General features: G+C 40.2%; 3 protein-coding genes across 6 annotated transcripts; all 3 read right to left on the reverse strand.

Moving 5' to 3' along the window:
• Nucleotides 1-108782: 108782 nt before the first annotated feature.
• Nucleotides 108783-166550, reverse strand: Stk31 (serine/threonine kinase 31). Its single transcript, XM_048337309.1, has 24 exons — nt 166283-166550; nt 163238-163276; nt 163098-163150; nt 160709-160807; nt 157847-157921; nt 155877-156035; nt 150041-150399; nt 147914-148088; nt 146340-146455; nt 141205-141358; nt 138354-138476; nt 129186-129365; nt 128469-128585; nt 126382-126501; nt 125260-125391; nt 123986-124087; nt 123436-123516; nt 120437-120562; nt 119740-119865; nt 119477-119563; nt 118428-118577; nt 116425-116547; nt 113444-113512; nt 108783-109158 (listed from the first exon to the last, which is right to left on the reverse strand). Exons 1-24 carry the CDS (start codon nt 166548-166550, stop codon nt 108961-108963), a joined length of 3231 nt encoding a protein of 1076 aa, XP_048193266.1. The 3' UTR covers nt 108783-108960.
• Nucleotides 166551-173948: 7398 nt separating this feature from the next.
• Fam221a (family with sequence similarity 221 member A) lies at nt 173949-195184 on the reverse strand. 4 transcript variants are annotated; one of them, XM_048339680.1, is made up of 7 exons: nt 195068-195184; nt 189634-189807; nt 186758-186948; nt 185667-185873; nt 183979-184086; nt 180647-180723; nt 173949-174383 (listed from the first exon to the last, which is right to left on the reverse strand). In XM_048339680.1, exons 1-7 carry the CDS (start codon nt 195130-195132, stop codon nt 174315-174317), a joined length of 891 nt encoding a protein of 296 aa, XP_048195637.1. In that variant the 5' UTR covers nt 195133-195184; the 3' UTR covers nt 173949-174314. The 4 variants fall into 4 exon arrangements, with proteins under 4 accessions (XP_048195637.1, XP_048195639.1, XP_048195638.1 ...); XM_048339682.1 differs by having other exon boundaries at nt 180647-180719; nt 183954-184086; XM_048339679.1 differs by having other exon boundaries at nt 173950-174383; nt 180647-180726.
• A 15219-nt stretch (nt 195185-210403) lies between these two features.
• Ccdc126 (coiled-coil domain containing 126) lies at nt 210404-226908 on the reverse strand. The gene is made up of 4 exons (XM_048339683.1): nt 226796-226908; nt 226326-226410; nt 213090-213460; nt 210404-211549 (listed from the first exon to the last, which is right to left on the reverse strand). The coding sequence occupies exons 3-4, from the start codon at nt 213325-213327 to the stop codon at nt 211365-211367; spliced, it is 423 nt and encodes a 140-aa protein (XP_048195640.1). The 5' UTR covers nt 213328-213460; nt 226326-226410; nt 226796-226908; the 3' UTR covers nt 210404-211364.
• Between the last annotated feature and the right edge of the window lie 31666 nt (nt 226909-258574).

A 258574-nucleotide genomic window follows, 5' to 3' on the forward strand; every position in this document is an offset into this window, starting at 1 on the left:
TCAAGACTACAAGAGCCAGGCAAAGGTGTCTCAGAACTGTAATACTAGCTATTCAGGAGGCTGAGATCTGGAAGATTGCAATTCAAGGCCAGCCTAGGTAGAAAAGTTCACTAGACTTCATTTCCAAAATAAGCAGCAAAAAGCAAGACTGGTGGCATGGCTCAAGGAGTTGAGTACCAGCCTAGCAAGCATAAAATTTAAACCCCAGTACCACCAAAAAGGAAGGAAGGAAGGGAGGGAGGGAGGGAGGGAGGGAGGGAGGGAGGGAGGGAGGGAGGAAGGAAGGAAGGAAGGAAGGAAGGAAGGAAGGAAGGAAGGAAGGAAGGAAGGAAGGAAGGAAGGAAGGAGAAGACGGGGAAAAACAGAAGAAGACAGAGAGGGAGGGAGGGAGGGAGGAAGGAAGGAAGGAAGGAAGGAAGGAAGGAAGGAAGGAAGGAAGGAAGGAAGGAAGGAAGGAAGGAAGGAAGGAAGGAAGGAAGGAGAAGACAGGGAAACAACAGAAGAAGACAGAGAGAAGAAAACAGGAGAGAGGAGGGAAGGAGAGGGAAGGAGAGGGGAGGAGAGGGAAGAAGAAGAGGGGAGAGCAGAGGAGGGGAGAGGAGAGGAGAGGAGAGGAGAGGAGAGGAGAGGAGAGGAGAGGAGAGGAGAGGAGAGGAGAGGAGAGGAGAGGAGAGGAGAGGAGAGGAGAGAGGTCTATCAGAATATCCAAAAACTCTTGTAGAATAAATACCCAAAGGCAAAGAAAGACTGAAAAAATATGACGAAGGACAAAGGAATTCTACAGGCCAAGGGGTATAGTATTTCTAGTGTTTTTTAACAAGGAATAAATCAGTTACTGACCAGTTGTTGCTGGTCCCTTTATTTTTTTAATCAACATCTTACCCCCTCAATACATACAATGGTCAAACCGCAATGTCTCTGTGCCATGTCAGGAATGTCTGAACTACCTAGGAGATACCAAGCAAGCTGACTCTGAAGCCCCTTGGCTTACTAAGGAGGGCAACTCTTATAGGCCACACAAAAGACAGGCACCTGCCACCATTTCCATTGTTTTCTGTGCTGGTGACCCTCAAGTTTCCAGACCTCCATCTCAAAGAAAGAGCCCATGAGTCATAAAGGACTAAGAGCCCATACATCTTCTATACCCTAGCTGCCTTCCAGAAGCCCCCACCCCCAAATGAACTTCTGCTTATAATTGTTTGGACATCAAGATCATACACAAGGATCCTGGCTGGGGTCTGGTAACCAGGGCTTAGATCACACATTTCCTATTGCTCCAGCAATTATGTTCCTCCTTGGAGTTCTCTGAGGCTCCAAGAACCTGGGTTGAATTTAAAGTCAGACATCCTACAGACACGGGAGTTGAAGGGTCTCTGAGCACAAATAGAAAGTAATGATAAAGGAGAGGCCCATGTATCCAGATCACCTTGTGTTTAAGACTGTGCAGCTGAGATCTGATGGGATCAGATCTTGTGGGGTTTAATCATCATCTGATGCTCACCCTACTCTCTTCAAAACTAGTTTACACCTTTCCAAACTTCACTCTGTTTTCCTTTCCTAAAGCCAGGAACTTTCTGACTTCCTCCTCAAACATGAAAAACAGTCATAGTCTCCCAGGGCTACCATGACAGACTCCCACAAACCAAGCAGTTTAAAACAATAGGAACCTGTTCTGTAGGTCAGCGGTCTGAAATGAAAGTCTTAGTAGGCTTCCTTCTTGCTCTGTGGGAGAATGCTTTATACTTCTCTCCTCACTGCTGATGACTACTCCACAATCATAGCAGTCCTTCCTTGGCTGACAGATGCATTACTCCAGTCTCTGCCTCTGCATTCATGTGGTCTTTTCCTCTCTGTGTCTTCTCCATTCCCCTTATTCAGACACCCTATCATTGGACTTAGGGTCCACTTGAAACCCAGAATGAGTTCATCTTGAGACATAATTCTAGCTTCAAAGATCCTGTTTTGGAAGAAAGCCACACATACCTTTTGGGAGCAACCCATTTCACTCTTATTAAAAAAATTACAACTAGAGCCAGGGATGTAGCTTAGTGGTAGTACATTTGGCTAACATGCATAAGATCTTGAGTTAAGTCCTCAAAATTGTCAAAAATAAGTAAAACAGGGCTGGGGATATAGCCTAGTGGCAAGAGTGCCTGCCTCGGATACACGAGGCCCTAGGTTCGATTCCCCAGCACCACATATACAGAAAACGGCCAGAAGTGGCGCTGTGGCTCAAGTGGCAGAGTGCTAGCCTTGAGCAAAAAGAAGCCAGGGACAGTGCTCAGGCCCTGAGTCCAAGCCCCAGGACTGGCCAAAATAAATAAATAAATAAAATAAAAAAAATAAAAAATAATAAGTAAAACAAAAAATAAAATTAAATTAAAAAATAAAACCAAGGAGCTGGGGATATGGCCTAGTGGCAAGAGTGCCTGCCTCATATACATGAGGCCCTGGGTTCGATTCCCCAGCACCACATATACAGAAAATGGCCAGAAGTGGCGCTGTGGCTCAAGTGGCAGAGTGCTAGCCTTGAGCAAAAAGAAGCCAGGGACAGTGCTCAGGCCCTGAGTCCAAGCCCCAGGACTGGCCAAAAATAAATAAATAAATAAATAAAAAATAAATAAAAGCAAAAAAGCAAACAATGATCTAGATTTTTTCATGCATAAAAAAAATGTACATCTGGAAACTGATAGCTCATGCCTGTAAACCCAGCTACTCAGCAGGCTGAGATCTGAGGATCACAGTTCAAAGCCAGTCTCAGCAGGAAAGTCTATGAGACTTTTACCTCCAACTAACTAGCAAAACTCCAAAAGTATATCTATGCCTCAAGTGATAGAGCATCTAACCTTGAGCGAAAAAAGATCAAGGACAGTGTCCAGGCACTGAGATTAAGCCCCAGGACCAACACTAAATTAATTAATTAGTTAACTAATTAATTAGCCCCAGGTTTAATTTTCGATTGTGGTAATTCTAATCCAAGAACTTTCGTTTCTTTTCAAAGTCAATTCGATTTTATTTCAACAAAGAATACAAAATAAATGCAATGCAATTTATCTTAGCTTTAACAGTCATTTCAGGAAGGATATTAGGACAACTCAAAAGCAGAAACCCTCTGAAGTGACAGCACGACCTGCAGCCCTCCAGAGTGGACCCGCTGAGATGCAGGCGGTTCCAAGCAAACACATTGCAGCGGTGTGTGGAAAGCTATAGTCATGTCTCTAATCATACAAAGAGGGCTACATGCAGAAAATGACTGAAAAATAGACAAGAACAGATACACTTCACAAAAAGGCACTATGAGAAATACAAACTAGGTAGTTTAGAAAGGATATTCTACATAACATATATAAAAAGTACTTTCCATTGTTGTTAAAAAAAAAAAAAAAGGACTATATGGGGCTGGGGATATGGCCTAGTGGCAAGAGTGCTTGCCTCCTATACATGAGGCCCTGGGTTCAATTCCCCAGCACCACATATACAGAAAACGGCCAGAAGTGGCGCTGTGGCTCAAGTGGCAGAGTGCTAGCCTTGAGCAAAAAGAAGCCAGGGACAGTGCTCAGGCCCTGAGTCCAAGCCCCAGGACTGGCCAAAAAAAAACAAAAACAAACAAAAAAGGACTATATTCAGTACAGGTTTTGTGTAATACTTTTAATGTCCACAGAGACAATTAAAAAATTAAATAGTATTAATTTACTAAATATTTAGGAGATAACAGTGCATTAAGTTTCTTTTTCATACAATACATACAGATCACTTCCTTGTTGTGATAGCATAGAAGAGTAAGTATGGCCTTAGGTACAACACATTTTTTAAAAACCCTTAAACAATGATGTTTGCTCTGACACTTGTGACTATTCTTGACTATAAAGGGAGCTAGACTATGTTTTGTATAAAATATGACTTATACTTGACCCCTTCAAGCCTCTGTCCATCTAGTGGCCTTTTTACTGCCTTTATCCATTTCCTAGGAAGACATCACTATGGAGTTTAAGACTTGCAACTTTAATAGAATTATTCCTTCACTATATAGTTTCTGTTACATAAATGTATATAAAAGCAAATCAAGCTGCAAGTCTTATATCCAATACATTTTCTTTCATTTTACATTCAGTGGAGAACTTTCTTCCTATCTGCTAACCCACATGGGAGACCACAGAAAAGCTGACATTGAATAAAATGCATTGTACTAATAAGCTAACATGTTGAATTGAAATCACTGTTCAACTATTCAAATATAATTAAATGAATAAATAATATCACAGACACTGAAAGCAGGTCAGCAACCTCTTGTTAGGATCTGGAAGGATTTCCACCAACCTTAAGCCCTAAAAGCTTATTTTAAAAAATGAGTTGATGGTTTCCAAACCCTCCATTCTCTAAAACCAGAAGGCCCTGCTAGTCAGGAAGTAGTAAGTGAATGGCTGCTTGGGTGCCATGCTCAGGCTTGCTGATTTTTGAGGAAGACCTTCCAGCCTCAGTGTAAGTCATACTTAGGGCTCTGCTTTATCACACCAAATGGTATATTCAGCAAAGGGAAAAGGCTTGTGGCATGAAGTCAGAGGGACCCAGGCACAGATTCCCAGAGTTCCCCCCAGCGGAGCCACACAAGGCATCCTTCTTTCCTGCTGATAAAAATGATCACAACAAGACTGACAACTGCAAAAACGCTTTTTCTTGCAGTTTTTGGTAAAAATTTCTATAAACAATTCCCTACCTGACACGTACAAACTGCCACTTTCAGAAGGAAATCAGATCATCAGCACACGCCATGCTGTTTGTACAACTTAGGCACTGTGAACCACTCTTATCCACTTCTGGTAGGAATCCCCCTGAAATCTAAATGCCCAGACACCCTCCAAAGATCAACCTTCAAACAAGCCTTCTTGTCTTGTTTTGTCTTTTAATAATTTTATTAGCATAATTAGCTGTACGGGGGTAAGGATTTCATGATGATATTTCCATCCATGCATCCAGTGTACTTCAGTCAAACTCACACTCTCTACCACTCTCCCTTACCTTTTTCCCACTTCTAAGATGATTTCATCGCATTTCATTGTTCTGTTCATCTATGCTAAAGGACCTTTTTAAATTTTATTTTATTGTAAAGGTGATGTAGAGGGGTTACAGTTACATAAGGTAATGAGTACATTTCTTGTCAAACATTGTTACCCCCTCCCTCCTTTTTCTCCCGCTTTCCCTCCCCCACCCCATTTCCCCTCCCACCCCCCAAACTGTAATGTTCATTTCCAACATAGTGTCTTGTGAGTGTTGCTGTTGCATTGGTTCACCCTTTGTCCTTTGTCTCATCATTGTGTTAACCCCTTTCCCTTCTCCTGCCCAAATCAGATAAACCTATAAACAACACATAGGATATCAAAATTAAAAACAGTGACAAGAGGGGATAAACCAAAGGGGTAAAATGAAAGAAAAAATAAATAATTTCCTACAGTACATTAGGAAAAAAAAACAATAAAAACCCTCTTGTTTCCATGTCTTGGAGTTCATTTCAATTAGCATCATTTTATATGGTCATATATGCATAGCTATTAAAGTATTGTGATCCTCTGCTAGCACTGTCCTACACATATACTAATTATTATAAATGAGGGAAAACATGGAGCCTATATTTATTTGGGTCTGGCTTACTTCACTTAATATGATTTTTCCCATGTCTTTCCATTTCTTTACAAAAGAGGCAATATCATTCTTTCTGAAGAAAGCATAGAATTCCATTGTGTATATGCACCACATTTTCTTGATCCCGTCATCTACTGAGGGACATCTGCACTGGTTCCATATTTTAGCTATGGTAACTATTACTGCAATGAACATAGTTGTGCTGGTAGCTTGAGTATGACCTTGTTTGTGATGGTTTGGCTAAACAGCCAGGAGTGGGATTGCTGGATCATAGTGGGGGGCTCTATGTTTAGTCTTTTGAGTAACCTCCATACTGCTTTCCAGAATGGTTGAACCAGTTTACATTCCCACCAATGGTGTAGTAGGGCTCCCTTTGGGCCACATCCTCGCCAGCATCTATTATTATTTGTTTTCTTAATAATGGCCATTCTAACTGGGGTAAGGGGGAATCTCTATGTAGTATTGATTTGCATTTATTTTATGGCCAAAGATGTTAAACATTTCTTCATCTGTCTATTGGCTAGTCTTATTTTCTCTTCAGAGAAGTCTCTGTTTAATTCTTTAACCCTCTTATTAATGGGGTGATTGTTTCTTTGAGTACTTGTTATTGGTGTGTTTAATTTTTTTAGTTCTAGGTATATTTTTGATATGAGACCCTTGTCTGTTGTATGGCTAGTAAAGATCTTCTCCCAATCTGTAAGCTTTCTATTTATTTTGCTAGCTATGTCCTTTGCCATGCAGAAGCTCTGCAGGTTAATGCAATCCCATTTATCCAAACTTTCTCTGATTTTTTTGTGTTTCTAGATCTTTATATAGGAAGTATCAACCTGTGCCAAGGAGTGCTAGTATATCCCCTATCCCTTCTTGTAATATTTTCAGAGTATCTGTTCTTACCTCAAGATCTTTGATCCATTTGGAGATGATTCTGGTGCAAGATGATATATAAGGATCTAACTTCAGTTTTCTACATGTGTAGCCAATTCTGCCAGCACCATTTGTTGAAGAGGCTTTCTTCCATCTGGTAATTTTGGCTCCCTTATCAAAGATTACATGGCCATAGGTCTGTGGGATCGTTTCTGGGACTTCAATTCTATTCTATTGGTCTTCAGGCCTGCTAACGGACTTTTTCAAGAATGGCAGTTTAGGTCTGCTAATTTAACTTCCTCTTGCACAAGCAGATTGGAAAGAGTCTTTGCTTTCCCTCCCCACAGTCTGCTCCCAGCTTAGAGATGCTGAGTATCAAAAGATAGCCATCTCCTGCTTCCACAGGATGCATTAGAATGCAAGTGGAATGCAAGTTGATAGCTTCACTGAGCACCTTTCTTCCTATGCCTATACATTTAGACACAGGCAGTGAATTACCCAGAAGATAATACAGAAGAGAAGGGAGGAGTGGAAATCCCTTGCAATCTAGGAGGTAAGGTTCCTACCCATGACAGAGTTTAAGACTTTACACAGAAACAGGAAGAGGTAGGGGTTTGGAAGAGCATTTGGTTCTTCTTTTTTCTATAATATAAAAAGATCAGGCCCAGGGGCTGGGGATATAGCCTAGTGGCAAGAGTGCCTGCCTCGGATACACGAGGCCCTAGGTTCGATTCCCCAGCACCACATATACAGAAAACGGCCAGAAGCGGCGCTGTGGCTCAAGTGGCAGAGTGCTAGCCTTGAGCGGGAAGAAGCCAGGGACAGTGCTCAGGCCCTGAGTCCAAGGCCCAGGACTGGCCAAAAAAAAAAAAAAAAAAAAAAAGATCAGGCCCAGATGGGGAAAGATCAGGCATGGAGGAGAAAGGAGAGTAAATGAAAAGAGCCCATCCCAGCCCTGCAGGATCAGTGTTTCACAAACATGCTCCCAGGATCTGCCCCCCTCAGGACTGCCCCAGGGAATCTCAGTTGCCCACTGCAGGAAGAAGGAGCCCAGGAGATGACAGGCTCTGGTGCACCTCCTAAACCCAGTCAGTGCAGGCCTACATTTACCTATTTGCAGGAACAAAAATATGTGTCATTTTCATATAAAAATAGATTTCTTGACAAAAAGAATAAGCAATTGAAAATCACTGGATTAAGTGAGTATCTGCCAGACAGTGGAAAGTAGTTTAATTGTTGAGACATCAACCTACACTGCAGACAGAGACTGGGCAGGAGCCATTACCAGCACCATCCAGACAATAGAGGCACACCACTCATAGACTCTCTTTTGGAAAAACACCAAGTCTGATAACCTAATTACCCATAACACAAGTAAATCTTTTCTTTTGCAAATGGAAAAGATAGAAAATTACAGAAAAACAACAAAGTGGTTTCTAACTTTTTCTTAGTTACAGGCTCCATCAAGTATATGTTGAAACTATTGAACAAGAAAAATGATAACACATTTATGCAATGTCTGTGGCATAACAAATACAAAATGCACACACACACACACACACACACACACACACACACACACACACTCAAACACAGACTACATTCATCTTTAAAACTGAGCCAAAAAAAAAAAAAGCTCAGGGACAACTCATAGGCCCTGAATCCAAGCCACACCCATAACCAAAAAGTAATAAAATTGGGCTGAGAATGTGGCTTAATGGTAGAGTGCTTGCCTAGCATGCATGAGGGCCTGGGTTCAATTCCTCAGCACCACTTCTGCTGTACCAATTCCTCAGCCAGAAGTGGTACTGTGATAGAGTGCTAGCCTTGAGCAAAATGAAGCTCAGGGCCATGACCAGGCTCTGAGTGAGTTCAAGCCCCAAGACTGAGGAAAAAAAAAAAAACTTATAGAACTCCAGAGGTCTGTCTAATGAGACAGACCTAGTCCAGTTGTTCAATGCTGGAACCAAAAGAAAGGAATTTTAGGAATGCTTCAAGATTTATATGAAAATATTCATTCAGCCAGGCACTGGTAGATCATGCCTGTAATCCTAACTACTAAGGAGGCAGACATCTGAGGATCACAGTTGGGAGCTAACACAGGCAGAAAAGTCCATGAGGCTCTAATCTCCAATTAACAACCAGAAAACCAGAAGTGGGCTTGTGGCTCAACATGGTAGAGCACTAGCCTTGCGCAGCAAAGCTCAAGGACAGTGCCCTGGCTTTGAGTTCAAGCCTCATGACAAGGCAGGCAGGCAGGCAGGTGAGCGAAGGGAAATGGGAAGGGGAAGGGAGAAGAATATATCCACTCAACAAATATCTAAGACCAATAATATTCTAGTGTCTGGAAACCCAGAATCCATATGAATAATAAAAACAAGCACTTACTTAAGTGTTTGTGTCCTATAGGAAGGAACTAGAAATAACTAAACACCTCAGAGCCAAAGACCTGAGGTGGAAATGAGCCTGATGTATTAGAAAACAGAAAACATTTCTATCTGATAGGAAGTCAGATACAGTGTCAAAGCACTTGAGGCCCTAGGTTCAATTCCCAGTACTTAAGCGGGGGGGGGGGGGGGGGGGGGGTCAGAGCCAAGAATCAGTGACTCACACCTATAATCCTCACTACAGGAGGTTGAGATGAGATCAGACAATCAATGTTTGAAACCAGCCCAGGCAGACAAATCTGAGAGACTCTTATCTCCAATTAACCAGCAAAAAAGTCAGAGTGGAAATGTGGCTTATTTGGTAGAGCACCAACCAAGAGTGCACAGTGCTGTGGCTCAAAGTGGTAGAGCAATAGCCTTGAGCAAAAAACTCAGGGACAGTTCCCAGGCCCTGAGTTCAAGCCCCATGACTGGGAAGGAGAAGGTGAAAAAGGGAAGAAGGAGGAGGAGGACAGAAGGAAGGAGAAGGAGAATGAGGAGGGGGTGGGAGAAAGTAAAGTTAAAAAAAAAAAAAAAGGATAATGACGGGCGGGGGGGGGGTGTAACACTGTTAACAAAGAAATGTACAGTTACAGTTATGTAACTGTAACACCTTAGTATATCACCTTTACAATAAAATTTAAATTAAAAAAGAGTACACAGCTGTGAGTTCAAGCCCAGTACCCATATCCCCACTCAAAAAAAAAAAAAAAAAAAAAAGAGTTAAGTGTTTATAGGTGTAAATATTTACTCTGACCCCTTTTTTCTAGTTGGGTCATAAGATGAACCGAGCCTGTCATTCCCCCATCTGTTCTGTCTGCAGTGGACATCAAATGCCTTTGAGGGAGCCCTCAAGGATCCTAGGAGCTTGTTAGAAAACATTGGTTTTTCAGGGCTGAGGTGGGCTCTCTCTGTGAGTCTGTTTTTCCCTCAATCCCCATTTCTTCCTCCAAAGCCCCATCTGGGCCTCATACTTCCTATGTCATAGAATAAACTAGAATTAGTGCTCTCCCAAGTCCCTTGGGAAAGTTTCACTTGAGGAAAATTAACTTTTTAACCAGAAAATAAGGGAGATTCATTAGAAAAAGAACAAGGGCTTATGGCTCAAATACCATGGGAATCTTTTGAAGACTTTCAAATAAGACCACACTCTGATTTGTAATTCCCCCCAATATTTTTGTTACAATAAAATTCACATTATGATACAATACACTGGATACACCCAGTGGCTCGTACCTATAAGCCAAGCTACTCAGGAGGCTGAAACCTGAGGAATAAGGTTTGAAGCCAGCCTGTGTCGGCAAGTCCATGAAACTCCAATTAAGTACCCAAAGAGCCAGTAGTGAAAGTGTGGCTTAGGTTGTAGAGCACCAACATTGAGTGAAAAAGATAATAAACTGTGCCTAGGCTTTAAGTTCAAGCCTCAGAACCAGCATGCAGAGGTATGTGCATGCACACACACACACACACACGTGCACACACACACACATACAAAGTACACATCACTTAACCATCTTTAGCCATATAGCATTACAGCCATCAGCACCATTCATCTTGCAAACCAAAAACTGTATACCCATTACACCATCATTAAATAATCATTCCTTACTCCTCCCTCCTCCCAACCCCTGAGCACCACCATTCCACATTTTGTGACATAATAAAAGAGATTTATTTACAGTTATATGTATAAAAATATGATAAATCTCCTGTATTTAATATTTTTATCTTTGTGATATTTCCACTCTATTCATACACTATTTTCTTGACTCTTTTCCACATTGTCTTTTTATTTCTATGAGCACCTTTGAGATCATTATTTGAAAGTCTTCATCCATTAAATCTACCATTAGATCCTTTTTCAAGGGGTGTTTCAAGGGGTGTTGATTTGTTTTTCCTTTTGTAAACGCTATACTTTTCTATTTTCTTGCTTGCCTTAGTATTTTTTGGTTAATAGTGGAATTTGAATCTAATAATGTAATAATTTGGAAAGTCAGATTCTCTCCCTGGGGTTTCCTGTTTCTTGTTCATTTGTTTATTTGTTTGAACTACTCAGGTAAGCTCTCTACAACTTGAGCCACTCCTTCATTCTTTTCTGTTTTGGTTATTTTTCAGGTAAGTTATTGAGGGGTTGTTTTCCCTCTGGCTGGCCTTAAACCAACATCTTCCCGAGATCACTTTCTGTGTAGCTGAGATTACAAATGTGTAATGAACAAGGCTCAGCACTTATTGCTTGTTCTTATTTTCTTATTATTGTGGGCTATCTGTTCCAAGAACTAGCCAGAGGCATAAACCTAAATTCTTTTTCATATCTTCTCTGAGCCTGCCTTTTCCCTGGCCACATACTATGAGCCCCTAACTTTCCTTGTGGATATATCTCCTTTTTTTTTCCTTTTGTGCTAGTATTGGGGCTTGAGCTCAAGGCTTTGTGCTCACACTTGGCTTTTTCACTCATGGCTGGTGGGTGGTATACCATTTGAACCACATCTCTGATTCTGGATTTTTGGTGGTAAATTAGAAATAGGAATCTCTTAGACTTTTCTGCATGGGTGGGCATTGGACCTCAATCCTCAGATCTCAGCCTCCTGAGTAGTTAATATTACAAGCATGAGTCATTGGCAGTTGGCTGCTTTTGAATATCCTAATCTTTAATGTCTGATTTCTGAAAGGCAAAGAATGAGAAGATCAAGGAAAGAAAGGAGCTAGCCTTTTAAATACTCTGGAAGTCAAATGCAGAAACTTGAAACAATATTCAACATGAACAACAAATGCTGCAAAATTGACTCTTGTATTTCACAGATGGGAATATATATTAAAATAATTTTGAAATACTTATTAAAAGCTCCAAAGATTCTGATACCCTTTGGCTCCCTAGTTACATTTTAGAAAATCTATTTTTGTTGGAGTAAATGTAGCTAATGCATCCATTAGAAAATCATTTACTGTCAACAAAATGTGAGAAAACAAAATTAAAAGAAATTTTTACTCAAGTCTGGGGTTAGAAACTCTGGCAGCCTGTGGAGCAAATACAAGCCATTGGCTGCATTTTCTTGTGAATAAAGTTTTACTGACACATGCTGTGGCTGCTTTCAAACTAAATTGTCACAGTTGAGTAGTTGCAATAGGGACCTTTAGATCTGAAAACTAAAAATTACTATCCAGACCCTAATTTATGCCACCCTTACTTAAATTATGGTGGAGTCACATAAGAAAATATAATGCAACCAGCTAAAATTATGTTTATTAGAGAAATTTTAGTGACATATGCCATACTTAAGAGATATAATATTAAGTTAAAATGTATATATTGACGTCAACATGGAAAACAGTATACAGATCAGTCATTTATATCCTCAAGAAATATATGTGTTTAGGAAGTGGCACTGTAGCTCAAAGTGGTAGAGTGCTAGCCTTGTGTGAAAAAAGCTCAAGGACAGAACCCAGGCCCTGAGTTCAAGTCCCATGAATGGCAAAATGAAAACAAAAAATAATTGATACTTCTATGTGGAAAATGAACTATACAACTTGTGGGGGAATAGGGTCAGGAGGGAAAAACTGAGAGACAACAAGGGAAGAGGTGACACTGTTCAAAAAGGAATGTTACTCATTGTCTGACTTATATAATTGACCCCTCTGTACCCCTTACAATAACAATTAAAAATATAAAAAAGAAAGAAAGAAATACCTCTGTTTACATGCAGAACTATGGTGGAGAGAAAAGGGCTTTCTGTATACAAACACGTACACTGACAATCATAGAGCACCATGTGGGGGGTGCGCTCACATGCTCATACTGTGGATTGAATTCTAGGCTTCATGCTCTCCCTTACTTTTTCCACTCAAGGCTGGTGCTCTACCTCTTGAGCCATCTCTCCAATTCTGGCTTTTCGGTGGTTCATTGGACATAAGAATCTCAAAGACACTTCTGCCCAGGCTGCCTCTGAACCTTGGCCCTCAGATCTCAGCATCCTAAGTAGCCAGGATTATACCCATAAACCAACAATGTTGAGTAAATCTCACTAACTTTTTGCCTGAGCTAGCTCCCCTGATTTCAGCCTCCTTCCCAAGTAGTGAGGTTTACAGGTATGAGCCACCACACCCTACTGGACTATTGTCGTTTTTTTTTTTTCCCAACGAAGTATTAGCTAAACAATTTGAGCCCCTAGAATTATATGGATCCAGTGTGTTACAAGGAGAATATATAATGCTGAGCCCTGGTAGCTCATGCCTATAATCCTAGCTACTGAGGAAGCTGAGGTCTGAGAATCAAGGTTGGTAAGTGAGTTTGGGCAGTCAAGAGACTCATCTCCAATTAGCTAACAACAAGCCAGAAGTAGAAGCATGGCTCAACTGGTAGAGGTTCAGCTGTGGGGGGGAAAAAAATAAGAATACAAGGTCCTGAGTTCAAGCCCTAGTACTGGCACACAGAGAGAAAGTGGGGGGTGGGGCTAGAGTATAAATCTCAAACCAATGGTTTTTTTTAAATAGGATTTATTTCTTTAAACAGCCAACTCTGTCTCAAAAACACTTTTATAGACTTTTAAATCAAATATTCTTTCAGTAATTCTTAAGAGATCACTTCCCTTAATGGAATTTGGCTGGACAACCCTCTCTACTATTTGCTTAGCATCTACCCATGAATCACGTTGACATGCAGTTAGGATCTGGACCACTGGCCCTCTCTCCATATCCCCATTCTCATTTGTCCTTGTTCCCAGGCTGTCCTTAACAAGAGAGACTGTAATTTCCTCGCCCTATCTTGTTTAAGTGGTTCTATCTATCTCATAATAGTCTCATTTAATTGTGATGAGAAGCTGTGGATCCATTTCTCTAAGAATAACCTCAAGAGTATTATTCCTATCACTAGATTTAAATTGTGGCACTGAGTATACAAATCTGGTACCCACTGTAAATGAAAATTCTGTCAGAAATTCATCTAGTTCACTTGTGATTTGCTCAGTCATCCCTTCTGCACATGTATGAGCATGTATTGCATGTGTGCTCACATATGAATGTGCATATTTTCCCTTCCAGACTGCAGTGACTTGCTAAGTAAGCAATTTATGTTCTCTGAACTATCTTATACATCTTTCAAAATCATATTTTCTTCAATTATTCCTGTTCTAAAGAATTTGTGTCTTCTCTTTAGCCACTGGGTTTGTATTCCAATGTTCATCAAAACCACATTGCTGTCTATGTACAAATCCTTATTTTGCACTCCCTGTAGTGTGCATAAAGCTGCTTAAACTCCTGCATGCTTTTCTATGCCCCCTACCACATCTCCCCTAGTAGACTGCCCCTGCTTTTCTCACTAGGAATACCTAGGAATAACCTTAACCAATGAAATACCCCTATGAGAACTTTAAAAACATGAAAAACAAAATTAAGGCAGAACTAAGGAAATGGAAAAACCTCCCATGCTCCTGGGTTGGGAGGATTAATATAATCAAAATGGCAATATTGCCAAAGGCTATCTACAAATTCAATGCAATACCCATTAATATCCCAACACCATTTTTTAATGAAATAGATGAAGCAATCCAGAAATTCATGTGGAACAATAAAAGACCCCAAATAGCAAAAACAATCCTAAGTAGAAAGAACAGTGCTGGAGGAATTACAATACCAAACTGTAAGCTGTATTACATAGCTATAGGACTAAAAACAGCTTGGTATTGGCACAAGAACAGGCCTGAGGACCAATGAAACAGAACTGAAGACCCAGAAATGAACCCGCAGACCTATGGTTACCTAATCTTTGATAAAGGAGCTAAAAAAATAGGATGGAAGAAAGATAGCCTCTTTAACAAATGGTGCTGGCAAAACTGGTTCAATACCTGCAACAAACTAAAACTAGATCCTTATATATCACCCTGCACCAAAATCAATTCCAAATGGATCAAAGACCTTGAAATAAAAACAGATACCCTGAAAACACTACAAGAAGGAGTAGGAGAAACACTTGGGCTCCTTGGTACAGAATGAAACTTCCTTAATAAAGACCCAGAAATGATACAAATCAAAGAAAGGTTGGACAAATGGGATTGCATCAAACTGCAGAGCTTCTTCAAGGCAAAGGACATAGCTCACAAGATAAACAGAAAGCCCACAAATTGGGAAAAGATCTTTATTGGCCATACAACAGACAAAGGCCTCATATCTAAAATATATGCAAAACTAAAAAAATTAAATTCCTCAAAAATAAAACCTCAAAGAAGCAACAGCCCCCTCAAAAAGTGGGCTAAAGACTTAAAAAGAGACTTCTCTGAAGAGGAAATGAAAATGGCCAAGAGCCACATGAAAAAGTGCTCTACATCACTGGCCGTAAAAGCAAAGCAAATCAAAACAACATTGAGATTCCACCTCACCCCAGTAAAAATGTCCATTATCATGAAAACTAACAATAACAAATGCTGGAGATGTGGCCAAAACATTGTTGGTGGGAATATAAACTGGTTCAACCACTCTGGAAATCGGTATGGAGATTCCTCAGAAGGCTAAACATAGAGCTCCCCTATGACCCAGTGTAATGTCCAGATTTTAAGGCCCCCAAAGACAACCATCAGAGTCCAGAGTCAAAACCAAACCACAAGGGTCGTTTATTATGAGTTTGAACCCGGTCCCCCAGTGCACTCATTGTCAGTGACACTGAGAGGCCCGAGCACAATTCCAGCACAGCTTTTATAGACAAGTACAGGGAAGATGAGGAAGACCCCTGGTTACAAGTACATGATTGGTTGACATTTGCCCTAGTTTACTGGTCGCCTCAGGATTGGCCTGGGTCTTCCTACTGAAGCATAGGTCAGACAGCCTTAACCCTGAGGGTGGGCCTCCAGGAGTGGTCACGTAGCCACATTCCTGGAGCCAGCCGGTTCCTACCTCCTGGTCCGGGCCGGGGTCTGAGAGCTGACACTTAGTTATGGCCAACCTTGAGTGGGCTCCGGGCACGGACAATTAATCACATCCCGGCGCCAGATAGTGCCCAGATTCGGATGGGGGGGGGGGGGCCTTGTGGTTACAGAGTAGCTATAGGAAGACTGCTGGTATTTTTCCACTTCCCCATGGGTTAGCAAGCAAAGGTACAGAAGCAAAATAGCTGTTAGGGGCATAATGGTCACAATTTTATTCTCTACGCTCTTCACCAGCAGCTCCACTTTTGGGCATCTACCCAAAAGACTACAAACAAGAACACACTAAAGCCACCAGCACAACAATGGTCATCGCAGCACAATTTGTCATAGCTAGAATATGGAACCAACCCAGATGCCCCTCAGTAGACGAATGGATCAGGAAAATGTGGTGCATATACACAATGGAATTTTATGCCTCTATCAGAAAGAATGACATTGCCCCATTCGTAAAGAAATGGAAGGACTTGGAAAAAATTATACTAAGTGAAGTGAGCCAGACCCAAAGAAACATGGACTCTATGGTCTCCCTCATAGGGAATAATTAGTACAGGTTTAGGCTAGTCACAGCAGAGAATCACAAGAGCCCAATAGCTATGCCCTTATGAACACATAAGATGATGCTAAGTGAAATGAGCTCCATGTTATGGAAACAAATGTTATATCACTGTTGTAATCATTTTCAACATGCCATGTGAAACCATAGCTTTTTTTGTTGATGATCCTCTTGTATCCCCTGCCTGTGGTTGCCCCCGTGCTATCACTGTATCGCATCTGAGTACCCTGGATACTGTATATACTGGTATTAGGACTAGGGAAGGGAAAGGGAATATCAAAATTGAGAGACATATGATAAAAAAGACAAAAGGACTCCAAAAGCACTACTTACAAAACCATTTGGTATAAACTGAAAGAGGCTATACGAGCCCCCCTGGGTAGGAAGTTACCCAAGCCCCTCTCCCTCCAGGACACGAGGAAAAACCCCCATCCTGTCATCTACTGTTATCTGAACTTTGCAGCCTGCAAGCAGTCACCCAACCCCACCTTAAAGGGAACAAACAAAAGGCACCAGCCCTGTTCCGGGAAATTGTGTCCAAAAGGTCACTTCCCCATTCCAAGAATCCGCGCACACATGCAGCTTGGCATGTATCCCTTACCAGCCCAAATTAGGACATGTATCTCTCCTTAAAATGATTGGTAAACGTATGTGACTCAGTGTAAAATGATTGGCTGCCTGCGTGCAGACCACGATGTGTGATTTTAAATCTATTGGTTACTAATGCGTGGGCTTTACCCTAACGGATAATAGAGTCCTATATAAGGGACCCCCTCAGAAAAGCTCGGGGCTCTCAGTTGCTGACTGGTTTACGGTCATGACTGTGAGCCCAAGCCTGCTCGAATAAACCCTTTGCTTTTGCATGAGAACGTCTCTTGGTGTCCTCCATTCCGCGGATGCGCTTTCAAAACCAACTGAACAACTCATGGGAAGAGAGGGGAAGGGGGAGGTGGAGGGGAGAAATGAGAGAGGAGGTAACAAATTGTACAAGAAATTTACCCACTGCCCTACATATGAAACTGTAACCCCTCAGTACATCACTTTGACAATAAATAGTAATTATTCAAAAAAAGAAAGATTCATGTCAGAATCAGGTTTCATCCAGGACACTGCTCAATTCCTGTGGCTTAAAGTTGACAGTGTGTCAATAAAAACTGTTATGAGTCTGTGAAGCAATTTCAGCCTTCTATTTTTTTTCAATCAAAGGTGCAAATCTACTTTATGAGGCTGAGTAGAAGGAGTTCTGCTAGGCTATAAAAATGACCACAGAAATAAACATGAAAAGTATGAGATTTTCCCTGAGCCTAGTCCAAGTCAGATAGATTTATAACTTAGTAGCTCTTTCTTCTTTGTACTAATCTTCCCCACGGCAATTTTGCTGATAATAGCCCAAACAAACTCTCTAAAGACATCGTTTCTTGACTCAGTGACTTCTTTAGTCCTCTAAGTGGCCTTTATTCAGCTAGATCTTCTGTCCTTTAAACAGCTGCCTTCGGTAGAAAACTATTGGACACGATTGCTTATAAATACACACAAATCAGTGGAGTTGAAGTAAGCCTGAAAACTGCAAACAAACTCAGCTTGACTTGAATCTCTGGAAAGAAACAAGAACAAATCATCCAACACTGAATTGGCAAACACCTAAAAGATCCATTCCCAGATCAGTAGTTCAAACCTAGCACCTCATTACTGATGACTCAGTGCTGACATGTGAAGGACTATGTGATTGGAAGGTGAAATCTCCCCCTGAATGTCTCCTTGTGCAAGGTGCTAGGCAGGCTGCAGGCTCCCCACCACTGAAGAACAGAGTGAAGATTAATGAGGCATGCTTGGTAAATTGATCTTTGGGTTTGAAATGACAGCAAAAGGGAAAGAGAAAATTACTCAGCAGACTCTGTCACAGACAAAAGAAAGCTCTAAAAGAAAATTCTTCCACAAGCCTAGGTTCTAAACTAGTTAAATACATCTAGAGCTGAATTCCTAAGCAATTATCTAAATGTCCTATGGCAATTTCCCATCAGAGTAAATGGTAATTCTGTCCTCTGTGTCTATTCTATTTCTCTTCCCTTTGTGTTTCTTCCTTATCAGATTTGCCTAAGACTATTTCATTACCTTTTTGTTTTGTTGTGTAGCACTGAATTCCCCAGGTTACTGCTCTGACCACTCCTAAGCAAGTGTCTTTGTCCTTCTCTTCCTTGTCCTTCTCCTCTCTACCTTGGCCCTTTCTCCTCTTGCTGAACTCACTGCAGTTTGAAACAATGCAGATGAAACTTGAAGGCATTCTGTTAAATGAAATAAGTCAGTGTCATGAGCAAATTGCATCAGAAACATAGACCAAATAGACCACATAGACCAGCATGCTTGTGTATTACCATAGTGTCAGAATTTATTGAATAAAAACAAGTATACGAACTCTGTTGGTATCAACTTGCCAAATACAACTGAGGTACCTTGATAGCTTGGGCCATTGCCAACACAAATTCTTTTTACTATCTTGATCTTAATGAATAATATTAACTCAGATTACACAGAACCCTTCACAACAATACAGAGGCCACGGGTTGGTTAGGAAGATGTTAAAGCAACCTCAGGGTTCAAAAAGGCAGCTGGGTGGGTTCATTCACTCACGTGTACTTGGTCTAACCTGCACAAATTCAGCTCTACATAAGGCACCCATGTACTGGTGTTCATATTGGATATGGATTCGTCGAGAACCTTGGTCTCAACATAAAATCATTAGCCAATAAAGCATCCCAAGCCACTAAAAATATGTCAAAAAAATGGTGTCCACTCTTGTACCAATAGACAGGTCTCTTTAGATTTTCTATGGTAATGTTTGAATGGCTCAGAAAAGACCATTTCATGCTATTTTAATGTTATCAGTAGAATTTTTGTTTAAAACACATTATATAAACCCTTGCTGGCCAAGTAGCATGACTTTCTTGGAAGTTAATACTGACAGAGACAGTGTAACATGAGCAGTTTACACATAAGAAAGAAAAGCATAAACTGAATTGTGCACTTAAAAATGACAAAAATGGGGGCTGGGGATATAGCCTAGTGGCAAGAGTGCCTGCCTCGGATACACGAGGCCCTAGGTTCGATTCCCCAGCACCACATATACAGAAAACGGCCAGAAGCGGCACTGTGGCTCAAGAGGCAGAGTGCTAGCCTTGAGCGGGAAGAAGCCAGGGACAGTGCTCAGGCCCTGAGTCCAAGGCCCAAGACTGGCCAAAAAAAAAATAAAAATAAAAAAAATGACAAAAATGCTAGATTTTACGTCATATATTTTAATTTGACGAGTTTTAAAAAGATGGAAACATTCATTTTCTGACAGTCAATTTGTTTATGAAAAATCTTGTATTTTGGCCTTATGTATTTCAATAGCAAGTAGCCACACACAGTTCTGTGTTAACAGAAAAGAAAAAGGCCTTGCCTGTGGCAAGAGTGAAAAGCTCAGAAGCTCAGACAGATGCTCAGAATGTCTTTAATACTGGTGGCATCAGAATGCAGAGTCACAATGCTGATACAAGGAGAAGAGCTGATTTCAGGCACAGTCGTCAATATAATAAACTGAAAGATCATGGAGCATAGACACATACTAATCACTCTTAGGAATAATTATTATTAGTAATTATTATTATTATTATCATCATCATTATTATTAGACAATGCTAAAAAATAGAGGAGTTACAGTTACATAAATTGGGCAAAGAGTACATTTCCTTTTGGACAATCTCTCTATCTCTCTCTCTCAAACTCTCTCTCCCTCCCTCTCACCCTCCCTCCCTCCCAGTTTCTCCCTCCCATTCCCACCCACAAGTTGCGTAGTTGATTTAAAGAACTATGTTTTTAGAGAGAAACTGGGGACTGACACTCTCCAATTAGACCTTTCACGGGACAGACCCAGGGATGGTACTGAGGGATCCCCTCTGAACAATCCCTGGTTGGAGGTCCTCAGCCCCATCAAGGAAGCAGTGCAAGTTCCTTCTGGGTGATGAAATGTGGCCAGTTCAGGCTCCTGGCTGTTAGAACAATTGCAGGTTTGATCATGAGCACCTTAAGGGAAGGACTGTGCTGAGCGGCTGCCTTTCTAAGCATTGGCAAGGGCTTTGCCCTTCATGGAGTGCAGTTGCTCAGCACTGAAGGAGCTAAATACCACACGCTTTCGGAAGGTTTAATGTTTAAAGGGGAGTTCAGGCAGGATGACTGAGGAGGCAACACTTTTTTTTTCTGAAGGGTTGAACGTTTAAAGGGGAGTTCAGGCAGAATGAGTGAGAGGCAACATTTTTTTTTAATCTGCAGCCCAGGAACAAAGCTAGTGTTAAGTAAAGAGGTTTGGCAAATTGCTTTGATTAAAATATGCTTAGTGCTACCTCATGAGTTGCTCAGAATTAGAAATGAAAATATTAGCACTCTCCTTGTTATAATATGCATTAAAAATATTCCAGCCATAAAGAAATGTCCTTAGTTGCGCTTCTTGGTTATGAAGTTAAATGGTTTCCAACAGGGAAAATGGTAGATCTGAACTTCCCTAACAGAGTCAGTCTGTCATGGTAAGACAGGCTTTTTATTATATTTTGGGATCAAAATTATCCAAATAAAAATCCATTTGGGGGCTGGGAATGTGGCTTAGTGCAGAATTCTTGCCTAGCATGCATGAATGAAGCCCTGGGTTCGATTCCTCAGCACCACATAAACAGAAAAGACTGGAAGTGGTGCTGTAGCTCAAGTAGTAGAATGCTAGCCTTGAACAAAAGAAGCTCAGGGACAGTGCCCAGGCCTGCATGCAAGCCCCAAAACTAGCCAAAAAAATCCATTTTGTACATTATTTATAATATTCCTTGTAATTTTTTATGCCAGTGCAAGGGCTTGAACTCAGGACCTTGGTGCTGCCCTTGAACTTTGTTGCTCAAGGTTAGTGCACTAGCCCTTGAGCCACACCTTCACCTCCAATTCTTTTTGGTAGTTAATTGGATAGAAGAGTCTCACTGACTTTCCTGCCCCGGCTGGCTTCTAACCACAGTCCTCAGATCTCAGCCTTTTGAGTAGCTGAGCCACCAGTGCCTGTCTATTCCTTGTCATTTTGATAGCTTATGAATTTGTGCTACAAATCAGTAGATAACCTTCACATGCCCATTCAGGACCAACAGTTGGAAATAGGTTTAATAGTCTGCTTGTATATATTAAAATGGTGCCTTTCTTGGTCTCAGCTGAAGCCAGCTTTTCTTTTACAGCGATGTCTAAGGTGTCATGCTGTGCAGGTTCTAATCCTCTGAGCAATGAGTGACACGTGGAACTCTTCTGCTCCCCTTGCAGTCCTCATGCTTGTTACTACATGAAATTTTTCTGCACTCTTAGAGGATACTATTGAGGAGATTTTGCAGTGATCCCTTCTCACCCACTGATCCCCACAAGCAGAAGCTGATTTGTCTGACATGTGAAAGAGAACCAAATACTACTATGCATGCTCCACTGCCTATTCCTAACAACCAGGCAAAGTAACAAAACACATAAGCTGATCCTAAATTTTTGTAGGAGGCTATATAAGTGGGGGAGAGAAGACAGTGATAATGATAATAAGGAGGAGGAGGAGAAAAAGGAGGGAAAATAAAAAGTGGGAGGGGGAAGGGAAGGAGAAAGATTATAAGGAAGTGACTTCTATCATTGTGCAGGCTGAAAAGTCTCACCATCTGCAGTTGTCATGCTGGGGACCTGAAGCTGGCAGACTCAAGACCTAAGAAGAGCCAATTTTTCAGTACAGTAGGAAGGCAGGGAGATTCTGCATCCTGTGCAACGCAGCCAGATAGAAGATTCCTCTCTTGTCAGAAGAAGATCAGCCTTTTTGTTCTGCTCATCTCTTCAGCCAATAAGATGAGGCCCACCTATGTTAGAGCAATCTGTCTTACTCAGTCTACCAATTCAAGTGTTAATCTCTCCTAAAACATCCTCACAGACACATGTAAAATAATGTTTGACAACATTGAGATTCCATCTCACCCCAGTAAGAATGTCCTGTATCAAGAAAACTAACAATAACAAATGTTGGAGGGGATGTGGCCAAAAGGGAACCCTACTTCATTGCTGGTGGGAATGTAAACTAGTTCAGCCACTCTGGAAATCGGTATGGAGATTCCTTAGAAGGCTAAACATAGAGCTCCCCTATGACCCAGCAGCTCCACTTTTGGGCATCTACCCAAAAGACTACAAACAAGAACACACTAAAGCCACCAGCACAACAATGGTCATCGCAGCACAATTTGTCATAGCTAGAATATGGAACCAACCCAGATGCCCCTCAGTAGACGAATGGATCAGGAAAATGTGGTACATATACACAATGGAATTTTATGCCTCTATCAGAAAGAATGACATTGCCCCATTCGTAAGGAAATGGAAGGACTTGGAAAAAATTATACTAAGTGAAGTGAACCAGACCCAAAGAAACATGGACTCTATGGTCTCCCTCATAGGGAATAATTAGCACAGGTTTAGGCTAGTCACAGCAGAGGATCACAAGAGCCCAATAGCTATACCCTTATGAACACATAAGATGATGCTAAGTGAAATGAACTCCATGTATGGAAACGATTGTTATATCACTGCTGTAACTACTTTCAACATGCTATGTGTAACCATAGCTTCTATTATTGATGATCCTCTTGTATCCCCTTCCTGTGGTGTACCTGTACTATCTCTGTATCTTATCTGAGTACATTGGAAACCGTGTATACTGGTATTAGAACTAGGAAACTGAAGGAGAATACCAAAATTGAGAGACACGGGGTAAAAAAGACAAACGACTACAAAAGCAATACTTGCAAAACTGTTTGGTGTAAATGAACTGAACAACTCATGGAGGGGAAAGGGAAAAGGGGAAAGGGGAAAGGGGAGGGGGGAATGAGGGAGGAGGTAACAAACAGTACAAGAAATGTATCCAATGCCTAACATATGAAACTGTAACCTCTCTGTACATCAGTTTGACAATAAAAATTTTTTTAAAAAATAAAATAATGTTTGAGCATATATCTTAGTACCGCATCACCTTCTCAAGCTGGTATATAAAATTAATATTCACTGAATATAAGTAATCTTAGTTTAGGGAGAATATTGTGCACAAAGCCCCATTCCCATTAGCCCCTTCTGTAATCTTTTGTTTACAGTGAATTTCAGGCTAAAATAACATGGTTGTCACTCTTATTTTCCCCTGCATGTGATGGCTGCATCTCTCAAGTGAAGAAGAATGGTTTGCTCAAATCCCCCTAGCAGTTACTGATAACATATTTTCCCCATTTTCTTTTGGCCCTTCCTTTCTCCTTTCTGTCTTGAAGACTCCAGTTTCACTCTGATCTTCCCCCATTCACTCTGGGTTTTTGGTAATTTCTATTTCACTTTTAAGCTTTTCCAACCTTCTGTGGCCAAATTCTAATCCAGTTACTTTTCCTGCAACAAGTGTGGGGATAAACAGATATCTGTATTCTGAAATACCCATTGACTGCTATTCCAGGTCCACCATCTTGCTGAATGTAACCAAAGCCATGGCTTCCAGTTTTCTGCACCACAACGAACCTGATATTACAAAATATTTCTGTAGCTTCAGGCACTGAGAACATTCATATCTTCCTTCAGAACTTAGAAAAAAATAATCCTAGGAAAGTAATGTAATACAACAAAAATGTATCTATTAAATATTCTCATCAAAAGTTTTTTAATCTGAATCTATCAGTCAAGCCTCTGGGCTTAACTCGTAGCTTTCAGGAAATAAAAGGGACTAGAGGAGCCAGTTAAATGTTCCATGGGGAAATAGTCAAATCCAAAATCTATAAGACAACCAGACTGGACTCTTCAAAGAGTTGAGCTTCTGAAAAATTAATGAGAAAAAACAATCAAGTGCACCATGTGGATTTAGCCTGAAACCTAATTCAAAAACAGGAGCAGGTAGGGGAGGGGAACAGAGAGGATAAGTGTAAGGTTCATCCCCAGGAGGGCTCCATGAACAGGAGGTTCCCCACCTGTTTAAGTCTGCACCAAGTACCTGTGTTACCTAGGTAACTGGCACACCTGGAGGCAGTTACCTCCTCCTTCTTTGAGGTCACATCCAATCCACCTGGCCATACCTTCTGCCTTTCCCTATATAATCTGGCTCAACATGAGTCTCACTCTCTTTCCATTTCTTTTTTACTCTCTCTTGCTCTTTTTCTCTCTTTTCCCTCATTTTCTCATCTTCCTTCCCCTCCACACCTCCATCTTGTACAGGCTGGAAGTTTCCTTTCCCCCAAATAAACTTGCTGCCTGAACCATGTGGCAGGTTTCCTTTCTGGCGAACTTTAAAATAAGTAGCAGCTCTAAGTTTCTTTATAGATTTAATTTGGGGACAATAGTGAAAATTTGAGTCTGACCTAGGGTTTAATAATATTACGAAATGACTGTTAGCTTCTTGAAATAATTATAAAAATAAAATCCTCATTCTTAGGAGTAGCATGTAGAACATTCAAAGATGACATTTTATAAAGTTTACAAATTACATTCAAAATCAAGACTAAAAACATACAGAAAGAAAAAGCAATGTGGAAACATGTTGGTTACCAATATTGTTTTATTCATGTTTCTGCATTACTTTTTTTTTTTTGGCCAGTCCTGGGCCTTGGACTCAGGGCCTGAGCACCATCCCTGGCTTCTTCCTGCTCTCTGCCTAGCACTCTGCCACCTGAGCCACAGCACCCCTTCTGGCCATTTTCCATATATGTGGTGCTGGGGAATCGAACCAAGAGCTTCATGTGTAGGAGGCAAGCACTCTTGCCACTAGGCCATATTCTCAGCCCTCTGCATTACATTTTTATGATTAAAGATTTTTTTTAAATAAGAGCCAGGAACTGGTGGCTTACACCTGTAATCCTAGGTACTTAGGAGGCTGAGATCTGAGGATCACGGTTCAAAGCCAGCTCAGGCAGAAAAATCTGTGAGACTCCTATCTCCAATTAGCCCCCAGAGAACCAGAAGTGGCATTGTGGTCCAAAGTGGTAGAGCACTGGCCATGAGCATAAAGGAGCTGGGGGTACCAGCCAAGCCCAGGGTTTGAGAAAGCTTCACAAGGTCATTCTGTATTCTTTCTGTCCAGGCCCACAGCACATTGCTTCCATTTCCTTCCTGGCTCTGATGGGAGCTGCTCCATACACCCTTATCCCTTCTATGAGACTCTATTCCTTTTCTAGGTGGAGATTTTTCCCACTCAGATTTGATTCTCTGACAGCTTTTTCCATAGTTGGAAGTTGGAGATGCTCAATAAATACCTCCAGGTAAATTGGTGTCTTTCTTAATAGCTTAAAACACCAATTTGGAACAAGCAGAGTGGGTTACTATCACTTGGTAGTATAAATTTACCTCCTTTCCAAAACTTTTTAAAAGAAAATTTATGAAGATCCTCTTCATTTCACAACCAACCCCCTACCCAATTCAGATCATTAACACCTTACTCCCAGCTAAAGGGGTCCCATGGCAGAAAACTTGGCTTTCTGGGAAAGAGCATGGTCCATGAATTATTTGCCCCATCTTTCCAGCTCTATGGTCATATCCACAAACTAACATCAACCAGCAGTTTCCCAGAACACGATCTCCACTGATGATTACAGATTTCTGAGCCACTTTCTCAGTGACACTGCCTCAGTCAGTAAGTGACATCTGGACATTATCTCTGCATTTCCCCCCAGATGATCCAGATGCCCATCCAGTTTTGAGAACCACAGCCCCCCATAGCAAACATTTGTTCTAGGAGACTACTCATACACTCCCACACCCACCCACCACATAGTCTCCAAGTGGGTTCTGCTTAGCTTTCCTCCTTGATCTCATTATAGTCCCATTCTCTTCCTTCCTTTATTTTGATCCCTAACCTAACAAGTTACAATCAGCATCTTGTCTCTGACATTTATGAACCTGGGATATATCTGTGTGTAAGGTGCCTTGATTTGTGTCTATGTCCTTCCCTCGGAACCTTAGAAACTTCCCTTACAGACTTCCTAGCTCCCTAAAGCAACACAAGTCTCATATACCCCTCTTCCCAGGAGAGAAATGCGTTCCAATAAAACCCACTAATGACCTCACTAAAACTCCAATGTTGATCCACAGGAAGATGAGCCACCTGAGAGTGGAGAGTTAACCTCTTTCTGCCTACAGCTATTTTCTATGAGGCCCCAGGGGCCCCTCCCAGTTAAACACCATTTCAGCTTCATTTTCTTCTCATTACACAATACATGAAAGTAATTTCATTGCACAATAATGTAAAAAAAAATACGGAAAAGCTAAAGCTGCACCATTCCATTTCCATTTCCTTCCCAGAAGTAACTAATAGTAAGTTTAGTGGGCATTTTTATAGCAACATTTTAAATTTTTTAGTTGTTATTATATAGATGATGTACAGAGGGGCTATAATTATATAATTCTAGTAAAGAGTACATCTCTCTGTTTTTCCCCACCCCCGCACCCACAAGTTGTATAATTCATTTTCAACATAGTGTCTAGTGTGCATTTTTTACTCTTTTTATGTTTAAAAAAATCAAATAAAAATAAGTGGACTTCAGACTGGTGGACTTCAGACTGGTGGGGGGGGTGCCCCCTCAGGGTTCATTTGGCAGTGTCAGGGAACAATTCTGGATTCCACACTTAGAAAGGATACTCTAGCATCTCATGAGCAGAGGCCAGAGAGGCTGCCAATCATCCTAATGTACAGATCCTCCCCAGTGGGGCACACAGGGAAATTACCTGGCCCCAAATTCAGCACTAAGTTGAACTACATGAACCTGTCAATGCTGACCTTGCAAAAGGTTATTTGGGCCAGGTGCTAGTGACTCACACCTGTAATCCTAGCTACTCAGGAAACTGCAATTTGAGTGAGGATTGCAGTTCAAAGCTACCTCCGCAAAAAAGTCCATGAGACTCATATATCCAATTAACCACCAAAAAGCTGGAAGTCAAGGTATGGCTCAAGTAGTAGAACATCAGCCCTGATCAGAAAAGCTAAGGGACAATGTCTTGGCCCTGAGTTCAAACACACATACACAAAATTTCATGTGATACTGTTAGGGCTAACCTGAAAACTGGAGTAACTAAAAGTTTTAGTGTTAAAATTATAGCAACTTCTAAACCCTGGTGATGACTCCATGATAGAGGGCTGCACCCCCACCCATGAGACTAGTTTCTTGTAGTTTGACATTTAAAAATGCAGGGAGCACTTGTTCACCTCTATACCTGGGTAGCAACCATGGTAACAGACAGTAAAAAATGATCATAGTCATAGACTATAGAAATAACCATAATAGTAGTAGAAATGCCATGGTAACTGTTGGGTTGGTTTACTTATGATTGAGTACTGGATTGTTTTAGCCCGCTCAAGCTTGCTTAGTGGTAATGGGGAAACATGGTCACAATTGTTAAAATAAAGTTGGTACTAGGTCAGCCTGACCGCAATATTCTGCTTCTGTAAACGGCTTGCTTAACCCATTTGTGACTTGCTCTACCCCCTGCACTCCCCTGCATCAGTGCTCCGTGACCACCTGTTGTCAATTCCTGATATGGAGGCCAGTTCCTGATAACAAAGCCAAAATAGATAACTGAAAGGGTAGATAGCCAATAGAAATAGGACAACACTTGTTTGCTAGATGCCATCCAATCAAGTATCTGCCAAGTTGGAAATACCCTGCCCCTGTTGTAATCACAATAAAAACCCTGCCTATCTGAGGGTCCGGGCTCTCAATCCAGATCAGCTGTGTCGGTAACGGTTGGGGGTCCAGGCTCGAGCTTCCAATAAAGACTCCCGTGCATTTGCATCTGTATCGGCTCCTTGGTGGTCTTTGGGGACTGGAAATCTGGCATAACAATACAAACTAATATAATTATATACCCATCATCTCATTGGTGGCTATTTTAAATAAATACATTACACCCTGTGTCCAATTCTACTGTTTTGTTTTGTTTCTTAGATTTCGCATGCCCAAGGTGGAGCTCTGTGTGGCTCTGTCTTAGCTGCTGGTAGCCATCCCTTCGTGGAAGTCTCCAGGGAGCCCTTTATCCACTCCTTCTGGTAAGATGGTGGGTATGTCCAGTTCTTCACTATTATAAAATAGGCTGCAAAGAGTATCATGACACATCCCCTTCTCCCTACACTAGTCAGGACTAATGTAGCACTGAAGGTTAGAGAGGAAGGGGCTGGTGACAAAGTAAGAACAGCCTGAGCCTTGAGGGAAGCAGGGAACGTGCTGTCCTGGGGTGCTGCCTTCATGGTCCTCCTCAGCCATAAGCTGCCACCAGCTCACACAACCTCCTGTTGCCCTGGACTATAGAGGCCACTTTGGTGCCTGAGTATATACAGCAAAGCACTGTGAGCTCTGTGAATTGATCATTAGACTTTCCACCCTGCTATTCACCCAGGGAGAATGGAAGGTCCAGGGAATGCTTTAGACAACCTGCCTGCTATCCTGGCCTCTCCTGAAACTTCTGGAAGTTTCTGTCACACCCCTTGAAACCTATTCAAATATCAGTGCATCACATAACAAAATAAATCCCCTACATTGTCAGAGAATATAGTATAGTTATGTCCAAAGAGCCAGAGCTAGAAGAAGCCTTGGCTTTTCCATAAATAGCTTAAGGGCTTTAATTATCATGAAAAAAACTGCATGTACAGTAATCTGAGACAAAAAAAAAGAAACCCCTCCCCACATGTTCAAGAGAATAGCATATTGTCATCTGAAAGAGTAATTTATTTCCACATAATTGGCTCTATAAAGAGCATATTCTGCTGTCTAATTCCCTAAATAACTTCAGGCCCACTATTGCCAGCACTGACCCACAGGGGAAGGAGAGCTGTAATTAATTGACTCATTTATGATTAATGCATCTGAGCTTTCCTTTGCTGTCACTCTTTGAAGAGAAAATTGCCTAGCCCTCTGACTCTATTTCTAAAGATCTAATTCATTTAAAATAAATAAAGAAATCTGGATGACAAGCAGGAAGTTGGTGGTTAATGGAAGACCCGTTGAGGCCACACCTTTCCTGTGTGTCCCGGTCTGTCTCAGGAGTAGAGTTGAGAAAGGGATTTTGCTGGGCTCTTCGCAGTAGGCCCTTCATATGCACTAGTGTCTGCTTTTTAAATAGTCATTATCTTGTTTGTTTTTAGTTTTCTGACCTATTTAACTCCCATAAGGCCATAAGTAGGTATATACGTAGATAGGTAGGTAGATAGGGGGGTAAAATAGTTAGGAATGAGAGAGCAAGGGGGAAGGGAGGAAAATAAGACCTACAAATACTTCAAGTAACCTTTATCCTCTCCACAGAATAACGATTATCTTGGATCTACCAACAAATCTTTTTTTTTTTCTTTTTAATGAAGAATGACTATGATGCAACATAATTCCTCAATATTTTTTCTGTTTATTTGTGGTATTTTCTGAACATCATTTTTTGTCCTTTTGACCACTCTTATTTGTTTACAAATTCATATTAAGCAGTAATTCAAAACCTCAGAAACCCAGACAGTTCTTCATCTAGTCAGCACCATTTTTTAAGGAATCTAGGAACCAGATACTTCCAGTTTCCCATTTTCTTTTGTTGTTCCACCAAAACAAATTTGCCCTATGTTTCTCTAGTCTCTCAATCTTACTAGAAAATCAAATCCATATTTAGAAAATTGTGTTTCTCACACCTCCCTTGGGATGATTCATTTTCACCGTTTGCAAGCTCTGTTATCCCAAGGAGGTAACATATTGCTGTCTTTTCAGGGCACCATGACAAATCCCCTAAGCATCTGCTATACTTGTTCCAAATTCTGTTTTGTCTCCTGGTCCTGACTTTCATCATTCTGTTTGTCTCCTAATCCTGACTTTCTAGGTCTCTGATAGCGAGGTTGGACTTTTAGCTTTTATGACTTCCTTACACACAATGGACAATCTTAGTGTGATCATATGATTCCAGAATAGGATCTTTCATGGAGGTATTACAACCCAGATTCCTCTAAAATACTGATTAACTCCTAGAGTTCATGTCTCAGTTCACACCTACAATTACCAGTGAGAAAAATAGCAATGGAAAGGTCATCCACAATTTTTTTCAAGAAGCTTTTTCTAGGTGTATTATTATTTACATTTGACTAATGAGAAAGGGTAGTTTTCATTTCATGCAGCTCCATTGTTCACACACAACATATTGTCTATTGATGTGTGTGTGTGTGTGTGTGTGTGTGTGTGTGTGTGTGTGCCAGTCTTGGGGCTTAAACTCAAGCCTGGGCTCTGTTCCTGAACTTTTTTGCTTAAGTCTAGCATGCTACCACTTGAGCTACAGCTACATTTCTGGCTTTTTTGTGTGTGTGATTAATTGAAGATAAGTCTCATGGACTTTCCTGCCTGGTCTAGCTTCAAACTATGATCCTCAGAAATAAGCCACCTGAGTAGCTAGGATTACAGGCATAGGCCACTGGTGCCAGCTTGTAATTCTTTGTTGTTGCTGTTGTTGTTATTAATACTGATTCTTTTTTTTAATCATGCATCTTGAGGAACTGAGGAAATGAGGGAGTAAGGCATGGTCTGCAACTGAGCATGTGGAATTCTAAACTCAAAATTTTATGGGAACCCAGTTAACTAGATTCCTGGGATTGGTGGGTGCTCCTCTTGGCAAGCTCTCCAGCATTCATGGTTCCACAGACATGAACTCCCAATAAAGACCCTAATCCATTGGCATAGCAATTTTCATCTCTCCTCACAGAAGCTCATAAACCCAGGCTGCACAAGGGAATCACCAAGAGAGCTTTGAACAGTTACAACTCTCCAATTCCACAGAGATCTGGGGAAAGGCCCAGGCACCTGTATTAGCTAAAAGTTTTCAGGTAGTTCTCATAGTTACCAGGGGGAGGTCTCAGTAGCTCATAGCTCCCTATTAGTGGTCAGGAATGTGCTATATTTGCTCTTTTTTGCTTTCCTGCTGGCCTATCCTCTTAAGTTCCTTTCCCCAATTCTTCCCATAAAGGCTTTAAAAAAACACCATCTCAAGAAACTTCCTAATCAATAAATATGAGCCTTTCCCCAAGGAGCAGAAATCATTGAAAGGACTATGGGCATGGAGAAATATTGCATTATTATTTATCACCAAAAAATTATCCAGCCCCCACAATGTGCTGGAATAAAGGGTTTCAAGATTGCCTTATCTGGTTTTCAGCTGCTATGAGCACAGTTTGCCATGTGGTTTTATATTCCTCTATTTAACTGCCTGTGAAGTTAATAGGTAGATGCAGTGCTGGGTGTTGAGCTGCCTCAACTCTGAACTCAATATACAGCTTCTAAAGCAAAAGAGCAATTGCTGCTTCTAAGATTGCTAAAATCCAATTAAGTATCACTTTCCCCTGCTGCTAGATAGACTTAGACCCTGGAAGTAATCTTAATGACACCACATGAACATCCAGGACAAGCACCATGCCCCCTTTTGCTGAAATCACACCCTGGCCAGCAATTAAACCGAAAATGCCAGAATTATAATGCAACCCTCTTGCTTTTAGTTGTCAAAAAACAAAGAGAATAGTATGAGAGGCAGGGGGTGGTGAGGCTCAGACAGTAATTTGTAAAGGAAATGTGTGCCATTATTCTGTTTTCTTCTGCAAAGAGGAAGTATTCAAGGTCAGCAAAACAGATTACATAGATCTTTTCCCCCAAAAGATGTGTCTTTGGGGCATCCACTGCCCTAGCCTATGTGCCCTTCTGTGTATGTGTGCCACTGTAATTAAGATGTATGTGCTTCTCTGGGCTTTGGGAGTTGCTGACAGACAGCTCAGCTGCCAGCAAAGTGCAAGTTGCCAAAGGCAGATGCTCAATGTTAGATGGCACCCCAGGCAATGCCAGGCTCTGCTTCTACACCTGGGACCTACACAGACTACAAAGCAGTGTTAAGTTAAACAGCTTCTAGACACACAAGAACCGGTGTTTGATTTAGACCCTTTCATTTAAAAGCTAGGAATGAAAGAGCTTTCCTGAGACTGAGCAACTTCACCTGCTTCCTGCCCTTCATCCCTCTAGGTCCTAGCAGTCAAACTTGAAATCTCTTCATGACATAGGTAGGTGTGGGCTTGGTTCCTTTTCTGTTTTGAAGCATGGGTGAGGACCCTCCCACTGTAAGTGACAGGAAAAAAGGTGACTATGGGGAAATGAATTTTGTGACACACAAAAAAAATCATGTGTTGAAACTCTAACCTCCAGTATCGCAGAATGTGCATCTAAAATGTCTATGGTAAGCTGGATGCTGGTAGCTCATACCTGTAATCCTGGTGGCTGAGATCTGAAGATCATGATTCAAAGCTAGTGTGGGCAGAAAAGTTGGTTGGATTCTTATCTCCAGTTAAGCAGCAAAAAGATGCAAGTGCAATGATACTCACTGTGTTGAAAATGAACTATACAACATGTGGGTGGGGAAGGGAGGGAAAAACTGGGAAAGAGAAAGGGAAGGAGTGACATTGTCCAAAAAGGAAATGTACTCTTTACCTGACATATAACCATAACTCCTCTGTACATCCCTTTTACAATAACAATCTTTTTAAAAATTTAAAGCTGCAGTGGAGGTGTTACCCAAGTGGTAGAACACAAGCCTTGAGTGAAAAAGCTAAGAAACAGCACCCAGGCCCTAAGTTCAGGTGCTACTACACACACACACACACACACACACACACACACACACACACACACACACACACACACCCCACGGTTAAATTAAACTTAGGCCATTTGAGAAGGTCTCAATCCAATCCAGCTGCTGTCTTATAAGTCGAAGTAACTCAGACGTACAAGAGACACCAGAGATATAGTCACAAAGAGAAAATACAGTGCAAGAACAAAGCAAAAAAAGTGGCCCTCAGCAAGCCAAGGAGAGTAGCCTCAAAAGAAACCAACCTACCAGTACCTTAAACCTGCAACTAGAAGCCTCCACAGCTGTGATAAAATCTCATGGTTTAAAGACACCAAATCTAATATTTTATTTTTTATTATTATTACAAAGGTAATGTACAGAGGGATTACAATTACATAAGCCCAGTAAAAAGTACATTTCTTTTTAGACAATGTCACCCCTTGCCTTGCTTTCTCACAGATTTTTTCCACCTGTCACCACCTACTAGTTGTATTGTTCATTTTCAACATAGTCTCTACTGAATACCCCTGCTGTGTTAGTTCACCCTTTGCAAATCTAATATTTTAAAGGCAATTGTAGTCAACTAAAACAATGGCCCCATGATTAACATAACTGAATATCATATTAACATACAAATCTGAGCATACTAATATGTTGTTGTAATTGTTTTGGGGGAAGATGGAGTGAATGTTCTGGCCCCCCCTCCCCCAACACACACATACAACTGGTCTTCTGTATCCATGATAACACGATAAAGGATGCAAAGACTATGGTATCATTTTCTGTACTCGACGTTCTCATAGGTGGATTTTAATATCCTTGGGGTATCCTGGAACCAATCCTCTGTGGATACTTTGCCAACAGCATCAGTCTTTAGTATTTAAGGTCAGAAGAAACTTCCAGAACACTGGCACTGAGAAGAGCTGATCTTCCCTCAGTGACCTTTTGAGATATATGTTTATAAATAGTGTAAGGAACCTTAGCCAGGTTCAGAAAGTATTTGTCAGACCTTGAAGAACCCAAACTCCATCAAGATGGTGACAGCTATTTTGCACACAAGGGCAGTACTTCATTAGCGCTGGTATGGGGCTAAGAACCTCACCTACAATCCTCACTTTTGTGTGTATGCTGATACTGAGGCTTGACCACAGGGCCAGAGCACTTTCCCTTTGCCTTTTTGCTCAAGGCTGGTGCTCTACTGCTTGAGCCACAGCTTTAATTCTAGCCTTTTGTTGATTTATTGGAGATAAAAGTCTCATGGACATTTCTTGCAATGGCTAGCTTTGAACCATGATTCTCAGATCCCAGCCTCATGAGGAGCTAGGAATACAGGGGTGAGCCTCTGGCATCTGGCTAATCCTCACTTTAACTGTGGTTAAAAATGAGGTACAGCTGGTGAATTCTAAGAACTCTAAGGTAAAATAATCAGAGTCTGTCATCATTGCAACTCATGATAGTTAGAACTGTGGGTAACTACAACATGAAGCCAACCTTGTGGAAAACTGGCCCCAGTGAGCAGGAAACTGAGGAAAGCTTAAGGGAAGAATCTTCTAGAGACCTGTCACATACAAGCCCATCCATATAATGCCTCCAAAGAGACCCCTTACCTCAGACCTTAGTCACTTCCTTTTCTTACAAGGCTTTTATTATCTTGTAGGGCAAGCTACAGATAGTAGGAGACACCAACTCAAACATGTCTATATTTACAGTGAGAAAGTATATGCCAGACAAATATACCTTCCACATACCTTTGCCCCAATGTCAGAGGAGGAGAGTCTCCTCCAAAGTGGAGGAAAGTCCTATATCTGTTCACCAGAAAATAATTACCATGTTTAATCTTACTGCTTTATCATCAATGCTATGCCCATGGCTTTTCAAAATGTCCATTGGTGCTCAAAGTCACAGCACAAAGAATTTACCAAGTGTATGGTTAGGCCAGTGTTTTGCCTGTCTTTATCTATTTAGAATGCTGTCATAACATACCATAGGTCATTCATGGTGGTGCACATCTACCATCCCAGCAAGAGAGACTCAAGAAGGAGATGGACACTTCCAGGCCAGCTTGGACTACATTGTAAGACCTAGTCCTGGGGCTGGGAATATGGCCTAGTAATAGAAAGCCTTGGGTTCTATTCCTCAGAATCCCATATACAGAAAAGGTCAGAAGTGGTATTGTGGCTCAAGTGGTAGAGTGCTAGCCCTGAGCAAAAAAAGAAACCAGGAACAGTGCTCAGGCCCTGAGTCCAAGCCCCAGGACTGGCAAAAATAAAATAAAATATAAAAGACCTAGTCCTTGAAAAGGGGCAGAAGAGAGAAAATAGCAGAACATAGCGAACTTATAAACAACAAAAATTGTGAGGTAAATGATCGGAGGGGAGACTCATCAAGACCCATTGTAGCATAAATTGATGAATGGAGTTGAAACCCCTTCAAATAACTAAAGACATAAAATAAAATATCGTCTGGTAAGGACAGCTTTGTGGTTTATAATTGGTACCTTCTCACTGTGCTGAACATGGTGTAAGATGAGCTCCCTTGCAAATCTTTTAGAAGGCATTGATCCTATTTATGAGGGTTCTCCCTTCCTGACCTAATCATCTCCCTTCCATCACCATGGGGTGGGGTTTAGATATAAACATTTGAATTGGAGAACAATGCTAACATTCAGACCCCTAAACTCTCCAAATTTACATCCTCACATTCATTTCATCCTCATATTACCCAAACTTTCTTTTTCTCCAAATAGTCCCAAATCAATTTTAAATCTAAATTCCATACTTTATCTAAATAGCATGTAATTGGATTTGGGTAATAGTCAATTGAATTCTTCCTAAGACAAGTTTCTCACCAGCTGTGAACCTATGAAATTAAACACCTTCTGTGCTGACAAAGCACAATAGTAGGATAGGCATATGATAGCCACTCCCATTCCAAAAGGGAGAAAGAATAATAAATAAATGTTTCCATGGAAGTCCAAAATCCAGAAGATTAAAGAAAAAAAAATTAAATCGTAAGGTTCAAAAAAATCACTTTTCTGAGTGTGCTGCTGTTTTTGACCCCTGTTTCTTACAGCCTTGCTGAACAGAGGTTCAATTCCCAGGACTTCAGGTGGCCCCACACCAGTAATTCACCCCTGTAATCCTAGCTACTCAGAAGATTGAGATCTGAGGATTGCAGTTGAAAGCCAGACCAGGCAGAAAAGTCCATGAGACTCTTACAGCCAATTAACCAGCAAAAAGCCAGAGATGTAGCTATAGCTCAACTGGTAGAGTGCCAGCCTCGAGCAAAAAAAAAAGTAAGAAAGGGTGTCCAGGCCTTGAGTACAAGCCCCATTAACAGCACACACACAGACACACACACACACACACACACGTCACTTTGCATTCTGCCTGTTTTGTGCCCACAGAAATTTCTAAGTATTGTAGTTTATGGTTGAGTCTTTAGGATCTTTTAAGTATACGATCATATCAAATCATCTGTATGTAGGGATATTTTGATTTGTCTTTTTTAATTTGCATTCATTATTTTTTCTCTTGTCTTATTGATCTAAGAATTCAAGCACTATATTGAATAAGGTGGAGAGAATAAACACACTTGTCCCATTTCTGATGTAAGAGGAAATATTTTCAATATTTTCCCATTTAGTAAAGTATTATATATATTTTTATGTTGTTGAGGCATATGTCCTTTATTCTTAGTTATTTCTGGGCTGTCGGCATAAATAGACACTAAACTTTGTCAAAGGTGTTTTTCTGCAACTTTGAAATGATGTGATTATTTGTCCATGACTCTATTTTTATGTTGTATTATGTTCATTGATTTGCATATATTGAACCCTCCCTTGCATTCCTGGTATGCAACCAACTTGATTATACTGTATGATCTTTCTGTTGTATTGCTTAATTTTATTTGCAAATATAGATATTTGTGTTTACATTCATCAAGGACTTCGATCCATAGTTTTCTTAGTTTCAGTGTCAGTGTACCACTGCTTTTATAGATGACTTGCCAAGTGTTTCCTTTCTGTTTAATTGACTGGTTTGATGAATAAAGCCAGTAATAACCGTTGTCTCATCCCTCACTGAGCTATGCCCATTATCCCCATCCACTCCTTTCTTTTTGAGACAGTCTTGGCTCTCTCTTTGCACAAGCAAAATTCTCAATCCTTCTACCTCTGCCTCCCAAGTAACAATTACAAACATGAATCCAAATACCCAGCTTGTGATTGATCCTTATATCCATAAAGACAAGTGATTTACAATTTGTGGGATTGGAAGTGATACATATGTAAGGCTGTGATTGGTGGAATTATAATCCAAGTGTGCCATACTCCCCTTTCATCCATTAAAGCATGCTGCTTGCCAGTCTTTTGGGGTTCATGTGGGATGCTTCATTCCTGTGTTGCTACATTCGGCCCAGTGAAGACCTCTCCCAAATGGTCTCTTTGCCTACATGTGGCCTTCATCACAAATGCAACAGTCTGAGCTTGCTGCACCAAGGGTAAGTACACCCAAGGCTTCCATTCCTGCAGAGACGGTGACCATGACAGCGATGGCATCAGCAAGGAAGCAATTAGGGGCTCCAGAGAACCACTCCCCAAGTGCTCTGAGCTGTAATGGTATGGGGTAGCTAAAGGGCTTTAGAGAGCCACTGAAGACAGAAGCTTTAAGAGGCAGACTACATGCAAAGGCTGCCAGGGAAGCTGAAACTACAGGAGATGAGAGGCTGTGTAACACCAAAGTTGAGCACCAAGGCCACAAGGACTAGTCACTAGAAGAATCTGAGAGCCAAGAATCTCAACACCCAGAGCTCAAGAGCTCTAACTCTAGCCCCTGGGTGTTAGAATTCTGTAGGGGTCCTCAGCCCCCAGCGCTTCTCCTAGCCAGTGGGAGAAGCGGGGAGCATACCCCGTGGGACAAGCCAAGATGAGGTAGAGTCGCGAAACCGCCCGCCCCCAGCCCCCTTTACGTTTAAGAAGGACACTCAAACGATTCCGGGGAAATGTCGCGCAGTTTTCCGGTTTTAATAAGGAGGGAAACACATTTATAAAGGCCGAATGGCGCCAGGAAGAGGAGGGATGTAGTGTACCTAGCTAGGTGCTATAATTGGCTGCCTGGGCTGTCTGTTAGGTTCTGGACCAGGGAGGCAGGCGGGGCTAACAGGGCTGGGAAGGTAGGCGGGCTAGCTAGAACCACCTCTTAAAGCTGCAAGGCATCTGGGGCGGGCATGCCCCACAAATTCTAAGTCCAGAACAAGCTTCTGCCTTGAGTACCTGGAGTAGCTTCAGCTTTGGAGCTTAGAGCCATAAGCCTGTAGATCTTGGGCATAGAGCCCTGAGTGTCTGGATTTGGAAGGCCAGTTTCCAAGCCTCTGGAATTCATGCAGCCAATGCTAAGGGAGTTTTCTCTTTACTGTCCATGATTTCTGCCTGCATAGATAAAGCAAAAGAAACTCCAGCCAACCATTTTCTTTTTTACAGTGGGGGCAGCTGCTGTATTTATCTGTGGTACATAAACTATTTCATCCCACTCTTCTTAAGTTTTTCCCATGTGGTAATTCAAGTAAATGGTAAAGTTTACCTCATAAAAGCATTGCCAAAAGAAAAATGGGAGAGGTACCGTTGTGATCATTTATATAATGTAACTGAGAGCTCACCACAAGGAATTCAGTTTCCAAGTTAGTGAAACTAGAATTCAAATTTAGGCAGCGACAACAAATCCTGTATTCTAGCCTGAGTGCCATGATTAGGGAGGCAACTAGCTATTCATATAAACCTATGAATTATCCAAACATACAACACAATATCCACTCAAGGTGATTCAAGGGAAATGTAACGGGACAAAAAAGCTGACCTAGCAATCACATTGTGCTCTGTGAGGTAAAATTTGCAGACCAAAAAGAAAATAAATAAATAAAAAGGGTGTTGCATCTGCTTGTGGAAAGAAATCCAAAAGAAAACAATTATCTCAATGTATCTTAGTGTAGCCAGTGCTATCAAGTAGAGAAGAGGTGCTCGGGTCTAGATCCATGCGTGCTTATGAAGCCAGATGTGGCCAGATGCCACAGAGGAAGTGGACATAGATAGACCCCTCCACACAGACCTGAGAGCTCTTCACACCAGGCCTGTCCACTGCAATGCCAGTCTAGAGATAGGCAGGGCTGCTCTTGGGGGCAATGGGAGTGTTCAGAAAACAAAAGCCAGAAGTAGTCAGCCGAATGAGCACTTACTGTAATATCATCATCTATATATCACTTTCCAAAACTATAGATCATTATGGTATTCAAAATGGGTTGCAATTACTTAATCTTACACACATACACACACAGAGTGAGAGAGAGAGAGAGAGAGGAGAGAAATAGAAAAAACTTTGCATGAAATAAAGGTACTTGTGTGTGTTAGGTGAACACTCTACTACTGTACCACTGAGCTACAAATCCAGTTCTATGCTTTCTTGCTCAGGGGAAAGAAAATGAAATGTGTAAAAAAATGGGAGGTTTGTATATTTTACATGCTCTTTATACTCATGTGTTCCCCTCCATTTCCTCCCAGCCCTCTATAATTTTGCTTCCTTGGACTCACAAGTCACATGCCACCAAATCCAGCTGCACATTGATGCCCCTGTAGAATGAAGCCAAGAGCCCAAACTATGTTTCTCAGGTATGTGGGGGTTTCTCAAAGAAGTATGTTGGGGGGTACATGAGTCTCCATTTCTTTGCTTTTGGTACATATTTTTTTAAAAAAAATACATGCCATAATGTCTTGTTCAATAGGATTGTTCACTCCAAAGTCCAAACAATCATGAAGAGCCTGGACTTTAGAGCCAAGGGTCTAGTTGAAACTAAAGTGGTGCTGATGACTTTCTCCATGCTTCAGTTCCCTAAAGCTGCTCCAGGGGACAGAGATGAGTCTCAGCAAGTTTAGAGGCTTTCATCCTTGCTCTGCCACTGGACAGTCATGTGATCTGGACCACCTCAGCCCCTCGGGCTTCAGCTTCCTTCAAATAACTTGAGGACCAAATGAGATGGGGTATGAGAATGCCAAGGGTCTATGCAAATGTCAGTTATTTTTACAAGAATTTCTGTTTCCCTCTGTCACCTCTGATCCATTTATCCCCAATGGCTGTGTGGCAGCCAGGAGTGAGGTTGCACTGCCTTATTTTTAGAAAAGCAAAGAGGCCCAGAGCTTTCAACTGCCCTGTCACTGTCAAAACAAAGGAGGAATTTTGGCAGCATTTCAGGTACGTGATGCTTGCTGAGCCCAGGAACCTGGCAGGGCACAGCCATCTGCGCATGCCCTCAGGGTGACTGCTGAACTCTTAGCTTTTAAATAGGAACTCAGAAGCTCCTCTGACAACTGTGCCTTCCTAGAGGGCATGGGTTTAACTTTATGATACTTCAGAGCTTGTTTTTGCTTATGCTTAATGTATATTGAAATTGTCTTTATTAAACACATACATGTACTTTATATTTTAGTACGAAGATGTCATGAATGACTGGAAAAATATATATTTGGTATAAGATTTTGATTCAGGGGCTAGGAATGTGGCTTAGTGGTAGAGTGCCTGCCTAGCATGCATGAAGCCCTGGGTTCAATTCCACATAACCAGAAAATGCTGGAAGTGGCACTGTGGCTCAAGTGGTAGAGTGCTAGCCTTGAGCAAAAAGAAGCCAGGGACAGTGCTCAGGCCCTGAGGCCAAGTCCCAGAACTAGCAAAAAAAAAAAGATTTTGATTCAGTAACAGAAAATAATTTAACCTCAATTGTAAGTAATTATTATTATTTGCTTTAACAGGTTTTATAAAATTAATTATTAAAAAGTACATTTTAAAATAAATAAGTAAAAACCATTTAATCCAATACAAAGTCCATGCAAAAGTTCCAAGAAGAAATTGATATCACTTTCTAGCTTTGTGATATCAAAATAACTCAAGTAATTCTTATTACCGTGGTAAGTAGTGATTAATGTGTGCCTTGTTTTTATTAGTTTATATTAATAATACACAATAATGTGTTTCATTATGACATTTTCATATGTATATGCAATATGCTTTGGTCATATCTGCCCCTCCATCTCCCTCTTAACCTCTCCAACTGGTTCTCCTCCCTCCTAATGTCTCCATTTGAGATTTATATGTTTTTGTTTCAATCTAGATCATCCATATGAGAGAAAGCATGTGATATTTTTCTTTCTGACTCTGTCTTATTTTGCTTAACATGATGGTCTCCAGATCCATCCATTTCCCCACAAATGACATAATTTAATTCTTCTTTTCAGCTAACAATACACTGGTGTGTATTCATTTACCCACTGATGAGCACTTAAGTTGATTCCATAGCTTAGCTATTGTGAATACTGCTAAAATAAAAGTGGTGTTTTTGGTATCTCTTTGATTCCTTCATATATATACCTACAACTAGTCAGTAGGGTTATATGGGAGTTCTATTTTCAATTATTTGAGGAACCCATATGGATTTCTTTTTACACTAATTTAATGTAATTCTAGCCACTCAGGAATTTGAGATCCACGGATCGAAGCTGGCCTGGGCAGAAAAATCTGTGAGATGCTTATCTGCAATTAACCACCAAAAAGCTGGAAGTAAAGCTGTGGTTCAAGTGGTAGAGCGCCAGCCTTGAGCAAAAAAGCAAAATAATAGTACAGAGGCCCCCAGTAACATACAAAAAAAAATGTAGTGAAAGGATAATTTTAAAAAAAGAGGAAAAGAATGTGGGATAAAGGTATTAGATATCACAGTCAGAACATAATAAAATAAAAAGAAAATAACAAAGTAATATTAAAAAACAAAAATGTTACTCATTATTTCTTTCCTGATATGGACAGCCTCACCCACACTACCACCAGGCTGTCTTTCATTGTTTCCTTTGTTTGAGGTGCAGCTGTTTTTCTTTCAGAAGTCCAAACAAGCTAGACCAGAAAGGAGTGTTTGCAGGCTGAGACTTAGCATGCCTGTGCAAGAACCCAGCATGCAGAGAACCTGCCCTCCAACCACCCCCAGCAGCTGAGCCAGAGGACCAGCTGGAGGTCTTCTGCAGCACCAGCGGTGCTCTGCCTGAGTTGGTTTGGCTTGTGAAGTTCCCCAGCAGCCACTGCCTTTCTCTAATCTCTCCAGTGTCTAAACATATACAAAGCAGTCTGCATTGTCTGGCAGAGTCGGGGCTCTGACTAATGCTATGTGCCCTTACCTCATGATTCCCCATCCTAGCAGCCCCACCCACATTCAAATAGCTTGTCTCTCTCCTCTTACCAGAGTTTGGGCTGCGGTTTACACTTGGCTTCTCTCTACAAGACAGCTTGTAGTCATTCATATATCTGTGGTCATGTGTCTGAGATTAAGTCACAACCAATCACAATCAGTGCACACTGATTATCAATTATTGGGTGGTCATTTGATTAGCCAGTGGAAAGGAGGAGGCCTTTGGGATTTGTCTATATAACCATGCAGGAGAGATTTGACTGTAAGACCTCTCCCAAGAGGTTTCCCCTTCAAGTCACCAGTGGGCAAGTCAGGAAGTACATGGGCCTGTTTTCTGGTAGCAACTCGCTGGCTAGCACACAGATCTCTCATCTAAAACTTGATTTTTTTTTTCAGAGTGCCAGTTTGTGCACCTCTGCTAGCTACTTTCTGGGTGGTCCTCTTTTTTCTGTGTTGCTTGCAGCCCCATTTAGGAGTGGGAGGGTAGAAATTAGACACACACACACACACACACACACACACACACACATACCCCATCCCTACCACTTATGTTATTCATTGCTTCTTTTATAAATTTAAAGTTCAGTATTTCTGGATTTCACCTGCTGTCTATATTTACTGCTGTCCTCCCTTGCCTTTCTACTTTATTCTCCACCTTTTCCTTCAGGCACGCAGCTGGTGTTTTGTTTTAGATTCGTATTGAGGCAGAACAGTGCTGTGTCTCTAACCTACCATCTTCTCTCAAAATGACTCAGTTGTAAACATGGAAGCAGCACAGCTCTTCCTTTGCAGTCATAGTCATTGTGGTGCTGGGGTCTAAGGAGGTAGGTTCTTCTGCATGCTAGGTAAGCACTCTGCTTCTGAACTGTATCTCCATCCCTGAAGAGTTTGAAAGTCACATTTCTGTGGCATTCTAAGTCAAATAGAAATTGCTTTGAACATTATCCCACTGTGAAATGGCAGGAAATTCTGTCTCTGTCTCTACAGTGACATTATTTGTCCTTCCTTGGGCTCTCACAAGATTCCCCAGCCAACAGAGCACCATACAAAGATCGCAAGCTTCAGTCCAGAATAACTTCTCAGAAATAGCAGTGAAGGCCTGGCCTTCAGATTCACTGAACTCTGTTCAGGTGGACTCAGAGTTGGCTCCTGCCCCAACTAGCACTCACTGTAAATATACTTTGTCATTTAAAAGAAAAAAAAAGGAAGGAAAAAATAGGATCACTGACATCCAAGGGCCAGTTCCTTAACACAGAAAAAGTGCACTTTCTCTTGCATCCTGGCACCATAATGTCTGCCTCATTATTCCCTGTGGCCAGCAGGAAAAGGGGCCTTGTCGTCATAAATCAGAAACCTGCAAACAGTGCCATTAATATGGGATGTTAGTGCTCACACATTTGAAAGAGGACATGGTATTTCTCCAGTAAGATATTCAGGACTCACCATTCCATGAGACTGAATTTGGCTGTCAGCATGAGGTTTTGTGCCGGAAAGAGAGGATCAGTATCCCAAAGTGAACAAAATTCCTCCTGACAGGACAATACCTGTGAGGAAGGTTTGTGATTTCTCCCAATTCAGAAGTTCATGATTACTGTTCTCAAATTGACATTGAAGTTACAGACAAGCTTCCTAACTGTCTCCTTGACTTGCTTCCCCATGAACCATCTTCCTCAAACATGTCACTCCTGCTTAAAACCATCAATATCCCACTATTCCATTAGGAGAAAAATCTAAACCCTTTCCACAAGGTGGCCTCCCCTGGAGTGGGCCATCTCTTCTGGTGTCCCTCCCTCCACCTCAACATTGCTCCAAAGTCTCCAGCATCCTTTGTATCCCAAAACATTCAGGTAGATTCCTACCTCCAAGTCTCAGTACACGCTGTCCCCTCTGCCTGAAATGCTCTTCCTACAGTAGCTGCATAGTTTCTGTTTTAACCTTAGTCAGACCTTCATGGAGATATCACCTTCCCAGTGAAGCCTTCCCACTTTGTCCTTTCAAAATATCCAAGAGCACACACATCTGACTCTTTTTACATGATTTTCCTTCATGGCACTTATCATTGCCTACTGCACCTATATATCTTACTTATGAATCTCCTTTGTTGCTGGACATAGTTGAACACTCCTGTAATCTAGCATTTAGGACCATGAGTTTGAGGCCAGCCTGTGCTACATAGACAGACCTCTCAAAAAATATGCTCTCAAAAAAGTCATTTGGTTATGTTCAGTATCGTATATGACCTACCACAATGCCTAGCATATAATAATTACTCAATAAATGTTTTCAGTAGATGAATGAGTGATATAGTTTGATTGTATCTTCATGTAATGTCTCAAGTCAAATGTCATCTTCTTGAAGACATAGTTAATGCAGACATCTAATTACCCACACAGACTATTTTGTGTTCTGTATAGCACTTATGAGGACCTGAGTTACATCATTTGCTTGCTTGTACACTTGTAGGATGTATTATCACCCTAAACTAGGTTCTTCCTGAGGACAGGGCTCTGACTCTCTTGCTCACGACTCCATTTCACACCTAGAATACTTCTGGGCATGTTAGGATGCTCAATAAATATACATGAGCGGGCAAAAGAAAAATGCCTGAGTGGAAATAGAGTGGCCTTCTGCCTGAAGTTGTTCAATATTAAGCAGGAGGGGGACAAGTAAATTGTCCAGACACGCTCCACTAAATAGCAAATTTGCAAATTAGGATACTGAAGATTCTACTCCTCAATGGGTTCCATTTTCCTAATAAGTAAATTGAGGTAATCTGACTAGATACGGAATGACAGGACCCTTCTGATTTAAATCAAAATTAAAAGCCTTTGTGGAGGGTTAGAGCAAATGATGAAAGAGGTGACATCAATCAAGATGCACTTGTACTTATAAACTGATTTGTTGAATGGTAACTCCTCTGTATAACTACTTAAAGATGATTTTTAATATAATCTTTTTTAAAGCCCTTGTGAATTTTGTATTCTAGCAAAGGAGGTAAATAATAAGCAGATACTTAGAAATGTGGAGAATGCTGTAAAAAGCTTATAAGCACACAACACAGGTGCTCAGCCTGGGTGTCAAGGGTAGCTAAACGTTACTGCCCTTTGAAATAAGTATTTTAAATAGTTGTGCCATGAGTAAAGGTATAAGGATAGGGTCTCAGGGAAGAGAACTACGGAGAAGCTATTCTCAGCCTTATCATGGGAAGGAGCCCACCATGTTAGATCCAGAGAGTAGCAGAGACAACAGAGATCATGTATGGCCTTGTCCAGATGGAAATTATTTAGGGTGTTATCCCTAGGGGAACTGGGAAGTCTTTAGATGGGTTTAAATAAGGGAATGTCATTAAAAGAGCACCTACCAGCAAGAGAGAACCAAAAGGGTTGGGGACAGGCCAACACTGTTTGGCAGGGAAGTTAGAAAGGTAAGGTGATGATCCAGGAGCAGGGAAACCCTGGGATGGGGCCATGACAAGGACAGAATAGGGAATTCGAGAGAATTCTAGATTAAAGAATACATAGAGACCAGTGACTGATGGGTTACAGTACCTAATGGAAACAACAAAGAATGAACTTCTTTTCCCAGTGCAACAACAGTGGATGCTGTAATTTACAGAGGCCAGACACTGGGGTTGAAGGAACATATGGTAAAGTATATTTGGCCCAGGTGTGTAAGGTACCCAAGTAGAGAAGCTAGATAGTTGGATAAATAAAGCTGGAGCTCAGAATAAAGGTCTTGGCTCTGTTGTTTCCTAGGAGGTAAAATGAATATATTCCAGGAGATTTTAAGAGCTAGTATTAATCCAACAGTCAACAACAACAAGACCTTTTAGTTAAAGTGAGAGATGTGAAAAGCAAAGACATTTAAGGGCAGCAACAGGATATCCCACATGCCTAATGTCAATCAATGGCCTAACCTAAGTTCTCTGGCGGTACGAAATGCTTTATTAAACTGTATGCCCAAAGTTCATTAGAGAAGTGGAATGTAATCATTGCTCTTATCTACAGTCTTGCTTCCTGTTTTCAGTTATCAGTTGTCAACAGTGACCTGGAAAGTAAAATGGAAAATTCTAGAAATAAATCATTTGTATCACCCCAGTAGCACGTCAAAATCTTCCATTATTCCACTCATTCCCCCACAATGTGAATACCTATTTGTCCAGTGTGTTCACATGGTACACGCTACCTGAGTACAATGCTCTCTCACTTACTAGACACACTGTTAGACAATCACAGTGCTTGTGTTCAAGTGACCTTTATTTCATTTAATTATGGCAATATTTTAATTATTCCATTATCACACGAATAGTGAGGCTTACAATTTTAATATGCCAAAGAGAAGCTACTAAACATCCCCTTTACATGATAAAGTGGAAGGTATCCCTTAGAGCACCAAGAAAATAGTGTGCTGAGTTTCTAAAATCTGTGGTAAGAACAAATATAGTCATGAAATTATGAAGCAGGAAAATTAAATCCTTTCTTTCTAGTTTGCCTGCCATATCTCAAACTACAGTGGGTATAGCCAGAGTACATGATAAGTGGTTAGTTAAGATGGGAAAGGCACTAAATGTGTGTGTGTGTGCATGTGTGCACATATGTGCACAGGAGAAAATAGCATATGTAGAGTTCAATATTAGTATTTTCCATAGTTTCGTGCAACTGCTGAGGATCTTAGACTGCATCCCCAATGGATAAATGAGAGCTATTCTGTAGCAGCTTTTATTGATTTAGTAATAATAATATTGACACACCCTACATGTGTTTCCTCATCTACAATATGGGAACAATCATTGTATATGGTTGTTGATAAAGCTCTCAGTTCAAATTACTTCCCTTGGTGATATATGATGTCACTCAATCTATAAAACTTCTTCATGAGGTAGGCACTCTGATCACTATCCTATTTTCACAAGTTTCAGCAAGGTGGATGACTCTCCCCAAACCACTTGACAAGGGAGTGCATGATGCAAACCCAGACCTGGCTGGCTCCCAATGCCTGGAATCTCCAGGCAACCAGTTTCCAACAAGTTCACACAACAGATGGGCTTTTTCTTTCCCTGTGGTTTAGGAAACAAGTTCCAAGGCAAAACAACTAATTGTTCTGGAAGTCTCCAATTATTTTGCTAGTTCTGTCATCTCATACTAAGAGATGGGATTTGAAGAGATGGTATTAGCAGGGGGAAAAAGTCTACTGTTATAGGGAGTGAGATTGCCAAAAATGAAATTTCTCCAGCCCATTATATCATATGGTTCTATAAAGACCTAGTCCAAAAATAAATCTATATGGCTTATTTTTCTAATTTACCCATATCTGGGAGCACTGTGGGCCAACAGATTGCATCCTCAGCACCGCAGTGCAAGAGTAGAGGATTGTCACTTCCTTGGTATGTGACCTTGGACAAATGACTTAATTTAAACTTTCTTTTTTTTCATGGGTTTCATGGAGCTAATATTGCTATTACTTCATGCCTATAACTGCCAGCCATCCGATAGGACTTAGCGAAGACCTGGCATAGCTTTGTATATGTTACAGATACAAATTCATTTCCTCCTTTCTACAACTCCAAGGAATGGGCTGAGAATTATCTATTGCTATCATTTACAGCTGAGTAAATGAGAAACATAATTGAATGCCTTGCCCGTGGTTAGACAGCTAGGAATGACAGAGCTAAGATTCAAACCCAACTAATATGAAACTGACCCACCACCAAACCACATGCATTCTGGGGAAACTGAATGAGATGAAGTAGGCAAAGCCTTTTAGAATAGTACCTGACATTCAGTAAGTGTTTGTTTAATATTACACCACTGTTTTATTATGACTAATATCATTTAAACCTTGAAGATGGCATTTAAGCCCAAAGCATAACAGTATAATTCCAAAAAGTTGATTTCCAACCCTTTTAGTATTGTCTTACAATAAAAGGAAATGCTATTTATTTACAAGCTAGGATCTTCAAAACTATCCTATCCTAGACTCGAGTGTGTGTGTGTGTGTGTGTGTGTGTGTGTGTGTGTGTGTGTGTGTGTGTGTGTGTGTGTGTGCTGATCCTGTGGCTTGACTCAGGACCTGGGCACCATCCCTGAGCTTTTGGGCTCAAGGCTAGTGCTCTACTACTTGAGCCACAATTCCACTTGCAGCTTTTTGCTAGTTAGTTGGAGATAAGAGTCTCAGACTTTCCTGCCCAGGCTGGCTTCAAACTTCAATCCTTAGATTTCAGCCTCCTGAGAATTTTAGGATTACAGGTGTAAGTCACACAGGTATAAGTTGTTTTGTTGTTTGTTTGTTTGTTTGTTTGGGTTTGTTTTGGTTTGGGGGAGGGGGAGGGTAATGAAGAAAAATGTGACACAACTTACAAAGTATTTTATGATGAACAAGACTGAGAATAACTCAAATAAGGCTCTAGGCCAACAACAAGAGGGTCGGCTGTGCAGCTAAATGGAAAACCCAGGGCTGAAGGACCTGGGTTTTTGTCTTCTCTTCCACATATAGTATCATGGCATTAAGCAAGAAGCACAATGTCTCCAGGTCTTAGTAACTAACTGACAAAATGAAACATTTAGACCACATCAATGATACTGTCTCCTAACAGGCTAGAAGACTTTCTCTACAGATGAGTTCTAGTCCATGGCTGGTTTTCTCATCAACTAATTTTAGCAGGCAGGATTCTAACACATTGCTACCATGTCAGGTTGGGCACATGTCCCTCAGTTTAAAGCTTTGACAACTGAGACTGACACCCTACCACTTGAACCACAACTCCACTTCCAGCTTTTTGATAGTTACTTGAAGATAAGAGTTTCATGGGCTTTTCCATTTGGGCTCCCTTTGAGCCTTGATCCTCAGATCTCAGCTTCATGAGTAGCTAGGATTATAGGCATGAACCATGAGCGCCCAATACTATAGACAACTTTTAAGCATATCATTTATTCTAGCAGTTCAGTAAACGCTAAGGAAGTTCCTAGTGCTGAAGACTGACTGCTGAGGGAACTTTCCAGAAAAGCTCTCAAACCATTTGGACCCTGTCTTTGAGGGATCTATTAGTGCATTCACCCTGTGCCTCTACCCCTTTAGCAAATAACCTGAGAAGTCACCATATTCTTTTGTGAAAGAGAAGAAAAGCAAACTAATTGGAAAAGCCTCACACTGTCATACAATGCCTACTTTTTTAGTATGAAACACAGTTGGAAGTGAGTAGAGTTTTTGACACCCATCCTAGCATGTTCTGACTCAGACATGATGACACCACCTCAGATCAACCCAGTTACAGCAGGACCTCCAGCATTCCAACACAATCCTGCTATCTGGTGTCACTTGTCTCTTGTCTATCATAAGCACACACTGTGGAAAAGCAGATGTCTTCAATCTAGTTACAACAAAATACTGTATCACAAACTATACAAACTATAAGCCACCAACATTTATTTCTCACAGTGCTGGAGAAGTATAAAATTAAGGCACTGCAGAATGCCTGGTGAGGAATGACCCACTTCTTTCACACATAATGGAAGGGACATAGGCTCTGCCCCAGGCCCTTTGTAAGGGCACTCACTGATCCTGCCAAAAGGCCCTCCCTAAGGCTAACCATTGGGTAGACTAGGATTTCCACCTCTAAATTATAGAAGCATAAACAGTCTGTAGCAGAAGGGTTCACCAACATATTCCCATTGCCTATTAAATATTATGTATAATATACAATATAATATAAAATATATGTAATATATAGAATATTACATATTAGCTGGATAAAGAAGGAGACGTTCTAATCACTATTCAAACCCCTGAAAAATATGTAGAGGTATCCAAATATACAAATCATGACAATCTCAACAAACTATCCTTTTCTCCTACTCTCTCTCTCTCATTCAGTGCCAGCAGCTGTAGAATTTTAAAAAGCAAAACAATAAACCAAATGGATTTTAACCAATGTTCTTTTGAAACTGTGATATCCAAAATATCATCAGCATATAATGCATTTTAAAGGTGAATGGTATTTTTTTCTGTTTGATTGTATTACGTCTTCAATAATTTATAAAATAGTGTATATTTTCTTCCTGCTGTGCATCCTGGGTAGACCAACTACATCTCAGGGGCTCCATAGTAGATGGTGGCTGCCATATTGAATCATGCAGCTCTAACATCCTCAAACTTCCAAAAGCCTCACTCTCTTTTATCTCATAAAAGTTCTATCTCTGAACCGGCTGTTCCTTCTACCCAAACTTCCATTCCTTCGCTAAGAGGCATTTTTCCATTGTAGGACATTAAGACCTATCAATAGCTTCCTTGCTGTTCCTCTCCATTAGAATAGAACCCCCATGAAGCAGGAACTTCAGGGTTTAGCCCACCACCTGCCATCTAGTGGCCCTCAGTGTGAATGACTGAATGGAATACAGCAAGTACCATGCCTTCTGTTCTTTGCTCCTGCCTTTTTAGAGGACCCAGTCTAATGGGGAATTCAAATCACCATGGGCCCCATTTGCTTTCCTGTGAAGTTTTCATCATTCTGGGGTCATGAACCCCTATAGCAGATTGCAGTATGTATGGAAGGAACCCTTCCCAAAAGGATGTTCTGAGTGTATAATATAAAATCCACAGAATTACAAATGAAACTGATTAATGGGAGGCAATTACACTTGTCTTTTTTTAAATTAAAATTGTGGCATGGTAATAGAGCATGTTTTATTGATGCATTCAGTAACAATCTAGCACTGGGTCTAATAACTTGTCTAATAACTTTACCTTGCAGAAATGGTGAGGGTACTGGTTTGTGATGCATCATACTATAATGTGCTATGCAAACATGTGTAACTCTTATGGGCATCAAAGTCACACATGCTACTGGTTTACTCTTTTCATTGATGCTACAGAGCAGTTAGAAAACATCTTCCCTAGCCAAACTCAGTGAGTCTATCCCTGCCTCCGCCTACTCTCCTTTCCTAATGGCAATTCCACCCCCAGCAGGTCCTCCCTCCAGACTAAAGTCCGCAAAGTTGTCTAACTCACCACCTGTCATCTTGGCTCTTCACTTGGGCATACTCCTTCCTGGCTCCAGTCAGCCTTCAGGCTCTGGGGAAAAGAGATTGGAGTTGTCCAAACCTCAACAGGCATCCTAGAGGTGTACAGACTGACATCGCTGGCCAGGTCGTCTTCCCTTAGCCTCACCTTAGCACCAATGGAATAGGCCTCTTGCACAATTACAAATCCAATTATGAGGCAAACAGACCTGTGCTGCTAGCAAGCAAATCACAGAGACTGTTTTGGGGGAGAAGAGGGGACTCAAACTGCTGTGAAAGATGGTCAGATACACCCCCATAAGCAATGTACCCTCCCAAGGCTATCCTGGTATGTATGTGTCTGTCTGTTGGTCTGTCTGTGACAGTTTCCATGTTGATAGGATTAAATAGAGGCTGCTTCAATGACCAGTCTCGATGCTGTTAAACATCCCCCAGGGGCGAGGAATATGGCCTAGTGGTAAAGTGCTCGCCTCATATACATGAAGCCCTGGGTTCGATTCCTCAGCACCACATATATAGAAAAAAGCTGGAAGTGGTGCTGTGGCTTAAGAGGTAGAGTGCTAGCCTTGAGCAAAAAGAAGCTAAGGGCAGTGCTCAGGCCCTGAGTCCATGCCCCAGGATTGGCAACAAAAACAAAACAAATAAACATCCCCCAGCACAGAACCACCACCTCAAACCCTCTTCCCTCCTGCCCCAAAGTATTGGAGCAAAACAATGCATTCTGGGATAGGTGTGGGTGTAGATTCAACAGGTCTGGATTCCCAACTGTATTTCCCTTGCCTTCTCATGGACTTCAACAAATCAATTTTTCTGAGTCTCTATTTTCTCCATATTCTATAACAGAGAAAATACAATTATTATGGAGGAATTACAAGGACTAGAAATTGTGCCCCCAGCTCAAAAGCCTTCAGTAAACAGTAAATCTTACCACAAGATTTCCCACCAGAGCTAGACAGAGGAAGAATGCCTGAAAAGCAAGGAGAAAATTTAAGGCACAAAGAAGAAAAGCAACAAGTCAAAATGAGAGACCTGATTGCCAGAGGAATGGGTGTGAAATAGGTGACAATGTACAGATGATTAGAAGGTAATGTTAGGTAATATAAAAGTGATGCATTGGTTAGAGCACCACATTGTGGTAGATGAGAACTGGCGTGGACAGGATGTGGATGAGCTGGGGACAGCCCTCCTGTCCCACAACCCTCATTCCACAACAAACCTGCCCATGCCCTGGGGCATGTCCTCGCCTGCCCATAGTCTTGGGAGGGAAACTCCTGCCTTGCAGAGCAATAGCAACAATTAAAATGTCTGGGAAAATGATGGAATTATAACTACATCTTTGGTAATCAGGTTATTTTTACTTTTCAATTTCTTTTTTTAATATTTACTTATTTATTGTCAAAGTGATGTACAGAGGGGTTACAGTTTCATACATAAGACAGTGAGTACATTTCTTGTTCAATTTGTTACCTCCTCCCTCATTTTCCCCCGCCTCCCCTCCCCCCTCTCTCCCCCCATGAGTTGTACAGTTAGTTTACACCAAATGGTTTTATAAGTATTGCTTTTGGAATCATTTGTCTTTTTATCCTTTGTCTCTCGATTTTTATATTCCCTTTCCCTTCCCTAGTTCTAATACATGTATATACAGGTATATACAGATGAGATACTTACTTTTCAATTTCTATTGAGCTTTGAGATTTGTGTGTATGCATAAGTGTGTGTGTGTGTGCGTGTGTGTACTGAGGCTTGAATCCGGGCATAGGTGCGTCCTTACCTTTTTTGCTCAATGCTGATGCTCTACTACTTGAGCCACACTTCCACTTCCAGCTTTTTACTGGTTATTGTGAGATAAAAGCCCCACCAGTTTTTCTTTCCTGCTCAGGGTTTTAACCATGATCCTCAGATCTCAGCCTCTTGAGTGGCTAGGATTACAGGCTTGCCCACCAGCACCCAATCAAGTTTGGGATCAGCTTAACTAATAACTGCCTGAAGTCCTGAGCACTTACAAAACCTGCTACTTGGTTATCATTTCACTTCAAGTTCCTCTTTCCTTTGGTGATATCAGTAGGAGGATACTAATGCCAAAATAGCCAATAGGAGGCTTGTTTTGCTGGTACACTCCAACCAGAGCCCCAGGAAGGTCTTCTCTCTGGAATATTAATAGCAATAATTAGGAATAGTCCTCTTCCTTCCCTTTTTGCCTGCTTCCTGCACCCTCCCCATCTCTCCAACCCCACCCTGGTCCTCCTCCCAGGACATCTATGCTGCCTAGACTCTGTGAAGACTCTGTGAGGACTCTGTGAGGAAAGCCAGGCCAGGGCCCACTGTAACAAGAGATGGAACATGAGAGGGAAGGAATCAGCTCCCGGGACATGCTGTGTATCTGTCCAGACCCTGGGGGAACACGTAGTCCCCAAATGCTCACATCTTTACTCCACACAAGGTCAAATGTTCCTGCTGAACCCAGTGCACAAAGCCTCCCCAAACCTGTCCCCCGGACCTTCACCCAGCTCTTACCCCTTTAGCTACCACCATGCAGACCACAATCCGGAAGGAGCTCAGATGCTGGCCCAAGTGGAGTTGTGCTGTGCTGTCCTTGGAAACATGGGGCAACCCCCAGCTTGAAGCCAGCACTGCCTCCTATGGTTGGACTTGGGGAAGTCTCCTGACCTCCACATTAGCACAATGTCAATGATATCCTTTCAGGCAAGCACATGCCTATAATCCTAACAACTCCAGAGGCTGAGATCTGAGGATCCCAGTTGGAAGCCAACTGGAGCAGATAAATATAAGAGTCTCTTCATTTCTAATTAACCAGAAAAAAAGCCAGGAGTAGAGGTATGGCTCAAGTGGTACAGTACCAACCCTAATCAGAAAAGCCAAGCAAGAGTCATAGGTCCTGAGTTCAAGTTCCAATATCAGCAGCAGGGGGAGGAGGAGGAGGAAAAGGAGGAGGAAGAAGGAGAAGGAGAACGAAGAAGGAGGAAGGAGGAAGGAGGAGGAGGAGGAGGAGGAGGAGGAGGAGGAGGAGGAGGAGGAGGAGGAGGAGGAGGAGGAGGAGGAGGAGGACAACTTTCGTAGAATCACCTGAAAGTGAAATGGAGTGGCACGCCCAGTGCTGTCCCATGACAACCCCTGCCCAGTAGGCTAGATATGGAAGAAAGGAGGATGCTCCTTGTTCAAAAACATCTTCTTCCCACATTAATATACTAATAAGAGATTTGCTTGTGTCAATAATTTATTATAAATGCAAATCACCCTGGTGTTTGGCTTCTCAGTCATCACCTTCGTGTACATTATTTACATCAGTAACTTCTGAGTGTTAGGTTTCAGGGTTATAATTCTAGCAGATGAACAAGGTTATGTGAAAATAATCTTTAGGAAGGCAGCAGGCGACCAGAAGGAACTCTGGATTATTCAGGCCGAGCAGCTAGATGGCTGGAAGTCACTGCCGGGCTGGGCAGGGAACACAGAGAGCAGAGGAAGGACAAGGAGCCAAGAAGCAAGCAGGAGGCCATTACACACAATCTTGTTCCCTTTTGTCATCGTGCCTTTGGCTCTAGTGGCAGCTGAATGGCACTGCCAATCAACAGCCTTTGGTACATGGGCCAAGGACTGAGACTTCAAGACGCAGTTGTCAGGCCGACTCGTCAATCATCCCGCTCTGCCAGATCCCATAGGCCTGTTCTGCTCCCAACCACACAGACGCCTCCTGCACCAAACCCTTCCCTGTCCTCTGCTGAAGTGGCAGAAAAAAATGGAAAAGGAAGTGGAAGGAAGGATGGAGTGAGGAGCACACATCAGAGGAGACCAGACTGCTCCTCCCCCCTCTCCTCCCACACCCCCTGCATCCCCAGTGCACGGCTGGCAGGAAATCACTCCTGTGCTGCTGCAATTGGATATGACACAGATGCTTTCAATCCATTTGGTCTGAATAACAGATGTGCGAGCGGAACAAGTAGGGTTACCCCAGTGTAAGGCAATGATTCCATGTAATGTAATGCAATGGTTCAAAAGTGTTGACTTTTTCCACAGATTTCAACAGCTAGCTAAGAATCAAGCTGTTTTAGAAATGAATCTCTGGATGCTTTGTTCTACAATAGAGAATTAGGATTCATATCTTTTTGTTGAGGTTGTTGATCTTGCTTTCTGTCTTTCTTTTCTTTTTTTTTTTTTGGAGTCATGAATCTAGTTATGGTGCCCGGACTGGCCTGGCCTCACAATACCCCTGCCTCAGCCTCTTGAGTAGTTGGATAAGCCACCACACCTGGACATACTCAAATCTTGCAGGGAGCTTTTAAGCTCGAAGGAATCTGTGAGACTGTATTCAGGAATAAAGGATCTCTCTCAGTCTCTCTCTCTCTCTCTCTCTCTCTCTCTCTCTCTCTCTCTCTCTCTCTCTCTCTCAACTCAGTTGCTCACAGATCCCACTCTATCACTTGAGTGACATTTTGCTGGTCTATTCTGGAGGTGACTGTCTCCTGGACCTTTCTTCCTGGGCTGGTTTTGAGCCTCAGTCCACCAGGTCTCCGTGTCTTGAGATGCGAGGATTACAAGTGTGAGCCATCAGCCCAGCTCCATGTTGCTTCTGTCAGTGACTCCCCAGGACTTTCTTAAGACCTTCCTCCCTGTGTCCCTAATTTTCTCATATGTCAAATGAGATAGTTGTGAACCATCTTTTGATTCTAAAACATGCATGTGAGACAGAGACAGACCCATGGAAAGAAAAAGCAGAAGAAAGAAGGGAAAATGCCAAAAGGGGATCGGATGCTGATTTACTTCATCATGGTGCCTCCTCATCATCTCACTCACCATCTCCACTAGCCCAGCACGGGTGTGAGACTCTGCAAGATTGGAAATAACTTCAACTATGAGCCACACTCAGGAAACTTACACCAAGTGTTAGTAACTGCAACCCAAGGCAGTGCAATGGGATACCAGAGCCAAAGAAAATGAGAAAAACACAGAGACATGGACAGACAGAGAGACAGGTGAAAACCAGAGATCCCAAGGCTTACCAGTCCTTGGGCCCTGAGTTCCTGCAAGCATATTTATTTGAGTTCACACATGGAAGATTACCATGGATACACAGAAAAAAATAAAGCATCTATATCAATATTATAATCAGAGCCAAAACAAGTTTGTGAGTGACACCATTTCCCTTATTCTTTTGAGACAGGAACCTGTTGCCCAGGGAAGTCCAGACATGAAGTCCACCTTCTCCAGCCTTTAAGGTCACCAGCACCCAATGTGCGGCCCCAGCCTTCCCAGCACTAAGGAAGGGGGGCTGCACCCCAGTCTCCTAACCCTCTCCAAAGCTGTCTCTTTTAACCCTCAGCACTCTGAGTGCTGCCTCAATGGTGTTCCAACCTCTCAAACCTTCTCCAGGTTTCACAGTTCAGCTGTAGCACTCCCCACAGCAGAGGTTCATTGCCCTCCTCTTCCTAGTCAAGGACCATGCAGTGGCTACCCTTGAAAAGCAAGCATCACCCACGGCCCTCAGGCTAGGCAAGCAGACACCAGCAGCATGGGTGGGCCACCAAGAGGTCTTGGAAGTGGGCTCAGGCCCCCTATGGGCAGGAATGTGGGGTCTAGAAGTGGGCATGCTGCAGGTAGGCACATCCACTTAGCACACCCCTCAGAGATGAGAGCCAGGGCCACGCAGCAGGAGCACAGCCCCAGGGCTGCTCTCAGAACTCAGGTGCAAGGGCAGATTTAGCCTTGACCCTTGGTCCCCCTCCAACTCCATATATCTCCTCCCATTGTGGTGGGGGTGAGGCTCGTTCCTTAAGATTCTTTCTATCCAATTCAGGTAAAGATAAAAAAAAATCACTATGCCCTCAGCTATTACTTCATAGCCTTGCTTTCATGAGTGTTTCTTCTGTATCTCGAAAGGAAAAGCATAGAATTCTCAATATATTTTTTCCACAACTCTAATCTTAATTTAAGAGAGAAAATACTATTCACAGTAGCTAAAAGGTTGAAGCAACCCAAATACCTACCAATAGATGGATAAACAAAATGTAATATTTATACACACTGGAGTATTCAGACATAAAATAGAGTAGAACTCAGACACATGGATCAACCTTGAAAACATTATGCTAAGGAAAATAAGCTACACACAAAATATCAATATGGTGTAATTCCATTTCTCTGAGGCACCCAAGCATAGGGAAAGTTCAGAGTCATCAAGTTCAGAGCTAAGTTCAGAGGCAGAAAGTGTAGTGTGGTTACCAGGGATTCAATGGAGGAAAAATGGAGAAGTCATGTTTAATGAGTACAGTTTCTGCTATGATAATGGTCAAACAATTGTGTAAATATACCTAATGTCACTGAGTGGATACATAAATTGATAAATTACATGTTTTGTGTATTTTGCCACAAAAACATAGGATGCTATACACAACCACCCCAGGTTGTCTAGAGGTGGAATGATAAAGAGAAATGAGGCCAAGTATCAGTGGTACACACTAAATCCTAGATACTTGGGGGCCTAAGATCAGGGGAACGTCTTTCAAAGCCCAGACAGGAAAGCCCATGAGATTCTTATCTCCAATTAATGAGCAAAAAACAGATTTTCGGGTGTAGCTCAAATAGTAAAGTGTCAGCCTCAATGGGGAAAAAGCTAAGTAAGAGTACAAGGCTCAGAGTTCAAATACAATTAGCAAATACATAAAGAAAGGGAAGGAGAGGGGCAGGGAGAAAAGAGAGAAGGGAAGGAGAGAGAAGAGAGAAAGAAGAAGGAGAGGAGAAGGGAGAGGGGGAAGGGGAGAAATGATAGCTTGAAATCCAATTTCCAAAAACAGTGACACTTTCTAAAAGACTGGGGATGCCTCACTGAGAGAAGTTATCTAATATCTCAAAATCACGGGGTCACAACTACGCTCTTCCCTCCTCACCAATGTATAGAAGACTATGGTACGTGTGCATGCATGCATGCATGCGTGTGATTTAGGCTATAATTACAACAGAATGTGACAAGAACTTGAGCTAGTTTACTAACGATAGCCTGATTTTTTTGGCCATTCTCACATTAAAATAAGTGATGACATAGACACATTGTTATAGTTTGACCAGTGATGTTTTCTGTCCAGCAGTATGTTTGCTTTCTTTTTTTCACATTTCTGTTATTTTTATTTGTTTTTTTTTAATTTTGATCTTTAAGTAGTTGTACAAAGGAGTTTCCATTCAACATGTCAGTGTAGGTGTACGACGCATCTCCCCCCATGTTACCACTTGCATCATTGTCTCCCATTTCCCCCAACCCCACCCCCTCAATGCTCTTGGTGCCATTTTCACTTATGTATGTTGAATGTAATAGATGCATTTGCCCCACCCTTCCTCTCTCCATTTGTCTGCCCCTCTCCCTTTGACCTCACCCCATCCCCAACACATGTTCCAGCCTCCCAGTAATCATTTTTGTTAAACTATAAGTTCATTGCTCAAATGAGTTAGACCCCTAAAGTTCTCCCTTGTAATACCCCATTACTTCCGTTATCATTTGTGCATAAATGTATATGAACCTGTATATTTTACATATATATATATATATATATATATATATAAAATTTAGGTCTAACTTCCACACCCAAGAGGAAATATGTGTCAAATAGGCTCTCTGAGCATGAGTTACTTCACTTAACATTTTTTCCAGGTCCATCTATTTCCATGCAATGACATAATAATATAATTCTTCCTGATAGATGAGTGCAATTCCAATATCCATCTATATGTCTATCTATCTATCTACCTATCCATCTAAATCACAAAATCCAGGATGTTTTTCCTCCTTTTATGTTTGGTACCACTATACCTCAACTAAAAGACAAATAGCATATTAAGAACCACCTCAAGCTGGGTGCTGGTAGCTCATGCCTGTAATCCTAGCTACTCAGGAGGCTGAGATCAGAGGATCATGGTTCAAAGCCAGCCCACGCAAGAAAGCTCATGAGACTCTTATCTCCAATTAACCACCAGAAAACCAGAAGTAGCACTGTGGCTCAAAGTGGTCAAGCCCTAGCCTTGAGCAAGCTCAGGGACAGTACCCAGGCCCTGAGTTCAAGCCCCAGAACACCCCCCCCCCCCAAAAAAGCAAGGTCAGTTCTAAAGTCAACATAATTTCTGAGTCTATCTTGGACTTGGACTACTAAAACTCTTCGCGTGAACTCAGCATTAGAACTAGCCATAGGGTATAGGTTCTTTTTTAATTTTCAGACTTTATGGCTTTTAAAATTAAATGAACCTGTTTCACCCATATTTATTCTCATTCTCCATTTCCTCTCTCTGCAGGAAATATGACACAATACACATGTGAGTTATGATCTCTTCATTGCTTTAAAATGGCTGAACATTTTTAAGTAGGTCTTAAGAGCCACAATGGGAAACAGGCCTGTTATCTAATTAACACTTATTTCAATTATCTAGGCAGCTGCCTGAATTCTGATCTTCCTTTGTCCATGGGAATATGACATAGTTGCAGAGTTAAATACAGCATTAATTGGCTAAAAATTTTTCATCCGGCTGCCTGATTCCCTGGTCAGTGAGCACCACTTCTTACACTTGCTCTTCAGCATGTGGCCACAAACCCACCCTGTGAGGCAAGCAACAGCATCAAGGTAGCACCCAGACTCGCTATGTAAGGATCTCAGTGGCCCTCTGCCTCTAGGAAGGTTCTATATGTATTTGCTCTGGCTACTGTCTGTTTCAAACCACCCACCATAAACTTCAATTTCTGAAAGCAAGCCAAAATCTTCATCACTGTGCCAAAATCAAGTTATTGGCAGAGCAACACTCCTCCCCTGGCTTGAGGGAGAAGTGTTCCTTGTCTCTTCCCCAACATGGCCAGCCTCTGTCCTCATCCTCATGTCAACTCCTGGTCCCCTGCTTCATTGGCTTCTACCCTGTGTCATATAAGGGCCTAAGTGGGGGCATTCCAGGGCCACTTAGCTAAGCCAAAATCATCTCATTGCAAGAGCTTTACTGTAAATCCTGTGTGCAAAAGATCCTTTCACCAACCACAGTAATGTGTCCAGTGCAACAATTAGAATGGGTCTATCTTCTGAGAGTCACATTCAGGCCTCTCCCAGCTTCTGTTTGCCTTCACACACCCACTGGGATAGAACACAAACTATATTAGTGATTTATATAAACAGCATCTCCAAGTGAAAACATTTCATAAAAGACTGTCCTTCAAAACTTATTTTCAGCGAAGGAGCATCCACATTTCAAATACTGCTCCATTTTATCCTATTAGTTGCTCATAAACAGCCCTTTCCCAGAGTGCCTATTGAACACTGATTTCTCTGCCCATCCCCCACGTGCCAATCCAAGTCACCCAGAAGAGCAAAAGCCAGTGCTGCTAACATCAACCACATTTCAGATGCACTACTTAGATCAATAGTTCTCATCTCTCGCTGGACATTGCAATCATTTGGAGATTCTTTTTTTTTTTTAATTTATGGAGGCTCAGATCCCTCCACACAAATGCACACTGAGTCTCTTAAGGAAAATAGGCTCCAAAGTTCCCCCAGATGATTCTGTTATTCAGTCAGGCTTGAGAGCCACTGGTTTTATTTCTCTGTGCTCAGTTAAGTGAGTTAGAGGGGATTGAACAGACCCAAGTAAGCCACTCACCAAATTAAGGCCATTCAGGCTCCTGCCCTGTTGAGCATGTGTGTTGAAGGGCCCCTCTTCACAGGTGGGGCCATGCTGTGAAGCACTGGATAATGATGAAAGGACTCTGGAAAATGAGCCGTGAGGAGTCCCCAACACAGCAGCGACAGCCATGAACAAATCACAGCCACCCACTCACAGAGAACAAAGCCCAAGCATGCTTTTACCCACCCCAAGCCCCATTCCAGGTCTCTCTCTCTCTCTCTCTCTCTCTCTCTATCTATCTATCTATCTCTCTATCTATCTATCTCTGTGTGTGTCTCCCTCTCCCTCTCTCTCGCTCTCCTTCCTTCCTTCCTTCCTTTCTCTTTCTTTTTCTCCTCCCTCTCTCTCCCCATCCCTTGCTTCCTTCTTTCCTTTCTTTCGTGTGCTTATATGTTTCAGTACTGAAGTTTGAACTTAGGGCCTCACATTCTCACTTTGCTTTTTTTCACTCAAGGCTAGTGCCCTACCATTTGAACCACACCTCTACTTCTGGCTTTTTGCAAGTTAAATGAAGATAGGAATCTCACAGACTTTTCTGCTCAGGCTGGATTCAAATGTGGTCCTCAAATCTCAGCCTCCTGAGTAGCTAGGATTACAGGCATGAGCCAACCCAGCCCCCATTTGGGTTTCTGAAAAGACATTTATCCTTTCTCTAGCTCCCTCCCCAATCTCCATAAACGCCCACATACTTTCTTCTGTCTCTTAATTCCAAAAGAAAATAAGTTTTAATAAAACTACTGTGACTCCTATGACTTTCAATATTGAAAGGTTAGCCAGGTGCCTGTAATCCTAGCTACTCAGGAGGCTGAGATCTAAGGATAATAGTTCAAAGACAGCCCAGGTAGGAGACTCTTATCACCAATAAACTACCACCAAAAAAAAGCCAGAAGTAGAGCTGTGGCTCAAGTGGTAGAGTGCTAGTCTTGAACACAAAAACTTGGAGCAGCACTCAGTTCAAGTCTCAGGACTGGCACAAATCATACAGAGAGAGAAAGAGAAAGAGTTGTTTACATCATTGGTATTTCCCATGAAGATTCATTATTTATCCAAGGAGCTAGAAGGAACAGGTAAAATCAAGTTAACTCCTGCAAGGAAAGAGCAGAGCAAAGGACATGTCAGGGCCCTGGGAGGAGAGAGGAGCTCTTCTTCCTATTATCATCAGCTATCACTCACTCTTTTGCCCTGTCTGATTCTGAGATCACAGAAGCTATTTTCTTGCTCCGAATATTGCAGCTAATAGCAATCCAAAACAATCCCTGTCCACAGACAGGCAAATTTTATCCAGTGCAGTAAAGATGCAAATTCATTTCCTCCTCACTCTGAAAACATTTGGTCTTCATTTGCACAGCTATATTCTTTCCTTCGTTCCACATAAATGTATGCTTTTGAACATTTTTATTTGGCTCAGTTGTAATACAATAATAAAATCTCCAATGCATATTCTCATTTTTACAGCTATAGGAAGGTCATGATTACCCTTTTCAGAAAATTATCTTTCTGCTTGGCTCATGGCATGAAGAAGGACCCAACCCAGGATGAATTACAAGAGGTGGGGAGAGCTTCCTTTCTATAGTGATGCCCCCACAACATTCCAGGCACCAAAGCCCCAAATAGTCTTTTCTTGGTTTCCCCATGTCTACCCAAAGGAGCAATTTACATCTAAGAGTCTACACCATCTCCCAGGTAATGAAGCTAAATTCAGGTAAGGGATGAATAAGGATAACATGTTCCTAGCTCCTAATTGAGAAGATATCTTGTCTTGATGTGATTTTTGGGTTTGTTTGTTTTGTTTTATGTTTTCTGACAGGCTCTATAGGCCAGAGAGGCCCGAGCTCACTGTGTCTTAAACTCTTAATCCTCCTGTCTCAGCCTCTCATGTGCTGAGATTACAGGTAGGAGCCACCACACTCAGCTTGAGGAGAAATCTTGACTGCCCAAACCAGCTTCCTCCCCCAAGGAACTATGGGGCTATTTACAAGTGCTTGCTATAACCCAGAATCTTTTAAAAGTGAACAAGGAATTGCTGGTGGCATCTTCTCAAGTGTCTGAGAATGGTGAATGTAATGTGAAACAACAGAGGTTTCCCTAAATGCAAGGGAAATTTTAGACCCAACCTAACTGTTCAACATCCCCTAGGTCAATCATGATGTCAAAAGTGTGTTTCTGGGCTGGTGGCTCACACATGTCATCCTTAGCTACTCAGGAGGCTGAAAGCTGAGGATTACAGTTCAAAGCCAGCCCAGCAGGAAAGTCCATGAGACTCTTATCGCCAATTAACCACCAGAAAACTGAAAGTGGAGATTTGGCGCAAAGTGGTAGAGCACTAGCTTTGAGTAAAAGAGCTCAGGGACAGGGCCCAAGCCCTGAGTTCAAGCCACAGGACCAACCACAAAAATAAAGTGTGGTTCTATTTATCTTGGAAGCATCAACATTGCAAATATTTTACCAAGATAGAAAATGTTAAGCCAAAAAGTCTGTGACCCACACCCAGTATTTTAGTTATAATATGCATGCAGTTGCTTTGACCTCAATTCTCCCAGTCCTGCCAAGTTAGTCTATGGCTTTTCACTACGTGTTCCTTACCCGGAGCCTACTCATCATCAACAGCTTGACTTACAAAGTCGAGCTGTCATCACAATTGCTTTTTTTCTAGCAGGCTAAAATAAGCCCACAACACTTCGCTTCATCTACCCTTCTCCCTTCTCCATGTCCATTATCTCCTTCCTTCCTGTCTTCCTTCCCCTCCTTCTCCAGACTTGATTCCATTGTCGTTATTGTAAATGACATCTTTCTTAATATTCTATGCTCCCCTGCCCTTCTATCTTTATGTTCACTTGTCTGGAAGAATCCACTACCTCTGTGAGGATACCTGAGAAATTCCTCCCACCCCACCCTCCCCCTCCCCCTCCCCCACCACCCCAGGTGAGCTTTGTTCCTGCTAATAATTCAAGACCAGCTTTGACCCAGTCCTCAACTTGACCTCATAACCATGGCTCCAGCCAACTCCCTCCTGCTCACACCTGACTCCAGTGTTTCTGCTTTTCCTCTACATCCAACTCTAAACAACTACCCTTGCTCTCAGAAAAAAATCCGGTGTCTGTGGAGCAGACATCTTGCATGGAAATGTCCTCAAGCCCTGCTACCAGATACGGCCCTCTCCACAGCTCTGCATGTCCTCGTCCTCCTTGGCTGCAGCAAGGGCAGCTCTTCGCCACTCACCCGCCACTGCGCTGCCAGGCTCCAGCTTCCATCCCTTCCAGTCTACGGGACCCTTCTCCATGCAGGCAAGTGGTTCTAAATCTCTTCCTTATTTTTTTAATACTTATTTATTGTCAAAGTGATTTACAGAAAGGTTACAGTTTCATACTTTAGGCCTTGGGTACGTTACTGTTTGTTGCCTCATCCCTCATTCCCCCTCCCCTCCCCCTTTCCCTCTCCCCCCATGAATTGTTGAGTTGGTTTACACCAAATGGTTTTGCAAGTATTACTTTTGGAGTCATTTGTATTTTTATCCTTTGTCTCTCCGTTTTGATATTCCCTTTCACTTCCCTAGTTCTAATACCAGTATATACAGTTTCCAATGTACTCAGATAAGATACAGTGATAGTGCAGGTACAACCACAGGAAGGGGATACAAGAGGATCATCAACAAAAGAAGCTACGGTTTCACATGGCATGTTCAAAGTAATTACAACAGTGATCTAACAGTCGTTTCCATAACATGGAGTTCATTTCACTTAGCATCATCTTATGTGTTCATAAGGGCATAGCTATTGGGCTCTTGTCATCCTCTACTGTGACTAGCCTAAACCTGTGCTATTTATTCCCTGTAAGGGAGACCATAGAGTCCATGCTTCTTTGGGTCTGGCTCACTTCACTTAGTATAATTTTTTCCAAGTCCCTCCATTTCCTTACAAATGGGTCAATGTCATTCTTTCTGATAGACGCATAAAATTCCCTTGTATATATGTACATTTTCCTGATCCATTCATCTACTGAGGGGCATCTGGGTTGGTTCCATATTTTAGCTATGACAAATTTTGCTGTGATGAACATTGTTGTGCTTGTGGCTTTAGTGTGTTCTGTTTGTGGTCTTTTGAGTAGATGCCCAAAAGTGGGGCTGCTGGGTCATAGGGGAGCTCTGAGGAATCTCCATACCACGTTCCAGAGTGGCTGAACTAGTTTACATTCCCACCAACAATAAAGTAAAGTTCCCTTTTGGCCACATCCCCTCCAACATTTGTTATTGTTAGTTTTCTTGATAAAGAACATTCTTACTGGGGTGAAGTGGAATCTCAATGCTGTTTTGATTTGCATTTCTTTCATGGCCTGTGACGTGGAACAATTTTTCATATGTCTCTTGGCCATTCTCATCAGAGAAGTCTGTTTTTAAGTTTTTAGCCCACTTGTTCAGGGGGCTGTTGGTTCTTTGTGGTTTTGTTTTGGTGGAATTTACTTTTTTTAGTTCTGCATATATTTTAGATATGAGGCCTTTGTCCATTGTATGTCAGTAAAGATCTTTTCCCAGTCTGTGGGCTTTCTGTTTATCTTGCAAGCTATATCCTTTGCCCTGCAGAAGCTCTGCAGTTTGATGCAGTCCCATTTTTCCAGCCTTTCTTTGATTTGTAGCATTTCTGGGCCTTTATTAAGGAAGTTTTGTCCTGTGCCAAAGAGCCCAAGTGTTTCTCCTACTCCTCTTGTAGTGTAGTCAAGGTATCTGTTTTCATTTCAAGGTCTTTCATCCATTTGGAATTGATTTTGGTGCAGGGTGATACATAAGGATCTAGTTTTAGTTTGTTGCAGCTCTGGAACCAGTTTTGCCAGCACCATTTGTTAAAGAGGCTATCTTTCTTCCACCCTATTTTTTTTTAGCTTCTTTATCAAAGATTAAGTAGGCATAGTTCTGCGGGTTCAATTCTGGGTCTTCAGTTCTGTTCCAGTGGTCTTCACGCCTGTTCCTGTGCCTATAACAAGCTGTTTTTATTATATAGCTTTATAATACAGCTTGAAGTTTGGTATTGTAATTACTCCTGCACTGTTCTTTCTGCTTAGGATTGTTTTTGCTATTCTAGGTCTTTTATTGTTCCATATAAATTTCTGGATTGCTTTGTCTATTTCTTTAAAAAATTGTGTTGGGATATTAATGGTTATCGCATTGAATTTGTAGATAGCCTTTGGCAATATTGCCATTTTGACAATATTAATCCTCCCAATCCAGGAGCATGGAAGGATTTTCCATTTCCTTAGTTCTACCTTAATTTCATTTTCATGTTTTTAAAGCTCTCATCATAGAGGTATTTCATTTGTTTGGTTAAGGTTATTTCTAGGTATTTCATGTTTTTTGAGGCTATTGCAAAGGGAGTTCCTTTCCTGATTTCGGCCTCGGTCTTTGGGTCATTGGCATATAGAAAGGTCATTGATTTTTGAGGGTTTATTTTATATCCTGCTACTTTGCCAAAGTTTTGGATCAGCTCTAGTAGCTTGGGAGTAGAGTCTATGGGATTCTTTAGGTATAGGATCATGTCATCTGTGAATAGAGAAAGTTTAACTTCATCTTTTCCTATTTGGATCCCCTTTATATTTTCTTCTTGCCTAATTTCTCTGGCTAGGCATTCTAGTACTATGTTGAAGAGAAGGGGAAAGAGCAGACATCCCTGTCCTGCTTCTGATTTTAAAGGGAATGGCTTTAGTTTTTCACCATTTAGAGTTATGCTTGCTGTTGGTTTGTCATAGACTGCCTTCATTATATTCAGGAATGTTCCCTGGAATCCCAGTTTTTCCAGGGCTTTTATCATAAATGGGTGCTGGATTTTATCAAATGCCTTTTCCACATCTAGAGATATAACCATGTGACTCTTTACCTTGCTCCGGTTGATGTGGTGAATTACATTAATTGACTTGTGTATATTGAACCAACTTTGCATCCCTGGGATGAACCCAGTTTGATCGTGGTGTATGATTTTTTTGATGACCTGTTGAAGTCGATTGGTCAGAATTTTATTGAGAAATTTTGCATCAATGTTCATCAGGGAAATTGGTCTATAGTCCTCTTTTCGTGATGAGTCCCTACCTGGTTTTGGGATGAGGGTTATACTGGCATCATAGAATGTGTCTGGTAGTGAACTTTCTCTTTCAATTTCATTGAGGAGTTTGAGAAATATTGGTGTGAGTTCTGTTTTGAAGGCCTTGTAGAATTCTGCTGTGAATCCGTCTGGACCTGGGCTTTTCTTGGATGGGAGATCTCTTATTGCCGTTTCTATTTCAATGCTGGATATGGATCTGTTTAGAAGGTTTAAATATTCATGGTTGAGTTTGGGGATATCAATTTTTGCTAGGAAATCATCCATTTCCTCCAGGTTCTCAAATTTGTTGGTGTAAAGGTTTGCAAAATAGTTCCTTATTGTGTTCTGAATTTCGGTTATTTCTGTGGTGTTGTTACCTGTTTCATCTCTAATCTTGTTTATTTGGGTGTGCTGCCTTCATTTTCTGGTCATGTTTGCCAGGGGTCTGTCTATCTTGTTCATTTTTTCAAAGAAATAACTCTTCATTTTCTTGATTCTTTCCATGTTTTTTATTTATTATTCTAAGTCATTCTGATTTGATTTTAATTATTTGCTTCCATCTATAGGCTTGTGGCTTGGCTTGTTGTTCTCTTTCAAGGAGATTAAGGTGCTTCCTTAAGTTGTTTAATTGCTGTTTTTCCAGTTTGTTGATGTAGGCACTCAGAGATATAAATTTTCCTCTGAGTACTGCCTTTGCTGTGTTCCAAAGGAACTGGTACTTTGTGTGCTCATCTTGGTTTAATTCCATAAACATTTGGATTTCTGTTCTAATTTCTTCAATGACCCACTGTTGGTTCAGGAGTGTGTTCTTTAGTCTCCATGAGTTGTAGGATTTTCTGTGGTGGCTGTTTGAGTTGAGCTCTAATTTTGTTCCATTGTGGTCTGAGAGAATGCAGGGAATGATTTCGATACTTCTGAATTTGTACAGATTTTCTTTGTGCCCTAAGATGTGATCTATTTTGGAGAATGTTCCATGTGCTGCTGAAAAGAATTTGTATTCTGGTGTTGCTGGATGGAATATTCTGTAGATGTCAGTTAGGTCTAGTTGACCTATGCAGTTGATTAGTTCTGAGGTTTCTTTGCTCAGTTTTTGGCATGTTAATCTGTCCAGAGGTGACAGTGGAGTGTTAAAGTCTCCAACTATCAATGTGTTTGGGTCTATGAGTGTTTTTAGAGTCAGTAGTGTTTGTTTGATGAAGGTGGGTGCTACTGTATTTAGTTTGTAGATATTTAGGATGGCTATATCCTCCTGTACGAGAGATCACTTCATTTAGTATGTAGTAACCTTCTTTGTCTCTTCTTACCATTTTTAATTAGAAGTCAATTTTATCTGATACTTCCATATGCTGCTCTGTGGGCGTGAGTGAGAATGTCTTTTGTGGGGTTCTCATGCTTTCTCTGCAGTTTCAGCCTGTCCGTGCTCAGCCTGCCATCCATGTCTGTCTGCCGCCATCTGGAGGGTTTCTCTCTGGTCTCCATTGAGTGCTTTAGGTGCTCGGAGTGTGGGGCGCTGTGCCAGTGCCTGCACTGGCGTGTTGGCGAGTCACTGCCTGGAGCTCAAATCTGTGTTTTCAGGTTAGCAAAGTCGATTTTTCCTTCCTGGCCAGAATCCCCATACTGTTATAACTTACTTGAGCTGTCTTCCTAGGAGTAAAAGTTTCTCTGGAGTGGTAAAACTGCAATGTCAGAGGGAGCTTAGCTAGGGCTCTGCTGCTCTTCCACTGTCTTACCAGAAGTCCCCTCAACCTCTTCTTTATTTAAAAATAGAAACAAGCTGGCCACGAGTTGCTCATACTTGCAATCCTAGCTATTCAGGAGGCTGAGTTTGAGGGTTGAGATTCAAAGCCAGCCCAGCCAGACAAATGGGACACTCATCTCCAATTAACTAGCAAAAAGCCAGAAGTGGAGGCATGGCTCAAGTAACAGACTGTCAGTCTTGATCAAAAAAGCTGAAGACGGTGGGCTGGGGATATGGCCTAGTGGCAAGAGTGCCTGCCTCGGATACACGAGGCCCTAGGTTCAATTCCCCAGCACCACATATACAGAAAACGGCCAGAAGCGGTGCTGTGGCTCAAGTGGCAGAGTGCTAGCCTTGAGCGGGAAGAAGCCAGGGACAGTGCTCAGGCCCTGAGTCCAAGGCCCAGGACTGGCAAAAAAAAAGCTGAAGACGAGCCCAAGGCACTGAATTCAACCTCTAGTGCCAGAACCAAAAAAAAAAAAAAAAAGAAAGAAATTGATCTTCTATCTTCCATCAGTACAACTGATTTTTCCCAGTGTGCATCAATTCCCTTTCCAGATACTGCCCTCTCCTCCTCTTCACAGCAAAGCCTTAAGTGTTCATCTCACCCAGTCTTCTCTCCATCGGCTCTGCCCATGCTATGACTCAAGATCTTCTACATACCAATGATCCCTGGTTTAGACCTGCAGTCCACGCCCCCATCTATGCTCCATTCTCAGCCCCTAACTCTTTTTTCCTGTATGTTTTAATTTCTTTCCATGTATTTATCTATAAGATAGATGGAAGAAATGTAGTTTCTACTCCAGAAATATAGAAAGACAATAGGATGGGATGGAATTGAAAGAATAGAAGAATGAAAGAATAGAATGGAGATATGAATAAGAACGGAGTCTTTAAGCCTGGGTTCAAGCCCAGATACCGACTGTTGCCACCAGCAAATTCCCAGCTCTGTAACCACCATGTTCCACAGCCTTGGCTGGAAAGGACTGCTCTGACCACCTGCCAAGGTTGTGACAAGCCTCAAAAATGTCCTTGTGTGGAAGAGCATCTGGAAAGCAGAATTCTGTAGAGGTGAGCAGTGTTAGCACCACTTGCAAAGCACACAGAGTGCTGTGCTATCACCACTTCGCGAGCATCCCTTGGCACTGCAGGATATATGTGAAGAGAAGCCAGGAGGAGGTGCTCTCGACCAGCCTCCTGCTCTTTTCATCTATTCTTCCCAATTCCAGGCAGAGAGCATGAGAGCCAGCCTTCCTGCCATGTTTAGTACTGTTCCTTGGGAGCTAGAACTGGTGCCTGTCCAGTCCTGCCTTTCAAGGGCTGAAGGCCTTGCAGCCTGCTGGTATGAAGCTAGCCACTCCATGGTGATTCCTTACATGGATGTGAGATGCCTCTGTAGTTAAAAGAAACAACTTACATCAGATCTAAATATTAGCTTCCAAATAATAGCTTTATAAGAGGTTATTTGGGGGGGTTGTTTGCTTGTTTGTACCTCAGGCTGGCCTCCAACTCACAACCTTCCTATCTCAGCGTACTGTCTGCTGGGATTGCAGGCCTGCACTACATGCTTAGCTGGTTTTCTCTTCGTTTTTTTTATTCATTCATTGCAGAAGCAATTCATGTTTTGTCGAGATTAAACCTTTCAGAGTTAAAAAGGCACAAGTATCTAAAAAGGACAATCTGGCTATAAATTCTAAGAGTTTCATCAGAGTTAGATGACATGAGAAGTTAAGCTCTGAAATGATTATCTTCTTGCAGAAAAAGCAACCAGGTGAACAGTTCTGCCAAAACATCCAAGGAAGAGCCAGACACAGGTGGCTCGCTCCTGCCAGCCTCGCTCTTCAAAAGGCTGAGATATGGGGAGCAAATTCAAAGCCAGGCTAGGCACGGGGAGACTTTATTTTTAATCTCAAACCAACCACCCAATAGCCAGAAGCAGAGCTGTGGCTCAAGAGGTAGAACACTATCCTTAAGCTAAGAGACAGTACTCAAGCCCTGAGCTCAAAATAAAATGGAGGAAGAGGAGGGAGGAAGGGTGAGAGGGAGAGGGAGAAGAAGAGGAAGAGGGAGAAAAAAGATAGTGATGACCCAAGGAGCAGCAGGTACAAAGAATCATGTTCCATGTCCATATCCCAGCATGAGCAGTGTTCAGCTTTGTCCATTTTCCTTCTGTGGTGTGAAATGAATTACAGGGGAAACTGAGAAGGTAGAGTGAGGTTTAGGAGACTCCTGAAATCACCCAGAGGCGAGTAACTGGTAGCTTGCATTAAGCAGAGAAGAGAAACAGGGCCTGGATAGGGGATTGTTTTAGAAGCAGAACTGACCACACTGAATGGTGAGCCCAATGGAAGAAATGACCATCAGGCAGCTCTCATGATCTTTGAACAACTGTGTAGGAGGAGTTGGCATCTGTTGATGAACAGAGGGAGCATGGCTGGCATCCATAACATTTTCTCAAGTATTGAGAGAGTTTGGAGGTATTTTTCCCAACTTTCCAGTAGCAGCTAAGTGTCTTACAATTCAATTCAGTCCTGACACTAACGACCTAGACTCACAGACTCCAAAGATTTAAGGGCTCATTCCTGGGGGAGTGCTTTTACCTCAGACATCAGGCTGAAGTGTCAGGTCACTGGTGCTCCTAACAAACTGGCCATGGATCAGAGGCTCCCGTGCCCTGCGTCCTTCAGATTCAATCATTTGTTAGACTGGCTCAGAGAATTCTAGATGCCACTGTACTTACACAGCTGCCTGCTGCAAAGAATACATCAGCACCCGGATGCAGATGGCTCATGCCTGTCATCCTAGCTACTGAGGATGCTGAGATCTGAGGGTCATGGTTTGAAGCCAGCCCAGGCAGGGAAGTCTGAGATTCTTATCTCCAATTAACCACCAGAAGACCAGAAGTAGCACTGTGGCTCAAAGTGGTTGAGCGCTAGCCTTGAGCTGAAGAGCTTAGGGACAGTGCCTCACCTTGAGTTGAAGCCCCTTAGCCAACAACAATAACAAAAACAAGAACAAAAGAATATAAATGAGCAGACAGATGGGATATGGTGGGCTATGGTGGGATATGGTGGGCTATGGTGGGATATGGTGGGATATGGTGAGCTATGGTGGGATATGGTGGGATATGGTGAGCTATGATGGGATAGGGTGTTCTGGTCCCACAGAGTTGAAGTGTGGCTCCCTCCCCCCACAGGAATGTTTTCAGTCAATCACAAGCTCTAGGAATCTCGTCCTTGAGGGGGATTTAAGGGAGGCTTCATTTAGTAGACTGGATGAATTAAATCATCAGCCCTTGGTGACCAGCCTCTACCCTTCCTCCTTTTCCATAAGTCAGACGCATGGAGACATGTTCTAGGCTTCTGATCATGTGTGATCTTGTTGGTGCCCAGCACCCATCCTGAAACTAGTTAGAGAGAGTCACCACATTAGAACAGAAGACATTCCAACCTGATCACTCAGGAAATCCCAAGTGGGCTGGGCAGCCCCAGGCTATGAGCTAGTGGCAATAACCAATGATCTTTGTAGACTACCAGAGGCATGGAAGTGTGAGAGGTTTGCCCCACCCTCCCACCAAGCAGCTTGTCATATAGAAACCTAGTGCTTAGCGTGAAACCAGGAGCCTGGTTCGAATCCCGTCTCTGCCAGTATTTATCACTACAGACAGGCACTTAATCTCTCCTTTTCTTAGTCATTTCTAAAATGCAAATATAAATCAGCCTGTAGGACTCTATACAAACAAGAGCTAGGTACCATGACTCATGCCTGTAATCCTAGCTACTCAGGAGGTAGAAATGGGGAAGATTGCAGTTCAAAGCCAGCCAAGGCAAAAAGTTCCCAAGAACCCTATTTCTACCAGTGCAGTGTTGTACACCTGTCATCCCAGCTGCAGAAGGAGCATAAATAGGAAAATCAAGGTCCAGGCCTGCTTGGGTATAAATATGAGACCCTATTCGAAAAATAGCAAAAGCAGAAAGGACTGGAGATGTGGTTCAAGGGGTCAAGTTCCTGCCTGGCAAGAGCAAGACCCTGAGTTCAAGCTCCAGTACCAAATAAATAAATAAAGTATGCAAAGCTCCTATTTATTCAACAAATATCTACTGAGCTCCTGCTATGTGCCAGAAACTATTCTAGGGACAAAAGCATGGGACAAAAGAAACAAGATGTCAGCCTTTATGAATCAGCATACCACTGGGAATGACAGACAATAACAAGTAAATGAGAAAATACAAGCCCTGCAGCTGCCAGGAAAAGCTATAGAAAACTCCACTGGGGATGAAGAGGGAGGAGTCTGTCATCTTAAATAGAATGGTCAGAGAAAGAAAGCCTCATGGCACCCAAGACAGGCAAGTACGGACTCGGGGGCACCCCCACCCCCAGCCTACAAGAGTAGAAACGAACATCCCGGGCTGGAAGTGCCCTGTGTTTTGTGCCAGATATAACTGGGAGCCCATGTGGCCAGGGGTGACCCTCTGAGGACCGACTGCCTGGGGTCGGGATGGTCATCTCGACTGCATCCCAAGGCTCCTGCTTTTTTAGATGGCCATTGTTTCAAGTCCACACCTTCATGTAATTACTTTCCTGCTCAGTTAATTCATGAAGAATAGAACCTAGAATACCCCCCAAGGACAGCAAGTGTCACCTAGAAGCTAATCACACACACACTCACATTGCCAGCTACTTCTTGAAGTTTTGATCTCACTTCCTTATTTCCACAGAAAAACCTAAATCATTTTTCCTTGCTTTCCACCAAGGAGCATTAGTGACATGGCATTTTCCTTGAAGCCTGGTTATCTGGAGATCCGATCAGCAAGGGAGCCACGCATATTTGCTGCATCGCCAGCGTCCCTCACTGAGAAAAAGAAAGCAAAGGACCACCTGAACCCATTAACAACATATTTCCTCTGCTGCACAGAAACATTTGCTGTCCCCAGAATGGACAGAAGGAATGTCTGTAAGACTCTTATCTCCAATTAAGCAGCAAAAATCCTGAGTTGGAGGAGTGATTCTAGTAATAGAGTATCAGCCTTGAGTGAAAAAGCCAAGCAAGAGTATGAGGCCCTCAGTTCAAGTCCCAGCACACACACACAGGCATTGGTGGCACAGCCTGTAATCTTAGCTACGCAAGAGGTCAGATATATAGGATTGCAATTAGCCACCAAAAGGCCAGAAGAGGAACTATGCCTCAAGTAGTAGAGCACTAGTCTTGAGCAAAAAAAGCTAAGCAAAAACACCCTGGCCATGAGTTCAAGATCAAGGACAGGCATACACACATACATGCACAAAAAGAAAAGAGACAAACAGACACAGAGAGACAGGGTGATCCCATTCTGAGGTTCACACATGTTCTTGATAAAGAAATAAGAAGCTTGACCTCAAGCTGGGAGTATGGCCTAGTGGTAGAGTGCTTGCCTAGTATGCATGAAGCCCTGGGTTTGATTCCTCAGACCACATATATAGAAAAAGCCAGAAGGGGCATTGTGTCTCAAGTGGTAGAGTGGTAGCCTTGAGCAAAAAGAAGACAGGGACAGTGCTCAGACCCTGAGTTCAAGCCCCAGGACTGGCAAAAAAAAATGGAGGAGGAGGAGGAAGCAGCTTGTCCTCACTAATGGCTATGAAAAGCTAGAGCTGGATCTCTTTCACCATTGTGACCACTTCCCATATGAGAGGCAGAGGCCTGAGAAGGGTGTGAACCCTCCACAAGGGTACACTGACAGACAAGCAGGACGTCACGCACCAGTACTGTGGTTGCCATCCCCGTGAATTAGCTGAGTGCTCCATGTTGATGACAGAACAATTACAGCACTCACAGCAGACAGCAGCATATGGTGCCAGCCAACATGGATCACTGTGTCACAGCAACAAGAGTCTCAAGTAAGATTTGGGAAATGTTGCCAAACAATGATTACAGTATTGACAGGAGAATGGGAAAGGAGTCTCAGGAAGTCACTCACTTATAACACTTATTTAACCCTTAACCATTGCCCAGTTTATAGATGAAGAAATAGAGATACAAATGGTTTCCCCAGGCTACAGAGTCAGTGACAGAAAAGTGTGGAGTTTGGAGAGGACCTATGAAATAAAGTCCTCTTGAACTAATTTAGAAATAAGAGAATTGGCTGCTGGTGGCTCAAACCTGTCATCCTAGCTGCTTAGAAGGTTGAGATCTGAACATCATAGCTCAAAGCCAGCCAGGGCAGAAATGTCTGTGAGACTCTTATCTCCAATTACCAGCAAAAGCCAGAAATGGAGGTGTGGTTCAAATGATAGAACCCCAACTTTGAGCAAAAAAGCTAAGGGCAGCACATAGACCCTCAGAGAAAGAAGAGAGACAGAAAAGGGAGGGAGGGAAAGAAAGAAAAAAATGAAGAAAGAGAAAAAAGAAGAAAAGAGAGAGAAAGAAAAGAAAGAAGAAAAATAAGGAGAAGGAGGAGGAAGGGAGGGAGGAAGGGAGGGAGGAAGGAAGGAAGGAAGGAAGGAAGGAAGGAAGGAAGGAAGGAAGGAAGGAAGGAAGGAAGGAAAGATAGAAAGAAAGAAAGAGAGAGGGAGGGAGGAAGGGAGGGAAGAAGGAAGGGAGGGAGGGAAAGAAGGAGGGAGGGAGGGAGGGAGGGAAGAAAGAAGGAAGGCAGAAAGAAAGAAAGAAAGAAAGAAAGAAAGAAAGAAAGAAAGAAAGAAAGAAAGAAAGAAAGAGAGAGAGAGAAAGAGATGCTAGAACTTATAGGCACAGGAAGGAACTTCCTGAACAGAGTCCCAGGGGCACAACAGATAGGGGAGAGACTCAACAAATGGGACTACTACAAAATAAAAAGTTTCTGCACAGCTAAGGACATAGCCACCAAACTAGAAAGACAGCCAACCATATGGGAAAGGATCTTTACCAGCACAGCAACAGACAAAGGCCTAATATCCGTCATCTACAGAGAACTCAAAAAACTAACCCCCTCCAAACCCGATAAACCAATTATTAAATGAGCAAAGGAGCTAAAGAGAGACTTCACAGGAGAAGAGATAAAAATGGCAAAGAAACATATGAGAAAATGTTCAACATTCCTGGCAGTAAAGGAAATGCAAATAAAAAACAACCCTGAGATACCACCTCACTCCAGTTAGAATGGCCTATACTCTGAACTCAGGCAACAACAAATGCTGGAGGGGGTGTGGGGAAAGAGGAACCCTTCGCCACTGTTGGTGGGAGTACAAATTAGTACAACCACTTTGGAGAACAGTATAGGGGTTCCTAAAAAAGCTCAACATAGACCTAACCTATGACCCAGCCATACCACTCCTAGGCATCTATCCTGAACAACTGGTCTCAGGATATCAAAAAGACATCTGCACATCCATGTTTATTGCTGCACAAATCACAATAGCCAAAATATGGAAGCAACCCAGAAGCCCCCCACAGATGAATGGATCCAAAAAATGTGGTACCTATACACAATGGAATACTACATAGCGATTAGAAATGATAAAATATTGGTATTCACAGGGAAATGGTCAGAACTTGAACAAATAATGTTGAGCAAGACAAGCCTAGAACACAGAGAACAAAGGGGCATGACCTCCTTGATATATGACTGTTAGGGGGGGGGGGGGCAGTAGAGACCAGGTCTGCGAAACAAAAAATCTTCTTGTGAAATGGTATTTCCCACAGGTTTGGGTCAGCGACCTTACATTATGTAACTAAACAACTACTAAACATAAAAAGGCCAAAAATAGACCTCTCAGCAGATCACAATAGCCCAACAGCTATGTATCATATAAGACAAGATCATATAAGACAAGGATAAGCAAACTCTATTGTTGACGTTATATTTAAAGTTCAAGGTGAATTTCCTTTGGCATATGCCACGTGGCTACTGTATATGATTTTGGTACACTGGGTATTGTATATATGCCTACCTGATCTAGGGAAGGGAAAGAAAAATGAGGGTGTAAGATATCACAAGAAATGTACTCACTGCCCCATTATGTAACTGTGCCCCTTTTGCACAATACCTTGTCAACAAAATTTAATTAATAAAAAAATAAAAAAGAAAGAAAGAAAGAAAGAAAGAGAAAGCAGGGGCCCAGCTAAAGCACAAAGCATCATCTTTCTATAATGCTAGTTTGGAACACAGATGCCTGGCTAACTCAGAGTGAGCTCAGGGGCAAAAGGCCCAAAGAGAAGGAAAACATAGCTGAGTCTTTGCTATCCACGTCCTGGGCTAAGGAAGGAGGAGACATGCCTGTTCTTAAGACCCTGGTTAGACTGATAAACCCCCCATCTGAAAAAACATGGACCAAATCTTTTGCCAGCCAACCAGGGAGCTAATTTTATCTACTTGGGGAGTGTGAATTTGGGGGTCTCCCTCCCCTTATGGTTTTTCTCTAGGGTCTTTGAGTCCTCAACACTGCTGAAAGTGGGAGACAAGCTTTCCCCAGAGAGAGTGGACATTACCACTGTTAGTCATCTGAGAAGAGTTTGACCTGGGCAAGAACTAGGATCCAGGATACAGAGAGAGAAGCTTTAGAGTGCGGTGAGACAAATCCTCCCTCCCTGGGGATTGTAGTGATGACACCGTACAAAGTGCTCCACTCCGCTTGCTGTTTGGGGTTTTTTTGCTTCTTCCTTTCTTTGGTTGCTTTTTGGTGTGTGTGTGTGTGTGTGTGTGTGTGTGTGTGTGTGTGTGTGTGTGTGTGTGTGTGTGTGTGTGTGTGTGAATGCTGGGTCTTGAACTTAGGGCCTTATTTTCTTGCTTGGCTATTTCACTCAAGGCTGAAGTTCTACCACTTGAGCCATACTTCTACTTCTGGCTTTTTGCTGGTTAAACTAGAGACAAGCCTGGTGAATTTCTCTGCCCAGGCTTGCTTCAAACCACAATCCTCAGATCTCAGCCTTCTGAGCAGTTTGGATTATACACATGAGCTACCAGCACCTGGTTTCTACTTGCTCTTTGGACTTGGGCTTTAGGCCCCTCTGTCATTGAGATCTCCCCCTACTCTTTGCTAGCAGATTTTCTCTATATTGCAGGACAGGAAATGTCCTTGAGAGCTGAGCACTGCGAAGATTCACTTGCGTATTGAAGACGCCATCGGTCCTAGTGCCTTCACCACTGAGCCTTCACAGGTCAAGCCTCAAGGAATCTGGGCACCGCCTGTCTCCTAGGCTCCTGACCCAGCAACTCACTGATCCAACCTGCCCCCCTCCAAAATCTCTCCTTCCACTGTTGTGTTCCAGGGAAAAGAAGTATCTACATCTACCTGCCGTTGTCTGCTGCTTATAATAGAATACTTCAGACCAGGCAACTTATTCAAAATAAAAGATGGGGGGGAGATTTTTTGTTTTTTGCTTTTTTGGCTCATGGTTCTGGAGCCTGAGAAGTTTGAGAGCTGGCCCTGATATCTCACAAGGACCTCCTTGCTGTTACTCCATGACAGAAGGCAAAGGACTAGAAAGGGATGAACTTGATTTTATATGATAAGTTAACTCTCATGATAACTAACTCACTCCTGGGATCACAATGTTCATCTATTCATGAAGGACCTTCAGGACCTGGTCATCCCATAATTACTCCCTAACTCTGGCACCTCTAAATACTCTCTAATTACTGTCATACTACACATGTAGTTTCAAGATAAGAATAGGTGGGAACGTAAGTATTCAGAGCATAGCACCCTTCTGTTTTCAACCTGTCACATAGAAGAATACATTCTTTGGAGAGTCTAGCTCACCTACTTTTCTCCTTACTATTCACTTCTGCTGCATTTATTTGCTTGGAACCTCACCATGTCTACAAAAGTCCTTGCATTGCGAAAGTATCTGCTTTCCTTTTCCTTATTCCCTGTCCAGGTTGTTATCATCTCTATTTGGAGAGGGCCTGTGCTGAGAGGCCTGTGTTTCATTAGAACTGAGTTTTACATTTGTAAAGAGCCGAATCACTGCCTGGAGCCCAAGCAGTGATCTATAATTCCTTCTCCTTCTCCTTCGCCTTCTGTGCACCTGTGGGATAACCTTATGGTAGAAAGCAAGCTATAACAACACCATGAATGAAATTTCTCCAACAACTTGCTAACACTCTAGCCTGTCCATATATTTAGGTACCTATTCATGTCTACCCCACTGTGTAGAATAACTGAATAACTGTACTGAGATCATTTCTTGCTGCTATGGGGCTACTTGCTGCAACAAAGCTCACTTTTCTAGATTACATTAGAAAAACAACTGAAGTGCCTCTTTGGGAAACCAACTTTTTTAAGCATCCTGTGTGCTGACATAGGTATTTCTGGCATCAAAAGGCCCCACCCTGATGTTCAGTCTCTCCTAGAGAAAGCAGCTCCGCCCAGCCACCCACAGGAAGATGAGAAAAGCACTTCCAGGGTTTGCAATCCTGTTCCCTTCCGACAGCCTTGATAGACAAGCATTCCAAGGGAAAGTGTGTGTAGAGGAAATAAATTGCCATTTGGCACTTTTCCTGTCTGGTGCCCTCAAGGAGAAGAGAACCCAGTCCTTATTCTGCACACGGCCCTCCCTGCTGCTTTGTTCTTTACTTAGTTCTCTGTAAAGTTCAGCAGCATTCTAATTCTCTCTCAAATTCTCCACTGGATGTGACCAAATTTTGAATAAATCCCCAAGTTCTCGAAATATAAAAAAAGTCCTGATCTGTGAGTGACAGCAGTAGCTTTGTCAGGTCCTCCCTCTCCTCTGGCCATCATGGTGCTGTCTACCACCACCCTGTCTCCTCCCCACTGGCCTCAGCCACTTGCTTCTCCCCTCCAGAAGGGGCCTCAACCCAGGATGGGGTCTCCCACTCAGCAGAGGCCTCCCAGCTTCCTCGATTGGGTCTGTGGTAGTGCTCCTCTGCTCCTCTCAGCATGTTACTCTTATCCCCCTTTCCCTCCCCATAGCAGACTTCTGCTATTTCCCCTACATCACTACTCCTCCTCCTCCAAGCAGTCACGTGTGTCAGGGAAGCTATTCTCCCTCTCAGCATCTGCTAAGCCTGAGTGTTAAATCAGCACTTGGCACCATCACGGCTCCCTCAGGCTGAAAGGACAGGCTGACAACTCATGGGTGGAAACAAACTTCTCTATCTCTACTCCACCCCCTCCTCTGGACATGAGTAAGGAAGCATGAAACCCCAGTTGCCAATTGCAGCCCCTTGGTGATCCTAAGGAGCCAGTTCTTAGTTTCAGATTGAGCTGGGAATATCTGTAATGGATTCTTGGTGTCCCCTTTGAGCCACTCATCATTGAGACACTTTTTGTGAACTTCTGATAAGACTTCACAGAACTTTTTGTATTCCAAAAGACACTATGACTATCCACAAAAGGATTGTGGGGTGCTATCCTTTGCAGATATATTTGATCACACAGCCCTGTCTCTGTCAGAAACTAATGGAACGTGCCTTGGGGACCACTGAACTGTGGCCATAACACATAACACAGCATAAACCTCTCCATGCAAGATGCTTGAGATGTGTGTTAGCAATTTGGACAAAAGCACACAGTAATTTCTCTAGTTTCCAAGTGCACACTCATTTGTTAAATTATATATTATGTCATCCACAAGAAGTTAAAATGCCAGTGACATTAAGACTTCTTCTTGCCTGACTTTCAATGCCACCCAGTCCACCTGCCCCCTTTCCCAGCCTCATCAACACCTGGGCCCCAACCACTTCCACCCTGGGTCTTCAGCTTAGATTCCAGCCCAGAAGCCTCAGCTTTCTGCTCCTTTTCACATCTCTAATCTCAAATTGACTTCAGTTATATGTTTAGCTCATTAACAAGGCATTTATGTATTCTCCTTATAAAAACGTAAACACTAGTATCTCCTCTGGTAGTGGCAATTCTGGTTCTCCTCCTGCCCCTACAGAAGTAACAATTACTATCAACTTTATGTTAGCCTTCCAAACATTTTCCTGGGCATCAGAACACACACACACACACACACACACACACACACACACACACACACACACACACCTCCAAATCATATAATGCCAGACTAAATTCTGTTCTCGATCCTTACCCAGGATACTGATAGCTTTAAGGTTCTGGAAACCAAGAAAGCTATTAGCTCCAGGAAATGGGAACAAGGAAAGGAGAAGCACACATTAGCCTTTTAAAGAGAAGTTAATCGCACACAGCCTCTACTCCTTCACTCACATTCTCAGAAAGGCAAATTCTAGACAGCAGACCTGTCTCCCAAGCATGGAGGGGAAGAGGAGGTATAAGGTATTAGACACCATCAGGCTGTCAGACATCCCGAGAAAGCCTCACAGGGCGCATAAGACACCACAGAGCAGCAGCAATGTGAGGCAGCAACACTCCAACTTTCTCGTGAGTATCACAGTCCTGCTCTTCCCTGGGATCCTCTTCTCAGAGTTGGGAGACCCAAAGCCCCCTCCACTTCCCACCTATCCCGTAGGGGAAGTGGAAGGCTGCCATTTTGGATTTGACAACTATTTCCAAAAGTTCAAGCCAGGGGAGAAGCACCAAGGTTAGAAAGGTGAGCCCACCCATTGAGAGTGGATTTGTCTTTCACCAGGACAACCAAACCTGCTCTCTTTGGAGTTGGATAGAAATTCTATAGAGCAAGAATATTCATGGCTGAAGGTTTTCCTTGGGGTATGAGGGCACATGCCACTGGAGCTGGAGGGCCAGGTCACACGTAACATTGCCCTGGGAAGCGGCAATGCCAGGCAGACAGTGCTGGGAGCAAGTTGGGTACAATCAGGAGGCTCCAGCCATGATTTGTGCTTTAATCTCAGTTTAATCTCAGTTCGTTTCACATACTGTTCTCTCCTCTGCTCTTCCACCCTGTCTCCAGAGGGTGAATCCACCCTGTCCTGCAAGTAAGCATGTCCTTCTTCAGAAAGAAGAGCACCACTCGCCTTCTTTACTCCAGCCAGGGCATATATTCCTCATCCATGTGGAAACACTGTCCATCTGACTATCAAAACATGTATCCCCTTGTGCTTGGTATATAAACCTAGCTATACAGGAGGCTGAGATTTGAGAATAAAGGTTTGAAGCCAGCCCAGGCAATTTAAAACAATAATCTGTGAGACTCTTATGTGCAATTAACCATCCAAGAGCTGGAAGTGGAGGTGTGGCTCAAGTGGTAGAACACCCGCCTTGATCAAAAAAGCCACATGAAGCCCTGAGTTCAAACCCCAGTACCAACATACACACATGTGTGTGGACACACACACAATCCCACACACACATTTATCCCACTCTTCTGGTTATATCCACCTCCATTTACTCCCCTAGATGTTAGGGTCATGAATGGGGCCTTTCTGTACCCACTCACAAGCGGGTATGCAGTAAATGGCTGCTGAATGAATAGAAAACAGCCACATGGTTTTAAAGGAGAGAAAAAGAAGGAAAGAGGGAGAGAGGCAGGAGGGAATTATTTAAACACAACATGACAGATAGAGTTCACCTAAATCAGATATCAGAAAAAATTTTAGATGAGAAACATTCCTTCAAAGCCAAGGAGCGGCTGGGTGAGGCGATGCAGGCCTGTAATTCCAGCCCTCAAGGCCTGGAGACAGGAGGTTCACAAGCCCATGGCCAGCCATGGCTACACATTGAGACAGTCACAAGAGGTGGACGTGGAGAGGCATAGGGTCTGATGTGGTCCTGCAGAGAAATCCAAGCATCAGGGGGCTCTGGCAGCAAAGGGTGAGGCAGCCAGAGGTTCCTCCTTCCCTGGCAATGAGCAAGTCTCATCATCTGGGTGTGGCCGTGGAAAGCAAGCACTGAGCCTATGACCAGCATAGTACTCAATCTCCTGTGCTGACTGCTGGGTAAGCCTAAGTACCTTCCAAATCACGTGATTTCCATAGCCTCCTTCCCCCAACATGGACGTAAAATGCTGAGCAGGGTCCCTAAGCTCTGAGACTAGTAGGCAGAGTGGTTGGGCCTCTCTGCGGCCAGTGTAGAGCTCTGCTGCTATCCTCCGATGCCTTCTTCAGCGTGGATGCTGGCTACCCCTGGAGATCACAGCTGTGTCTCTTGTGGACCAAGAGTGAACCTGCCCAGCCCACTCGAGGTAAAGTCCTGGTAGCCAGCAGCAACTCCCAAGAAAATGAAGGGTAGCTTCTAGTGAAAACAGACCAGAAGCACATGGCTGACACTTCTACAGGGACTCCAACTCATTTTCCTAGATCTGAGCAGCACTGGGGATGAGGCCTAGTGCCATGAGCATGCGAGTGAGCATGGCTACTAAGCCATACTCCTTTAGTCCCCACAAACTCACATACAGAGAGAGAGAGAGAGAGAGAGAGAGAGAGAGAGAAGAGAGAGAGAGGAGAGAGAAAGAGCAAATTAAAAACCTACATCTTCCATCTTCCTTCCCGGGGCCTGCAAGCATTCTGAGTCAGCAGAGTTTCCTGTGCCCTAATGATAACGCGTGCCACCCACATCCTTCATTAACTAGCTGGACACAGAGCTGAATGTGCTTTTATCCCTGCCATGGAGAAATTCAAGCAAGAGAGAGTTCCACAGATGAACTTAAAATGAGTTTATCATGTGGTAAGTACATTAACAAAGCCAAACGTTTCTGCAGGAGCAGAGAGAGAGAGAAGGGAATCCTAGCTACTCGAGAGAAAGATGGTCAGGGACGATCTGCCAGATGAAGTACCACTGAGCTCCAAGTGTTTGCCAAGTGATCTCCCTGGGTTGAATCCAAATGTGCGCTAGACATTCCTCTGCCCAAGGCTCCTTGCTCGCACTCCCCTCTTCCCCAGCTCAGGTGTTCCCATTGCTTGTGCCCCACTCACAGCCTAAAGGCACCTCCTTGACTTTTCAGTTATGCTATCACTGCAGTACATATTGGGTGAACTTCTCCTTGTGAGAGGCTGCCTGTGTCTCACCAAGAGACATGTCCTGGCTCCTGCTTCATGCACTGAGGTCCAAAGAGGGTAAGTCTCTAGCGCACATCATAGCCAGGACATGGTTGTGCTGGGTTTCATATCGACTACACTGGGTTTCATATCAGTCTACACTCTGTCCACTACATCCACTCCCCCACCTTGATTATAAAGCTCCTTTCCTCGTGCCTTATTTTTTTGAAGGAAATGTCTATATGTAAGCCAGGCCCTGGTGGCTCACATCTATAATCCTAGCTACTCAGAAGGATGAGATCTGAGGACTGTGGTTCAAAGCCAGCCTGGGCAAGAAAGTCTATGAGACGCTTATCTCCAATTAACCACCAGAAAACCAGGCATGGGAGGGAGTAGGGCTTCTGAGTTGTGGCTCAAAGTGGTAGAGCGCTAGCCTTGAGCAAAAGATCTGAGGGACAGTGCCCAGGCCCGGAGTTCAAGCCCTATGACCAACAAAAGCATCTAATCTGTCTGGTAAAGAGATTGAAAAGGACAAGGTCATTTCCGGATGATGGAATTTTCACTCATTCTTCTTGCCACTTCTTTATGTTTCAAAAAAACTGTGCATTATTATTTATTTCTAGTGAATGAAGTAGTGCTATATGGAAGAAAGACAATAGAAAAATTCAGATTAGGAGATGGTTGGGAAGCCTACATAAAGAATAAGAGGAGAAAGGGTCAGCAGTCAGAGACCAGAAGTGGGGCCGTTTGAACCCAACACTATTTTCTGAAGAAAAAAATTAGAAAAGAACCAGAACATACTGATCTAACACCTGGAGGCACGTGACTGCAAATTGAACCTGGAAAAATCCCAAGAAGCAAGGCCCAGTGGTGGCTCATCCAAGCCAGGGCTAAATGTGCCCTCAGGGCAGCCAGCAGGAGGTAGACAAGGATGTAGACAAGGATCCTCACCGAGGGTTCCCAGGCAGGGCTGAAGCTGTTAATCCATGGCACCACTGCCCCACCCCATGTGAGACCAGCCCTGCCTGCGGGGGCCCAGAAGTGCACCGAGACCACAGTGCGGTGCTGGCGCCCCTGGGCCAGGACAGCAAACATGAAAACACTCTTCCTTTGTCCAATCTCTGCTCTTTGTATGCCTGAGGTTGGCTGGAGGCAGCCCTTGGTCTTGTCTCAGGGAGAGGCAGTTGAAGTTCTGCTTCCTCTCCCCCCAGGAGACTGCAAGAAGCCATCTCAGGTATAGAGACTCCTCAGCAGGAAGCTAAATAGGACATTTTCAACTCCTCTCTGACTTCCAATCTATTTCTATGTGCTCCTTTTCATACTCTGTGTGTGTTCCTTAGATGCTCCTAGACCTATTAAAAGTTGGAGAGGAAAATAAGTCAGCACCATGCCCAGTCCACACCATTCCTATCTTCTCTAACTAATACATCAAAGAGTGGGAAATGTGGTCTTCAATGCCATGTCCCCTACAGCTGCTTATCACAGAGGGAAAAAAAGATTTTATTGAAGAGTGAAAAAAAAAAAAAAAGAAATAAAAGTCAGTAAATGGACCAATTTATGTTTCTAGGAAGCAGCAGATGCCAGGGGCTGGGTGCAGATAAGATTATCTGAAACTGAAAGTGCAGCCGGTAGCCTGTCTCCCAGGGTTTTTCTAATATTCTTTCAGATGATAAAGACTTGCCAGTTAAAGCAGACTTCACCTTGGGCAGCAGTCAGAACCAAGTTCGTGTGAGTGCGGATCAGTGACATTCCCAGAAGCCAGCCAAGGAAAAAGGTTGTAGACACACAGATGTGCCACTAGAGGGCACCCGATAGAGCTCGGCGACGTGATGAAGTCCAGGAACACTCCTAGCCAGCACCGAGCCTGAGCCTGTCAGAGTGATTGGGTGCCCTGAGCCCGTGCCCCTGCGAGGACATAGCTAGGGAAGGAGACAAAGCACAATGCAGAGTGCTCCTGACACCAGGAGGCCCTCTAGACACGGTGGTCCCTCTCCTCCCCTCGGGTAACAGTTACAGAAGCAAGTTGTCATATGTTTCCATACCAAAGGTGAAATGCATCCTTCTCTGCAGGAGAAGCCCTGGAAGAATGAGCCTGAGCTGTCAGTTCTGCTCATAAACCAGCATTCCCAGGGCCATCCCCGTGCCACCATGCTGTCCGCGGCACACTCACCTGTGTCTCCCCCTCCCCGCCAGCCTCCCTGGGAGAGTCATGACTGCTCCTCAGGTCTGTCACTTGAGCTCTCTTCTCATGTTCTGTGTCTGTCTAGTTCACTTTCCCACCTGTCACATTGGAGACGCTGCAGGAAGGTGACAATGTGAACGAGCCTCACCACGGTGCTCCAGAGCAAGGCAGAGGGAGGCAGAGCTTTACCTGAGACAGTAGGCTACAATGTCCATGAGCTGTGATGTGAGTGTGAACTCAAGAATTATCTCAGAGTCTGAAGCCTGTCATTAGTAATAATTTCTCAAGCATAACGTAGTGGAATGTGCCCTTAGAAAATAGAATTCCACAAACAGGGAACATTTAAAGCAGTTATTACAGTGAAGTAGTTTATTCTCTCAGCTATGCTGAAATGACTTGTGTGGGAATCTGGCAGAGGGGCAAACAAGTAAATACTCAAAAATTTTCTCCTGAAACTTTAGAAATCCATGGTCCTGCTCAGCATCTCCCAGCTGGTCCGGCCTGGTGCTCAGAGACCCCTGAGAAAAAGCTGAAAGCATCCATATATGCAACATCAATTCAGTTTAATATTCACCTCTCTTTGGCCTTTTGTGACCATAATTACTGTTTCTGGCCTTCAGTTTCTACTCTTTTCCCATTTAGAAGCTGCGATACCCTTCCTGGAAATCTCATTCTTCCTTCCATTATTCCCTGAGAAGTGCTCTCATCTCCCCCCGCCTCTCCCTCTTCCCTTTCTGCTTCCCTTCATCCTTCACCCTTTCCCTCTCTCCTTCCTTCCCTGTCTTCATCCTTCCCTTCCCTCCCTCCCCTCTCCTACTATGCTCTTTCCAAACTTCCTCTCTGTGTTCGTTAAAAATGAGATGAGCTACCCTGTCAAGCATATTAAATGAAGTACCATCTCAAATAGGTTTTCAGTGAGTTAAGAACTTGTAAGTGGCATTCTCTGTGATTCCACTGAGATCATTAAAGTCTAGATTTTAAGTTTGAAAACATGGCAGATGGTAAGACTATAGGAACTTACTGACTGCTTAAAGATCACACAAATAATGACACAGAGTGGAAAGAGCAGGAGCTTAAAAAGCTACTGGACTCAGCTTCACATGCTTAAATCATGACTCCAAACCCTTAATAGCTGTACAACTTCAGACAGATTGTTCAATCTTACTGAGCCTCAAACTTTACATCTGAACTGAAGGCCATAGTAATTTGTTCAGGATTGTATTGAGTGAAGCAATAAATGTAAAAGAATACAATAAATGGAAATAAACTTTTAAAAATAACCAATCTCATTTTAGTTTATTGCATGTGTTGAACCAGCTTTGCCAGCACCATTTGTTAAAGAGGCTGTCTTTCTTCCATTCTATTTTTTTAGCTCCTTTATCAAAGATTAAGTAGGCATAGTTCTGTGGGTTCATTTCTGGGTCTTCAATTCTGTTCCATTGGTCTTCAGCCCTGTTCCGGTGCCAATACCAAGCTGTTTTTATTACTATAGCTTTATAATACAGCTTGAAGTTTGGTATTGTAATTCCTCCAGCACTGTTCTTTCTACTTAGGATTGTTTTTGCTATTCTGGGTCTTTTATTGTTCCATATGAATTTCTGGATTGCTTCGTCTATTTCATTAAAAAATTGTGTTTGGATATCAATGGGTATTGCATTGAATTTGTAGATTTGGCAATATTGCCGTTTTGATTATATTAATCCTCCCAATCCAGGAGCATGGGAGGTTTATCCATATCCTTAGTTCTGCCTTGATTTCATTTTCATGTTCTTAAAGTTCTCATCATAGAGGTCTTTCACTTCTTTGGTTAAGGTTATTCCTAGGTATTTTATGTTTTTTGAGGCTATTGCAAAAGGAGTTGCTTTCTTTTTTTTTTTTTTTTGGCCAGTCCTGGGCCTTGGACTCAGGGCCTGAGCACTGTCCCTGGCTTCTTCCCGCTCAAGGCTAGCACTCTGCCACTTGAGCCACAGCGCCGCTTCTGGCCGTTTTCTGTATATGTGGTGCTGGGGAATTGAACCTAGGGCCTCGTGTATCCGAGGCAGGCACTCTTGCCACTAGGCTATATCCCCAGCCCCAGGAGTTGCTTTCTTGGTCTCAACCTCGGCGTTCAGGTCATTAGCATATAGAAATGCCATTGATTTTTGAGGGTTTGTTTTATATCCTGCTACTTTGCCAAAGTTTTGGATCAGCTCTAGTAGCTTGGGAGTAGAGTCAATGGGGTTCTTTAGGTATGGGATCATGTCATCTGCAAATAGAGAAAGTTTAACTTTATCTTTTCCTATTTGGATCCCCTTTATATTTTCTTCTTGCCTAATTGCTCTGGCTAGGAATTCTAGTAATATGTTGAAGAGAAGGGGAAAGAGCAGACATCCCTGTCCTGCTCTGATTTTAAAGGGAATGGCTTTAGTTTTTCACCATTTAAAATTATGCTTGCTGTTGATTTGTCATAGACTGCCTTTATTATGTTCAGGAGTGTTCCCTGGAATCGCAGCTTTTCCAGGGCTTTTAGCACAAATGGGTGCTGGATTTTATCAAATGCCTTTTCCGCATCCAGAGATATAACCATGTGGTTCTTTACCTTGCGCCAGTTGATGTAGTGGATTACATTAATTGACTTGCGTATATTGAACCAACTTTGCATCCCTGGGATGAACCAGTTTGATCGTGGTGTATGATTTTTTTGATGACCTGTTGAAGTAGATTGGCCAGAATTTTGTTGAGAATTTTTGCAGCTATGTTCATCAGGGAAATCTCTATAGTTCTCTTTCCATGATGAGTCCTTGCCTGGTTTTGGGATGAGGGTTATACTGGCGTCATAGAATGTGTCTGGTAGTGAACTTTCTCTTTCAATTTCATTGAAGAGTTTGAGAAATATTGGTATGAGTTCTGTTGTGAAGGCCTTGTAGAAATCTGCTGTGAATGAATCCGTTTGGACCTAGGCTTTTCTTGGATGGGAGATCACTTATTGCTGTTTCTATTTCAATGCTGGATATGGGTCTGTTCAGAAGGCTTATTCTGCACCAAAATCAATTCCAAAAGGATCAAAGACCTCAAAATTAAAGCAGATACCCTGAAAACACTAAAGGAAGGAGTAGGAGAAACACTTGGGCTCCTTGGCACAGGACGGAACTTCCTTAACAAAGACCCAGAAATGCGACAAATCAAAGAAAGGATGGACCAATGGGACTGCATCAAACTGCAGAGCTTCTGTGGGGCAAAGGACATAGCTCGCAAGATGAACAGAAAGCCCACAGACTGGAAAAGATCTTTACTGGCCATTCAACGGACAAAGGCCTCTATCTAAAATATATGCAGAACTAAAAAATTACCCTCTTCCAAAACAAAACCGCAAAGAACCAATAGCCCCCTCAAAAAGTGGGCTAAAGACTTAAAAAGAGACTTCTCTGATGAGAATGGCCAAGAGACATATGAAAAACTGCTCTACATCACTGGCCATAAAAGAAATGCAACTCAAAACAACATTGAGATTCCATCTCACCCCAGTAAGAATGTCCTATATCAAGAAAACTAACAATGACAAATGTTGGAGGGGATGTGGCCAAAAGGGAACCCTACTTCATTGTTGGTGGGAATGTAAACTGGTTCAGCCACTCTGGAAAGCAGCATGGAGATTCCTCAGAAGGCTAAGCATAGAGCTCCCCTATGACCCAGCAGCCCCACTTTTGGGCATCTACTCAAAAGACCACAAACAAGAACACACTAAAGCCACCAGCACAACAATGTTCATCACAGCACAATTTGTCATAGCTAGAATTTGGAACCAACCCAGATGCCCCTCAGTAGACGAATGGATCAGGAAAATGTGGTACATATACACAATGGAATTTTACACCTCTATCAGAAAGAATGACATTGCCCCATTTGTAAGGAAATGGAAGGACTTGGAAAAAATTATACTAAGTGAAGTGAGCCAGACCCAAAGAAACATGGACTCTATGGTCTCCCTCATAGGGAATAATTAGCACAGGTTTAGGCAAGTCACAGCAGAGGATCACAAGAGCCCAATAGCTATACCCTTATGAATACATAAGATGATGCTAAGTGAAATGAACTCCATGTTATGGAAACGACTGTTAGATCACTGTTGTAATTACTTTGAACATGCCATGTGAAACCGTAGCTTCTATTGTTGATGATCCTCTTGTATCTCCTTTCTGTGGTTGTACCGGCACTATATCTGTATCTTATCTGAGTACATTGGAAACCGTGTATACAGGTATTAGAACTAGGAAACTGAAAGGGAATACCAAAATCGAGAGACATGGGGTAAAAAAGACAAATGGTTACAAAAGCAATACTTGCAAAACTGTTTAGTGTAAATCTACTGAACAACTCATGGGGGAAAGGGAAAGGGGGAGAGGGAGGAGGGAATGAGGGAGGAGGCAACAAACAGTACAAGAAATGTATCCAATGCCTAACATATGAAACTGTAACCACTCTGTATATTAGTCTGACAACAGAAATAATAAATAAATAAATAACCAATCTCTTCTCCTTGATCAAAGTATGGGTGGTTTCTTTTGATTTTGATAGAAAACTTTCCAGTTCTACTTCAAGGATCCCAGGACTTTGCCCGATATGGTAACGCAAGCTTTTATTCCCAGCTAAAGGCAGGAGGATGTGGAGTCAAGGCATCTGGGATACATAGCTTTCCTGTCTCAAAAAACAAGGGTTAGAGACAGAAGCCAGTGGTAGAACATTTATCTAGCATGAACAAGGCCCTGGGTCCAATCTCCAATTTTAAAAAATAAAACTAAAAGGGTGAATTATTACATAGCCACTAATTTCTGAAGCTTGAATGAAATTATGTCAAGGGCCTAGATTCAGGTAAAAATTCCCACTCGGATCCTGTGCTACACTTCTCTATGTAACTGTAAAAGCACAACTTGTTTGAAGGTAGAGTTAGTTCGTCTGGCCAGAAACCTGTACAGCTTGACCAATAGCCTTAGGTAGATATCCTGGCTCTTGGGTTCTTTGCGCCGAACCTTGCGGTCTTTATTGTGGCGGATGTCGACTCCCATGATGACGCCTCCTGCTCAGCCAGACCCAGAAAGAGCCAACTATAACGTTTTTACTTTTAAAAACTAGCACATTTATTCATTCCTAACACATCTCTAGTTGATTGACCACTGTCTGAGTTCAGTTGCCACAAAAAAAAAAAAAGAGACTGGATAGATAATTTAGACAATTGGAATTTATTTTTTACAGTTCTGGAGGCTGAAAAATCAAAAATTAAACTGCCTGCAGTTTTGGAATCCCAGTGAGATTTTCTTCCTGGCTTCTGGCTTTCTTCCTGGTGCCTTCTGGATGTGTCTGTCCTCCCGTAGGTGGAGAAAGCCGCAACTCTGGGCTTTCCTGCTTTTCTTATAAAGACACACAGTCTGCCGTTGATGTCCACTACTTACCTATATACCTGCATCTACACTGAATTACCTTCCAGAGGCCCAACAGCCAAATCATCACTTTGTGGGTTCCTACTTCCATTTGAGAATTGTAGGCCTCTCAGGTTTCATCCTGTAACAGCATCAATCTGCAAGTACTCAAGATAAAACAAACTAGACACTTAGATTCAAATACATAAGAAAAGAAAGGTTCTCAGAGGCAAAAATCATGTTTCTTAGAACCATCAGTTAAGCATAGAGGATCCTAGGCAACCAACTATGCTGGACTTTGGGCCAAGTTACCTTACCTCCTAGTTCCTTAGAGAAGGACCTGAACTGAGTAATCATCAATTCTTCCCTGGATCTCTGGCAGGTCAACATCCTTCTGCTAAGAGCTACTACTGTAAACAGGAGTATTTAACTTGAGGTTCTCTATTGTCATCTTTGCTGATCAGTCTGTGATACAGATTAAACTGAATCCCTGAAGCAATGGCTGCCTCCATTTCAGACTGCATAGTCCTCCAGGGAGGCAACTGTCCTCCATTTCCCCCACTTACCTCCCCTCCCTGGTGTTGCAAGGTCTCTGATTAAAGCCCCAGGGTCTTACTGTGGATAGTCTGCATGCACCTTATTCAGTGAAAAGACAACTTCTGAAACCATATTGCAACTCTGTCCCAGGGCAGAATAATAAAGTATCTAATTCCACTGACACTGGAGATACTCCTTAAGTATTTGCCCACACATATTTGAGCCCAGCACACATGTAAGAAACCTCAAAACCAAAGAGGTAACTTCTTAGCTTTAAAACAGACTGAGGCTATGTAGTGCCACTGTTCAGATGCTTTGTATTTTCCATCTGAAAATTTGCAGCTGTGTGATTGTGGTCGAAAAAGATGTACCCAACAAATCCTACTGAAGAAACTACTCTACAGAAGCTTCATGCTTCCAATTCGGGCTTCCTCTCAGTGTTTTTTATAGATAGCCTTAATCTCCACTGGGATTTCAATAAAAGTAGACTGGCAATAAAAATTTTAAAGATTCCTCTCTTTCCTCCTGCTGTTTTCTATTAGCAGTATGTTAGGTTGCATTATTTTCCAATCCTTACTTAAAAGAGCTCCTCAATATTAGCCGGAGGCCTAAGCAGGCAAGACTGTTGACCACAAAGGAATGAAAAGCTGAAGACTGAACATCTGAACAGATAAAGGTTGAATAAACTAGGTGGCATGTAGCAGTCCAGCCCCCCACACCCTTCAATGCAGAGCATAGCAAGAAATCACATGCAAAAAAAAAAAAGTTGTTCTCTGTACACAGTGAAAAGGCACATAGGAAAACTAAGAGGTTAAGCAATTTCCCCAGGGTCACTCAGATGGTAAACAACAGCAACCCAGTCCTGGTTGTGATGCCCTCTAGGGGGTTGGGTATGTTCCTCCACCAAGTAAAGAATGAAGAAGTGAAGTAAAGCAGCAAGTTTATTAAAAGTGAAAGTAGAGTGCAGATTCTCTATTGAGAGGGGTCCTGAGGCTGATCATCCAATGAAGTCCTCAGGTCTTTGTGCTTTACTAATTCTCCCCCCAACACAGGATACAGTTGGTCAGAGAGGGCAGGCCCATCAGTCGACTTGGGTTGTCCTTCATTGGGCATTGTCACTGAGCACTAGCATAAAAGTAAACCTGATTGGTCATGCCTGATCCTGCACAAGTACAGAAGTGGATTTGGTTATATCCAATCCTGCAGGAGGCATTACCTCACTACAAGATTTTGAGCTGGAGCCCAGGGCATTATAGGAAGAAGATGTACCATTTTAGGCAAGAGCCTCAGACATTATGGGAATAAAAAATGCCACATGGTGTCTGCCACATGTTATATCCACCACTTCCTATCTCTACCTAATCCTTTCCTTTTTTTCCCCCTCATTAGGTCTCAAAGTCATATGCTTATTCCTCTACATTGTGAATAAGAATCATACATGCCAGTATAAACACTGTGAAGTGAGAGGATGCCTTATGCTATGAATCTACTTATGTTACCTATTTCTTAAGAAAATACATGTAATATATATATATACATATAACCCTCATATATAAATAACATATACATATAAAAAAGGATAGATGTGTACTCAAAAATTTTGTTACACAAATATTGATATACTATAAGTGTTCTTCTACATCTTGATTTTAACACATATTAACAAGAATATCATTAAATATCAATAAAGAGTGGTCACTTTTTTCAGTTATCTCTAGTTTTCCATCATTGGTCTATCATCATAATTTTATTTACCCAGTCTCTTTTGTCAATTAAATTGTCTAAAGGATTTTCTATTACAAACAAAACTTCAAGGAATAGTCTTGCTCATGTAGCATTTCATACATGTAACAGGCATTTCCTAATTTTTGTCTATTATATAGGCAGGACACTGTTTATCATAAAAATTTGCCCTTTGGCCTCCAAAATCAATCCTACTGGCAAACAATTCACCCCAAGTACCCATTTTCTTGTCATTCCATTATTTTTTTCCTTTGTTTTCATCACCCTTGGGATCAGGTGCCTGTTTCAATAGCAATGTCAACATGCTGTTCTATAGTCAGGAAACAGGACAAGGTTCACCATGTTCACAGACATCATCAAAGCCAGGTGAAAACTCCAGCTAACATGTCGAAGGCTGGCCAGCAGTGTTGACTACACACACCATCAACATCAGTTTCCTAAGGGAAGGCAGGCGTGACCCACCCCTGCTCTGGGTGTGGCAGTAAAGGTGTGGGTAAAGGAGTTTCTGCAACAATAACAAAGACCCACCCTCTCCCTGGAGAGGCCTTGTGCCCTCAGAGGCTATCTGCAACTGGTTAACAGGTAGCTCTAGAGAGTAACATACTATGTAATGCCTCCTCTCCCCTAGAAGAACAAAGATAGAATAAGATACCCAGAACAGCCAGAAGTGATGCTTCACAGTGAAGATGAAGCATTTAAGCAATAGCTAAATGATTAAAAACACACACACACAAAAAGCTCTAACACCATTTACTGCAGAAGCAATTGCCCTATATAAGCAAAATGCTCCTTGGCATTCACCACATTACAGCCCAGGTAACTGATGAACCCAGTCACCAAGATGCTAAATTAAACTTACTCTGTTCTCTGCAAGAAGACAGAATAGAAACAACTGTCTTGTTTATTTTGTGGCAGCATCTCACTTTATAGCTCAAGCTAGCCATGAATTCGAGATCCTCCTGCTTCAGCCTCCTGAGTGCTAAGATTACAAATGTGTACCACCATTCCTGGCCAAAACTGTTTTTCCCACACTGTAAATGGCAATGAACATCTTGAGAAGAACTTTATAGTCCATCACTTCATTTTACCAACCTTCAGTCTGAAGTAGACTATCATCCTCATGGCACAGATGATTTTCAAAGCACTTCAGTGATTTCCCCAGGGTAACCTAACTACTCTAGATGAGTGGAAACAATTCCCAAATCCCACTCATACCAGCACACACACTGTGGGCTAAAGTGCCCAGAGTCAACCCCAGAACGTAATTCCTCTTGGTACCATCATTTCTGTGGGAAGAATGAGTGACTTGAAAACTGGATCAGGAATTTTAAAACCAAACTTATTAGGTTTTTTAACCCAATTTATTATTATTTTCTTACTGTAAAACATTTCAATCTTAAAGGCCTATCTAGCACCATGCAAGTTGAGAAAAGAGCTCCAGAATACCTGCTTGGTTTTGAGCCCATTTCCTGTCTTTATTTTCTTATGATACTGGGTTCTAAACAGGGCCTCACATTTGTTATGGGCCAGCACTCTTATTACCTGAGCCATGCCTCCAGCCCTTTTTTGCTTTATTTTTCATCTAAGGTCTCAAACTTTTTGCTCAAGGCCAGCCTCAAAGCATGATCTCCCTACCTATTCTCCTATGTTGCTGGGATTCTGGGCAGTACCACCATGCCTAGTCCCAGTTCCCCATATTTTAGTAATACTCATTTTACTGCCTCATTATCACCCATCTAGACTTTTTTTTTTGGAGGGGGGGGCAGTTGTGGAGCTTGAACTCAGGGCCTGGACGCTGTCCCTGACCCTCTTTGAGCTCAAGGCTAGCATTCAACACTTGAGCCACAGCACCACTTCCAGTTTTTGAGTAGTTAATTGGAGATGAGTCTCATGGGGACTTTTCTGCCCAGCCTGGCTTGGAACCGTGATACTCAGATCTCAGCCTCCTGAGCAACTAGGATTTCAGGCAGGAGCCACTTGTGCCCGGCTCATCCATGTAGACTTTTATTCAAGTTGTGCCCTGATGATTTTCTCATATTGGAAGGAATTGTTCTATTTTATAGAAACTAGATATCTTTCTCAATTACACATTATATACAACGGCCGAAAGTCTCCATTCTGAGTTCTAATGGTAGAATTTTCTCCCTAAAATGGCATCAGACACACAGTAAGGGCTTTGAAAGTTTCCATTGGATAGATGCATAAGTTAATGGATGTAGAATGTACCTTACAAAAGGCAATTTGACTTGACAAAATCATTTGCCTAGGAGATCAGAATATGGAAGTAGGCCTTTTTTTCTTAACCAATGTACCATTTCCCACTGTTTTGGCAAAACTGAAACAAATTGATAGACTGATCATTTCACAAACTAATCAACTCAATAAACTGATGTTCACAAAGTAGTTAACTACTCTCTTGGAAAGTCAATCATTGTTCTGAAAGCATCTCTTGAGCAACTGGTAAACCTCTCTGCATGTTAAATACAGGAGCTCCCAAGTCGAGTCTGCCTCTATGGCAATGTGTCTCAGACCAAGTATATATCAAGGCATGGATGAAGTAGTAGAGCTCTTGCCTGGCAAATGCAGAACCCTAAGTTCAAGCTCTCATACAAAACTCCAGTATTGCTTCAACATCACTGTTAACACGTCTAAGGTCAATTCGACTTTTGCTGATTTGTACATGTACATGTTTCCTTCTTCTGAAAGTTTTAAATTTTTTCTTTAAGCTTGAGTTTCTTAAAAATTCTATTACAGAGGCTGGGAATGTGGCCTAATGGTAGAGTGCTTGACTCATATACATGAAGCCCTGGGTTCAATTCCTCAGCACCACATATATAGAAAAAGCCAGAAGTGGTACTGTGGTTCAAGTGTCTTGAGCAAAAAGAAGCCAGGGACAGTGCTCAAGCCCTAAGTTCAAGCCCCAGGACTGGCAAAAAAAAAAAAAATTCCATAACATAGTTAAATGTGAGCTTTTCCTTTTCCTGATTGGTTCTGTATGAGCCTTTCTGATCTGAGACCAACAGGTTTTCTTTTTTTAATTCCAAGAAATAAGCTTCCATCTACCAATTCTCCTATTTGCTCCTCCTCTCCTTTTTCCTTTGTGAAATGATCTGCATTTTTTATATCTCAGTTTTTCCACTGTGTTTCTCAAGCTAACCTTAATGGGTTTCTGATTTATCTTCTGTGTCTTTCTATTATAACCATCTGTTGTGCTGGCTCAGCATCTATACTTTCATCACTTTATCTGCTCTTCCAGAGTGATTTTAGAAAAAGGTAGCATTGACAAATCAGCTTTCTCTTGATTCCACTGTTGCTTTAACCTCTACTCTTTCTTTTTCAAAACTTGGAAGAATTTGCTTTTGCTTTCTACCATTTACATTTTTCCTAATAGCTTTTGTTCATGTAGTATTTTACCAAGCACTTTTCAAAGTACTATGAGAATATTTTCAATAGTCTTAGGTTTTCAGATAAAGAAGTAAAAACCAACAGAAAAGAAAACTTGTACAGTAATAGAGCAGTTTGGTGTCAAATGCAAATTCTGTGATCCCACACCCAGTGCTCATTATGATCCATGTATTTTACATACTATCTATTATGCCAGGCACCAGTGGCTCACACCTGTAGTCCCAGCTGCTAAAGAAGCTGAGTTCTGAGGATCACGGTACAAAGCCAGGAAAAAGTAAGTCTGAGAAACTCTTATCTCCAATGAACTATCAAAAAACTTGGGAGAGAGAAGCTTCCACATGGATAAGGTGAAGATGCTACGTTGCTCCCACTCCCATGGGAGATATGACCCCACTAATAAACCTCCTTATGAACCTTAAAAAAAAAACAAAACTTGGAAGTAGAACTGTGGCTGAAGTGGTAAAATGCCAGCCTTGAGCAAAATAGCTCAGAGATGGGCTGGGAATGTGATTTAGTGGTAGAGTGTTTGCCTAGCATGCAATGAAGCTCTGGGTTCAATTCCTCAGCACCACATACACAGAAAAGGCCTAAAGTGGCTCTATGGCCCAAGTGGTATAGTGCTAGCCTTGAGCAAAAGAAGCTCAGGGACAGCACTCAGGACCTAAGTTCAAGCCCCAGGAGGGCACAAAATAAAATATAAATTCTACTATTAAATTATTCATTTCGAATTCATTTTAACTGAGTTATTTGAATTACTTTAACACTTTAAAAATTACTTCAGTTATAAGAATAAGTACATTACAGAAATTTTGAAAACTAAAATAAAAAACAGTATTAAAATCATCTAATATGAAATTACAATTTTGTCTATAATGCTGCACCATAGCACAGAGAACTGGAGTTAATATATTCAGCAAATACATGAAGAGAGCCGATGTGCCAACCATCTTTTCCCCAGTTCAGACTCCTACACTCTGACTGGTGATGTGCCAGCTCTCACTGCTGTTGAGTTCCGAGTCTTTGTATCTTTCACTGTTAAGCCTGTCATTTTTTTTTTCCAGTGCTGAGGACCCAACTTTGGGCCTTGCGCTCACCAGGCAGGCGCTCTTTCGCTGAGCTAAATTTCCAGCCCCTAAGCCTGTCATTTCTGATCCTTGTTCTTCATCTGTAAACTAATACTTTACATCTCTGGCCTGAGATAACAAGGTTACTGGTTTCATGGAAAAGAATTCCATAATTTACTAGGAATCTGCCATGGAGCAGGAGAATAGCATCAGAGTTTGGGGATCTTAAAGATGCTTCTAATTTCTGTTAAATTTTAAATATTCTAGACACATTTTTTAAAGGCTGTGCACAGGGGGGAATAGAACAGGAAGTATTGGAATGTGAAAAATTATGTGAGAGAAGTGTGTACAAAGAACAAATACATACAAAGTGAATTGAATAACATGCTCCTAAATAACCAATGAGTCATTGAGGAAATTAAAATGGAAGTCAAAAACAAACTCTAGAAAGAATGAAACCCTGACACAATGCATCAGACTCTGTGAAACTGTGAAAGGGACATTTATAGCAACGAATGCATATGCCACAAAAATGGAAAGATTTAGAATAAATAGCCTAGTATTGCTTCCCAACAATTTAGAAAATTAAGAACAATTGGAATCCAAAATAAGTAGAAGAAATACCAAAGATCAGAGCAGTAATAAATAACATAAAAATTGCAAAACAAAAGATTTTTTGAAAGAATAAGCAAAACTGGCATGCTTGTAGCTAGACTAACCAAGAAAAAAATGGAGAAGACCCAAATAAATAAAATCAGAGCTGTATTCATTTGAGAGGATCACAGTTTGAGGCCAGCTTGAACAAAAAGTTAGCAAAACCCTATCTCAACATATAAACCAAGCATGAGAGTTCACACTTGTGACTCCAGCTAGATGGGAGGCAGAGGTAGGAAGAGTGTGGTCAAAGGCCGGCCTGTAGGCAAAAAATATACAAGAATAAGCAAATACTCAGAATAATAAATAATCAAACAAAAGGAGAACATTAGCAGTAATACTACAGAAATACAAAGTGTCATAAGAAACTACTATGAACAATTACATGCTTTTAGAAACCTGGAAAACTAGAAGAAAAGGATGAAATCCTGACCACAAACAGCCTGCAAATATCCAATCAGAAGAAATCAAAACCATAAACAAACCAGAAGGGAACAGTGTCACTAGAAGCCTGGAAATGAGAAAAAAAGAAGTTCAGTAAGGGGCTCAGACATAGGTAGAATTCATTTTAGTTTTTAGTAGCACAGAAGGGTAACTATTGTTTTAAAATTATCTATATCTCAAAAATCACTAGAAGCTGGGTGCTGATAACTCGTGCCTATAATCCTAGATACTCAGGAGGCTGAGATCTGAGGATCAGGGTTCAAGGCCAGCCCATGCTAGAAAGTCAGTGAGACCCTTACCTACAATAAACTACTCCAAAAAAGCCAAAAGTGGCTTGTGGCTCAAGTGGTAGAGTGCTAGCTTTGAGCACAGAGAGTCTTAGGAACAGAGCCAAGGCCTGAGTTCAAGCCCCAGAATTGGCCAAAAAAAAAAAAAATCACTAGAAAAGAATGAATTTCCAACATATCAAATGATTAGTTTAAAAAATAGAAATGAATTTTATTCTATTTGATTATTATACATCTATATGTGTATCAAATTACCATAATATATCCACTAAGGTCATAAGAATAGTACATCTCTATTTTAACGTCTCTTTTATCAAACAAAGCAAAGATTAGCAAGCATCAGTTGTTCATGCCTGTAATCCTATCTATTGAAGAGGCTGAGACACCCCCATCCCCCAAGGACAATAGTTCAAATCCAGCTCAGGGCCAAGTCTCCATGACACTCCATCTCCAAAGTAAGTAGCAAAAAGTCAGGCTGGGTTTGAGCAAAAGAGCTCAGGGACAGAGCCCGGACCCTGAGTTCAAACCCCACAACAGACAGACTGTCTAGACAGAAAGAGGGGGGAGGGGGAGGGGAAGGGGGAGGGGAAAGGCAAGAGGAAAGAGGGGAGAGGGGAGAAGGAAGAGGGGAGAGGGGAGAGGGAAGAGGAGAGAGAGGAGAGAGAGAGGAGGAGGAGGGAGGGAGGGAGGGAGAGGGAGAGAGGGGGGGAAGGGTAGGTCAGGCTAGGGGAATGACTCAAGTGGTAGAGCATCAATTGAGCAGGAAAGTTGTGGAGAAACTCCAGGCCCTGAGTTCAAACCCCAGTAACAAAAATCAAAAGTCAAAGAACATTAAAGTGACATTTTGTTTTGTGGTACCAGGATTGAACCCAGGGCCTCACACATACTAGGCAAGGAGCTTACAGCTGAGATAAACCCTTCAGCCCCCAAAACGTATTTTAAAATCAGCTGTTATCAAGTTGAGGGGTTTATTAGTTACATTAAAGTTATCTACTGCTGCCCATGCTCAAATCTTCTCTCTTAAAGTACTTATTCTAATGTCCTAACAAACTACATCCCACTGGGCGTCCGTGGCTCACCCCTATAGTGCTAGCTACCCGAGAGGTTGAGATCTGAGAAACAAGGTTCAAAGCTAGCCAGGGCAGGAAAATCTGTTAAGACTCTTATCTCCAATTAACCAGCAAAAACCCAGAAATGAAGTTGTGGCTCAAGTAGAAAAGAATTGACCTGATCAGAAAAGCTAAGAGACAATACCCAGGCCCTGAGTTCAAGCCCTAGTACCAGCATAAAAGAAAAAAATAAAAATAAACTGCATCTATTCCCTACTTGTAAAAATTCAGTGAAAGAATTTTCCCTAAGTCAGATACTGATGGCTCACAACTATAATTCTAACTACTCAGGAGGCTGAAATCTGAGGATCATGGTTTGAAGCCAACCTGGACAGAAAAGTCCATGAAACGCTTATCTCCAATTAAGGACCAAAAAACCAGAAGTGGAGCTGTGGCTCAAGTGGTAGAGTGTTAGACTTGAGCTAAAAAGCAAAAAAGCTCAAGGACAGTGCTCAGGCCCTGAGTTCAAGCTCCAGGACTGGCACAAAAAAAGCTTATACATAGTGATCAATTTGTAACCTCTCATCATTATTAAACACCCTATAAAACAAGCCAAGGTATGATTATTTGGTAGGGTAAAGATTGTTACTTGCTTTAAAGAAAAGACTTGTGGACAGTCTTAGAGCAACTCACAAAAATTTCTCTAGGTTTTCTACTAAATCAAAGCACCATCACATATTTGTCTGCTACAGCTGATGCCATGTGGGGCTGAAATGGATGTCATGAGAATAAAATGCTGTGACTCATAAATCTGATTGGAGAAGATGTTGCAAGTCATGACTCAGGCAAGCACAATCATCAAAATAGGCTGCATATTCATATGCAGCTTGTCACAGCAATTGTAATTTGCACTCACCAGTTGATTGCTATAAGTGGAACTGATATCAGATAAAAATGAATCACAACGCTCAAGAAAAAGCAAATTCATGTCAAAACATTAATAAGCATAATAAAACATGGTAGCAATAACATACTCCAGTATGAACTAGCAACTTCATTTTTTCAACAGTTACTACTTTCCTTTAAACTAATAATGGAAAAAGGAGGAAAGGGAAGGAAGAGAAAGAAGTGGAAGAAAGGAGAATGAAGGTATGCAGGATAGGCACACTCCATACACATTTTTTACCTTGGAAGGAAATGAAGAACAAGGGACAGAAAAGACCTTCAAGCTCGAAAAAGTTCTTCTTCCTATCAGTTCAAATAATACAATAAAATCAGAACAAATACATACAATAATACAATAAAATGGCGTGTAAATAACTTAATTCTTAAGCTAAATAAGTTTATCGTGTGTGTGTATGTGCCAGTCCTGGGACTTGAACTCAGGGCCTGGGTACTGTCCTTGAGTTCTTTTGCTCAAAGCAAACACTCTACCACTTGAGCCACAGCTCCACTTCTGACTTTTTGGTCCTTAATTGGAGGTAAGAGTCTCATGGACTTTTCTGCCCAGGCTGGCTTCAAACCATGATCCTCAGATTTCAGCTTCCTGAATAGTTAGACATATAGTTGTGAGCCATCAGTGCCTGACTTAGGGAAAATCCTTTCACTGAAGCTTTGTAAGTTGTGAATGGATGCAGTTTGTTTTCTTTTATGCTAGTACTGGGGCTTGAACTCAGGACCTGGGTGTTTGTGATCTTAATCCTCTGAAATGTCTTCTTCCTCTAAAATAGGAGTACTTCCTAAAACAGTGACTCTAGTATTTGTCTTCCCTCTTAATGATGAAATATTTAAAGGCATGACACTAAGTAGCTTGAGAAAGGGCCATTTTAACTTACATTAAATTCTCCCAAGAACTCTGACTCGAAACAGTTTCATTTTTTAAAGTTTCATAGTTTATCAAATATTTTCTCCTTAAAAAAGATAAATTAAGCCAGATTTGATGGTGCATGCCTGTAATCCTAGCTATTCAGGAGGCTGACCTCGAAAGATCATGTTTCTAGGCCAAGCCGGGCAGAAAAAGTTCATAATACTCCATCTCAAAATAAAAATTAGGTGGTATAGTAGTATGTGCTACACAAGAATCATAAATAGAACTACCACCATTCAGGGGCTGGGGTTATGGTCTACTGGCAAGAGTGCTTGCCTCCTATACATGAAGCGCTGGGTTCAAGTCCCCAGCACCACATATACAGAAAACAGCCAGAAGTACTGCTGTGGCTCAAGTGGCAGAGTGCTAGCCGAGAGAGAGAGGAGAGAGAAGTCTGGGCAAAGAGTGAGACACTATCTGAAAAATAAAAGCAAAAATAACTAGAGGCAAGAGCAAGGCTCTGTGTTCAAACCTCAGTACAAAAAAATTTTAAGTGGGGGCTGGGGATATAGCCTAGTGGCAAGAGTGCCTGCCTCGGATACATGAGGCCCTAGGTTCGATTCCCCAGCACCACATATACAGAAAACGGCCAGAAGCGGCGCTGTGGCTCAAGTGGCAGAGTGCTAGCCTTGAGCGGGAAGAAGCCAGGGACAGTGCTCAGGCCCTGAGTCCAAGGCCCAGGACTGGCCATTTTTAAGTGGAAAAATCTTTCTTCAGTTATTCCAGTAAACAGTAGAGTGAAACCCACCAACACTGTTTGAGAGGGTGGGAGAGAAGGAAGGAATGGGACCATAATACAAAGAAAGAACTCATTCAAAGAACACTGTATGCATCTATGAAATTATCAAAATGAAACACTTTTCTATGATTAACTTATGCTAACTTTTAAAACAACTAGGTAACCATTGCTCTGGCTACCTTATCTTCCTAAGAGTTCCTAAGATCAAACCAAACAGCTAGTAGCATGTTTATATTTCCTACAGAATTCAACACTGGAGGCTATGCAGTAAGGAAGTCCTGCTCCAGGTAGGAGAAACAATGGAGACTGAAAACCATAAACCATTAAATATAACTAATCTCTATAAATTGTTGTAAATAATAGTGATAATTATATCTCTATAAATAATGTAATTAAATAATCTCTGTAAATTAAGCTGTTGTAATTCTTCAAGGAAGCAGTTTTAGATTCTGTATCAGGAATCATTTAATCACCTTAGATTCTAGCGAAGGATCCATTTATTGTAGTCTCCTTTACTTGAATAAACAAACAGATCTGATTGCGGTTCAGTTGCCTTTCTAATCCTTCCCTGTGGAAACAGGATGCTATGGATCCACAGCGACACCTTGTGGCCATACACAAACTTCCAAGACACTGTTCACACCTCTGAACAGAAGGTGCTCCTGTGACCCAAAATTCTCTGAAGACAACAGCACATTATTAATGTCAGCTGAGTACATTTTTTATAAAATTTCCACTACAAGTATAAATTATTATGGCTGGTACTTAGAAAAAATATAACACCATGTGGATAGAATTTGTGGTGGTTGCATGGGTATTCAGTCTAAATTTCCTTTAACTTTGCTAAATATTAGGGAATGCTCATTGTAAAATACTAAATATTTTGATTGTTTAAAATTTGACAAGATTGTTGACTGACAATGTTAATCACAAATACCTTCTCTGATAGTTTCACTTATGGATGAGGAAGATAATATGTCTTCACAATTCTTATTTTTGTAATGGTCTGTTATATTGGTGTGTATAATTCATTTGTTCAGGAAACAACTTGTCTAATCTCTAATTAAATATTTATATGTGTGTATTTTGTTTCTGTTAAACCATATATAATTGGAGTCCAAGAAGATTGCCATTTTTGTGGCTCATGAGATGTCTAAGTTCCTTACCTGCCATCTACCACGTTCATGCTATCAAAATAAAAAATCATCCAGACACTGGTGGCTTCCTCCTATAATTCTAGCTCCTCTGGAGGCTGGGATCTGAGGTTCAAAGCCAGCCAGTGTCAAGAGACACTCCATTCCAAACTGACCAGCAGAAGGCAGACCCGGAAGCATGGCTCAAGTAGCTGAGTACCAGCTGAGCAAGGAAGCCAAGCAAGAGCACAACATACCTTTGCACAATGACTGAAGATAACAAAATAAATTTTAAAACAAGGTGCACAAGTATTCCTCCCAAGTATCTGGGGTTACAGGCATGTACTACCACATCCATCTTGCTTTTGAGGCAAGGTCTCATTGTTGCTGTTTTCCTCGGTTAGACCTTGATCAATGATCTTCCTGTCTCTATATCTAAGCATCCAGGATCCCACCATTGCTAGCATTATTTGCAATGACTCTATGATTCTTTCAAATAAATTGAGTATAAACACTTTAGTATTCCATATAAAACCCTCTTCACTCTGACTATTCATTTCCTGCCTTCTCTGTTTGTGGGTGTGTGTGCTGGTCCTGGAGCTTGAACTTGGGACCTCAATGCGGTCCCTAAGCTTTGTTGTGCTCAAGGCTACAGCTTTACCACTTGAGAGCCTGGATGAAATTAGGAATAGAAGGAATATACCTTAACATAGTAAGTGTTACATATGAGACCTATAGCTAAACTTTATACCAAACAGGAAAGCGCTGAAATAATTTCCTCTGAAAACAGGAAAAAGACAAGTATGTCCACTCTTTCCATCCTTCAATATAATATTGGAATTCATAGCCACTGAAAAATAAATTTTTAAAAGATCAAAATAGAGGGGCTGGGAATATGGCTTAGTGGCAAGAGTGCTTGCCTCCTACACATGAAGCTCTCGGTTCGATTGCCCAGCACCACATATATGGAAAACGGCCAGAAGGGGCGCTGTGGCTCAGCCAGGGATGGTGCTCAGGCCCTGAGTCCAACGCCCAGGACTGTCCATAAAAAAAAAAGATCAAAATAGAGAAGGAAGAAATTAAACTATTCTTGTTTGTAGATGATATGATCCTATATCTAAAAAACTTATAGACAGCGCCAAAAATCCTACAGTTGATAAATGCCTTTGACAATATGACAGGAATATTTTTTAAAGCAGTTTTAGTGCTATAGTAAAACTCAAAGCACTGAGTTCAAACTCCGGTGTTACCAATAAAGAAAAATCAGTTTTTATGTACACCAATAATGAATAGGATAAGAAGGAAATAGTGGAAAATCAAAATCAAGTACTTAGAAATAAACCTAACCAAGGAGGTGAAAGCTCTCTATAGCAAAAACTATAAAAGCTTCAAGAAACTGGAGACACAAAAAGATGGAAAGACTTCCCATGTTCATAGATTGGCAGACACAATATCATAAAAATGTCCATACTACCAAAGGACATTTACAAATTCAATAAAACCCTCATCAAAAAATCTCAGTGACATTCTTAACATACAGAGAAAAAGCAATTCTAAATTCAAAAATGTTTTGGCCTTGAATAGCCAAAACAATCTCGAATTCTTCCAACATAATCTATGAGGCATTACACTAATACAGAAAACAGATAAATATACACAGGACACAGGACACAGGACACACACACACATACACACACACACACACCACAATCCAAAATAAACAACATAATACTCTTAATGAAAAAAATGGATGCAAGTCAGGCATTGGTGGCTCATGCCTGTAATTCCAGCTATACAGGAGACTGAGATTTAAGGATCACATTTGAATCCAGCCTAGACAGAAAAAGCCATGAAACTCTTACCTCCATTTAATCACCAACACACACACACACACACACACACACACACACACACACAAAACCAGCAATGGTTCAAGTAGTAGAGCACTAGCTTTGAGCAGAAAAAAATCAAGAACAGTGCTTATACCCTGAGTTCAAGCCCCAGAGCCAGGACAAAAAAGAAAGAAAAGATGCAAAAATTCTCAACAAAATATTGAGCCAAATCCAACAATACATTAAAAGAATTAAACACCATGATCAAGTGGGATTAGTCCCAAGTATGCAAGGGTAGTTCAACATATACAAATCAATAAGCATATGAACATGATATCAACATAATAAAGGATAAATATCATACTGTCAACAGATACAAAAAAATTCACTTGGTAAAATTAATTTTAAATTCATGATTAGAATGCTGAAAAAAAGTATGTGAAGGAACATATCTCAACATAAAAGGCTATTTATAGTAAGTCAACAACTAACATTATAATGTATAAGAAAAATCTCCCTAAGATCTGGAAGACAACAAGCATACTCATTTTCACTCAATATAGTATTTTAAGTCCCTAACCAACAGTAGAAGCTACAGTTTCACATGGCATGTTGAAAGTAATTACAACCGTGATATAAGTCATTTCCATAACATGAAGTTCATTTCACTTAGCATTATCTTATGCATTCATAAGGGCATAGCTATTAGGCTCTTGTGATCCTCTGCTGTGACTAGCCTTGTTGATGATCCTTTTGTATCCCCTTCCTGTGGTTGTACCCGCACTATCACTGTATCTTATCTGAGTACATTGGAAACTGTATATATTGGTATTAGAACTAGGGAAGTGAAAGGGAATATTAAAATCGAGAGACAAAGGATAAAAAGACAAACGACTCCAAAAGCAATACTTGCAAAACCATTTGGTGTAAACCAACTAAACAACTCATGGGGGGGGGGGGAATAGGGAAAGAGGGAGAGGGAGGGGGGAATGAGGGAGGAGGTAACAAACAGTACAAGAAATGTACCCAAGGCCTAACATATGAAACTGTAACCTCTCTGTACACCACTTTGACAATAAATAGGAAAAAAATAAAAAATTTTAAAAAGAATCATTCCATTCTAGCACCGACTTAAACACTTAGTCCAAATACCACTGACATGTGACTGAAAAGAAAAGGGAAAATAAACTGTTTCTTTTGGCAGAAAAAAAAAAGTCCCTAACCAGAGTGATCAGACAAGAGAAAAAAATAAAAGGCATACAAATTGGAAGTCAAGTTACTACTATTTGCAGAGAACATGATCCTATATACAGAAAAACTCAACCAAAAGTCTGTGAGAAAAAGTTTGGTACTGGTGTCATATGATGGCAATCCTAGCCAGCCACTGCAGAAAAATCTAAGACTTTTATCTCCAAATAATGAGCAAAAGCTAGAACTGGCTCAAGAGGTAGAGTACATGAGCAAAGAACCTGAGAGCATAATGGCCTGACTATAAAAATGTTAGAATAAGTCAATTCAGTATAGATGTAAGACACAAATTCAGTATTAAGAAAATCAGTATCATTGCTCTATACCTATAGAGCTTCAAATAAAAAAAGAACTGAGAAAGCAATCCCATATCAACTGCTTGTGGCTCATGCGTATTTCTCAAAAGGCTACACGTAAGAAGCCGGCAAGGACCTAAAAAAAAAGGTAACCCTTCCACACTGTGGGTGGTTGTAAATTAGTACAGCCCCTAGGAAAAATGGTATGAAGTTTCTCAAAAAAAACACAACCATATGATCCAAAAGACCCCTCCTAGATGTATAACTAAATGTACTGTCCATGTTCATTTCAACACTAGTCACTCTAGCTAAGAAATGGAAACAGCCTACTTTGTTCAATCAATTGACAAATGGATAAAGAAAATTTATAACATATACATAACAAAAGTAGTATTTAGCCATAAAAGTACATGAAATTTTGTTTAACATGGTAGGCACTAGAGGTTATTATGTGGTATGAAATAAACCAGACACAGAAAGACAAATACTATATTATCTCATTCATGTGTGAAACCCAAAACATAACAGTCAACCAGAGGCCAAAGGAGTATAGGGAAGAGAGGGGAACGATGGATACTAAGTTATAATAGGTAAGAATAGGAAGTTCTGGGACACTGCCACAGTGCAGTGACTACACACAACAATAATGTGATCTACATTTCAAAGAGCTAGAAAAAAGGATTTTGAGAATTTCCACCATAAAGAGATGTAAATATTTGTACATTTTAACATGATTTAAACATTATTTAATATATGCATGTATTAAACATGGTATTCTATTAATATGTATAATTTTGACTGTTTTTCTGTGCTTGGTTGTATGGGTTGTATGCATGCTGCCAAGTACTCTTACCATGTACCAACCTAGTTATATGCTTTTGTTATCAATTTAAAAATAATAATCTCAAAAATAACAAGACAAGACTTACTTAAGATGTTATCTCCTCCAAAAAGTACCTCTCTTCCCTACCTCCATGCAATATCATAAAACTCACAGCTATCACTGGATACTCTGCATTGCATTATGAGGATCTACTTCTAAATTTGGACTTCTCAATAAATTGTGGACTTAATCAATGCAAGACCATGTTTTAATTTATCTTTTTATTTCCAGAACTGGGTACAAAGTAGAAGCCAAATGTCATTTGTTGAGTAAAAGAATCAGCTTTTATTACCAGATGAAATACTAAAACTAATTACCAGCCAAAATACTCAAACTTTGCACAGAACTTCTGTCCAGCAATCTAACAACTTTCCTGATGACTATCACATTCTAATTACTCAATTCACTAAGTATGAGTAAGAACAGAAAGTGCTTTTATAACATCTCCCAAGAAAATTTCACAGCATGTGAACCATTTTTAGACAGACCCAACTTTTATTTTTTTGCAACCTGAATATGAACACACAATCTAGCTAGCTCAAAAACATTTCCACATCTTTTGTCTACTCGTCAAGATTTTTAAATGAGTAACTACAACAGAGTAACAATTTATCACTCAAAGGTGGCTTCACTACTTCTTCTCTAATCTTTATAGCTATCCAGGTTCTCCATCTTTAATTCGTCTTCCTTTTTATATTGTGTATATTCCACCTCTTTTTCTGGATTTGGAATCGATTTCCCCTTTGGCAACAAGAAGCATTCAGCATTCAAAACTTGTTCAGAAGTCATTGAACTTCTAAAGTTTATCAAGCTACAGAGGAGGGATTTGACATTATCATCCTGAAAAGAAAAATAAATGTATTTTTTAAATTAAAGTAAGTGAGCAAAAGAACAAACCTTTAATAAAGATGGAAGATACAATTTAAAACTCTTTCAGTCACTGATAAAAGTCCATTTTTTCTTTAGATTATTTTTAAAGAGTACTACCAAGTTCAATTTACTTTTCTTTGAAAGGGGACATCTCCAATAATTAAATGAGAGAATTGAATTACCAAAAAATTTATAAAAGAAATAGGAAATATCACAGTTGGAATATTTCAAAAACAAGTGAAATTCTACCATGACATTTTCAATTTTTCCTTTTCTTATATGGTACTAGTCAGTTTCACACTGTTAAAATTTTAGATAGCAACTCCTCTGCCAGGAAAGGTAGATTCCTAGTGATCTCCTGTGGAAACCCTTCTCCCACCACTATAATCACCCTTATAGGAGCCTTATACAATTTCAAATGATCTCTGAATCACCATGTGAAAACAACCCTAGGATGTTAGTTGCCCATTATCTCCAGTTCCTAACACATCATTCATTCAAAATGAATATCTAAGCTGTATCTACAGAAATGTTTCAAATATAAACTAAATAGATCAAGAATCATGAGAGGTGGGCTGGGAATATGGCCTAGTGGCAAGAGTGCTTGCCTTATATACATGAAGCCCTGGGTTCAATTCCTCAGCACCACATAAACAACAAAAAAAAGCCAGAAGCAGTACTGTGGCTCAAGCAGTAGAGTGGTAGCCTTGAGCAAAAAGAAGCCAGGGGGGCTGGGGATATAGCCTAGTGGCAAGAGTGCCTGCCTCGGATACACGAGGCCCTAGGTTCGATTCCCCAGCACCACATATACAGAAAACGGCCAGAAGCGGCGCTGTGGCTCAAGTGGCAGAGTGCTAGCCTTGAGTGGGAAGAAGCCAGGGACAGTGCTCAGGCCCTGAGTCCAAGGCCCAGGACTGGCCAAAAAAAAAAAAAAAAAAAAAAAGCGCTCAGGCCCAGAGTTCAAGCCCCAGAACTGGCAAAAAAGAAAAACAACAATGGTATACTCAGGAGTCCAATGGTGTAACTCTTCCTCTGAATATCTAACAAACTGCTGAACAAAATGAATACCAGCAAGCTGAAACATGTTTCGTTAGGGGAAAGGGAGGATGGAGAAATGAGGAATGGCCAAATATGGTCATTATATTCAACGTATATTATGTAAAAGTTGGCTATATAACTTGAGGGTAGGGATGGGAACAGATCGGAAAGAATAATGAAGGGGGACATTGATGGAGATACATTGTATTCATAATCTGACTTGAGGAATTGGAAACCTTTTGTACAAAATAAATAAATAAGACTGGACACCACTGGCTCACATCTATAATCCTAGCTACTCAGGAAGCTAAGATCTGAGGATTGAGGTTCAAAGCCAGCCTGGGCAGAAAAGTCCCCATTAGACTCTTAGCTCAAATTAACCACCAGGAAACTGGAAATTGAACTATGACTCAAAGTGGTAGAGTGCTAGCCTTGAGCAAAAAGAGCTCAGAGACAGCACCCAGGCCCCAAGTTCAAGCCTCATGACAAATAAATAAATGAATGAATGAATAAAAGAATAGATAAGAATGTAGAGCCAAGTTCACAGAAAATGCCCTAATTTCTCTAAAACATAATAAAGAGCAATAATACATTTTAAGGGACAAATATATATAGGCTTTTCTGAGAAAATTTACCTAAAACTGGTATGTTACTAGAGAACAGAACTAGGTATAACTGTGGTACATAGTAGTGGGAGATTATTTTGTAGTAGTGCTTCCTTCTGAAACTCTTGTAACTTTGTAACTTCAAATATATACATTATGCAAGGAACTCATCTCACACAATAGTGAAATGTGTTATATTAAACTTTAAAGTAGGGGCTGGGGAATATGGCCTAGTGGCAAGAGTGCTTGACTCATATACATGAAGCCCTGGGTTCAATTCCCCAGCACCACATATATAGAAAACAGCCAGAAGTGGCGCTGTGGCTCAAGTGGCAGAGTGCTAGCCTTGAGGGAAAAAAAAAAAAAGCCAGGGACAGTCCTCAGGCCCCAGGACTGGCAAGTAATAATAAATAAATAAATAAATAAATAAATAAATAAATAAATAAATAAATAAATTTAAAACTACTTAGGCAGAGGCTCAGGTCATGTGCAACAGCACATATTACTGAAGGACCTCTTGGAGAATGAGGATGCTGAATTAATTATCCTTTATTCTTTCAACTGGAAAATGTCATAAATTCATATTCTTCTTCATTTGTAGTATGAGTAATGTCCAGATAATAGGGTGCTTGCTTGATGGCTTAACTGTATGTGATTACACAATGTAGGTAAAGGCAACCCACTGCTACCTCGGAACTTAGAAGCAAATACATTAACCCAGGGATTCTTATAATTTGATGTCCATGAATAGTCACATGAAGTGGGGACTGTAAATGGAACTGTGTATTTATTCAACTTCATTGTATACAAACTTAGCAGAGTGACTACCATAAAGCTGACACATGATACTTTATGGGAAGCAACCATCTAAGACTCCTCCTAATTACCCTAGCCTCATGGTACCCACATCCTCATGAATCCCCACCCCCATAGAATGTATGTTGGACATAAAGTTTTGTTCTGACAAAGATAACATAGCAAAACAGTGGAATATCGATTCTGTATCTTGATTATTTAAAAAAACTGAACTAGTGAACATTATTGCATTCTAAATAAGTTCCTCTGGTGGAAACATGGCAAAAAATTAGAGGGCAACTTCTGACCAACAATTAGAAGATAACAGACCACTCTCTGTCCAATCTAAAAGGAATCAAATCTGAACAAACATGTGAGCTTGAAAGCCTACCAATGCCCAGCAAAGCCTTAAGAAGACTACAGCCCAGTCAGCACCCTCACTGACTGTCCAGATTACTAACTCAACAAAAGAGTAAGATAATAAATGTGTTGTAATATCATATGGTAACTGTAGACATAGGTCTACAGGATTTTTGTACTTCAGTTTTATAAATTGTAAAACAGACAATTTAGTTTTGATAGGCTCTAATTTCCCCCATTTTTTTCTTGGCTGTTGCTATTTGTATATTCAGAAACCATATTCTATTTCAAATTAATAAAGGGATTCTTACATCTTAAAAAAATAAATGTTTTGTAAGTCACTAAGCTTCAGGATGACATTATAGAAGGCAATCTTTCCTATCAAAGCTGAAAGAATAAGAATTCTACATGTTCACTCTGGGAAAAGTTGTAACACCTCTGAGGTAATGCCAATTAGGAACAAGAAATTATAATCATAGGTTTTAATATTATCAACTACCATTAACCTTCTCTGTTCTCATTTTGTAGAGAAAGCCAGGATCTGTAATAGTTTCATAATCTCCCACAAGTTGTTACAACTTCCTAAAGAGTGTGGAAAAACTCTTAAAACAACACTTCCTAAAGTTTTGTTTTTGTTTGCCAGTCCTGGCCTGAGCACTGTTCCTGGCTTCATTTTACTCAAGGCTAGCACTCTGCCAACTTGAGCCACAGCACCACTTCTGGCCTTTTCTATATATGTGGTGCTGAGGAATCGAACCCAGGGCTTCCGAGGCAAGCACTCTTGTCACTAGGCCATATTCCCAGCCCTAAAGTATTTTTAAAAAAAACTAATTCATGGCATTTTAGTAGATACAAGAAAAAATATTTCTGTAGTCAGATAAACTAGGAAATTATGATATTACACAAAATTATATATGTTCTTTCATTGTAATCCAAGCTATCAAAATATTGTAGGAAATTCTAGAGCTGAATAATTATGCTATCATTTTTTATTTTCCAATAATGAATACCCACTTTCCATGAAGAACTAAAAATTAGCTTCCCTGAAGGTGGCTTTTCATGCTCCTCTTGTTTACTTGTTCACGTTTCTAAATTATTGACTTCATTTTCAATGCTACAATCTTGTTATTCCTAGCACCTAGTTTAATATGTTCTCAAAATATGTTGTTTGCGTACATATATGAATCAGAAAGCAATCTCACTGATACAAATTACAAAGAAAAGATATAATGAGGTACTTATTAAAAAACTAAAGTGTATTGCAAAAGAATATTATTTAGATGATTTATATGAATTTCTATGACAAACACACAACCCTATAATGTTAAAGTAATTATTAGGCAGTACTTTATGTACAGAATTTTGGATTCTTACAAAAATTAGAGGATATTTCTAGTTTAATTTTAAAACTTAATAGTCAAAACATGCTTCAAATTAGCAAATAAAAAGTCACATACCAAATGAAACTGATCCACTTTGGGGATTCCATCTTCATTTGTTTCAAATTCCTGATTTTGAACAGAAAGCTATAAAAGAACATAAGAATGAGTGGAAGACTAGTATATCAATTTTTATTCAACCTATGCAAAAATAAAATACCTAACTCTTAGTGAATAGAGAAGAGCTCATTTCAGAAAACACATAGATTCTTACAAGGTAAAAATACTTCGATATTAACTACTTGGTCACAAACAACCAATGAATTGTCCCTACAGGGTCAATCAAGACTAAGGATACATTACAAACACCTTATTTCCTCACTTTATAAGAAAAAGTGATAGTTGTCTATATTATGTTGACTTTAACAATACTCAAAATTTTGTACCAAGAAAATTAATCAGGTAATTCTAATATTTGTTTTCAAGAAATATAAACTAAATAGATCAAGAATCACGAGGGGTGGGCTGGGAATATGGCCTAGTGGCAAGAGTGCTTGCCTTGTATACATGAAGCCCTGGGTTCGATTCCCCAGCACCACATATATTGAAAAGGGCCAGAAGTAGCACTGTGGCTCAAGTGGCAGAGTGCTAGCCTTGAGCAAAAAGAAGCTAGGGACAGTGCTCAGGCCCTAAGTCCAAGGCCCAGGACTGGCCAAAAAAAAAAAAAAAAAAGAAGAAGAATCACAAGAAGTAGGAAGATGGCAGAAAAGCAAAGAAAAATACCAAAGAGTTCCAAGATTATCACCAACTTCCTAGGAGAGAAAAGGAGGAAGCTGAAAAGGCTATCACAGCATATAGCAAATGACCTTAGTGTCAGACGGACAATTCTAGATACAAGCCACATCACCTACAAACTTTAAACCCAGCGCAGGATTTGTGAAGACAATGACTATTCCATGTAGAAGTCTAGCTCTGGTGAAATAAGATATTCTGTTTTTCCCCTTATCTCAGAGAGTCAAGCAAGGTACCATCTTGAGAAATGACCTCTTGACTTGAGACTGAAATACTCAAAGAGCCTGAAAACAATGAACACTTATAGCTCAGGGTATATTGGGACATCCTGCCAGAGTCTGAGCCTGCCAGAGACTGGGTAGATGGGCCAACACAGATGTAAAGGAAAAGGGGAGGATCTGGAATGCACTGCTGAGAATTTTAACCTGTAAAGAACTGCACTAATAAGTTAGGGAGCTGTGGTGATCACCTCTGTGGCCAGGAATAAGTCCCATTGCCTGAGGTTAGGATAGGAACAAAACACTGTGCCTGTACCTCCAGGTCTGTGTCCTAGCTTCATGAGTTGACTGTTGGGTAGGTAAGACACTGAACCTATGAATCAAGGGATTCAAAGGATTCATATGGCTTCCTCCAGACACTTAAAGGGAAGTGAAATGTCAGATAAGGCTAAGAGCACCAAGACCTGTCCCTGGGAACAGCATCCTAGTGTGTACAGTTTCCTGACATTTAGAACTGTGGGCCCAATCCAAATAGTTTAAATCAAAAGCTTGCAGTCTCCTTCTCTGCAAAGGGAGGTAGATTGTTAAAGTCTATGAACATTAAAACCAGCAGGCAGGGCTGGGGATATGGCCTAGTGGCAAGAGTGCCTGCCTCATATACATGAGGCCCTGGGTTCGATTCCCCAGCACCACATATACAGAAAATGGCCAGAAGTGGCGCTGTAGCTCAAGTGGCAGAGTGCTAGCCTTGAGCAAAAAGAAGCCAGGGACAGTGCTCAGGCCCTGAGTCCAAGCCCCAGGACTGGCCAAAAAAAAAAAAAACCAGCAGGCAGAACAAACAGGTCCCTCCATTCAATCCCAGTCAGTACAGAACTCCATTCTGTTTGAGTCCTTCATTCTCTGATGCGCTCAGGCTTCACTCCAAGGCTTAGATGAGTGAGGATGTGGAGAAGTCAGTGAGGATGTGGAGAAAATAAAGTACAGCCCACAAACAATAAAGATTGCACACAAGAGCAACTCACCATACAAAGAGAAGGGAAGTTTCTAAATTGAAAGCACCCACAATCAGACAACTGACTATCTTACAAGAGTCTCCAGTTAGCTGACCTTGGTCTAAGCAGTGCTTGGGATCAAGCCCAATTCCCTGAGTAGTTGGGAACTACGTGGCTGCTAAACTATATATCCAGTCTAGTGGTAAGAAATAGAACCTCATCAATAAAATTAAAGAAGATATGGTAAAGAACTTGAATGAATTCAAAGATGATACAATTAGCAAACTCAAGGAGAATTCAAATAAACAGATGAAGAAATTAAGGAAGAAAAGCAAGATATAAAGAAGGAATTCAATAAAGATATAGGAGTCCTAAAATAAAAAGTCAAGTTGAAATCCTGAAAAACACTATACTTAATAAAATTAAAACCTTCTGCTTGGCAAAAGACATGTTCAGAGAATGAAAAGAATGCTCCAACGTAGAGAAAATATTTAAAAATGACATTCAATAAATATATTATGACGGCTTTTGCGCTAGAATAGCAGAATTCCTACAAACACAGACCTTGTTGCCCAGGAAGCCTGAACCATTTACCAGCTGGCCCTTTACAGAAAACATCTGCTGATCCCTTGGCTAGAATCTTCATTACTTTGTCTACTAAAAGAACAGATATACTATCCCTTGTTATTTAATCCCTGATAATTTTAAACCATAGGTAAGAAATAACTAATTGATCTACACTAGAAACAGGATTATTTTCCAAAAGCTCATTTTACATTATTTTTCACAAATGCTTGAAAATTTTCTAAATTATAGAACAAAATCCACTTCACTATAAATCTCAACTTTTAAAAAACTAAAACAATATAATACTCCTATATACTAACAGTAGGTATAAGGAAAGGTATCAATAGTTATAATACTATACTAAAAACTTGAAAAATATACTAAAAGTAAGCTATTGTACTTTATCCAAAATAATGTTAAAAAGAATCACTATAATCATCACTTCACATACTGAAATATATGTAAATGATTATTTCAAAAGGTAACATACCCATAATAAAAGGCAGCCATATGCATACAAGTCAGAACTTGGGGAAGGAGGTTTTCCCATTTTCAATTCAGGTGACATCAAACTCAAGCCACCAACCATCATGCTCACTGAGGCTCGTTGACACTATTTAAAAAAATATAAATTTTTGGAGGTAACATGAAGTATTCTGATTGTAACTTTTCAAAGTCAATTATAATTTTAATCATATTTTCCTCTTATAAGTTTATCCTAAAACTCAAAATGAACAGCAAGACTTTCATTACATTAAATTTAAATGACCCTGATCAAAAAGTTAGTGTAACACCATCTCAACCAATAAAGAGATGATGATTCATGTCTACAGTCCCAGCTACAGGGGAAAGGTAAAGAGGAGAACCACAGTCCAAGACCAGCCCCAAGTAAAAATGTGAACCCTACTTATAAAAAAGAAAAGCATATCAGAGCTGAGGTAGTGGCTCAAATAGGAGAATGCCTTCCTACCAAGCTTGAAGTCATGAGTTCAAAGCCCAGTACCACTGAAAGAAAAAGACAAAATTAAAACATGTCTACACAAGAACTTGTATACCAATGTTCATATTAACATTATTCATAACCAAAACTTGTAAACCCAAATGTCAATCAACTGATTACTGCAAAAACAAACTATGGCATATATGATGAAATACTGTATTTGGTCATAAAAAGAAATTGACTTATGTTCTGCAACATAGAAGAACTCTTTTCTTTCTTTATTTTTTTTTTTTTTTAGCTTCCTGGGGCTTGAACTCAGGGCTGGGGCACACTATCCTTGAGCTTCTTTTGCTCAAGGCTAGCTAGAGCTCTACCACTTGAGCCACAGTGCCATTTCCAGTTTTTTCTGAGTAGTTTATTGGGGAGAGAATCTGAACAACTTTTCTGCCCAGGCTTTGAACCACGGTCCTCAGATCTCAGCCTCCTGTGTAGCTAGGATTATAGGTATGAGCCATCAGTGCCCATTTAACATGGATGAACTTTGAAAACTTAAGTATCATAAGCCAATCACAAAAGCTCATGTATGATTTCATTTATATGGGATGTCCAGAATAGGTAAAATCATAGAAATAATCTTTAAGTGCTTTCTAGCGTCTGCATGATGGAGAAATAAAATGTCCTAAAATTAGGTGGTGATGATCAGTAGACAACTTTATAAATCAACTAAAAGCTACTACTGAATTGTATAATTTCTGCTAAAGCTTTCTGTGGTATTGGGGTTTGAACTGAAGGCCTCATACTTGGTAGGCTGGTACTTAACCACTTGAGCCACTACTCCAACCCAGCTTTTTCTTTGTTATTTTGGAGATGGAATCTCAGAGACTTTTTTACCTAGGTTGGTTAGAAGAACCTCAATTCTCCATATCTCAGCCTCCTAAGTAGCTAGGATGACAGACAGGTATGACCATCCAGCACTCAGCCAATAAAGCTATTTTTAAATGGAAATTGTTTAGTCATTTTTACATGCATAAAGTACATATTTCAAAACATCATGTTGAACATGATATATAAAACTGTACTAATTAAAATAAAGAGGAAATTGCTCCACATAATCATGTACTTTTCGAATCTGTTCTTATCTGTTGTTTACTTTATCTACAAACTGTCTATAATGACATAATACAGCAACAATTTAAAAGCCACTGTATTTGAAAACATCTAAGGTGACCAGGTTTCTACAATTTCACCTTACTACTCAAAAAGTATACATATATATATACATATATTTTTTAAACTTAATTAATGAAAGAGAAGGGACACTACTAGAGAAGTGTTTACATATTTCCTAATGACTAATGTTTATCAAAGCCACTGAGTGTCAAATTTCTCCCATGGTTAAAATACACAATGCAAAAACTTAAGCTCTTGTTCTATAACTTAGCTTACAGCAGAAAATTGCATATGACACACCTCAAATGAAAAGCACAGATCCTACAATAATTACATCTATAAATAAAAATCTACAACTTATTTATAAAACCATGATATTTTACCACAGATTTGGTGAAGTCAAAATCTCCAACAATTCCTTGTTCACGATTTAAAGCAAACACATTGTTCTGATGAAGTGATCCATGAATTATGCCAGCCTTGTGTAGTGTATGCAGACCTTGGGCAACACCTTTCATGACTTTTAAAGCTTCCTTTAGTAGACACAAAAGAGGATACAAAATAGGTAGGTTATTTTAATACATAAATCTTTTCTCATTTAAAGGACTAGTCCAGAATAGAGTAGCTTTATTTCAAATGAACCTTTACTAAAAGTACTGCATAAAGCTAGGAGCTGGTGGCTCAAACCTACACAGGATGCTGAGATCTGTAACTTTGTGATTCAATCTAGTCTGGCCAAAAAATCCTATGAGAGCCTGACTTCAAAATAACTAGCAAAAAGCTGGGCTGGAGTGACTCCAGTGGTAGAATATCAGCAAAGCATATAAGTCCAGCTAGCATGAATCCTTGGGTTCAAACCCTGGTACCACCAAAGAAACAAAACAAAAAGCAAACAAAAATTACAGTAGAGGAAGCTTTGATTGTGTAATGTAATCATCATGGCTAGTACTACATACACACATACATACACATACACATACACAGACACATACACAGACACACACTGAAATTTCTAAGATCTAAATTATACAAAAAAAGCATGAAAGCCATAGGAAAAGAAGAGAGTGAATAGTGTTACTAGGTTGAAAGAAGTCAGGCCTCCTTTATTATTGCAAATTCTAAACTTGCAGTGATAAAAATTAAGGCTGCCACTTAAAACTCACTAATAGTTATCAGCTTGGACTTTGGAATCAGAAAAACTTGATTTCTAGTCCCAATTCTACCCCTTGTTGAGAGACTCTATAAGACACTCAATCCTTCTAGGTGTCATTTTTCTCATTTGTGTAATAGGATAACTCACATCACAGAGCTCATAACAAAAAGAATAACTCAAAACAAAACTGTATACAGAATATCATGTAGAATGTTCTAAATAAGCAGTACATGGTATTTTCTCATTTAATGTATCTATGAAAACAGTGTTACTACTTACTTCTGAAGTTAAAGGCCTGCTGGCTTGAACTGCACTCAGGTTTGCCTTAGGATAATACGGAACCATCAGATAAGCCATTGGATCAGACTAAGAAGACAGAAAGTGATGAAAATGTAAAATTCAACCTACTTGTAGTATGCACTGATTCTATAAAGTAACTTTTGCTTCTTGTTAAAAGGAGTGACCACTGCTTCTAAAGTTTGAAGCCCAAACTTATTTTAAATAAATTTTCTTCTGCAAGAGAATAGCATTAAGAACTTTACCTTACACAAGAACAGGAATATCAATGGCAGTAACCCAGACTCCTCTTTAGTTTCTCTACAAGCTTTGTGATAAATGGCTGCTCTCTGAATCACCTTAACTTCTGAATCAACATCCACAGAATAGCCCTTGTATAACAAAAAAAAAGCACTGGTAACGCAAAATTAAAAATTCTACGTGAATTATACATTAACCCAACTTAAGCATAAGAATGAATTTTTATATAAGTTACATTTCATCCAATTTTAGACCTTTTCTATTTGCTTTAAACACGATAATTTTAAAAAGAAACAATTTTACCTATATCTCACTGTACATTCTAGAGTATATAGCAAGTACAACTTCAATATCCTATATTATGATGACTAATACTTTCTCAAATCATGGAAAAATAAATAGGAGACTATGCTATCAATATCACAGATACTTCAAAGAAATTTATTTTTCTAAAAAAAAAGCAAGAATTTTAATAGACTAACGGATAGAATAAGTTCAACAAAAAGAAGGCAGGTACTAAAGATAGGTACTACTTAGGGAAATGAGAGAAACTTGAGAGTCATCTATCTTCTACCACAGTCATTATTCTAATCAAATTAATCTACTTTATTAAAAAAACAATATTATTTTCTCTCCTGAAAAGTAATACCACCATTCCCTTTTATACTTCTCAATCTCCCTCAAGTCATAACTTATAGTTACCTTTAAAAGAACTGGCTCCCCATTAACTTCAGAGCATACCACAGGACGCTTGCTACTAAGAATCTTCATAGGCTCACCATCAAGAAGATCTCGTTCCAGGCTTGTAGTAAGAAGACCACCAGAGTCCTAGAAACATTTTTTTAATACAGTGTAATGGGTTTTTTTTTAATCCTAGCATTTTTAAAACATCAGCATAGGGGTCTGGGGATATGGCCTAGTGGCAAGAGTGCTTGCCTCCTATACATGAAGCCCTGGGTTCGATTCCCCAGCACCACATATACAGAAAATGGCCAGAAGTGGTGCTGTGGCTCAAGTGGTAGAGTGCTAGCCTTGAGCAAAAAGAAGCCAGGGACAGTGCTCAGGCCCTGAGTCCAAGTCCACGACTGGCAAAAAAAAAAAAAAAAAAAAAAAAAGAAAAACACCAGCATAAATGCTATTAGATAGTATGGAATCATCAGTCTATTGAAAAAGTCAAATAAAAATGTTGCTAAGTGCCCGTAGCTCACACCTATAATCCTAGCTACTCAAGAGGCTGAGAGCTAAGGATTGCAGTTTGAAGCCAGCACAGGCAGGAAAGTCTGTGAGACTCTTACCTCCATTAAACTACCAAAAAAGCTGAAATGAAGAAGTCTATTTTTCTAGTTTTCAGACTCTTGAACTCCTCTCTTACCCACAGTGTAATTACCATAGTTAATAACTGCTATGGTTCCAAAAGTGATCAGAGATAACTTAGATTAATCAGACATGCTTCCAGAGAATCCTACCGTTTAAGTGAAAATTTTCACATTTCCTAAAACCATTAAAATGACAAAAAGGTAGCTGCAGAATGGTAATAAGTCTAAACTTTGTACTTCTCTGAAATAATTCTTTTTTTTTTTTTTTTTTTTGCCAGTCCTGCGCCTTGGACTCGGGGTCTGAGCACTGTCCCTGGCTTCTTTTTGCTCAAGGCTAGCACTCTGCCACTTGAGCCGCAGCGCCACTTCTGGCCATTTTTTGTATATGTGGTGCTGGGGAATCGAACCCAGGGCTTCATGTATAGGAGGCAAGCGCTCTTGCCACTAGGCCATATCCCCAGCCCTCTGAAATAATTCTAACACCTCTTTCCCTGAGTGATATTCTCAAAACTGAAAATCACTTTCAAATATGTTAATTCTACTAGATATTTCTGATACTTCACTGCTAATTAACATTTTAAACCAACCCAAATTTAACTGTAGTGTAGTTTTAGTAAAAAGAAGGACTGCTTTCTGTTGGCGGCTGGTGGCTTACACCTGTAATCCTAGCTACCCTCAGGAGACTGAGATCTGAGGATGGAGGTCCAAAGTCTAGGCCCCAGAACGACCACCACAAAAAAAAGAATTATATTCTAGTTATTCTTTAATTAAGTGTTGTCATAATATTTAAGTATACATAATCTATAGCCAATCTACAAAGAACTGCTGGGCATATATTGGTTATACATCTAAAAGCCTTCCATAAACCATAATGAAAACCTTTTATACTCTTCTACAATAGATAAGCTTATTTGTGAAGATCTTCATTGTTATATTTGCATGTATGCATAATATAGTTTGATCATATTCACCCCCTCTACTATTCTTAACTTCTCTCTAATCTCCTTTTAACTTTCTTATTAAATTTATGAGTTTTATTATGACCTTCTCATATGTTCATAAAATGTACTTTGATCATATTTCCCTCCTTCCTTTTTTCTCTTGTTCCTCTACTTCAATAGTCATCCATTTATGTCAATGTCTTTTTCATTTCAGATCCAGAAAATATGTGGTACTTGTCTTTCGGAGTCTAGCTTATTTCACTTAACATGGCGATCCCTAGTTCTACCCATTTTCCAACAAGTTACAGAATTTCATTCTTCTTTATGACTGATAATACTCCCATTATGTATGTATCACATTTTAATCCATCACGTAGGCTGACTCTATAGCTTTGTTATACTTATACAGTTCTTCAATAAACATGTGTGCAGATATCACTGCTATATAATGACAGTCTTTCAGGTAAGAGTAGTACAGCAGGATCTATTTTTAGATTTTTGGCTTACACATTCTTTTCTGTATTATATTTAAGATATTATCATGGACTTACTGAAAATCTTAACAAATAAAGGTGAATGAATTGTGTACCCATGGATTCAACCAATTAGGAATTGATAATATTCAAAAACTGCTATCTACAACTATTATACAGATCTTTTGCCACTATTTGCCAAATAATACCATATAGCAACTATCCATATAATATTTATATACTAGATATTATATTCAATCTATAAGAGAGCTGAAAGTATGCAGAAAGATAAACATAGGTAACTGTAAATACTAAACTATTTTATGTAAGAAAACTGGGCATCTTGGATTATGATATGTATATATATAATGGGTAAGGAACCACCCAGAACCAATGCTGCATAAGTACCAAAGGAACAGTTCTCTCTCATCCAGTTCCCTATCTCTACCAGCAAAATAGAATACAAAGGTAAGAGATTCTTCCCTGAGAGCCAGAGTTTACCAGTCCTGCTCCACACTGCTCCTCAATAGTATACTAACTGAGTAACAGACTTTTGACTCCTGCCTGCCTAGAAAACACCAACCTCAAGCTTTCCACCATAGACTACTTCTGTCAAATATTTTCCCAGTTTGTTTTAAAAACACATTGTATTCAAATTCCTCATGACTACCAGTATCCCTTCTTTATAACAACTCTTGGAACAATTACATTTTGGTTGATCATCTCAAAACAGAAACATCATTAATTCAAATAAATATCAAGCAATGCAGGATGATGAGAGAATTTTTTTAACATGCAATTGTTTTAAGACAACCTTGAATTAAGATTCTAATGATAATTTTGAAAATTTCACCAGGAATATTCTTTCTGGAAATGACACTGTAAATTACACAGTGACATGCAATCTGAATATTATCACTTTTCTACATTCTCTACATAGTAATCTAATTCACATGGAAAACAAAGCTTACCATGTATTTTAGTAATCCTATTTCAGGATGAAGGAGAGGAAGCTCAGGGAGCCATTTCTGTGCCAAGTTACTCAGCATCTCCTAAAATTAAAAATGTAATTCTTTAAATTGTAGACATACCATTTTAAAATGTAAAAATGCAATTTTTTAAACTAGATATGCCCAATTATGACATGTTGAATATATTAGCAGGATCTGTCTTCTTAGGATGTAGAAAATAAACTATTCATTTTGACTTCTACTTTAAAAAATATCAAGCAAAATCAAGAGTAGCCTTGAATCTAAATTACCATCTTACACCAGTGGGTCACACACTAATACTACTCAGGAGGCTGAGCTCTGAGGATCCAGATTCAAAAATAATATATTTTTGTCTTAATTATTTTCTATAAATTCTACACTTATACAATAGTCACTAATTACATCATAAAAAATTTCTGAATTCACATGAATATTACTATTCTAAGATAACACATTGCCTATTATTAGAGTCCATTTTATTTAAATTCAATTTCTAGACTATAATCTAAAATAAAAACCAAATACTTACATACTCCTCCCTCTCACGATAAATTTCCTGAAAGACACTATAGCGTAACTGAGCAATTTCTTGTTTTATTTTCTCAATTTCAGATCCGTCATGGTCATCAGACTTTATAAAAAAAACAAAAAGTAGTTTGTATAGGCAAATTAGGCAAACTGAAAACAAGTCTTCCTCTAAGAATTAAAGCAATTTCTATAGTAACTCAATCTGAGTAATTTCTATGTATCCTTCGATATCTAGCATGTAAGAAGTGCTATATGCTCCAGCATTTCTTGAATTCCCCAATACTCCCAATTTAAAATGAAAAGATCTACAGGGGTTGGAGGTGTAGCTCAGGGGGTAGTGCATTTGCCAGTGAGTGAGAGGATCAGAGCAAGATTCTGAATCTTGGTCTTGAACAACAACAATAACAAAATCTTAAACAACTTTATGACCAAGTATTAGGTTTGTATTATAAGACATTCTAACAGGAAAAACAAAAGGCTTACTTTAGCCAGAACTAAAGAAACATAGGTTGAACAGTTTCCCTCATTTGTCCTAACTATAAATCTATAAGCCTATAAATCTACAAGTAAACAAAGTGGAGGGTAAAAGACAAAAAAACACCCTAAGACATGATAAATTATACATATGCAAGATTCTAGACATTCACCCAGTGAGACCAAAGGAGAATATTCTTAGGAGAAGATCACAAAGTTACAGTAGCTATGTGCTTATGATCACATAAAATGATATTTATCAAAATGAACTCAAAGAAATGGAAACGAGGGTTTTTTGTGTTTTCTTTCCTTTGTTGCTGCTTTTCCTTTTCTGTACCTTTTGTCTTGTTTGTAAGTTTGTTTGGGGGAGCGTAAGGAAGGAGCACAGAAATGCTAAGATAAAGGGTGAAAAATGCAGCAGTGATACTCAATAGGCACTATGTTGAAAATGAACTATACAACTTGGGGTAGGGAAAAACAGAGAAAGTGAGGGAAGGGGTGGCACTGTTCAAGAGAAATGTACTCATTATCTGACTTATGTAACTCCTCTTTACATCACCTTTATACTAACAATTTTTTAAAAAGCTTACAAAACTATACCAAAATGCTCGCCACAGTATTCACTTAAAATGTTTGTTGTTAAGCCTGAATCATACTTAAATATGCAAAAGAGGTAAAATGCAAAAAGCAAAATGTGACTGTAATAACTTTTATTTTATCGTCATTTACATGACTTTTATGCTCAAGCAACATGAGATAGGAATAGACTTCAATAAGAGTTTTAGTAACTTTCTTCCTTACTTCTTCCAAATTATTCTTTTCCACCAATTTCCATCTCAGTTGAGCTTTCAAGCCTTTCAGCATCTTCTTAATGGACAGCAAGTGATCCACGCTGGGTTTCTTATTTAAACATTCAATAATCTGACTTTTAAACTAAGTAAAAAAAAGTTACAAGATTTCCAAACATATTAGACAACAACAACAACATTTACTACTTTATTTCTCCTCTAACATTTGGCTGAGTTCAGACTGAAATACTAAAAACAAAAAAACTGCAATTTTCAAGAAGGTAATAATATATTACAAATGGAAATGTTTACAGTATTGATTATCAATTTTATTTACATATGCATAGATATACAGTGAGATACATACTGCTAATATCAATGCAAACTGGAATTTCTAATGATGATATAAATTGACATAATCATTTCCAAAAATGGCATGATAATATTATAAAGCTTAAATAATATTCATTCTTTCTTTAATTTGAACCTAACAATTTTACGGATCAGAGAAGTTACACATCAAAATTACCTACAAAGATTATGTATAGTGTTATTTATGGTAGAAAAAATTAAAAGTAACTTCAATGACCATTATATATGAATGGTTAAAAAATGTTTAACATCTGCACAGGAATGATCACTTATTTACTCAAAATGACTATACAGAAGAATTGTTCATCACATGGGAAAATAATCATCATGTACAATTAAAGGAAGGAGATGTTTGCAAATTAACTTAAATGACAAATGTAATGCTCACTATATATGTGTAGATGTATGTATCACCCAAAAAGGAAATACTGTGAAACTGTCTCTGAAACTAGGATGATAGGTTTTTATTTTATTTATATGTAACAAATCCTACAGTAAATTTGTACAGAATGAAAATGATGAAAAAAGTTGTTTCCAAATACAAAAGTAAAAAAAAGATTTTTAGCTAAAATAAATGTATAAATAAATCACCATTCTCACTATAAATTCAATTATATAAAAGCTAACAATAAACAGTTTACTAACATACTGAGTATTAAACTCAGTGCTATTAAACTCAGTGTTTAAAATTTAAGAAAAATTTAAGCATTAAAAAATTTAAAATATTGATGTAAAAGAACAGTAAGAGAAAGCAAAATCCAACCTCAACACTATCCTTATACTTGGATTGTAGTGTGACAATGAGTCTTTCCTCTAAACAGATCTTCTGCAATACTTGACTATATGTATTTAAAATGATCTCCTTGTCTGCATCATGTTGCTCCTAAATAAAAATCATACACAAAAAGTTATACATAAAGCAACAAATAGTAGTTAAAACGTTCTTTCAAGGCTGAAAGTTGATCCCAGTTCCTTATGCAGATAGGCAAGCATTCTACCACTGAGCTACATTCTCAGCCTTTTTTTTTTTTTTTTTGCAGATCTGGGACTTGAACCAAAGGCCCTCTTCATGATACATCAGTAAGTAGGTGTTCTACTACTGGGCTACATCTCTAGCCCTTAAAAATTCTTACAACAATTAATAAATTTTAAAGTATTTTTGAAAAAACTTTAAATTCCTTCAAATTATTTCTCAATTTTCTTCTAGACAGAAGAAAAGATATCAAAGACACTCATATAAAAAATGTTATCGCTATTATACTACAGTATTATTCCTAAATCTTTCAGAAGTAGAATGTTAAACAAAATCGATATTTATACTCTAAGATCCAAATGATATACTGAACATAAACACACTTAGTTTTAGAAACCATCTATTAACAACCAAATCAATTTAACTTATTTAATAATAGAGAAATAGAATAATTCATAATATATTTAATGCAATATAAATAAAAATGCAAAAGAGAGGAAGGAAGGAAGGAAGGAAGGAAGGAAGGAAGGAAGGAAGGAAGGAAGGAAGGAAGGAAGGAAGGAAGGAAGGGAGGAGAAAAGCATTACCACTGACACTGGGAAAGAGTCCCAATAAGCAATGTTAAACTTGTAAAAAAAAAAAAAATACTGGTATAGGGGGATGGCCCATTAAGTATCACCTCAGTATAACCATAAAAAGGATTACAAAATATTCCTTTGAGGACCTATGCAAATTACTAACCTGATACAGGAATATAGCATATACATAATAAAAAGGACTATTGATCTTGTGTTTCTACAGATCCAGAGTTCTTTATATTTTATTTCAAGTTTTCAAAGATCTAAAGAAGTCCTTTCTTAGAGCCATGAGTATGACAGACTCAAGAGTCAAATGATATAGAAAGCTAATATACTTAACAGGGAATTGCTAGAATTAAACCTTAGATTTTCTTCTTGTGAAGTGTCTTATTAAAAATGAAAACATTGCTGGAAATATAGCCTAGTGGCAAGAGCGCTTGCCTCCTACACATGAAGCTCTCAGTTCGATTCCCCAGCACCACATATATGGAAAACGACCAGAAGGGGCGCTGTGGCTCAGGTGGCAGAGCTAGCCTTGAGCGGGAAGAAGCCAGGGACAGTGCTCAGGCCCTGAGTCCAAGGCCCAGGACTGGCCAAAAAAAAAAAAAAAATGAAAACAGCAGGCTGGGCACCAATGGCTCATGCTCTATAATCCTAGCAACCAGGAATGCTGAAATCTGAGGATCACAGTTCAAAGCCAGCCCAAGCCAACCCTGACAGCAAAGTCCATGAGACACTGATCTCTAATTAAGCACCAAAAGAAGCAGAAAGTGGAGCTGTGGCTCAATTGGTAAAGTGCTAACCTTTAGCTACAAAAGCTCAGGGATAAGCCAAGGGCTGGTGGCTCATACCTGCAATCCTAGCTACTCAGGAGGCTCAGATCTGAGAATCGTGATTCAAAGCCAGTCCTGGAAGGAAAGCTGTGAGACTCTTATCTTCAATAAACTACTCAGAAAAAGCTGGAACTAGTACTGTGGTTCAAGTGGTAGAGTGCTAGCTTTGAACACAAAGAGGTTCAGGTATAGCGGCCAGGCCCTGAGTTCAAGCCCAAGGACTAGCACATACACCAAAAGAGGGGGAGGGGGAGGGAAAGGAGTGGAAAGGAAAGAAGAAAACTCATCACCCTAGGGAAGAATAAGACTTGCATTATATTTGAACAATGTAAATCTTTCAAAAAAGCCTATATAAGAGACCAGTCTTAATACTTGAACAAGGAAAACTACAGTATTTATTAATACCTCCCAATGTGCAAAAGAAACCATTGCTTCCACTGAAGCAATGGTAAGTACCAAAACTCACAGTTAAAGATAACTCCATCTCTTTGCAAACACACGACTCAGTCTTTTCTAGGATGTCATCAATATCATCAATTTTGTCTTGAGAAGCCAGTGATTTTTCCAAAGAAAGGTCAAAAACCTCATTGACAAAAATAAAAGCATCCCAATTAATTCAACTAGCATTCATTGTGCTTTAAACTTCAAGCAGAGCATTCAGCTATTCATTAGCAATTTAGGATTCTCAAGATTACAAAATTGAAAAAAACTCTTCCCATAAAACTCATGTACCAGAAAAGAAAGTTATATACACACAACATATCTAAATAAAATTAGTGGTAAAAGAAAAACAAAACCAAGATTATGGCTTTGATCAATAATATGCAGAACAGGGGCTGGGGATATAGCCTAGTGGCAAGAGTGCCTGCCTCGGATACACGAGGCCCTAGGTTCGATTCCCCAGCACCACATATACAGAAAACGGCCAGAAGCGGCGCTGTGGCTCAAGTGGCGGAGTGCTAGCCTTGAGCGGGAAGAAGCCAGGGACAGTGCTCAGGCCCTGAGTCCAAGGCCCAGGACTGGCCAAAAAAAATATAATAATAATATGCAGAACAAACAGTCTGGAAAAAAAAAAGCTGATCAAGAAACTTGACCTCCCAGGTATCTAGTTTAAAGCAAACAATACAATATAAATATACATTGTTTTCTGTCACAAACACCAGCAAGCAAGGACTTTCTTTACCTTTAGGATACTCTGGGACCATGCTACGAGATGCTGAAGAGAAGCCTCTGTTTCATTCCTAACACTAGTGAACTCCTTTCCTTTATCACACTTCCAATCATAAAATTTTCTAAGTATTTCTTCAGAGTTTGTTCCTTCTTTAGCTTGTCCATACACTGCTTCTAAAGAGGTAGATAAATCCTAGAGAGACATATTCATATTTATTAGTTTATATATTATTAATTATTCCAACATTGTTAGAATCATAAATACTTACACAGAGATGAAAACACAAAACTGTCTAGAAGACAGTTTATTTGGCCTATAATAGTCAAAGTATATTAAGTACCTTAATCACAGATAAGTTTTATATTGTTGGGTTTTTAAGTAGAAACTTTCCTCTTTTTGATTATTTTAAATAAAAATCACTACCATTTTCCCTGATACAGAAACTTCCTATTGCTAAGTAAAAACATACTACACACTAGAATATATAATTCCAATTAAAACATTAAACATAGTTTACTGTGCCTAAAAGCATTTTTTTTTTTTGCCAGTCCTGGGGCTTGGACTCAGGGCCTGAGCACTGTCCCTGGCTTCTTCTTGCTCAAGGCTAGCACTCTGCCACTTGAGCCGCAGCGCCACTTCTGGCCATTTTCTGTAAATGTGGTGCTGGGGAATCGAACCTAGGGCCTCATGTATATGAGGCAAGCACTCTTGCCACTAGGCCATATCCCCAGCCCCCTAAAAGCTTTTTTATACAACTATAAAAGACAACATAGGCAGCAAACTAAGTCTGCTGCTTTCTCCAGCAATCAAACCCTAAAATGCTACTGGGACAAGAAGAAAACTCAACAGGTTCCAGAAGTTTTTATCCCAAAACTAAGAAACTGTGGAAAGACAGAGCAAAAACTGTGATTATAATTATATGAATGGTCTCTGAAAACAGAAAATGACATGCACTTTTCCCACAATCTTGGGAAAGAAAAATAAAACTTTCTTCATTTTCCTATTCTCTCCCTTGTGCGTTTACATCCAAGGCAGTAGCTCCTGGAGGAGAGTAGTGGCTGAGATAACGGAAAGTTTGCTAGAGATTAATTTCATGTAGGAGAAAAGCAAATATGGAGTAGATGATCCTCTGGTGCAGTATCACAACTTCTCTACATTAAAAAAAAAATTTTTTTGGAACAAACGAGAGAAAAAGAAGGAACAGATTACACTAAGCAAAAGGAAAAAAATCCTTTCACCCAACCAGAGAGGAATTGTTTTATTGTTACTACTCATAGAGTTCATAAGCATTGTAGACTAGAATGACAATGTCCATCACTGGGAAGGTTTAAAAAAAAGTAATGAAAGGTGGGGAGATCGGGAAGGGAAAGATGGGAGAAAAATGAGGAAGGGATAATAAGAATGACAAGAAATCATCTTGACAACAACAACAACAAAAAAACATTTTAATCCTTAAATCAATCAGAAGTCTTAAAAATTGTGTTAAAGGCATTTCTTCTTCCCCAAACTCCTGTATAACATTACCCCATCTATACAACACAAAATTAAAGTTCACAGTCCCAAGAAAACAGCAGATCTTAAGGATAGGTAATCAGGAAAATGAAATGTGTAAGTAACACAAATATAACAAACAATGTTACCTTCTGAAAATGAGGTGGATATTGCTAACAGACTCAGAGTGGTGATTCATGACTATAATCAGAGTATCAGGATGCTGAGACCAAAAAGACTGCAATCTGAAGCCAGCCAGGCAAGAAAAGTTCATGAGATTCTATCTCCAATTAATCAGGAAAAAAAGCCAGGCTGAATCCATGCCTCAAGTAAAAGACCAACATAGCAAGCAAGCTGATGGATTTCAAGATCCCTAAATTCAAGCCCCGAGTACTAGCGACACACACACAAAAAGTAAAAGCATGGGGCTGGGGATATGGCCTAGTGGCTAGACAGCTTGCCTCGTATACATGAGGCCCTGGGTTCGATTCCCCAGCACCACATATACAAAAAACGGCCAGAAGTGGCGCTGTGGCTCAAGTGGCAGAGTGCTAGCCTTGAGCAAAAGGAAGCCAGGGACAGTGCTCAGGCCCTGAGTCCAAGCCCCAGGACTGGCCAAAAAAAAAAAAAAGTAAAAGCATAACAAATTTTCTCAATGACCAAAGAAAATAGTACTGCAAACACAAACCTAGTGCTCATAAATAATTACCAAGTAAATATGTTATGGAAAAAGTAATCTTTGAAATAACACAATAGACTAGTAGGCAAAATGGCAGAAGGAATGCAAATAGAAAATCAGTTATGAGCTGGATGGTTAAGTCAAGAATCTCTCCAAGAAGGGTAAGAAAAAAACACAATAAGAGAAAAGAAATGGTTGTTAGTTTAAATATGTAAAGACATAGGAAGAGAAGTTTAAAATGTATCTACAAGAACCCATCAAAGGGCTGGGAATACGGCCTAGTGGTAGAGTGCTTGCCTAGAAGCCAGTGACAGTGCTCAGGCCATGAGTCAAAGCCCCAGGACTGGCAAAAAAAAAAAAAAGGAAGAGGGGAACAGTAACTTAGGATACACAAGTATTTCCCAAAGTTAAAGATGGTTACAACTCAAACTAAAATTGAGTCAAATTAAATGAAAATTTAAATACACTTACTGAAATTTAAGAACAAAGTCAAGAGACTATTTTTAAGCTTCTATAGAAGGAAAAATATAGAATAACAAAAACAGACTGATATTGATAATTACGGAAAGAATAAAATGTGGTTTATTGTTGTCAAAGGTATAAAGCCTTTGGACCTAAGATTTATACCTAACTAAACAACTTCCAGTATGGAAAACTGAAAATAGATGTCTGCAAATATTTAATACCACACAAAGACATCTTTAAAATATTTTAGGAAAAATATTCTATACATGGAGAAAGTCAAGAAACAATGATCAAATTATGAAATAAGAGTAAAAAAAAAAAAAAAAACCTCTAAATTTTAGTTCATTGAGTTAAGTAAAATTTAGACACAAAGACCATGACTGAAATGCTAGGTAACAATTGCGTATTTTTGGTTGGCTGATTTAGGTGAAGGAAGTAAATACAAAAGGAGAAAATATCAGGGCTGGGGATATGGCCTAGTGGCAAGAGTGCTTGCCTTGTATACATGAGGCCCTGGGTTCAATTCCCCAGCACCACATATACAGAAAATGGCCAGAAGTGGCGCTGTGGCTCAAGTGGCAGAGTGCCAGCCTTGAGCAAAAAGAAGCCAGGGACAGTGCTCAGGCCCTGAGTCCAAGCCCCAGGACTGGCCAAAAAAAAAAAAAAAGGAGGAAAATATCAAAGGGAAAAGAGATAGTTCTAAAGGGCTAAGGATATAAGGCAGAGAAGAAAAAAACAATATAAACATGAAAGTAAGATCACAGAAATAAATTCTACAGAAATAGTAATTAAAGATATATAAACTGAATTACCAATCAGACTAACTTATAAGTTGGATTCTTGTAAAAATTGATGCATTAGTGACTTAAAAGAGATATTTCAAAAAAAATAGATACAGAGCCACTCAGGAGGATGAGACAAGAGGATTGTTAATGGCCAAACTGGACTACACAGTGAGACACAGCCAAAAAAAAAAAAGCCTGAATATAAAACTATTACATTTTAATTTTTTTTCTTTAACCCTTTCTAAAAAGAATTGTCTCAACAAATGGTGCATGTTTTCTCTTACATTTGAAAGCTAGATCTAAAATACAAACATGCATGGTAACATATATAGGGCTCTATGCATATACACAATAAACAAACTGACTAAAGGAGAGTTGACACGGAAGAGGAATCAAAACGTGTAACTTCTCTGAACAACTAACGAACTATTTTTCCAAATGAATACCATGAACAAGAAACATAGCTTTTAAGGTGGCTTAATAGCAGGGGACATATGAATGGAGGAAGAGTGAGCAAATTCAGTCATTATATCCAATATATATTATGTAAAGATTGAACTACAGGGGCTGGGGATATGGCCTAGTGGCAAGAGTCCTCGCCTTGCATACAGGCGGTCATAGGTTCAATTCCCCAGTACCACATATACAGAAAATGGCCAGAAGTGGCACTGTGGCTCAAGTGGCAGAGTGCTAGCCTTGAGCAAAAAAAAAAGAAGCCAGGTACAGTGCTCAGGCCCTGAGCCCAAAGCCCAGGACTGGTTAAAAAAAAAAAAAAAAAAAAGATTGAACTACATAACTTGAAGGTAGAGCTGGGTGGGGTAATAATGAAGGAGAATGATAAAAGGGATGACACCGATCAGGATGCATTGTACTCATAACCTGACTTATGGAATTGTACATAACCTCTTATTCTAAAAAAAATAGTGTCAATACAAAGAAATCAAAGCTAAAAGAAAAGAAAAATAGGAATATAAAATATGACCCAAAAAGAGGAACCAGAATGTTATCCCAAACACAAGTGAAAAAAATTAGGCTACAGGTGGTTAAAAATAAAACATCAAAATGGAAAGATAAAGGATAAAAGGCAGACCAATGCAACAGCAATCCTTACAAGACAATATGCTGTAAACCACTGTACAACTGGGAGGAAGGAGGGAACTGGGGAGGGGGAAAGGTGGGAGAAAAATGAGGAAGGAGGTAACACGTTGGGTAAGAAATGTACTCACTGCCTTACATATGAAACTGTAACCTCTCTGTACATCACTTTGACAACAAATAAACAGAGAAAAAATAAAACACTATTTAAAATATATTATAATCATGAGTATACTATTGTCACAACACAACAACACAACACTGAAGTATTTTGAACTGAAGAAACTATGTCTGAGGGGGGAGGGAGAAAAAGAGGGAGGGAGGAAGGGAAGGAGAAAGGGAAGAAGGGATATCAAAATTATCTCCAAAACTGACATAATGAACTACCCAAAATCTAAGCAAGGATAAAGATGAATCATTTAGCTACATTTCAGGAAATAGTAGACTCCATATACAATGAAAGTCCTATAAAATTAAAATGTGATGCATAGCCATCATAAAGTATTACTGACTTGTTTGTGGTAATGTTTGTATAAACAAACCTACTGCACTGCTAGTCATATAAAAGAGTAGCACAGTTATATACAGTACATACATAAAAATGACTTATTAATTTATCCTATACTTCAATTTTAGAGTGTACTCTAAAATTAAAATTCATTAAAATACTGTTCACTTTAGAACAGCCTCAGTCAAGTCCTCTAGAAGATGTTCCAGAAGGCATGTTATCACAGAAGTAGTTGTATGCCTATTATTGCCCCCTGAATCTCTCAGGGAAACAAAACATGGAGGTAAGGGACAATACTGATTATCCAATTTTTTTCATAGGCCTATCATTGCATGTATTCATGCACCTTATATATGTATACCATTTTTATCTGCTGTATTATATTTTACCATACTTTTTTAATATTCAGATACACAAATACTTATCATGGTGTTACAAATTTCTACAATATATTCACTATAGTAAAATGTACACATCTGCAGTCTAGGAATAATAAGCTATACCATATAATGTAGGTAGGCTTACTATCAGGTTCGTGTAATCATACCCTGTAATGATTGTAGATCAATAAAATTGCCTTAAATATGTAGTTCTCTAAATGGAGAATAACATTAAGCAATATATGAATGTATATGTCTATAACTTCATATCAAAAGAAGTCCAGAATACAATTCCTTTTTGAAATCATGAGGAACGATTGTAAGATACTAACCGTGTATTGTATGCCACAAAAGAAGTCTCAATAAATGTGAGAGAAATTAGAAACCATGAACTTTAATTTTTGACTAACCTTCATCATAAGAATATCCCATTAAGTAACTCAAACATGGAACTTAAGTACTTGAAAAAACAAACCATTTCTCAAAAAAAAAACAAACAAAATGCTAACAAATAAATCCATATACTTACAATCATCTGATATTTCACAAGGGAGCCAAAAATATTTTGGAAAAAAGATAGCTTCTTCAAAAATTGATGTTGAGAAACCTGGACATCCATATATAGAAAACTAAATAAAATTCGGTCCCTGTTTGTTATCTTGAACTAAGTATCAACTCCTAACAGACCAAAGACCTCAACATCAGACCTTGAACTTTGAAACTACTACAAGATGGAGTAGGAAAACATTAGAACTCAATAGCATATGCAGGAACTTTCTGAAGAGTCTCAAGGGCACAACAAATAGGAAAGAGACTTGACAAATGGGATCACATCAAACTAAAAAGTTCCTACATGGCATAGGACACAGTTACTAAACAGGCAGCTAATAGAGTGGGAGAAGATCTTTACCAGGTATTCATATGACAAGGGCCTAATATCAAAAATATGCATGGAAGTCAAGAAATGAATTTCTTACCCCAAAAAATTAATAACCCAATTAATAAATGAGCAAAGGAGCTAAGCAGAGACTTCTCAGAAGTTAAGAATGGCCAATAAAACCTGAGGAAACACTCAACATCCCTGGCCATAAGGTCCATGAAAATAAAAACAATATTGAGATTCTTTCTTACCCTAATTAAGATTGAATGGCATCAAGAATTCAAACATTAACATATGCTGGTGGGAAAGTGGGGAAAAATAAATCCTGCTACACTACCGATGGGAATGTAAACTAGTACAACCACTCTGGAAGGCGGTTTCAAGATTCCTCAAAAGAGGGGGGGAAGGAGGGGAGGAGGGAAGAAAAAGAGGAAAAAATGCAGTTGCTTTCATTCTAAGCTCTATGTTATAAGTAGACTTCTACTTCCTATTTGTACCCCATGAAGGCTGCCACAGTCTCTGATATTAAATCCTTTATAGCCACAAGCAAAAAAAAAAAAAAGATTCCTCAAAAGAATAAACATATAACTTCCCTATGATCCATTGATAGCACTCTGGCAGGTACCCAGAGAATTTTACAAGTCAGGATACAATAAAGATAATTGCATATCAATGTTCATTACTATACTATTCACAAAAGCCAAATTATGGAAACAGCCCAGATGCCCTACAATGGATATGTGCATTAAGAAAATGTGACACATATACACACCAATGTGTATATTCATCCATTAGAAAAAATATTATGCAGGGAAGTGAATGGACCTAGAACAAACCATGTTAGGTGAAGTAAGCCAGGCTCAGAAACAAACAGCACACATTTTCTCTCATATGTTAAAGCTAGATCTAAAATACAACTATCTATGATATAAAAGGCTCAATGCCTTTAGAAACAAACTGACTAAAGGATGGTATATTTAGGGGAGGAATCCAAAGGTAAAACTCCTCTGAGCAACTAATGTACTGTTTATCAAAACAAACACCAGAAAGAAAAAACATGTTTTGGGTATGTGCAAAGGAGCAGATCACATGAATGGAAGGAGGAAGGGTAAGCAAATACAGTCATTATATTCAATATACATTATGAAAAAAATGAACTATGTAATCTGAGGGTAGGGACAAGAGGGAGAAAACAAAAGAGGGCATAACATTGACCAAGAACTGTACTCGTAACTTGACTCATGGAATTACAACCCCTTTGTACAACTCCTTAATAATAATAGTAATAAAAAAATGAAATGCTAACAGATTATTTTGGTGACCTAGGATCATGGTAGTAACAGAGCCAATCTAGATAAGACAAAAAATCATCCTTTATCCAAACGCCAAAAACTAGAAGTGTTTGATTTCTGAATATGTGCATATACATGAGGCATCTTGCAATGGAATCCAAATCTAAATATGAAATTCATTTGTGTTTCATAAACATGGTGTGTGTGTGTGTGTGTGTCCACATTGGTCTTGGGGCTTAAACTAAGGGCCTAGGCACTGTCCCTGAGCTTGCATTCATCACTTGAGCCTCAACTTTGTGTGTGTGATTACTTGGATATAAAAATCTCACAGACTTTCCTGCCCAGCCTGGCTTTGAACTACGAAACTGAGACCTCAGATCTTCAGATATCTACAGGCATAAGCCACTAGCATCCATCATATATACATACATATACTATAAATATATACATATATATCTTAAACATATTGATTAAAGGTAATTTTATACAATATTTTTAATAATGTTCTTCATGGAAAATGTTAATGGGCACTGAATCATCAGAAAAAATGTCGCCATCTCAGATACACATGTAATCTATAGTTACTGGAAATCACCATCATATTGAACTGTAGAATCTGGGAGCTATGGATAAGCTATCATTCTTATGTGCAGTCACACATATCTATCTTAACAGAAAAAATAGAAATTAAAATATGAAACATAAATGCTTTCTCTTTTTTATTACTGTTACCCATATGAGTAAAAGTATCTGGTCATTTGTAACAGTATCTTTACACCACAGGCAGAGAGTAACTAAAAATCACTGTGAAGAAGGAATTAGGTATATTTTGATCCCAGGTACAGTATTGTGGAAACCTGTTATTGACAAATTAGGTTTGCATATATGCCATGTATACATGTGGAAATTTTTTGAGTGGGGGAATCTGATCATTTGCAGAAAAGATACATTGCAAATGAAAAAGGCAGGGAGAGCATTATTCCCTAGGAAAAATGAAATATAAGTTATATGCCTACAATTGAACTAACACACACCTGAAATCAGATGTGGACATTACCATTTTCAGGACCATGTCAGTATTAAAAAAAATCTATATTGAAACACTTCAAATTTGCATTTTCATCTTAGGAATGCTCAACCCATATTAAACTTTAAAAATAGAGTTTTTAAGAGGATCTTTAGCTGGGTATCAGTGGCTCATGCCAATAATCCTAGCTACTCAGAAGGCTGAAACCTAATGATCGAGGTCCAAAGCCAATTCAGGAAGACAAATCCGTGACTTTTAACCTCCAACTAGCCAGCAAAACGCTAGAACAACTGAAAGTGTGGCTCAAGTAATAAAGTACCAGCTACGAGCCAAAAAGCAAAGCAAGAACTTTAGGCTCTGAATTGAAGTCCCAGTACTAGCACCAGAAAAAAGTCTTCATTATAAACTCTCAGTTCATGTTTACTAACAGTGAAAAGAAATAACCTTTAAGGTTGGTTGCTATACAGAAAAGTCAATTCTTCCTGCACCACTGCCCCTTTTATACAAAAGAATTAATTCGCAACTCAAAAAGAAAAGTTTATAATTTAATGTATATTTCATATATTTTTAATTCAAACCTTCAATGTTTTCAAACGTTTATTAAGTGGTAAGTCATCTACTTCCAGGATAAAAACATCTACTGTCATGTATAGCTTCTGTTGCACTTCATTTCTCTCAGCAATCAAAATATTCCCTTCATCCTGGAGAAAGGAAAACACAAAAATCACCATTAACATATCATATTTTTCACACATTTCTCTACATATAAAAGGTGGTTTCGAAAACTGAACAATAACATCCTCCAGACAAGCATCTACAACTATTATCTTCCTTAGATCACCAGAATGACAAAAGAACTTTCTTTTCTTTTTTTTTTTTTTTTTTTTTTTTGTTTTTTTGTTTTTGGCCAGTCCTGGGCCTTGGACTCAGGGCCTGAGCACTGTCCCTGGCTTCTTCCCGCTCAAGGCTAGCACTCTGCCACTTGAGCCACAGCGCCGCTTCTGGCCGTTTTCTGTATATGTGGTGCTGGGGAATCGAACCTAGGGCCTCGTGTATCCGAGGCAGGCACTCTTGCCACTAGGCTATATCCCCAGCCCTCTTTTCTTTAACTAGAAAAAAAATTTTAAGTTCAACAACTGTGCTCTAGTAATATGTTTTTCCTCTTATTTCTGTAATGAACTTAAGAAAATTATACAAGTTCCTATTACTAATTACACACTGCCTTCCTCCTACTCCCATCCCATCCTCCACTCATCTGTTCATTTTTCAAGATTTATTTAAACTCTACTATGATAAAGCCTCCAGCTCACCCAGAAGGTTATTTAAAAATATTTATATAAAATATGTCCAAGAACTTGATGCATTATTTCTCTCATTTACCATAGTATATTGAAACTATTAAAGTAACCAGCCAAAACCTAAGAAACATAGAAATTATCCTATCTTTCAAAAGTCCATGTGTCCATTCCCTATAACAAAATCTGACAAATATACTTAAAACCTTGCAGGTATTTCTTTCATAAACTCAATCAGACTGTTGTATAATTATAAATACAAAGACAATTCCCTTCCTAAGGTTGTACCCTGCTATCACTGTATCTCATCTGAGTACCCTGGATACTGTATATACATGTATTAGAACTAGGGAAGGGAAAGGGAATATCAAAATTGAGAGACAAAGGATAAAAAGACAAATGATTCCAAAAGCAATACTTATAAAACCATTTGGTGTAAACCAACTGTACAACTCATGGGGGTAAAGGGAAAGGGGGAGGGTGAAGGGGGGAAATGAGGGAGAAGGTAACAAGTTGAACAAGAAATGTACTCACTGCCTTACATATAAAACTGTAATCCCTCTGTACTTCACTTTGACAATAAAGGGAAAGATAATAAGATAGATAGACAGACAGACAGACAGACAGACAGATAGATAGATAGATAGATAGATAGATAGATAGATAGATAGATAGATAGATAAAAATCCAAGTAAAGCTTATTCCTTTCATCAAAAAAAAAAAATACATGGCCACAGGGAGTCAATGGGTCATGCCCATAATCCTAGCTACCCACATACAAGGCTGAGATCCACAAAATCAAGGTTTGAAGCCAGCTAGAGCAGAAAGTTGATGAGGCTCCATTTCCAAAATAACCAGCAATGACTAAAATATAGTGTATGAAAAAGTGAAACTCAATGGGGTAAACTATTTGAATAATTGTTTAACAAAGTATCAGGAGAATAAAACAGTTTGAATGCAAGGGGAGCACTAGTGGGAGGGAGTAGAAGAATGGAGACAGGAATGGTGGTGGATCGATGCAGTCATAATACTCAAATAACCAACCAACCAGCAAAAAGTAGGCCAGGGGGTCTGGCTTAAGTGGTAGTGTGTATGCCAACCATGAGTAAGCAAGCTCTGCAAGCCCTGAGGTTCAAGCCTCTGTACCAGCAAAAACATGGCAAACAAGTTACAAAATTATGCAAAATACATAAAAAATAACAATTCTAAGACTCATATTAAATTCAGTAAGATAAATAAAATAGCTACTTCATTTGTGCTTTTCTCCAATAATCTCTTCAGTCTATCAAATAAACCTTAAGTCTTAAAACATGAGCAATGATAGAAACAAGTGTTTGTTTTAAAAAAGTAAGTACTGAAACATTAGCAGTAATGGAAAAAAAAATATTTTAAAAAGAAAAAGTCATATATGTATTATTAGGATACCAAGTCTTGGAAATGGCATGCACAGTTGCAAGACTCTCCACTAAATATTTCTAGTTTATGATTACTTCCTAGTCCAGATACAATTTACTATTCAGAAATGACATTTAACAATTCATTCAACAATTGTGCCCAGTAAGATGGCTGAAATACTTTATCAGATTTCCAAGGGGATATAAAGAGAATTAATCAAATATCAAATACTCATTAAAAGAGAAATGCTGAAGACTTTGGAAACTATAACCACTTTTTGTTAACCATTTATAACCATAATCTCCAAGTTATTTGTCCTAATTTCTTATAGGGGGCTAAATTGTAGTATATTAACACTTTGACTATGCAAATAGTGTCTACAAGTAAAAGTAAAGCATTAATTTTATGTAAATAAAGTATCATTACAATCTGCAGTCCTTCTCAAAAGATAAGCACTGCCAGGTGCCAGTGGCTCACTACTCAGCAGGCTCGGGATCTGAGGATTATAGTTTGAAGCCAGCTGAGGAAGGAAAGTCCATGAGACTCTTACAGTCAATTAATTAACCACCAAAGAAGCCAGAAGTGGAGTCGCAGCCAAAGTGGTAGAGTATTAACCTTGACCAAAAAAATCTCAGTGACTAAGCCAAGTTCAAGCCCCAGGACTTACACCAAACAAAAAATAAATATTTCTTCATGTTCAGCAGATAAAAACTGTAATACAGAAAATTTCTTGACCCACCTCATTATAACAACTTTGAATGTTCTTCTGAGCCAGATTGTATTCTGCCCAAATTTTTTCTAATTCAGTTAAAGAAGATGGAGTAGTAATGTACCCTTCATTCAATATTTGTATAGCATCTGAAAGGTCATTTCCAAAACTGATGTTGACACGTCTATTTAAGAAAAATAGCAAAAAGAGATAAAAAAAATTACAAAAATGGTATGAGAAAAACTCACTTACATACTAATACATTGACTATGAAGAAGTGCTTTTTAAACTTTATATAAAATCATATATAATTTTAGAAAGACAAGATGGTAGCTTAGAATCTTTAACTTCATGATTGACTTCATGTTTGACTTCATGAATGTCAAAGACAGACTTTATCCTAAAAGGAGTAAGAGCATGATGAATCATGGAAAAAGGATTGCTGAAAAGCATGGAAAAGCAGAAAAATAATGCAGAGAAAAGTAACAGGTCACAATTCCAATCCTAACTTATAACTGAAACCACAACTACAAGTTAAGCTAGGCAAACTAAGTAACAACAGACTGTTAGTTAGATGCACAATAAGCTCAACCTCTTGAAAGCCTCAACTATAGGAAGGTACTTGGAGTGACCCTGAATCCTTATATAGAAGCCTAGCAATAGAAACTCATTTTGTCATTCCCCATACTTCAAAAGAGCTAAAGGTGGGCTGAGGATATGGCCTAGTGGCAAGAGTGCCTGCTCTGGGTTCAATTCCCCAGCACCACATATACAGAAAACGGCCAGAAGTGGTGCTGTAGCTCAAGTGGCAGAGTGCTAGCCTTGAGCAAAAAAAAAAACCAGGGACAGTGCTAAGGCCCTGAGTCCAAGGCCCAGGACTGGCCAAATAAATAAATTAAAAATTAAAAAATGGGGCTGGGGATATGGCCTAGTGGCAAGAGTGCCTGCCTCGGATACACGAGGCCCTAGGTTCGATTCCCCAGCACCACATATACAGAAAACGGCCAGAAGCGGCGCTGTGACTCAAGTGGCAGAGTGCTAGCCTTGAGGGGGAAGAAGCCAGGGACAGTGCTCAGGCCCTGAGTCCAAGGCCCAGGACTGGCAAATAAAAAAAAATTAAAAAATGGCTAAAGCCAGGCACCATCTTGAAAGAGTTATCTATTCTTTGAGATTAAAATACTCTAGGAATAAGTAATTACAGCTCAGGGAGCCTGGGATGCTGTGAGTGTATAGGTGGGAGACTGCTATTATGAAGTGACCACAGAGAAAGCGGAGAGTCATGGATATGTTTTGATTAAGCAGCAGGGAGTTTAGGCAATGAAGCATGTGAAGGTCAGTGGCTCCACCCCAATGGCAAGGAATAAGCCACATCACCTGAGGATCACTACACAAACAGGGCTCCACGCTGATGGCTAGATGATTTCTTGGCTTTCACTGCTATCTCACTGTTGTATGTGGTTTGCTGCCAGTCAGGGAGCCCAGGTCCCACAGATTATTCAACTTTCCTGGCCACCTCCTTTCACAGAGTAGTTAACTGTGGGGAAGGGTCTGAAGGTAACTGAAACTAGAAGGCAAAGTGCTAGGTTCCCTTAATTCATCCCTCTCTAGTGCAAAACTCAATGCTGTTTACTTGCTTCTTCCATGCTTCATCACATTCAAGGGAGACACCCAAAGTTTGAGTGCTTACTGCCCTAGAGATACACACTTGGGAAGACTATGAGCGAGTGGGAACCTAACAAATCAGAAGGCTGCAGAGCTTCCTGTGGCCAGAATAAAAGATGGAAGCTTCTAAAATAAATGTCATCCTGAAATGTACAACTAAAGTGGAACTGATCACATTGTCAGCTGTATATATACCATCAATCTGTACTCTAAGATTTGTAAGAGATTCCAGTTAGTGATGCTAGGGTTGTATCTGGTACTCTAAAAACATGTGTGGAATGTCTGGCTGTTGAACTACACTCCCAGATCAGTGGTAAGAAACAGCATACCAAACCCTGCAACCACCCAGTTCTGCATGAACACTGAGAATGTTTCCAGCTAATTAAAACTTCCAATCAGCAATGTATATATATTATATATAGTACATATTATACTATACTATATACTGTACTATTTATATAGTATACATAGTAGAGTATGTACTACATATTATATAGTAGATGTACTACATAGTATATATACTTTATAGTATATGATAGATATTAATGTTTACTATATATTACATATAACTTGTATGCTATATAACTTATGTACAATTATTGTACATTATACTACTATACAGTACATAGTTATATCCACTTATATATTATAGAACTGCATAATTACATATTATTCAAAACAACTATAATAAGAATCATTAAAAAAAAATTAAAACAGGACAGAAACAAACACCTGGATGAATTCAAGAAAATACAAATAAATGAATGACATAAGGAAGGTAAAGGAGGATATTCAAGAGAAATTCCATGAAGATACATGAATCCTGGAAAAAAAATTAAAATTCTGGAAATAAAAACTTCATTAAATCAAACAAAATATATAATTGAAAGAAAGATCTCAACAATCTGGATCAAGTTAAAAACAAGACTCATGGCTAAAGGAATGCAGTAAGAAAAATTAGAATGTTCAGGCATTAGTAAAGAAAAATTTAAGTATAAACAAAATAGACAAGATCTCTGGGAACTATTAAAAGATCAAACTTATAAAACACTGGCACAAAGAAGAGGTACACACTAAAGGCACAGAAAACATAGTCAATAATCACAGAATTTTTTTAAATCTTAGATCATTTACAGGTATAGCCAGCCAGCTTTTAGAACAGAAAACAAACAAGACCAGAAAGAAACTTTTACCTATCATATCATGATTAAAACAGAAAGTATATGAAACAAGCAAAGAATATGAAAACTCCAAGAGAGTACCATAAGTCACATATTAAGACAAACCATCAGAAAAACAGAAATATCGACAGAAACTCTAAAATTCAGGGGAGTACGGGATAATGTAATTCAAGCCCTGAAAGAAAAAAAAACTGTCAAGCTAGATTCTGTATACAGTAAAGCTATCCCTACTTGGAGAAATAAAAATTTTCCACTATAAGCAAAAGCTAAGGGAATTCATAACCATTAAGCAGCACTGCAGAAGATATTTGAAAGGAATACTGCAAATAGAAGAGGAAGCTAGACATAACCATACAAGTATAGAAAAGAATAAATATCACTTAAAAGCAGATAAGCCAATGAGAATTAGGAAAACAATAACATATATAGAAACAACAAAATGGCAGGCAATCAGTGCATAACTTTCAGTAATAATTTGGTATGTTAATGGCCTCAATTCTCCAATGAAAAGCCACAGATTGGCAATTTGTTCTGAAGACAAAGCCCGGCTTTTTATTGACTATAGGAAATGTACCTTTCTGGTACAAACATGACTTTAAAGTGAAAGATGCAGGGCTGGGGATATGGCCTAGTGGCAAGAGTGCCTGCCTCATATACACGAGGCCCTAGGTTCGATTCCCCAGCACCACATATACAGAAAACGGCCAGAAGCGGCGCTGTGGCTCAAGTGGCAGAGTGCTAGCCTTGAGCGGGAAGAAGCCAGGGACAGTTCTCAGGCCCTGAGTCCAAGGCCCAGGACTGGCCAAAAATAAATAAATAAATAAAGTGAAAGATGCAAAAGGTATTTCAAGCAAATAGAGACCAAAAGCAACCAGAGTCTCTTTAACAAGTGTTAAAATGAAGTGTCGGGGCTGGGGATATAGCCTAGTGGCAAGAGTGCCTGCCTCGGATACACGAGGCCCTAGGTTCGATTCCCCAGCACCACATATACAGAAAACGGCCAGAAGCGGCGCTGTGGCTCAAGTGGCAGAGTGCTAGCCTTGAGCGGGAAGAAGCCAGGGACAGTGCTCAGGCCCTGAGTCCAAGGCCCAGGACTGGCCAAAAAAAAAATAAAAAAATGAAGTGTCCACATGTGTAAAATTGAAACTATATCCCTATCTCTCACCCTATACAAACATCAACTCCAAATGAATCAAAAACCTTACTGTAAGACCTGATACTCTGAAAACACTTAGAAGAAAATACAAAAGAAATGCTTTAAGGACTTTCTGAATAAACTCCACTACTGAGAAAATAAGAGCAAAAATTGTAACAAATTCTGATTGCTTGCCTATCAAGACCAAGGCCTTGAGTTCGAAACCCAGTACTGTCAAAAAAAATTACCGTTCTACATAGCAAAATCAGAGTGAAGAAATAAACAGAGTGAAGAGATGGCCTACACAATGGGAGACAATGTTGGCAAGATATTCATCTGAAAAGATTAATATCTAGAGTATATAAAGAACAAAAACCGAACAGAAAACAATCCAATCAATAAATCGGCCAATTAACTAAACAAATAATTCACAAATGCAGATGTTCAATGTCCAGAAAATACATTAAAAAATGTTCAACATCCTGAGCCTTCAGGGAAATGCAAATCAAAACTACATTGAGATTCTACCTCACTCCAGTCAGAATGGCTATCATCAAGGAAATAAAAATATAAACAAATACCTGGATCACTCTACAAAGCCATTCTATGAATACATTATTACTCTCATTCCAAAATATGTGTATGCATATATATAGTATAAATACTACAGTATATATACTGTATATTCATACAGTATATGTATACATATATATACAGTGTATATGGTAATAGAATTTCTAGACAGACCAATAAAATGAGAGAAAGGAATTAAAGGGTTACCAACAGGCAAAGAAATCAACTATCCCTATTTGCAAATGGTATTATGATTCTATACCTGTAGGACATTAAAAACTCCATACCAAAACCAACTCCCAGAGCTGGCAAAGACCTTCAGCAACATAGCAAGATACAAAATCAACACACAAAAATCTGTAGTTTTTCTGTACTAACAACAAAAAAAGATAACAGGGAAATTAAAAGAACAACTCCATTAACAATAACTGTATTTAGAATACTGTATTTAGAATAACTGTAATTAGAAATAAAAATAACCAAGACATTAAAGGACCTTAATAATGAAAATTACAAAACCTTGAAGAAGACAGCAGAAATGGGAAGACCTCCTATGAATATGGAGTGGCAGAATATTGTGACACACATGCACATACACGTATGTTATAATATACCTAATTTCTTTCAATATTTCCACTTTAGCTGCCAGATTTTTTATTCTGGTACCCACACGAGTCTTCAGAGTACTTTCTAAATGTTTAGTCAAATCCATAGTGGTTGCTTTCTCTTGCTGAAATGAAAGAACAAACATTCTAATGAATGAACACCTAATGGGAATGTATATTCTTACTATTATTTAAAGGATTTTAGGTATAGTTAAAAAAATTTTAAAGTCTCATACCAGTAATCCTAAGGCTGAGATGTGAGGATAGTGGTTTGAAGTCAGCCCAGGCAGGAAAGTCTCTGAGACTCCAACTAACCACCAGAAAACTGGAAGTGGCACTGTGGCTCTAAGTAGTAGCCTTAAGCAAAATGGCTTGGGGACAGCACCCAGGCCCTGAGTTCAGGCCCCATAACCAACAACAACAACAAAAATCTTTTAAAGGTTAAAAAAAATGTTAGTATACAAACTGAATTAGATTGTTGGGTTATCCCAATTCAAGAGAATTGGAGAAACAGAATTTAAACAAACATTTTGTGTCAAAAAATACACTTTTGTAAACCATATAGTATTTTTTATTAGTTCACACCACTGTTTGGGGGAAAAACAATTGAACTTGAACCTAAGCAAATATTAAGACTTGCCAACTATAAAAGGATACACATATGATTTAAAAAAAAAAAGTATACGCAAACTACACAGTTAGTAACATCAACCCAAGCCAAGTATCAGTAGCTCACATCTGTAATCCTAGCTGAGGTCTGAGGATCACAGTTTGAAGCCAGCATGAGCAAGATAGACTATAAGACTATTTTTTCAATTAACCACCAAAAAGTCAGAAGTGTAGCTGTGGCTCAAGTGGTAGAGCACAAAGCTTGAGCAAAAAAGTTCAGGGAAAGCACCCAGGCTCTTGAGTTCAAGCCCCACGAATGGCACTAAATAAATAAATAAATAAAATCATTTTCATGGGGCTGAGGCTATCTAGGAAATCTGACAACTACTATTATAATTAAGTAATACTATGTAATTTCTGCATCTGTGTAAATAGCACTATGCTTATGGGTCTGGTTGTCTGGAAATTGATAACTGGGGCTTGGAATAAAGCCCAGGATCTTACACATGGTAAACTTGCACTCAACAACTGAGCTACAATGCCAGTCCCTGGTTATAATTTCATTAAAGTTCTATTTATCTACCTATTAGTATCTATTTGGTATCTATCTATTAGCAATAGATTCGTACTAAAGAATATGGAGTAATATAAATACGATCTATTTTTAAATCATTGATAAAGCATAGATTTTTTAAAAAGACTAATCAACCTAAGATTGTCAAAACGGGTTATATGCAACATAATTATTCAGTTTTCTTTCTTTCTAGAATATCTAAAAAGTTCCATAATGAAAACTTTTCAAAACAACTTAAAAACAAGCTAAATGAAAAATTACTAAACTTCAAGTATCTAGTGAAATACAAATATAGCTCAAGTAAAAGAATAAAATACTGGAGAGAGAAGGGAAGAAAAGGGGAGAACAGATGAGTTCACACATTTCCCAGCAATTCATTACCTTAAGCCACTGAACATACCTGCAGCTCCTGGGCAGTCTGCTCAACTTTCAATTCTAATGCCTTGTAACTTTCAAGTAGAACTTCTTTCTCATTTTTAAGTTTTTCATTCTCTTCTATCAGTTTCTGGTCTTGTTTAATTTTTTCCAGACTAACATTGGATCCTAAATTAAAGTTACCAACAGCCAAACTTTCCCTGTTAAAAATAAATTCACTTTTTGAAAAATATTTTTTATAAAGCTGGCAGAATTTACAAATCAAAGTCAAAACTAACTTGGCCTTAGTAGCTCACACCTATAGTACTACTCAGGAGGCTGAGATTTGAGGACTGTGGTTCGAAGCCATACCAGGCAAGAAAGTCCCTGAGACTCTTATCTGCAATTAACCACCAAAAAACTGAGAGTGGTGCTGTGACTCAAAGTAGTAGAGCACTACTCTTGAGCAAAAAATCTCAGGGACATCACCCAGGCCCTGAGTTCAAGCCCCACAATCAAAAAAAAAATCTATCTTGAGCTTGTTATGCCTTTTATTTCTGTGACTGGTGATGCTATCGGGACTTGAATTCAGGGCCATCTGGCTAAGCAGATAAGCCACTGAGCCATGGTTCCAATCATTTTTATTGCACTGGTTATTTTTGAGATTGGATCTGTCTTCCTGTTAGGTATGTGGATGGACTACCTATTTACACTTCTCATAAAGCAAGAATAACAGGTGTGTAGCACTGTATCTAGCTATTGGTTAAGAAGGAGTCTCATTTCAGATTTTCGTTTTGGTTTGATTTGGAGTTCTTGCCAAGACTGGAACTAAACAACAATTTTCCCTATTTTAGCCTCCTAAGTAGCTAGGATTACAGGCATGACCCACCTATGCGCAGATGCTTTACAGTATTTAATATTTAACTGTGGAAACTGAATCTTTACATACTTAGACACTGAAAAGTTATTTAAGTTGTGACCCTATATAATTTCAGCAATCAGGCCAAGGCAGGAAGATGGGGAGTTTTGAACCCAGCCTGGGCTATGAAGTGAGTTCAAGCTAGCCTGGGCTGTTAAGTATGACCTTGTCTCAAAAAATGTACAAATAAAAATAATAACTAAAGCAGACTATATATAACTAAGTCATATTTCCAAATCTAATGCTTTTAATCTGTGCATATGGTTCAAGTGGTAGAGCTCCTGCATACAAAGTACTCTGAGTTCAAATCCCACTACAAACAATAAAAAGGGACAATAAAAACAATGCCTCCAACTCTATTTTCCAAACTCCTAATCACACTATCAACTCAAAGAACAAAGAAAATGGTGTTTATGCATCCATTTCCTCCACCTCTGCTGACCCTATTTGACACTTCAAGATCCTATATAACCTATAAGAGCCCATCAAACAGTTATGTCAACCAACACATGGCATCATAGCTTGAATCCCCATATATAAGACAATTTGGTATATATAAATAGCAGATCTGGCGTTCTGCTTCAAGTAAGTAATTAAGATTTACCCCAAAAGGCAAATTCTAAATATATGTCTTGAGATATTAGAAATGTTCATTCTTCTGATCTAAAAATTACATATTATACACATCTATTGAAACATAACACCATACCACATAAATACGTTTGATTTGGGTCAATTTGAAATAAAAATGTTTTATTCCTCTAGGAATATTCTAATTTCATCATAATAAATTGTCACAAGAACAAAGAAACTTTTCTTTTATCAAAGAAAAGGCCCCGAAATTCACTGAAATATTTGTATGGCCACTGGGAAAAATTACTTGAAGATGTTAAGCACAGAACCTAGGGCCTCAAGCATGCTCAACATACACTCAGCCTCAACTTCCAATCTTATCTGAAGTTCTTGGCTTGGCTTAAATTAAGTATAGATTGTTAATTTTGATCAAATGAATCGCAGAAAGGTATTATGTGACCTTAACAATTCAGGAAGATTTGTTTTGAAATAGATTTAATGAAATATTCCTGCTAGAGAGAAATGAGCACTTGAAAAAAAATAGAAATTATCAATTATAGAAATTATCATCCCTCAAAGTCACTAACAAAAACCACTGATATTAAGAATTCTAAAAACCTAAGGACTTCTATGAGGGTACCTAATTGAAATTAAATAAACTAAAAACCCCAACACACTTACTTTGGAAATGTCACTTGACTTCCTGAATTACTCTCATCCTGCAAGTCAAGAGGCAGTCTCCCATTTAAATGCCCCTTTGGCCTGCTGAAGTTTGACTGGTTGGACCGGTGCCCCCACAAGGGAATAGTATTCTTGAGATTCCTGAGGGTAAGATGACTAGGATCCGATTTCTTTTCCTCGCAGCTTTGAGAACTGGAAGGAGGTTTGCATTTTTCTGCAAATCCTTTCTTAGCAACTTCTTCCCCAATATCCACACCACCATATTCGGCCTGAGCAATGACAGTTCCATCTTGATAGGTTGCTTTAATTTTCATTTTTATTTCCTTTTCAAAAATCAAACTCCCCAAAAAGGTTCTGCCCTATAATAGTAAAGAAGATATAAACCAGCAAAGTCAACGTTTCTCATTTATTTTGTTTCTACACATTTTTAAAAAGGCATTGTTTTTCTTCATTCTTAATTCATTTCTTCATTCTTCTCCATACAAGTGATCTTATTTTGTTGGCTATAAGCAAATATACTTCTGCATGTGTATGAATGTATTTCAATTGCATATTACTAAAGCGACCCTTTCCAGCTAACACCTGTATAAGTTGCCACATTTATGTAGTTTTAATATATATTAATATCCTACAATAATTTTTCTGGGGGCTGGGGATCTGGCTCAGTGGAAGAGCTGCCTGGTGAGCACAAGGCCCTGAGTTTAGTCCTCAGCTCTCGGGGAAAAAAAAAAAAAACCTATAAAAGGCTAAAATAATTTTTCTGACAGCACTGAAATTTGAATTTAGGGCTTTGTGTTTGCAAGACAGGTGTGCTACCTTGAGCCACTCCTCCAACTCCTTTTTCACAATGGTTATTTTTAAGGTAGGGTGGTCTTCTATGCCCGGGCTGACCACAACTATAATACTATTTATGTTCTCTTATGTCATGAGGATGACAGGCATACACAACTGCACCCAGCCATTGTGTCTTCCCAATAGTTTCAGTGAATAGGGGCACACAATCATACCCAGCTATTGGTTGAAGTAGAGGAGATACAGTCTTACAAGTTTTCTTATGGCCAAGGCTGGCCATTCTCCAATTTCTTCCTCACATGCTAGAATGATTTTGATAACCTTTGAGATTGAGACTATTCTGGTGCCAACTAGTGTTCTAAGGACTTATAGTTAATAAAAATGAATTTCTAGGATGAAAAGTTTCAACAAAACTTTAAGTTAGTTTTAACTTTGATTTTAGTGAAGATAAGAGGGGAAGCAAAGAAACTCAAAGCACAAACATTGAATATGAACACACTGTCCAATCACTTAGATAATAATACATTATTTAAAAACAATTAAATATGAACTAGTCACCAGTGGCTCACACTTGTAATCCTAGCTACTCTGAGGATTATGGTTCAAAGTCAGACCAGCCAGGAACATCTATGAAATTTTTTTCTGCTCAAGGCTAGAGCTCTACCACTTGAGCCAGAGCACCACTTCCAGCTTTTTCTGTGTATGAGGTACCAGGGAATGGTACCAAGGAATGGAACCCAGGACTTTGTGCATGCGAGGCAAGCACTCTACAACTAGGGCACATTCCTGGACCTATAAAATTCTTATCTCTAATTAACCAGCAAAAATCCAAATATGGTAGAATACTAGCCTTAAGCACAAAAGCTCAGGGACTGAGCCAAGTGGTAGAGAGTCAACAAAGATGAGTAAGAGTACAAAGCCCTGGATTCAAGTCTCAGTAATGGAAAAAGTAAATATGTGTACTTCTTTATTTTGCCAGTCCTGGGGCTTCAACTCAGCTCCTGAGAACTGTCCTTGGCTTCTGGCCGTTTTCTGTATATGTGGTACTAAGGAATCAAACCCAGGGTTTCATGTATACAAGGCAAGCATTCTACCACTAGGCCATACTCCCAGCCCCTAAATATGTGTACTTTTTAAAATGTACATTAATAGAGGCAGCAGGAATGAGACCTATGTGGGAGTCCTTAACTATTTTTGTGACATAGGCTCTCTTATCATTTGATGAAATATTTGTACTCTCTCAGAATGTCTGTCAATGTATAAAATGCATAGCATTATACAAAGAAATTATCTGTAATACAATTTAACACCTGGTTAAGAGCCAGTGGGCCTGAAAGAATATAACCAGAGGAGGCAGGGGAGATTCAAACTGTACATGCTCAAGGATCACCAACCATCACTACAAAATAAGAAGGGGAGGGAGCTGAGAATATGGTCTAGTGGTAGAGTGCTTGTCTCGTATACATGAAGCCTCGATTCCTCAGCACCACATATATAGAAAAGGCCAGAAGTGGTGCTGTGGCGCAAGTAGTAGAGTGCTAGCCTTGAGCAAAAAAGAAGCCAGGGACAGTGCTCAGGCCCTAAGTTCAAGCCCCACCCAGGACTGGCTAAATAAATAAGGGAGGGTGTTTTAATCCATAAGACAAAACAACAAAATGTCTAAGTTAACAAAAATATAGACATAATAAAATTTTCAAAGCATAAAACTAGAAATATATTAGCCTAGTGCCAGTGGCTCATATCTGTAATACTAACTACTCTAGTGGCTGCGTTCTGAAGATGATGGTTCAAAGCCAGCCAAGGCAGAAAAGCTGAGACTCTCATCTCCAATTAACCAGCAAAAAGCCAGAAGTAGAACTGTAGCTTAAGTGGTAGGGTGCCAGCCTTGAATAAACAAGCTTAGGGACAGTGCCCAAGCTCTGAATTCAAGCCCCAGGACCAGCACCAAAAAAAAAAAAAAAAAAAAAAAAGAAACAGAAGTAAGAATTAATGGCACATGCTTGTATTCCCAGCACACTGGAGATTTACACAAGATGAACACAAGTTCAAAGACAGTCTGGGCTACATTGCAAGACCCTGTCTCAAAACAAAAGAATCAAAAGGCTTATATCAGGGGCTGGGGATATGGCCTAGTGGCAAGAGTGCCTGCCTCATATACATGAGGCCCTGGGTTCGATTCCCCAGCACCACATATACAGAAAACGGCCAGAAGTGGCGCTGTGGCTCAAGCGGCAGAGTGCTAGCCTTGAGCAAAAAGAAGCCAGGGACAGTGCTCAGGCCCTGAGTCCAAGCCCCAGGACTGGCCAAAAAAAAAAAAAAAAAGGCTTATATCAAAAGGCTTAAACTGACCAAGAATATCAAAACAAATAGCAAATGTGCTCCAAAAGGTCATCACCAAGTAAAATCAAGCAAACCAACAAACTCAAAATGTAATTCTCTGATGTATATCAAATTAAGAATTTGATTAAGCATAGATTAAATAGTTTTCTGATTAACAGCTTACCTACAAAAAAAATTAGTTGGAATCCTACTACACTATTGGTGGGAGTATAAACTTGTTCAAAGCAGTGTGGAAGTTCCTCAAAAGGCTAAACATAGAGCTCCCCTACAACCCAGCAACACTGTTTTTGGATATTTACCCAAAGGATTACAAGCAAGACCACACTAAAGCTACCAGCACAACTATGTTCATCACAGCACAATTTACTATACAATTTACAATATGGAACCAACCCAGATGCCCCTCAGTAGATGAATGGATCAAGAAAATGTGGTACATATATACAATGGAATTCTATGCTTCTATCAGAAAGAATGGCACTGCCCCATCCATAAGGAAATGGAAAGACTTGGAAAAAAAATCATACTAAATGAAGTGAGCCAGACCCAAAGAAACATAGACTCTATGGTTTCCCTCATTGATAATAATTAATACAGGTCTAAGATAGTCCTAGAAGAAGATCACAATAGCTCAAGAACTAGTACATATGAACACATAAGATGATGCTAAGTGAGATGAACTCCAACTTATGGAAATAAGTGGCTTATCATTGTTGTTGTTATTTTCAATGTGAAATTATGCCATTTTGTTTTGTCTTTCTTCCCCATGTTTTTGCCCCTGTCGTCATTGCAACTGATATTGGTACCCTGGGTATTGTATATATGTTTATCAGAACTAGGGAAGGGAAGGGGAACATCAAAATAGAGTGACAAAGGGTAAAAGGCAAACCAATGCAACAGCAATACTTAAAAGACAATATGTTATAAACCAACTGTACAACTGGGGAGGACGGAATTGGGAAGGGGCAAAGGGGGGCAGAAAAACAAGGAAGTAACAAGTTTGATAAGAAATGTACTCACTGCCTTACATGTAAACTATAACTCCTCTGTACATCATTTTGACAATAAATTAATTTTAAAAAACAACAAAAATAATTTTGTTTCAACTACTGTTTTCAAATTACTACCCAAAACTAAAAGACAACTGTTACCCTTAATAAATTTTTAAAAAATATTGCTGGAATATGTGAATTTGTTTTTTCTTCTGATACTAAGAGTATTGAAGCAGTCTCAAATTAGCTAGGCAAGCACTCTTGACAGTTGAGGTTGAGTCATGCCCCTTAGTAACTGGAATTTTAGTATATCAAGAACCTGTTTATTTGGTCAGTATAAAAATTCAGATGAATTAACACTCTACTTTCTGTGAAGTTCAAATGACCTAAAACTGAACGGTACACACATCCTTGCTTAGAATTTACATGGAAATATGACTATTAGATGTGTTCTCTAAAGTCATATTCCTTTTCCTTATAGACATCAATCACAATCAGTAGAATCTCCATGACTCACATATATCCAGATTCGGGCTGGGGATATGGCCTAGTGGCAAGAGTGCCTGCCTCATATACATGAGGCCCTGGGTTCGATTCCCCAGCACCACATATACAGAAAATGGCCAGAAGTGGCGCTGTGGCTCAAGTGGCAGAGTGCTAGCCTTGAGCAAAAAGAAGCCAGGGACAGTGCTCAGGCCTTGAGTCCAAGCCCCAGGACTGGCAAAAAAAAAAACATATATCCAGATTCTAAAAGTAAAATTAAATCGAGTTCTCATTTCTAACTAGGAATGAGAATGACAATGTAAATGATACATAGGCCTGTTATACTGTACTCTGCCATAAACATTTGCATCAAATATACTTTGGGAAATATCAAACATTTCATTTTTGTCATGAGAACACATGAACTTGAAGAAACACATTTGACAGCCAAGTGCTAGTAGCTCATGCCTATAATCCTAGCTACCAGGAAATTCTAAGCAATTTATCATGGTTCGAAGCCAGCCCAGGTAGGAAAATCCATGAGATTCTTGTCTCCAATTAAGAACCAAAAAGTAGGAAGTGGAGCTGTAGCTCCAGTGGCAGAGTGCTAGCCTTGAGCACTCAGGGAAAGGCTCAGGGACCGCACCCAGATCCACATGCCCAGCTTGACCTCTGGACCTATGCCCTGTCCCTGAGCAGGCTAGCACTCTACCGCTAAAGCCACAGCACCATGTCCAGCTTTTTTTGGTGCTTAACTGGAGATAAGAATCTCAGGAACTTTCCTGCCTAGTCTAACTTCAAACTGTGATCCTCAGATCTCAGCCTTCTGAGTAGCTAGGATTACAAGCATGAGTCATTAGCATGTGGCTTAATTACTCTTATCTGGTCATCAAGAATGATTGATTACCTACCAAATATAAGCACAAATACATAATTTCTTTTGAGGCATTCTAGTTTGTTCCAGTATAAGGTTCAAATCCAGGACCTTGCACATACTATGCAAATTCTCTATCGTTGAGCTACCTCCTGTGATTTTATAATTCATTATTTTTCACTAATTTAGATAAGCTGTGTTTGTTCAGAGATGAGGACCAAACTCTGGGCCTCCTCCACTGAGCTAAATGCCTAGCCCCTCAGATAAGCTTTTATATTAAACATATTACAATATATTTAACATTTTTAGGCATATTTACTTTCACTAACAAAAATCTCAAAAATCTGTGACTTACCTGATCAAACTGGGTAACTTCTTGACCAGAAGGAATCTGTAGTCCCCACAGTCTATACTTTTTGGCAACACTAGAAAACTGCAGTTCCAAAGGAATTTCTACAATATCAGATCGGTTCAGAATTTCAGTATTTCCATAGTCAATGTACCTTACCAGACACTAGAAAAAAGCAGACAAATACTGAGCCCAGATTAAACATCTCCAAGAAAAGCACAAACATAAGTCTATGACACTTTTGAGTCTCTTATTTCTCCTAATGTTAAAAATCAATCAACATTCTGAAGTTCAAGCTAGAAACAATAAAATCTTACAACTTGTGGGTATGGACAGAAGGGAAAAACAGAGTGAGGGAAGAATGACATTCTTCATAAAAAAAGGTACTCATTACCTAACTTATGTAACTGTACCCATCTGTACATCACCTTTACAGTAACAATAAATTTATATATATAGATATATAACAGACAATCATGTCAGAAAAATAAAAATAGAAATAAAACATAAAAATGAAGTTTAATAACTTCCTGTAATGAAATTAAAACTGTTCTGCTAGATAGACCTTGGACTTATCAAATTCACCTTTACCCAACTCATCTGTTTTAAATTTTTAAGAAAAGTTTAAGTCAAATACCAATTTACACCTAATTTAAAAACTTAAAGTAAATCCAAAACAAAATGCAAAATATATTCTCTCATTGTCAAATTATGGGAAAAAGTAGTAGTAGGTAGATGAAACCAAGATACACCATTATGTGTGACAATAGTAAATAACAAGATTGTTTTTAAAAAGATAATTAGAACATTAAGGTGCTTCACCTTATGACTTTATTACATCAAGAAAATATACACATATAACATATATTATAAAAATTATAGTTTTAAGTCCAGAAAGCAGATAACAGAAAAACTACTAGAGGAAAGTCCACAGAAATGTTTTCACACATCTTGCAATATTCAATTTCCACCAAACAGCTACTCAGAATCTCATTTCCCCAAAATCCCCTTAAACTATTCCACAAGATCTCAATGTAAAAAAATTAAATAAAGCCAGGCACCAAGTGGCTACAATTCTAGCTACTTAGAAGGCTGAGATCCAGACAGTCAATGTTCAAAGCCAGCTCGGGAAGAAAAGTCTGTGAGACTCCATCTCCAAAATAACCAGCTGAAGGCTTAGCCCAAGTGTAGAGCGCCATCCAAGTAGAGCAAGTGAAATGCTCTGCATTCAAACCCCAGTACCAGGAGGAAAACACACTGAAAATTTTTATCACATTTAACTGAGACATTAAGAAAAGCTGCAAAATCAGTCTCTCACCCTCCCTCCCTCTCTCTCTCTCTCTCCTCTCTCTCACTCCTCTCTTTCCTCCTTCCTCCATCCTCCCTCCTCCCTCCTCCCTCTCCCTTCTCCCTGCCTTTGGGGCTTGAACTCAGGGACTAGGAGCTGTTCCTGAGCTCTTTTGCTTAAGACTAGCAATCTACCACTTTGAGACACAGCCACAGTTTTTGAGTGGCTAAATGAAGGTAGAGTCTCATGGGGATTTTTGTTCCTGAGCTGGCTTTGAACAGTGATCAGCAGATGTCAGCCTCCTGATTACAGGCATCAAACACCAGTGCCCAGCTCAAATCAGCCTTTTATTACTGACAATATCCATGACTAAGGCAAAGGATATATTATATTCCGGATCAAATGTACTTACCCCATTCATCAATCTTAATAAAACGAACCTTTAAATTTTCTCATTACAGAAAACCAAACATAATGAGTAAGAACAGAGGAACAAAGAACTAATCATCCAAAAAGAATCCACAAATTATGTCTATTGTTAGGTAATCTGTGGTATTCCCAAATCTATGTTTTTAAGCAATTGATTTTTCATGTTGTGAAATTTTAAAATGTTTTAATCAACTTATAAATTCATTAAACCAGCCCTATTATTACTTTGAGAAAATAAACAATGACACATATTTCCTGCCTTTTCATCATTGATGACTTTCAGTACTTTGCATCTGTACCAACACTTATCTTCAGAAAACAATCCTCCATAAATCTATGAGGAAAAGAAAGAGCATTATTTAACTTTAGAATGAAAAAGTCATACTAAATAGATCACAACAAAAGTCAAAACTTATTAAGCACCTAATATGTGTAAATGAATACATATAATTATGTTGTATAATTATATGTATTCATTATATACTTACTCAATTCTAACAACTAAAAGGCAGGTAACTTTGTACTTGGTTTTCACCACTACATACCTACATACTTCATGTTATAAACTAGCATACAGCTACACCAAAATTCAAACTTCTAACTTCAAAATCTATTATGCTACTCTGCTTCTTGGGGAAAAAAAAGACATAAGGTATAAAACAAACAAAGTTCAGATCAGTGCAGGCTCACTGCAACCACGCTATTCAGTAGATGAAAATTTGAAAGGCTGTAGGTCTTGGTCAGCTCAGGCAAAAAAAAGCTAGTAAATCCCATGTCAACAAAGAAAGCTGGGGCGGCAGGTCATACCTGTCACCCCAGATGCATAAGAGGCCTAAGTAGAAGGATCTATGCCCAGGCCAGACAAGGCAAAAAACATAAATCCCTACATGAAAAAATTAAGTAAAAAGGACTAGAGACATGGATCAAATGTTTTTACAGTTTACCTCCAGACAGAACCTTCATAAATGAAGATTAGTATCTTTATATGAGTCCCCAAATTAAAGGGGATCCAGCAGCTTATTTGCCCCTTCTGCCATTTGGAGATATATGAAAGTACAAGTTGGTGCCAGATGCTCACTGGAACTGAGCTTGGACTTCCTTTCCAGTGTAGAGGCTTAGTCTGTTTGAACTGCTATAATAAAATACCTTAAACTGAGTATTTGAATAGGTAGATCATAACGAGGATATGGATAAGAATTTTTTAAAAATACTTAACCCCCACACTCAGCAGAGGAATAAAATTAAAATCACAATATACCATTACACACCCACTAAAATGACTAAAACTAAAAATACCAGCAATGGGCTGGGGATATGGCCTAGTGGCAAGAGTGCCTGCCTCATATACATGAGGCCCTGGGTTCGATTCCCCAGCACCACATATACAGAAAATGGCCAGAAGTGGCGCTGTGGCTCAAGTGGCAGAGTGCTAGCCTTGAGCAAAAGAGAAGCCAGGGACAGTGCTCAGGCCCTGAGTCCAAGCCCCAGGACTGGCCAAAAAAAAAAAAATACCAGCAATGCAAAGGGTTGATCAAGACATGAGAGGACAGGAATTCTCATACATTGCTGAGATGTAATGTATAGTAAGGATGTAAACTGGTTCAACACTTGCAAAACAAAAGCAACTAAAACATGCTTAGCCAATGACTTATCTTCTATTTTTACATATATGAGTAAAATGAATGAGTCAACATGTCCAGTAGGTTTAAGGATTTCAAACCATTTTTCATTCTCATTAACCAAAACCAGCAAATAATCTGATCAAGAAAAAAAATACTAAATCGTGTACATTTGTACACAGAAATACTGCATAGCTTGGGAAAAAATGACCAATACACAATAGTATGAAACTAAGAAATTATACTGGGCAAAAGAAATCAGTCTTAAACAATGAAGTGCATACTAGAATGACTACCACTGTTACAGAGACTACTGGCTAAGAACTGACTGTAAAAGTGTCCTGAGAAAAATTTCTAAGATAATTCGCCCACATCTTGACCTGAGGGGTTAGTTATGTGGATATATATGCCTATGTAAAATTTAATCAACCAACTATATACTTAATATCTTAGATGAACATATTACCTAACGTTATATGCTGATAAAAAAGAAGAAAGAGTTTGGGAATGTGGCTTGGTGATAAGAGTGCTTACCTAGCATGCATGAAGCCCTGGGTTTAATTCCCCAGTACCACATAAACAGAAGTGGTAATGTGGCTCATGTGGTAGAGTGCTAGCCTTGAGCAAAAGAAGCTCAGGGACAAAGCTCTGTATCTGTACCAACCACCTATGTCCCTCACTTTTAATCTGTACAACGGAAACTGCATTCATTAAACAGCTCCTTTCCATTCCAACTTTCTCCCTCTACCCCAGGTAACTATTTTGTCTCTGCTTTTGACTACTCTATAAGTAGAATTTATTAGTGAGCATAATATTAATGTAAGTATAATCATACGATTTATTTTGTCTTAGTTTACTTAGCATGATGTCTTCAATGTTGTAATTTGTCAGAATTTCTTTCCTTTTTAAGGCAAATAATATCAGGATATTCTTTTTTTTTTTCAGTACTAAACTCAGGACTTTGTGCTTGTTAGGCACTCTACAACTTGAGCTTCATCTTAAACTATCTGTCCATACTTCTAAATGACTAAATTTACTCTGGTGTAGCTAGTACAAATTCTAAGTATCACAAGGTACCAGTAGCTCACACCTGTAATCCTAGCTACTTAGGAGAATGAGCCCAGGTCCTAAGCTCAAGCACCAAGACCAGCAGAAAAAAAAAAAAAGAAGTATCTGCTTCTTCCTTTCAAACAGGATTCAAAATCTTTTTTTTTTTAATTTTTGCCAGTCGTAGGCCTTGGACTCAGGGCCTGAGCACTGTCCCTGCCTTCTTTTTGCTCAAGGCTAGCACTCTGCCACTTGAGCCACAGCACCACTTCTGGCCATTTTCTATATATGTGGTGCTGGGGAATTGAACCCAGGGCTTCATGTATATGAGGCAAGCACTCTTGCCACTAGACCATATTCCCAGCCCAGGATTCAAATTCTAAAAACTATAAAAACCAAGATGTAGGAAAACTAGCAAGTAGGATGAAATCCCTTTGTCAAAGAATATGACTCACCTTCTTTGAATCAAGATTCCCAAAAACTGAATTGGCATGAGGACAAACTTCTGACAGAAAAGAACCAATCTTTATAATATCCTTATTTCTATTGATACTCTAGGAATAAGGAAAAAGAGAAAGCCTAAAATTTAGCAAAACTTTATTTTATAATGTCATATAATAAAGAGTTGTTCTAAACTTTAAATTTACAAATTTCTGGAGCATTAGAAATTGAGTCAAATTCTGTCAATGAGTTAAATGAGTTCTGTTAAATGAGTTCTTATAAGAAATGAGATAAGTCTATAAAAAGTTTACTTCCTAATGAGTTCAAATACTTGGAATTTAACCAAGATACCAAATATTATTGAACTGCATTAAGCAAGTTCCTTGGAAGCCAGTTGATTTCAGTGCTAGAAAATAAAAGAAGAATCCTGGAATTTATGAAAGCAAAGTGCTAAAAAAAAAAGACATTTAAAAGTCAAGTAGCCAATCTGTGTTCTTTGGCCAATTTTTGCCTTAATAGTCAGAGGTGAATAATTTAAAGAAAAATAATGCTAGCATTAGGTTATAACTCGTGAAATAAATATCCAAATCTATATTAACATAAATTATCAAATAAGACGTAAATAAAAACAATAAATGCAGCAGAAATAAGAATTAAAAATTATCAGTCAAGTGCTATAGCAATAAATACTAAAATTTGTGGGTTAAAAATAGAAGAGAAGGGGCTGGGAATATGGCCTAGTGGCAAGAGCGCTTGCCTCCTACACATGAAGCTCTGGGTTCGATTCCCCAGCACCACATATATGGAAAACGGCCAGAAGGGGCGCTGTGGCTCAAGTGGCAGAGTGCTAGCCTTGAGCGGGAAGAAGTCAGGGATGGTGCTCAGGCCATGAGTTCAAGGCCCAGGACTGGCCAAAAAAAAAAAAAAATAGAAGAGAAACAAGATTATACAGTCCCTATAGTAGCTCTCCTCAAAACATTTATTACTAGTGACAAAAAAAATTGTTAATAACAAAGCAAAAATATTTAACCATAGTTAAAAAAAAAACAAGCTACCATTTTAACCAAGTAGATCATGGCTGATGACAAGATATGGTGACATCATAAATCCCCAATATGAAGCACTAAGAACACACATTACTTCTGTGTATTCTTGCTAATCAGTTTGAGAAATCAAATAAGCACAAATGAAGTTATACCCTATAAAATTACTAGTAATCATCAAAAGTCATAAAATACAAGGAAAATTTAATAAAGTATTTACTAAGATACATAACTTAGTTTCGAATCTTAGACTAGAGACAAGAACAGAAAAAAGTCTGGTAAGACTTGAATAAAGACTATAATTTAGTTAATAGTATTGTACAAATGTTAATTTCATAGCTTTGATTATCTTGTTAATCATTATATATAACCTCTTTTAAGAAGGCAGCACTTTTGGTGCTTAACTTTGCATTTAAAATCAAATGCACTTATCTGAATTGCAGCCTACCAATGAAAATTGTTTCATTAGTGCTTCAAATTTTGCAATAACAAAAATACTGTACCTCAAATTAAAATATAAGCCATTAGAGAAAAAAAGAGTGAATTTCCTTTATCCTCTTCCTGAACGATATCTAGAAATATGATGGTTTTTTTCCTGTCTTTATTCCCTTCACAACTGACCACATTAGAGTAGCAAAAAGTTTTCAAGACACCTCTATGAACTAGTACAGAGCACTCAGAAGGGTCCAGTGTTTGACATACCATCATGGGCTTTCCTAATAGTTCCAAGGAAACTTTAGAAAGGGCTTTTCCCAATCACATGCTAATAAAATTGTTTACAGTTATAGAAAGAGGGCTGGAAAAGCACCAAATTTTTCCATCTAGTGTGTGCCTAGGCAAACTTCAAATGGCTCCTGCTAGAAAACTTAAAGCCTTTAGGAGATTGTCTAAAACAGTGATTCTACATATATTAAACGTGTCCTGACAAGATTAAAGTTCCTTCCTTACAGTAGAAGAGAAAATCATTGTGAATGTGTTGAAGGAACAGTCAAAAACCTGAATTTTTAAAAAAATAAAAGGTTTTATTGAGTAGGAAAAAAAAGAGATTGATTTTTAAGAAACAATCTTATAAGAGACCCCTAGATGGAGCTATAAGTTCAAAAGCTCATTTTTATGTCAATTTTGCTTATTTTCCTTTTAATAACTCAGGTATATTATAAGCCTACCACATAGTTTTCAACTGTAGCCAAATTAAACATAAATCTTTAATTATAGTTTGTGCTGCATAACAGAAATCGAGTGTTAAAAATGATGATGTTTTTTTTCCCCCCTGGGTTTGTTTCTGGTTTTGTTTTGTTGAAGACTTCAGTTAGGGAAGGAAAAGGAAGAGGAAGGAGAAACCAACCAAACTACTATTTACCTGGGCCCAAAATGTCACTGCATCTTCTACATGACTTCCAACCACATCTTCAACTAAAACCAAATCAAATGCAAGGAAATTCTGAGATTATTCAGTGTCATTGAGTTCTTACACCTCCAAATAATTTTTAGTGTCAATACCTTTATTGTAATGTGTATCTTCATCCACTTGGACAATCCCTGAAAGACTAAAACAAATCAATACTTTAAGTTAGGTTGTAATAATCCATCTATATAACAACAAATAAAGACTAACCCACTGAATGTTTAAGTTATTAAAATGTGTTTTAGCCAGATGCTGATGGCTCGTACCTGTAATACTAACTACTCAGGGAGGCTGAGTGAAAGATGTGGTCAAAGCTAGCCCAAGTAGGAAAATCTTAATTCATCTCCAATTAACAAAATGCCAGAAGGGAAGCTGTGGCTCAGTGCTAGAAAGTGGAAAGTGCACAAAAGTTAAGGGATAGCACCGAAGCCCCGAGTTCAAGGCCTCAGAACACACACAAACACACAGAACCAGACTAGAGATATGGCTCAAGTGGTAGCATACCAACTGAGCAAGCAACCAAACAGGTTTCAAATAAAATAATTAAAAGGCATTAAAACTAAAGATGCGGGGGCTGGGGATATAGCCTAGTGGCAAGAGTGCCTGCCTCGGATACACGAGGCCCTAGGTTCGATTCCCCAGCACCACATATACAGAAAACGGCCAGAAGCGGCGCTGTGGCTCAAGTGGCGGAGTGCTAGCCTTGAGCGGGAAGAAGCCAGGGACAGTGCTCAGGCCCTGGGTCCAAGGCCCAGGACTGGCCAAAAAAAAAAAAAAAAAAAAAAAAACTAAAGATGGGGGCTGGGAATATGGCCTAGTGGCAAGAGTGCTTGCTTTGTATACATGAAGCCCTGGGTTCGATTCCCCAGCACCGCATATATACAAAATGGCCAGAAGTGGCGCTGTGGCTCAAGTGGCAGAGTGCTAGCCTTGAGCAAAACGAAGCCAGGGACAGTGCTCAGGCCCTGAGTCCAAGGCCCAGGACTGGCAAAAAAAAAAAACAACTAAAGATGGTAAACTACACTGAATTTTGCTCTTTTCTTTATTTATTGTCAAAGTGATATTCAGAGGGGTTTCCATTCCATATGTAAGCCAGTGAATACATTTCTTATCCAACTTGTTACCTCCTCCCTTGCTCTTTTCTTTAAAAATTCACTATACATTATAGATTACCAACTACAAAATCTTTCAATAGAACTTCTATTTCAGAACTGTATTCCAAAATAATGGAATATTGCTTCTCTTTCCCAATCTTGAAGGAAAATAAGAGGATTTCTTTCACTGCTGAGTCTCTACTGGTCTTAACTTCCTTCTCAAAAAAAATGTTATTTATAAAAGGCATAAGCCACAATCTGACAAGCAGAGAATATGATATGATTAAGCTAGAGTGACCCTTTCTCCCTCATTTTCAATACCGTTTTTGTAACCTTGAATTTTAAGACAAATATTCTCTGCACAGGATATGAGAAAAATGGGGAAGGAGGATTAAGAAAAAAAGCCTTTAGGGCTGGGAATGTGGCCTAGTGGCAGAGTGCTGGCCTACTATACAAGAAGCCCTGAGTTCTATTCCACAGTACCACATATACAGAAAAAAGCTGAAGTAGTTCTGTGGCTCAAGTGGTAGAATGCTAGCCTTGAGCAAAAAGCAGCAGCCAGGGACAATGCTCAGATCCTGAGTTCAAGACCCAGGACTGGCAAAAAAAAAAAAGTCTTTATAAAACTGCTTTAAAGAAGACATCCTGATATGTGCCATATTTTTAAAGTAGTTTTTGAGAGTTCTAAAAGCTATCTAACACCATCACTATATCAATGTTTAAAATGCTCTCAACTATGGAAAGGATAAAGCTATCAATTCTCACAGAAAAGTGCTTATAAATAAAGCTAAAATTTGCTGTCACCAATGGCTCATGCCTATAATCCTAACTACTTGGAGGCTGAGATCTGGAGGATCTCAGTTGGAAGCCAACCTGGGCAGAATCTCCTATTAACCAGCCCAAACCTAACCAGCCCAAACCATGCCTGGCCAAGCAGTAGAACACTAGCAGAGAAAGCAAGCAAGCTGAGAACACAGGAAGGTATGGCAGAAGCTCCTGAGGATCCCCACCAGCAAAAAAGGAAAAAGAAAAAAAAAAAAAAGCTCCATTTGTGAGCCAATGGCTCATCCCTGTAATCCAATAATACTCAAGAAGCAGAGATCTGAGGATGGCAGTTCAAAGCCAGCTCAGGCAGAAAAATCAGAGGGACTCTTTATCTCCAATTAACTGCCAAAAGACAGAAGTATAAATGTGGACACCATAGTAGAGTGCTAGCCTTGAGGAGAAAAGCTCAGGGGCAGAGCTTTAGCCCTGTGAGTTCAAGACCCAGGGCTGGTACATTAAAAAAAAAAAAAAAAAAGCTTTTTAAAATTCTGGTTCTAGCTCATCTTAAAAAACTTTTTTTTTTCCATCGGGGCACTGGTGGCTCACACCTGTAATTCTACCTACTAAGGAGACTGAGGATCGCCATTCGAAGCCATCCCAGGCAGGAAAATTCATGGGACTCTCATCTCTAACTTCAAAAAGCCAGAAGTGGCTCTGTGGCTCAAGTGGTAGAGCACTCACCATGAGCCAAAACAAGCTCAGGGACTGGGCCTAGGCTGGGAGTTCAGGCCCCAGAACCAGAAAAGATTCTTTTTCAACCACATAAAATGGTATAAACAAGGATTACGATTAACCAGAACTTTTTTTTTAAGCTTTAATTTTTGGTTTTACTGAGAAGACATAAAGCCAAGTTGTAACCGGTTAAGAGAAAGTAGATCATTTTGATCCATAGGAAGAAAAACAAAAACAGTGTTTACTTCGGAAATGCCGCCACTAGCTCTAAGAAGCTGCTTTCCAAAGAAATGTTTAAGTCTTGGGGCACCGAATATGCGGGAAGGGGAGCCAAGAACTCCATCGTGTTTGAATCCAAATGTCCCCATGGGCACCACAAGCGGAAATCGGGGCGTTGAAGGCCCTCAGCGGTAGCCGCCCACGCACGCGGCGGAAGGCCTGAAAACAGGCCTCGTCCTTGGTGTGAAGCCCTTAAGACACCACCAGCCAGGGAAAAACGGTTGTGGGGACAGCCCCCCCTGCACCCCTGCCCTAGGGAACGTTACCAACCTCTCACTCTCCGTGGCCGCTGCTGCACTTCTCGAAGCAGCCAACTTCCCCGGGCCCCACATGCTGGCCCCAGCAACCGCCATCTACGAGACTGGCTCTCCACCCACCGCCGGGCACATGCGAGCAGCCACGCGGCCGTCCAGTACTGCGCATGCGCACCAGACACTCTCGCTACACGCGAGAGCAGCCAGCTAGTCACGTGGCTATCGAAGGCACACGTGTCTGGAGTGAAGCCGCCCCCGGATGCCTGACTCTCGCTGCTGGACATAGCACAGTGCGGCTGCGCGCTGGGGTGGGGATGGGTTCTCCCCACCTACCGACCAGGGGCGGGTTTGCTTTACAAACTGTTATGACATGGAATTCCCTGAGTTCTCCTAATTTGCTCATACAGATTTAAACCTCAAAACGCTCAAACTGGATGGATCTCAACATTCCTTGTAAAAGATGGGAAGATGCAAGGCATCTGTGACTCAGACCTGTAATCCTAGCTACTCAGAAGGCTGAGGTGGATCGCAGCTCGAAGCCAGCCCAGGCAGGGGAGTCCATGAGACTCATGAACTCATTACTTCAATTAACCACCAGAAATCCGGAAGTGGAGCTTCAGCCCAAGTGGTAGGAGCGCTGGGACAAAATCTTAAAGGATTTTTGTTGTTTGCCAGTCCTGGGACTTGACCTCAGGGCCTGAGCACTGTCCCTGGCTTCTTTTTGCTCAAGGCTAGCACTCTGCCACTTGAACCACAGCGCCACTTCTGGCTGTCTTCTATATAAGTGGTGCTGAGGAATCGAACCCTGGGCTTCATGTATACGAGGCGAGCACTCTTACCACTAGGCCACATTCCCAGCCCTAAAGGAATTTGTTTATACAGATGGAAAAAAGAAATTTGCTTTCACAAATGAGAACATACTTTGGTACTTTACATACCTATGCATATTTGTTGAAATGTTAACATGTCCACTTCTCCACTCCATTGTCTGCAATATTGTTAAAGATCAATGGGCCATATATGTGTACGTCTATTTCCGGACTCTCTGAGAACTTGACCTCTTTGCTTTCTTTAGTTGTTGTAATTACTAAGGTTTTATAAGTCATGAAGACAGGTACTATAAACTTTTTCAAATATTTTTAGCTCTACAATTCCATGCAAATTACCATCATTTGTCAGTATCTACACACACACACACACACACACATCCTGTTGAGATTTTTCCTAGGATTACACTGAATCTACACATCCATTTCAGAATTCACACCTTGACTGTATTTGGTCTTCTAATACATAAACACAATCTATAGCTCCGGTCATTCAATTTTTCGTTTATTCTTGTCTGTTTTATACCTTTTGTTAAAAATCTGGCACATTTTTGGGGGCTGGGAATATGGCCTAGTGCTTGACTCATATACATGAAGCTCTGGGTTCGATTCCCCAGGATCACATATACAGAAAACGGCCAGAAAGGGCACTGTGGCTCAAGTGGCAGTGTGCTAGCCTTGAGCAAAAAAAAAAAAGAAGCCAGGGACAGTACTCAGGCCCTGAGTCCAAGGCCCAGGACTGGCAAAAAAAAAAAAAAAAAAAAAAAAAAAAAGAAGGCACATCTTTTATTAGATTTATCCATGAGATTTTCCATTTTTATGTTACCATAAATGGAATCTTCTTAATTTCAGTTTCTGGCTATTTGTTGCTAATATATAGAAATACAATTTTTGGAGGCAGTGGAGTTTGAACTCAGAGCCTGTGCTTGCTAGGCAAGCACTCTACCACTTGAGCCATGCCTCCAGCACTACAAATACAATCTTTACATGCTTATCATGTTTACTGCATCCTTGTAAAACTTATTATTTCTAGTGATAGGGTGTGTTGTGGGACTTTTTCGCTTGAAAGTTAACAGAATTGCCTAGATGATTACATTACATGCAAATAATGACTTTTTGCTTTCTCCTGTCCAATTTAGGTGTCTTTAAAAAATATCTTGCCTTAGTACCATGGCTAGAACTTCCATTTCTCAAAGGGCTTACAGCAGATACACTTGCTGTGCTCCTAACTTAGGAAGAAAGCATTTTTCCTTTCATTGTTATATACTGTGGCTTTTCAGAGATACCCTTTAACAAACTGAAGACATCACCTACCCTTAGTTTGCTGTGAGATTTTATTATAAATGTACATTGAATCTTTTCAAATACTTTTTATTTTCATTGACATGATTATATAGGTGCTGTTGTGTTGTTGTTTTTAATCGTTTGTTCATATGAGTTACACTGAGCAACTTCTAAATGTTAAACTATCCTTGCATTCCCCGGATAAAGCCCATGCTAGCTTCAAACCACAATCCTCAGATCTCAGCCTCCTGGAAGTAGCTAAGATTACAGTTGTGAGCCACCAGAGCCCATTATGGGAAGATTTTTAAATACAATTTGAATTTTTTTTTCGCCAGTCCTGGGGCTTGAACTCAGGGCCTGAGCACTGTCCCTGGCTTCTTTTTGCTCAAGGCTAGCACTCTACCACTTGAGCCACAGCGCCACTTCTGGCTTTTTCTATATATGTGGTGCTGAGGAATTGAACCCAGGGCTTCATGTATATGAGGCAAGCACTCTACCACTAAGCCATATTCCCAGCCCTGAATTTAATAAATCTAAAACTAATAAAATTACCTTATTATCAAATTAACTTGATAGTTTATTTTCCTGCTGTAATTTTTTTAAATTTATTATCCTGATGCTTTTACATCTCCACTAACAAGTTGTAAGTACCCTGTCCAAGAAACCAGGTGAACCAGAGTGATAAGTATGGTCCCTGTCGGAAGTTTCCTTTCTTGCTCTCCCTTGACAATGACTTAATGATACTCAAAAGCACCAACTAAATACTCTCACACCTTTTGCTAGTGGAATCTACTGACATTTTCCAAGCGCACTTGCATATGGGTCTCACACTTAGCTCCTTATCTGCCTCATTGAAGTGTTCCTTTAGTCTGCTTCTCCTATATGGCCTTAGGTGACATATCAACTCTCCATTTTCTAGGACATGTGAGTACAATAAATCACTTAATTTGATGTCTCTCTATAAGCAAGGAAGGCAAGCACTTTACCACTAGGCCATATTCCCAGCCCCCCAGCACCTGGCTTACAATATTCTTTACTGTCTTCTTGGCATTCATAAAATCTATAGTGATATATCCAACTCACTTCTAAATTTGGTAGTTTGTTCTTCCCTTACCTCACTATCAGTCATGTCATAATCCTATCAATATTACTGGCCTCTTAAAACTAGCTTTTGCCTTATTGATTTTTCTCTCTTACTTTTCTGCTTATTGCGGTTTATGTTCCAATCTTATTTAATTTTCCTATTTATCTTTTGCTCTTTTACATTAGTATGTGTTAATTATATAAAATATGGATTTATAGTTCTTATACATGTATTTACTGACTATATTCACCTTTTACCCTCCCATATTCTTCTTCCAACCTCCTTGATTCTTTTCCCCTCCCCTAACAGTCCTCTTATTTTCATGACTTCTTTTGTAGGTTCTACATGAGGGAAATCATGCACTCTATCTTTCGTCTGTTTTATTACATATAATGACCTCCAGTTCCATCCATTTGCCTACAAACAACACAATTTTGTTCTTTATTGCTGAATGATAACTTTTCCATTTATCCACTGATGAGCATCTAGTCTAGGTGTGGTGCTGCATACCTGTAGTCCCAGCTACTTAGGAAACTGAGTCAAGAATATCACTTGAGCCCAGAAGTTCAAGATCAGCTGGAGCAACAAAACAACATAGCAAGAGCCACCAGTGTCACTTTGGAGATAGAAATCATGGTGATCAAAACAGTTGAGGTTTAGGCCAGCCCAGATATAAACACCAAGACTGTATCTCAATCAGATGATAGTACATACCTGTCTTTTTTGTTGTTATGTGGTACTGAGAAATCGAACCCAGGGCATGCTAGGCAAGCACTCTATCACTAAACCATATTCTCAGCCCCACCTGTCTTCTTGTTATTGGAAATTTCATCCCCTGAACTCAATGCCAATTCAAATAATGAGACCAGGGTTTTAGAGAAAAGAAAATAAAGGTTTGCTATTTTTTCCAGGCAATATGAGAACTGCTTGAGATAGTATCTGAGAAAGAAGCACAGTCCCTAGTGGTGGTGGAAGTTTTTATGGAAAGCTCAGGAGCATGGACTTCTAGATGTGTATGCTGAGGTATGACTTTAGATCAGATGGTGGCCTTAATTCCACTTATTTTTTGATGTGCTGGTGTTAGTTTCCAGAGTTTGTATTGCTGTCCTGAATGGATTCTTTCACTTCTATGATCAGTAAGATAAAAAGACATTCTCAATCCCCTCCCATGAGGATAGGGGAGGAGGAAAGGAGAGATAAGTGAGTAAAAAAGAAAAACTTCTTTTTAAAACTCTAACTAAAAGCATCCTGGTTATTGAGTTGTGAACATATTTAGGTATCTATTCCCATTACAATCCAAGCTATGTGAGAAGTGTAAATGGACAGACAGTAGTCCAGCCTGGCAAGGCATCCATGAAAGACCCTATTTGAAAAATAACAAAGGCAAAAGAGGCTAGAAGCAAGGCTCAAGATGTAGAGTACCTTCTTAGCAAAACACCCTGAGTTCAACTCTCACCCCCACTGTCCCCTGCCCCTGTGCCCTCAAGAAAAGCCACTCTGTAAACTTAATGATGTGTCTGTCCTTCAGAAACCATGTTGATACAGACCTGGTGTCGTTGGTTGAAAATTCTGAGTATTCTCTTTGGCTACTGCATCATTACCCTTACCCTGGTAAATTATGGTAAACACTTGCTGCCATGAGGAAGGATCAAAGAGCAGGGATATTATTCAAATGTATTTGAAGATTCTTCCTAAGTAGATCTAGGTTCTCCCTTCCAACGAAGGGTCTTGACCTGAATTTTTCTAGTTTCCTGGATGTGAAAACTAATGAAAAACTGATTTTTCACTGCCATAATTAATGTCAGGCTTGTACTTGCCAATTCTCAAGTCTTGCTTCTTTCATTTTTTTTCAGGGGTAAGGTGGGGACAGACGTCTTAATCAGCTACACTTCTATGTGAGCATATCATGAACTTAAATTTATTCAGACATATGTCTTGGCACTCAGTAAGTTAATGATGTCCAAGGAGCTTCATACAGTTAAGTTTCACAACCTGGCCTTCAAGATATATACATCCCCATCATCAAACTACATTGATACTACAGTAGAATGGTAGCATCTTCTATCATCTATTCTACCTTGTAGAGGTCACATCAACCACTACCAACTACTCTAAGTTTCTAGAATATTCTCAACCATGACATACCTTATCATCTTAATTATGTACCATCTAGGCCTTCCCAGGGAAAACACAATTGGCTAGCTTTTCCAGTCTCAAACAATCTATTCTAACATTCTCACATCCCTAGTTTTTCTGACCCTTTTCTATGCCAAATAACATCTAGCATATCCCCTGTGTTTTATGCCCTCCTCATGATCTGTTAAGACCATATCTAGATATCCCAGTCCAAGCATTAAATGATGCATGAAATCCCCTAATACTATCCTATGAAGCTCTGCAGTCTTCCCCAACCCTACGCATTGATACATCACCCTCAAGATCTATCCCAGACATATTTCCTGGATTCCAACCAATACACTTTGACTAAAATTGGCATTTCATTCAGAGTATAATCTATTTAGAATCAGGACTATATTTCTCCTATAAGGTATGCTGAAAGCTTGTTATTAGTTTGGAATCAGTGAGTGTTAGCAGGGGTAAGTCATGGAAGACAAATGTCACTGTGCTGCTACTGCCTTGAAGCCTTTGTGGGATAGGCAAGGGCAGGCTGTTCTCCTCTGTTAAATGGAGAGGTGCTTCTGCCAGCTCAGAAGTTCAAAGAAACTCAAGGATTCAAGATTCTTAGGTTCTCCACAGCCCCTGACTTGGAGTTCTATTCTTTTCCTGTCAACATGCTTACTTGGTTGGAGAAGACAATCAAGGCTATATATTCAGTTTCCTTTCCAGCCTCGTCACCCTTATTCTCATACTTGAACTATATCAACAGCACAGTCAACCCTGCAGTTGCAGAAAGTGAATTTTCCTTAAAGGGCTCTGGAGCAACTATGGCTCTCACAGCATATCCTGAGTAAAGCAGTTAACCTAAATCTATGGTCATTTCCTTCCAGAGCAGTAGCATAAGATAACCACCATTTCAATCTTTATGATTCACACTGGTCTCATTCTACTGTAGTGACACAGAGATGTTGCCTTGCCTAACACTTCAGCTTTCACTTGCACTTCATCCATACCTACTGCCATGTAATTGATTCAGTCACATTACGCCATTCTTAATATCTGCTTCCTAAAACCATCTCTAGCACCAACTGTTCCCCCATCCAAAAGAAAAATCTAAGACAAATATTCACATATAAGTAATTTATTTGGGAAGGAACCTGGGGTGACCATCTGGTAAATGGGGGATGGAAGACTGGAAAAGGAAAGAAAGAATGCTAAGGTAAGAATGTATTATTGTGTTGTTCAGGATTTCCTGAGGAGGCTTATGAGATGCATCTCAGCACTGCCTAAACAGGAGATGGAATGGGGGAGCATTTATATATTGGCTTCCATCTCCCATTACTCAAGGGTGGGTCATTAGTGCCCCCCTCCTTATCTTTGGGTTGCCAATATATGAGGCAGAGGGATTAAAGCAGGCCTCCCAAACTATGGTGTCAGAGAATATCTGTGGAGGAAAGCTGTGACATAACCCCAAGACAAGGCAGCACCAAATAGCTTCCATGTGAAGTTGTCAGAAGCCTGCTTGGAAGTGTTTTACAGCAGTACTGGAATGCAAAGGTGGCATAGAGTATTTATGGGACTCACAAAAGGTGTCCAAAGCAATTATAAGCAATATATAGTTTATGACACAATGTAAAAAACAATCCATGGATACTGTTAGAGAATAGATGTATAATTTTAAAGAAGGGTTTTTATTTACATAAATCAACATTCCAAAGCTTGGGAAGTAAAAACTTAATCATTTTAGCATACTATCTCGAATGAAAATGTAGCCCTTACACATTTGTTTAAATACCATCATAATATATTGATTGATTTGTGTCAGTGGTAGGGCTTGAACTCAGGGCCTAGGTGCTGTTCCTTACCCTCTTTGTACACAGGGCTAGCATTCTGCCACTTGAGCCACAGCACCATTTCCAGTTTTGGAGTGGTTAACTGGAAATAAGAGTCTCATGGGGACTTTTCTGCTGGGCTGGCTTCAAACCACAATCCTTGGATCTCAGCCTCCTGAGTAGCTAGGAATACAGGCATAAACCACCAGCTCCCAGCTTATGTTTAATTTTTCAAGAGCCTAAAAAAAATGAAATGATGATAGTCTAAAAATACTTGCAGTACTTCCAGGGCTTGATTCATTAAAAAAATAACCTTACTTGTTAAGAGACAGAAGGTCTCTTTTTTTAAGAATAAAAAATAAAAAACCCTCAGAAGCCTGAGGACAGAAGGATCCTGGACTATAAAGCAGGACCTGTAAAGTCCTTTACATGCAGTACATGTAAAGATCATGCACCTGTGGCTTATGCCTGTAATCCTAGATTCTTAGGAGGCCAAGATCTGAGGATCATGGTTCAAAGCTAGCCTAAGCAGAAAAGTCCATGAGACTCTTATCCCTAATTAACCACCCAAAAAGCCAGAAGCGGAGCTATGGCTCAAGTGATAGAGTGTTAGCCTTATGCAAAAAAAAAAAAAAAAAAAAGCAGCTCAGGAAGAACACCCAGTTCCTGTGTTCAGGACCAGCACCAAAAATCCAAAAAAGTACATGTAAAGTAGTAAACCATGATTTTGATAAAATAAGGTAGTTTAACATTATTTCAATAAATGAAGAAAACATTCAGCAAGATATATTTCACACAGTAAGACAAGCAAAATAATTTGAGAGAAAATAATTTGTATTACTCTATTTAAATAAACATGAAAAAGATATGTCTGGGTGATGGTTTAAATTTTTCCAATAGACTTCATGAAAGCTTTTTAGTTGATGGCAATGGAGCCTTTCCTTTCTTCTTAAGGGCCTTTTCCAATTTTATCTGTAAATTGAAAACATTTATTGACATAATAACTTGTAAAGCATTCTAAAGAAAAAAGCTTCCACATACCTTGTTTGCATTCATGCCTTATTTACCATAACCATGCCAAGAGTTAAGCTGCTAAATGCTAAAGCCAAAAATCTGATCATTAAAGGGGCAGAGTTGCATTTTACTGGTTTGATTTTAACTGTACAGAAGCATTTTAATGAAAGAAATATGTAAATGAACATTGCTTTTGAGAAAATGACATAATTTGAACTCTCACTACAAAACAATTTTAAATGCTTCAAAGGATAGGTATTCATTCAGCTTATGCACATTCCCTACACAGTTACAGAACACAATCAATGCAACTGGATTGTTGCTGGATTATAGACTGCTTTAAAGATGCTTTCCTCTAATTCTGGTTTCCACATTCCCACAGTTTTCTTTGTAAAGGTCTTGTTCTCCACTCTAATTAAGACAAATAAGTGTAAATACCCTACCTGCAGCCGTCTAACCTTGTGGATGCACATAAACCTTTCCCAAGGGATCCAACAAGCACCCCTGAGACCTCAAAGCCCTCCTGCTTCATATTTTCCACCACTCACACATACCTGTTTACAGGGGCAACACCACTGCCTTGGCCACACAAAACTAGGAGATAGAAAATGAAGGGCATGCCCAACTGAAAACAGGGCCTCTTGCTTTCTGAGGTAAAGAGTCAGATGGTACAACACCTGCCTCTAATCAGAAAAACTGTGTTTTTTAAAGGAGCAGAAGGAGAAGGAAGAGAGGGAGAGAGGAGAAGGGAGGAAAGGAAGAAGAAAGGGAAAAACAAGAAGGGACCTGGTACAAACAGTTTATACCATCTTATCAAATTGCAAGTGATAAATTTGCAATAATAAAATCAGACTAAGTGAAACCTCTGTTTCTTCCCTCTCTCTAGTTGTTGTCTTAAGACTTAGTTGGCAACTTCATTCATACCATGCACTCAGGTCTCTCACATACTGTATCAGTCCACAGTTCATCTGAAGGACTTCCACAAAAACCCCTATTCTAATTCAAAGATAGATTTGAGAGTCAGACAGAAAACTATTTGAAGCCAGGTGTCCATGGCTCATGCCTATAATCCTATCTACTCAGGAAGCTGAGATGTTAGGATCAGGATTCAAAGCCAGCCAAGGCAGGAAAGTCTGTGGGACTCTTATCTCCAATTAACCACCATAAAACAGGAAGTGGTGCTGTGGCTCAAAGTGGTAGAGTGCTAGCCTTGAACAAAAGAGCTCAGGGACAATACCCATGCCCCTAGTTCAAGCCCCACGACTGACCAAAACAAAACAAAAAAAACAAGTATTTGATACTCTTCCATTTATCAAGCATTTTAAAAACATTCTCATTTATTAAAAAAAAAGAAAACCAAAAAGCACCACAGCAATGGCTACCTCTCAGGATTGTTCTGAAGGTATAAATAAGATAATACATATAAAGATCTAAGCACTTAATAAGGGCCTAGGATTACAAATGCTGGTCCCTTTTCTCTCTCATTTAAGGCCAATTATTAGATTTAGAGTAACTGAAAACCTGCTAAAGAACAAACATAAGCAAAAGCAACATTTGCTCATTTGTGAAGTAGTACTTCACAAAACTGGGCAGTGATGCACATCTGCAATCCCAGCACTCAGGAACATAAGGCAGGAAGATTATGAGTTCATACACAGCCTGGATTACATAATAAGATCCTGTTCCAAAAACAGAAGATAGATAGATACGCACACACATACATACATACATACATACATACATACATACATACATACATACATAGATGGATGACAGGAACTAGCAAATACATTCATTTATCCATCTAGAGTTCTATGGGCAAAGGTGTTCCCTTCTCTTCCTTTTTCTCCCCTTTACCTTCCTTTTTTTTTTTTTTTTCTAATTTCCTGGCATGAACAAAATACCTTACCTCTAGCAGTCTTTTGATACTTGTTTTCTTAATAAAATTCTCCTTTCTTAGAGAAAAGAGACCAAGCATCCTCATAGCAGAAGAAAATAATTAGAACTGGTAAAAAGAAGAAGCTTTGAGCCAGGCTCTGGTGGCTCAGGCTTGTCATCCTAGCTACTCAAGAGGCTGATATTTGAGGATTGTGGTCCTAAGCCAGCCCAGACAGGAGAAGCCAGCCCAGGCAGGAAAGTCTGTGAGACTCTTATCTCCAACTAACCACCAGAAAACTGGAGCTGTGACTCATGTGGTAGCACGCTGGCTGTGAGCAAAAGAAGCCTAGCCCCTGAGTTTCAAACTCCAGGACTGGCGTGTGCGCACACGCGCGCACACACACGCGCACACACACACACACACACTCATACCTATCTCAAAAGACAACAAAAAAAATAACTTTCTAAAAAATCTAAAAGTCGTTTGTAAACCATACCACAAAGGATTCTCTTGTCGAAGCCAACTTACACTAATCATCAGATTCTTCCCCACAGAAAAGCTACCAATGATTAGCAAAAAGCATAGAAACAAAACCCAGATAACCACATAGCTCTTGAAAGAGGCCCTGAGCCATCAGACACACTCCAAATCATCCCCTTTCCCTCAATGATTTTGGAGTAAAAGACAAGTACTAACAAAAATCATGGAACATGTCAGCCTGAAAGAAATGGTTTAGGGGGCTGGGAATATGGCCTAGTGGCAAGAGTGCTTGCTTTGTATACATGAAGGCCTGGGTTCGATTCCTCAGCACCACATATATAGAAAATGTCCAGAAGTGGCACTGACTGTGGCTCAAGTGGCAGAGTGCTAGCCTTGAGCAAAAAGAAGCCAGGGACAGTGCTCAGGCCCTGTGTTCAAGGCCCAGGACTGGCCAAAAAAAAAAAAAAAAGAAGACGAAATGGTTTAGATTTCAGCTTCTCAGTTTTTATACGTCATTACTCATACAGATTGTAGAGTTTATAAGCTGTCTCGTAAGTCCATAAATCACACAGGCTGGAGCTATAAACGAGATTCCATAAAACTAAATTCCAGGTTTACTTATAAGCAAACAGAACAGGCCAGATATACCCTTGAAACCATTCATAAAGAACTCTGCTCATTATCTTCCCACAAGCAAATACCACTGCATGTTTTCAATAGTCGACACTGCTCAGGAATCTAGAGGAGGGAACAGAAGTTCCAAAACCCAGGAACACTAACACTAGCATGTAAAAATGCCTCTAGTTTTCACTCCAACCATTTCACCTCTCAGAGGTACTCCTACTATGTCTTTCCCCTTTCTAGAATCCCCAAGTTAATTTGCTGACTCTTCATCTCAAACGGGATGACAGTAGGAGGTTGGGATTTTGGACGGTGACCAGGACATGTGGAAAGAACCCTCATGAATATTAGCAGTGTCCTCTCAGAGAGCTGCCCTGCCTCTGCCAGCCTGGGAGAACACAAACAAAAAGGCATCATCATCTCTGGGCCAGAGGCAGCCCTCACCCAACACTGAATCTGCAGGTACCTCGATAAGCCTTCTTAGTCCCTAAAACTATAAAAAATAATTTTTATCGTTTAAAAGCCATCCAGGAAAAATAAAAAGCCACCCAGATTATAGTATTTGTACAAACTAAAATACGTTTAGGTTCAAATTTTCCAAAAGATAAAAAAGGTTTGTATCTGTCCCAAAAGGAAGCTACTAGCCACCTGTGGTTACCGAGCCCTTGAGTCATAGCTAGAAAGAATACATTTTAAATGTTAATTTTATTTAAATTTAAACTTATAGAGCCACATATGGTAAATAACAGTACAGATACAGGAAGCTTCTATCATTGCAAACATTTTACTGTCTACTTTAGTTTTCAGCTGTGCTTAGGACTGCCCCCTCTTCTCAAAACTCATCAGGGAAGCCAAGCTAGTCTGTTTGTTCTATTCTGTTCTGGGGGGGGGGCGGGGCGTGCGCGTGCTCGTGCCCCCATCCTGGAGCTTGAACTCTGGCCTAAGCATTGTCCCTGAGCTTTTGCCTCAAGGCCAGCATTCTACCACTTGAACCATGGCTCCACTTCCAGCTTTTTGGTAGTTGATTGGAAATAAGGGTCCCACAGACTTTCTGCCCGGGCTGGCTTTGAACTATGATCCTCAGATCTCAGCCTCTTGAATATCTAGGATTACGAGGCATGAGCCCAGTGTCTTCTACTGTTTTCCTCCATTCTTAAATGGTAAGGTTATTTAATGTCTTTTCCCATATCTTGGTGAACTCTTGTCTAAGAAATGGTAGCAGATACAACAAAAAGCGAAAGTAGGTCATGACTCTTGAAGAGTTTGTTACTTAGTTGTCGAGACAACACTACCCACAACTATACAATAACCCTAAAGCAGGGTGCTTGGTGGCTCACACCTGTAATCCTCCCTACTCAGGAGGCTGAGATCTGACCATTGTGGTTCAAAGCCAGTAGGGCAGGAAAGTCTGTAAGACTCTTATCTCCAATTAGCCACCTTAAAATAAAATAAAAAGTGGAGCTGAGGCTCAAAGTGGAATAGCACTAGCCTTGGGCATAAAAGCTCAAGGTGTACAAGAAATGTACCCATGGCCTAACATATGAAACTGTAAAAAAAAATTTTTAAACAATTTTTAAAGGGAAAATAAATAAATAAATAAAAGCTCAAAGAGAGAACCCAGCCCTCAATTCAAACACTATAACTGACAAAAAATAAATGCATAAATAAATAAGTCTAAAGAAAGCACTTTCAGCCAAATGACTAAAACATCTATTCTTCTACTTCTGTATGCCAATATTGTTTCATCTAGCAAAAAAGCAAAAGTAAAAGCTCAAAAAAAGCAAAAGTAAAAAAATATGATGATTACTATGAAACATTACAATTAAAACATATCAAAAGATCAAGTAGGTTTTTTGTTTTGGGTTTTGTTTTGTTTTGTTTTGTTTCTGTCCTAGGGTGTGAACTCTGGGCCTGGCTGCTGTTCCTGAGCTCTTGAGCTTAAGGCTAGCACTCTACCACTTGAGCCACAGTGCCACTTCTGGTTTTCTGGTGGTTAATTGGAGATAGGAGTCTCAAAGACTTTCCTGCCCATTCTGGCTTTGAACCGTGATCCTCAGATCTCAGCCTCCTGAGTAGCTAGGATTTCAGGCATGAGCCACTGGAACCCAGAAAAAGTTTAAGTTTAAAACTGTAAGGAGTTGACATCTATGAAAGCAAATATCAAATGTGTTCATTTTTTTCAATTTTCAAATAGTTATATATTTATTGAAAAATTTTAATACCAAAGGCACTATACTAAGCGTAGGGGAAAACACCAAAAGGAATAAAATCCTAAGCTTATCTCCATGTGTTTACATTCTGGTGTAGAACTTTTGAACTGTCCATTAGTGAACACTGTAAACAGGTCAAGACTAGGTAATGAGCCCTAGAAATTGTTAAGCTATGTTTTGTTAAGTGATCTCTTTCTTAAAAGCTATTGGATAATTTTTAGTTTATAATATCAAAAAAGCCCCTAAACATAAATAATACACATTAATAGCTGAAAATACAGTCTCCCTTCAGTTGACAATCTTTTGTGGATTTAGGATATATTTTTTTAACTGGCATGTAATATATATATATATACATAATTATACATATGTATATGTGTGTATGTATATTACATAATTACATATTCACATATATAATTACATGTCCATTAAAAATAAAAATATAATATATAGGTACATAAGTATATTGCATATCTATATATATTACGTATCAATGAGAAACTGTGTGATATTTCGTACATGTATATAATAGGTAATGTCCATCTTCTCAAACATTTATTATGTCTTTGTTAGGAACATTGAAAATCCTACTAGATATTTTGAAATATATAATTAATTCTTGTCAGCCATAGTTACCTTTATGTGCTACAAAATTTAAGTAGTTATTCCTCTTAGCCAACCTACTCTCATACTCATTAACCAGCTTCTCTCCATCCCCTCTCCCAACTGACAGTAACATATTTTAAAATAAAAAAGTGCTACAAATATACTGATAGTTTATGGTTATATACTGATTAACTTGTATATTCAATGTTTATGATTTTAGCAAGTTGACCAGTATTATTACATATCATATTTTCATTACTCCTGTTATTTAAATTATCCAAAGAAAGCCTAAAGTCCTAACACTAACTATAAAATAAAACCTTTACAAATTATTTGAAATGATGTTATACATTCAAATATAATCTTGCTACTGTGTCTATGCTTCAAATAAATGCTTCATGAAAGTAGATTTCCCAAATACTTACCCTTTCCTGGTATCGTCTTTCAAAGAAAGCCATATCATCTTCTCCAGGTCTCCTTAAAGAAGAAATCTGACTACTACCTACTAACATGAAAAAAAAATCCAATTCATATATTTATATTATTACATAGTCCCCCAAAATTAAACACATGTACTCACAGAAAGAAAAAGACTCCCCTGCCAGGTGAAAATGTTTTATTGTAACCAGAAGCGGCTTAAATTGCTGGGCTCTGGTGGTTCACATCTGTAATCCTAGCTACTCAGGAGGCTGAGAATGATGGTTCAAAGCCAGCCTGAGCAGGAAAGTCTGGGAGACTCTTATCTCCAATTAACCACCAGAAAACCAGAAGTGAAGTTGCGGCCCAAAGTGGTAGAGTGCTAGCCTTGAGCAGAAAAGCTTAGGGACAGTTCCCAGGCCCTGAGTTCAAGCCCTACAATCACCACCAACAACAACAAAGAAATGGCTGAAATGGCCTATTATATCTTACATCTATTTTTTTTTTTTTTTTGGCCAGTCCTGGGGCTTGGACTCTGGGCCTGAGCACTGTCCCTGGCTTCTTTTTGCTCAAGGCTAGCACTCTGCCACTTGAGCCCCAGCGCCACTTCTGGCCATTTTCTGTATATGTGGTGCTGGGGAATCGAACCCAGGGCCTCATGTATATGAGGCAGGCACTCTTGCCACTAGGACATATCCCCAGCCCCTCTTACATCTATTCTTATATCTTACATCTATCTTACTTAAAAGAAAAAGAAACTTCAGTGGCAAATATTCTCCAAATGAACTGGCTTGTGTTAAATAACACCACACAGCTACAGATAAGAGTGTATTTCACTTTTCCCACTATTTACTATGTTCTCTAACTCGAAATCCATGTTATTCTTTATGAGATAATGCATAGCAGTATACATTACTGAGGCTTTACTACATATGGCGTTGTGTAGTAACCAGATTATTAATACTATTTGCTTTGAAATTTTCCATACCTAAAATAATTTTAACTATCTTTCATAGTGTTGCTTTTATAAAATTACTTGAGCACTAATTTGTGTGTTAAAAGAAGTTTTAACTTGCTTTAGTAAGGAAAATCTAGTTTTCTAGGTAGGTTAAAAAAAATTATCATTGGTGTAGGTGTCTTCCTTGGGTCCTTTCATTTCCAAAGCAGGACAGCAATCTGAATATCTGTTTTAATTTTCAAAGTATTTAAACTCACCCTCAGCCTAGGATATTAAGGTAAAAGCACCTAACTCCAGATAGCTACTACTGCAGAGTACAACCATACTGTTGATGATCTTTAACAAAAACCTTGTTGAGAAAAAATAAAAGAAGAAATACTGCTTAGAACAGGTGAGGAATATCCATACTTGGATACTCTGTGTCTATCCCTGAACCGGATTGGACGATTTGAGGTGTGCCTCTTACAGTCACCTCCATGGGGTTGAATTCTAAAGCAACTCTGATTAGAGGTGACTACACCAAACAAGAACCATTTGGTGGAATTGCTTTAAAAAAAAAAAACTACAAAAAAAAAGGAACTCTGGAGGACCTGGGCCAGTGAAGTATCAATGGTAGCTGACTCTTCTTTAAAATTCAGTGTTGAAGTCGGGCATTGGTGGCTCATGCCTATAATCCTAGACTACAGGAGGCTGAAGATCATGATTCAATCCCAGCCTAGGCCAAAGACTATGAATCTCTTATTAATCCCAAAAAAACTGAGGTAGAGCTATAGTTCAAGTGAGTCGAGTGTTTTGTTAAGTGAAAAAGCTCAGGGACAGTGCCCAAAGTCTTAGTTCAAGCGCCAAAACTGGCAAACAATAACCAAAAAAAAAAAAAAATCAGTGTTGGTACCAGACATACCAGCAGCTCATGCCTGTGATCCTAGCTACTCAGGAGGCTGAGACCTAAATATTGCAGTCTAGAGACAGCCTGAGTAGAATAATCCACAAGACTCTTATTTCCAGCTAACCAGCAAGAAGCTGCAAGTAGAGTCATGTCTCAAGTGACAGAGCACCAGCCACAATTAAAAAGCCAAACAAGAGCCCAAGACCCTGAGTTCAAGTCCCAATACTGGCACACACACAAAAAAAGAAAATTCAATGTTGGTCTAACATCTGTAGTACTGAGGAACACATTCAGTATTGAATGAATGCACCTGTCCAATGCCACAGATAGTACTATACTAAGTAAAACCTGAAATTTAATGAACCAATTATATCAATCTTGAAGGTTGCTACAATTGAGGTGAGAGGGCTTCAGCTTTTATTTCAATCTGTATTTTATCATTACTTCATTATAATTATTGTACACAGCCTTAATCTTTTTTAAAGAATGTGAGTATATGAAAATACAAATAAGTCAAAGGAAATTTCCATTTAAAATATTAAATAGAAGCCACACATGCACCAGTGGCTCATGCCTGTAATCCTAGCTACTCAGGAGGCTGAGATCTGAGGATCATGGTTCGAAGCCAGCCAGGGCAGGAAAGTTCTTAAGACTCTTATCTCCAATCAGCCATCAGAAAACTGGAAATGGCATTATAGTTCAAAGTGGTAGAGTACTAGCTTTGCACCACAAAAACATCAGGGACAGAGCCAGGCCCTGAGGCTCCACAAGCAACAGATAGATAGATAGATAGATAGATAGACTGACTCTTCTCTCCTATTAAATACCAAAAGCTTGGAAATGGAGCTATGCCTCAAGTGGTAAAGCTCTAGCCTTAAGTAAAAAAGCTCATGGACAGCAGTCAGGTCCTAAGTTCAAGCCCCAGGACCAGCACAAAAAAATAATAATAAATAAATAAAATATTAGGTACCTAATAAATCATATAATTTCTAAGTTCAGGGTTGGAAATGTAGCTCAGTGACAGAGAACTTGCCTAGGTTAAATCCCAGCACTAACAAAAGGGGAAAAAACCTTTTAATTCCCCTCTTCTGTGTATTTATTCTCCTTTCAATAAATTGAAATGAATTTTATTTGCTTTTTATTTATAGATGATAAAATGCTCCAACCTATGGTTACACTGGATTATGTATCATGGGGAAAACCCAAAGGATCTAGGCAATTAGTCCAGGAAAAGGTCCTCTTATTCAAATACCAGAACAACATGAGCCAGGATTTCAAACCTGTTGTTACAGAATTATCAGAATCCTCCTAATTTTCAGCATTAGCAAACAAAATGAAACTGTTTGCCTTTTAGTAGTGGTAATGTAAAAGAAAGTCAAATGACAGGTAACTTGGAGTCAAATTGTAGTAATAGAAAAAAGAAAGAAGCCTAAAGACAAATCAAAGTTCTATGGTCTTACTACATCCAAACCTATTTCTCATTCCCACTTCTTTACCATTTGTTATTGTTTCTGGAGACAAATAAGATGGTGCTTGAAATGCTTTTAGAAAGGGGTGGTCCATGGCGGTAATCGGAGAGTCTAAAATTTCAGCTGAGGGTGGACCTAGGAACAAATGAAAAGGAAAATGAGCTCTATCTACAAAGATGCAGACAATATTAAATAAAGCAGAATCATTAGTCCAATCCTTTGTATGAAAAAGAAATCTTTACCCAGGTGCAGTGCAGTAATGAATACCTTATAATCTCTACATGTAGGAAAAGAGGGAGAAGAATCATGAGTTCAAGACCAACCTGGACTACTCAGGAAGATGCTACTTTAAAATCCAAGTGCTGGGCTGGGAATGTGGCTTAGCAGTACAGTGTTTGCCTAGCATGCACGAAGCCCTGGGTTCGATTCCTCAGCACCACATAAACAGAAAATGCTGGAAGTGGCACTGTGGCTCAAGTGGTAGAGTGCTAGCCTTGAGCAAAAAGAAGCCAGGGACAGTGCTCAGGCTCTGAGTCCAAGCCCCAGGACTGGCAAAAAAGAAAAAGAAAAAGAAGAAAAAAAAAACACCTCCAGGGCTGGGGATATGGCCTAGTGGCAAGAGTGCCTGCCTCATATACATGAGGCCCTGGGTTCGATTCCCCAGCACCACATATACAGAAAAATGGCCAGAAGTGGCGCTGTGGCTCAAGTGGCAGAGTGCTAGCCTTGAGCAAAAAGAAGCCAGGGACAGTGCTCAGGCCCTGAGTCCAAGCCCCAGGACTGACCAAAAAAAACACCTCCAGTGCTGGTGAATGTAACATCATGGATTGTGTCCTCTTTGCCTGCTCTAGCATTTGATCACTGATTTGCATGGAGAACAAATGAATTCTAACAGTGGGGGCAGGAAGAAAAACTCCAGGGCTGGGGACATAGCAAAGAGCTTGCCCTACATTCAATTCCCAACATGGCAAATGGGAGGCAATTGTCTTTTGTAGGTTTTTGTTCTGTTCCTGGGGCTTAAACTCAGAGCCTGGGCCCTGTCCCAAAGCTTTTTTGCTTTAGGCTAATGCTCTACAACATGATCCATAGCTCCACATCTGGCTTTTTGCTGATTAATTGGATTATCATAGACTTTCTTGCCCTAGCTGGCTTCCAACTGTGATCCTCAGATCTCAGCCTCTTGAGTAGGTACGATTACAGGTGTGAGCCACTGGTCTCCCAGCTTCAAATAAAAATCAAGGGAAGAAATATTTTCTGAACAACATGATGGCTAAAAAGCATTAAATATAAGGCCCTGCTACTGTGAGCACACAGTAACCATATGGTAGATTGGCTATGGCAATACACACTTGTAACCCCAGCATTTGGGAGGCAAAGACAAGAGAATTAACAATTTAAGGGCAGGCTAGTCTAGACTACACAGTAAGATCCTGTCTCAAGCTGGGCACCAATGGCTCATGCCTGAGGCTAAGATCTGGAAGATCAAGTTCAAAGAAAACTCAAATATATCCCATCTCTAATTAACCAGCAAAATGCCAGACTGGAGGCATGGCTCAAGTGGTAGAACACCAGTAGTGAACAAGCAAGCTAAGCAAGAGTATGAGGCCCAAGTTCAAACCCAGTATATACACACACATACACACACACACACACACACACAAACATACACACACAAAATAAATTGACAAGCTCACATTTCATACATCATTACTTACCAATACCACTGTCATCCAAGCGCATGTAGCCTTCCATCAGTGAGCTGAAACCAGTTAATCCTCCCATGGATGCGTAAGGAACATCCTGTCCCACTGGTTTTCCCTGAGCCAATCTTTCTTGCATGGTTTCCACCACCGTTTCATGGGTATATGCAGGCTGACCACACACACAAGTGAAGCAGCTATGGAACCCTGAACACTTTGTACCTGAATCAAGATGCATAGGGACTTAAATGTTTTTAAGCACAGATACTAAGCTGCTTACTCTAAGATATTTAGCTCAACAAAAGCCAGTTGAATCTTGGTTCTCTAGTTCTGATCTACCACCTCCAGCCCCTGATCTCTCTCCTAGCCAATGCTCTTACTTCTGAAAGATGCACAAGTGGCAAGAGTGTATGTCAAAGAAAAAATTTTTAAAAAACAAGTGAAACTAAGAGAAATTGAGTTAAACAATGGAATGCCAAGAAATATCCATCTCCACAAAAACTGAGTTAAAAGCAGAGATGTATGATATGGACAGTTCAGTAGCCAGGACCAGGTAAAGAAAACGAAGAAACCATGCTACAGATGAACTTTTCTTAAAACCATATTTCAGTCAAGCACCAGTGATCCTAACTACTCTGAAGGCTGAGATCTGAGGACCACAGTTCAAAGCCAGCCTGGGCAAGAATGTTCTTGTGAGTCTTATTTCCAGTTAACCATCAAAGTCAGCTGGGGCAGGAAAGTCCGCAAGACTCCTATATCCAATTAACCACAAAAAGCCAGAAATGGAGTTGTGGCTCAAGTGGTAAAGTGCTAGTCTTAAACACAAAGGCTCGGGAACAGCACTCAGGCCAGAATTCAAGCCCCAGACTGGAAAGAAAAAAAAAAAAAAAAGAAAGAAAAGAAAAAAATCTGTTACTATCACTTCAATTTTTAAAATTTATATGACATTGAACTTATGATTATCAAGCATAAGAAAAACAGTATCCATTACATTTTACATTGTCATTGAATATTGACCCTACAGATCAATAAACTGATAACAAAACATATTAAGTATTCAATAAAGGAATTAAACACTCTGCGTCTAGGTATGAAACATAACTTACACACATTGCACCCAAAGCCAGGCACAGCCCTGTGCTGATCAGCAAAGTGTTTGCACCTGCAGCGAATGGGCTGGGCACCATTCAACGGGACATAGAGATAAGCCTGGCACGGGCAGCCAGTCACTCGGCAGGGCAGAAGAATGGGGCGCTGCTGCGGAATCATTTCAAAGTCAGTTTTATGTTGTTTATATCTAAAATATAAAAAGGAGAGAAATACAAACCAAGTGCAGATATTAACAAAACTTGCCTATTCTATCCTATGCCAACGATTCTTTTCCTTTTTGGCTTTTGTTCTTTTGTTAAGAATTATTTATAAAATGAAAACAAGAGGCTGGGAATGTGGCTTAATGGTAGAGTGCTTGCCCAGCATGCATGAAGCCCTGGGTTTGATTCCTCCGCACCACATAAACAGAAAAAGGCAGAAGTAGCACTGTGGCTCAAGCAGTAGAGTGCTAGCCTTGAGCAAAAAGAAGCCAGGGAGAGTGCTAGGGCCCTGAGTTCAAGGCAAAAAACAAAACAAACAAAAAATAAAAAGCCAGAAGTAGAACTATGGCTCAAGCAGCAGAGCAGCAACTTTGAGCAGATAAAGCTAAGGGACAGAACCAGGCTTTGACTTCAACCCGTGGGACCAACACAAAAGAAAGAGGAGAGGGCTAGGCATCAATGGCTCACACTTACAATCCTACTTACTCAGGAGACTAAGACCTGAGGATTGTGATTTGAAGCCAGCTTGGGCAGGAAAGTTGAGGAGACTCTTATCTCCAGTGAACCACCAAAAAGCCAGAAGTGGAGCTCTGGCTCAAGAAGTAGTGCACTAGCCTTGAACAAGAAAGCTCAGAGACAGTGCCCAAGCCCTGAGTTCAAGTCCTTGAACCAGCACCCCCCAACACATACACATAATTATGCATAATAGGTGTGAGCCACCAGAACCTGGCTTGGGTTATGTTTTTGAAAGTCAATTCCAAACTGTACAAATTATACATAGATAAGAAACTTGTTAAGATTTTGTAAGAATACATTTTAAAACAGTCATAAATTGACCAAACCCTGCTTTCGTACTGACAGATATCAACATGTCCCTCATCCTCCATTCTTCTAGTCTTTTTAGTTGAGCTTGAAAGGTAAGTTTATAGTCCACCTATATAAACATTACTCATCTTAGCAACTGCCTAACAAACTCTAGCAAACTACAGGTCTGTCAATAGCAACTATACAAAGAGTCACTCATGAAAGAGCTCAGAAATTGCTGTGGGAACAGGGTGGTTCTCTGTCAATGGTTTCCTTAGAGTGAATTTTCTGCTCTTTACATCTGGGAGATACAAGTAAAATTTAAAGTACAACACAAAGCAAAAATAGTGTGCTTATATTTTTAGTTTAAAGAAGTGTCAGGTCAGGTTGTACATGGTTATAACCCCAGCATGTGGGAAGCTACAGCAGAAGGAACACAAGTTCTAGGTCAGCCTGGGCTACAGAGTAAGACCTTGTCCAAAAAAAATATGAAGCTCTCTCAAAGTGATAGAGAGCTAGCCTTGATTAGGAGCTCGGAGACAGCACCCAGGCCCTGAGTTCAAGCCCCACTACTGACAAAAAAAAGTAAATAAAAATAAATAAATTATTAAGAGAAGGAAGGGGAAGAGAGGGGGAGAAGAAAGGTATTAACACAAAAATGACTTAAGCTATGAAGGGTGATTAGTACACTTGAGGAGAAATCTGTCTGTAGTTGTGGATCAATTCAAGTAACTAAGTGGTTCTGGTTGGGCCCCAGTGGCTCACACCTATAATCCTAGCTACTCAGGAGGCTGAGATCTGAGAATCAAAGTTCAAAACCAGGAAAGTTCATGAGACTCTTAACACCAACTAACCCCCAAAAAGCTGGAAGTGGAGCTGTACAGCACCAGCCTTGAGCATAAAAGGTAAAGGACAGCACGTAGGCTCCAAGTTCATGCCCCAATATCAACATAATAATTAATAAATTAGCTAATTAATTAAAGTGGCTTTGCACTGAGAACATTAACCCTCTACCTTGGTCAATGGTAAACCAGTAAGACTTTGCTACCCCGCCAAACTGAAAGACCCCTGGTAAAGCCAGGGAGAACACCAATATCTTTTTTTGTCAGTGCTAACAGGAGTGCCGCTTAAGGTAATAGACTATGATGAGTTCTGACCAGATATTTGCTCATTATAGATTTTATTTATTTTTATTTTTTAATTAAATTTTATTGACAAAGTGTTTTGCAAAGGAGGTACAGTTACATAATAAGGCAGTGAATACATTTCTTGTGATATCTTACACCCTCATTTTTCTTTCCCTTCCCTAGATCAGGTAGGCATATATACAATATCTAGTATACCAAAATCATATACAGTAACCACATAGGGTATTGCCACAGGAAATTCATCTAGAACTTTAAAGATAACGTCAACAATAGAATCCTCCTGTGTTCATTATAGCTTTTAAAATTGAGATTTTCTACTGTGTTATATAAAGGCCTGATTCTAAATGTTTCTTTCTTTTTTCTTTTCTTTTTTTTTTTTTTTTTTTTGGTGCTGGTCCTGGGGCTTGAGTTCTGGACCTGGGCACTGTCCCTGAGCTTTAATGCTCAAGACTAGCACTCTACCACTTTGAGCCACACTTCTGGCTTTCTGGCTTTCTTGGTGTTTAATTGGATATAAAAGTCTCACAGATTTTCCTGCCCAGGATGGCGTCAAACTGCAATTCTTAAATCTCAGCCTTCTGAGTAGCTAGAATTACAGGCATGAGCCACATGTGCCCAACCCAAATGTTTCTAAATCATCAGTACTGTTTACAGAAGGAGGGTATGTTTGCCATCATTTTTATTTTTGAGCAATCAGAAAACAGCAATAGAGTATCTTACCTATGTGTACAAAAGCATCGTGTCTCTGGGCCAATCAATCTACAATCCATTCCTATTGGTGATTGCCAGCTCACAAATAGTCTGTTCTGCAATCGAATTGGTAAAACTTTTCTTTTGTATTCTTCATATTCTTCTGGAGTAAATAGCTTCCCTCCATCATCCTCACCAACAATTCTAAAAGAAAAAAAATATATTTTTTTGTCTTAAGACTTGAATATTTCCAGGTTAGGAATGCTAAAAACTCAAAGCACCTGTCTAGTAAGTGTGAAACCCTGAGTTCATATTCCAGTACTGGGCGGGGGGGGGGGGGGGGGGCAGGCTCCAGGAAGAAGGGCAGGATGCTAGGTGCTCAAAATTCCTATAATCCTGGCTACTTGGAAGGTTGAAATCTGCAGGATGGCTATTCAAAGCCAGGCCAGGGGGGAAAAAAATCCATCTCTAGTTAATCAGTGTTGGGGATTCATCTTGGCCTTAATGGCGAGGAGAGCGTGCCCGAGATGCCACCCTTCCCCCAGCCCTGGGGCAGTGTGGAAGTGAGCCACACCTATCTCCTTCTGGGTCCGGAACCAGAAGGGGTAGCTTTGAGACCATCCCCCACCTTGTGCCAGCGAGCACGTGTGCTCCCTTTTCTCGAGGGCTTTGCCCAGAGGGCGGTACTATGGGAAGTGACGTTAGCCCATGAGGGAGGTCCTTGGGAGCTGCTCTTGGATGGACAAGCTCGCCAGCCTATCGCCAGCTCATGCTCAATCCTCGTCATCACTACTATATTACTGTGAGTCCCTCCCGATTAAATTGGATTGCTCTCCGAAGCGTCTCCGAGATCCGTCTGGCGCCTGGCTTCCTTGGTGGGTAAGGAGGGAGGAAAAGGGGATCTCGTTCGGCCACATGCACCTTAGGCTACCCCGTGTCCCTCGCTCCACCTTGGCCACCTGCTGGTCAGGTGCCCAGGGGAGAGGGTGAAAAGGGGAGCACTGATAAGGGAATAAGCTTAGCATCCCCGCACCAGGGGAGGTAAATCTAGCCCGGCAAATCAGCAGCAAAAAGTCAGCCTGGAGGTGTGGCTCAAAAGATAAGAGCACCAACCAAGAACAAGTAAGCCCAGCAAGCAAAAGGCCCTGAATTCAAGTCCTGGTGCTGTCAAAATAAATAACTACTTAATTCTAAACCATCTTTGTATATCAAAAGGAATGGCTGCTTGGACTTTGAACTTTTGCTTTAGACACATGTTAATAACCAAATTACACACAATGACAATAAAGATTCTGCTTCTGATGGAATTTGGGACCTGCTTTCCCAAATTTGGCAGGCAAAGGCAAGAAGGCCACTCTCACCCCTCCCCCCCGACATTCTTCTTCCCTGAAGGAGGCCAGTCTTCACTCCAGAGGTGTTCTCCCTTTACCTGGAGGAAAGGAACAAGCTTATCTCTAAAGACAGAGACACAGAGAAGAATCTGAACTAACAGGCCTCACTAAGTTCCCTGTTTGTTACCATTAGATCATACTCTTTTGTCCTTTAATCCTATTTCTCCAGGACAGTCTACTCTTCATCAAATCTCAGCATGAGTGCTGTTTCTCTAGATCTTTTTTCCCAGAGGCTCCAATCCACATAAAACTTAAATTTGTAAGCTTTTGTCTTACTAATCTCAAGATGGTTGAGGAAAGAAGCATTTTCTCTCCTACTCTCCCCCAGAAGACAGCATTAAAAATTAAAAGTCAGTAATTTTGAAATACTTGGTTTTTCTGATCAAGGATTATCAATTACCAAGGACTAATCTCAATTTCTCCTGTGGTTCTGAAGCAAACATATTCATTCTTATTAAAAGCGAGAGCATTCCCAGGCACCCATGGTTCATGCCTGAAATCGTAACTACTTATGAAGCTGAGATACAGAAGATCAAGGTTGGAAGCTGGCTTAGACAGAAAAGCCCAGGAGACTGCATCTCCAAAACAAGGAGCAAAATGTTGGGCTGGAGGTGAGCAGGAGAGCAGAGTGATTATAAGGCTTTGAGTTCAAACTCAGGTACCCACAAAAAAAAAAAGCCAGAGCCCAGGCTGGATGTGGTGGCACACACTTGTAAATCTCAAGACTCAGGATGCTGAGTCAGGGAGATAATGAGTTCCAGGCTCTATTACCAAGTTGCAGGATAGACTGGGCTGAAAAAAAATATATATATATCATCTTTTAAAACTAGCAATCCCCCTCCTTAAAAAGCTACAATGGGAGGGAAAACTGGGAGAAAGCAAACGAAGGGATTACATTGTCCAAAAAGAAAAGAAATGTACTCATTAGCTAGCTTATCAAATAGTAACACCTCTGTACAACTTAATTATGATAATAAAGTTATATATAATTTTTTAAAGGTACAATGTAGAAAACAACATAACTGATCCCAAACTCTCACCAGGAGCTTTTCAAACTGGGCACCAGTGGCTCACACCTGTAATCCTGGCTACTCAGGAGACTGAAATCTGAGGATCTTGGTTCAAAGCCAGGCCAGGCAGGAAAGTCTGTGAGACTCTTATGTCCAATTAACCACCAGAAAACCGAAGTGGCACTGCAGTTCAAAGTGGTAGAACACTAGCCTTGAGCTGAAGAGCTCAGGGACAGTGCCCAGGCCCAGAGTTCAAGCCCCAGGACCAACAAAATAATTTAAAAAAATAAACATGTTCAAGCTGACATCTGTGTACTGAGTTGTCATGTGTCTTATTATTTTCAAAACCCAAAATTTTGCTGAAAAATTAAACCCTCACTATTGCTATGAAAAAAAAAATTAGGAAGAGTCCCTCTTTGATGGAAAACAACTAGAAAGTTCAAAATGGAAGAAATTTCTCCCTGAAAATTCCCTCCTTTCAGTCATCATTAAAAATGTGATTTGTAGGGCTGGGGATATGGCCTAGTGGCAAGAGTGCTTGCCTTGTATACATGAGGCCCTGGGTTCGATTCCCCAGCACCACATACACAGAAAACGGCCAGAAGTGGCACTGTGGCTCAAGTGGCAGAGTGCTAGCCTTGAGCAAGAAGAAGCCAGGGACAGTGCTCAGGCCCTGAGTCCAAGGCCCAGGACTGGCAAAAAAAAAAATGTGATTTGTAGCATACAACATACTTTTTGTACACTACATATTTTTCTATGCTTTGGAACCAGCTAATTAAGGTGGAATTTTAAAAAAATTCAGAAGCTGTGAAATCAGCACAACTTTCTTCCTTATACAGTTTAGATACACAATAGTTAAGAAAGGGGAGGAGGACTGAGATAAATTTGAGCTGTTTTACTTTATTGTTTAACACTAATCGCTCACACTTGTAATCCTAGGTACTCAGGAGGCAGAGAACGGTATGAATTCAGTTCAATACCAGCCAAAGAACGGAAGAAGTCCACCTCCAAAATAACAAGCAAAAAGCTGTGCTGCAGCATAGCTCAACTGGTAAAGCACCATCCCAGCACTAAGTCCAGAAAGCATGTGAGTATGAGGCCCTGAGTTCAAACACCAGTATCATCAATAAGGGGAGGATGAGAGAAACAAAGGAAAGAAGGAAGGAAGGAAAGAAGGAAGGGAGGGAGGGAGGGAGGAAGGGAGGGAGGGAGGGAGGGAGGGAGGGAGGGAGGGAGGAAGGGAGGGAGGGAGGGACAAGACCAACAAGTAGGGCTGGGAATATGGCCTAGTGGCAAAAAGTGCTTGCCTCATATACATGAAGCCCTGGGTTCGATTCCTCAGCACCACATATATAGAAAAAGCCAGAAGTGGTGCTGTGGCTCAAGAGGTAGAGTGCTAGCCTTGAGCAAAAAGAAACCAAGGACAGTGCTAAGGCACTGAGTCCAAGCCCCAGGACTGGCAAAAAAAAAAAGAAAGACCAACAAGTATTAGTACTAGATAAGATAAATGCAGATCTTCTGAGTAAGAGATCATTGATACTTAAGTTCTAAACCAGTATAGTTCAAAGGGCACTGGATTTCTAGAATCCCATGAGGATAATGTTTAAATAAAAGCTCAGATTAAAGGAGCCCGTGATCCTGCTTTTCTAATAAGCTCCCAGGTGCTGCCTTTGTCACTGGTCCAAGCTTCCTACATTTATATAACTAGAGTTTACACTTCTCCTCCCAATAGTCTCTAAAGCTCTTAGGCAAGACCAAATGAAGGGAAAGTAAGAACAGTTTGTTCTGATTGAGATTCATCTTTGGGGCCCTTTGTATCCACCACCTTTGTAGGCATACAAGCCTGCTTGTCCCCACCTTTCTTAAATCCCATGTAAATAAAGATCCTGACTATCTTATTTTTTTTTCTTACTTTGTGATCATCTCTTTTAAAAGGAAGTGTTCCGTTTTATTTATGTTTGCAAAAACAATTTCCTAGGTGCCTGCCCCTAGTATTTTCTGGGCAAGAGAAAACAGGAGACACACCTAGATATTCTCAGCCAGGAAACTCACCTGCCTGGACACCCCTGAATGGTTTGCAGCTACCATCTTTAAGTCTAGTATCTCTCTGTCCAGGGTCTTCTAGGCCATGCCAGGATGGTCTCACATTACCCTAATCCCAACTCCATACCCTCCTGCCAATCTTCTCCTAATGCCCCCACCCCTCACCCCATGTTTCCTTACTGTCAAAACGTTTCTTAGGAGATGGAGGTTGAACAATAACAAACGGAAAAAAAAAAAAAAAAAAAAAACTTCAACACAGATGCATCAGCCTTTGCCAGGGCTGTTTCCTGTTTGGGAAGGGAGTCGCTCCAAAAATGCTCCAAATTGTATCACACCAGGTCTTTCTTCTAAAATCAGCCCTGCAGGGTTGGGAGCACCTTCAAAGTTCAGACTTACACTATTACCAAACTAACATGCAAATTAATGTCACCTAAATTCTATAGGACTAGGGCACTCATAGTGTTATTTTTCAATAACCCTAAATGGAAAGGGGGTGAGGTAGGGGCGGCAACTGGATCCTGGAGCCTGAGATCTTGAGGATGGCAGTTCGACTCCAACTCTGACTGGAAAGCCTGTGAAACTCATCTCCAATTAACTACCAAAAAGCTGGAAGTGGAGCTGTGACTCAAATGGTGAGCTCCAGGTTGGAATTTTTAAAAAGCTAAGGAATCAACAGCCTGGCCCTGATTTCCAGCCCCAAGACTAGCACCAAAAACAGGAGAGAGAGGGAGAGAGTAAGGGGGCGGAGGGGGCGGGGGCAATTGACCTTGGCGTAAGTCTTCCTCTCAGAAGGGGAGATCTCTTAAGTAGTCTCGGAAAAGTCTCATTACTAAATAGTGTGCGTATTACAAAACGATGAAACTCGAGCTTGTTTTAGGCCTCCCAGCCTGGGAACCGATTCCCAGAGCCCCATCGCCCGCCTGCCCCGTCCTTGCCGGCGCTCCCAACACTTCCCCGGCGGGGCTGGCTAGCCTCTACGGAGCCGCGGGGTGTAGGCCGGGAGCCGGGCCGCCGCCTCACCTCCGGTACTCCAGGTAGTCATCCACAGCCGCCGCGCCGCCGGGAGGCAGCTTCAGCCATTCCATAGTCAGCGGGACGCTGAAAGGAGGTGGCGGGCCCTAGCCCGCCAGGAGCGGAGACAACGCCCCACCCAGGACACGCCCACTCCCGGCAAGCTCCGCCCAGTAAGACCCACGCCCCAGGAACGCCCCCATCCCGCTTGAAGCCACGCTCCTAACTCCTGCCTCCCAATTGGCCAGGCGGAGATCCAAGTGGGCGGGCACGCCCAGTGACAGGTGGTGGGGGTGTTGCTTCAACCTGCCGCGCGCGTGCGGACAGGCCTGGGCTTAGTGGGGCGCAGTTTGCAGCCCGCAACAGATCACCGCTCCCTTTGGGACGAGCAATACAACAAACTCATAGAAAATGGCTTCTTTGTACATCTCTTTCCACTTAAGTCCGCAGCTGAGACATAAGAGCATTTGAGAAAGTTCTGGTTACTTTGAGGCCAGCTTCCGTGCTTACCTTGTTTTCAATATTGTCATTGAAAACTGATCTTGGGGAACTCAGTGTAACTCAGTGCTAAGAATGTGTTGTTTAGCCTGACTTCAGTACTCATCTTTCAGTCCTATCAGGAAATGATAGGAAATCAGTAGTCTCAGATGCTGTGACCAATTTGAGTGGCAAGAAAACAGCAAAGAAAAGAGCAGATTCCAGGGGAAGGAAATAGAAACTATGTACTTAAGTTTTGCAGTATTGGGATGGAACCCAGAGCACTAGGCAAGATCCCTATCACTCAGTGACATCTTCAGCCACAAACCACCTTGTTGTTGTTGTTTTTAACACTTGAAAAATTTCTTCATGACTTTGTGTGTGTGTGTGCTGGTCCTGGGGCTTGAACTCAGGGCCTGAGCACTGTCACTGAGCCTTTTTACTCAAGGCTAGCGCTCTATTACTTGAGCCACAGCTCTACTTTTGGCTTTTTGCTGGTTAATTGGAGATAATCTCAAAGACTTTCTTGCCCAGGCTGACTTTGAACCACTATCCTCAGATCTCAGCTAAGATTACAGGCATCAGCCACCAGCTACAGCTCTCTTCACAATTCTTATATAAATGTTAAATTACCACCCTATTGGTAATTTAGCCATATACTGATTTAGTAAGCTAGAGAGAGGTAAAACAAAAATCTGTTAGTACTCAGGAGATAGGAAATCTTGAATCCCTAAGGTCCCTGAGGACCCCTTTATAAATCATCTTATCACCCTTTGCTTTATTGTACTTCACAGCTAACTGCATTTTTTTTTTTACAAACTGAAGATGTGTGGCCTGTTAGAGCCATTTTTCAATAGCATATGTTAATTCTCAGTCTGTCACATTTTGGTAATTCCCATATTATTTCAAAATTAGGCACAATAATTATAACTACGGTAAATTATGATCAGAAATTGTTCATATTACTGTTATAATTGGGATTCTATGAACTGCCCGTATAAAATGAGACTAAAAGTTTCTATATATTGGCTGGGAATGTGGCTTAGGGGTAGAGTGCTTGCCTAGCATGCATGAAGCCCTAGGTTTGACTCCTTAGTACCACATAAACAGAAAAAGCCAGAAATGGCACTGTGGTAGAGTGCTAGCCTTAAGCAAAAGATACTCGGGGACAGTGCATAGGCTCTGATTTTAAACCCCAGGACTGGCAAAAAACAAAAAAAAGCAAATAAATAATAAATGTTTCTGTACGTTCTGTATGTATGACAGCTCCCCCAACCTATCAGTCCCCATCTCTAGTTCCTGAGATACAACAATATTAAAATTAGGCAAATCAATAGCCATACAATGGCTTCTGAATGTCCAGGGCAAAGAATAGAGCCCCCATCTCACTCTGTGTGTGTGTGTGTGTGTGTGTGTGTGTGTGTACACTCACACGCGCATGCATGCACATAGTCCTAAGGCTTAAATGCAGGGGCTTGCACTCTCTCTTGGCTTTTTTGCTCAAAGCTAATGCTCTACCACTTGAGCCATTCCTCCACTTCCAGTTTGGGGCTGGTTAATTGGAGATAAGAGCCCCAGACTTTTCTGTCTGGGTTTGCTATGAACCCCAATTCTCAGATCTCAGCCTCCTGAGGAGCAATGAAGCACATCTCTCCCTTTAAATCTCACTTTGCAATAAAGACTGGAGGTGTGGCTCAACTGGTAGACCATCTGACTAGCAAGCACAGGCCATGGGTTCAAACCCCAGTACAAATGGATAAATAAAAAACTAAATTAGACAGTGAAAAAGAAATGTCAAAAGTTGAGCTAGACCAAAAGTTAGTTAATCCTTTAGAGCCAAAGAACCAAGCTGAAGTGCAAAGAAAATGCTCTTGAAGGTACTACTTCAGTGAACACACAAATGATAGGAAAGCAAATCAAACCAGCCACAGCATTCTCTTGAACCAAAGCCAGAACAAGATTTATTCTCTTCTACTCTGTGGAGGCTCAAAGAGATGAGGAAACTACAGAAAAGAAATGTCTGAGAGCAGCAGAAGTTGCCTCATGAGGCTTAAGGAAAGAAGATGCCTTGGTAACATAAACATGCAGGTTGAAACAGCCAGTGTCTATGTGTAGAAGCTGCAACAGGTCAGCCAGGAGATCTAGGGAAAATGAGTGATGAAGGGCCTCACTCCACAACTGCAGACAAAAGTCTTCTATTAGAAGAAGATGCTATGGTAGTTGGCTAGAGAAAAGTCAATTCCTGGCTTCAACCCTTCAAAGAATGGACTGAAATTGCTTGTTAAGGGCTAATGCTCTTGGCGACTTTAAACAAAAGTCAATGCTCATTTATCATTGCAAAACAATAAGGCCTTAAAGAAGTACACTGTACACTAGTCTGTACTCTGTAATAGAACAGTGAATTTTGGCTGATAAGTGTTTACAACCAGGCATAATGAAGGCTTTCAGCCTACTGTGAAACTTACTTCTCAGGAAGAGGATTCCTTTCACAAAATTATCATCATTGACCATGCACTTGGCCATCCAAAAGTTCTGATGTAGATACAAACATTATTAGTCTTATTTACATGCATAAAACCCCAATCTACAGCCTGTGGTGTCAAGAAGTCATTGCAATCTTACACCAGTGGCTCATATCGGTAATCCTAGATATTCAGGAGGCTGAGATCTGAGAATGGAAGTTCAAAGCCAGCTCAGGCAGATAATCCGTGAAACTCGTATTTATCTCCAATAAAACATCAAAAAGCCAGAAGTAGTAGAGCAAACAAGCACCCAGGCCATGAGTTCAAGCCTCTGTACCAGTACTACACACACACACACACACACACACACAATTAATGGATAAGGAATTGTGTCTTATGGATGAGGAGGCTGGGGATGTAGCTCAATAGCCGAAGGTCCTCTAGCAAGTGAAAGGCCCTGGTTTAATCCTCAGCACTTAAGCAAAAAATTCCTAGAATGTGATGAGCATAGTGATTTCTTGAGATGGAGCCTACCTCTAGTGAAGCTGCTGTGAAAATTGTGGAAATAACTGCAAAGGATTCAGAATATTTCCTAACTTAATCACAAAAGCAGTCGTAGGGTTGGAGAGGACTGCTTTCAATTATGAAAGAGGTTCCATTGTGGGGAAAAGCTTTGGAAAAATCTTTCATGAAAGTCAGTTGATTCATTCAGCCAACTTCATCATTGTTTTATTTTAAGAAATTGCCAGCCAGGTGCTGATGGCTCACACCTCTAATTCTTGCTACTGAGGCTGAGATCTGAGGGTCATGGTCCAAAGCCATCCCATTCAGGAAAGTTCATGAAACTCTTATCTCCAATTAACTACCAAAAAGCCAGAAATGGAGCTAATGCTCGAAGTGGTAGAGCACTAGCCTTGTGCATAAAAGTCTCAGGACAGTGCCCAGATCCTGAGTTTCAGCCCCAGAAACTGGAAGAGAGAGAGAGGAAAGGAGGGAGGGAGGAGGAAAGAGAAGGGAAGACAATGTAAGGGAGGGAGGGAAGGAAGGAAGGAAAAGAAAGAACCATCTTGATCAGTCAGCAGCCATGGACATCAAAGCAACATCCTCCATCAACACAAAATCATATACTTCAGAGAGTTTTGCCATTTTCTCCTGTTTTAACAATAAAATATATTTAATTAAGGCATGAATGTTGATTTTTAACATTATTTTATTTATTTATCCCTCTCCCTTTCCCCTTGAGTATGGGATCTATCTATCTATCTATCTATCTATCTATCTATCTATGACTCTAGTATAATGTAAGCTTTTTTATTTGTTTGTTCATTTTGTATTGCTACTAGGGCTTGAACTCAGGGCCTTGAGGCTCTTGCTAAGCTTTGTAGCTCAACACTGGCATTCTACTACTTAAGCCATATCTCTACTTGTGGCATTTTGCTAATTAATTGTAGAAAAGAATCTCTTGTATTTGTCTGCCCAGGCTAGCTTTGAACCATGATCCTCAGATTTCAGCATCCTGAGTAGCTAGGATTCCAAGTATGAGCCCCTGATGCCCAGCTAAACCTTTCATACGTGCCAAGAAACACCACAAATCTTTTTGTGAGTTGTTTTCTTGTAAAGCTTACTTTATTATAGAGGTCTGCAACTGAGCCTAAGTATCATATGGGAGATATGTCAGAGACATGATAAGGAAAATAATTCATTGGATGTCAATGGATAACTTTAAAAGTACTTCTTAACATCTTTCACATCCAAAATCGAAAATATTCTGTAGACAAATTACTTTGGAGCCCCACTCAATCTTCCCCTTGGCTCCCTCTGAAGCCATACTCAGTTCAGGCAATTCCCTTTCCTAATTTAACTTTGCTCCATTTTTTAGTACCTACTCTCTACCAAAGTATAATAACTCAGCCATGCTCTGAAAAGCTCGGAGCCTATGAGGCATGGATGCATATTATAGAGACTTTCTAAACTCAAATAGCTTTCAGCAGTTTGGTAAATCCTGATTCTAAAATCTGATTCATATGTCAAGGTAGAGATCTCATGCAGACCTTTTCTCCAATAACACCTGTGCTTTGCCATGGCTGGTTTTATGTGCTCCTGGTCTGCTTTAGCAGAACTAAACTAATGAGACAAATAGCAGAAAATGCCAGCTCTTTGAGCTCGTAGAAAAGCAGCAGGGGAATGTCTGAGTAGGCAAGTCATATTTAATGAATCTAGAGGGAAATCATTAAAGTAGCTTAGCACAATTACAGACGATTATTCCAGGAAGGTGTGGGAACAGTAACTTCTCAGGCCAAAAACATCAACAAAATATATTAGGCATGACAAAATAGAAGCTTACTGGGTGCTGGTTGCTCATGCTTAGAATCCTAGCTACTCAGGAAGCTGAGATCTGAGGGTCATGGTTTAAAGCCAGCCTGGACAGAAAATTCTGAGAGACTCTTTCCTTCAATTAACCAGCAAAAAAGCTGGACTGGAGGCATTCATGGATCAAGTGATAAGGCACCATCTATAAGTAGAAAAGCCAAGTAAGTGTAAGGCCCTGAGTTCAAGGCAGGTACAAACACAAACACAAACAAACAAGTAAAAGAGGATAGAAACAATGAGACATTATTCTACATAAAACTGACTCCTGTTTTAATGAAAAGCATAGCCAAATTATAGTTTCTTCCCCCCCACCCCCCAAATAGCTAAATTGATCCAGGCTACAGGGTGGACAAGGAAAAAAAAGTGTAAAATTGCATCAATATAAATTAGTTAGGAATGCTTTCTACTGCAAATACGATGAACCATCTAACAATGCTTAATTAAATAATAAGATATCCTGAGAGTATAGGCTCAGTGGTAGAGTATTTGTTTAGCATGTACAAGGCCCTGTGTTCAATCACTAGCACCACATACACACACATACACATGCATCACAGTATTCTACATGTGTGTAGGTAAGCAGTTGATGGCATTAGCTCAGAGCATTTTCCCTGTGGTGACAGAACAATTACTAGGTCAAGAAAATTCACCCTAGTCATAAATAAGACTGGGAAATCTCTCTCCCTCCCTCCTTTCTCCCTCTTCCCCCTCACCTTCATTCCCTCCCTCTACTTCTCTCCCTCCCTCCCTTTTCTCCTTTCTCCCTTTCCCTCTTTCTCTTCCTCCTCCCCCCTATTCCCTCTTCTTCCCTCTCCCTCCCTTTCCCTCTTTCTCTCACTCCCTCTTTCTTTCTCCTCCCCTCTCCCTGTCTCCTGTCCTTCCCTCTCTCTCCCTTTCTTCTTCCCTTTCCCTTCTTTTCCCCCTCATTACTCCTTTTCCCCTACCCCCCTCATTTTCTCCCTCTCCATCTCTCTTGCAGTGGGAAGGATGGAATCCAGGGTCTCACATAGGCTAGCTATACAAGCCCTGTACCACACCTCCAACCAAGAGACTGTTCTCTCAGTTCCTAAGCTATTTCACATGGAATCATCCTGCTGAGGCTTCGGTCTAGGACATGAGGGTCTAACCAATCTGCAGTCCAGCACCGCTCACTCCAATAACTCAGGCACTTGGCCCATCGTTGCCCAATCCAGGTCTTTCTTTCTATAAGGAAATGCAGAAGGTATGGTCTGTGGTACATAAACCATGCTCCTTGAAAAGGGTTTCCACTGATAACCAAGTCATTCCAGATTTCAGTCTTGTACATGCTAGCAACTTTTCTCTTCAGCACACTCCTTCCTCCTTTCCCTTTTGGACAAACACCCAGGCCCTGGGAAGACTACACCTAATTGCCAGCCCTGAAAGCAGACTTTCTTGGGCATTCTCTGTTGGAGATGTTAGTGCCTCACATTATGTGTGCTGTTTTTCTTATCCGTGCAGGTGAACTTTTTTTTAAAAGAAGAAATATTTCTTTAGAAAGCTCTCTCCTCATTTGCACATGAAGAATCATGAAAGTCTCAGGCATACGAGAAGGAATCAACAAGCCCCTGTAAATCACTTGCTTGACATTTGCTAGTTTTCATAAAGGATGGCTGCTATAAAAAGTTGTAACTTTACAACCTTGAGTGGTTTCCCAATATTGACATACAATGTGTGTGTATACAGTAAGTGTTTGTTAAATATATATATATATATATATATATATATCCAAAACCTACTGGAGGGCTGGGAATATGGCCTAGTGGCAAGAAGTGCTTGCCTTGTATACATAAGGCCCTGGGTTTGATTCCTCAGCACCACATATATAGAAAATGGCCAGAAGTGGTGCTGTGGCTCAAGTGGCAGAGTGCTAGCCTTGAACAAAAAAGAAACCAGGGACAGTGCTCAGGCCCTGAGTTCAAGCTCCAGGACTAGCAAAAACAAAACAAACAAACAAACAAAAAACCTACTGGAGGGCTGGGGATATGGCCTAGTGGCGAGAGAGCTTGCCTCGTATACATGAGGCCCTGGGTTCGATTCCCCAGCACCACATATACAGAAAATGGCCAGAAGTGGCGCTGTGGCTCAAGTGGCAGAGTGCTAGCCTTGAGCAAAAAGGAAGCCAGGGACAGTGCTCAGGCCCTGTGTCCAAAGCCCAGGACTTGCCAAAAAACAAAAACAAAAACAAAAACAAAAAACCTACTGGAGATATATTTTAAAAGTCTTAGGTAAGCCAGGGAACCAGGATGTCAAGCCTGTAATCCTAACTACTCAGGAGGCTAAGATGAGGAGGACCATATTCTTTCTGCTTTGGCAGAGAAATTTTTGAGAAACATCTCAGCAGAAGAAGCTGCATATGGGTGGCATATGTCTATCATTCAGCTGGTGCAAGAAACAAAATAAGGAGGATGATGGTGTAGGCTCACACCCAGAAAGAAAGACCATATCTCAAAATAAGTTGCACAAAGGCTAGAGGAATAGTTCAGCAGTAGAGCATATGCCAAGCAAATCCTGAGCTCAAAACTCAGTATCTCCAAAAAAAAAAAAAAAAAAGGCTTAGGGTCTTCAATATAATTTGCCAGTAAAGCTACTTAATTTTCACAATCTGAATTGTTACATGCCTGCAGGTGTTTTTCTGGTTTTGAAAGAAACACTGTGTTCAATACTGCTTGAAATTCAAATAGAAGAATACATATGTTCAGGTCAGGATCTTGTGGCTCACACCTGTAATTCTAGCCACTCAGAAGGGGAAAGCCAGGACAAGCAGAAAAGTCTATGTGACTGTTATCTACAATTAACCAGTAAAAAAAAAAAAAGTGGAAGTGCTGGGCACCAGTGACTCATACTTGTAATCCCAGCTATTCAAGAGGATAAGATTTAAGGATTGTGGTTTGAAGTCAGCCCGTGCAGGAAAAGTCTGAGAGACTACTCTCCAATTGACTACAAACAGTCAGAAGTGGAGCTGTGGCTCAAGTGGAAGAGCATTAGCCTTGAGCTCAAGGACAGAACCCTGGCTGAGTTGAAGCCTCAGAACCAGCACCAAGGAAATAGAAAAAAGGACCCCTAGTCTCATTGCTACTGTAACAGAGAGCTACTTAGGGAAAACAAAGTGGATGTTGGATGAAGAGACTATATTTGGTGGCAGCAGTAGCCGTCAAGCAAAATACTTAAAAATGGTTCCTTCTTATTGTTATTATAAAGGTGATGTACAGAGGGGTTATAGTTTCATAAGTCAGATGAGTACATTTCTTTTTGAACAATGTCACCCCTTCGTTCACTCTTCCCATTTTCCCCTCCCATCCCTACTCACAGTTTTATAGTTCATTTTGTCTAGTGAGTACCACTGATGTATTTGGTTACCCTTTTTTATCCTTTATCTCTCCATTTTGGTGAATGCATCTCTTTTGAATAAAGCTCTTTACACTCATCCTCTGTTGTTCTAGACTTCATTCATATAATTTCTGAGACAAAAACCTGAGGAGCCACAGTGACAATGGCTGTCAATGAAGCTGTCACACTGGTAGTAGTTGTCAGCCATTGAGATGTAACTCTAAGCAGGCATTGCTTGCTACAGGACTGTCACATTAGCAGTCTGCCACCTGTGGAGCCAGCTGTGAGCTCTGCTCATCATGAACACCAACAGAAGAAAATTATATAACTTAAGGACATAAAAGAGCTCAATGATAAAGTCAATGGATAGGAGACTTGGGGAGGTGAATTACTGGATTCAAGGCACTAAAGCAATGTGCTGTAAAGATAGTTAATCCCGGTCAGGTTGTGGATGCTTCACACATCATGGAAAAAGTTTTGTTACTGATCATAAGATTTGGTGTATAACCATAGGAATAAATGACAGAAACAGAGTAGACATCCTCCCTGGAGGGTAAAAATATATGCTGTAGTCCTAGTATCAGTGGGAAAATGTACAGCATCAAGAATAATGCACACAGTATAAAACTATACGTCAAATCAGAGGAATAATACATATAATATCACAGAGGAAGAATGCACATAATTAAGTCATTAAGAATTCTGACATGAGTCATATAAGAGAAAGGAACAAGGAAGGTATTATAAGTTCCCCCCAAAAAAAGAAAATTAAAGAAGTGCCCAGGAGCCAAAAAGGAAAAGAAATTTAAAAAGCAGAATAGTAAGAATAAATGTGGCTGTCATGGAACAGTTTGGGGGATATTTGGTCTCCATAAACAAACATAAGGCTGTGAGGGTGGAAGCCTTCAATGAAAGGAAGGACAAAGGAGGAAAAGTGTATCAGTAGAAGATGGAAATTAAAAAAAAAAAAAAAGAAGAAGCTGGTTTGGGCATCTACCCAGAATATCACAAGCCACAATACCACAGACACCTGCATATCCATGTTCATTGCTTCACAATAGCCAAGCTATGAAAAAGGTCCAGATGCCCTACAAGAGATGAAGGGATCCAAAAAATGTGGTACCTTACCCACAATAGAATTTTACATGGCCATTAGAAAGAATAATACTATGTTATGTGCAGGGAAATGGATAGACCTAGAACAAATCATGTTAAGTGAAGTAAGTCAAGCTCAGAGAGACAAACATCATGTTTTATTTCTCTCATATGTGGAAGTTAGATCTAAAATGACTGGACATGATAACCTATAAAGAACTCTGGGCCTTCACACACAGTCAGACTAAAGGAGGATATTGTCAGGGGAGGAACCCAAAGACTTAACTCCTCCTGAACATTTAAAATACTATTTATGTTGTTGTTGGTGGTGGTGGTAGTGATATTTGTTTTTACTTTTTGGGGGGGAAGGGGAACAAAGGGAGTGCAGGAAGGGATGGAGGAAGGGTAAGCAAATGCAGCCATGATATTCAGTATACATTATGGAAATTGAAAATGTGACTTGTGAGCAGAACTAGGAGGAAGAGAGTGGAGAAAGTGAAGGAAAGGGTCACATTGTCCAAATAAGAACTGTATTCATGCTGGGCGATGGTGGCTCATGCCTGTAATCCCAGCTACTCAGGAGGCTGAGATCTGAAGATTGTGGATCAAAGCCAGCCTGGGCAGAAAAGTCCATAAGCCTCTTATCTCCAATTAACCACCAGAAAACTGGAAGTGGTGCTGTGGCTCAAGGGGTACAGTGATAGCCTTGAACTAAAGAGCTCAGCAACAGTGCCCAGGCCTAGAGTTTAAGCTCCATGACCGGGGAAGAAAAAAAACAAGCTGTACTCATTATCTAACTTATGAAATGGTGACCCTTCTATATAACACCTTAATAACAATAAAAAATATTATTTTCTTAAAAGCTGGTTTGCTTCTAGGTCAGGTAGCAGGGAAAGGAGGCCATGCTTACCTTTCGAAATGTGGAGCTTAAAGCTTAAATTTATGGTAACTGATCTAGTAGTTCCCAAAGCAAATACAATAAAAGTCATTTTTGTACTGATAGCAATATTCTCAGGAAACCTAGCAGAAATCAAATTCAACACCACACAATTTCAACTTAGGCTTGGCAGGATTTCTACCTAATAAAACACATATTTGATATCGTTATGCCAAGTCGCGAAACAACCACCAAGAAGGCCACCGATACTCAGACGTTCCGAAATGTAAAAGCAAGGCAAGGCTTTATTCAAAGGAGCTGCAACTCGGGCCTCGTCCTACCCCTCCCTCCCTCCCCCCCACCCCCCCACACACAGTGGAGGTTAGGAGGGGAGCCTCAAGCTGCGATTACACAGGGCTTATAAAGGCAAAAAACAAAGTTACAACAATCAGGTGTTCAAGCAAGCAAGATTAGGACACAGGTACAAATCTGATTGGCTCAGGGCTCGAGGCAGTCTGGGGGCAGTTAGAGTTAAGCATTCCCAGCGGTTAGAGTTCTAGACTGGCTGGGCCCTAATAAGCTTGTCCTGGGTTTGCTCACAGGGCCTGCTTATCTCAGGTTCACGTGGAAAAGTGGGGTTCGCGTGGCAAAGTGGGGTCTGACTTCAAAGTCTGGCACTTCAATATGAGATCAGAACCCCAAGTTACAAAGCAAAATACAACCTGTAATGAATAAGTATCAGGAGCCACACAAACTACCGGATTCAACCATAAGGAACTTAGAGACCATGAAATAATGCATTTGTTATTTTCCAAGGAATCCAAAGAACAAGAAAAGGTTACCTCGTGTGGTACTACAGATTAAACTCAGTGCCCCATACGTATTACTCACACATTTTACTCCTGGCCTATCCTTTTTGTCATTTTTTTAAGCCAGTTACATTTGAAAAGAGGACTTCCACTTTCAGCCATGATGGAGAAAAAGAAACTGGACTTACCCCCTATAGTAGGCTCAATAGTAACCCCTTCCCTCTCCAAATACTCAAGCCCCAAGTCCTGGGAACCTGTCAACATTGATGTATATGGCAAAAAAGACAATTCAGATTATATTAAGGATCCTGAGATAGGGGGAATATGTTGGATTATATAGTGGACACTAAATATAATTATTAGTGCCCTTGTAAGAAGGCAGACAGAGATTTGACTCTGGAGAAAGACAATGTGAAGGGTGAGTGAGCCAGGAGCTGGTAATTGTAGCTACTCAGGAGGCTGAGATCTGAGGACTGCAGTTTAAAGCTAGCCTGGGCAGGAAAGTCTGTGACTCTTATCTCCATTAAACTACTCAGAAAAAGCCAGATGTGGCTTTGAGCACAAAGAAGCTCAGGGCAGTACCCAGGCCCTAAATTCAAGCCCTGGGATCAACAAAAAAATAAGAATGAGTAAAACAAGATACTACACTGCTGGCTTCAGGTATGGAAAGAGGGGGCCATGAGCCAAGCAATGCAAGAAATGCAGTTTTAGAAGATGAAAGGATATATATTCTCGGCCGGCTAACACCTTGATTTCAGCCAGAGTATTTTTTAGACTGTGTGTGTATGTGTGTTTGTGTGTGTGTGTGTGCGTGTGTGCGTGTACACATGAACATGCATACATACCTGCTTGCCAGTACTGGGACTTGAACTCAGGGCCGGATTGCTGTCCCTTAGTTTCTTCATTCAAGGCTGGTGCTCTACCACTTGAGCCACAGCTCCACTTCTGGCTTTTGGGTGGTTAATTAAAGATCAGAGTCTCACATACTTTTCTGCCAGGGGCTGGCTTTAAACTGTGTCTCAGCCTTCTCAGTAGCTAGGATTACAGGTGTGAGTCACCAGCACCAGGCTGATTTCAGATTTCTGAACTCCAGAACACTAAGGGAATTAACCCATCATATTTGTGGTCATTTGTTTTTTAATAGCAGTGATAGAAAACTAGCATGCTCTTCCCCCTTAAACAAATAAAAATCAAGACAACATATTATAAAACTACAGCTTTCAGACATGGGACAAAAGGGAAAATGCAACAGTGATACCTGAGCAAGAAACCAAATTTGGTGAACCCTACCATGGCTCCCAGCTGATTGCACAAATTTCAAGGTCACAGCACAAAGGGGAATCCAAATAGGGTGAGACAATTCTTCTGCAGATGAAAGCAAAAGATGGTAACTCAAGAAGGCTGATGCAGCTAGAATTGGTAACGCAGAGCATTGCACAGGACAGAGCAAGAGAGAAAAAGTGCTTAATAGATGTGCAGTGGAATCCCCGTCATCTTCAGCTGAGCTTTGCTCAAAATGATTGGTTTGAATGATTTAGTTGTGATGATGTATCAAGTGTCTCCTACTTTGCAAGGTTAACTGCCCTCCTTTTGTTAGGTAATCTAAATTCTACAGCTGAAAAACTACCTCAAATGACAAACTGACTTAGGTGTTAACTGCTAGTCTATTTAGATTTACAGAACCCAAAACAACTGATCTTCAAATAGTATCAGAATGTAAGGTACCCTTCCTTATTCTTCCCTTCTGTACCTCAAATAACAAATGTAAATTGCTGTGAAGTTCAACTTGCAGAAAAGTTATATATCTGTCTAAAGAACTAGAAAAGTTAGCCAGGTGCTGGAGGCTCATGCCTGTAATCCTAGCTACTCAGGAGGCTGAGATCTGAGGATCACGGTTCAAAGCCAGCCCAGACAATAAAGTCCTTGAGACTCTTATCTCCAATTAACCAGCAAATAAATGGGCTGGAGGTGTGGCTCAAGTGGTAGAGCACCAGGAGAGCAAAGTTGAGCAAGCTTGAGGTCCTGAGTTCAAGCTACAGTACCAGCAAAAATAAGAACTATAGGAACTAGCTCAAGGAGTTCAACTGTGATGATTTTGCCAGAGAATAAAAATAACCATTTTTTAAAAAGAGCAATACACATCCTTAATGATGAAAACCCTGCTCAGTATATCATTAGGTAATTTAGGGTAAGTCCAGTCTTTGCCCTCATTTCCTGGCACACAGTTTCTAAAGCCCTAGAGACAAAGTAAGTGTCTGTTTGTATGGTAATAAGAAGACTGGTGACTATGGGCTCCTGGACAGCTTCAGGATCTGGGGCTAGTTGTCAGGGAAAACAACTAGGTAACTAAGAGGGTTGGAGCTCCAAGAACAGAGAGGAGCCTAAGATCAGGATTGATCACCAAAAGTCAGTGATGTAATCAGTCATGTCTACCTAATGAAGCTCCTCTAAAATCCCCAAGATGGCACTGAGAAAGACTCCAGGTTTCTGAACCCACGGAGCTTGGAGGATAGTGATAAGTGAGGGCATGAAAGGCCTGCACACTACACTGAGATCCCATTGTCATCTAAACACAAAATAAGAGGCACTATTGGCAACCATTTCTCTCCTCTTTCAAAAAAGTGATATGGAGGGCTGGGGATATAGCCTAGTGGCAAGAGTGCCTGCCTCGGATACACGAGGCCCTAGGTTCGATTCCCCAGCACCACATATACAGAAAACGGCCAGAAGCGGCGCTGTGGCTCAAGTGGCAGAGTGCTAGCCTTGAGCGGGAAGAAGCCAGGGACAGTGCTCAGGCCCTGAGTCCAAGGCCCAGGACTGGCCAAAAAAAAAAAAAAAAAAAAAAAAAAAAGTGATATGGAGTTGATAAAACAAACCCAAATGTATGTTAAGATCCTTTTAGTCACTTACCATTTATTAAATATAGAACCACTATTAAAGACAAAAGCATATAAAATTTTCAAAGTACAAATCATATTTTATTTCATCCCTGAAAACAAAACCAAAAATGTCCACATCTAGTAAGAGACAACAATTATTCCAGACTTGACCTGGCAATAATATATAACTAATTTCTTCACATAAACATACACAGAAGACAGTTTGGAAAGCTGTTTCACAAAACAATATTTTTATACTTATTTTAACAAAATATTCTAATTATTGCTACTACTTGTGGTAGCATATAATAATGAACAATACAGTATCTAAAACTAAATTTAATATAATCTAAATCTAAAAGCTAGCTGCACGTAAGCAGTTATTACATTGAATAAATACTATGAAATATAGGGCACCATATAGCAATTAAATTTTCTATAAAGGAAATTTAAATAAAGGTGTACTTTGTTCTATACTAGAATGATCCAAGATTAAGATTTCTTGTGCTGTTTACAGTAGCTGTTTTCCTGAAAAGATAGTCAACCTTCATAATTTAATTTTGAAATGTTCTTTATTATTTTAGGTGGTCATTATATAAAATAAATATTGAATCCGAAGTTTCATAAAGCAGGATACTCTTTTAGAACATAAACTAACATTAACATTTTCTAAGCAATTATATGCAGCACAAAGTCCTTAAGAGTCCCTCGCCTCCTCTACCAATACAACAAAAGGAAAACTGACCAAAATGAGGGAAAAGTTATGTGCTTTCCTAATAGCATAACTCAAGGGGTTAAACCCTTTCTTTTTCTTTTTTCTTTTTTGGTCAGTCATGGGGCTTGAACTCAAGGCCTGGGAACTGTTCCTGGGCTCTTTACGCAATGCTAGCACTTTACCACACTTTGAGCCTTTTTTTTTTTTTTTTTTGGTGGTTAACTAGAAGTAAGTCTCATGGACTTTCTTGCCTGGAGTGGCTTCAAATCTCGATACTCACATCTCAGCCTCCTGATTAGGATGACAAGTGTGAGCCACCAGCCCCCAGAAAACCTTTCTTTTTTAAACAGGATCTTCCAATGTAGCCCAGGATGGCCTCAGATTTGCAATGTTCCTGCCTCAGCCTCTCAAGCAGCTGGGATTACAGGCACATGACACTGACTGGCATTAAACTTTTAAATTAGCATTCATGGATGTGAAAAATTATGAACACTTATTTTTAATTTCACCATAAAAATAGCTCTTATTCTTCAGAATATATTTAAGAAAATTTTAAGTATGAGATTAGAGATTACTATTTTAATATTACGAAATTGCCTCCAACATTTAGGTTAGGTTATGGACAGTGACTGCTAACCTTTCAAGATTACACTCTTACAAATATGATTTTTAAAAATATACAATTAACCTTCAGTTATTTTGAAGGTTAGTGCAAATGAAGACATTCTTTGGGTCATGGTTTCCAAACACTATGCTCAATATTTTATTTCCTTTCTCTGCTCATAATCTGAGTAACAAAATATAGTGCTGAAAGTAAGTAAGCACATTTCCTAATAGCCTCAGTGACTTCCACTCAGAACAAGTAACAGAAAGGTTCAATCACTATAGAGTCCACTTGTCTGAAAAACACATTATACACTTAAATAAATATTTTGTAGAAATGAATCTATGTCTTTTAAATGGTTTTGTCTCAACTTGACTGATTTCAAACACAGATTTATACAAAGATCACCTATCTGCTTACTACATCAACCATGTTACCACACTCTCTTTAAAGATAAGAGTACAGCATTAAAGAAATTTGTCTGAAAAGCAAACTAATAATGCTTAAAACTTTATTTACAGAATTAGTCCCATAAATCCAGCAAACTCCTTAAGAATGAGTAGCACTTTTACTGTAAAGTACTACTCTGTGGTAGCCAGCAAATGAAACAAACTCCTGCATTGGGATAGAATCCACAGTGGATGTAGCAGCACAAGGTGATCTTCAACTGCTATCTAATGCTACCTGATACATTTATCCTTTTATTTGTGGTTATTGGCACCAGATTCCCACTAGTACCATTGGTGGTGTTGGTTGCTGAGCCATTCACAACAATATAGTCAACTTTGTTCTCCAGCTTCACCAAACGTTGCAAAATGTCATCCAAAAGGACAGCAATTGTTCTTTTCAGATCAGCTAGGAGAAAGAAAAAACAGAATAAACCATAGTAAACAAAGAAAACAACATTCAATATGTATGTCTCTATGGTTTGAAGAAGAAGGTGAACATTAATCAGGTCATTTGAGAAAATAACTAGAGAGAATGCACTCATATTACAAATAGGCACAGCCTGATTAGTCAATAGCATCATGTACAGGACATGGTGGCACATGCCTGTAATCCCAGTTTGGAAAGCTAAGACAGAAGGATCCTGAGTTGGAAGGGTTATATAATGAGTTCTAGGCCAACCTCAACTATAAAATAAACACTTATCTCAAAAACCATCCCCTCTCCTGCAAAACAGGAGCATCTTATAGTCTCCAAAAGGAATATTCTCTCTCCTAAGGGAATTCACCCTTTTCTAATGCAATAGAACAGGATTTGAGCTCAAACTGGTTCAACATGTTAGTTCTGAGTTTATTCAGAAGTTGTTAAAAAAAAAAATAGTGTGTATGGAGCTGGGGATATGGCCTAGTGGCAAGAGTGCTTGCCTCGTATACATGAGGCCCTGGGTTTGATTCCCCAGCACCACATATACAGAAAACGGCCAGAAGTGGCGCTGTGGCTCAAGTGGCAGAGTGCTAGCCTTGAGAAAAAAGAAGCCAGGGACAGTGCTCAGGCCCTGAGTCCAAGCCCCAGGACTGGCAAAAAAAACCAAAAAAACAGTGTGTAGACTATGCAAATATAAGAGAGCTAAGCAAGAGATTCACTGAAATAGAGAAATAAGAAACCTGGACTCCACAGACTTTAGTAGAAGTGAGGCACACTGGGTTCCAGGCAAACACCAGAAACCTGGTCAGTGCAGTAGGCATGCTAACAGTCACTCTGATTTAAACTCCTTCCAGAGACTTGATGGAGGAAATGAACTTCTAACCTCTTTGGAAAATTAAGGGGTTTCAGTAGAATTTATCTGGCATGAATAATATTATGAATATTATAATTATACTGTCCCAAAAAGTTATAGTGTTACTTTTTTGCTGATCATGGGACAAAAAGACAGCCCAACCCCTAATCTAGATTTACTAGGGAAAATCATCTAATACAATCTGATAAATCTGCTGATGCTTCTATGGCTATCAAAAAAATGCATAAAGCTGGGTGCTGGCAGCTCATGCTTGCAATTCTAGCTACTCCTGAGGCTGTAATCTGAGGACTGCAGTTCAAACCTATAGCCTAGGCAGGAAAATCCGTGAGAATCTTATCTCCAATATATTACAAAAAAACTTGGAAGTAGAGCTGTGGCTCAAGTGGTAGAGTGCTAGCCTTGAGCAAGAAGAAAGTCAGGGACAGCACCCAGGTCCTGAGTTCAAGCCCCATGACCAGCACACAAAAAAGAATGAAGATAAACAAAATGTTCATAACCATTAGGTCTGACTGATAAACACTGATATCAGACTTCTGTGTTCCAATATATTTGAAAGTATTTGTGATAAAAAGAACAATTCATGAAATAATGAGTTTAACTTCCTTTAAATGGGAGTAAAGAGAAAAGTAAAAATATTCTATGGTTATTTACCATATCCTGCCATGGAAGCACCATTCTCCACATCCAATGTGTTCTTGTTTTCCTCTGCTAGTGCTTTAACATATCTTTTGCTTAAATCTAGTATTTGTTCACGTAGCTTAACACTGCTTTGATGTCTTGGTTGTTGAAAAGTATAGTGTAGTAACATCAGTCCCCAAATGAGTCCAAATACAAGCAACAGTAAACTCAGTTTCTGGGACATATTTTTTCTTGAGATTGTATAAAACATTTCTGATGAAGCAAAAAGATTTTATGGAGACAAGCCACCAAACAATCAAGGTTTCTGAAAGGAGAAAGAAAAGAACTCTTCTAACAGCGTTTATTCTCCATCTTCAGCAAGGCCTCCTCCACTCATATACTGTCTGTAAAGTTAAGAAAAAAAGGAAATTAGTCTTAACTTACATCAGTACCAAAATAAACACTAAGATATCCTATAGTTTTGATTTGTAACTACCTTATCTTTCTTGACAATTTTCTTTTTTTTTTTTTTTTTTTGGCCAGTCCTGGGGCTTGGACTCAGGGCCTGAGCACTGTACCTGGCTTCTTCTTGCTCAAGGCTAGCGCTCTGCCACTTGAGCCACCGCGCCACTTCTGGCCATTTTCTGTATATGTGGTGCTGGGGAATCGAACCCAGGGCCTCATGTATACGAGGCAAGCACTCTTGCCACTAGGCCATATCCCCAGCCCTGACAATTTTCTTGACCACAAGTAAACTTTCTATTTAATTTACATAGCCTTTCAAATTTAAACTACAAATAAATGTGAACTCATTGGAAATACCTGAAAATTTTGCCACCATAGTCATAAAGCTCTCAATCATGTCTTTTCCTCTGCAACAAAATCTGTTGACATATAGTATTTATACATCTCTGTCACTAACCTAAATATCTACAAGCTATTTACAAAAAACAAAATGGCAAAAGCCAAAATAAAAGTTAAAAATAAGGAAAGGTAAAATATATTGAAACATCAAAAGGTTTGTCTAACAAAATTCTACAATTACCGGGGCTTGGGATATGCTCCAGTGGTAGAGAAAACAAAAAAGAAAAGCAAAAAGTGTTCTACAATATAAGTAACAATGAGACAACACTTTGTGGTTATTGATGTTGTAGCTATTACCAAGTTTTTAAACTCAGCATCTTTCACTTGCTAGGCAGGCTTTCTACCACTTAAGCCACCCCTAACTTTTTGGTTTTAGTTATTTCTCAGATACAGTCTTTTTTTTTGGCCAGTCCTGGGCCTTGGACTCAGGGCCTGAGCACTGTCCCTAGCCTCTTCCTGCTCAAGGCCAGCACTCTGCCACCTGAGCCACAGCGCCCCTTCTGGCCGTTTTCCATATATGTGGTGCTGGGGAATCGAACCGAGAGCTTCATGTGTAGGAGGCAAGCACTCTTGCCACTAGGCTATATTCCCAGCCCCCTCAGATACAGTCTTGTAATTTATGCCTGGGCTGGCCTCAGATCACAGATGTCCCACATATGCCTCCCATTTAGCTGAGATTACAAGGGTATCCCACCATACGCAGCTTGTTTGTTGAGACCAGGAGAGGGCTTAACTAAAATTTCCCAGAATGGTCAGGAAGTTTGCCTCCCTAGTAACTGAGATTACATATGTAAGACACCATACCTGGAACTAATGTGCCAACATCTGAAAATGTCACTAGAAGATACTACGAATAGGAATGAAGTACTATGAATAGGAATGAAGTGACCCTAGGAAGGGGGGGAATTTTCTACTCTGTCAATTCTGCAACTCAACACTCCACAGTCCTTGACAAATCTCTAATACATTCTGGAACTCCTAGGTCCCATCAACACTCATCTTTTCTTGTGGAAGTATATCTATCCTGCCAAAACTCATTACAAGAATGACTATACCACTAAAAGTAAAATAAATACTCTGCTGAAATGATAACTATGTTAAAAAATTACAAATTAGCCAGGCGCTGGTTGGTGGCTCATGCCTATAATCCTAGCTACTCAGGAAGCTGAGATTTGAGGATCACCGCTCAAAGCTAACCCCAGGCCAGAAAGTCCTTGAGGATTATCTCTAATAAACTGCCAGAAAAAAGAAGCTCAAGGACAGCACCCAGGCCCTGAGTTCAAGCTCCATGACTGACAAAAAAAAAATTACAAATGAACTCCTTTTCAAATTGCCTTCTATTCTTTTTTTTTTTTTTTCTACCAGTCCTGGGTCTTGGACTCAGGGCCTGAGCACTGTCGCTGGCTTCTTTTTGCTCAAGGTTAGCACTCTGCCACTTGAGCCACAGCGCCACTTCTGGCCATTTTCTGTATATGTGGTACTGGGGAATGGAACTCAGGGCTTCATGTATATGAGGCAAGCACTCTTGCCACTAGGCCATATTCCCAGCCCCTCCTATATATTTCTTTTTTTTTTTTTTTTTTTTTTTTTTTTGGCCAGTCCTGGGCCTTGGACTCAGGGCCTGAGCACTGTCCCTGGCTTCTTCCTGCTCAAGGCTAGCACTCTGCCACTTGAGCCACAGCGCCGCTTCTGGCCGTTTTCTGTATATGTGGTGCTGGGGAATCGAACCTAGGGCCTCGTGTATCCGAGGCAGGCACTCTTGCCACTAGGCTATATCCCCAGCCCCCTCCTATATATTTCTTTACTTACCATTCACAGACTAAATCCTTGAAAGCAGTCATCTTAGATGGATTAACTTACTTTCACCCTATACTATCCACTCTACTAAAATTCTCACTGGAACAGGGGAGAAACTGAGGGAAGATAACTCACTTGCCCAACACCATTGCAATTGGATAGCAAGAGGCACAAGATTCAACCTTCATCTCAAGAACAGGGAGGAAGTGAAAGGGTGTGAGTGAGGGTGAGGGGCAGAGAGAGGAGACCAAGTTCTTACACACTGGTGGTAGGTAGGGCAAAGGCACAGCTGGTAAATATATTACTCCAAAATAATAAATCCCAGGAAACAAAGACCCTAGTTTAAACCTATTGATTCTCAGTTGCAAACATTAAATAAAGAGTCCCTCTATGGCTCTGACTATAAAAGGCTTAACAGTAGCATTAGATTCAGAAGGCAAGGTCTTCCCAGTATGGACCAAGTCTGTTTAGCACTGCCCTCAACAGAGTATGTCAGAAATTTCTACAGGGACAACTACAGTGGGCAATTTATACTTTACAATATGGTGGGGCTATTATTATTATTACTATTTTGCTGGAGGGATCAGGGTGTTTGTTTAGCAGTACCAAGGTTTGACCTTACACATGTTCAGCTTGCTTGATCACTTAGTATTCTACCACTAGAGAATGCCTCCAGTACTGGTGTTTGTTGTATGATTTTTCACAGTGATAAGTAAAACTGTGCAAGGTAGTAGCTTAAAAGCTGCTTTAGCTGGGCCGTGAATTAACTAAAAGCAGGATAAAAGCTGGGCATTCAGCCTCAGTTTATATTCTGTCCTTTGATCTGAGTCAATCTCCAGCAACCGACACTTGTATTCACCATGGGCTCCCAAGAAGGATAAGCACTTGAACACAAGCTAAACTGCCCCAAGACAGGCAAAGTCCTCTAACCACCATAAAAGGCCCAAAACAAGTGGAACAGCCCAAAAAGGCAGATGAGACAATAGTAACAGACTTAAAGGATGGAGTGCTAACTTCCCCAGATCATCTCAAAAGATAAAGACTGAGATAATGGTCAACCAAGGTCCACAAGTGACTACAACTTGTTTAACTATGTATATTCCGCTGGATTCAGGAGTATGACCTCTGAGGACTGGGGGAAGGGTGTCAGGATCACCTCTAATCTCCAATTAACCAAAAAAAAAAAAAAAAAAAAGCTGGAAGTGGAGGTGTGACTCAAATGGCAGAGCACCAGCCTTGAATAGAAAATCCAAGCAAGAATGCAAAGCCCTGAGTCCAAGCTTCAGTAAGGGGTGGGGGTGGAGGACATACTTTTTGTTTCCAGCCCCCAGTTCCTTATCAATTTAAGGGGAACAGTAATGGCAGTAATGTACCCAAAGGACAGCTACGCCAACTCTACACCAGGGAATTAAGAAAGTACACCAAGGAAGAAAGTGGGTAGGGGAACTTAAAAAAGAAAACAAGATCAAAAGATAGTTCCAAGCTAGTAGATTCCTGACAAAGGGTAGAGCAGTACAAAGGCCTTAAGGATTGCCTGAAGCTACCTAAGAAAGTTTAAAAATATTCTAAGGATTCAATTCCCCAAGCAACTCCAAATAAGGCTAGTAAAAGTAACTAAGATTTCTAAAGAGACATAATTCTGGGGCTGGGACTATGGCCTAGTGGTAGAGTGCTCGCCTCATATACATGAAGCTCTGGGTTCCTCAGCACCAGATATATAGAAAAAGCCAGAAGTGGAACTTTGGCTCAAATGGTAGAGTGCTAGCCTTGAGCAAAAAGAAGCCAGGGACAGTGCTCAGGCCTTGAGTTCAGGCCCCAGACTGGCAAAAGAGAGAGAGAGAGAGAGAGAGAAAGAGACACAGAGACAGAAAAACAGAGACAGAGACAGAGACATAATTCTGCCTCTGGTATCATTTTCAGGAATGATACACATTAAATCACCTGGAAAGATTTTTTTTTTAATCCTAGTGCCAAGTCACACCCTTTACTAATTAAATTAGCCTGCAGGCGGATAAGTTATACAGCAGTTTTTAAAAATTATCTGGTTGGTTAGTTTTGCTTGATTTTAATGCAGTGCTAAGGATCAACCCACATACACACACATACAACAGGAAGATGCTCTACCCCTGAGCAACAGCTTCAGTGGGCATCAGTATTTTTTTAAACACTAGGTTATTCATCAACTGACAGCGAAGTTGAGAACTACTGTTGAAAGCTCATAGTTCATGAGTAGAAAAGCAGCAGATAGCTGCTGTTAAGGTGTCTAAGTTCAAAATTATAAATCAGTTCATTAGGTATGACACAGGAATCCTGCTGCTAGGACCAACCCATTATAATCTTGAAGGGAAAAGAGAAGGACAGAAACAGGTGACTATTGCTGGGACCCAAATCTCTTCAGCCAGAATAGACAAAGCCTTATTTGTACTAGGCAAGGATGAAGGTGGGATGCAGAAGTCATTTCCACTGGTACCACTTTAATCCCTAGCACCAATATGGTACAATATGTTGTCTGAGATAAGTGTCCGTGACTTCATACAAGGAAGAAAGCAAGACAAGAAGCTTGAGTTCTAGGATGGTTTACTTATATACTTTTCATTGAGTGATTAGAAATATTCCTGGATCTTTAAAAAGAAAAAGAAAAAGAAACAGGAGGATTCAAGTCTAGTCATTCTGGGGTTCAAAGCTGGAAAGGATAGAGGACCTGAACTTTGAACTTCTCAAGACTTTATGTTTCGGGCTGGGGATATGGCCTAGTGCCAAGAGTGCTTGCGTCATATACATGAAGCCCTGGGTTCCATTCCCCAGCACCATGTATGTAGAAAACAGCCAGAAGTGGCGCTGTGGCTCAAGTGGCAGAGTGCTAGCCTTGAGCAAAAAGAAGCCAGGGACAGTGCTTGGGGGCCCTGAGTCCAAGCCCCAGGACTGGCAAAAAAAAAAAAAAAGACTTTATGTTTCAAGTACTGGCCCAGCCCCTGAAAGGTCACCTAAGCTGAGAGCCACTAACTAGAAATCAAATAGGTTAACACTGTCACTGAGAGTTGATAGCTAATATCTCTTTATATTATTTTAGAGTTATTACAAAATGATTTATGCACTAAACACTTTTTGATCCTAACTTCTAGGTTACTACATTAACTGATAATGTAAATAAAAGTAAAACCTCAAATTCACTGCAAGTAATGCCTTGAGAGATTTCACAGCAAAATATCATCATCACTTTGACCTATGAAAAACTCCTGATAATTTAAAGGCTCCCTGGAGACAGTTCTCACACAACTGCAATAATTACAAAAGGAATTAAAGTCTGTGTAGCACAAGTATAGAAGAATTCAGAGGAGACACACTTAAAATGAAATGCCTGAACATCTTTACAGATCTGACAAAAGGCAACAGTGTATAGCCCAAGTACCACTATCCCTCTCCAGCTCAGTCCTGTATCTCCTTCTCAAGTAGTTTTCTAGACTCTTCTCCAACTCACTTCACCCCATTCTCCTCAGAGCAATCCAAATACCCTTTTAAAAACAAACTTCATATTTGAGTCCATAATATGCCAATAAAAAGTGTCCTACATCACTAGCATTAGGGAAACGCAATCAAAACCTTCAAAGTGGGAGGGAAGCAATGGGAATATGGTGGAAGGGTTTCCTACTGCAGTCAGAATAAGTTAAGTGCCTTAGCACAGTATACAAGGCTTTATGAAATCTGACTTGTACTTATCTCTTTCTGTTCTAGGCTTGCTAACAGGGCTATAGCCACAGTAGACAAAACACACAAAATTCTCTCTGATCCCAGGCTCTATGTGACTGCTATTCCCCAAGAAAGCTCTTCCTGTGGCTTGCTCCCTTCCATGGTTTTTTTGTAAGATGCTTAGCTCAAATGTTTGTCCTTATATAGTGGGGACAACAGTATCTATCTACGTGATACCTCATACTACTCAGTAAATATGAACTTTTATTATTAGCACCAGGCTCTAACACAACAATGCTACTAATGCTGGGTAACTTGAGTCAATACAGAAGCTATTTTAATAAACCTAAATAAAACTCTTCTGATTAGCTTTCATGGGCTAATTCTCTACTCAGAAATTGGGACATCATGAAATATTTCAATGGTATTATGTCACTAAAGAATTATCCACACCTAAAAGGTGGCAAACAGCACAAAGCTAATGGGAATAGCTTACCTTCCAAACAGCCTAAAGGAGACTAGACAAAGTATCCATTTAAATGCTACCTCAGGGCTGGGGATATGGCCTAGTGGCAAGCATGCTTGCCTCATATACATGAGGCCCTGGGTTCAATTCCCCAGCACCACATATACTGAAAACGGCCAGAAGTGGCGCTGTGGCTCAAGTGGCAGAGTGCTAGCCTTGAGCAAAAAGAAGCCAGGGACAGTGCTCAGGCCCTGAGTCCAAGGCCCAGGACTGGCCAAAAAAAATAAATAAATAAATTAAATAAATGCTACCTCAGCTCACAGGATTTTGAGACATCATCATTTTATTCTAGCCCACATTGATCTTCTATTTCCCCCAGGGCATGACTTTGTACCAATTGATTTATATGCCATAGTGTCCAGTCATTCTGTGAGCCTTGATTCCAGGTTAAGTTCTAGGTCCCTTAAAACCAAAAATAACTTGCCTTAGACCACTGACTACCTCCCACAGAGCCTAGTAAGCAATCAGTAAGCACTTCCACACTACCTCCACTAGAAATGTTGTGTTTGTAAATGGTGAGGTAATTGTAGTATTGTATTATTAAAACGAGGCTTCCTTCTGTTTTGCTTTAAAAGAATATAATCAGGAAATGGTAAGATGGTTTAGGGAAATGATTCAAAAATCTTAACAATAATGTGGACTAGTCACTAATTACAAAGTTAAAACTATTAGAGTTCAAATATACTTTACATGAATTGAGTTATTACAAATGGGGTTACAAGAATATTTAAGAATAAATTTTAGCTGGGCATGAGGGTACATGTCTATACACTAGAAGTGGAGGCAGGGGGATGGTAGTCAGGCAGTTAGCACAAAACTCCATCTGAAAACAATAAAAAATAAAAACAGACTAGGGCATGATTCAAGTTGGTAGAGCACTTTTGCACAAGATCCTGGGTTTAACCCCCCAGTACCACACATACACAAAAAAGAATAGATTTTGTTACATAGGCAAAGAGAAAGAAAAGAAAAAAAGAAAGAAGAGAGAAAAAGAGAGAGAGAGAGAGAGAAAGAACAAATATCATTTGTTTGGAGGAAGGGATCTCCAACATGATCAGCAAGCATATTAACACATTTCTAGAAAAAAAGAATTTGTTAGAAACCACATAAAACCCAAGCTTTATTATATGCAGGTTAATTTAAAGCATGAAATAATTTGGTTTATTTATTTATTTGTTCATCTTCATTTACAATATTAAAGCAACTATTATCTGACAGTAAGTTGTGATATAAAAGGTGAAATTAGATAGGATTCTATTCCTACAGATGATAATTTTTTAATTAACTAATTTATTTATTTTTGCCAGGACTGGGGCTTGGGACTCAGGGCCTGAGCACTGTCCCTGGCTTCTTTTTGCTCAAGGCTAGCATTCTACCTCTTGAGCCACAGCACCATTTCCGGTTTTTCTGTGTATGTGGGACTGACAGGGCTTCATGCATGCTAGGCAAGCACTCTACCACTGAGCCACACTCCCAGCCCTCAGACGATAATTTTAATAGGAGTGGAATAATTAATAAGTAACAGAGAAACCAGTTCATTTCAGCTATGACACTTGGCTCTGAGGAAAATGTAAACAGGGTCATGAGTCTGGGGAAATCTATAGGAGATATGAAATCAAGAAAAGGAAATCCTTTGACAATAAATAAGAAAAAAAATTTAAGAAAGAAAAGGAAATCGTTGATGTGAAGAAGTACAAAGTATGGTCCCAATTTCTTCCAACTAAACCCTTTAATATTCTTTTCTGATCAGAATCTTGGGAGCAAGCAGTAAATTCCTTATTCTTATTCTCAGTACATATCTGCACAAGAGGTTTCCTGATCCTCAGCACAGTCTAGAAAAATCATTCAAAGTGAACAGAAGGAAACCCACAAGCTAAGAAAAGCCCCGAGGTCCCTTTCTTAGGAGAATGGCAGGCACAATGTCTTGTAATACACAGGATTAGTAAGGATCTGACATGGTAGTGTTTACACAGAGAAATATATTCTTGTTGATGTGTTCTAATACGAAGGGGGAAGTGGCAAGAAGAGGTACAGAACAGTAGCAGTCTACTAGCACACTAAAACTATGACAAATCATGTTAAATATGATTTTTCAAATAGTGCATATTTCTTTTTTCTTTTTTTTTTTTCTTTGCCAGTCCTGAGGCTTGAACTTAGGGCCTGGGCACTGTCCCTGAGCTTTTGCTCAAGGCTAGCACTCCTCCACTTGAGCCACAGGGCCTCTTCTGGCTTTTTCTGTTCATGTGGTACTGAGAAATCGAACCCAGGGCTTCATGCATGTCAGGCAAGCACTCTATTATTAAGCCACATTCCCAGCCCAAATACTGCATATTTCTTAAGGAACACAAAAGTAGAATGCCAGTAAATGTTTTTCTAAATTTTTCTATTTATTACAGGACTTTATTTACAAGACCTTTGAAGAAAAGTACTATTCAAAGCTCTATTATGTTTCTTGTCAAAGAGCATATGTTAAAAAAAAACATATGTTAAGCAAATTCCCAGTGGTTTCTCCCTAGCCAGAAACCAAAAGATAATATATCAGTCCATTATTAACAGACAAAAGACAAAAAAAAATCTGTAAACTGCAACACCACCTTGTTAAGGAAAGAAAAAATACACAGAAAATTAATGACTATTCGATATCAAGCAAATAAAAAAAAATTGGCATCCAAACAACTTAGGACCCCAGTGTTTTTCCAAAAGCAAAAAATAAAAGTCAACATAGGTTGCAACTATAACTTAAAAGAAAATAGAAACTATCAGAGTAGACTGTACACACTACAGATTTTTGTTTCACAAAATTTTTCTAAGTTTACTTATTTCTGCAAACACAGATTCACATAGTCATACATCTATGAAGTTTTAGCATAAAAAGATTCTTTCCTATGATTTGCAATCAAAACACTTTTTAAACAATGCAATTCACAAAGTCATAAAGTACTTCCCCATATTTTTATGCAAATATTGCAATAGCAAGATTAAAAAAAAATTAACTACAAACAGTACAAGAAATGTATCCAATGCCTAACTTATGAAACTGTAACCTCTCTGTACATCAGTTTGATAATAAAAATTTGAATAAAAAAAATTAACTAAAGGCTAATCCTACCTTAACATTTCTTGTTCAAATCCCATTTTTTGCATTTATTCTGTGCTCTGCCCTTTGGGCTGTTGTGACCTACAGCTCAAAGTAATAACAATCACAGTGAACTACCAAGCAGAGCAACTCACACTTGCTATGAGAACCACATTTGAGTCTCAAAAGAAATTTAGAGGCATATGTTTAATACAAGAGAAACTGCATATTCACTAGGGCTTAAAGCTGAAGATAGTTCTTTTTCAAAGAAAACTCCAAGGGGCTGGGAATATGGCCTAGTGGTAAAATGCTCGCCTCGTATACGTGAGGCCCTGGGTCCCATACCTCAGCACCCACATATATAGAAAAAGCCGGAAGTGGCTCTGTGGCTCAAGTGGTAGAGTGCTAGCCTTGAGCAAAAAGGAGCCAGGGACAGTGCTCAGGCCCTGAGTTCAAGCCCCAGGACTGGCCAAAAAAAAAAACAAAACAAAACAAAAAAAAAAGACTCCGAAATGAGCTATCCACACATTAAGCCCTGGAATGTATTTTCAGGGGAAAAGGTCCATTCCTAAAATACCTAAAATTCTACACAATACCACCAGAGGCTAATATCTGGGGAAAAGGTTTAACCCAAACACAGTCATCCACTCAGTAATTTGGTCTAAGATGTTATATACTGCCTTGGGTCTTTGTGGTTACAGTTACTTTGTTCAGTCCACAGCAGCAAGAAATACAAATAAAGATTTAAAAAAAATGTCCTGTCTTGAGAAAAGCTGCTAATACCTGTCTTGAGAATACCTGCTAATAGAAATATGAGTCTCAAGATATCAGATCTCTTTTAGATAGCATATTTAGCACAGGTAGAAAATAACAGCACTAAAAATTACAAAAACAGAATTTAAAAGATAGAGGTCTGGATAAAAATAAAAACTGCTTTAACAATAGGAAAACTACTCAATCTAAAATGTTATACAGTATTAGGCTTCAGTGAGAGCTGGACCAGCCATGGCCTCATTTCCACTTGATCCCACCTCTCCCATTTCCCCTACTGCAAGTGGAGAAGTCTCCAAACAAAAGCAGCCCCAGGATAAAGCTGAAGAAGAATTCACAAAGAGAAACAATGGCTATAGGTCAGGAACTGAAAAATCAAAGTTATGAAAAAGCAGCAATAGGTATAGGTGCTATAAGCAAAAGACAAGATCTGGAGAATATGGAGAGTTTTCAAAGAAAACATGAAACTCCTTAGAGGGATGAACTAGCTAGTAAGATTCTGATTTCTGGCAGCTTTGCTTTCATATGTATCCCTTCCCTCAGGGTAGACTGAGAAACTACATGAGCTGGAGTGGGGGGGAAAAACCCTTTGACACAAATAAACAAGGTAAAAGGTTTTCCTCTTCTTTTCTACCAAATTAAAAAGAACCTTTAAAACTCCTTAGCATTGAAAGTCTGAGCTAAGAGTCTTTGGAATCAGATCAATTCATTATTTTAGAGATAAGGAAAGGGAGTTCCTCAACTTAACCTAATGTTACCCAGATTGTGACAGAGCCTAGACAAGAATCAACTTCTCCTTTTTCCTGTCACCACTCTATCCTACACTAAATAACACCAACCTGGCTGGACACATTTTCCTCAAAATGAGTACTTTTGCCACACTTCATAGAGAATCAAAAATGTTAGGGTTATATATGCCTCCTTCCACATTTTCTCTTTTCCTTCATTTCTTTAAAAGTCATCTGTCTAGCGAAAGACAAATACTTACACTTGAACATTATTAATTAAACAGCACTCTAAACATTCACAAGGTGAGAACAAAGGAGGATATTCTTAGGTAAGGATCACAAGGGCTCAATAGCTATATGCATATAACCATATAAAATAATGCTTATCAAAATGCACTCCAAGAAATGGAAACAAGAAGTTTTTTATTGTACTGTTTGTGGGGGGTTTTGTTTCCTTTTTTCTTAGGTTTATTCCTCTGTCACTGTTTTTGATTTCTGTACCCTTTACCTTGTATATAAGTTTATCTGATTTGGGGAGGGAAGGGGAAGCACAGTAGGATAAAAAAAAAAAAAGATAAAAAGAGTAGGAAAAAGGGTGAACCATTCAGCAGTGATACTCAATAGACCCTATGTTGGAAATAACTATACAACTTGGGGAAGGAAGGGGAGACAGGAGAGGAAAATCTGGGAGAGAATGAGGTAGAGTGTGACACTGTTCAAAAAGAAATGTATTCATTACATTACTTATGTAACTGTAACCCTTCTGTACATCACCTTTACAATATTGTTTAAAGTAATCCATCACTAAAGGCATTACACAGACAACTCAGGCCCACTGATATTTTCTCCCTACAATAGATTTTTTTAAAAAATAAAAAAGCATTTACTCGGGCCATGTGGATTTCACATATTGCACAAGAGTACCTGAACTCAAAACAGTACATAGTAGACATTTTAAGTGAAAACTTTAATTTCAATGAAGGACCACAAAGAATTCCTTAAAGCTAACCCCATCACCAATTTCAATAAAAATTGAAGGGAAAACAGCAAAAGAGCAATTGAAACTTTAATGGAACTTGAAAGCTTTCATATTCCTTATCAAATTTATTGCATGTGCTCACGCACCATATCTTTACACACAAAGTACAACTTAGAAACATAATCCTCAAAGGTGTTTAAAAAATTATGAACCAGTGAGAAAGTAGAGAGGAAAAAAAGTTAGCTCAGACAAAAGATTGGAAGCCCAGCGCCAGGACTGCCGAGCACAGGGATGCTTACCGACATGACACTTGGGTTCCTCTAAGGATCCCCGCAGGACGCAGCTTGGGGGGAGGAGGGGGCGCAGGATTCAGACTTTGCACCGTATCTCCAGGGCTGATCCCCAGAAAAGCAGAGTCATCAATTTCCTTAGAACATTCACAGCCATCTTAAAACGGCGGAAATTAAGAAGACGGCCTATTTTAAAAGGAATTCCTTGCTTTAGTTTAAGGTGAACCAGATGGAGATATTAAAGATATCGCTAATGGTTAAACAAGAGAAAGTGTAAAATTGAAAGTCTAGAGGCCACTTCGGCATTGCGTGCAAAAGATCTTTCCATCAAATGAAGAACTAATGGAGTAATAGGTCCATGTTTGTAAGTCTAGCAACTTAAAGATTCGTGACAGCGCTATCGGCTGGCGGTGACCACTCAGGCGGCGAGCCGGAGATTAAGCCCGATCACTACCGCAGGCAGCGAGGCGATCAGAATGGAACCGCGGTTGTCTGAACCACCGTCACCCCGCACGGTCACCAACCCACACTGCAGTGAAGTTCACCCTTACCGGTCACCCAGGACACGAGTTTCGAAGAAGGAGCTGGAAATGGTCATCTGACTTCCTCCTGCCCCCAAAGTGGCCCAGAACTGAGCTGTCAAAAACAGAAAACCAAGTGAGTTCGGTGGCCGTGGGGCTGCCCGCGGCCCCGCAGCTCGGACCGAGCCCGCCCGGAGCCCCAGCCGCGCTCGCCCCCCGCTCCCGGCCCGCCGGCCGTGGCTGTCGCTCCGCGCAGGAGTGGGTGGCGGCCCGAAGGAAGGCACAAAGAGTCTCCCGCACCGGCGGGCGCGTCCCCGGCGGGCGACCCGAGAGGTACGGGGTGGGAGGCGGGATCGGGCTGGGGGGAGGGCAGCCGGGCCGGCGCTCCGCGAGGCGCCCCAGCCCACCGCCGCCGCCGGCTACTCGCCCCCTCGCAGTCACCTTGCCTGAGGGCCAGAACCGCAATGCGCAGCCAAAGCCGCTTAGCGGGAGTCAGCTACCTCCAGGTCGCGATGGAGAAAGGCCGGGGGTGGGGAGCCCGGACGAGGCGGACCCAGGCGTGTGGTGATTTTACTCTGCCGTCCCTCGCACTCCGCTTCCGCTCCGCCTCCCGGCAGCCCCGCCCCCGGCCCGGAGCCCCGCCGCGCGGCATTGTGGGGAATGTAGTTCCGGCTCTTCCTGGGTGTCGCTGACAGCTGGACCGCAAGGAGCTGGCGCTGAAAGGAGGGACCCGGCGTCCTGCTCCCGGCCTTCCACTAGACGACCGACCCTCCCGCTGCTGTGGACTCTCCAGTCAAAGTAGAAGGGTGCTCCTTACTGTCACTGAAGGCCCTGAGCCAGTGCAGTAAAGGGAATGAAAGGACTAAATAAACCCCGGCTGACAAGTACAAGAGGCACTTACCTATTTCCAACTAGCCTGCAGAAAGAAGTAGAGGTGTGACTCGAGTGGTAGAACACCAGCCGTGTTCAAAACGTCTAAACAAGAATGAGAAGCCCTGAGTTCAAGCTCCAGTACAAGCACCAAAAGCAAAGAAAAAAGAAAGAAAACTTGAAGGAAAAAGCTCTTATTTTAAACCCTTGTGTGACCATTATTGTATAGTATAATGTCAACATCTGGTAATAAAATAGTTTTGTTTAAAAAAAATTTAAGGGCTAAAGATTACATTGAAAGAAACAAGAGTATTTTTTCCATGGATGGTATAATTATGTACATGGTGAATTTAAAAGAATGTAGATGGATTGTTACAGTAAGAGCTCAACAAAATTTAGAGAGAGAGAGAGAGAGAGAGAGAGAGAGTGTGTGTGTGTGTGTCCAGTCCTAGGGCCTTGAACTCAGGGTTAGGGCACCATTCCTGAGCTTTTATGCTCAAAGCTAGAGCGCTAAGAGAAGGAAGAGGTGGCATTGCTCAAAAAGAAATGTACTCATTTCCTGACTTATGAAACAGCAATTCCTCTGTATATAATATTATTATTAACAATAATAAACCACAGTTTTTAAAATGTAGAGCTCTACCAGTTGAGCCACAGCTACACCTCCAGCTTTTGGGTGTTTAGAGGAGATAAGAGTCTCACAGACTTTCTTGCCCATACACACCATGATTCTCAGCTCCCAGCCTCTTAAATAGCTGAAATTGATTTCTTTTTTTTTTTTTTCTTAAAGAATTCAGGGCTTGGGGCTGGGAATATGGCCTAGTGGCAAGAGTGCTTGCCTCATATACATGAGGCCCTGGGTTCGATTCCCCAGCACCACATATATAGAAAATGGCCAGAAGTGGCGCTGTGGCTCAAGTGGCAGAGTGCTAGCCTTGAGCAAAAAGAAGCCAGGGACAGTGCTCAGGCCCTGAGTCCAAGGCCCAGGACTGGCAAAAAAAGAATTCAGGGCTTGGTATGTTACTTAGTGGTACAGCTATATTGCCTAGCATGTATATATGGTCTTGGGTTGGATTTTTCAGCATCAAAAACCTAAATAAGTAAATAACCTAAAAAAATCAACATTTACCAGCAGCAGTGTTTCAAACCTCTAATCCTAGTTACTTGGGAGAGGAAATGATGAAGGACTACTGGATGCCATCCAGGGCCAAAAGAAAAACAACAACAATGAAAAACTTGCAGAGACCATATTAAGTGATGGATGGATGTGTTGGTTTGCTTCTATCATCCCAACAATTCCACAGGGAAACACAAATAGGAAGACTTCAGTCCAGACCTGCCTGGGCATAAGTTGAGTAGCTCAATTGGTAGAGTGCTTATCTACTAAGTGTGAAGTGTTAGGTTCAAACATCATTTGAAAAAAAATTATATTATTTCTATATACCAGGAAGAAAGGTAAATTTTAAAAAGATACAATTTGTAATCATCACAAGTAAATATCAGATACCTAAGAATAAACCGAAATAAGATCAAAACCTATATTTAAAAAAGCATTTAGGGCTGGGAATATGGCCGAGTGGCAAGAGTGCTTGCCTCATATACATGAAGCCCTGGGTTCCATTCCTCAGCACCACATATATAGAAAATGGCCAGAAGTGGTGCTGTGGCTCAAGTGGCAGAGTGCTAGCCTTGAGCAAAAAAGAAGCCAGGGACAGTGCTCAGGCCCTGAGTCCAAGCCCCAGGACTGGCAAAAAAAAAAAAATTTGAAAGACACTAGAAGACATGTAAATCAGGACTATAACATGTCCATAGATTGGAAGGTTATTGAAAGATGCTAAGTACTTCCAAATGTATAGATCCAGTGCAATTCTAGACAAAATTTCAAAGAAGCTGGGCATTGGTGACTCATGCCTGTAATCCTAGGTCCTCAGGAACCTGAGATCTGAGTATTGCAGTTCAAAGCCAGCCTGGGCAGGAAAGCCCATGAGACCCTTATCTCCAACTAATCACAAAAAAAAGCCCCAGAGAAAGAGGAACCCTTCTCCATTGTTGGTGGGAGTGCAAATTAGTACAACCACTTTGGAGAACAGTATGGAGGTTTCTCAAAAAGCTCAATATAGACCTACCCTATGACCCAGCCATACCACTCCTAGGCATCTATCCTAAACAGCAAGTCCCAAGATATCAAAAAGACATTTGTACTTCCATGTTTATCGCGGCACAATTCACAATAGCCAAAATATGAAAACAACCCAGATGCCCCTCCACAGATGAATGGATCCAAAAAATATGGTACTTATACACAATGGAATACTACATAGCGATTAGGAATGGTGAAATATTGTTATTCGCAGGGAAATGGTCAGAACTCGAACAAATAATGTTGAGTGAGACAAGCCTAGAACACAGAAAACAAAGGGGCATGATCTCCCTGATACATGACTGTTAAGAAAGGGTGACGGAGAGACAGTAGAGACCAGGTCTGTGAAACCAAAAACTGCTTGTCAAATAGTATTCCCCACAGGATTGGGGCAGCGACCCAACAGTATGTAACTAAAACCAAACAATTACTCAACATATAAAGGTCAAAAATTGACCTCTCAGGGGAATACAATAGCTCAAAAGCTATGTATGTACGTTCATATAAGACTACTGTCGACATATTGTCTAATATCGACATTACATTTAAAGCCCTAGGCGAACTTTCTTGGGCGTGGCCATGTGGCTACTGTATATGTTCTTGATTCATTGTATATTGTATATATGTCTACCTGACCTAGAGAAGGGATAGAAAAGCAGGGCGTAAGATATCACAAGAAATGTACACATTGCCCTACTATGTAACTGTACCCTTTTTGCACAACACCTTGTCAAAACATTTGTGTTCAATTAATAAATTAATTAAATTTAAAAAATGAATATTTGTTCTTTCTTTTTTTTTGGTGCTACTGGGTTTGGAACTCAGGGCCTTGTCCTTGCTAGACAAGCACCCTGCCACTTTAGTCACACCCCGACCTGGTCTCCATTTTTTTTTGTTTTGTTTTTTCGGTTGTGGAGCTTTGAACTCTGGGCCTGGTTGCTGTCTCTGAACTCTTCAGCTCAAGGCTAGGGCTTTACCACTTGAGCCACAGCACCTCTTCATGTTTTTTGGTGGCTAATTGAAGATCAGAGTCTCCTGGACTTTCCTGCCTGGGCTGGCTTTGAACTGTGATCCTTAGATCTCAGCCTCCTGAGTAGCTAGGGTTACAGGTGTGAGCCACTGGCACCTGGCCATTCTCATTTGTTTGTTTGTTTGTTTTTTAATATGGTCTCACTTTTTGCCCAGATTGGTCTGGACCATGATGTTCCTATTTCTGCTTCCCTAGTAGCTGGGATGGGAGGTGAGTGTCACCACACCCAGTTTTTTATTGGTTGAAATGTTTTTCAAGAACTTTCTTGCCCAGTCTGGCCCACATCCTTGATCATCCTAATCTCAGCCTCTTAAATCATTAGGACTAAAGGTTTGAGCCACTATGCCTGACCTTAAATACTTCTAAAATGATCATTTAACTGCTGTGATAGATATGATATTAAATTATATTTTAAAGTTGTAAAAAAAAAAAAAAGCCCCAGAAATGGAGCTGTGGCTCAAGTAGTAGAGTAGTAGTGCCCAGGCCCTGAGTTCAAGCCCCTGGACTTGCACAAAAAATAATTTTTGTCAACGGGTTTGAATGTAAAATGGAAACTTGAGAAGCAGATTTAAAATGTTGTTGTGGCAGAAGAAAGGCAAACATTCATTTCTTAGCTACTCAGGATGCTGAGATCTGAGGATTCTGCTTTGAAGCCAGCTCAGGCAGGAAAGTCCATGAAACTCATCTCCAATATTAACTACTCAAAAAATATTGGAAGTGGAGTTGCGGCTCAGGTGGTATAGTACTAGCCTTGAGCAAAAAACCGCTTAGTGACAGTGTCCAGGCCCTCAGTTCAAACCCCATCTCTCATAAAAAAAAAAAAGTTCTGTTAATAAGGTGGCAAGTGAATTAAACATATAGTTCTCAGAAGACATACAAATGTCTAATAAATAAAGAACTGTTCAACATCCTTAACCATAAAGAAAATGCAAATCAAAATAATACTGAGATTCTACCTTACTCCATAAAAAAAAAAAAAGAACACATTCTGGTGTGGGGATGCAGGGAAAAAAGAAGCCCTCATACACTGCCAGTAGGAATGTAAATTTCAGGGCTGGGAATATGGCCTAGTGGCAAGAGTGCTTGCCGTGTATACATGAAGCCCTGGGTTTGATTCCTCAGCACCACACATATAGAAAAGGCCAGAAGAGGCGCTGTGGCTCAAGTGGTAGAGTGCTAGCCTTAAGCCAAAAGAAGCCAGGGACAGTGCTCAGGCGCTGAGTCCAAGTGCCAGGACTGGCAAAAAAAAAAAAAAAAAGGAGGAATGTAAATTTCTGCAACTATGATGAAAATCATACAGAGACTCATCAAGAAATTAAAAATAGATTTACCCTACGACCCTGGTATATCACTCTTGGGCATATATCCTAAGGAACATAAATAAACATATAGGTGAACCTACCTGCACACAGCAATGTTCACAATAGCCAAGCTGTGCAGCCAGTCTGGGTGCCAACAATTGATAAATAGATAACAAAAATATGCTGAAATGTGGTATATTTGAGGGAGATCTCAAATAGTGTAATTTCTTAGAAAGGCAAAGTCAAAGTTCAACAAAATAAATACCAGGAAAATGATTTTTTTTTTTTTTTGGCCAGTCCTGGGCCTTGGACTCAGGGCCTGAGCACTGTCCCTGGCTTCCTCCCGCTCAAGGCTAGCACTCTGCCACTTGAGCCACAGCGCCGCTTCTGGCCGTTTTCTGTATATGTGGTGCTGGGGAATCGAACCTAGGGCCTCGTGTATCCGAGGCAGGCACTCTTGCCACTAGGCTATATCCCCAGCCCCCCAGGAAAATGATTTTAAATGAATTCCTCCACTCTCTATCGTATATCTTACTAGACAAAGACTAAATTTGTTTGGGAGGCTCAAGAGGTTAAATAATAATAATAGTTATTAATTCTTAAGGTACTTTTAAACTTAGAAACCATTTTCTTAGAAGTAGTGAGAAGTAGTGCTAAATTCCTCCTACTCATCTGTCAAAGATAGACCTAAAATCAAAAGAATGCAATTAGCTGCTCAAGCAGATTTAATCATAGTTGAAGAAATTCCTTTCTAGAATCAAAGAGAAAAGCCACAGACAGCTAGTACTGGACTCTGGACAAGAAAAATCCACACTCCTCAGCCACAAAATAGGGAGGAAGATAGTCTATGCCTGGAAGGCAGGGCTAGGAGGTCCATTCCTAAGTTCAATCATCTCTGAGGAAAAGGACTGGCAATTGAACTTGGAAAAGGAAATGGAATTGGAGTTCCTCATTCTACTATTTCTGAGGCAATGCTCAGGTCTGAGGTATCTCTCAGTCTTGATGAATCCACAAAAGGAACTCTGAACTATGCATGTGGGGAAACAGTGGCTCTTTCCTGAGACTATTGGATTAGGAAGAAGAGTGGTAGGAGAGAGGCCAGTTAGAAGTGAAACAACTCTCTTTCAGGAGATCACTGTTGGGAAGGCTAAAATCTGAAACCTCTTCCATTGGGCTGTCATGGTACTAGGCCCTTTGTGGACAGTTCTGTTTTTCCATATGATCCAAAACTTTTGTCTGGAAGATTCTGACAGGCTTGAAGACCAAGGGTCTGACCATCCCCTCTGCTTTGGGGCTTGGAATGGTGAGAGAGGCTTATTAACTCAGCACAAAGCTCTAAAATCACTTTTTAATAATACTGTTTGATCAATCTCAATAATTCATCTTTGTACTTGGCTCTGTCTTGATTTATTCATTCACTATAAAATTTCTACACACCTCTCTACATACTCTTTCTCAAGCGGATTATGAGATCTAATCAATCAAGATGGATGACACTGAAAGTTTAGAGGGAAAATGTTATATAGTGTTATTTAGAGCTGTTATATTAACATTTTAGTCTGAGCATTATCTAATTTTATTATATTCAATTCTCATTATTTCAAGAACTTTATCTGTCATTTGTTCCATTTAAACATGTTCTATAAAATTTGAATATTCCAATACACTCTCCTTATTATACATGACTCTGAGCAACCCTTTAGAACAGACAGTCCTTTAGCAGAACTGATAGATTCAGCCTTGAAACTATAGTCCCTGTCAGATCCATCTATTCCCACCCACATCCTGTCAGCCATCTCTCTAAGATTCCACAAAAAGTGAGAGGGAGGGAAAGAAGAAAAGCCTGGCAGGCAATAACTCCGCTGTTTCCACGTGTAGTGCATGATGACAAATAGAGTGCGCACTCTCAGTTTTCATACAAATAACTTCTTCTATTCAAACACTGCACCAACAAGTATTTCTGGAACACCAACTGCCCAGGTTTTGCCTTGAAGAACACGAGGCAAGCACAAAACAGCCCACATTTTGGTGATTTTTTTTTCTTTTAACAAGTAGCTTAGGAAAAAAAGTCTAACAAGCAATATAATTAAAACAATTACAATATATGACTAAATGATATAGTAATGATAAGTACTACACAAGTCAAGGTTATAGAATAGGTAAGACCAAGTAGGTGGTGGATAGGTAAAATTCAATCCTAAGAAGGTGCTGTTAAATTTAGAGCCTATTATTTTGTGAACATAATTGCTGGGAAATCATAATCAAAATGTTCCTATACAACTCATAGAAACTGTAGCATCTATAGAAAGAGCATAGTGGCTGACATTTGTGTAATTTACATTTTTATTATCTCATCTAATTGTTATAGCACCTTGAGAAATAAACAGAAAAATATTATCTGTTTTCTTCCTTGTCTGAAGTCTGTAACCAAGGCCTGAGTGCCGTCCCTGAGCATAATTTTTATTCAAGGCTCTACCATTTTATCCATAGCTATAATTCGATCTTTTTTGGTAGTTTATTGGTTTCCTGCCCTGGCTGGCTTTGAACAATGATCCTCAGATCTCAGACTAGGATTACAGGTGTGAGCAACCAGTACCCAGCTATCTCAGTTTCTTTTTGTTTTGTTTTAGTGCTGGAGCTTGAACTCAGGGCCAGGGCTCTCTCCCTTAGATTTTTAGCTCAATGCTGGCACACTACTACTTGAGCCACACTTCCACTTCCAGCTTTTTGCCGGTTAATTGGAGGTAAGATTTGTCTTCCTGTTCTGGCCTTCAGCCATGATCCTTAAACCTCAACCCCCTAAGTAGCCAGTATTACAGGTATGAGCCATGGGCTCCCTGCTGTCACAGTGTTGTTTTGTTTTGTCAAGGAAACTAAGCTCACATTGACTAGATTACTTGGACAACATGTCAGCCTGCAGGTGGCAGAGACCGAAATAAAAGCTAGATATTTGGACTAATTATCTAATGTTTTCCTCTTTTAATAATAGCCCCAATCTGTTTTCTGGGCACTTGTGAAATTGATTGGATAAAAAGAGTGTGTTTCCCTCCCTCTTCCTTCAGGAGAGCAACCACAGAATATCAGCTGCTTGTGCTCTGGTACTTCACTTTTCTTCCCTACAGTCTCCCAGCACTTACATCATGGCCTGCTTCACACAGGTGCTGTCAGTAGTATTTATTGACAAAGTCAAACCCAGGTAATATTTGGGGACTTTTTACGATTTCCTTTAAGTGGAAGTTCTCAGAGATCTATCTGCAATTCAATGCCTGACTAGCTAAATATGAATCTTAGAATTATGAGTTCTAGAGCATTGTTCATGAAAATTTGATGCAGTAGGTCATAAGTATGACTCAGGAATCGATATTTTTCAAAATGATCCTGCGATGATTCTAATGAGCTATGTGGTTAGAAGCCTCTAGTTTAAAGCATTTATTTCACTTGTTCCTCCTCTACATCCTAATCTAAAGATAGAAGCAGGAAAAAAAAAGGAAAAAAGAAAACTAGAAATGATTGAACATATGGCTCTAGAAGAAGCCACTGGAGGACTGAAGTAGCCATTGGTGGTGTAAGTCATAGAATGCCTACCTTGCAAGTATGAGGCCCTGGTGCAAACACCAGTACTTGCAAAACAAAACAAAACAAACAAACAACAAAGCCATTCTATATCCATAAGCCAGCAAGAAGCCCCTTGGAGAAAACCTAATCCGGGTCCTAACAGGTTTTTAGTTCCAATTGCCATGAGTTTCTACTCTATTCTGTTATGCTCATTTATTTAAGTATTTGTTCAACAATGTGATAGGTGTTGGCAATGGGGAAATAAGCCATCGAAGTCCCTGATCTCATGGAAGCCGCCAGTCCAGCAAAGAAAGACGGGCAGCTTACAGATGGCTATGTCAAGATTTGATAAGTGCTCTGGAAAAGAAAAGCAAAGTCAAAGGACAAAACCTAGCAAGAAGGGGGAAACTGCTTGATATAGGGTAGTCAGTGGAAACCTACTGAAATAACATCCCTGAGACCTTACTATAAGTTCAAACCTACCCCCCTTTGTGGGGATTCTGGCTGTATGCGTAGAGGGGCAGTCCCCAACTGACCCTCCTCTCCTCCCGCCCTGGGGCTGCATGGCGGGAAGCCACTCCTACGCCTTCCGGGTCCAGAACCGGAAGGAGTAGTTCTGGCTGGGCCTGCCTCCCGTCTAGATCTCGGGTCCACGTGGATGCCTCCAAGATGGCACCGCCGGAGTCCAGGGGCGGTTCTATTGGGGCATGATGTCAGCCTGTGGGGGAAGTCCCAGAGTGCCACTCTTGCCGAACAGCCTGGCTCAGCCAATTGCTAATCTCCAAGTCCTCCAAGTCCTTCTCTTCCCTGCCTTCCTAACCGTAATAAATTCTTCTGTCCTCCCTCTGGGAGGCTGAGACCAGTATAACACTCAGATTGTCTCCCCGGAATCTTCCTTTCCTGCTTCGACCTCGGACAGGTGAGGTGGGGGGGCGGGGGGGGGGGGAGGCGGGGAGTTTTGGCAACCTCTCTCCTCAGCTAAGCGCAGTCCATAAGAACACGCTTTGTTCCTTCTGCGGGTGGGAGGGATAAAGTGTTCTTTCATAGTTTGGGATCACGGGCTGGGGATATGGCCTAGTGGCAAGAGTGCTTGCCTGGTATACATGAGGCCCTGGGTTCAATTCCCCAGCACCACATATGCAGAAAACGGCCAGAAGTGGTGCTGTGGCTCAAGTGGCAGAGTGCTAGCCTTGAGCAAAAAGAAGCCAGGGACGGTGCTCAGGGCCTGAGTCCAAGCCCCGGGACTGGCCAAAAAAAAAAAAAAGTTCATAGTTTGGGATCAGGCATTCCCCCGGGAGATAGGGGGAAAGGGGGTCCCAGAGCCCCCAACACCCCTTATAAGAAATTTGTCTTACCCTTTGATTTGAAAGGATCAGCAGAAATGAACTTAAATTATCTTAAGAAAAAACGGAAACTATCAGGTGCTCAATAGATGGCTAAGAAGCTATAGAATCAAACTAAGAAGACAGATAGGAGTTAAAGCATCTATTGATCATGCCAGGTATCAATGGTTCACCCCTGTAACTCTAGCTACTCAAGAGGCTGTGATCTGAGGATCACGATTTGAAGCCAACCTGGGCAAGAAAGCCCATGAGACTCTTATTTCCAGTTAACTACCAAAAAGTCCAGAAGTGGAGCTGTGGCTCAAGTGGTAGAGTGCTATCCTCAGAGTCAATGCCTAGGCCCTGAGTTCAAGTCCCAGTCCCAGCACATCACACACACACACACACACACACACACACAGATTCTAAATAACCTTTTTTTTTTTTTTTTTTTTTTGGCCAGTCCTGGGCTTGGACTCAGGGCCTGAGCACTGTCCCTGGCTTCTTTTTGCTCAAGGCTAGCACTGTGCCACTTGAGCCACAGCGCCACCTCTGGCCATTTTGTGTATATGTGGTGCTGGGGAATTGAACCCAGGGCCTCATGTATATGAGGCAAGCACTCTTGCCACTAGGCCATATCCCCAGCCCCCTAAATAACTTTTAACTTCTTGTGATGCTGGGATTTGAATCCCAAGCATCCCAAGTATTACTCAAATCTTGTACTACTCAGTTTCACCCCCAACTATTTTTCATATGTGTGAAATTGGTAAGTACTAGGGTTTGAACCCAGAGCCTTCTGATATCCCTTGGCTTTTTTACCCATGTCTGATGCTCTACCATTTGAGCCACACTTCCAGTACAGCTTTTGTTTTTTTTGCTGACAAATTGAAGATAGAGCCTCTCTGACTTTTTCTGCTCTATCTGGTGTGTTTTTTTTAATATATTTTATTATCAAACTGAATTACAGAGGGGTTACAGTTTCATACATTAGGCATTGGATACATTTCTTGTACTGTTTGTTACCTCGTCCCTCATTCCCCCCTCCCCACTCCCCCTTTCCCTTCCCCCCCATGAGTTGTTCAGTTCATTTACACCAAACAGTTTTGCAAGTATTGCTTTTGTAGTTGTTTGTCTTTTTTTACCCAGTGTCTCTCGATTTTGGTATTCACTTCCAATTTCCTAGTTCTAATACGAGTATACCTGGTTTCCAATATACTCAGATAAGATACAGACAAAACGTAGGTACAACCACAGGAAGGTGATACAAGAAGATCATCAATAATAGAGGCTACAGTTACATATGGCATGTTGAAAGTAGTTACAACTGTGATATAACAATCGTTTCCATAACATGGAGTTCATTTCACTTAGCATTATCTTATGTGTTCGTAAGGGTATAGCTATTGGGCTCCTGTGATCCTCTGCTGTGACTTGCCTAAACCTGTGCTAATTATTCCCTATAAGGGAAACCATAGAGTCCATGTTTCTTTGGGTCTGGCTCACTTCACTTAGTATAACTTTTTCCAAGTCCTTCCATTTCCTTACAAAGCTACAGTAATAAAAACAGCTTGGTATTGGCACCGGAACAGGCCTGAAAACCAATGGAACAGAATTGAAGATCCAGAATAGAACCCACAGAACTACGTCTACTTAATCTTTCATAAAGGAGCTAAAACAATAGTCTGGAAGACAGATGGCCTCTTTAACAAATGGTGCTGGCAAAGCTGGTTCAACACATGCAACAAACTAAAACTAGATCCTTATATATCACTCTGCACCAAAATCAATTCCAAATGGATCAAAGACCTAGAAATCAAAACAGACACCATGAAAACACTAATCGAAGGAGTAGGAGAAACACTTGGGCTCCTTGGCACAGGACAGAACTTTCTTAACAAAGACCCAGAAAGGCTACAAATCAAAGAAGGTTAGACAAATGGGACTGCATCAAACTGCAGAGCTTCTGCAGGGCCAAAGGACATAGCTTGCAAGATAAACAGAAAGCCCACAGATTGGGAGAAGATCTTTACTGGCCATTCAATGGACAAAGGCCTCATATCTAAAATATATGCAGAACTAAAAAAATTAAATTCCTCCAAAACAAAACCACAAAGAACCAAAAGCCCCCTCATCAAGTGGGCTAGAGACTTAAAAAGAGACTTCTCTGATGAGGAAATGAGAATGGCCAAGAGACATATAAAAAAGTGCTCTACATCACTGGCCATAAAAGAAATGCAAATCAAAACAACATTGAGATTCCATCTCACCCCAGTAAGATTGTCCTATATCAAAAAAACTAACAATAACAACTGTTAGAGGGGATGTGGCCAAAAGGGAACCCTACTTCATTGTTGGTGGGAATGTAAACTGGTTTAGCCACTCTGGCAAGTGGTATGGAGATTCCTCAGAAGGCTAAACATATAACTCCCCTATGAGCAGCCCCACTTTTGGGTATTTATCCAAAAGACCACAAAAATAATCACACTAAAGCCATCAGCACAACAATGTTCATCGCAGCACAATTTTTCATAGCTAGAATCTGGAACCAACCCAGGTGTCCCTCAGTAGAAGAATGGATCAGGAAAATGTGGTACATATACACAGTGGAATTTTATGCCTCTATCTGGCTTTAAACCACAATACTCAGATCTCAGCCTCCTGAGTAACCAGGATTGCAGGCATTAGCAATGGGACCTGGCTTGTTTTTTCAAAAGGATAATCTATGCCAGATACCTCCACCACAGTTGCAGGACACTTAGTAAATCCTATCTGAATCTTCCAGACTTAAAGCCTCAGGTATGAGAGGCTGAAAGGACCACCAAAGGCCACCTGCTAGTTTCTTGACTGCTAGGGGAGGAAAGTAATCCTTTTTGGAGCTAACAAAGTGGTGGTGGGGTCACAAAACAGTATCCCCCAAAGATGCCATCTAATGAAGGATTCTCCAAGTAGGAAAAGTTTGGATACCTTGAACTACCATAAACCAAAGTAGGATGAGATATGACTACAGCTTCTATTTATTTCCACTAAATAATCCCTAGCATAGCTTTCAGAGAAAGGCTATACCCAAAGGCCAAGACTGAACAGATGTGATTTTGTTCTATCTCAGGACAGTTATACTGCACAAAGTTAGGGTGTTGGAGAGCCAAATGTAAAAGCAAAAGCAAAAGCAAATAAAAATGTGTTGCCCGAGGGTGAAATATTGACTCTTGTCACATGTTTATCCATCAACCTATTGTTCAGAAATTGATGGTGACCTCAGAAGTCAATAGTTTAGGACACAGGTACAAAAATAGAGGCAGATACAGAGTATTTATTCTTTTTGGAGTAGTTTCCCTTTAGATATATCATGGGCCTTGGTGAATATTTTAACAAAAGCAGTTTGTAAGTACCTGTTATACTATTGTATGCTCCAGCTACAGCATTCTTAGGTATATACCCAAAGGAATCAATGTCAGCATACTATATAGACACACAAATGCCTATTGTTTATTGTGGCACTATTCACAATAACCAAATCAGGGAAACAATCTAGATGTCCTTCAACAGATAAATGAATAAAGAAAACATGGCATATAGACAATGGAACAAGAAGAACAAAACTGGGCTGGGAGTATGGTTCAAATGATACAGCATTTGCCCAGCAAGCTCACATGCTTAAGTTCAAACCTCAGTACTGCTACTGGATTGATGACATGGTGTTCCAGGGAGGTCTTCAAAACAGAGGAGGCATCTTCCTGACCCTTGGGTGCCGAGTTCTTGATGTCACAAAAAAGTATTTGAGAACTCACTGAGGTAGAAACTGAGAACATCTATTAATAAAGCAAAATGAAGGAAAGACTGAGAGATGGTATGGGAGCCAGACATGGCTGTATCACATTTGATGGAAGGCACAACAGGTGCTTTAACAGCACTGGTATTTATGGTGTTGTTTTCTTTTTTTAAGGCAGGTTTGGGAGGGGGTAGGAGGAAGGTAGGTTTGGAAAATGAGTATCAGGAAACTGGGGGGGGGGATTAAGAGAAAGGGGTAAACGAATGAAGAAAAGAAAGGGATGGAGAGTATAGCGTAACATTCAATGCATATCTTATGAAATTAAGAAAATTGAGAGGACAGTTGGGTTAGGTGGGATGGGAGAGAATGATAAAAGGGGTGACATCAGTGAAGATGCACTGTACTCATAAACTAATTGGTTGAGTGGCAACTCCTTCATATAACCATTTAAAGATAATTATAAAAATAAAAAAAAATCAGGGCTGGGGATATGGCCTAGTGGCAAGAGTGCTTGCCTCCTATACATGAGGCCCTGGGTTCAATTCCCCAGCACCACATATACAGAAAATGGCCAGAGGGGGCGCTGTGGCTCAAGTGGCAGACTGCTAGCCTTGAGCAAAAAGAAGCCAGGGACAGTGCTCAGGTCCTGAATCCAAGCCCCAGGACTGGCCAAAAAAAAAAAAACTAAAAATAAAAAAAATCAGGTTTGGATTTGGCTCAAATTCACCTTAGAATATTTGTTCCCCTTCATTCTAATACCCTGTACCTTCCATCACTCTTGCTATTTCACAGCTTTATCAAGTGGGCCCAGATGTCAAGGTTGGCCTGATACACTTAGGTCACTTTGATGCATTTGGAATTTTTCTCCAAACTTGTGTCATTCAGACAAAAAATGCATTTAGTCACATACTACTTACAAGACAGGTGTCCATCCTTGAGATGAATATTTTTCTTAGCAAATATTTTTTTGTGTGCCAAAAGGAGTCATTTTCCTCAAATAAGTGTCTCCTGAAAGGTTGGGTGTTTTTTTGTTTTGTTTTGTTTTTTGCCAGTCCTGGGGCTTGAATGAGCACTGGCCCTGGCTTCTTTTTGCTCAAGGCTAGTTCTCTACCATTTGAGCCACAGCACCACTTCTGGCTTTTTCTGTATATGTGGTGCTGAGGAATTGAACCCAGGGCTTCATGTATACTAGGCAAGCACTCTACCACTAGGACACATTCCCAGCTCCTCCTGAAAGATTTTTTTTTGGGGGGGGCTCAGTCCTAAATCATGATAATCCACTGGGCATGTGAGAAAGGTCAGAGGGAAAAAGCTGTGCTATTTTCTTTTCTTTTCTTTTTCCTAAATGTTACAGCTTATGAAAAAATGTAAGGCTTAAAACAAAAATAGTGCTTATGTGCTTTGAATCAAACTATTCATTAATACCATGTTTACTTTGAATTTGTGTTGTTTCCCACGCTTCATTTTCCCTGATCTATTCTGCTTCAGTACTTTAAGAACAAAATGAAAGAAAGAAGGAAAGAAAGAAAGAAAGAGAGAAAGGAAGGAAGGAAGGAAGAAAGGAAGGAAGGAAGGAAGAAAGGAAGGCAGGCCAGGGACTGGTGGCTCACATTTGTAATCCTAGCCACTCAGGAGGCTGAGATCTGAGGATCATGGTTTGAAGCCAGCCTCCCAGGAAAGCCTGTGAGATTCTTATCTCTAACTAACCACCAAAAACCTAGAAGAGATGCTGCATCTCAAGTGGTAGAGGGCTAGCCTTGAGCATAGAAGCTCACATACAGCACATAGGCCCTGAGTTTAAGCCCCAGAACTGGCACATACACAAAAAGAACGAAGTCATACTATGTCCAGGAATATCAATGAAACCGGAGATTATCATGGTAAATAAATAAGACTGACTCAGAAGTATCACATGTTTTCTCCCAAATTGGGGCTAAAAAAAAGAAAGAGAAAACATTCAGTCACACATACACAGAGACAAGAAATGAGACTACTGGGGAATAGGAAAGGGACCAGGGAGAGAAATAAAGAGAGAGAAGTGGAGATAAATATGATCAAAGTACTTTACATATATGTAGGAAAATATCATAAGGAAAGCCACTATTTTGTTAAAAAGAAGGCAACAACTGGCTGCACTTGAGAAGGAAATGTGGTCTCACACATTCTCCTGGCTGATTTCCTTCCTCTCAGCTCTACGTTTGCCTACTGGATTACACTGGCTTCTTCCTTTTTATTCTGGGGCCATTTGGAAAAGAAACTACACTGAATTGTTCTAGAGAAACGAGCTGGTAATCAAGCTTTGTCCTCTAGAGATTAAGCCATTCTCAAATTGTTTGAATTTTTTTGTAAACACATTAGAAAAGTATTCCTAAGAGTGTTGTTTTCTCCTTTTGTAAAATAAAAGTTTTTGTTTGTTTGTTTGAGAATGGGGATCTTTCTCTGAGGTCCGAAGTATGAGATCAGCCTGAGCAAAACAAGATATATATAGTGATATATAGATATATATGTATACATATATCTATATATCTATATATACATATATATAGATATATCTTTTAAAAAGGAGATTGGGGGAAGGGGAAGCAGGATGCAGGGGGCTCATACCTATAATCCTAACTACTGAGGAGGCTGAAATCTGAGATCTGTAGTTTGGAACCAGCCTGGGCACATTTCCCAGATACCCTTACATCTAATTAACTAACAAAAAGCATGGGTCAACCACTGATGCCCAGTTTGGATTACATATCTTAATTCTGTTTTCTGTTACATGGATGTTTGATTGTGAGCAAATGGTATTTTGTTTTAGGGTTGGTGTTGATTAACATCCTCATTCTTCATTGTATTTCAGTGGCTTTGTTCTTTCATTCTTTTGGTCCTTGTTTTTCTATCAAATACCTAACCCTAACATTAGATTCTTCTGCAGTTGGTTGATAGTTGATGATTAGAAAAAATCTATATCCTCCAATAAATACTTCAGTTTTGAATATCAAACTTCTATTTTAAAAAACTGCTTGCTGGAGATAAATCTTTGCTAAGATATCCCATGGACAGAAATAAAGTGTATTTAAAAAAAAGAAAAAGCATGGCTCAAGTGGTAGAGCACCAGCCGTGAGTGAAAAAGCTGAGTGAGGCCCTGACTTCAAGCCCTAGTACCTGTACAAAAAAAGGAGAGGATGGGAGCCTTTCCCAATAGGCAACTTGCTGCCCCATTTTGAACACTGCTTTCATCCCCTACTAGGCATAGAACCCCCAGTAATATTAATTTCTCTTGACCTCAACATCCATACTTGTAAAAGTGTAGGTAATAAAAATATCTCCTCCATAGAGTTTCAGGGATGATGAAAGTGAGATGATTTGTGTAAAACTTTTGTGCTGAACCTAGAAAACAATGTGAGCCCTAATACCTATTAGCTAATTGAATAGCTATTCTAGTTCATCAGCAGCAAGAAATAGCAGTAATTATAAGATAATTTCATTATTTTATGAACTATACTGAAAGAAAATCATTTCCAATTAACAATAAATGTTTTTTACTAGCGATTCCAATTTGGATGGGGGTGGGGTTAGGGTTTAAACTCAGGACCTCAAATTTTCTAAGCAGACACCATACCACTTAAACCATACTTACAGCTACTTTTGTTTTAGTTATTTTTTTCAGGTAGGATCTGGAGTGATTTCCCCAGGTGTCCAAGACCTTAATCCTCCTACTTACCCTTCCTGTGTTAAATGGCAGGTGCTCTATGCTTTTTGTTGTTGTTATTGGAGATGGGGGTCTTATTAGACCCCCATTATTAGACTGGTCTCTAACTGCTATTCTCTCCATTTTCACTATCCAAGTAACTGAGATTATGGGCATCATGCTCAACTCTAGTCTGAATCTTTAATATCCCCCAAAGGTCCATGTATTAAAGGCTTGGTTCCCAGGGCAGCACTATTGGATGGTGTAAGACTTTTGAGAGGTTAGGTTTTGTGGGAGGCCTTTAGGTCATTGAGGAGTATGTCTTCAAAGGGGACTGTGGGCCCTTGGCCACTTCTTCTCACAGTTCTGCTTCCCAGTTATGAGAAGTGCATGTTTTATCTACGATATGCTCCCTGTCATTGCTATCCAGAAACCTCACCAGAAGCCTAAAACAATGGGTCCACCTGATCATAGGCTGGAATTTCTAAAACTGTGAGCCATAAAAACCTGCTTCTCTTTGTAAGTTTATTTTATCAGGCATTTTGATATAGTAATGGAAGACTAACACAAACATTTTCCTTTGTTTCTTGGCAGTACTCAAGTTCAACTCAAGGCCTCAAGTACTCAAAGCTCACACTTACTAAGCAGACACTACCACTTGAGCACTCTGCCAGCCATTTTTTTGTGTGCACTATCTTATCCCCTTTACCATCAAGAGAAAAAGTGATACAGTCTTTCTTTTCCTTCTTTTTATTGTTTTTTTAAAGAGCTGAAACTGGGACTTGTACTCTACTTGACACTTTTGATTATTGGCTAGCACTACACCAACTTGCACCACACCTCCAACCCCAATGCAGATTTTCTAAAAGAGTATTCCAACCATTTCTGGAATTCTCTACTAAGCTCCTGGCATCCTTTCTGTAACTCATTCTGAACATCAACTACATACAACATCAGTACAATATTTAACTCAGTTGAAGTGATGACAACCTGAGCTTCTAGGACCATGTCTTCATCATCATGGCCACCTGGCTGGCCATCACTATGACCACATCCTGATTTCAAAGATAGTAACATGTTGAAACAAAACCATGGGTAGAATTTCTGAAATCCAAATAGACCTGGAAGAAAAGTTTGTTCAGGAGCTCAAAACCACAATTTTATAAACCAAAAGGACAAAAAGCAGTAGCTTACACAGATGTTAGCAATGACTCATCTTTGTTGCTGTAAACTCTGTAGGAAACTGTTAAAATTGTTACTATAGTGAAGATCAAAGCAAAGCATTTCCAGAACTTTCCTGGACAAACATGCACAGAAAAATTTTTTTTCAGAATCCCAAATTTATTAAAGGTAGAAAACACACAAGACTTTAATACAATCATTCTACTGCATCCCTACACCTAATGGTCATTCAGACTGTTAAAGCAAACAAATGTACAAAAGCAAGACCTTCCTTCTGCAATGATAAACTTGTGACATTCAAACTTAGGAGAATACATTTGAAGGTAGTCCATATACTGAACAGAAATCTTATCTCCTGTGCCATGCACCTCTTGGTGTGGGGCTCATCTTTTTAGGACAGTATGTTCAAGAATAACCCTCTCCATCATTCCTTTCTGCTTATTCTTCTCCAAAGTCTGTCAACAAATTGGGCTGAGCTCAGCCAGGTGGCTCTTTTGTTGGCTTTCTTCAGAATGATTTACATTGCTGAACTCATCAGGCAACTTAACTGGGCCTGGGTAGTCTAAAATAGTCTCACTCACATGTCTGGTAGCTATCCTTGTGGTCCCTTTGGCCTGCATCTCAACCTTACCTCTCATTCCCAAGGAGTCCAGACTTCCTTACTGAAAGTGGCAGGATAAAAAGAAATAAAAGCTACAAAGGGGGGGTGGGGGGCTGGGAATATAGCCTAGTGGTAGAGTGCTTGCCTTGTATACATGAAGCCCTGAGTTCGATTCCTCCTCTCCACATATATAGAAAAAGCCAAAAGTGGTGCTGGGGCTCAAGGTAGAGTACTAGCCCTGAGCAGAAAAAAAAAGAAGCCAAGGATAGTGCTTAGGCCCTGAGTTCCAGTCCCAGGACTGGCCAAAAAAAAAAAGGTACAAGGACTCTGTTTTTTGTTGTTGTTTTTTGTTGTTTATTTGTTTTTTGTTTTGTGCTTGGTAGGCGAGCACTCTACTGCTAAGCCATATTCCCAGCCCCTACAAGGGCTCTTGAAACTTAGGCTAAGAATACAGTGCTAATTTGTGAGAACCATAAACTAGAATACCCATGCAGGTTGGGGGGAAGATGCGCAATACAACTGGGAAAGGACATTTCCCTGTGCAAGAATGTGTTGCACTTTTAGCATCTGAGAGGAAGAACTGCCAATGACTTAATTTGTTCTCTCCCTTTTTTTTTATTTTTTGTTTGTCAATCCTGGGCCTTAGGCTCTGGGCCTGAGCACTGTCCCAGGCTTCTTTTTGCTCAATGCTAGCACACTGCTACTTGAGACACAGCACCACTTCTGGCCATTTTCTATATATGTGGTGCTGGGGAATCGAACCCAGGGCTTCATGTATAAGAGGCAAGCACTCTTGCCACTAGGCCATATTCCCAGCCCCCTGTTCTCTCCCTTACCACATTTTTGCTACTCAGGTGCTCTAGGCTTTGGAGGTAAGGAATGTCCTTTCCAAAGTTGGTAGCAGTTCAAAGGAAAGACCTTCACGGCTTTCTAATGTAGCAAAGCTCACCCTTTGTTTATAAAGATGTAGGACAAAATATGTGGATAGGTAGACACCTTTACCTACAGCCTGAACAGCATCAGGAATGGTTTACTATTACTCTATCTCAGCCCTAAACACCAAGTCAGTGTCTGAAGCATCTATGTATACTTCAAGAAGTATACTTTTTGGTTGGGCAGGGGGCATGACTCAGATGTCCTGAATTTAAATACCTCAGTGTAACTAAAGAAGAAGAAGAAGGAAAAAGAAGAGGAAGAGGGAAAGAGGGAAGGAGGGGAGGGAGAGAGGAAGGAGGGGAAGGAGGGAGGGAGGGAAGAAGGGATACTGGAAGACTTCTGAAGTGCAGATCAAGAGCAAAGGTCCCACTTGCCACTGTCAAAGGTTCTTTGCTACTAACAATGCTATTAAGAAAACAAAAACAAAAACAAAAACTTGTCTCTTTGAGATCCTGTGAAGGGTTTCTCTCAGCTAAACAATTTAAGACACATTTTCAAGTTTAATGGATATTGCTGTCCACAACACTTAGCATTGTTTACACTCATGCCAGTATTGCATATTTTCTCTATTTGCATGAAAGTATGTCATTTTTCACATTTAAAAAATGGTACTGTATACCACCTCTAGTTTGATATTGCTCCATTGTTGAGACTTTTCTTTCTTTTCTTGCCACTAGGCCATATTCCCAGCCCAAAAGGTAAGTTTTTGTGAGGGATAAATAACCACAATCCTAGCAAAATCTGAGATTTAATAATGCATTTCCCTTCCTTCCTTCCTTCCTTCCTTCCTTCCTTCCTTCCCTCCCTCCCTCCCTCCCTCCCTCCCTCCCTCCCTCCCTCCCTCCCTCCCTCCCTTCCTTCCTTCTTTCTTTTTTTTGCCGGTCTTGGGGCTTAGACTCAGGGCCTGGGCACTGTCCCTGAGCCTCCTTGTGCGCAAGGCCAACACTCTACCACTTGGGCCACAGCACTACTTCTGGCTTGTTTTTTGAGTTAGTTTATTGGAGATACAAGTCTCACCGGGACTTTTCTGCCCAGGCTGGCTTCGAGCTATGATCCTCAGATCTCAGCCTCTTGAGTAGCTAGGCTACCAGCATGAGTCACTAGTGCCAGGCTTCTTTTCAATTTTAACTTTTACGAGGGCTTACAGCTAAGAGATTGCATTGAGTCTCCGTAGAAACTTTGTGGGTATTTTTTGCCAGTCCTGGGGCTTGGACTCAGGGGCTGAGCATCATCCGTGGCTTCTTTTTGCTCAAGGCTAGCACTCTACCACTTGAGCCACAGTGCCACTTCCGGCTTTTTCTAGCTTTTTCTATATATGTGGTGCTGAGGAATCGAACCCAGGGCTTCATGTATAAGAGGCGCACACTTTACCACTAGGCCATATTCCCAGTCCCTCAGTAGAAACTTTGGAGTCAGACTTTTGAGCAATACTGAAATGGTTGAGAGTTGGTGGAAGACATTTGTGTGTTTTTAGTTGTACACAGAGTAATTATGCCATGTTGGGCAAAATGATGGTTTTGTATTTTTCCTATTTGAAGAGTAAATATAGGACTGGGAATGTGTCTTAGTGGTAGAGTGCTTGCCTAGCATGCACAGAGCCCTGGGTTCTATTCCTCAGCACCATATAAATGGGGGTGGGGGGTGGGGAGAGTAAATAGGAGTAAATGAAATATGTTTGTGTGTCAAATCTCTAAGGGGTGGACTTCTACTGTTAATCCTGATTGTCAAATTGATTGAATTGAGAGACACAGAGAAGATTAGTAAAGTATACATCTGGGTAGTCTATGAGGGCATTTCCAGGAAGAATTAACTAGGGGGAGAAAGTAGGCAGCAGCATCCTTATTTTGGGGCCTAGATGGAATAATTAAGAGAAATGAGAAAGTCTGCTCATGGTAGCTATTCTCCTCCTTCTTTCTCTTTCTCTTTCTCTTCCTGTTTCTCTCTCCTTTCCTCTTCCCCTCTTCTTCCCATTCCTTCTCCTTCTTTCTCTCTCTTTCCCAACAACCACTATGGTGTGAACTTCTCTGCTCCACTATACCCTCCCTGCCATGGTAGACTGAAACCTCTGAACTCATGAATCAAAATAAATCTATCCTTTCCAATCTTCCTTTCCTTAAAAAAAAAAAAAAGCAAAACAAACAAAAAAAATCAGCCGTACATAATTTGGATGTCCAACCTTCTTCTTTGGGAAAATTGCCACTGTTCTTGCCAATATCTAATCTTGATTTCTTTCCTTTTGATTCGCCGAATAACAACATCTGTTCAACTACTCTTTGGGGGCTGTGTGATAAGCTATAATTCACTTAGGCCAGATGATTGAAAATTTATTTTTATCTCTACACAACCTGGTTGTTCTCATATTTCTTGCCTATCTTGAGCTCCAATTTTGTCTACCCTCTTCTTGTTTTATCTTTGTCAACACAGTGGTAATTTACTTTGACATAGAAGAGTGGTTCAGGGTCCTGATTACTCTGTCACACACATTACACTATCAGGCACAAGCATTACATATGATTCTCCTTTTGTTTTCCTGCTCTAAATACAAAATACAAAACTCTTGGTTTTACAATCTTTGCAACTTTCAGCTTATCTAGGCCTCAGTGTCACTGATAACATTTTCACAGATTTGCGACATTGTCTCTACTCATTCTTTTTTTTTTTTTTTTTTTGGCCAGTCCTGGGCCTTGAACTCAGGGCCTGAGCACTGTCCCTGGCTTCTTCCCGCTCAAGGCTAGCACTCTGCCACTTGAGCCACAGCGCCGCTTCTGGCCGTTTTCTGTATATGTGGTGCTGGGGAATCGAACCTAGGGCCTCGTGTATCCGAGGCAGGCACTCTTGCCACTAGGCTATATCCCCAGCCCCTCTACTCATTCTTAAGTCACATTTCCTTATTTCCTTTATGCCTGTATTGTCTAAACTAAGCAGGAAATTGCTCAATTCTGTCACAATGACTTCTTTAAACAGGCCTCTTCTTTACTAATGTCATTTTGTCATTTTGAGTATGTAATGATAATTAAATACTTGAAGGCAGTTCAATCCTTTTGATCATGGTATACCATCTACCATACAAAGCAAATAATATGTACTTAGTAAATATTTAATGAGTGTTAATAAATAAAAATCCCACTCTATATTATGCCTGTATTTTCTTGGAACTTCTTAAATTCCAATTTCTCTTTGTAATCTTTAAAAGGCACACCTGGCTATTCTCAATACTATAAAAATTAAGTTTCTGGGGCTGGGAATATGGCCTAGTGGTAAAGTGCTCGCCTCATATACATGAAGCCCTGGGTTTGATTCCTCAGCACCACATATATAGAAAAAAGCCGGAAGTGGTGCTGTGGCTCAAGAGCTAGAGTGCTAGCCTTGAGCAAAAAGAAGCCAGGGACAGTGCTCAGACCCTAAGTTCAAGGCCCAGGACTGGCAAAAAAAAAAAAAAGTTCCTTTTTTCTCCATTTTTTCCTACACTATTATTCCAGTGAATTTCACTTTTGAAATATAAACATCTCTTTGTGTTTGTAACCAGTTAAAATGTTTACTTAGTGCTATGGGAGCCCTTCAAAAATAAAATAAAATAAAACAAAACATTAAAAGCATTTTGGGGGCTGGAAATGTGGCTTAGTGGAGGGTGCTTGTCTAGCATGCATGAAGCCCTGAGTTCGATTCCTTGGTTCCACATAAACAAAATATTAATAATATTATAAAAGGAAATAAGACACTTTTGGAGTTTGGGGCCCCTCACATACACATACAATGATTTTCTTATTCAGAATTAGAAGCTAGGGACAAATGTTTTTAGAAAAGGCCTGTGTTCCATCCAAAATAAGAAAACACTCTCTATTAAGAGAGAATTTTAAATACATTTAAATCCTGCTTATGTAGAAATTGTATTTCCTGGGCTGGGAATATGGTCTAGTGGTAGAGTGCATGTCTCATGTACATGAAGCCCTGGGTTCAAATCCTCAGCACCACATATATAGAAAAAGGCAGAAGTGGAACTGTGGCTCAAGTGGTAGAGTGCTAGCCTTGAGCAAAAAGAAGCCAAGGACAATATTCAGACCCAGAGTTCAAGCCCAAGGACTGGCAGGAGGAGGAAGAGGAGGAGACATTTCCTTCTGTTTATCAAAACAGTAGAAATTTGGGCTGGGGATATAGCCTAGTGGCAAGAGTGCCTGCCTCGGATACACGAGGCCCTAGGTTCGATTCCCCAGCACCACATATACAGAAAACGGCCAGAAGCGGCGCTGTGGCTCAAGTGGCAGAGTGCTAGCCTTGAGCGGGAAGAAGCCAGGGACAGTGCTCAGGCCCTGAGTCCAAGGCCCAGGACTGGCCAAAAAAAAAAACAAACAAAAAAAAAACAGTAGAAATTTATTTGTCACAGTTTGGAGGCTAGGAAGCTCAAAATCAAAGTACTGTCTGGTGAAGCCTAATGGCTACTTCTAAGATGGTGCCTTCTTGCAGCAGAGGATAAAGGCTTTGTTTTCACATAACAGAAGAAACAAATGCTTCACTTGTTCCCTCCAACGTTTCTGCTAAGTTGCTAGCACATTCACAATGATTCTTTTGCTTTTGACATAGCTGTCTATGAAAATTCATTGAGAAAAATCTATTTTCTATTTATCACAAATGAGATCAACGTTGTTGTAACTAAATGTTGCCGTGAATTCACATTGCCCTGGGAAAGGTGATGAAAATTTTCAAAACAATCCTTTCTTTTCTGCCTCCTCTGAACACTTCTTTGTCCCTAGAAGTGCATGTTCTGTGGACAGTGGGCAAAATTCACCAGTGACACTAGCAGCCCCTCAAACCTATGAAGACTATGAAAGAATTCTAGCTTCAGTAGGTGCCTGAAAGCATGATGGATCTGAGCATTTCTTTGCTTTTCTTCTGCTAATGAATTTAAGGTGAATGAAGCCTGCTACAAAGAGACATCACTGCTACCTAGTCGGTGTCACTTGAATTTTTCAGTTTCTTATCTCATCACAATTTTAAAAAATCAAAAAATGTTCCTTATTTCCAATTACTCATAGAAAAAGTTGTTAGTGGAGCTGTGGCTCAAGTGGTAGAATGCTAGTCTTGAACAAAAGGCGCTCAGGGACAGTGCCAGAGCTCAAGCCCTAAGACTGGCAAAAAAAAAAAAAAGCAGGGGGGGAGGGGGCTGATGAGCTGGGTATCTGCTGGTTTACACCTGTAATCCTAGCTACTTCGGAGGGTTAGAAAAGTAAGAATCCTGGTTCAAGGCTAGCCCTGGGTAGAAAAGTGCGTAAGTCTATCTCAACAGAAGAAGCTGGACTTAGTGGTATGTGCCTATCATCTCTTCTATGACAAGCCAAAAGTACTCAGATGGATCAATTTCCCAGCACACACCCAAATAAGAAACAACACTTTGTCTCTAGTGAAAAAAAGGGCTGGAGGCATGGCTGAGCAGTAAGGGATCTGCCTAAAAAACTCAAGGCCCTGAGTTTAAACCCCAGCACCATAAAACAATGAAATAAATATGACTAATATACTATCTGATTCCATTCCCATCAAAGGAGGAGAACAAGCAAATCTGTAGAGATGTGAAATAGATTAGTGGTTATCAGAAAATGAAAGAAAGATTGGAGAGTGACTAATCAATAGCTACAGGGTTTCTTTTGGGTATGACAAAAGTATTCTAGAATGTGTGAAGACAGCTAGCTGAGTTTAGTGAAGGAAAACTCACAGATATTTTAACTGAACTGTTTAAAATGGCTTAATAAGTCCAGGCACTGGTGGTTCATCCCTTTATTCCTAGTTACTCAAGTGGCTAGGATCTGAGGTTCATGGTTTGAAACTAGCTGAGGCAGAAAAGTCTAATAGACTTTTATCTCTGATTAACTGATAAAAAATTAGAAGTGGCAATGTGGCTAGAGTAATACAGTACCAGCCTGAAGCGAAAAAGCCAAGCAAGAGCACGAGGCCCAGAGTTCAAGCTCCAGTATTGGCACAAAGATAGAATAAATATAGGGAAACAGCCCAGACGCCTTACAACAGATGAGATTTGTAAAATGTGGTACCTATACACAAAGGGATTTTACACAGCCACTAGAAATGATATGGCATTTGCAGGAAAATGGATGGACTTAGATCAAATTGTGTTAAAAGAGGTAAATCAAGTTCAGAAACACAAATGACACATGTTTTCTCTCATATGAAGAAGGTAGATCTAAAATACACTGGGATGTGATAAAGTATGCAGGATTCTAGGCATTCACAAGTAGTGAGACCAAAGGAGGATACTCTTAGGGGAAGAGCCAAAGGCTCGATGCCTATGTGCCTTTGATTATGTGCCTCTGACCATATAAAATAGCATTTACTGGGGCTGGGAATATGGCCTAGTGGTAGAGTGCTCGCCTCGTATACATGAAGCTCTGGGTTCGATTCCTCATGCACCACATATACAGATAAAAGCCAGAAGTGGCGCTGTGGCTCAAGTGGTAGAGTGCTAGCCTGGAGTACAAAGAAGCCAGGGACAGTGCTCAGGCCCTGAGTCTATGCCCCAGACTGGTAACAAAAACAAATTACATTTACCAAAAATGGGAACAAAATAAAAACAGAAGTAGAATAAATAAATGCAATTGTTTAATGATTTTCATGTTATGTGAGCTCTATCTTAATGAAAAAAATCTGTTCTCTAACATTTGAAATTTAGTATTGTCAAATGTAAGAGACAATATAAAGCATATGTTACATAAATCTACAGAAAAATAACGTTAATAAAAGATGAGTTGAAAGAAATGCAGCAGTGATATTCACTAGACACTATGTTGAAAATGAACTAAACAACTTGTGGGTGGGGACAGAGAGGGAAAACCCAGGAGAGACTGAGAGAAGGGATGACATTGTCTAAAAAGAAATGTACTCTTTACCCGACTTATGTAACTTTAACCCCTCTACACATCACCTTTATAATAACAATAAAATATTTTTAAAACGAGTTGACCAAAGTAAGAAGTAAATTGTATGCAGTCATAATATTCAATGCTTGTCTTATAAAACCAGGAAAATCAAGAAAATGAGTGGAGTTGGGAGGGAAGGGAAAAATGATGAAAGAGGTGATATTGATCAAGATGCATTGTACTTACAAGCTGAAATGTTGAATGGTAACCCCTTTGTACAACTACTTAACTTTCTAAAAAGTAAATTGGACAATGTTTATGTTTAGGACTCATCTGACAGCCTGGAGTTCCAGCATGCTCACACTGCCCCCTGGTGTAGTGGTTCTCCAAGCCAAGCAGGATCCTACCATTGAGAACATTTCTCTTTCTCCACATTAGCCCTCTTCTGGTTGGAAGAGGGTAGCAAACAGAATCCTTATTCACAAGATTTGAAAACCCAAGTAGTTCTTAATATAATAAGCACGGATTACCTAGAAATATCTTAATTCACAGAAGTAATAAAGAATTTCAGTCATTCTTCTTTTACCCAGTCAAATAAACCACTGCTTTTGCCAGGCACTGATTCAAGTCCTAAATATAGCAGAGAATAAAACCAACAGATAGGTGTGCTTCCTGTGGCACATATTCTTATAAAATGGGATAGAATAATAAAAATTAATTAACTGGGGGGCTGGGGATATGGCCTAGTGGCAAGAGTGCTTGCCTCATATACATGAGGCCCTGGGTTCAATTCCCCAGCACCACATATACAGAAAACGGCCAGAAGTGGCACTGTGGCTCAAGTGGCAGAGTGCTAGCCTTGGGCAAAGAGAAGCCAGGGACAGTGCTCAGGCCCTGAGTTCAAGCCCCAGGACTGGCCAAAAAAAAAAAAGAATTAACTGGGAACACACAAATTAACCGAAATACATTTGATATCCCAATGTTCTTGGAGAGCTGGGAAGAGTTTAATACATGCTTATAATCCCAGCACCAGAAGGCTGAGGCAGGGAGGATCAAGATTCAAAGCAAGCCTGGACTATATAGACAGTGTTTCATTCTAGATGCTGACTAAAAAAAATGAAATAAAAAGCCAGGCACTGGTGGCTCATACCTGTAATCCTAGCTACTCAGTAGGCTGAGATCTGAGGATTGGGGTTCAAAGCCAACCTGGGCAGAAAAGTCCGTGAGACTCTTACCTCTCATCAGAAAAGCAAATGTGGAGCTGTGGTTCAAAGTGGTAGAGTGCTAGGCTCAGGGACAGTGCCCAGACCCTGAGGTCAAGCCCCACAACCACCACTACTATGACCATCAACAATAAAAAAAAATATGATATTGGGGGGAATAGTAGAAACTAACACACTGTATTTAATTAGTTATGCATATTTTAAATTATTTAAATTAAAGTAAATTAAAGTATTTATATTATAAATACTAGCATGACTGATTACAAGCTCCTAATTGTTTACTTACCAGTTCTGGTAGTTAATTAGAGATCAGAGTCTCACTGACTTTTCTGCCTCTGCTGGCTTTGAACTGGAATCCTCAGATCTCAGCCTCCTGAGTAGCTAGGATTACAGACATGAGCCACTGGTGCCTGGCTAAACAACAGAAATTTTAACCATCAACCTACATGAGGCTGTGTGACTGGGATCCACTATATCACTGCTGGGTGAGACAGGTCTGCCCGGGGGTGAAGACAGTTCACTCAAGGAATAGTAATAAATCAACATCTACAATAGATGGACATTGCTGTCAGTGGGCAAGTCTATGTGGGGAAGGTAAGGGCTTGAGGAAATTCTCTTCTGTTTACCTTAGGGAAACAGGATACAAGGTCAGCAGCCAAGGGCTGGGGATATAGCCTAGTGGCAAGAGTGCCTGCCTCGGATACACGAGGCCCTAGGTTCGATTCCCCAGCACCACATATACAGAAAACGGCCAGAAGCGGCGCTGTGGCTCAAGTGGCAGAGTGCTAGCCTTTAGCGGGAAGAAGCCAGGGACAGGGCTCAGGCCCTGAGTCCAAGGCCCAGGACTGGCCAAAAAAAAAAAAAAAAAAAAAAGGTCAGCAGCCAAAAATGTTTAAAAAGAAAAGGTTTGAAATAGAAAGAATTGAAAAGAATTGAAATAGCTGTATAGGAGAAGGAATAAATAAGTTAGGGATATATAAGACTGAGGCAGTTCAGTGGAAAATTGTCCTTGCATGCACAAAGAGTTGGGTGTAGTGGTACAAATCTCTAATCCCAGCACTTGAAAGGTAGATATAGGAAGATTCCAAGTTCAAGGCCAATACGGGTAATACACTAAGATTTTATCTCAAAAAACACATGTGTATGTGCGTGCGCGCACGCGCACACACACACACATAGATCCTCAGAAGGAAAGAGATGTGAAATTCAAAGCTAATCTCTATTTCCTTCCCTCCCTCCCTCGTTTTCTCCCTCCTGTCTTCCTTTCAACCCCACATACAAATGAGATCATGCAACATTTTTTTCCTGTATATCTCATTTCACCTAGCCTATTGTTCTCCAGGTGATAGCTTCCTCATTGCTGGAGATCAAACCCAGGGCCTCATATTTGCTAAGCTGTAACACTGAATTGCTTCCCAAGTGGAATATAATACATTTTGGAAGTTTATTTATACATTCACTTGTATCCATTATCATCACAGATTCTTTATTCCTTCATGGGAAGGCAATTTAAAGTATATGGTTAATACATAACTAATAACAATTGTTTGCTGTTATTATCAAGTATTCTGTTCTGTACCTAATTGTAGGTGCTGTATTTTTATATGGCTAGCTTTGCTTACTAGCCCCACCACAAACACCTGAGTAATACAGTGCACTAAGACTTACAAGAGCAACAATGCCACTAGGAAATAGGAAATTTCAGCTCCATTATAAATTTACTAAATCAGACATTTTGTGTCCTGTGAATGAAAAGCCAGGCCAAAATGGTCTTATCTCACTTTCAAAATTATCAAAAATTAAAGTGCTCTGTAGTTGAGGGAGTCCTGCAAATTTGTTTCACTAACTTTGACCTTTGGAGATCCAAACAAGAAAAATCTCCTGTTTGGTCTTTCTTTGGTCTGTGCTTGTATGTGGTATGTAGAATAGCTTCATATACTATCTAAAAGTTGTTTTGGAAAACCTTGTGGTGATGAACTCAACAGCAAGAGGCTCATCACATGGCACATCATCTCAACTCTTCCAACAACTAACTCCACAGGAGCCAACTTTGCCATGATGATTCTAGGTCATCATGAGGACATTGGAATAGCAGATGCAAGGCTGTTGCTTGTATATCAAGCAATATCTTGTTACTCCCTGGGGAAAATTGTAATGTACCTAAAGCTAAAAGGTCTGAGAGTTTTCTAATATTCTTGTTTATAGGTGTTATTTTTTCACATTTGTGCATCAAGCATTGAACAAAAACTTCATTTGCCCCTGAAATATCAAAACACAACTGTCTAAGTATGGCGAATTTTCATCCTTGGGCTCAATTTTTATGTGCATTTCAGGCTTCGTATGCCTAAACAAAAACTTTTTGTGCATGTGTGTATGTGTGTAAACATCTGTAGGATGATCCTTAAACTGCTGTTTTTAAGTTAATAAGTAAAAGCTATTGACCCTCTCTGTCTGTGTGTGTGTGTGTGTGTGTGTGTGTGTGTGTGCATCTGTGTGTCTGTGTGCCAGTAATATGGCTTGAGATTCAGGTCCTTGCTCTCTCACTCTGCTTTTTGTTCACAGAAGGTGCTCTACCACTTGAACTAGACCTCCAGTATACCATTTTGTTGATTAATTAGAGATAGAGTCACCGACTTTACTTCCCAGGTTGGCTTCAAATTGAAATCTTCCAGTAATCTTGAGTAACTATGATTATAGGCATGTTACTGGCCAAATGGCTGTTGTCACTTTTTTCCCATTTCTTTATTGTCAGCATGATGTACAGAGGGATTACAGTTTCATACATAGGGCAGTGTGTACATTTCTTATCCAACTTGTTAACTCCTCCCTCATTTTCCCCACACCTTCCCCCCTCCCCATTTCCCTCCCCCCCACCATGAGTTGTGCAGTTGGTTTACAGCATATAGTTTTATAAGTTTGCTGATGTCTTGGTTTGTCCTTTTATTCTTTGTCTCTCAATTTTGATATTCCCTTTCCCTTCCCTAGTTCCAACACATGTATATACAATATCCAGGGCACCAAAATCAGTTACAGTGACATCAGGGTTACCAGGGGAAAGAAAAAGGGCATAATTTCTGCCTCTTCAACAAATGGTGCTGGCAAAACTGGTTCAACACCTGTAACAAACTAAAACTAGATCCTTATAAATCACTCTGCACCAGAATCAATTCCAAATGAATCAAAGACCTCGAGGTAAAATCAGATACCCTGAAAACATTACAAGAAGGAATAGGAGAAACACTTGGGCTCCTTGGCACATGATGAAACTTTCTTAATAAAGGCCCAGAAACACAACAAATCAAAGAAAGGTTGGACAAATGGGATTGCATCAAACTGCCAAGCTTCTGCATGGCAAAGGATATAGCTTGCAAGATAGAAAGCCCACAGACTGGGCTGGTGTTAAGGCCTAATGGCACGAGTACTTGCCTCATATACATGAAGCCCTATGTTCGATTCCTCAGCATCACATATATAGAAAAGGCCAGAAGTGACACTGTGGCTCAAGTGGTAGATTGCTAGCCTTGAGCAAAAAGAAGCCAGAGACAGTTCTAAGGCCCTGAGTTCCAAGCTCCAGGACTGGAGGGAGGAAGGAAGGAAGGAAGGAAGGAAGGAAGGAAGGAAGGAAGGAAGGAAGGAAGGAAGGAAGGAAGGGAGGAAGGAAGGAAGGAAGGAAGGAAGGAAGGAAGGCAGGCCACAGACTGGGAGAAGATCTGTTGTCACTCTTAAAAAATGGTGCTGGGCATCAATGGCTCATGCCTATAATCCTAAACTCAAGAGACTGGGATCTGAGGACTGCAGTTCAAAGGCAGCC

This window comes from Perognathus longimembris, chromosome 2 (genome assembly GCF_023159225.1).
Source record: "Perognathus longimembris pacificus isolate PPM17 chromosome 2, ASM2315922v1, whole genome shotgun sequence".
Taxonomy (NCBI): Eukaryota; Metazoa; Chordata; class Mammalia; order Rodentia; family Heteromyidae; genus Perognathus; species Perognathus longimembris.

Excerpts from the sequence above, each read along its gene's own strand:
- Fam221a (XM_048339682.1), bottom strand. The coding sequence starts at position 195,132 with ATGGAATGGCTGAAGCTGCCTCCCGGCGGCGCGGCGGCTGTGGATGAC. Across the intron at positions 186,949-189,633 it reads CGATGCTTTTGTACACATAG|ATATAAACAACATAAAACTG; the intron begins GTAAGATACTCT and ends TTTATATTTTAG. Across the intron at positions 180,720-183,953 it reads GAAGTGGGAATGAGAAATAG|TAGTCAGATTTCTTCTTTAA; the intron begins GTTTGGATGTAG and ends GTTAGTAGGTAG.
- Ccdc126 (XM_048339683.1), bottom strand. The coding sequence starts at position 213,327 with ATGTTTTATACAATCTCAAGAAAAAATATGTCCCAGAAACTGAGTTTA. Across the intron at positions 211,550-213,089 it reads TGCTTCCATGGCAGGATATG|CTGATCTGAAAAGAACAATT; the intron begins GTAAATAACCAT and ends TCTTTCTCCTAG.
- Stk31 (XM_048337309.1), bottom strand. The coding sequence starts at position 166,550 with ATGTCCAGCAGCGAGAGTCAGGCATCCGGGGGCGGCTTCACTCCAGAC. Across the intron at positions 113,513-116,424 it reads ATGGCTGCCTTTTATTATGG|CTTTCTGTTCAAAATCAGGA; the intron begins GTATGTTACCTT and ends GTTCTTTTATAG. Across the intron at positions 109,159-113,443 it reads AAGTGGATCAGTTTCATTTG|GATGATAATGTCAAATCCCT; the intron begins GTATGTGACTTT and ends TTTTCTTTTCAG.